The sequence below is a fragment of the Gouania willdenowi genome, chromosome 9 (assembly GCF_900634775.1).
Source record: "Gouania willdenowi chromosome 9, fGouWil2.1, whole genome shotgun sequence".
Taxonomy (NCBI): domain Eukaryota; kingdom Metazoa; phylum Chordata; class Actinopteri; order Blenniiformes; family Gobiesocidae; genus Gouania; species Gouania willdenowi.
In genome coordinates, this window is record NC_041052.1 from 28,643,729 (window position 1) to 28,892,403 (window position 248,675).

The following is a 248,675-nucleotide window of genomic DNA, read 5'->3' on the forward strand; positions in this document are numbered from 1 at the left end:
ATTCACAACTTAGTGTAAACAGGTTCCTCACAAACACAAATAAATTGACACTAGACACATTTAAAAAGGCTACAATAACTGCTGACTCAAAGAGTTCATGAGCTGATATTTTATGGAATATATTTGTGCATGTGGATTACTAGTGTTATTGTATGCAATTCATTTATTTCCTCATTTGAAATAAAATTAATTTCTAAAAAAAAAGCACATGAAAAACACAAACAACTCCATCAGTGTTTTTACTTTTGCTAAATCTTGTTTCATTTATCTTATGAGTTACATAAAGTTATAGTTGATAAATAACTCTCCTTTTTCCTATAATTAAACCAGGTCACGCTGATGATTTAATCATTCAGTATATTTGTGTAATAATCTCAATAGTTACATTAGTGAAATGGGACCAGCTTTGTCTGTGAAAATGTGAAATATAACTAAAAATATTGCATTTCACAAATTGGGATGAATTAATAGTGACATTATGGCTGAGGGGCGGGAGTGGCGGTAGTGCACCCCGTGCAGGCTCCGCTGACGTGAACAGCTTTCCGCTCCAGAGAATACTAAGTTGTTGACAACAAACTTGTGGGCAGTTTTGGCCAATGGAACGAGGTTTTTTAGGGCCATTCTTGGCTAAATTGAGAGACAAATGGCCCGTGGTCCTTGCTAATTTCCGACATGGGAATTTATCGTTTATATCGTGGGATGAGAAATTCTTACCGGTGAGAATGTTTTTGACGATAAATCATAAACGATAAAATATCGCACATTCCTAGTACCCAGTGAAATTTAATTACAGAACTCTCTCTAAACAGGCCACACACCATAATACACTGACAGCACACACCAAGGCCTCTGCCTGAGGAGGCTCAGCCATGTTTTGACTAGGAATGTCACAGTATTGACGATATCACGATACCGCGGTATTAAAAGTGCCTCAAGATTGTTGTGGTTATGTCATGGTAAAAAATAATGGGTCGTTGCGCGTAAGATAAAAAATTTTGGTACGCTGTAGCGGACATTTTCATAGTAAACTACAAGTACCATAATGCATTGCTGCATCATAATAGGTTACAGGTGGTTGAGCCAATGGCGTGCGAAAGTACGAGGTCAGAAGGGAAAGGAAACATGGCGGAAGGTGGCAGTAGCAGAGTGACGCAGAAACGGAGGAGTTTGAAGAACTTGACCATGATGCAGCAGCTACAAGTCAGAGAAGTGGATATGTTTTGGTTTCATCGCATCAACAAAACCATAAAGGAGAAAAGGTGGACAATATGCAAACACTGCAAGTGCACTGTGCGCTACTCGTCCGAAAATACAAGCAGCATGAGCAGCTACTTAACAACCCAGCATCCTGACAAGCTCAAGGATTGAGTCAAACAAGCAATCCAGTCTGGTCCAAAACCTCTAAAGGAAGCATTTGCAACCATTGTCCCTCAGAACAGCTCCAGAAATAATCAGACGTTGCATAGTTACACCCATCATGAGACGGGTTAGTTTTACCGTACTGATGATGTGTAGTCTAAATGTAAATAGCTGTGTGTGTGTGTGTGTGTGTGTGTGTGTGTGTGTGTGTGTGTGTGCGTGCGTGCGTGCGTGCGTGCGTGCGTGCGTGCGTGCGTGCGTGCGTGCGTGCGTGCGTGCGTGCGTGCGTGCGTGTGTGTGTGTGTGTGTGTGTGTGTTATTCCACCTGTAATGTAGAAAGGCCCAACCAAGGACAGGAAACAGCTGCACACTTCTTTTGTATCAATGTTGAATTGCATTGTCCCTGTCAAATAAATGAATACATGTTGACGACGAGGTTACTTGTAGTCCTAACTTCAAATGTTGACTTATTCATCTTTCTCTAGAAAAACCTCAAATTAAGCTAAACAGAACAATTAAGTTTGTACCACTTTAATTTCTTTGGCTGTTTTTTTTTTTTTTTTATTATTATTTTATTTATTGTTACTAGGCTGTTTCTATACCTGTGTTGCCTTTAAGAGTGTTCCTGACTCAATTTGAATTTTTGCACTTTAACTAAAGAATCTGTGTCTGTTATTAGGCAGTATTCAGTTTCTATTGTCATGAATGTAAAAGTATGAATAAATACTGTCAAAATGGCGAACAGACAATTATTTAAAGGTCATCATTCTAGTTGTTGTTAGCATTGCTGTAAACTGTGAACCTTCCCGTAAAACTGTGAGCTTTCCAATAACGCAATAATTATCATACCGTGAGATTAATACAGTGATTATACCAAACTGTGTGCTTTAGATATCGTTACATTCCTAGTTTTGACTACCACTACCGGCAACATATATACAGTAACCCTGAGAGCACTGAACAGAAGCAGATTCACAGAGGAAAGCTAGTTAACCTCCAAATCCCAGACCGGTCTGTTCATCCAAACCTTTTGACAATAAACCCAATGTCGGCATCTGACCAGCAACAGCTTTCTGAATTACTTGTAAATTTAGTGCTGCTGCCTGAAGTTTTTGCAGGAGCTAGTGAAATACTGGCAGAAACACTGAATCCACTGCATAATTTTACTAATAATTACTGTCAAGCTCCTTTAGGAGGAATAACTAGATTTCCCAACACTCACATTGAAGGGATTTACCGAGTCAAACAGCAGATAATAAGTGTGTGGAAAATTAATCATGACATAAGAGAAAACAGACATTCTGTATCTCATTAGGAATTTAATGGATACTTTTCATGCCAGAATCACTGACCTTCTTGCCTCTTACTCTTGGCAGGGTTGTAATATTGCTACATTTAATTAACCCACAATAACAGTAAATTTCATCAAATATTCTGAATAAAAAAAATAAATTTGTAAATGTATCTTAAAGCAGATTAACAAGATTTGCCCATTTGATTCTGCTTGCAGATATCTGTCAGTTTTGTTTAGGGATGTCCCGATACAACTTTTTCACTTTCGATATGATACCGATACTGCAGCCTTGCCTATCGGCCGATTTCACATATCATACATACTTTTATTACTTATTTTGTAGCCTGGGATCTTAGAAAAGGCTTGATCAAGTGATGTTACTCAAACAGAGAACAACAGTCAGCAATAATAGGTTACTTTGTTGGAGTGTGAACCACAGTCATCTATGGATAGAAGTGCTGGAGTGGAACATTTTATCATAGAGCTTATATTGGTGATTTTAGATGCAGTGCGAAAAAATCCGATATTTGTTTTCTGGCTAATATCGTCAGGTCATGCTGCTACGATCACACACACTTCTAATCAGCTGGTGTAAATAAAAATGCTCATATGAGCTTAAACGTTGACGTTTTGTCCCCCCTTCCTATTTGTTGCGGCTCAAACAAGCCTACCTAACACAGAAGTATTGGCTCTCAGAAATGTGAGCTTGACCAAGCGGAAGGGGGTGGGGGCTGTGATAGACAGCTGTCTGTCAGTCCATCAAACACAATCCTGGCTCTGATTGGTTCTTTTTGCTCAGTCGCGGTCAATTCTCACAATTTGCAGTAGGAGCAGGAGGCGGGACTTAATGAGCCTGTTTTTTTTTTTTGTTTTTTTTTACAGATTAAGTAATGCTGTCTTTACATAGTGACAGTTTTAGCAAAAATAACAAAAAAGTAACTTTAATAAAAGTTACAGACTGCACCTTTAAGCGACAGTGAGTAATTCTTTTGTTGTGCTGCTGTCAGATGAAATCCTTCTATCTTCGACAAATTAGCCTCCAAGCAAATAAAAAGATTCCTAAACGCAAATTAATTGATTAATTTTCTAATTTATTATATCCTTTAAAAGTGACTTAAGTTGACTAATTATAAAGCCACTTACCTTATATGGGTTAGTTTTACCCTACTGATGATGTGTTGTTGCAATAACACTTTTTTTTTTTTTTTTTTTTTCAATTACCTCAACAAAGTACACTTAAACCATCAAAATGGGTCAGACTTTGCTTTTCTTCTTCAAATTTCTGAAGGAGAAAAACAATCATTACTGATTATGACTTTTTTAATTATGATAAGATGGTGGTGACAGGATTTTAAGGCTGACTTTTTCCTTTTTCTTTTACACAGGTAAGTAAGCTGCTTTCCTAGGAGAAACTAGGAGATTTAAAACAAAAAGGCCATAATAAAATGCAGCTGTGGCTTTGAATTGCGTTCAGCTACATTGAAACTGGTTACTGGGAGGCCAGTATTACATACTGTAAGCCTTCATCAAGAAATGATCCTATGAGCTGGAATATCAACACTTCAAAATACTCCAGAAGAAACCCTTTAACATAAGTTTCTAATGAACAGTGAACAGTGACATTTGTGCACAAGTTACAAATAAATAAACTAATAAGGCAATTCATATAAAAACAACTGGATTGTATTAAACATGTTTTTTTTCTGTAGGGCCTAAGAGAGTAGAAAATGGATTACTGTGAGATTAGAAGAAATATGGTTAAAAAGAAGTGAATATCACCACACCCAAGATATGGGTGTGATGAGCCATGAAAGAACAGCATATTATTATGGCAGAATGCAAATGTGATCTTGGTCTTGACTTAAACAAAACTGTGGTGGCCATCAGTCACTTCAAAGAGGTCAAAAGAACACACTCAACTGAGGGAACGCTGGTTTATCAGTGCATAATGCACTCGGTCAGAGAGCTCCTTTAAAACACAGTGCGTAATCATAGACAGGAGTCAACATTCATGTGTCATGTCCTCTGGTACACAAAAGTTGAAAGAATGCACCTATCCAATGTAATGTTGACTAAGATAATGGTTATTGTTTTAGTAATTCATCTCAAGCTTCAAAATTGAAGAGCACAGCTCTAAAATCCCTTTCAGTCAATTTACATGTGAATCAAACCAATTACCAACAAGTAACTGGTATGCAAGTATAACTTCACACAGATCTCCATCATGCTTCGTTTGCTTAGCCTTGAAACATACAGCAAGCCTTCACACTGGGCACATAGTTTATATATTCTCACTCAACATACTGTAAATGTAGCACTTGAGTAAAAATACTATTATTGCTGGAAAATGTGTGCAAGAAAAACTGCATAATCACCAATCATTCCATAAGATATAAACAGAAAGCCAAAGTCAAAGTGTAAGAAAATCTCACACTTTCACTTGGAAGCACAAAGTGCCACAAACACAATTATATGCAGCTGTTACCAAACAGTCATGTAAGTTGTATTGATGGTCTGCCTTCGATTATATTAAATTCTTCTTAAATGTTGATGAAAGCTTTAGAAAATAAATGTCAGACCTAAATTAGCGAATCTCTCTCAAGAGCAAAGCAAGAGCGGTAAAGTTATGTTTTACCCTCTGTTTGCCTGTTAGCGAGATAACTTGAAAAGTTATGAACGGATTTGGACGAAATTTTCAGGAAAATTGATAAATGGGACAAGGAACAGGTGATTAAATTTTGGCGATGTTATGTTATAGCTATGAAAAGAATATAGCGTTAGCTGAGTTGGAACTGCTTGGCACAGGTCCGCGCTCTCCTAGTGTTTTTCTAGTTGGTAAAGATCTTGTGCTGAAAATGAGCAACAATATCTATTTGCTCAGTGAGCGGAAATAAGGACTCATGGCAGATTGTGACCATGATCAGGTATACAATAAATGGTGGTTTCTATGAAAATGTGAATTTAAGTGATCCATAGGCCTTTGAACAACATTCATGACTGATTAAAAAAAGATGTTCATATTAAAGGTAACAGTGACAGCCGTTCAAGCATTCACACTGAGCCATGGGGGAAATACTGCCTTAGTTCTGTATAAAGTCGTACCAGTGAGCTGTTTTATTTTCCATTTGGAAGATAATGAGACAAAGGAGACAAATAGGAACACATCACATAAAAGCTCATGTCTGCTTCAAATGATTCATGTGACAATCAGGCAGTAGAGCTGAGTTATCTACACAATATGCATCATAATAGTGAGGTTATCAAAGAATGTCAGAGTTTACTAAGAGTCCAGTCAGAGTATAAATAAAGTAATTAACTCCACAAAATTACATGTTTATTTACCTCGACAAAGAATTTGCAGAACTTGTTAGAAGCACTTCTTAGTATAAAAAAGCCAACAGATGATCATGATGAAAACAGATGGGGATCAACCAAGCACTAATTTGATCTAGGAAATCTTCTAAGGGACAAAACATACTCTTTTATATTCTAAAAAAAAATGTGCTCAAAAACTGCTTCCATGAGCCATCTCCATCTATACATCCAGCAAATGAGATGAGTGACAGGAGCCTGGGGAGGGGGTCAGACAAACTAATGGATAATTACTCTCTCACCTCTAGACGGTCCAAACTGATGAAACTGGTGATGGCAAATCCATCAATGATGTCCTCCTCCTGTGAGCTGTACTCCAGTCTCTTCCTTCTGGAGGAGAGCGGGGCTTTGGCAGCAGCTGCCGGTTGCGGCGCTTTTTTACCGGACAGGGAGGCGGCGTCCCTCCCCGGACTGCGTCCCTCCCTGTCGGAGCAGGAAGAACCTGGATCCAGGCTGCGGGCGTCCCTGCTCACTGCCTCCCGCAACCTGCGAACCTTCGCCCGCTTGGTTCGGCATCTCCGGCCCTGCTTCAGTTTCCCATCCATTCCCTGCGTGTCAGAAAGATGTGAGTCCAACTCCGCTGCGCGTGCTTGCTCAACGCCCGCCGCTTTGCGCAATGATAGCAAATTTCACGCACAGCGGGCTCCAATGTTTCATCAATACTGGGCAGCGTGTGCGTGTGAATAATAACGCAGCACACTCAATGACCTTGAGTGCAAAGCTCCTCAATCTCCATTATGAAAGAAAATGTTCCAAGTATCCCACACAAGCGACCGAGAGCCAAAACACGGACCCCCGCTTTAATCTCTGATGTATCTGCCCCGTGGTTTCGGTTAAAGCAGGTGCAAAACGGTCAAATCAACGCATTACACTCGTTTCGCAACTTTTGTTGCATCTGCTGAATGAAGAGCGTCAGATCCAGGCTGCATTCCGCAGACAGCGCCAGCAAACTGTGCCGTTACCGTTGTTGTTTTCCATCTCAGATCCATGATCCAGTGTCAGATCCACAGCTTAGGATGCAACCATTCAAACAGACTCGCACCGTGAGTGACCCGTGATGGTTTTAGGACATTCGTCTCAACGCTTTAATGGCGAAAAGGGATCCCAAGTCTGAGCTTTACTTGTGCGCAATATTCCTTAGATGGCCGTAAAGAGACACAGATCTATCTATAACTAAACTCCACAAAGCAATGAATTCCTGTTTAGATAATGTTGAGTGTCTGATAAATCCTCTCCAGCCCGACCTCCTGCTGCTCAGCGGCTCCTGGTGTTTTCTTTTCACATAATGCTTTGATAAGTATCCTTAAAGCGACAGGGGTGATCCAAATCTCCCTTCATCCTCAATTAAGAGGCAATTCAGAAAAGCCACAGTAGTGACATATGTCCTTTAGCCCTGGCCTACAATATCTCATAGGAAGGAAGCTGGTGAGAGAGAGGAAAGGAAAGCACCACTCTGTCCCTGTCATGTGCACACACACACAGACCACACTAATCTAGCGCTTTATTTAAACATGATTCTCAATCTGAGAGGACTCAGCAGTCCCCCAGAGAATGCAATGTGGATTCCTGTGCACACTAAAGCAGGATATTTTTTCTGCTGTTAACTTAATGATAAAATAAGTATTAGTAATCAATAGTGAGTAACAACAGATGACCATTATTCTATACACTGATCAACTTTGACCCAGTGCAGGATGCTTTCAAAGGCAATGGCCGAATGGATAAACATTATACATATGCAGCCTATACTACTCCAGGACTAATAAAACTTTTCTTTTGTCTCTTAAATAGAGTTTTACCAACATAGGCTGATCTTTTTGATCAGAAAACCAAGTATGCATAAATGAGCCTTAAAGCTGGGGTATGTAAGTTTTTTTGGGGTTTATTTGGTCAAAAATTCATAATGATCTTTGAGCATATTGTAATCAAAGTGTTCTGAGTGGACAGTGACTCTATTTTCCTTCTCCTGTCCCTGTAAAACGACATTTATAAATCCAGGAGCGCAGCATTCCTAGAATCTGAATGTCAGCCAATCAGAGACCTTTCTACAAACACTTGTGCTCCATGAGCTGTATTTGGCATTACTTTTGGCTGCTCCACTGAAGTCAGACTTGTTCAGGTACCCTCGGTAGTAAAAATGAAACGACGAACATTCCAGCAAAAGTCTCCATCACAGCGTTAGACACAACAGTTACACAGCAAATCAAGAGGATAGAGGCAGACCGAGGTGGAGAAGCAACGGTTTAAAGGCACAATTATAGTCTGGATGCAGAGTGATGGCTATCAGTCCACTAATAGCGGCAGTTAGCTGAGATCACAGCCCCCTCTGTGTGTGCTTGTGGCGGGGACGAGTCGATTGCAGCAGCCGCTGCTCAAGGCAGTAACTGCAGAGTGATACATGCATTCATGTTAATATTTAAAACTGGTCGAGACCGGTCTTGGTCTCGAGACCAAATTTTAAAGGTCTCGGTCTCGTCTCGGACCCTGAAGCATTTTGACTCGGTATTGTCCCGGACTCGGGATTTTCCGTCAAGACCGTTCGAGACCAGCACTAATTCCTGCTATTTTTTAACTTTTTTATAATGTGATAATAACAAGGAGAAGAACGGAATAAAACAATCTTTTATTCATTCTTTAATCCACCCCGTATAATTACCACAACCTTCCTTAATGTGACGTGTGTGACACACTCGTGTGTGTGTGTCTGGCTACGGTTTCAGTTTGGACCGTGGAGCGCAAGGGAGATATGAACTAATCACCAGTAAAAATCCCAGTAAAACTCCAGAAAACAATCACCAGTAATAAATATTATCTCCCTGGTAAAGACAGTAGCTCTAACAACAGATAAAATGATAAACTGGTGATATTACAGCCTGTGAAGGCTGGATAGGGGACGCATTTACTCCGCCTCTGGGTCCTAGTGCTAGCCGTCCGGTGAAGCCTGTTCCGTTTACCGTGTTTACCGAGGTCCGTGTGTGTTTAATAAGTCTGTGTGAAAGTCTGCATGTTTATGCATCTGTCCATCCACTCTTTTCAATATATCCATGTCTTTTAAGGCTTTATTACATAATGTCGGCTGTAGTCCGGGCCGCCGCCGCCATCTTGGATTATGTCGTCACCAGCGCGTTATCGCCGCAAATTGCACATGCACAGAATGAGTCAAATAACTGTAAAGAGGTCTTATATTAGTCTATTATCTTTTTAAAGTGGTGTTTTTTTGTGGCTTCAGACTCCAATTACATTTATGTATATAATATGTTCCCCACAATATAAACAGGTTCACAATATAATTATTTTTATAGTTTCTGTTTCCAGAATATTAATAATAATTCTCAACAAGAACTATTGATTGATTTGTCACATGACTGTTCCAGGGTTTGAGTTTGTTTTATTTAGTTTCACATCTACCTGTAGATCTATGTTTTTTACACTTCTGACAACTTGTTTGTAGTTTTATTTCAGAAAGTTTCACTTTTACAGTTACAGCTGGAAACCTTTGTTAATTGAATATCCTAGTTACATTACAGCAATCAAATGAAACTATATTAACTAAGTGAATTAATAAAAAATAACCTGTGTAAAGGCTTCTTCAAACTAAAAAAATATCTTGTGAAATCTGTGACCTGTTGACCTGCACAACTCAAAGAATCAGAATCAAGAATCATTATTTCTTGGCAGAAATGCTTTTAAACACTTGCTGTACATTCAGCTGACATAAAAATCTTGTTTTCAAATATGTAGAAAAATTGTGAATTTATCAGTAGTAGTAGTAATTTTAATATTTTAGTTAATTTTTTGCAGGCACCTTTTTTGTCCGACAAATGTATTTAAAATAAACTAAAATTAAAGAGAGAATGTTATTTAACTGTCGAACCTTGTCAAAAAAAAATTTATCCAAAAACACAATATAAATCCTTACATGTGTCACTAGTCTATAATGAGAAAAAAGTCACTAAGAGCGTTCACAAAACACACCGGTATGGGAGGTTGAGTTTTGATTTTGGTTTCAAAACGGAGTGATTCTGCATACCGCAGCTTTAACTGTGCACACCCGGTCACTAACCTCCATTACTCTGATATGATACAAGTCACAATTTGCATGTCACAATACAATATATTCCCATATATCCCGATACTAAACAGTACGGTATACATCGCAAAATATATTCAATATCAATAATAGATTTTTTTTTTTAAACCACGACACTGAAAAACAGAAACAAGCTGAAAATGGATGGATGGAACAAGTAAATGGTAATTAACTGTAATTCAAGTTCCATTATCCAAAACAAGTCGTATGTTTTTTCAAAAAAGTTTAACTTTTTTTTCTACAAATGATTCTGATTAAGTTCTTAAATTATTAAAAAAAAAAAAAAAGTAACTACATACATCTATAAAAGTGCACAGTTTGTTTCATGAAAATAAAAAAAGATCGATTTGGACATTATTTGGATCGATATGTTTATAACACAGTGAAATATTGCGATATATTGCTGAATTGATTAGTTTATCACAGTATATCAGAGACATACTGATGTTGAAATCAATTTGAATAAATGGACAGATGGGCAAATAGAAAGACAGACATGAAACATATGATACAGAGGTACATTGTAAAAAATTGCTATTTAATTGCATTAAAAAAAATACTACCAAAAACTGCAACAAAGGGGAACAAAATGCAAAAGAAAATCACATTCACGTGTTGCTGCTGGTAAATTATTAAGTGCATAAAAAATTTAAAGACTTTACCAAGCTAAAGGGGACCTTTCATGTTTTTAAATCCTTCCCTTTACATATAAATCATACAGTTGTGGTTTATATAAAGTGGAACTGTAATGCTTGGGTCTGAATTCCTCATTATTGTAGCTCCACAGGCCCCTTTTCCACCCTTTTTCTGATGTGCGTCTGAGAGCAACTCGTTATGGTGTGGTCTCTTTAAATGCAAATGAACACTTCATACCACGCCCCCTCTCCAGGTTGCAGAGGTGCAACTTGGTTCAACTCCACCCCATTCGACCATTATTCTAGTTTAATAGCAGAGATACGGTTATCTAGCAGCTTAGAAACTTTTTTGTTCACACGTTAATTACAAAATGTAAACAGCGGAAGACTTGTCCATCGCCTTACATGTTCGAGCCAGAGTCGGACATGAAAATGAAGATGACAAACCTGCAGAACAGCGTCTTCATATATATCGCAATGGTGTGTTACAGTATTTACACTAACTTCTCCATCCATGCTCAGAAACTACAATTCTGCCTGTATTAAGACTATTCAACTCTCACAAAACAAAATATAAGTTATATTATAAACAATTAAAGAAAAACAATAAAATAATAATTAACTTTTTGTATTAATTTATCGTTTGAAGTTTATATTTTTATTAATTACTATATTATATTAATTCTAGTCAGAAATACAGCCCTTTGCAATATAACTGCAGTCTTCATATTCCTAATGCGTACTGTATATGCTAACTTTACATCAACATGTGGTTTAATTTAATTACTTGCTCCAGAAAACAAATATTTTTTTTTTTTTTTTTTTTTTTTAATTATTATCTTTATTCCAATCATGTGTTTAGGTGTTCTTGTGGTAACTTTGCAACTATGCCAACTGATGTTGAAAATCGATGCTGTAGAGAAATGTCTAAGGTCAGTGTGCTTCAGGGTCGTGCAGAGACTTTTGGAGGGGCAGGTGCTCAAAGTTAAAAGGGGGCACAAAGAGCACAAACTTGAAACACAATACAGAAATATACCTTGCAATAATAACCGGTTGAATAAAGGAGGGGTGAAGATCAGAATCAGAATTAGAATCAGAGGTTCTGGTCCTGATGGACCGAAACCTCCTTCCAGAAGGGAGAGACTGAAACAGTTTATGACCGGGGTGGGAGGGGTCGGCCACAATCTTTCCTGCACGCCTCAGAATCCTGGAGGCGTACAGGTCCTGGAGGGAGGGCAGATTGCAGCCGATTATCCTCTCTGCTGAGTGGATGATACGCTGCAGTCTGGCCTTGTCCTTGGCCGTAGCTGCAGCGTACCAGATGGTGATGGAGGAGCAGAGGATGGACTGGATGATGGAGCTGTAGAAGTTCACCATCATCTTTGTTGGCAGACTGAACTTCTTCAGTTGCCGCAGGAAGTACATCCTACCTGTATATTCACAAAGCCATAATTCAAGTTGTGCATTCATTTAGGACATATGAAGTAGATAATGTATTAAGTTGAATTTAGATCACTATTAGTCACTGGACTGTTTAACTGTGGCTACTCTTCCTGGAATCCTTTCTTTTCAGTTTTAATCAAATTGGAGGACAATTAATTAATTTCACAGCTTTATTTTTGTTTTCTAACCTTAGAAAAAGTTCACAAGACTAGCAGTGTACGTCTCCTGGGGGGTGTTGTACAAAACCAGGTGATAAAGCCTGGAAATATCAGCTATCCTTGATGAAATTATCCCCAAGTCAGTTGTACAAAGGCCAGCCAAGTTTATCCAGGACTAGTAACCGTGGTGATTTAGCCTCTCCAGTTAACCTGCAGCAGAGCCTGTTAACAACCAGGATAAAGTTATCCCTGCTGTGGCTCTGCTGTCAGTGCTGTGAGAAATGAGTGTTTTACAGAAAGTCCATGGTTTTTATACATGTTTCTTCACCCAAATATTATAAATAGTCATTAAATTTTTCCGTTGACTTATATTATATATTATAATATTTTTTATGATCATAGTTTATATATAAAGACAAAAAGAACATATAAAAAGACAAGATTTGAGCAATGAAAGTGAGAGGACAGATGGTTTATTAGGAATGTTTTATTATTAAGACGCAAACACTGAAAAGTTAGAGAAGATACAGAATAATCTGACTTTAATCATTATGACTGTAATGTAAATAATAGAACATCATTTTTTCAAGCGTGTCATAAAAATAAGAAATAGAATAGAATAGAATAGACCTTTGTTGATCTCCCAGAGGGGAATTTCACAACAACAAAAAAACTCAGTAAATTAACCAGGATTAGAACTCAGGTCCACTAGCAACTCTGCAATGAGCAGCAGAGCATGTCTATGGTCTGGGAACGTCAGGGCAGTGAAGGCAGAGTGAGGGCACATTGTGGATCATGTGACCAACCAAGGTAGATCTAAATTATTATTATTATTTAGTTTTATTTATTATTATTTTGGGCCACACAGACAGACTTTCACACACACACACACACACACACACACACACACACACACACACACATGCACACACACACTTGTGTGAACGTCTCCCTGCACTGAGGGCAGCTGTACACCTCCTTCTTCTTCTCCTTCTCCTTCTCTCCAGCTCAGCAGCTGCTAATACACGTCTTGCAGTAATTGTGTCCACAGGGAACGGTCACTTTCTGTCTTTATCTGAGCCATTTCACTAGACTGTGAACTATAGAACCACTCCCTGAAAAACAGACACGCACACACACACACACACACACGCACACACACACACACACACACACACACTTCCAAATTTAAAAAAAAATCACTTTGGGCATCAAGGAATCTGGAGAATAAAATCAACTGATCATACCTGGATTGCATTAAGAAATGTGCAATCATGAAATTAATTTAATTCATTTGTACACAGCTAAACATGTTTGAACCTCGTTCACATGCCAATTATTATATTGATTAACTTAATGTTGTGAATTAACCACGTTGGTAATTTTTTAATGTTCTTATTGATTTTTAAGCTGCTGAAGGTTTTCTGTTGCACTTTTTGATTAGGTAAAGCACATTGAGTTGCCTTGTGTATGAAATATGCTATACAAATACATTTGCCTTGGCTTCATATTAATGGTGACGCAGATGCAGCTGTCAGTGATTACTGTGGTTACGGGAGCTCTTTTAAAAAGTGAAATACACGAGTGTTAAGTGGGAAACGGGGTCCTGGGATTACATCACAAGGGAAGAGGCGGAGCTGGGAGCATCATTGTCCTGATAATCAATGTGTTGTTCCCTCTCCTGTGTGCGCACAAGATATGAGTGTGAGAAGCGCTGCTACGAGCTGAGATTACAGCACACAGAGAAGGGAGCAAACAAATCTCAGCAATACAAGGGTGCTATTACGCTACGCTGTGTGAGAAAAGTCAGAATCACATTAGTTTTAGTGCCAATTAGAGTTTAAAACAATACAGGGATTGTGACTTGGTGGATGGTGAGAAAAAACAAAAACAAACCAGAAACACTATATATAACAATGATAATATATAACAATGATTATTATAATTATTATAAATATAAGCCGGCAGTGTCTTATTAAATCAGCGTTACAGAAAATATCTCTCCGTCCTCTCTGTCTTTCTGTCTGTTTCAGACACTTTTAGGCTTTTCTTTAAAGTCATCCTCACTACTACAGTTTTTATAGCTTTATAGGGCCTAAGATGAGTTGTGAATTACTTTTATTCTAGCAAGACAAAATTCTAAGCAAAAAGTTAAAATTTGACAAATTCTAAGATTTTTCTAAGAGTGACATCACTAAGAGCTACTTTTTGCCTTAGGATGCTTTGTGAATACGGGCACAGGTGTAGAGCCAACACAGTTTCATCCCCAACTCGTCACATATTGACAATTAACATCAATATGTTTACCATTCATTTAAATTCCCCAGTCTACTCTCATTTCAGTATTCAAAACTAACATTAAAGGGAAAAGATTAAAAGTTTATAATGAACTACATTGCCCTGGAGGCAAGTCATACAGCTTATATCAATATGGCGCCAGTTGTAGTATTTACACTTTCCCAAAAAAAGGTTGTAACTTGGGGTTATAAAAATACATCCACTAAGTATGTCAATTATCAAATGCAGCCGAACTCCTTCTTGCATAGCAATGGGTTGAGCTACATTGAAATAAATAAAAAATAGATGGTAATTTCATACATTTTCACTGTTTTTCTAGAAAGCAGAATATGGGTAGGGAGATCTTGCATTTTGCAAAGTGGGATTAGTGGGGTTAAATTAAGTGTGTAAAACAGTAAATCTATAGATAAAATAACGTATTTGATACAGCCGACGTAGTATTTTTCATTTAATTTTGTTGGAATGTGTACAGTAGCCCACCCAAGTGTGCATACGGTTTTTGATAAACAAGCCAAAAATCAATAATCAATACAAAAACATAGAAAAAGGCCCACCTGTTATTTCTGCACACCTTTTAGAGTCCAACAGCATACTTATCAGTCCACTACGCCTCTCGGGACACCACTGAGATGGTTAGCCGTGAAGACTAGCCTTTTAGTTCAGTGTGGAAATATGTGACCTGGCAACCCCGATGTACCGACGGTCATTTTATTGATAGAAAAAAGAATAATGCGAGTGAATATGGATCTGTTGTGCTCTCAACTCAACTCTGAAGAATAAAGGCTTACAATTTTATATATATATATATACGTCATTGTTTTTATTTCAGTATCGATCATCAGGCTGCTACGAGCCACAGTCTCATAGCGTCTGTGTCCCCAACCACGGTTAGGAGATGAAAACTGGAGGTTTTAACACAAGAATTATAACATCCACTCGGATGCTTTTATTTAAGTAGTAATCTAATCAGTAATCCACTTGTATGATGTTTGAGAAATAATAACTAAATGAGTGATGTGTAGATTCTTTAGTGCTTGATGCTTTGGAGTTTGTCTAACCGCTGCTTCCTCGTTGAATAAGAGGGAAGAGATTATTCCTGTTTCTTCCATGCTACTATTTACTGTGAGCTTAATCCATAGCTGGAGACTCTGAGCTACCACATCACAGTCATTCAAACAGTATTCTCTTTGGAACTTGCTTTTTTTTCACTGGAAGCTGAAGAGAGGAAATCTGTCGTGCTTAGACAAAGTTTGAATCACACAACTGGTTTTCTTTTTGCATCATGATAAGGATTAATTTGATTAATTCTGGGCTGAAACACTCAAACTATATGATTTATAAAACCTCACCCATTGAAAAAGAAAAATCATTCTGTATGTCTTTCAGTACAACTTGGCCATAAATTTTGTACACAGTCAGCACATGATGACCAGTGTTTTGACAAATTGTTAATATTGGGCCTGGATAAGTATATCCAGGATATCTGTTCATTAGTGGGGCTTCACCTAAACCAAGCATTATCTGTCCGAGAACACCTGTACTAAGAAGCAGGCTATCAACACATTCATTTAAGATGGATGATTTCAGCCCAGCTCCGTGCGCACTCTCATGAAATGGGTGGAGAATGCAGCGTCAGACCAATCACAAACACGGGAAACTGTGGAGAGCAACTTACGCCACAATTGAGGATTCTTTAAAAATATGAAGTATTGAAATCCATAATTCAGACCAAAAACGACACTTTTGGAGCAGAGAAAGCAGAAAGGAAAGAATACATGCAGGAAGCTGCCGACACTGTTAATGTGTAAAAGTGTGGGATTATACAATATTAATCCATGGGATAATAAACGGACAGCACTCTCATCAGTTTCTATTCAGGTAGTCCTCTTCAATTTATCATACATTGGGATGCGAGCGAATTGTTTCAGTTGCATGTTCCTTCTGAGACTGTCTACATCACCATAGCGCATGTATGAATGAATGAAAGAATGAATTAGTTGATCTGTCCACGCATCCAGAGAGTGCCTGACACGGGCTTCATCAGCTGACTGCAGATCAGTCCATCAAATGTAAAGCAATACCTTTCCTAGTATATCATCAGTCAATAAAAGGATTGCATTTATCCATCAGATGTGCACCAAACAGGATCTTCTAACAATGGACAGGTCATTTCCCAAGAGAAATGAATGGTCAGGAGGCAGGACCTTTGTACTCCCTCAGATCTTATCGTGAACAACACCTACTCCCGACCAGGTTAGTCGTTAATACTAAGTTACCACAGTGATTTAGACCAGAAAGAAGTTAGCCAGTGTCGTAGTACAGGACAGACAGAAAAAATCCTGGAAGTTAGTGCAATAAAAGAAAATATAGCTTTGTAGTACAAGCCCATTATTACATTGAAGCGTGATCGTTTTCTTAGAGGAAGTGGTCGCTTAAGGGTTAAAGAAGTGGCCTTGTAAATGCAGAGTGACTAGATCAAATATGGTGTCAGCTGGTCATTAATGTGGGCCTATTAGCAAGGCCCTTAACCCACAACAATACCACATGCTGCTTCCTTTTCCTCAACAATGGATTAAATGCACAGAAAAGGTTTAATGCATGTACTTGCATAGATATGACAATAAAGTAATCTTTTAGGCTACATAGGTGTTAAAGATCAAAGGACAAAAAAATATAAAATAAACATCAGTGATTGGCCAAAATATGCACTCAATATTCTAATTAAACCCATTTGCTATACTTGAGGTCATCTTTTACAATTTCACCTTCTACTAGGTTTGATAAATTTGCTTGTGCTAATCTCTTTCTGCTTTTAATTGTATTGAGTTTGTAAGTTGCATTTTTTTATTTGAGATTTTATTGAATTAAAGTGAGTGATTTCATATTGGACAGTGATATACTTTTTGTGTTATTCTTCCAAAAAGAAAAGGCAGCGACTGGTCTGGACCAGGAATTGGCTGGGCAGACATGGCCAGTACGATCTGTCAATTCTACAGTGGGAACTCGAGGTGAGAAGCAATAGCTATATTCTTCTTCTTCTTTGTGGATTTGTTATGGCGTCTGGCATCCATGTGGTGCATCAACGCCACACAGCTAAATTGCACTTTCGGCCATTAATTTACCGTCAGATAACTTTTAAAACTTTTTTCTAGCTTGTTTGCACATACGTTCAGGGCAGTCACAGTTAAATACAGAAGTAGGCTAATAAGTAGGTTAATGCTAGTTAACAGCATGCCTGTCAAGTATCCCGTTTTAGCTGGGAAACTCCCGTATTTTACCCCTCTTTCCCGCCATCTTCCCATATTAGTATTTTCCTGTAAATATCACATATTTTAATGGAATAAAAATTAAAAGATACCTTACTAAACTGAACGCCGTCACGAGCCTCGGGAGAATTGCCACCAGAAATGGCCTGAGTGGCAGTTCTCGCGAGATTAGTGCCGACAGTGGCAACAAACCCAGAAACAAGACAGATGATCAATAAAGACGTTCCAGCGAAAAAAAACAAAGAACTGGTGTAAATACATTGTAAATGTGACAGAGAGTTTACCTTCCTAAAGAGCAGCAGGATGTGACACAGTTACACGTTCTGTTAGATTAATAACTGAGATTTGAACGTCTACCACGGGGGAAGGAACGACATTAGTCACCATGAAAAGTCAGCCAATCACAAGCGCCACGAATTTACACTGCTTTAAAAAAGTGTTAAAGGATGTAAAGTCTGTAACAAATGTGTCTAATAAGTCATTAGTGAATACCAGAGAACCACATGAGTGAGCATGACAAACTAAAAGAAAATATGTAATGAAAATAAAATGTTAATGTCTAAGACAAGCAATGTGAAATTAACCATAAATATGCAATGTGTTGACTTGTATATAAACTGTAATTATATTGAATAAACACATGTGCTTCATATATCAATTTATGTATTTATGTTTATAATTTAGGAATTAGGGCTGGGCAATATATCAAGATTCCAGATGTATCAAGTTTTCTATTTTGGCGATATAGAAAACTATAATATTTCATATATATATATATATATATATATATATATATATATATATATATGTATATATATATATATAGCTTATTATGTATCAAAATACTAGTTTTGGAGTCGCTGCTTTTACTTCTCAGAACAACATGTAAAGCTCAGTTAGATGGATTTCTGAGTGCACATATTGTGCACTCAGACGGTGCGACGGCTCGTAGTGGGCGCCGTAAAATTTCCCTTATTTTCAAATCCAAAACATGACAGGTTTGGTTAACAGTATGTTTTATGACTTTCTGTAGCCTACTTGTTATAAATCTGTCAACTTTTTCTTCACTTCAGTTAACTGCATACTTTTCCTTGATTACATTTGCAGTATGTATAGTTACAAGTAAATTAATAAATAGGATGGTCTATCAAGCAGCAACAGTCTAGGAGGGAAACTGATTTGTAATTGTCACCAGATGTGCTAACAATATTGTGGATGTGATGTAGGAATCAGTTTTCAGGACCTTCTCCAGATGTCTGTGGAGGATTTTAATTATCTCCTGGAGTTGGTGACCCCTCTCATCCGCAAGAGAGAAACACACCTTAGGCCATTAGCCCCAAAGAGAGGCTTTCTATTACACTACAATTTTTGGCAACAGGTAAGAGTGTACATATAAAATACATGTCTGTAACACTTGCTATTAAACTATAGAAAGGTGGACATGAGGCAATGTCATCTGTCTATCAATTCACAAATTCAATTTCATACATCCAGGCTACTTCATCCAACCTTGTAGTCAGTGATAATGGCCCTCTAAATGCACATCTATCTATTCACCTACATACTACCTCTGCATTCCATTCTAATCCATCCATCAACTAAAATCTGTCATTCAATCAAGACCCATCCATGTGTACCATCTAAATCCACTTTACACAATCTAATACACTTTCATCACTTTGACAGGTGAAACCTTCAATTTATTAAGTTTCCAGTATAGGACTGGAAGCACCACCTTGAGCGGGATTGAAACATGCACAGCCCTGACCTCTGTCCTTCATGAAGATTACTTGAAGGTAGATTTGACTGGAAATACTCATGTTACTGAACATCACATTACCTACTGTATGTTCATACTATTGAAAGGTTAACTTGCACATCGTCAAAAACGTCCCATTAGTTAATCAAACAATGAATTTAATAGGGCCATTATTGTTGCAATGTAATTTGTGTGTGCATCTGTGTGTCTGTACTTTGATCCGTGTGTGTGTAGGATTGGTTAAAAAAAGTTCCAAGTGTAACCCATTCCAGTCCTCACCACTGTTGGGAACGTTCCTTTAAAAAAGTAATTAGTTATAGTTAATCACTACTTGTTCAAAAAAGTAACTGCGTTAGTAACTAAATTACTCTATAATAAAAGTAACTCATTACCAAGGAAAGTAACTATTTACGTTACTATTAACAAAAAAAAAAGTTGCTCTATGTCAAATAATTCACATTTTTTAGATACGTGTGTCGTTGTGAGGTGCTTCATTAATTTTGAGTTGCTTACAACAGATGTTGACAAAGTCTTCACTCCTGGATATAATGAACATTTCACATCCATAATTAATTTAAAATAGTGTTTGTATCGTCACCTTAAAAATGTCAACTTTTCATCAGACTGCTCCATGCTCACCATCTCTGCTGATTCATCCAATCTGTAGTGTGTGTGTGTGTGTGTGTGTGTCGCGGGTGCTGGCACGTCGCCTTAGCCAATCATAATCGCTCACCTTGTTTTGAACCCGCCTCCTCACAACAGCTGAGTAAGAAGCCAGGGATGCTTTCGGATAACAGTTTATTTAATCAATGCATGTAACGCACCACATTTAACGTTCAGTAACGATAACAGCGTTGTAACGGCGTAAAAAGTAATTAGTTAGATTACCCCATTACTGAAAAACAAACGCCGTTACCTAACGCCGTTATTCCAAATACTGGTCCTCACTGGTATCTAATGACAGACCCCCCAATCGAACTCATAATAAAATTAATGATAATACATATGCTATTCATATTAGGTAAAAATTATATTATATCCAAATGGTCCAAAACAAAACCTTGAATCACCGAATTTATTATTTTTAAAAAATGCCTTCCTTGAATTGGCTACAAGGCAGTAAAATAGTAATAAAAAATCTATAAAAAAAAACTTATATTTATATTGCAATGCAGGTGAATGATTTTTGAAGATAATAACAATAAGAATTTGTTATAGTAATTTATAATTATTATTGTCAAATATTGTTCCAACTACATTATATTATAATTATCTATTGTTTTATTGGCTTTTTAAAATTATTAATTTTTACTCTCATTCTCAATGTGTTAAGAAAGGAAAACATGAATTCACCAGAGATGTATTTGATGTAGATGGCGGAGTGGAAGGCCATTACCAGAGACTTTGAAAACAAGTGGCAGTTTCTGCACTGCTTAGGGGCCAAGAGTGGAAGCATGTTTCAAATCAAGGTTTTCCATCATGCTTATGGCTGTGGTTGACGCCAATTACAAGTTTGTATATGCAAGCACAGGAACACAAGGAAGAGTGTCAGATGCTGGAGTGTTCGCACATTGCGACCTGGGAGATGCCATGGACACAGGAATGCTGAACTTCCCCCCTCAAGACACCTTTCCAGGCACTGATGTTATGATGCCGTTCATGTTCATTGGTGATTCGACCAGATCTCATGAAGCTATATCCCTTTCGAAAACTAGACACCAGTCAGAGGATCTACAATTACCGTCTTTCCAGAGCATGCCGCGTTGTCGAGAATGCTTTCGGAATATCTGCAAATAGTTTTCAGGACAACCATTTGCATGGATCCAGACAAGGTTGATAACATTCTTTTCGAATGTCTTTGTTTACACGACTTTCTCTGGAACGAGAAATCTAACACCTACGTACCACTTGGCTATGTGGATTCTGAGGTCACAAACTATCAGCTGGTCGAAGGAGCATGGAGAAGGGAGGGAACACTTCAGCCTGTTTCATTGGGCCAAGCAAGGAATCCCTCAGTGGAAGCAAAGAAGCAAAGAGATTTTCTTTGCCAATACTTTATCACACTTGCAGACAGAGACGGCGCGACACCTGGGCTAGGGGGCGCTATAGCCCCGTCAAGAATTTGTGTAGCCCCAGTTAAGCTCCTTGAGCATTTAATATTTTAAAACATATTTATTAATCATTTATTGACTACAAAAACATTAAAAAGTTCCAAAGTAGCCGTTCTGTTCCAATCAAATCCCTACTTGTACCCCATTCAATGGGACCCATTGATTAACATATACTACTGTGGGTGTGATAGGGGATAGGAGGGACAGAGCAGTCATTTTAGGGTTCACTAGCAGTCCAATGCAATGGATAATTAAGAAGAAAAAAGTTCCCGTAGAAAATGAAGATGAAGAGCCCGTCTCCCAGGGAGCCTCTACAAACTTTGACTGTCACGCTACCTGTCACCTCCGCTTCACTTGAGCGCAGTTTTTCCTGCATGCGACGCGTTTAAACATACCTGAGAAACTGAAAGGCAAACCCTCGACTCAGCAATCTTGCCTGCCTGTCCAAACATACAGAAACAACAACAAACACATTGTTCTTCTATAAAACACCTAGGGTGAGTTAGTTCTTCCCTGATGTTTGGCATTTTAGATTTACTATCTGATTATTGGCAGGCAAAAGAGTGGCGTTGAATAGGTCATTTTTGCTCATTATTTTTTGTTTGTTGCCATTGCCTTGTGGTCACTTGTATTATGCTTAACTAATTTGTTAAATATTATTTGACCAAATCCAGTTAAAACTACATTTATATCTAACATTCTGTGTCGCACAACTTCTTTTCTTGAAGAAAAAATTAGAAACTCCTCATGAAAGTAATATCATTTAAAAAAAATAATTATCAGCACCCCCACATATTAATCCCGCACCCCCTTAGCACCGGGAGAGAAAAAATCCTGCAGGGAGTGTTTCATGGCAAAAAGACATAGTGTAGGTAGATCAGACACCGAAGTTAAAAGACAAATCCAGTGTGAATCAATCCATAGTTCTGTTGTTTGAGGTCACTCTGTGCTGTCTGTAGCAAAAGAGATAATTTGATACATAATAGACCAACAGGCAAACAACAAGGTAACATTTACTGATTTGGATATAGGAAAATGAAGAGTGACTTGTTGCCCTGTTGTTGTCAACTGCTGGTTCATCATTCGGTCTATGCTGTATCAAATGTAGTTATTTGTTCTATTGACTGCACTCTGACCTCAAACAATATGACTGTGGTTTGGGTTGGGATACAAAAGTGGCCTAGCCTGTGAACCTGCAAATTGAGAATGGCCAGCCTACTGTACCTCCTATGCGTCATAAATCATGTTCATAATATTTCTCCTAAGCCTTAAATGTAGTACTCTATCCTTTACATTTCACATTTCTGAGGCTACCTGTTGGCCAAACAGCTCCTCAGAATCTCCAGTGGAGGCTGCTAATGTGTTTTAGACCTGATGAAGCAGGGTAAGTTAGGCCCTTTTGACAGAGTGACTTGTGGACTCGGTGGAATGTGAACTGTTTGCAGTGTTTTCCTCTTCATCACTGAAACTGGACTCGTGTTCATTGTCTCCCTCCTCTGCTGCACCTGTGTCCTCCAACTCTGTGTCAACCTGTAGGAAACAGCACAGAAAGCTCACAGGTTTAGACTATTGTCACTAGGCCTGACCATCTTAGAATGAAAATATCATGATTATTCATTAACTTATAATATAACACACAAATTTTACCTTGGAAGCATAGTGTTATCTGGGATTAGATCTAATATTCTATTCTCTCTCTCTCTCGCAATTCAAAACAACTTCATTTACATGAGAAACAAGTTTACATTGCCAAAGCAAGTGTGACATGAAACAATGTACACACAAAAACAATAAATATTAAAAATAGAAACATTTGTGTTGGTTGTTTTTGTACACTGGTCTTTTGGAACTCATTTGGAAATTGTGATCTGTAACTTTTTGAAAGTTGTAAATTCTGCAATACCGCTAGAAACCACCAGTTGTCGCTGGTACCACGTGACAGACCCTTCAATTGGAGGCCAACTTCACAAGACACTTTAGAAAAATTATGCAATCTTTTTTATGTCATATATGTTAGTTGGATAATCAGTGTTTTTTCTGTTTTAAAATGTAAAATATTAATGACAAAATCTTCTTCTGTTTGTGAGATATTTGGATATTTACGGGAAATTAGAGCAAGAGCTGTCAGAGTGAACAGGACCAGAACAGAAGTCTGCTGAGCCTGGTTTCCCTACACAGGTCCTGGACCATGCCTCCCCACACAGTAGGACTATTTAGGATATATTTCAGCAGTTTTCTGGTCCTGTTCCTGTTTTCATGCAGTCTGTGGATGTTTCAACTTGTTACAAGCTGCTCATGTTTAAGTTTGTTTTGTGGTGTTATGGTCCAAACAGTATCCAAAAAAACTGGTGACTTACTATTGACTGTGAGGCTGGTGTGAGGAACAATAGATGTTGGAACTTTTACAATTTAACACTTTTACAAAAACAATTACACAGCTTTTTTTGAGGGCAGTAAAAATATTTTGGTGTCTTTGCAAGTTTTAATACCGTTAGCATGAACGACATCCGTCAACACATACACCATTATTCATCATAACACAGGAAACTGCTACTGTTTTTTTATTTTTCCATATTTCTGTTTTGGTTTGAAATTAGTAAAACAAAATAACTACTCCATTTATTTGTTATTTTAAATAACAATCTGTACACGGATTGGTATAGTATGTTTGTTCCGAATATGCCTCACTCTCTTCTTCTTCCTTTTCTTCTGCATTTTTGGTGGCTTGGTTGGCAAACAACGTGCCTTATGAACGTGTGTCTTATTAATAAGTAAAATAACAGTTATATAACATATATGACATATACCACGTAACAGTTGTAAAAATATATTTATAAAAAAGGATCTTAAGAAGTCGACCTGTCATTTGGTGCCAGCGACAACTGGTGTTTCTAGCAATGTTGCCCAAGTTACAATTTTCACAAAGTTGAAAATCACATTCGCACATACGGATATCAATACAGACACACAGATTGGATTACGCACTGATAACTTTGTTTACAAATCCTAGTTCTATACACATAGATTGAAACACACACACAAATCAAGGTACAGACACAGAGATTGTTGTGTGCACACACAAATAGTTTTGTTAGAATAATGGCCCCAGAAACCACATTAAGGTAAGAAATTGATGTTGATAAATGTTGGAAAATGTCATCTTACAAAACTATAATTCTTTGAAACAATATAAATCACAAACATATATGTCTTTAAGATTGTCTTAAATTTTTTCTACTCACTGAAAATCCTCTTGGCAAGAATTTTCTTTTTTCTTGCGATGGATTCAGGCATTGCTCAATAGTTTGAGAAAAATGCAGTAATGGTTTTTATTGATCTCTGAAGCCTTGCGTCTTCTGTCTATCTATGCTCGCTACCTTTTCAAATCCCATTACCGGATATTGTGACAGCAAAACATTTTTACAAAAAGCATTCAATGTTTCCCCTGAACATTTGGGATTATTGTCCTTTGGCAAGAAGATAAAGTAAAGGTGTTACTTGAGTTCATTATTTGAGACACACAGTGTTCCAATGATCTAGCACTAATAACTGACTAGAGCTACTGTCTCGTGCTGTATTTAGATTAGAGGAAGAACAGAGCTCCCCTTTTCTATCTTTTTACACCTGCTGATCCTGATCAGTGTTCTGGGGTGGTAGTTAAGACATAGGTTACGCCTGCATCAGAATGAGAGAATGAGAAATTAATGGGAAAGAGAAACCTGAAAGAACTGTGCATTTGTCATTTACATTAATTTATCTCATCTTATTGTCATGCCTTTGTCTGTGGAAGTATTTTCTCATTGTTACGTTGAGTTTCTAGGCAATGCTCTGAGTTTAGTTTTCTTTACATGTTATGGTAATTCTTAAGGGTTCAAGTCCTTGAAAGCAGGGCTTTAAATTAGCACCCGCCAACCTGCCAAATGAGGGTAAAAATGAACTTTGGCGGGTAACATTGCAGCGTGTTACGGTTGGTGCCTCATGGTCTCTCAGCCTGCCCTTCTTCCTCTCACCTAACACACCTGACTCATATCAGCAAACAGGTAGGAGAGGGAGGAGGAGCTGTATAAAGGGCTGAGAGGACCAGAAGGAGAGAGGCACAACAACTGACCAGCAGCAGACATGGGGAGAGTTCTTCAGCTCCCCACTGGACATTTTCGTAAGTTTGTTGTTTTAGTTTGGACTGGAGATTTCTGGTAGTCCTGTTTTTGTGTTCCGGTAGTTTAGTCTTTTGTATGTATTTGTAGTTTAGAGGGTGGACGCTGGGATGACGGCCCTGTATAGGGTTGGTCCAGTGTCCTCCCTACTTTTGTTCAGTTTGGTCAGGGTCTCCAGTCCCTTTTAGTTTGTTCTGTTGATACTTTTAGAATTTTGTTAATAAATACTTTCTAATAAATGATTTCTATGTGGTGTCTTGTTTATGTTGTGGCCCCTCAAGCCTTGACCTCACATCCTAGAGGGGGTTGTAACACAGCGTGACTAGCCATTTTTGCTGGTGAAGAAGGAATCAAATACCACTTTGTCTGTTTGAATTGACAGGCTGAAGAAACGAGGCGACAAGTCATTGTTGCCAGATTGGGCTGTTTTCGGCCAAGAAATTTGAGGGTTTTTCGTGTTTAGACTTTAAAATTTATTGTATATCTGGCAATCCTGCTGGTTGTATTAATCCTACATTTCTCACAAACACGATGTCGTGACGCGTCATACAACAATTGGCTGCGCGCTTACTTTAGCTAATTGTTGGTTCGTTGTCAGAGAAGTCAAATGGAATGAAGATGTAAAATTAGTTCAGAACAAAAACAATGTGGAGATATTTATCAGGTGTAAAGTTCCTACGCAAAGATCGAGCAGCTACTGACCATATGCAGAGTAGCACAGACTCCTAGGAGGACTCTGAAGATTAGATTTCACACACGATCTTTATCATTTGTTCACCTTTAAAATGTGCAATAAACAGTTTGTGGGGAGTGGGATTTGTTTACATTTGAACAGCATGCAAGTTGATAAAACATTTTTCTCTCCAGTACATGTATTTCTTAGTACTGATTACTTCTATTCTTTCTAACTTCAAACAGTGTTCCAATTTTCATCTGAGTTAAGTTAGTTTATTAAGTTGTCAGAATATACTTATATAAAAGGTTCACTTCTCAGACACACCCAAAGTTCCATATTGCACTGTTTAGTAGGGATGTAATGATTCACTCAACTCCCGATACGATATGATTCACAATACTGGGTTCACGATACGATTCTCTCACGATTTATTTTACAAAACTGGACTGTAGACAAATGATGACTGAAAAATATTCCTTTATTTTTTTCGGGAAAAAACTAGAAAATACTGTACTATTTTCCTTTTATTTTTCATTGTCAAAAGAATCCCTTGATAAACTATTCAAAACAATGCAGTTTACCTAAAAATAAATCCTAAATGAAATAAATAAAGGAATAATACAAATGAAGAAGCCTATTAATTTAAATTCTGGTTCTATAGTAAACAATGCAAAACTTCATAATAGTTGCTTTTCTGTTTAAAAGTGCAACTGAGAATTTATTTTGTGCCTTAACAATTGGACTTTAAAAAATTCCATTGCACTGTATTTACATCAGATATTTGTTTTGAACAGCAAAGGGCGCTGGTAACCCAGTGGTCGGTTGGCATGCAGTTATTCTAGCAGTGAAGAAGTGATGCTGATCTTGTTTGCACATGCTGTCAAAGGTCAACACTATAAGGAGTGCAATCATTATGAGACAGCAATGCATGTTTTGTTATTGCAGTAAAATACATTCATTTATTTTATTGCTTAATTGTGACCATCACCAGCCCTCCCTAAGCAAGGGTAAGAAATATTTTATTATAGGGAGGATATAAAAAGGGAGAGCAGTGTTACGCCTAAGTAGAGGGGGAAGGGGAGGGGAAAGGGAGCAGGGAGGAGAGACACAAGGTAGGAAATAGAAAAGGTGGGGAAGAATATATTGTTTTACAGTGAGGGTGAGATGTGAAGTTGTAGAATATATTGTGCTTATTATGTTGTGTAATCAAACCAGTATAGTGACATGTGTGAAAATTAGCTATAATGGTGGTGGCTGTGGACAGGGGGAATGAGTGAGGTAAAGCAGGTATTTGGGATTAACGTGTCTAAGGTAAAGCCGAGTATGAGTTTTATCCCACATCCCAAAGCGTGCCAGTGCATCGTATACCAGTATATGTGCAAAAACCGCTACCGCAAACCCAGGAACTGCCCCGGGCCCGCAGATGCAGCCAGGCCAGCAGAAAGAGCGGGGGCCAGGGAGCCCCAGGCAACCCCCCCACGGCCGAGCAACCCCCCAGACGCCCCCAAGATCCCAGGCCGAGAGGCAGCCACCTCCCCCCACACACACATCCGAGGAAGCCCCAAGCAGCCGAGCACTCAGCGCATCCCGCCACCGACCCCAACCCCCAACCCCAAGGCCCCCCGCCAGCATCCCACCCCCCCACCCACCCGCACCCAACCCCCCGAGGGGAGGGCCCAGAGAGCTCCCCACCCGAGACCCCAGCAGAGGAGCCAAGGCCCCCGCCCAGCAGATGGCCAGAGTTGCGCCGAACGGGCAGCCGGCGGGCGCCCGTCGGCGGGCCCAGAACCAGCAGGGTCCGGACCCCAGGCCAGAAGGACCTGGAACGGAAGCAGCACCAAGAGCAGCGCCTCCAGGGATGACGACCACGCCCATAGTCGTTGAGGACACCAAGGGGATGCTGCAAGTCGCCCCGCCGGCCCCCAGGCGTACCGACCGAGCACCCCAGAGCACGCCAGATCGCCTTTTCTTGATGCCGCCCGCGCGATGAGCCCCAGACAGCCCCCCCCACCAAAGGGCCCAGCCACACCGCAGAGCCCGGCTCACAGGGCGCCGCACCCGCAGGTATGGCAGGGCGCAGCCCGCACCACCCACCCTGGAAGACCCCCACCAGGACTGGCCCAGCCCGCTGGACCCAAAGGGCACCACAGCGAGCCCCCGGGCCAAACCCCTCCCACTCCAGCCCACGAGCAGGCCACAACCCAGCAAGACCGCGCAGCCCCAGATGGTGCAAGAACAGCTGCCCAGGCCCCGCCCCCCACCAGACAGCGCAAACCACGGGGCAATGCCCCCCCCGGCGCAAGAGCGACCGGCGGCCGCCACCACGGGAGAGACGCACCCCAACGGCACACAACCGATGCGGAGCAGCAGCCCCCAGCCAAAGGCGCAGAACCCACCCACCCGCCAGCCCGCAGATAGCAGGACACACCTACCAAGCGGCCGATACCGACCTCTATCTGCTGTTTAAAAAAGTACTGCAATTCAATTTTTAGAGTATCGATATGAACCCTAATACCTATGAATCGATTTTTAACTGCCTTACGATTAATCGTTACATCCCTACCTTTTAGGCATTGTTAAAACATTGTTTTTTAATGAAATGTGTATGTTTTTACCATTTCTGAAATCAACTAAATTAAAAACTATTGGAAAAAAAAAAAAAAAAAAACATGAACGCTTAAATTTATTCTGTGGCTCATAATATTTAGGCTGAAAAAAAAGCCATGCTTGTAAGTGCAGAGACACCACTCTGGACACCACTCTGGTGTCTCTCATCTTCTGATTACACTTGACAGTGTTGGGGGTAATACCTCATAAAGAAACAGTAACAATATTACTATTTTTGGTAACAAAATAAAGTATCACACTACGCTTAAGATATTGGTAGCAAAACTACTTAAATTCACTATAGGAATGCGCTTTCCTGCATTACCCATATTTTTGGGTGTGTAGTCTGCTGTTATGGCAGAACGGTCATAGCAGACACAAATTTGACTTGTGAAATTGGCTGTAGGGAGGATGAAATGTGTACTGTGAACTGGCACAGCCACTGGACATCAGTGAACCGAACATTCAAAAATAAGGTTCTGAGGTTGTTGTCAGAGTGTATGTGCTGAGGCACACGTCGCCTGCTACAGCTTTTCAAACACGGGACAGTGCGACGTGTCAAACGGCGTACAGCAGCCTGGTTATAGTAAAACTCATCATAAAAAGCTAAAGATGGACAGATATGCAGACGCGGGGCGGTGAAGAGGTGAGTACATTTGGAGACAAAAACTTATAACATAACTTGTAATACAGTAAATCTGCAATAATCCAAAGCGCAATAGCAACCCACTTACCTGCATGTTCTGATAGGCCTGGGCCGATGATCAATAAATCAATAAACCGAACGGCAAAACTTTGTTTCTTTTATTGAACAGCAAATAGACTTTTTCTTAATTAAAAACAGGGGCCCTGAGGTGTTTGCTTCATTGTTATGGGAAACATTAAAAGCCTATATTAGAGGGAAATCATTTTGTATACAAAGTATGAAACTAAACATAGAAAAGAGAAGCTTTCTAATTTGACCTGCCGTATTTCTCAATTAGATAGCCTGTATGCACCCTCTCCATCTCCAAACTTGTTTACGGAACGTCTTTTATTACAATCTGTGTTTGATATATTAATGATGCAACGTACAACTGAGTTACTACTACAATCTGGTGCTCAGTTTTATGAACAAGGGAACAAAGCTGGTAATTGCTGGCACATCAAATTTGACAATTGTCTGCATCACGTCAAATTTCTCAAATTCGACTGGAACATGGGGCTACGTCTGAGCCGGTTGAGATAAATTTAGCTTTTAAAAACTTCTATTCTTTGTTGTATTCTTCAGAGCGCACTCTGTCCATGTCTGATATTGAAAAATTCTTTGCAGATCTAGAGGTTCCTTCTATTGGCTAGGTGGTTGCTTGTGATCTTGAGAGGCCTCTCACAATAGTGGAGCTAACCAACGCTGTTAAGTCACTTCAGGTGGTGCCCTGGTCCTGACGGGTACCCTTGTGAGTTTTATAAAATGTTTTGGGATAAGCTTTCTTCATTGTTGTTAGATATTTATAATGAATCGTTATTAAGTGGCCACTTGCCCCAGACTATAAATTAGGCTTTGATTAGTGTTCTTGGAAAAAAAAGGTAAAGACCCACAACTTTGTTCTTCTTACTGCCCATAAGTCTATTAAATGTTGATTTTAAATTGCTCTCAAAGGCTATAGCTTTACGCTTAGAATCTGTTCTACCCTCTGTTGTGAGTCCAGATCAAACTGGCTTTGTCCAAAATATACATTCTTTTTCCACTATAAGACGGCTCTTTAATGTTATATACAACTCTCCCTCTGAAAACACAGAGGAAGCCTTAATCTCTTTAGATGCTTATAAGGCTGTCGATAGGGTGGAGTGGCAATATCTATTTTATAGAATTCGAAAATTTGGTTTCGGCGATAAATTTACTGTCTTGGATTCAGCTGCTTTATTTGGACCCACATGCCTCCATAAGAACTAATAACATACAATCGACCTATTTTTTTTTTTATCTCACTCGCTCTACACGGCAAGGCTGTCCATTAAGTCCTTTGTTATTTGCTTTGGCGATTGAACCTCTTGCAATAGCACTTAGATCAAACCCAGGAATTAGAGGAATATTTAGACATGGTGTAGAAACCAATATTTCTTTATATGCAGATGATTTGCTTTTATATGTTTTTATATGAGCCAATCACAGTGGCGAGCTAGAGTCACATTTGCGGCCAGAGCCAATCGCTGCACACACAACCAAGCAGACACGGACTGCGGGTACATGAGTGAGAGAGAGGAAGATAGTTTAAGGCTCTTTCACAAGTTTTGAGCTCCTTTGGACTTCTCTTTTGAGGAAACATACTTTTTGACTGTTCCTTATTTCGTGATTACGTTTCAAAACATTTATTTTCATGTTTGTTTGACCGTTTGCTGCTTAGAACAGACAGACAGGACCAGGAAGTTATGACTGTTGGCCGAGTGGGATCAAATTCCACTGAGATAGATCAACGATCTGGTCATGTCAATACCACAACAGGTACTTCTGTTAGCAAATGGCGAACACACATGTTTGTGACTTGTGTGATTCAGTGCATAATTGTTTTTGATTTTTTGCTTGCCACTGCCCTTGTTCAAAAATGTCCATTTTTGAACATTCTTGGATATGTTATTTTATTGATATGGTTAAATATAATCATGATTATAATTAAAATCATTTAGGGAAATATTTTAATGTTGCATTTTTAATTGCTCTTAGTATAATACAGGCAACTGCTAATTAACTAGTAAAGTTGACGGCTTGCACAAAGACCGTAATTACAGTCAGGAGTTCAGGTTGACACCAAGCTAAATCCAGAAGCAACTAACAAGCATTTTCTTTGTTTAATGTCATCGTACAGCAATTGTTCTCCAAACACACTGTTATCAAAGGTTCAGTTAACTAATTGCTTTATTTGTAACCTATGGCTTTTAGCACTTTTAATATATTTGGAACAATATGAAACGCAGTATGTGAGTTATTGGGTCTCAGTAAACTGTAGTTTAGCAACATGACAGAAATGTCTACTAATTGTACTCAGTGTAAAAGTTGTCTTTCAATCAACAGTCTTCGGTTCACCTTAATATTTGGTTGGATTTAAAGAGTGTCAAGGTCACCCCTTACATGTTGAATTGCTCTTAGTTTTTCTCATGCTTTGTGTGACACAGAAATTCCCACTGGTCGCACTGCAATTAGCTTGATATCCACCAAACCTCAAATGCTAAAACATCACCTACATCCACCCAACATGTACACACAGGACACCAAAGCATTTCAAACATGAAGTGGTACAGTAATGATACAGTTCTCAAGCTGCATATCCCCCACTCAAAAAACGTTCTTACATCACTCAAGACTCAAATGGCAGGGCTTTCCGACTCAGAACTTTATCTGTTGAAATTTGCAGGGAATACTGAGGGAACGACTCAATTTCAGGACCACTCCACCCAAAGTGCGTAACTGGGATGGAGGAGCGCAGTGAGGGACTTAAGTACAAGGGGAGAATAGCGTGCAGCCAAAAACAGCGCCGCTGTGTGGCTTTTTTGACTTGTGCGCATGGCAGAATAGAGCCCAGGGAGAACAAGCAAACTCCACCCAAAAAGAATGTCCACCCCAGGGCTTTAACCCAGGACATTCTTGTTGTGAGGTAAACAATACCACTACTTTAAATTTGTTGGTGTTAAATTATGTGTCATTGAAGTAACTTTGCTATGAAAATAAAGTTTTTTCTGATACTTATTTCATTCATTTGACAGCAGTCTGCATTGCTGTTTATGGAAGAAAAAAAAAAAAATCAGTATCTGTTTTTGCTCAGCTGCACTAGAGCATTATAGAATATTTTTTGGACGGTTTTTAAACCCTTGTTTTGAATCCTTCTTACATACCCATTGAAGTCAGAGGTACTGAGTGGGCATGTTACTTTAGAGATTGGGAAATGTGTATTTTAGCAGTATTCCCAACTATGTATCTGCAATGTTTTGCTGCAGATTCTTTGAGCATTTGTTCCTAATCACTCAAGTCTGTCTTAAGTCCTGTGTATTTTTTTAAAAGAGAATTGGAATAGAATGTAATGTCTGAATGTCTTTTTAATGAAGCCGGTTCTTTAATTTAAACCAATGAGTTTCATTACAGGCATTTATAGTAATTCTTGTAAGGGGGTTACACTGGCTTTCTATCTTAAAAATAACACACTATTAAAACAAGATTAGTTGCTATAGATTAGCAACAAAATAGCAATAATGACCCACTAAAATTTGCCTTGTATTGTCGGACCCGTTGACTCACTCATTTCAATATCTTCTTTTAAAGTAATTTGACATGTTTGCACTCGTGGTAATCCATGTGCACATCTGGCATTTCCGAGGAGCTTCTTGAGAGTGTTGCTATGGCCTCCGCGATCCCATTGATTCTATTTCTTGCTTTCCAAGTGGAGTTTATGCACTAAATTTAGCAAAGTGCTAAAAGCTTTCATTAATAATAGATCAATCAACCTGTAGGGTGAAGGGAACCATCCTTGATTGATTTTAAAGAAAGGGGAACAGAGAGGGTGATGAACCAAAGGAGAGATAGGCCAAACATATATCTTATTGTTAGCAATTTTACATGTAGGTGTTAATGTCAGAGCATCTGTGCCTGTATCCAGGGTTGCAGTTAACGTAATTGGTCAGGTGCTCAGGGGAGCACTTTGGATTGTTGTTTTGTGCTCTATTATTATTATTTTTTCCAATAACCATCTTACAGAGGTAGAACTAGTACTGTTGTTCTCTGCTATTAGCATGCTTATCCAAAGCTGGATGACTGAAATCTTTTGTACTTGTTTTTGTTTGTTAGAGTGGAATTACACAACATATTCTGCACCACATGTCTGTACAGTAGTCCCTCGCTATAACGCGGTTCACCATTCGCGGCCTCTGTGTTTTGCAGATTATTTTGACAGTGCAATTTTGCATGCATTTTTTTTAGTGTATGAACGCGCATTGTGTTCTGCGTTCTGATTGGCTAAAGGAGAACCCGCGCATTGTGTTCTGCATCCTGATTGGCTGCTGCGTTCACACCGGATGCATCACAAAATCTTCATACGTCCAGATTACATACAAAGTCAATGGATAGATGCCCAGATGTGAAATCGTCATTTGTTTGACGATGACGTCAGGCCATCAACATGGACACCAGTCTGTTCACCCATTCAACCATGGAGTAGAAGCTGTGTGTGACCACCTGGAGCTGTATGACACGGCCTTTATAACCAGAAACTAGGAAGGTTTTGGCGTGGAGGAGAAACAGTGAGGAGGTGGTAGTAGCAGGTAAAAGTTCTCTCTGTAGCACTGAGCTAGCATAGCATTAGCTGCAAATCACACCAGCTTGTTTCACTTTTATGAGAGGAGAAAAAGGAGCACATCTCCTCGCTTCAGCAGGCAGTGAAACTCACCGAGTTGGATGTGTCGCTGGTGGGCGGTGCTTTGCTTCAAACTTGCATATGAAGTGAATGGGGACATTTTTTGATCCTGCGCACTCTGAAGTGCTGTATGTTTGTAAGTTTTCTACCCGACAAAACCCACAATGTCGACGTCTGTCAGAGAAAAGTGTATAAAGTGTGTGGGGAGGGGTTTTACAGCCTTAAAACATGTATAATAATTGTAAAAAATAAAGCTGAGAAAACCACCAGCGACACATCCAACTCGGTGAGTTTCACTGCCTTATGAAGTGAGGAGCTGTGCTCCTTTTTCTCCTCTCATAAACATACTGTAAACCACCAGTGAAAAAAGCCGGTGTGATTAGCGGCTAATGCTATACTAGCTCAGTGCCGACTTTCAAAGATGAAAACTACAGAAATAACTTTTACCTGCTACTACCACCTCCTCACTGATTCTCCTCCACGCCAAAACCTTCCTAGTCCGGTCCCGGTTATAAAGGCCATGTCATACAGCTCCAGGTGGTCACACACAGCTTCTATTCCATGGTTGTATGGGTCACTCTTTTAGTGTTATTGCATGGATTAAAGTTATTTCCTAAGTTAAAATGAAATAAATTTCTAAAAAAAAAAAAAAAAGCACATGAAAAGCAAAAATGCTGCTGCTGGATTGTTCATTTTACATCTGAAAATGAGTTACATAAAGTTATGGTTGATAAATATCTCTTTGAATTCCTATAATTAAACAGGACCAAGCTGATGATTTAATACTTTAGAATATTTTGGTGTAATAATCACAATAATTAAGTTATTGTCTAATGGGACCAGCTTTGTCTTGTGAACGCGTTAAATGTAATTAAAAAATATTGTGTTTCACAAGTTGGGACGAATGATCTGTCTGTTGGTGAGTCAGCTTAGCTTAGTTAGCTTTAGTTGAGTTTCCAGTTCATAATTGTTGCTGCAGGTTCATGTCTGTCATCGTATTTGTGGGAACTGTGAGTGGATCTGGTGGAGGAACTTGGACTGGTTGTCTGGTCTTAACCAAGTAGAAGTCCATGACCTATTGCAGCACGGCAGCTTCAGGTAGCCTTGATGAGCACCGGTGTATGTGTGTATCTTTGTGAGTGAGGGGCGGTAGGGGCAGTGGTGGAGGAGCTTCCATGAACAATACTGCGCTCCAGAGAATAATAAGTTGTTGACAAAATACTTAGGGGCCATTTTGGCCCGTGGAAAAAGTTTTTTAGGGACCTTCTTGGCTAAATTGTGGGACAAATGGCCCGTGGCCGTTGCTAATTTCCGACATGGGAATTTATTGTTTCTATCATGGGATGACATATTCTTACCGGTGAGAATGTTCTTAATGTATATGTGGGCCCTATATGGGTTGCTCAGGGGCTGCATGGGTACCAAGTGGGCTTGGGTTGGAACTGGGGAAAAAGTGTGGGTCCCACCTGGTTTTAGTAATATGGGTCCTTAATACAATAGGAAGCCCATGTGGGCTTACCATGTGTCCCATAGGACGAGTTATGTGGGTACCTTACAGGTGAACATATATAGGCCCACCGTAGAAAGCCCATGTGGACCAACTGTATAGGCTCAGTAAAGGGAAATAGGTTGGCAGAATGGGCATGGGTTGGAGCTGGATAACTTTATCTGGGGTCCATGAGGTTTCAGTGAATTGGGTCTCACAGAGGAAACCCATTTGTACCATTGTACTGGTGTTATATGGGATAAGAAGGAATGAGGTTGAACTGGAGAAGCTGTGTGGGCCCCAAGTGGTTTCAGTAACATGGGTCCTTTATGGGAAGCCCATAAAGACTTCGTAGGCTTCATGAGGGATGTAAGTGGGCAGACTGTGAATGAGGAGGAACATGGAAACAATATCTGGGACCCATGTTGCTTTAGCAATATGAGCTCCACATGGAAAGCCCATGTGGGCAGGCTGTATGGGCCCCATAAGGGATTTAAGCAGGCAAACTCCACATGGGGAAGAACTTGGTATCAACATCTGGGACTCATTTTTCTTTTGTAACATGGGTCCCAAATGGTAAGCCTAATTATGGAAACTGTCTGGTCCCCGTAAGGAATGTAAAAGGGCAAACTCCACATGGGAACTTGGTAACAATATACTGTATCAGACCCAATTTGCTTTAGTAATGTAGGTCCCATATGGGAAGACTCTATGGGCCCTGTAAGCGATGTAAGAGGGTAAACTCAACATTGGGAGAAACTTCCCAAAAACATCTCGGACCCATGTTGCTTTAGCAATATGGGACCCACATGGTAAGCCTATGTGGGCAGACTCCATGGGCTTAATAAGGAATATATATGGGCAGAGTGGGGATAGGCTTTAACTTAGGAGCAACAGCTGGTACCAGTGTTTCTTTTGTAACATGGGTCCCACATAGTCAGTTCATGTGAGCAGACTCTCTGGGCTTCATAGGGAATGTAAATGGAGAAACTCAACATGGGGATGAACTTGGTATCAATAACCCATGTTGCTATAGCAATAAGTGTGCAGAGTGGGAATGGGCTGTAACTTAGGAACAATATCTGGGACCCATGTTGCTTTAGCACTGCGGGACCCACATGGTAAGCCAATGTGGGAAGATTCTATGAGCTTCATGGGGGATATACAGTCCCCTCCAAAAGTATTGGAACGGCAAGGTCAATTATTTTGTTTTTGTTGTGTACTGAAGACATTTGGGTTTCAGATCAAAACATGAATATGAGCCAAAATTTCAAAATTCCAGCATTTATTTCATGGTATTTACATATAGATGTGTTAAACAACTCAGGACAGAGCACCTTTTGTTTGAACCCACATACTTTTCAAGTGAGTAAAAGTGTTGGAACAGATATTAAATTAACTTAAAGTGAATAACATTTAATATTTGGTGGCATAACCTTTACTTGCAATAACTGCATCAAGCCTGTGACCCATTGACTTCACCAGATCGTTGCATTCTTCATTTGAAATGTTTTTCCAGGCCTTTACTGCAGCCTCTTTCAGGAGGTAAAATGCATGCTCTACTGGGTTAAGGTCTGGTGATTGACTTGGCGAGTCTAAGACCTTCCATTTTTTCCCCCTGTGGAAGTCCTTTGTTGTGTTGCCAGTGTGTTTTGGGTCATTGTCTTGTTGTCTCCCGATTAGTTTGGATGCATTTTCCCTTAAATTGCCAGACAAAATGATTTTCTAGACTTCAGAATTAATTCTGCTGCTACCATCATGAGTTGCATCGGCAATAAAAACCAGTGAACCTGTTCCAGAAGCAGTCATGCAAGCACAAGCCATGACATTACCTCTGCCATGCTTAACAGATGAGCTTGTGTGTTTTGGATCATAAGGAGATCCTTTTTTTCTCCATACTTTGGCCTTTCCATTATTTTTGGTAGAGGTTCATCTTCGTCTCTTCAGTCCATGAAACTTTGTTCCAAAACATTTGTGGCTCATCTCTGTACTTCGCCAAGCTAACGTCTTTTCAGAGACAAAAGGAAAAAAGCTGGTGTTAGCGGCTAATGCTATCATTAGCTAATGCTATCCTCGCTCACTGCCGACTTTCAAAGATTAACATTTACCTGCTGCTCCCACCTCCTCGCTGATTCTCCTCCACGCCAAATCCTTCCTGGTCCTGGTCCTGGTTAAAATAACAGGCCGTGTCATACAGCTCCCGGTGGTCACACACCGCTACAATTAGCTTCTCCTTCGCATGTCTGGCAAAAAACGCGTTTGGTGTAAAGCATATTACAGATTGAGGATGACTTGTTTGAACACTGCGCATGCAAAAATATCAGTAGCTCTGCAATTGTAAGAAGCCATATGATAGGCTGAATGCAAACACACCTGATTGGCTGATGAATCTGTCAATCAGTTTTATCAGCCAATGGTGACGTTCGTTGACCCGCGGCGTCAGGGCAGTCTCAAAATTCACTGCAGAGATTTCTCTCACAAATACACAGAGGTTTCACAGCACAGAAGCGGTTTGTAAATGCACATTCAGCAATTTGCATTATCTGTGGATTTATATTACAAGTGTGCCTCAAAATAATATTTATGAAACAGATCGTGTGCATTTGTGAATCTGAAATACAACTGCAAAACAAATATATATTTGTGAAACAGATCGCGTGCATTCGTGAAACAGATCTCGTGCATTTGTGAAAAACCCTGCAAGAGTTCATTCATTATGATACTGTTCTGATTCCATAGAATTGACCCCTCAATCAGACAAAGTCTTTCGGTAAATCCTTCTTTATACTGGCGAAGCAGTCATCCTTGAAGTGCTTCACGCACACAAAAATGATCTTACCCACAGATGTGGGTACATTTCCGTGAAAAATAAAACTCAACCAGGCACTTCAAAAAGGTTCTGATTCTGGGAGACGGTGTAATGAAGGGTGTGGGTTACTACATCCAACAACCAAACATTTTGACTTATCCTCTCGTAACTTTGGCATCCTTGAGCTTGGACTACAAAATAAAAGCGAGAAATAAAAAAGTGTTGGGCCTGGAGTCGATGTCCAAATACTGTGACGTTATTTTTCAAAAAACGTAATAGAGAATCGAAAAATCCAAACAGCTTGAAAAATATGGCCAAAACAGAATATAAAGATATCAACATGGTACCTGAAGAGACTAATTTGAACTTTCCTGTACTTCTGAACACTCTAAATATACAACAAAATGCATTTAAGGGCTAAAAAAGTGGATTTAGCATATGTCCCCTTTAAGTTAACAGTAGCATAACCAACTTAGCATCTGCATTGCTTCACCCCATAGAATTCAATTCAGAGGGGCCAGCTCTTATAGTGGGGTCTCCTAACCCTCTTCCCCTGGGACAGGGGTCTGCAACCTTTACTCTACAAGGAACCATTTTGCCTCATCTCACTTGGATTAAAGTCCTCCTGGAGCTGAAAAAAATACCTTCAATGAAGACAATACAGTGTATTAAATTCTATACAGTTAAAATTATATAGAATAATCTTTGATTTAATTTGAATTGATTTTTATTGATCATGTAAATGGAAACTTAAAAACAGTTTAAAAAAAATAAAATAAATTGACATCAAGAAATAAAACAGTATCTTGGATCTTCGAATTCTTACGTATCTCAGTTTACATGAACACAATGTTATATAAAGAACATTCTTATTTTAGTTAATGTATTTGAAAGGCTCCAAAAAGTAACTTGAATTGGATTGATGATTTTGACCAGTTAATGGAAATAACTGCAACGAGAAGGTTCTACAGAATTGCCCATGCGGGTGGCAGAAGGTCACTTTGCTCAGAGGGCTGCATATCCATCAAGGTAGGATGAAGTGTGAGAGGACACCCAAGCAGCACAACCGCCCTGCGTCGGCAGGTCAGATAGAAGGGACACAAAGCCAGGTTGCAAACCATAGTGTCAGCAGGATCCAATAGTGCTGGGGAAGCAATCTCTAATGGTGAAGAAGGAATGGATGCAGCCACTAACTGCAATAGGCAGACGGTCCACCCGCAACCAACAAAACCAGAACCCGACGCAAGCATCCAGAGAAGCGCAGTGAGATCAAGTGGCCTATTGCAAAGAGTCAAGAGGTTTTGCGCATGCTCAACGACCAGCTGAGCAGAGTGTTGGAACATTCCTTGCTAAGTTAAGAGCAAGGTAACCACACTCAGTCACATTATTTATGAGGAATGCAAAGAGCGTTTTAGAATCTGCGCAGACAAGAGAGCCCCAGCTCCTAGATAGAAAGGACGGAAGGAGAAAGACATTGACAAGCTGGTATGCAACAGGTGCCAGCTGCAAAAGAGGTGGAGGAAAGCAACCACCAAAGAAAAAGAAGGCCTTAAACTTCTATGATGTGATCTGAAGCAGCGGCTAGCCAAGCTACGCCGGGCAGAATGAATCATGAAATGAAGAAAATGAAAGGAAAGGGAAAGAAAGGGACACAAAACACCCCCAGCCTGTAAGCCAGATAGCAAAGTAATAGGTGACATGTAGGAGGTAGCAGCGCACCTTTGGATGAGAGATCATCCATGCTCAGCTGAGCTAAGAGGGAGAGGAGGAAAGGCGTTTACGAGACAGAAAATGGCGCTACTTACGAGAGATGAGGTTCCCAGCAGAGCACACTCGACCAGAGCATGTGTGGAACTCATGGATAGTGTGGCGATGGTGAGATAAAACAACAAGAAGTTGCGTGTGTGCAGACTGATGGGATAGAAATTTGGAGGAACGCCAAAATACAGTAAGAAATCCATTCAACTCTGACCCAGATAGCAAAATACAGCCAGATACACATTACGTTTTAAAATCTAAAAACACACAAAAACTCTCACATTTCTTGGAGGAAAACAGCCCAATCTGGCAACTTGTTGCCTCTAGGGCTGAAACGATTCCTCGAATTACTCAAATATTTGATTTGACTCGAAGCTTGGTTTAATTTACGTGACATCACTGACAAGTCTGTATCATGGCCATTTTCACTCTGGTGGACGACGTGGACACCAGTGGAAAAAAACAGAAAATGTCTAAAGTGTGGGACCATTTCACACTTCGTAACGCCAACAATTTAGTCCAGCGTAGATGGATCTCGCCAACCATAACAGGACTTCCACGATGTTGCAGCATCTGAAAAGAAAACATCCTCTTGTGAATGCCACTTTTGCAAGTGGAGTCGGAGCCTCCACAAGGTAATGCATTTTATCCTGTATTATGAGTTAATAGTGATGAGGCATAAGTAACAAGAGGGCAAATGCGCTAAAGTCTCACTCACATAGCTTTTCATGGACGTGGATACACACACACAAAATAAACACATGCGGACATGGTCACACACGCAGACACGGACACACACAAACACACGCGGACACACACACATCTCAAAACATGCCCTCACCACACATAAGGTGTTTATAATAAAAATATACTAAAATAAAGTCAAATAAAACAAAATAAATTAAACATTATTTATACAGAAAACTACAACAGAAATGCACAAAAAATGAGATTACAGTTAAAAATGTCTGATTCTTATTAATAAAAATCAGACATTTATTTTTTTAAAAATTGTATACATTGTGTACCTGATTGGCTTGATATTTCAATTTATATTCATTCTTTGTTCTTAGGTGGGTAATTTGCAGAAGGAGCAATCCTTTTTTTGTAATGTTGTATTAAGACAAAACCAAGGCCAAATGGCCTTTACTATTTAAGTTAAAGTTTGAATTCATAGCTTTAAATGTTTTACAGTAAGTTGATTTAACTGTATTGTTATTTAATTGTTGGCACTGGCACACTAAATGGTTAAATTGCAATAAATGGGTTTAGTTTTATAGCCAAATGTTGGAGTTGGAATAAATGCCTTTTTTTGAGAAATAAAAGCCAAATGCTTGATCGTTTTACAGCCACATCATTTCCGTTATGCAATATTTGTTTTGGTTGCTTAAAAACGCAATAATTTTTTTTATCCGATTAATCGATAAAGTGCTAGATTAATCGATTCCAAAAAGAATCAATAGCTGCAGCCCCAGTTCCCTCATTTCTGCAGCCTGCCGATTCAAACAGATGCAGTGGTATTTGTTTCGTTCTTCACCAGCCAACTGACCAGAAAAATATGATCTATGCTCTCATCTTGCTTTTAAGGTTATAATTTAACTGTGTTGGTTTACATCTATTCAAATTAATTTTCACTCAAGGCAGGAAATAGAAAGGGTGGGGAAGAATATATTATTTTACAGTGAGAGTGAGATGTGAAGTTGTAATAGAATATATTGTGCTTATTATGTTGCGTAATCAAGCCAGTCTGGTGACAAGTGTGAAGCTTAGCTATAACGGTGGTGGCTGTGGACAGAGGGAAGGAGTGAGTGGTAATACCTAAAGGAGGTATTTGGGATCAACGTGTCTAAAGTTAAGACCAGTACGAGTTTTATCCCACATCCCAAGGCATGCCAGTGCATTGTAGACCAGTGTATATGCAAAAACCGCTACTGCAAACCCAGGAGCCGCCCTGGGCCCGCAGATGCAGCCAGGCCAGCAGAAAGAGTGGGAAGCCCAAGGCCACCCCCCCACAAACACATCCGAAAAAGTGAAACTAGCCGTGAAACCCGCATAAAAACCCAACGAAAGGCTGACGAAGTTCAAAACTGGATGCTTCGGACGCACTCCATGGTCCAGAAGTGTGCCTTAGCCTCTTCTCACCAACCCGCTCTGCCCACTAGTGGAACAAATCAGAGCCGGGCCGGGGGCGGGGAAAATGACCAGGCCCTTTAAACCCAAATAATAAAGCTTATTGTAACATCATTTTTACAACATACACATTGTAACCCATGTTACTTGACCTACTTTTATTGTGAAAACGTTCCGCCGCATCACGGGGTTTCCGCCTCCAAAATGGCGTCATAGTTGTTTTAACTTCCGGGCGATCGGCTACCCAGCAGCAAGCATGCTAAACTCCTATGGTAAACCGGCACAAAAGTACCCAATTGAATCGATGGATGGATGCTGAATAAGCAATCGTTGAGTCGGATTCAACGGTGAGTGTATCGGCCCGTTCGGTTTTTAGAAGTATAATCTTTGGAGGAAGAGATCTCTGATTTTCTTGTTTGTTTGTAGCAGAGGTGCTAAGCGCTATTTGGAAACCCGGCCACAATCCGGGACTCTTCACAATTCTTCTGATCGAAGTTGCATCAAGGTACTTAAGCCGAAGTATAGTTTGGAATCCAGGGAGCAATTGAATGTGTGATAAAACGCTGTCATGTATTCATTACACTTATTTTTTTCCTGGTTGTAATTAAATTTGTATGTTTTAAACCAACCTTGGTTTTGAATGGGGCCAGTTGTGAAATTTAATTATATTGTACAACTTGAATTAATGATGATGACCAATATGAACATTGCAATGCCTTTATGAATCTATTTTTGTTTATTATAAGTGCACTTAAATTGAATTGATTGTTAGTATGAAGCATGTATTTATCATGCACTGATAGATTACAAGATTCCTAATTTTTGTCTTGACCTTCTTTAGGTCAGGTTTTTTATTTGCCTACAAAAAACCCCTACATGACCCGACTCAGCAGATGGAGAGCTACCTTTCCAACCACGCCGTGGTAGGAATCAACCCTTTTGTTTTTTCTGCTGGATCCTTCTCTTTTGTTCCCTTTGGGCAAATGTCTACTATTTATATTTATTATTGAATATCTACATATCTATATATATATATTTGTATATAATCTTTGAATTTCTAATATATACTGGTTTGCAAACAGTTCTGATTTTGCCTGTTTTATTTGCACACAGACTCTAGCTGAGATGAATCTTTCTGATTGGCGGTAATACTTATTGTATAGCCTATCACAGTCAGTCCTTCGAGCCTAAATGAGCATTACAACATGCTCGCACCAGCGGCGCTTACTGGCATCACGGAGAATGACTATGTAATTTTGAAGTCCCTCAAACAGACATGAAGTATAACAAAACAAGAGAACAACAAAAACTAACTAATATTAACACAAAACAAAATCAAAGCAGTTCAGCACCACAGATAGCAACCGCATCATTCTGACACCCACTTTACCCATTTCAACTCAGAGCTTGTATCAGTAGCTGTAAAGTTTAGTAAAACGCACAGTAGCCCACATGTTCACAAACACAATTTCGATATGAAATACCGTGCACCATCGCCTCAGCAGTTCTCCAGTTGTTTTGCACCGCGCCTGCACCTAATTTAGTATGCATACGTCACACAAAATGGGTCTATATAACCCTGTATAAAGCTGCATGATGGGTGACTGCCCATACTCTGGGCGTCTCTGGGCACAAGTCATGGGAGGGCCCACATTCTCTAGCTCCCCTGAGCCATGGTAGATGCCCAGCTTCCTTAAGTCCTGGCCCGGGCCGGGGGCGTGCCATCCTCCTAGCCCCACCTGAAGCCCCGCCCTTGGCTCTGCCACAGAGACGGACCACAGACTCTTCCATCAGAACTCGAGGTACTCTCTGGATCTAAAATTACAATTGGGCCTAAAATTACTTACAGTCACAAAGTCTTATCTCCATATTGATCTCACAGATATCTTTCGCACACCTACACAAGCGCGCGCGTGCGTGTGCACACACACACACACACACACACACACACACACACACACAGACACACACACACACACAAAATGAAACCACGCTCTGTTTCATTTCTGTCTTTCTTCTGGCTTTTTACTTTTAAATTCTATATATTCTAGCATTTATCCTTAGCTTAGTCAACGTAGCGCTCTTTTAGTTATTGTGTAAATAGGTTTAACTTGTTTGATTAATGCATGTTTATACTTTTACTATTTGTCTGTGGTTTATGCAATAATGCAATATAATATGGTTTGTTATTGGAGAGTACACAGTTTGACAATAATTCACACCCAGAATTATTAACTAATAATAACTAGTGATTCAAGACAATATAAATTCAATCTTGGATGGCACCTCAAAGCAAATTAATGTAATATTAATAATAATTGATGTTATAATTCTTATCACTCCTTGTCTTGCCCTACACTGGTGATCTAATTATTGCCCACTGAATGACTCAACTATAACCAATACAAACTGGAAGATCTGAAAAGTAACAGAGGCTAATCACAGATCCACTTTTGAGAAAAGGTGAACTTGACTGTATTTAGAATACACAGTGTACGATGTTTTCTTTGTATTATTTTTTCTTCTTTTTTATAAAGTTATGTATAGTAGAATTTGAAGAATTAGACATACCTTGGAAAAGAGAGTATTTCCCTGGTTTAATTTGCCTTTATAGAGTAAACAAATCACACAGGGAGACTATTAGTTTGCCCACAGCTGAGATAATGAGCATTAGTTCACTGACTGGACTCTTACATATTCATGGCATTAACACAAAAGAGCCCTGTAAAACTAAAGAAATTTCCCATCCGCCAACTAGTAAGAAATGGAGTGTGATGGTTTAAAGTGTGAAGGTGAGGTTTGGTAAAAGTTGCAGTAGCTGAACTAGGTAGGTGGACGTGGACAGTATGGCAGACAAAGATGAGTTACCCTCACAATGAGACAATGAGAGCCTGGGTCTTTTCAGTCCTCTATATGTCACTTAGCCTTGCTCCTCTGAGTGGACTCCTCGACAAACAGGCCAATCTCTCAAAATGTCAGGGCACTACAACCCAAATGGTTTCAATGTGCAAGACCTGGCAGTGTCAAATACCATTAGTTTATATCCTATTTGTGGTGAAATTGCTCCTGAAAGGTATAATGATCTATAGCAGTTGGATGCCCAGCAATTGGCCTCGATAAATCTCTGTGTGCTGATAACTTTAACTCACACCTCTTGATAAGGTTGAGATGAAAGTGTCCACATGCTGTGTGCAGCCATCATGTCCACACAAACTCTTTGCAAAGTGATGGAGCTGATGTGGATTGTGAGAGGCCATGCATCACACTGCACACTGGTCTATTCTTAAAAAAGGTATGTCGTTTCCACGCTGACGTTTCCAAGCAGCAGATCCAGCATAGCAGATTTATTGGTACCGTGATGAGTCTATTCAAATAATCTGCTTTGGTGAACCCCCGCCACCCCGTTTTCCTCACATCAATCACTGCTAACTTCGTTTAGCCTCATAACAGGAAAGTAAAGGGAAAATCAAATGTTAATGCCATATAATTAAACTGCTATATGATGCAAAATAACAGAATGGGCTTAGTTGACATTAATGTCATAGCAATTGGCTGGGAATTGTTCTGTATGTATAAAACGTTTTAAATATCTGACATTACAGATAGGTATTATGTCAAGAAAATCATATCTGTATTTTTACAATGCAATTGTAGAATACCTTTGTGTCTTCAGAATCAGAATCAAAATCAGAATTAGAAATACTTTATTTATCCCAGCAAGATATTGCTTGTGTTACAGCAGCTCAAGAAATACTTCGAATAAAAGAACAAACACCAAACAAGAAAAAAGAAGAGAAGAACAAAGGAAATGTACATTAATACATGAATGCAAGGAAAACAATTCACCCTGTAATATACTCAAATTGACTATCATCACAACCAATTTCATTTCCAAAAGACCAAGTATGTGTCACTCACTAATCTGGATTTTAAAAAAAATGCCGTTATTAAATCTGTGTGTGTGTGTGTGTGTGTGTGTGTGGGTGTGCCTCCCTGTGCCACACGCCCGCACGTTCAGCTGAGAAAAAAAACCCCAAAACGCACAGAAAACACAGCAGCCGACTCTCGTCCAAAATGAAAGCATTAAAGCCAAACAACCAAAGGGAGAAATCTGATTCCATTCACACGTTTAAACAAAATAAAAACAAAGATAAAAAAACTCACCGAAAGCATGATCTGAGTTCACATCATACCAAGATTGTATATGCGAATGCATATATTATTTGTTTATTGGATTCTTCATCTGTTTGATTCCCATTATCAGTGTTTTACTCCCTGTAGTCTTCACTACAGTTTAGGTTAGGGTTGGGGTTTTAATCTATTTTGATATCGGTACAGAGGTGAACTCCGTACATGGCACCAGGGTGTTTTGGAAACTTTGGTTGCTTTATATATATATATATATATATATATATATATAAAGGCAGCTTTACCTTAATAGTCCGAATTGGTGTTCGAGGATCAACCGATGGTTCGTGGTCCAGTCTCTGTCCGAGGGGCATGGGACTCGGAAGTCCCATGCCATAAAAAACTGGCTTTGGGGTTTTAAGTGCGTCCACTCTCTGGTGCTGGTCCACGGCAGGAGCCCCCCAGAGTAGAAGATGGATCCTGTTCGTGATCGCCAATTTGTCACGGTAAATTTGCGGTTGACCTTATTTGGAGACATGATTTATTGCTCTGGTTGAATGATGGAGTCCAGGCGAGGCATTGATGATTTTATAAAAAAGATTTATTATAAAATTAAATTAAAAAGGAGTAAAAAAGAAGCTTCCATCCTGAAAGAATGAAAGGCAAAAGTCTCGTGGCAAAGCAAAAAGGCAAGACCCACTCTAACTAACAGTTTCACAGCTTAAGTTTATATACAGATAACAGAAAAAGTTCCACCCTGAGGTGAGGAGAAGGAGGGAGTCAGATACCCAACAGTGGAAACATTTGAGGATGATGAAGACGTGTATATTATGAGGAAGATTGGGTGCCACTCTTATCTATCCTTGATAGTGTGTGTTCGTGTGTATGGCCTTCAGCAGAGACTCTGTGTTGCACTGAGTACAATACGATCTGTACTGTTTAATCTAACATGACTCAGCTGTTCAAAAGTGCGAAGAGTAATGCAGTCATCATGTATTAAAACATGACAAATTGTACACATGAACACACATTTGACGATATTATGATGAATATAAAAATTGCCATAACAGAATAAATGTCAATAGATCATTAATGTATTTATAACTCTAACTATTTAAAATAATAATAATAATAATAATAATAATAATAATAATAATTCAGAAATTTCAAAAACATGTTTTTAGTATTTTTGTACACCCTGTGACCCTGAAAAAAAGAGCAAGCGAGTCAGAAAAATGGACGGATGAAAACAGTGTTTTTGCACATACTCTGTTTCTTGACCTTATCATATCATTCAATCTCAAGCAAACGCTTATAAAACATTGCCACCTAGTGGTAATCTGTAATAGTTTCACCACACTAAAATGATAGTTGATGTTTACACCATGCCATCAAATAATATAACCTACACATTTGTGATATAGTTAGAGGTAAAAACTAGTAGAGACAATGGTCTGGTTTAGAATCATGATTAAATGCCTTGGCCTCCAACTTTAACTTCTGCTTTTCAAAAACATTTATACTTTTCTTCATTTTTGAATACATATTATGGTAGGAGTGAATCAAACTATAGCTAAATAAGCTAATTTGGCTGAAGCAAACTGGTAAGAAAATAATCTACCAGTTTAAAAATAATCTATAAAGCAAGGAATCTGTCAGTCTGTGTTCCTCAAATATCTCTGTGAATCAGGTACAGATTGACCTGAGACTTTCAACATGGCTGCTGCTTGGTTCAAAGGTGTACAACGTTGGATTTGTTTGGACTGCAGTGATACAGTCAAACTATTTTTAAAAAATAGCGCAACCAATCACTGGAGAGGTGGGACTGATGAAACCATCACTGTGTCAAAGGTGTCGCAGTTCTCCCGTCAATAGATGGTGATGTGATGATGTTGAAAGATTATTTGCTGACACCGATATAATACAAATATGACATTTATTAATATATAAATCAATGTCAGCATACAGGCTCCATGGTAAGCCTGTGAGAGCTGCATGCCAAAAGCACTCTGAGGCAAGTCAGGAAAAGAAAGAACACTTAAATTTAAGTCACTTAAATTAGCTCGTTCAGAGAATGGAAGGATTCCACAATTTCTGGCACTGGACTGAAACAGAACATTCTATAAATCAATCAAACAGGGGCCTCTTTCATCCGGAACCACACAGTTTATGGATAACAGATGGCCCTAGGAAACGGCGTCTAAGATCCTGCACCCTGCTTCCTCAGTTTTCACATGGTAAAAAATGTGTGTATTTGGAGATAGACAGTCAAATTGTTATTCAAAAGAGTATATAAATGTTGATAACACAATATGCTTAATATACCACAAAGGCAACATATGTATCCTAGTTTCTCCCAAAAAGTTAAGAAATATTTTAAGTGAGCACAGCACGCGCCAATACAAGTTTAAACACATATCAAATGACTTTTTGTTGTTCATTATGAAGAAAGGTTGTAGAGAGAAGCACAGTGGTACAGTGGTCAGCACTTCTGCACAGAAAGAATGCATTGAGTGTGACTTTATGGGTGAACCACATACCTTTATATGTGGAGTTTGCATGTTGTCCTTGTGATTTCATGGAATATTTTTGGGTACCCTGCTCTTCTATTTAAAGGTTATCATCTTTTAATTGCCAAGGAGTGAACAAACTTGAAATTAAATTTGTTTGACTGATGGCCTTATGATCTTTAATTGGAAGCTCTTTTTTTAGCCTAAATCAGAAAATCAGATCTGCAGAGGGCAGCATTGTACCACTCAGTGTTAATTGTTGTCAGCAGCTCAATCTCTGGTACTTCATTCTCGCTGAAAATACCACAGTAAGTAAAAACACTTCGGGTTACTGCCTATAGGCACCAATTAAGTATTTCTCTATATCCCAAGATTGACATGATTGATTTAGCAAAGGATCACTGCGAACATTTTGTCATTTACAGGAGTACTTAGGAACTGAGTGTGTGACTTTTAATAACCCATAAAGGAGAGGAGGATCTTTTGAATATCATGGTGAGTTGCCACACTGTGAAAACACTTTTATCTTCACAATTGATCTGGAAATCTATTTCTGCTTCATCTTCATTAATAGGGAATTTAAGCAAGGGTGGATTTCAGGATGCCACAGTACCCAGAAATAACTCTAAGCTAAGCAGATCAAAACTTCAGCCATAGTTCCAGAGTTACCTGCTGTAGCATTAAGATCCACAACATTGAAACGCCTACTCTATTGCTGTCAATACAACACACAGTTCAGAGGGTTACGTAAACTGTGGCATTTTTTATTAAGTAAAATGTGATTGTGACACACCATAGATTAGGGTAGAGTGAGATACATTTTCAACATATTAATTAAACCTATAAAATCCATCCACCCATTCATTTTTCAACCTGATTGCTCCTTATTACGGTCTGCTGGTGCCAATCTTCAGCTGTCATTGGGGGCTAGGCGAGGGGTACACCCTGGACAGGACACTTATAAAATCAGCAATACTACTCCAGTCCAATATCACATTATCCTGTAGCTCATCGGGCTGGGCTGCATCCTCAGGCCTGTCTTCTTCCTGCTAAAGAGGAATGTATGTATGTTGTTACATTTATTGCACTGATGTAGAAAGAAAATACTGTATATGACCAGAGAAATTACTTTTCAAAACATAACATCTGAACATGTGTATATTTTCTTGTGAGACATTAACAGTGGCAGACATTGATTGAATACTTAGAAAGAATGCACTCTTCACAAAATCATGATGAGCTTTATGTGGCTAAAAACAAATAATAGGAAATGTAATATAGAATAATATTGCATGTTTATGCTATTTTAAAAATGACCCATTCAATCAAATTATTGCAGATTCACTCTTTCTCCACTTTATGCAAAAAATAATAACTGATTAATTTTAATAGTTTTACTGCACTAGTATTTTTGCATTATGACTTTATTATAATAACATAACTGTAAACTCAGTTTTTAGTTTCCTTCTTGAAGTCAGAAAAGCCTCTGAGATGAGTAAAGTTTTGTGCTGTGAAACACATAAGAGTTTGAAATTACTTGGTACGAGGGCACGGCCCTCTGCCATTTATCTCAGTGATAGGAATCAAAACAAGAGAAAAGCTATACAACAGCTATCATTACTCATCTGCCAACACCAGAGCACATAGAAAACCACTCTGTGTAACTCTAAGTTTCACACTGCTTGAAATGAAGAGGATTTACCTCTTAGCAACTGCCTGAAGGTTAAGTAAATGGTTCAAAAATACTGCCTACCTGAACAACTGAATCTCCATGCCTTAGGTGGTGCAAGTGTCCTGTCCACAGGGATCTATGTTCCTCTGTGCAGAGGCTGTGGTCCTGAGGAACTGAGGCAATGCAGTGGATCATGTTGAGCCTGGGGTCGGATCGGTGGATCCATCAGCCCCTGTGGGGCCTGCAGGGCACTCCAGGCTAATCCATCCTTGTGGAGATGTGCAGCTTTACTAAAAGAGTATGGTGGGTGGTGTTGGCTGGGGGGCATAGTGTCTTGGGGAGATGGAGGTTTCAATCTTCAATGCACTCTACCAATTTTTTAAAAAACATTTTCCAATAATCTCTGCAGAACAGCTTTTTGCAGTGGGCTTTGAGTTCAATATACAGCAATGTCATGCAACCTGGCTTTTGCTGAGCTGTTTATAAGAGAATATCATTCCTGTACAAATGAGAGGTAGAAATTATGTTTGCAAAACCAAAATGCTGAAAAACGAGGTTCCTCTTAATACTACTATAGTTTTTCAGAGTATAATGTTGCAGTGAACAAACAAAGGTTTCTCATGCATCTCTGTCAATGAAAAACCCAAAGAGAAATGTCCATTTGTGCCTCAGTGTTGTACACTGCACTATTTCTTTATGACAACTGTATACAAGTACTGTAATTTCTTCGCACTGTCAACGTGGATCTTTTAATGCTGATGTTTTAAATGAAATGGACATCAGTCAATTTCTCTCTTTCATCACCTAAAACAGATTACTAGACTTATTAACATAATCAATAACCCTGATACATGTCATAATCAATAACCCCTTATACATGTAAAGCTACAGCAGACTGCTCCAGAGATAAAAGCCATCTTCTACTTTGATCATCTTTTATAGTGTTTCACTCAACAGTTCAGAGTCCAGGGGTTTGGGGTGGGCTATAACAGAGTTTCTTCTTCTGTTGACTGGTCTTCCTTTTAATAATTCACTGGCAGGAAGTGGTCAAAACATAACACGAATCCAGCAACAGGGGATGTTCAACACCCTGTATAATCCAGCTGTTTTGGGGGTGCATCCCAGTATACTTCCTCAACCTTACCGGGGCAACTAACTCCGTAAGTTGATCATTTAAACTGTAAAAGCGGAGCTGTCTATGATAAGTACTGTTAATGTATGGCCTGAGAAGTGATCAGCCCTCTCTCTCCCCTGTCACCAGTGAATTTTAGCTTGTGACATCACAAACTCAGAAAATTTGAAACACAGACCACAAACAAAGGACTGGAAGGATTTATTTCACATTTTGTGTGCCGCTGGACACTCAAGTTACCTCATGTGTTTAAAAAAAGTGCTAAAGTGTTTTTTCATATTATGTCTCTTTTAACTACATTGACTCCTAAAATCAGTCAATAATCTGACAGTACATCTGCTGTCACTTGCTTCGACACAATTTCTCTCCACCCGGACACTGTCCTGCAGAGTTATGTGCTTTCACTTTTCCTACATTATCTGAAGCTCATTTTTGAACATTCAGTTCACAGTGATGTTCAGTGGCTGTTACATCTCAGTCATTCTGCAGGGATGATGGTCAGTAATATTCTGCCTCCTGACACCCGCTTTTACTGGACACGTGTGTCAACTGACTTGAAAATTCAAACATAGAGAGCACTGCCGCACCATCAATTGTAAATGAAAAAAACAGCAGCGTATATGCTGGAAAGTACTGTACCTGTATTTTCTTTTGATGTAATTATTTTTGTTTTTTTTATCTCACGACTCAGTGTGAACTAAATCAAGGTGAGTGATTTAAGCCAAAATGAATGGACAGATAATATTTTCAATAAAACGTTTGTATATTGTAATATGTGAAGTCATTTATCATTTTTCAGAAAGAGGAATATTAAAATGAACGTTGACTTTGTTTTAACAATGCAACAATACTGAACTCTTAAATCTGCATTGTGTATCTCTGTAGCAAATGCTGCAATTATAGACTGTTGCAACTGAAAAACAGGCCAGGCAACGAGTCTTACAATTAAGAATTGCATTATTATTACTATTGATAAGTTGTCTCTGGTGTTAATGATGTTTATAAAAGCCCTTGATTCAAATAATTCAGACATTTTCATAGTGAGTCTCTTGATTAGAACTTATTTAAATATATATACTGGTTTCAAGCCTGATAGTAATAAATGACAGTCTTTGCATTGTTTCATGCTCTTCCTGGAATGAAAGTTCCTCTTGATTTGATTGCTACAGCAAGCAGCAGAAATACAAAGGAACAATTAATTAAACTCAGCAATTCAGTTAACAACTAAAGGACCAGGAGTTCTTTGTGTCCAGAAAAAACTGATACAAAGAGATTTCAGCGATATGTTTTACAGGAGTTATCAGCAGTAACATGATGATAGTTTCTTGGGCTAGAGATTGGTGGTCATGAACAAAGATTCTGGTCATCTCTGAGGAGACTTCATGCTATGGGTTACTAAATGAGTATTCCTAATTATTGATCCTTGGTGAGATTTAGAAGTCCATTATCTCAAATGTCAGCTCTGTTAATTGAGGAACACTAAATTCCTCTGGATCGGGCACTAGCAATTACTAAATGTAGTTTAAAACTACAAAATGTAAGTTTTTTTGACATAATTTGGTCAAAAATCTATCATCATCTTTGAGCATATTGTAATCCAAAGTGTTCTGAGTGAACAGTTAATCTCTTCTCCTTCTCTTAGCCTTGTAAATTAAGTTAAGAAATCCAGGAGTGTTACACTTGTTGTCACTTTGCCCTGAGCGGCTGGCAGCTGAGATCACAGCCTCTGTGAGCTCTCTGGCGAGGACAAGCTGACAACAGCAGCCGCTGCTTGGGGCAATAGGTAGATTGATACGTGCATTCATGTCAGAGTTTCTAAAACATCAGAAAACCTTCCAATAACATAAGATAAAGTCCATTCAATTGTCACTAGTCTCTATTATAAAAAAAGTTGCCAAGAGCATTCACAAAACATACCGGTAAGGGAGGCAAAATTTTTGCTTTAGTTTTTAAATGGAGCAAAGAGAGGATTCTACATACTGCAGCTTTAAACAGCTTTAAAAAAAAAACAGGAAACTGAGATGAATCTTTGGCTGTTTGTGGAGTCAGTAAGCTTGAAACTCATTATTGGGCATTTGCATGTGTGAAAAAGAGATACATGTTACCAGGAATTTAACATAGTAGAAGTACATGTAATAGTCATAGTAAAATAAAATGTAATGCATGCATAGTGTTGAAGTGCTGCCCGGTAAAATAAAACCAAATGGATGAGTCCAGTCCAATTTGAACAGTCAATTTTCTTGGTCTACCATGCACTTCATCACGAAGGCCATGCTGTTTGTTGTTTAGCGACATACTCCTGCCCCTTTCTTCCGTTGACATGCAGTTCTGAGTGGAAAAGAGGACGTACAGAGCGCGTAGTACATCATACGTAGAAGAGTAGTCAAGTGTACGGTGTGCGATGAGGTCAAATGATCACACTTTTGACCCAACGATTTTTTATATGACGTGTATGGTCAAAACATGGTGAAAAGAACATTTGGCTTCAATCTTTTGCTCTCATAACTGGATCAACAGAAAACATTGTTTTGCGTCCCTCTCTGACTTTACTCATGGGTTAACACAACTTAAACTTCTACTCACAATATTACAACCTACAAATCATGCCAGCCATTATCCTCACTTCTCGGTACTTCCTGTTCTTTCCGTTATTAGCAAACTCTCTTTTGACAGTGTTTTTCATGACATAGTGTATTTATTGTCAAAGTTACAAACCTTCATGCAGGAGCAAGAGATTCCTGGATAATGCATGTGAACCCAGAAAATGTAAAGTTGTAATCCATCATCAGCAGGCAATGTCATAACATTCATGGACAATGGAAGTGTGAGTTCAGAAAATATGAAGGTTAGAATTAATCTCCATGGAACATCATATCATGAACAGGCAGTAAAACCTTCATGCATTTTGGGCCTCTGTAACTTCCCCTCAGGCCCTATTCTGTAAGTACTGTTAAAAATACTTTTAGTTTTTCCATGTATAAGTTTACAATCTCAGCTCCAGGGTAACTCTTCCAGTGCAGCATCTGCCCTCTGATAGTTTCTTTTAAACAGATCATGGGACCATGAGGTGACAGGGCCTGTAAATAGTAATTTTTTTTATATAGGCACCCTCACTCATACGTTATTTTATTTATTCATTCATCTTGTGATGGGCTTATTCCTGCTTCGTGTTACAGGGATTTGCTGCTGCCTAGCTCTCAATGGGTGCTTGGCGGGGTATATCCTGAACAGGGCAATAGTCCATCACAGTAATACCAAATAACACAAGGCATATCTGTCATTTGTCTGAACATGCTTTGCATTATATTAATATTTGCCCAAGTACTACACAACATATGGAAGTCAAGAGACACATATTTACTTCCCAGTTTACATCCTAATGCTGTATCGCCCTATGTTTTATTTTCATATATTCATGATGAAATGTGCATAGCCCTGCTTCAGACCTCTGTCAAAAGAGTGCCTCCATTTTGCTGACACCTTCAAAATACAGGTCAGGACTTAGACACCTGAATTTGCCACATTACCGTGGCAGGTGGGGCTTTGCTCAGTCATGTGTGAAACCAAAAATAATTCCGAGAGTTGGGAGGGGCTAAGGTGATTGAGGTTGAGGCACTGAGGTGTAACAAGATTTTTCTCGGAGCTAAACCAACCTAACCTTTACCTTCAATGTTTACAAACGGTCACCTTCTCCGTTTCAGTAGTGATTTCTCTGGACACCGGAGGCAGAAGATAAAACTGCTGCTGAATTTGATCAATCCAGTGGAAGCCAGGCAAAGATTGAAATACCATTATCTTACTTTCTAGTCTTATCTATGCACTCAAAGTTTTGTGGTGAATTGATGCAAACAAATGAACAATGTCAAGCCTGGTGTTGTGAATACCAACTGTCAAGAACTTCCCTTTTCACATATTTCTTTGCCACAATGTTTTATAGTTCCTTTCTTGTTTCAATCCTTGCATGGCACTTTGGGATCATGCTGTTTGCTGGTGGGTGGCATTCGCTGCTGCAGTGGTTACGATCTGTCATGCTATCTGCGCGCCAATTGGTGGGTCCGGGTGCCTTTGGCTAGAGACTGCTATACCACACCAGATGTGTGCCGTTGCTGTGCCTTCTTCTAATTGTGGCGGCCATCAGTCGGTCGCACACCGGTCGCCCGGGGGCTTGCCCTTGGGGGGTCCCGGTCCTGGAGGGGTCCTTTTGTGGTCAGGCAGGCTTAGCCTGCTGGCTGGGCCGGTCTTGGCGGGGATCATCCGGGGCGAGCGGCGCGGGTCGTTCCCCCAGGGCAAAATGTGTTGCAAAACTCAAGCAGCACAGAAAAGTAGTTTGTGTTTCTGTAGCGGCAGATTCGAGAAGTTGTAACCGGAATGTTGTAGTTCTAATTATAACCATAACCATAATTGATGCAAGTAAATATACATGCTAAAAATGTTCGATTACAAGTTTGCAGCTGTCATTTTATTTCTGTAAATATCAGTCAATACATTTTTTCCCATAATTCGTGACATGAAATTTATTTAAAGTGTGTGGATTTTTTATACACAAGCTCACATCACGTTCTACAAGCTTTCCCATTTTGAAACATATCTACCTTCATAGGTTACTTTCAGAACAGTGACAGTGCCCATAAGGACTGCCCCCCAGGTGCATAGAGATGGGTACGTAGGTATTTGATATTAGCTGGTAAGGTCCATAAGTGCAATTTCAATCATAATATTCACTTGTTATTTTTTTCTTCAATAGAGCCTCTCCCTCTGTCCATGGACAACTCACCAAGTTTTGGCTTGGATGGCAATTCCCCACAGGGAAAATGAGAGGGCTTTACCTTAAGTCCTACACCTGTTTTGGGACTTTCCAGGTGCTTGTCATTTTATGACTTTGTATGCATTTTCTAAAAATCTGAAGAGATGCATGGCAACATACTCAACTGTGTTTGGTCTGATATAATGTTTTGTACTATTCATTACATACATTAATGTAACAGGTGGTTTCTTGAATTTTGTACATAGTTTTAAATCTGCATTTTAAAGTATCTTATTTTTGCTGTGAGTGGGTTATAAATCAAAATTTCAAAGTTGCTGAAATTTTGATTTATTGTTTGGATTCCTTTCTTACCTCCTTGCATCAGTATCCTTATCAAGTCTGAAAGCTCTTACATGTTTTTTTTAACCTCTTCTACCCCAAGCCTCTTTTCTCTGAAAAGCACATACCAAATAATGATTTTCAAAGCTTCTACATGACCTACATGGCTTAGGACCCTTAGTGGTTAGAGATAATGAGAAATTTTGGAAATGTATGATACTGAGCATTGTGGCAAATTAGATGTTTTCACTTCATAAGATCTTCCACAAACCAATTAAGAAATACCATGAAACTGCCCCGTCCAAGTTTCACCAGAGACAATAACCAAACCCCTCCTTACCTTTTGAAACCTGGCACAGGCTTAAAAGGGAGGTATGATGAAAAAATCACTTTATAATGGTTTTGTTACAGTGATATACATCCTTTTAGCATCATTCAGAGGGCCAAAATTTAAAAAGTTCTGTATCCTCCCTCCCTTGTCATTCCACATTTTGTAAAAAGTCAGCTCAAAACAAGTGAGTTGGATTTTGCCCAACAGGTGACGTCACCTACCAGAAGGTCCTCCTCCTGACAATCCTCTCTCCTCATACCATGGACATAATACACGCCTCCTAGAATGTGAGCTGCTCCCTCTCCAACTATCTAACAGCTAAAACAAACACTGCAGTTTTTTATTGTACTTTATTGCCATATACTGTATGTAAATGCCAACTGCACTACTGGACGCTAAAATAATAAAATAAGGGACACTCACGGGATTGTGAACAAAATCCTCAAAAATAGAAACATTGAACATAGAACAGTGTTTCCCAAACGTTGTTGCCACATCCAGTAGCGGAACAAATCAGAGCCGGTCCGGGGGCGGGGCTATTGACCGGGCCCTTTAAACCAAAATAATAAAGCTCATGATAACATCATTTTACAACATATACATGCCCGCAACAGCAGGGCTTACAAGCTTCGACACAACGGAGAGTGACTATGTCATTTTGAAGTCCATTAAATGGACATAAAGTATAACAAAACAAGAGAACAACAAAAACATTAGGATGGTCACTAACACAAATTCAAAGCATCTCAGCACCGCTTTATTTTGACACCCATTTTAACCATTTCAACTCAGAGCCTGTATCAGTAGCTGTACAGTTTGGTAAAACTGGCACACATATTAACAAACACTATTTCAATATGAAGCACTATAGGCCTTTTCGCCACTATTTGAAGGGCGTACGACAAGCCTTGGACTCCCTGAACTGATCCACGATGGTCTGTATGTCCATTTGCTCACTCATTCTGTATGGACAACATGGCAAGTCCACTCAGTCTCTCCTGTCCCACTGTGCTCCTCAAGTGGTTTTTAATAAGTTTTAACTTGGAGAATGAGCGGGACATGTGACTGACGTACGCTGTGCAGAAACCATGTTGTGACGCTTGAAAAATTGAAAATTGGCAATGAATGAACCGCTCCGAGATAGCGCTCCGTCCGCTCCCGTGCACCATCGCCTCCGCAGTCCTTCGGTTGCTTTGCACTGAGCCTGCATGCACCTAATTTATTATGCATACATCACACGAAATGGGTCTATATAACCTTTTTATAAATCTGCATGATGAGTGATGTTAAACAGACTGTGCTCATACTCTAGGCGCCTCTGGGCACAAGTCATGGAGGGCCCTCCTTGAGTCGTGGTAGGGGCCCGGCTCTCTTATGTCCTACCTCCAGAGGAGCCCGGGCCGGAGGCGTACCACCCTTCCAGCCCCCCCATAGCTCCGCCCCTGGCCCCATGTACACCTTGCAAGGCTGCCAAGTTTCAAATAATGACAAGAGTGAGACTTTAGTGACATGATGTGTTCCAGCAAAAAAATGAAGCCTTTTTCAACATGGCTTTGGCCTGTTTTAACGTTGATTTATACCTTAGGACTGATGACCTAACCTCCATGCCAGCGGCTCTCCCTGCACTGTGGCCTCCTAATGCTAGTTTTAATTAAATTTAAAATTAGAAATGAAAACTGTAACAAGAATTTTGACAAAATACATTTATTTGTCAATATTTCTGTTCAACCAATTCTGCATCATTTCGCTGGGGACATGTCTCGTGTTGTAGATGTTTGTTGCAGATTTTGATGCCTTGATGACCCCACTTAAAACACTGTGGCCCAAGGCAGTGTATAACACTGGTAGTAGCTGAATAAGAGGTTTAATTAATTTAATTTAAGTTAATGTCTAGCACAGACACACATACGTGAGTGAGAGAGAGAGACATATACACACACAAAATGTTACTTTTTTTTTAGACGAGTAAACTAGCACACACACACACAGCAATATAAACAGTGAACAAAATTGGGTAGTTACAAACCGTCTCAGACGGTGTCTGTCCTCTAGAAACTTTTTTTTCTGTCGATGACGCGTCTTGTCAGAGAAAGATACTAGTTGGAGTCAGCTCGTCAAGACCCGCCTAACGTTGCTTCTGATTTGTCTATTATTGTGTGATGCCTGTCGTGATTGGTTAGATTTAGGCTCAAGGAAACATGGATTGGTTATCTCAGTCAGTCAATCAGAATTACTCGAACTACGGCAAGCTGCGAGGACCAAAGTTTATTATCATAAAAAAAAGAGTATTGAATGGGGAAATATAAGCATGAGAAATGTGGCGTGTGGTGTGAGAATGGGTCAAATTGTGTGACTGTCACACTCATAGGGTGACGCTTGGCAGCTCTGCCCTTAGCTCATGTTCTGCATTATTTATAAGTGTCTGCAGGCTCTTCTAAACTTTTTCCGTGTCTCACCAAAGGTAACTTTGAATTTAAGCCTTTCTGTTCATTGTTTAAGTTGTACCACAAATGATGATTGATGGATGAAAAAAAAATCTAAAATGTTGAAAAGTAAACTAAAATGTTTGTGTGTACCTCCTGAAAGGTATTCAAGTACAACTAGGGCAGCGGTCTGCAACCATTATTCTCAAAGGAGACATTTTTCCTTCTCTCACCTGGATTAAAATTGCCGAAAAAAAATACCATCTCAATGAAAACAATATAGTGTAGAAAATTATATATGTAGTTGCAAATATATTGAATAATATTATTAATAATAATTAATTTTTTTTTTTGTTCATGTATTTGTAGGGCTACAAAAAATATCTTGAATTTGATACATGATCACGTCGGTCAACACATACTAATTGTTAATTTCTTGCAACATATCAAGCATGCATATTAATCCAGCGCGTGAGCAGTTCATTAAATATTTCCCCACACAAATAAAATCTCTATTTTCTTCCAGAAGAGTCTTTTTGTTGGTTTAGTTATCTTACCAGAGATTTAAAATGTAAGGTTAGCCACAGGTGAAAGGAAAGTTTATGGTGACATGTCTAGTGTTCTGGTCATTTATGCAAATACGGAACAAACGGCGTTTCGTTTTGGCTCGGTACGGGACGCACCATTTAAGGGCCAAATGAGGAATGATTCCGTATTTTAAGGAACGGGTGGCAACCCTAGCTGTAAGCACTATGTGCTAATACTACACCAGCCTATGCAGCGAGAACCGACATTGCTTGTGAACTGAGGAGGAAACAATGGGCATGTTTACGGATTCGTGGTTCACAGCGCTAACAACGAACTCGGTTGTGGAACTGGACAGCTTCCAACTTTAACACGGTGACGGATGACGGAGAGCGGTAAGCGGAAAGGAGAGAGTCTGGCTGTGTTTGTGTGCTGAAAGGAGGAGCAGCTGCTGCTGCTGATCTGGTCCTGCAGCAACGCACACACTTTTCTGACTCAAAATCACAATAGCTGCTTAAATAGCCATGTGTTTTAGTGTAATGTGCATTTTTTTTGGCTGAAAACAATAACAAGAGTATGTGCATAGCAAAACATAATCGGTAGTGATTGCTGCTGTGTGTGGAGTCAGAGTCTACAGACACGCCTATTCATGAATATGCATAAGTAGGCCGCAAATCAGCCCGTTTTGAAAATTGCTCTGAAAAAAACCTCAAATACTATTTTGTTGGGGTTCTTAGAACAAATGGATATGAGTGAAAAAAAACATCATGCTGGACTTTTGAACTCTAAAGCCTTGCCTTCACTCTTTGAAACTGTCTCTTTAATAACTGATGTTAGAATCTCTGCGGAGACACACTTTGCAGACAGCATAACTTGCAGGTGCACTCTGTAAAAGACCTGTGTCCCCCCCAAATAAATAACTTCTAAGACTACAGAAACTCTGTTTCAAATACTTTATTTCAAAGGCAGGAGAAAAAAATTCCACAACATGAGTGACAATAAAACATATTTTAAATACAGAAATCTGTAGTCCGCCCAAAAAAACCTTCCAGAGATTTACATACATTACAAAGCCAATTCTGATTAGTGCGGACTACAAAAGCAGGAATAATGTAACTAATGTATGGACATCAACTGCAGCAAGTTTGGTAATAATAAAAAATAGGCCAAAGATACACGTTTTTGTACAAAAGAGTTCAGGCGGAAGCTCACTTTGCCACAACTGTGTCAAATTTTTCTGACAAGTTTGGGACAAGTGTGTAAGTGTAATATGTCAGGCAAACTGATTCCAATCATCATTAATTTTATTTTTGACCACTAGATTTTGCAATTTGGCTTGAAATAAACATATCGTTTTTTTTCTGCTGTGCCATGCGTAATGCTATTTTTCGTTCCACATGGGTCTAATTCAACACTGCTTTGACCAATCAGAATGCTTGAAACAGCATTGTAAAGCTAAGAACCTTTAAAAATGTAGCCCTGGCCAATCAGAGCTGAATAAAGGTGGGACCTGCCATTTTACTCACGAGTGCTTTGCACTCATTGGATGGATTTCTCAACTGAGAAATGCCTGGATATCGGTAATGGCAATTTGGATTTATCAAAATATGGAGTTTTATGCATATCATTGCTGACTTTTGCCGTTGTGTATTTTCTGATTTTGTGACGTTTTTGTACGTAACATACCTGACCTGTATATAACTAGTTTCAGCTCGGCCTGTAGTTTCACGTAGTGTCTTGTTATAGAGCTCTGTGTTTATTTTGTGAGAAAACCTGAGTTCACGGAGTTGTTGACTTTTCCCACTATGAACGTAATGGCCTGGTGTGTGTGCTGTGGTGTTTTGTTCTGACTTTGGGTTTTTGAGGATTACGGAGAGGTATAGAATGTGTGATTTAATTCATTCTTTGCCATATTTAGACCCGTGAGAGCCACGCAGGCTGGAGCCCCCGCGGGCGGGTCGCGTGAGACTGACGATGGAAACAATCTTAAATATTTTCAATGTACTTTAAAAATATATATAAATAAATAAAGGGAGACAATTCTGGAAGCTGTATTACTACATCTGGGTGTAGAATGCAGAATACCAGTGTCTGGAAAGTCAGCAACCTGAAAAGGAACAATGGAAACTCACTTTAAATTACAAAATTCTTGAACTTAAATTACAGAGGTTACAGAACAGTAATTGTTTGGAAAAATTAATCAATACGGTCTCTAAAAGAAAACCCACTCAGTTTACAAAATCATATTTGATTACTATTGGAAGATGGCGGATGATAAACCTATTTTGCATAACTTATAAGTGAGGCTTTACTACAAAATGCAAGTATCTGTGCAATTTTCACAATGTGTACTAAGAAAACAAGACTTGCTTTTCAACTTTACATCATCATGTGCAGGGTTATGCTACAAGCGAATGGGATGATTGTTCTAGCCATCTGCAAACGTCTGTAGAGCCTCTTGAAGCCTTGGCATAAAGACATACCAGGCACAGAATGGGTGGGTGCAATTTGATGGGTCGAGCAGTCTGTTCTCCTCAAGGGTATGAAATACATCACAATAAATGCTTGACAGCATTCCAGACAGTTTGCCATAGACGCTAAAAAAGAAAATCTAAATTGTTTCTCCAAATTTCAAAGCTAAGGTAGCGGATTTTCTCCAGATACACTTTTTAAGTTTTTGGTTGAAATTGTCTTTATGTCCTGACAGAAATTAAGATCTTATGTGCTCTGAAAAAGGAATGAAGAAAATCTGTCATCTGTAGCAGCTGTAAATCTGTAATAACTTCGACCAATGGAAAAAAACAAACCATTTTTTTAACCAATTACGTCTCTCTGTCTCCCTGCTTGTTCTCAATCCCTTGCATGCACAAGCTCACACTGAAAGCGCATCACGGTGACTGAGTTAAAACAGAGTTTTTTATTACATGTTTTAACATATAATGGTAATGTTTAGTGTTTACTTACTGCCGAATGAGACATGAGACTACAAAGTTTCTACACAATACAAGCGATGAGCTTATCTTCTCTTCTGCAGCAGCTGTGCGCATGCATATGAGTGAGACGGAGCACAGAGGAGAGGGGAGTAAAGGCAGAACCGTCATGGGGGCTACATTCAAAATCATGCTAGCTTTCGAAAATCGCCTACCCTACCTTTAAAGAACTGTTAGTAATGACGTTTATGAAAATTACATTTTTTTACAAAAGTTTTTTTTATGGAATACCTGATGCAGTCCCAGCCTCACCCAGACTCTACTCTACTCTACTGTGGCCCCCAGGTAATTTGAGTTTGAGACCCCTGCTCTACATGATTCTCACTAACATGAGGCCTGTGTCCATGGATGAAGATGAAGCTTCATGTAATCCAGGTGGAAAACCCTTTAATATTAATTAATTAATTAATTTTCCTTCCTTTATATAAAATACTGCATATTTACTTATGTCACGCTGTTACGTCGCACCGTCACGTCAGAGCATGTCCAAATCACTGTATAAACACAGCTGTGGCTGAATGCCGGTAGGAGTAAGAGGGTCACACGATGGAAATGTTTGCTGCAGGTACGTTGTGTTGTTTGTTTGGAGAACGTCTTGAAACTAAAGTCAGCAAATGTCCAACTGTAGGAGCCGAATATCGAAGCCATTGATTTTCCGAAACGAAGCTATTTACGGACTGAACCACATAATTGATATGCTTAGCTTAGCTGCTACCGCTGCTCTTTGGTTGGCACATTTAATAACATCTTGTATGCCTTGTTTCTCTAATTATGATCTATTGACTGAAACGTTGGGTTTATAGTTTATTCTTATATCTGTGTTGATGAGAATTAATGCACTTTGAGCACTTTAAACCAGTTTCCTTATTGTTATCATTGCACTTCAATGCAGTCCAGTCAATCACTGAGCTGCTATGCACTTTAGTTGTGGATGCTGAGTTTTTTTATGCCTGAGTACTGTAATGAATTGATTAATATAACAAATATTATAATTACTTGAATCATATTTATATACTATGAACCGATTATATTGTGCAATATTTGATTATTGAAATACTGCTAAGTATAATGCAGCTTTTTGAATGTTTTTTTAACGTGTGTGCCACACTGGATATTTAATTGGACCAGTTTGTCATATAGGCCAGTTGATGGTGAGCTACAGCCTAGTCTGGGCACTAAGTTGAAGATTCTGCCTGGACCGAACAAACTGACCCTCCACTGCTCTGGTTGGGCTGGTAGGAGGCTCCTTTGTGCAGCCGCTCTTTTTCTTGTTTTTTCCCCTCTTCACAACCCACTAACGGCCCTCACACCTCATATACATTCCCCTTTGATACTTGGACTTCATCTTTCTATGGACAGACAATGGTCGGGCCGTTAAATTGTGGATAGCGCCGTGCTATTACGGGAAACCTGGAACTCTGGTTGGGCATTTATGGACTGTGCGCTGCACAATCATTGAATGCCCACTGACAGCAAGAAATTGTATATATTGTATTTTTCTATGTATAAACATTTGTATCATGTTTATTGTTGTAAATGTCTAAATGTTGATTAATTCAATTTCATTATCACAATATAAGGTATCACCAAAAATCAGAACTGTGTTCAGTGTCTTACTCTCCATTCCTTGAGTTAAGTCTAGGCTTCTGAGTCTAGCCCAAATAATAATAATAATTGTATCGCTGTCTGTTTGTACCAAACCTGTACTTAAATGTAAGATAGTACATACTACAAAAGTGAAGAGCTAGCCAGGAGTGGAGGAACAATTTGTTTTGGTATTCATATATTTATCGTGGAAAAATGGACATATTTGAGAAACTTGGCATTAAGATTCCAAATGCACGATAAAGGAAGCGACGAAAACTGAAATCGATTATGAGGTAATCGAATTTTTAAAGCAATACCGTTCCATTTTAAAATTTGACTGTATTGATGAACCCGATTCCACTTTCCTCCATTCAATTGTTGTGGAATATAGTCAGGGTGCTGCGTTGAGTGCTGTACGTCCAGATCTACCATATACATATGTGTGTAGCGATGGTGAGGTTACCTATAACATCCTCGACTTATCTACAGTCTACGCGCATGAGGTAGGGAAGTTGGAAACAAAAAACTATCTGTCTGAATTGCAAAAAGTTGCAAAATTGACCGGTTGTGCTTAATTGGGTGATGTATTTGCTTGGTCAGTCAGTCACCCAGCTTCACCCCACTGTCACTGATGTTGGATCTTTTTCAGAGGACATTAAGAGTGAGCCACTGCCTGCTGCCATTATCAACCTGCAGACTCCACTGCTGCTCTGCTACCACTTTTGGTCAACCAGTCGATCATGCTCCTTCAGACCAGAACACGGAACCGCAGCCAAGGATCCAGCCAGATCCCCCAGCCCAACATGCCTCACGACCCTCTTTGCCTGCCACGTCACACGCCAATCTCATTCCACCTGAAGTTCAACGCTATGTGGTCAAGCACATTGTCAAGAATGATGACAGCACTATGCATTCCACAAAGCATCTCAGAGCCTTCTCTGGAAGATCACCCTGACCACAAACTGAGTCAGACTATGACACATGGCGTTCCGGAGTTTAGCTACTACTGAAAGACTCTGCCGTGTCTGATCTACAGCAGCCACGTAAGGTCTTTGACAGCTTGCTACCACCTTCTGCTGACATGGTTAACCATCTGACACCTGATGATCATCCAATAGTGTATCTGCAGACACTTGACTCAGCATACGGCACTGTGCAGGATGGCGTTGAGCTATACGCCAAGTTTATGGACACATTCCAAGATGCTGGAGAGAAGTCATCCCACTATTTGCAACATCTGCAGGTGGCGCTAAATCAGGCTGTGAAACGTTTTAACCAAGGACTTTGATCGACACCTACTGACCCAATTCTGCCGTGGCTGTTGGGACAATTCTCTTATTATAGAACTTCAGTTGAAACAACTGAAACATAATCCCCCATCGTTTGCTGAATTCCTGCTGCTTCTGCAAACTGAGGAAGATCGTGAGGCTACAAAAACCATCCGCATGAAGCAACATCTTGGCTCATCACGACCCAGAGCTGAAACTCGCTCTACAATTGGCTGATATACAGATGCAGCTTGCAAACCTCACTGCTGCCCAGTCAAACTCCAGCCAGTCTGCTACATTCAAGGCCACACCAGGCAGCCAGTGTGGTGAGAAGCAGAGGGCGGGAAAGCTACCAAAGAACCCGTCTTTTGTTCCGAGGGCCGGCTACTGCTATCGGTGTGGTGAAGATGGCCACATAAAAACTCACTGTGATAATCCCCCAAACTCAGCACTCGTTGCCGCAAAGAAGAAGCAGTTCACAGAAAAGCAACAAAGATGGCAGAAATCAAACATTACTCGACAACATCCTTTAACACTAGAAGTCCCAGGGATTTCTATATCCCCCCAGAAGTCCCAGAGCAGGGTCAAATGAACTCTAGGACCAAACTGACGACTCTGATGGCTACAGTTTGCATCTATTCATTTGTAAATGAATCACCTGAGAAATCAGCAGGGGGAGGAGCCTGACTCTAACAATGGAAGTCTGGAATGTTAGGGGGAAGTGCCCTGGAAGCTAAAGTCACAATGCCCCGTTTATTAACTCGTTCTGCTTGATGCTAGGGGAGAACAAACACAGACTACAAACATTGAAAGAAACAGAGTCACTTGAGGGCAAAAAAACATCAGATTTAATGTGTAGTGTAAATGGGGCCTGAGACAAATCCAGTAAGGACATTGTTACTGAGCACTTCAAGAACCTGGGTGTGCCTCTCAACAATAAACTGTATAATAAGGGCCATAGTGTAAAATTATTTTATTTTTATTTTTTTATTATTATCACAATCCTTTCACAACCTGGTCAAGACACTGATGTGCATCAGAATTTATGAACTTTGATGAAATCATAGCATGTTCAGAATGTGTTCAGAGTATGTTCACAGGTTGGGGTGGGGTAGGGAGGAGCTGGGATAATTTCCATACCTATAGGAATAGCCTATTTTCATGCAGCCTTTTGTGCTGTGGGGAATAAATAGCTGACTGCTTCCACCGTCGACACTCCACACTTATTCTACTCAAAATGCAGAGAAGAGTTACCACTGAAGAAAAAAAAGTAACGAAAAAATTGTAGATGTTAGACAAAAAATGACAAAATCAGGAAAAAAGGTTGCTGTGTCATAGAGGGTTAAAGCCTCCACCTTATGAGAATTTTAAATATATATTTCTTACATAGTCCATTAACACATGTAAAAAAAAACCAAAAAGAGTTAAAATATCAATGCAACTGTATATAACTATATATTAACTGAAAATCTTCCTGAACCCCAAAATGCAGGGCCCCTCCTGTGGTACGACACTTACTGCCTCATTGACATAACAAAAGCAGCTGAGGACAGGCGTTAGCTCAAATCCTTTGGGTCGAATGACCCCTCTCTGGGTTTTATAGGTAAAAAGTTCATTTGACCCCTCTGTGGGACTTCTAGTGTTAAACTAGAGGCAGTTCCAGTTGTGGGGCGAACCGGAACTGTTGTGGACCCACACTGTCCCAACCAGACGAAGCACGTCAGATGTCACAAAGTAACCCAGACCACATCCGCAGCCAGATTACCCACAGGCTTGATTAGATCACGCTGCACAGCTAAAATCAAAATTGCTGGTGATGAATGTACTTGTCTTTTGGAGACAGGATCGCAAGTTACTACAATCCCGGCATCATTCTACAACCAGCATTTTGCGGATCAACCTGTGAAGTCTCTGTGTGATTTACTGCAAGTGGATGGAGCTGCAGGACAAGCAGTTCCTTATCTTGGATATGTGGAGATGGTTTCTCAGTGAGTTCCTTGGAGCTGACTTTGATGTCTCTACGATGGTGCTTGTTGTTCCTGACATCAGAGCCCATCAGTCCCCAGTGTTGATTGGCAAGAATGCCCTGGAGCCACTATACAATCAGTACCTGGGAAGTGAGTATGCAGACTTCCAGCTGGCTGCCCATGGCTACAAAGCAGTGCTCAAACTACTGCAGATCCGCTACCAGCAACAACAGGGGGGCAGCGATGGAGTCGTAAGACTGGCCAGCAAGTCTCCAATCCTCATCCCTGTTGGACATAACACCCTTGTTGATGGCTTCATTAACACCAACATGCTGTCTCCTGGTCAGTGGGTGCTTGTGGAGCATCCAGCCTCATCATTGCCAGGTGGGCTGTGTGTTAAGAACTCTTTGGTTAGGCTCCCAAATCAATTCCACAAGAAGATCCCAGTCATCTTCAGCAATGAGTTGGACCAGGATGTGACCATTCCACCTCTCTCCACCATCGCAGAACTTGCCTTTTCACCCCAAATTTTATCACACACTGTGCCAACAAGCTGTTCACCATTATTAAGTTCCCCTGCTCAGAAGTTGAATTTTGGAGAGTCGCCTATCCCACCAGCGTGGAAGAGGAGAATCACTGAGAAGCTCAAGCAGATTCCTGATATTTTTGCACTCAGCAATATGGACTTTGCATAAAGCTGCATGACGAAACTGTGTTCAAGCATAGAGCCATACCCATCCACCCTCAAGACATCAAGGCAGTCTGACAACACCTAAGGGACCTTCTGGGGGCTGGTGTCATTTGTGAGTTGGAGTCGTCATTTTCATCACCAATTTTCGTGGTCTGTAAGAAGAATGGCGACATACGGTTGTGCATTGATTAAAGGAAGCTCACCCTACAGACGATTAAGGATTCCTATCCCTTGCCACACCTGGAGGAGTCTCTCTCCGCTTTGTCTGGTTTCAAATGGTTCAGCGTTCTTGATTTAAAATCAGTATATTACCAGATCGAAGTGAACAAAGCTGACGAGGCTAAAACCGATTTTGTGACACCCATTGGATTTTGGCAATTCAACCAAATGCCCCAAGGAGTAACAAAAGCTCATCTACATTCCAGCGGTTAATGGAGAAGAGCATGCGAGATATCCATTTGAAAGAGGTTCTAGTTTTTATTGATGATCTCATTGTCTTCTCAGACACGTTGGAGGAACACGAGCAAAGGCTGTTGCGGGTATTACATTGCCTAAAAGAATACGGTCTGAAGCTCTCTCCTGAGAAATGTAAACTGTTCCAGACGTCTGTTAAATACCTGGGACATATTGTTTTGGAGAAGGGAGTAGAAACGAATCCAGATAAGACCCTTGCTCTGAAATCCTGGCCAATTCCAAGAACTCTGATGGAAGTAAAGTCATTCCTAGGATTCGCTGGATATTCCCGGAGGTTCATAAAAGGGTACTCCGCCATTTCAAAACCCCTCAATGATTTGACGCGTGGCTATACAACTACCTCCAAAGCCCAGAAAAGGTCCAGTCAAGTTAAAACCCCGGACCCAAAACAGCCCTTCGGAGTGCAATAGTCCCCTGGTTGTCAGCTTGCATTTGAAACAGTCATTGAGAAGTTGACCAGTTCCCCAGTCCTTGGCTTCACCAGCTCGAAGCTGCAATGCATTTTACATACCAACGCTAGCACTATTGGGCTCTGGGCATCATTATATCAGGATAAAGAATGTCAGCTGAGAGTGATCGCTTATGCCGGCCGGGGTCTGTCAGCGAGCAAGTCGAGGTATCCTGCACACAAATTAGAATTCCTTGCGCTGAAATAGAGTGTATGTGAAAAATTTCACGACTACCTGTACGCGGCAAACTTTGTGGTAGTGACTGACAACAACCCACTCACCTACCTGTTAACAACAGCAAAGTTGGATGCCGCCAGTCACAGATGGCTTGTCGCCCTGTCCACCTACACTTTCAAGCTGCAATATCGAGCTGGGAAGCAGAACCTTGACACTGACGCTTTATCTCGCCATCCTTACAACCACCCTGCTGACCTGACGGTACAGAATGACTGGGACCTGATCAACTAGTTCCATGGAGAGCATGTCATTGAACCAGGTGAAGTGGAAGAACTTGACCCAGACATTGTTTCCGCCATCTGCCATTGCTGTCTTGTCACCAGTCAGCCCAGTGGTTCAGCAGAGAGTATCATCACCTGAGTCAGTCCCTGAGCCTGTTGGCCAAAGCCATTCATGACTGTTTTGCCAGTAAAGACCTCCATGACATAACAGTTGTCCTTTCCCTGTCACATCTGGGCCTCAAGGAAAAGCAACGTGCTGATCCAATGATAAGAGAGGTCATCCATCAGATGGAGACTGGGGAGAAGGTTCCCCCAATGGCAAGATGAGAACTCCCAGACCTTGTGCTGTGGATGAGGGAGCTGAACCTCCTCGAGCTGTGAGAGGACATCGTGTACCGGAGGAGGCGAGATGGGGAACAAGTGTTGTTCCAGCTGGTGTTACCAGAGGAGCTGATGTCGGTAATCTTTACAAGATTGCATGATGACATGGGACACATGGGCATCGAGCGGACCTTAGACCTTGTACGCTCCTGGTTTTTCTGGCCTCACATGGCATCTGATATTGAGACCAAGATCAATACCTGCAACCGCTGCGTGAGATGCAAGGCACTCCTAGAAAGATCAGCCCCCCTTGCTACTATCAAGACCACTTGTCCTTTGGAGTTACTATGCATGGACTACCTGTCACTCGAACTAGATCAGAGCAATACCAAAGACATTCTTGTCTTCACCGACCACTTCACAAAGTTTGCAATAGCCATTCCCACAGCCAATCAAAAGGCCAAGACAGTGGCAAGGTGTCTATGGGAGAATTTCATAGTGTGCTATGGGATACCAGAACGTCTCCACACCGACCAAGGGACAGACTTTGAGTACAAGTTGAAAGAACTCGCTGGGATTGTAAAGACCAGAACTACCCCTTACCATCCTTGGGGAAAACCAGTGGAGAGATTCAACTGGACCCTACTCAACATGCTGGAAATGCTGAAACACAAGCAGAAAACTAGATGGAATAACTATGTAAAACTGCTAGTGCATGCTTACAACAGCAACCGGAATGATGTTACTGGTTTTACAGCGTACAAACCAATGTTTGGCTGTTCACCGCATCTTCCGGTAGATCTGGCTTTTGGCTTACCCATGTGGGAACATCAGTTTACTTCTCATTCCCAGTACATTGAGAACTTGCAGTCCAGACTTGAAGAAAGTTTTCAGCTCGCTTCGAAAAATGCTGTAAAATCTGGCGAAAGAAATAAAGCTCGCTTCGATCAGTGAGTCACTCCATCAGGTCTGGAGGAAAGCGATCGCGTTTTGGTGTGTAATGTCAGATTTTGTGGAAAGCACAAGCTTGAGGACAAATGGGAGCAAAATGTGTATGTCATTGTAAGGCATGCGGGAGACCTTTCCGTGTACACAGTGCGGCCCGAGAACAGGGCAGATGGACCTACACATACGCTACACCAAAATCTACTTCTCCCGTGTTCCTTCTTGCTAATGTGTCAACCCAGATCCGGCGTCAGTAACACCACCACGTCATTCTCAGACCCGGAGCCAGAAACCTGTCAGTGTTGATCACACTGAAGACCTTGTTGAGGAGGTGGATGGATGGAATGTGCCTCAACTCTCAATCCAGCCAGCTACATTCCAGTTCCATAGTTTTCCGGCCGAACCCTAATCTGGATTCCGTCCTCAGCCAGTTTACCAAGGGCTGCTGGTTCACCAGTGCCATCTGTGAATCCTGTGGTTTCTGTTTCCGCCATTGTGCTCTTACCTGCCCAAGCTACTCCAACTTCTGAGCTGAGGGTTCCTGCTGGTGCTGCGAGTCGCATCTTGGGCTTTGCTGAAATGTGCTGACAATGATGTTTGTGCTGAACACATTGTCTTGCCTACCAGAGGAATTTTGAAATTCTACCAAGAGCCCTAGCTTGGTTTATTAGAAGGCTCTGTGTGAGCCTCTTTTTGTAAAGGGGGAGGTGTTACGGCCCTGTCCTGTACTGTGGGGAGTCTGCTTGTTCTGGCAGCCTCTCCTTCTTGTTTCTCCTCGTTGCAGGTGCTGATTGGCTGTGTTTTGGCCCCGCCTGTTGGTCTTCACTATTTCTGTCCGCACCACTGGCTTTTTGACAGTTTGAAGGATCCCGTCCATGGGTGTGGCTGCTGGCTCTCTCCTTAGCGGCATCATCATTTATTATGCACCTTTAAGTATATTTTGATCATTTGTTAGCCTTGGTTGTCGTTCTTTATGTTTAAGCCTGGTTTTGTTGGCATTAAATCTTGCTTTGTACACCTTTAAGACGTTGTCGCCTCCCACCTTTGTGTCACAGCGTGAACGGCTGTAACAGGGAGTTCTCTGAGTTCGAAGCTTCTCTGCCTGTGGGAGAAGAGCCTGAGCCTGGTGAATACTTAATCTGAACCTGAAGATACACCACTTACCTGTGTTCCTGAACATACACCTGTTGAAAGACCAGTGCTCACTGACCCAGCAGAAACATCTCCCAGTCAAAGGGAGCAATTGGTTAGTCCCGCTTCAATATCTGTTGAAGCTCCAAACTCACCTGACGAGGTTGTGGAATCGAGTCTTGTCGTCAACCTCCTAGTCATCTTCAATATGCGGCATTAGTCAATCCGCTTATCTCGGTTGTACAGACATTATTTTTTTTTAAATCGGGGCTTTCGCCTTTAATTGGCCATGTAATGTTAGTACATCAATGGAATTTGTCCTCTGCATTCAACCCATCCCTGAGGAGCAGTGAGCAGCCATTTTGCGGCGCCTGGGGAGCAGTTCAGGGTTAAGGGACTTGCTCAACATCCCACAGTGACGGCCCAGGTGAGGCTTGAACCGGCAACCCTCCGATTACAAGCCCAGGGTCCTTAACCACTAGGCTCACCCCAGAATTTCTGTTTTCTCAATATTTCAAATGAAAATTGTGTGTTCACGTTGTTATGTCTAAGGTTTGCTCAAAGGTTCCAGGTGATATTGCAAAATTAATGTCATATTTATTATTTATGTATCATATTCATAATTGGTGTTCCTACTTAAAATAAGATGTGATTCTTTCTTTTGAGCCTTCCACCTTTTCATGGCAAGCTCACATTCTTTCACCCTGCACCCACAGATAATACACCAGCTGCCTGTATTTCAAGGCCAAAGGCAAACTCACATGCAGCACACACACATATTACTCATGCTTGTAACCTATGTCAATAGCTGCTTGTAAAATAAAAATGTACATATTGTAAACACTGTTTTTTTTTTACATTTAAACTTTTATTAAACCTCAATTTCAGATGGCACTCCTGGCAAACGAACACATTGAAATTAATAATTAAGATTTTTGAATATTTAGCACCCTTTGTTCCCCAACAAAATGCATAACTGTAGAGGATGATGACGTCATTTGTTACACATACAGAGCAGAGAACAGAGAGTGACAGTGAGGAGGTCATAAACATATAAATATTTCACCTTCATGGATCACATGATCAGAATCATACCTGTCAAGTATCCCGTTTTGGCCGGGAAACTTTTACCCCTCTTTCCCGCCATCTTCCTGTATTATTATTTTCCCGTAAATACCCAGTATTTTAATGTAGTAATAATTCAAAAATGCCTTACTGAACTTAATCCAGAATTGTCTTTCTGGTCAGACTTTATTTAATAAAATTATCTAAGATTTATATCGTATATCACCATTTTGAGAAAATATATTGAGATATGAGTTTTGGTCCATATTGCCCAGCACTAGTAGGAATGTTCACAGCATTTCAATGTTAATAAATGTTGACCTACCAGATTCTAATCACATAATTGTATTTACTAAATGGTTGACAAGTGGGTATTTTAGATTTCTTGTACACCTTTATTAAAATAAAAGGGATAATGGAGCTTGGTTGGCCGGGTGGGACGGCTCGTAGTGGGCGCCAGAAAATTTCCCTTATTTTCAAATCCAAAACTTCACAGGTATGGTCAGAATGCACTGCCAGATGTGCTCCAGTGTTTAAGTCGTGTCATTACTACAGTTCTTGAATTACCTTCTAGCATAGATGGCCACAGACAGAGCGATGCCGCCAATGGCTACTGCGGTTCCAACAAGCAGCCACTTCCAGCTTAAATCGCATGCTGACTTGGCCTTTTGTTTGTGGGTGCTGGACGGGTTCCCCAGCATCTTCTCATACTTGGCCTGCTTTGCTGCTTCATGCGTCTGCACCAGTTTGGAGAACTCATTGCGGACCGTGTTGTTGTGTGGCTCCAGCTCCAGGGCCTTCTGTAGTGTTTGAATGGCCTCTGAGTATTTATCCTGCAAGGCCAGGACCTTGCCCATGTGGAAAAGTGCTTTCACATTTTCAGGCTGATATGTCAGCGCTTTGCTGCAGCACTCTAGCGCTTCATCATATTGGTCTAGTTTCAGAAAAATAGCAGCAATTTTGTTCAAACATTTCACTTTCACTTCCATCAGCTTGTTCTCTTCTTCAGAACTAATATCAGCTTTAGAAATAGAGTCTGCTATTTGCAGGGTAATGTCATACGTGAAGATGGCATAGTCGTAGTCTACGCACCGATAAAGGAGATTGCCTCGCTCCATCTTGTAGGTGGCCAGAGCAATCATCTCAGTGAGGGACAGCAGCTTCAGGTCTGGAGGATCGGTAGCTTCTAGCAGCTCCACTTCAAGCTCAGCCCTTGACGGAATCTGAGGGAAAGGATTTCTACGGGTTATATATGCATATCTTACATCTGTGTCGATGAGCGCCTTCTCTCCCATTCCCATGAGTTGCACTGCCACATCCAGTGCCGGGATCATTTCTCCGTCTCCAAGAGTGAATGAGAACTCCGGCAGCTCCTCGACCAGCGTCCCATCCAACAGACGTGTTTTTAGATTAATCGTCACCATCTGTCCATTCTGCGGCCGACTGTCTCTTCCTCCTCCAGCCTGCAGCACCTTTTTCTTTAAAATGCCATTTCCGAAGACATCTAACCACTCGTCAGCAGGCGGTGGGGGGTCTGTTTCTCTCCTCTTGGTCTGATCCATGTCAATCCCATTCCTACTCTTCATGACTGGTGCACTGTCACTGCTTTGGTAAACAGCCTGAGACTGCTTCTTCGGGCCCGGGGGCGGCTCTTGGGTTATGCAGTGGCGGTACTTGGAAATACATTTGTCATGGATGCACTGGCCTTGGGCTGTGGGATAAGTCAAGTCAAGTCAAGTCAAAGTGTTTATTGTCATCTGTACAGTTAGAAACACGTTTCCCTGTACAATGAAATTCTTGCTTTGCCGACCGCCAGTGAATGCCTACGTAATAAAGGAATAAATAATAAAGGACTAAATCGAGATAAAAGAACTATAATAAATAACAGTGGCATGCAACACTGTTATTCAACAAAAAAAAACCTGAACATTAAATACAAAACACCTGTACAATTAAAAATACAAATATATTAGCTATACAGAGGAGAGGTGATATATACAATGGTATGTGCAAAAAAGCTGTTTCATAATAGAGAGACATGGTGTTAGCTGTGCATGGGCGCATCTAAAGTACGAATGCAGGTGGTGTGCAAAGTACAGTGGAGAAGGGGGGGGGGGGGGGGGGGGGGTGAATGAATAGTTCATTAGACTCCAATCACTTATTTAGGAGTCTAATGGCCGAGGGGAAGAAGGAGTTTTTGAGTCTGCTGGTCCTGCATTTCACACTTCTGTACCTCCGGCCTGAGGGTAGAAGTGTGAACAGTCCGTGTTGGGGGTGAGTGGAGTCCTTGATGATGGCGGCAGCTCTCCTGTGGACTCTGCGCTTGTAGATGCTCTGCAGAGAGGGCAGAGGAGACCTGGTGATCTTCGTAGCAGTCTTCACTACTCTCTGCAAGCGTTTGCGGTCCATGACAGTGGTGTTGCCGTACCACACGGTGATGCAGCTGGTCAGGATGGGCTCAACAATGCAGCTGTAGAAGTTGCTGAGGATCTTTGAGGACATCCCAAATTTCCTCAGCCTCCTCAGGAAGTACAGCCGCTGTTGAGCTTTCTTCACCAGCTGTGTGGTGTTGAGGGTCCAGGTGAGGTCGTCTCTGATGTGGACCCCAAGATATTTGAAACTGCTCACCCTTTCCACTTCCAGCTCCTGGATAGACAGTGGCTGATGAGGACGCCTCTCCTTCCTCATGTCCACTATCAGCTCCTTCGTCTTTTCCGTGTTGAGGGTGAGGTTGTTGTCTTCACACCATGTCACCAGACTGGACACCTCCCCCCTGTAGGCCGCTTCGTCTCCGCCAGTGATACGTCCTATCACTGCGGTGTCGTCCGCAAACTTCAGGATGGTGTTGTCCTTGTGGGAGGCGACACAGTCGTGGGTGAAGAGGGTGTAGAGGATGGGGCTGAGGACACAACCCTGAGGAGTGCCAATGTTCGTGATAAGGCTGGCTGAAGTCCTGGACCCAATCCTGACAGACTGGGGCCTGCCAGTAAGAAAGTCCTGGAGCCAGTCACAGAGGGAGGGGTGGAGTCCAAGGGAAAACAGTTTGTGGGTGAGTTTGTGGGGGATGACCGTGTTGAAGGCAGAGCTGTAGTCTATAAAGAGCATCCTGATGTAGGAGTCTTTATTTTCCAGGTGGGAGAGGGAGAAGTGAATGGCAGCAGCAATGGCGTCCGAGGTGGACCTGTTGGGACGGTAGGCATACTGCAGGGGGTCCAGTGTGTCCGGTATGCTGCTCCGAATGTGGGTCAGCACCACCCTCTCAAAGCACTTCATAATGATTGGAGTGAGTGCTACTGGCCTGTAGTCATTCAGGCAGGTGGGGGGGCTCTTCTTGGGGAGGGGGACGATGGTGGTGGTCTTGAAGCAGGAGGGGACGGTGCTCTGACTGAGGGAAAGGTTGAAGATGGAGGTGAGCACGTCTGTCAGCTCGTTGGTGCATGCTCTGAGGGCCCGCCCAGGAATGTTGTCTGGTCCTGCTGCTTTGCGGGGGTTTATCCTCCTCAGGACCGTGCGTACCTCGGCTGATGAGACGACCAGTGGGGGGTGGGAGGGCGGTTGGGGGTTAAGTAGATGCCTCCTCTCTGTGCTGGGGTTGGAGATCTCAAAGCGTGCGTAGAAAGTGTTGAGGTCATCTGGCAGGCTGTCTGAGGTGCTGGTGGTGCTGGAGCTGGTCCTGTAGTCAGTGATGTGCTGCAGGCCTTGCCACATCCGCCCAGAGTCAGCAGTGGAGTAGAAGTCATCCAGCTTCTCTCTGTACTGCTTCTTGGCCGCTGTGATGGCCTTCCTCAGTCCGTACTTTGCAGTTTTGTACTCACTCTCATTGCCAGATGTGTATGCAGCAGAGCGAGCACGCAGCATGTGTCGTACCTGACTGTTTATCCAGGGCTTCTGGTTGGGAAACTTCTTGACTTGTGCAGTGGGTACGATGTTGTTGACACAAGTGCTAATGTACCCAGTCACGTACTCAGCATAGTCCTGTACGTTGACAGAAGAGTCCTCCAGTGTGGCTGCAGCTCTAAACACATCCCAGTCTGTCCTAGCAAAACAGTCCTGCAATGTGTCCTCAGTCTCTGGGGTCCAGAGCTTAACCTGTTTGGTGATCGGGGGTGAGTGCTTCAGTCTTTGTCTGTAGGCCGGATACAGGAACAAAGAGATGTGGTCCGATTGTCCGAAGTGGGGGCGGGGTGCAGCCCTGTATGCCCCACGTATGTTGGTGTAAACATGATCCAGGGTGTTTTTCTCACGGGTGGGAATGTCCACATGCTGGTAATATTTGGGAAATACAGACCGTAAGTTGCAGTGGTTGAAGTCGCCGGCGGCAATCAAAACGGCATCGGGATGTGCCGTCTCGAGTTCGCTGATGACGTCGTGCAGTTTACCGAGCGCTACGGTAGTGTTGGCTCGCGGCGGAATGTACACAGCGGCCAGAAACACAGACGTAAATTCCCTTGGTAGGTAGTAGGGACGGCATCTCAGCAATAAAAACTCCACGTCCGGTGAACAGTGCTTGTGTACGGTCCGTATATCTCCGCACCACGCGTTGTTGATAAACACACACACACCGCCCCCTTTCCTCTTACCGGAGGCTGCTGTCCTGTCTCCGCGGTGCACCGAGTGAGTCTCGAGCTGCACCGCCGACTCCGGGACGTTGTGTGAGAGCCAGGTTTCAGTGAAAATGAGGGCACAGCATTCTCTCATTTCCCGGTGTGTTGTCATCCTGGCTCTTAGCTCGTGCAGTTTGTTCTCCAGAGACCGCACGTTAGCAAGCAGGAGGCTGGGTAGCGGTGGTCGGTTGGCACGGGCTTTCAGCCGAGCATGGAGTCCTCCCCTCTTGCCTCTCTTACGTCGCCGTCTCCGGAGCACTCTCCTTGGGTCAGCTGGTTCACTCGAGGTCGAGGTCGGTGCGTCTGGGTCTTCCTGGTGGTGATGGCGGTGGCCGCCGGAGCGCACAATGTGTTGTAGCTCCGGAGGTAAAAATCCAGTAAACTCAGATCTTTTTGAGTTTGCAATGTTCAGTAGAGTATGTCTATCGTATGTTAGCAGCGCACGACAGTTGTGCAATGTCGTGGGAAAAAAGAAGAAAACACAAAAAAGAAGAAAAAGCCGGCATTCGCGAGCGGAGCGAGCAAACACGTCTGCCTCGGGGGGCGCCATGATGGTCCGCCACTCATACTGGGCTCAACCTTAGACACGTTGTTCCCAAATACCTGTTTTATGGAATTTCCACTCACCTCTTCCTCTGTTCACAGCCACCACCATTATTCCTAAACCACACACTGGTCACCAAACTGGCTTGACAACACAACAATAAACACAATATACACAACCACAATTTCACATCGCATCACTTAAAACTATTCCCCACCCATTCCATATCCTATCTTGTATCCCTCTTCCCTGTTAACTTCCCCACCCCCCTCCAACCCCTCACCTTGGTGTAACACTGCCCTCTCTTTTTTACATCCTCCCTTTAATAAAGTATTTCTTACCCTTCCCTAGGGAGGGCTGGTGACGGTCACAATTATGCAATGAAATAAATAAATTTATTTAATTGCAATAATAAAATATGCATTGCTGTCAAAAGATTGCACTTCTTGTAGTGTTAACCTTCGACAGCATGTGCAGACAAGGTAAAAAAAAAAAAAAAAAAAAAAAAAAAAAAAAAAAAGGTAAACAGCCTGAAACACAAGAAAACAGATTTCAAGTACTATTAAAACAAACTAGATTACCATTATTAGCTGGCAGCTTCTGGGCAGAGTTGGGGTCAGTTATAATTGTAATCACGTATTTAATAATTAATTACAGATGGTGTTGTTATAATTGTAATTTAAAAAAATATGTTGCTGTTGTAATCTCAATTAAATTCTAGTTGAGTTTAGACTTTGTAATTGTAATTGCATTTAAAATTCTATAAAAAAATGTCACTTATAATTTAACTCAAAACTGGGGAACCATGTTCTATGCATATGCAGTTAACAATTATTAAAATGTTTATATCAAGCTTTCCCACATTTTACCATTTTAAAAGTGTATTTTACAGCTGACTTAAGACCCGTTAACATATGAGATGCTAACAGAAAGCTAACACAAGAAAAAGGGTTAACTTTTATTAGGTTATTTATTTCAGTATTTCTGATTAATTGTAAAGTAAATAAGAAAGTAATTGTAATTGGATTTCTGAGGCTAAAAAATAGTTGTGATTCAATTTTAATTGGAAAAATGCCACTCACTGTAATCATAATTGAATTGGAATTGAACATGGGTAATTGGAAACGTAATTGTAACAGAAAAATGTAATTGACTCCAATCCTGGCTGGCAACTTTTGAGCAGGCTAATATGCGTTCAAATTTTCATTAGTTTAGGCCCTCAAAAATGCAATCACTTTTTTGTAATAATAATAATAATAATAATAACTAGAATTTTTGCATTTCCTGAAGAAAATGCAAGTGAGGATGCATGTGCTGGCCCGCGTCGCACTACATTAGCATAGCATTAACCTAGCAATAGCCTTATCATTGTAATAACTTAGCAACAATTGCGAAAACCAGTTAATATACTAGTATAAGTAAATTCCCAATATGAGCTGAAAGTGAACAAACAGCTGAGGCATTAGTTGAAAAGTTAGTTGAAAAGTTTAAAAAAGGTTGAAAAAGGTTTAAAAAAGATTGAAAAAGGTTAAAAAAAAAGGTTGAAAAAGTTTGAAATGGGCTAACATTAGCATTGTGCTAGCATTAACATTGCGCTACCACTTGCATTGCACTAACAATAGCATTGTGCTAGCATTACTATTGTGCTAGCATTAGCAATGTGCTAGCATTAGCATTGTGCTAGCATTAGCATTGCGCTAGCATTAGCATTGTGTTGGCATTGCGCTAACATTAGCATTGTGCTAGCATTAGTATTGCGTTAGCATTAGTATTGCGTTAACTTTAACATTGCGCTAGTATTAGCAATGTGCTAGCATTAGCATTGTGCTAGCATTGCGCTAGCATTAGCATTGCGCTAACATTAGCATTGTGCTAGCATTAGCATTGCGTTAACATTAGCATTGCGCTAGCATTAGCATTGCGCTAGCATTAGCATCGCGCTAGCATTAACATTGCGTTAGTATTGCATTAAGATTAGCATTGTGTTAGCATTGGCATTGTGCTAGCATTAGCATTGTGCTAGCATTAGCATTGCGCTAGCATTAGTATTGCACAAGCATTAGCATTGCGTTAGCATTGACATAGCGTTGGCATTAGCATAGCGTTAGCAATAGCCTTGTTTTAGCATTCAAAAATTTTGAAAAGGTTGAAAAGTTTGAGAAGTTTGAAAAGTGTTTAAGAGTTTGAAAAAGTTTGAAATGGTTGAAAAAGGTTCAAAAGTTTGAAAAGGTTGAAAGAGTTTGAAAAAGTTTGAAAAGGTTAAAAAAGTTGAAAAAAGTTGAAAAAGTTTGAAAATTTTGAAAAAGTTTGAAAAATTTGAAATAGGTTGAAAAAGGTTGAAAAGTTTGAAAAAGGTTGAAAAAGGTTGAAAAGGTTGAAGAGGTTGAAGAGGTTGAAAAAGTTTGAAAAAGTTTGAAAAGGTTGAAAAAGGTTGAAAAAGGTTGAAAAGTTTGAAAAAGTTTGAAAAAGTTTGAAAAAGGTTGAAAAAGGTTGAAATAGTTGAATGGTTTCGATCAGTTTCAAAATGGCCGACGATGAAGAGGGTCAAAGGGCACAAGAGGGTCAAAAATGTAAGTGGAAGAGAGCAAAAAGTTCCACGAGAAATAACTCAAAAAGTTGAAAAGTTTTGAAAAAGCAGAATTTTCTGAAAAGTTTGATACCTCAATTGTTGAAATTGATTGAAAACTGTGGGACGAGTTTGAGAGGACGGAAGAATAATAACATATAATAATAAAGTACGACAAATACCATGCCAATGCCAATGCATCCTCACTAATAATAATAATAATAAAAACAAGGTGCATTACAATAGGGTCCAATGCATCGCTGTTGCTCGGGCCCTAATAACATTCTCATTTACTAAAGTGAATTTACAATTAATCGCAATTACTGAGCCTGAAATAAATAACCTAATAAAAGTTAACTTTCCTCTTGTGATAGCTTTCTGTTAGCATCTCTCATGATAACGGGTCCTAAATCAGCTGTGAAATACACTAAAAAGAAATGTATATTATCTAATTACTTTCCTATCTTTGGTTATCTTAAGACTTCCTAATCAATGAAAATATAGATTTTGATATTTTTGGTGTGGATGTCTGAGCCATTTTTATCAAATGGTAAAATGTGGCACTGCATGAAAAGTGGGAAGTTTAAGACTTACATATTTGATGCTTGAAAGAAAGGAGTGAGAAAATGATTTATTGCAGTTAAATACTGTTTTTCATTGTTTGTTTAAAGGAAATGTGTGTACCTCCACCACTGTTCGCTTTAATATAAGTGTTGTAAATGTGTACTTTTGTACATTGTTATGTTTGTTATATTTTTGTAAACGTGTATTCAATTCTACTAAACGCTCTTGCTGAGGAAGCAGACCTGAATCATTTTTGTGATTATTTATCCTCTTTTCAGGGGTATAACATATACAAGTTATAAGTATATTACAGACGGGGTCCTCGGTGGACGGCCGTTGTCTAATTCCGACTACAATGGCATTGAGATGGGATTTGAGGAGCTCCACACAACATAGCAGGTAAGTTTACCCCTGTTTTTGTTCAAACTACTATCACTACAACATCTAGTACAACCGCCACTACAACTACCATTATATTACTGTTATTAGCCCAGTGTTTGTGGGTGATACTAAACCCTGGAAAAATACCAGAGACATACTGGACTGCGTGGTTGTGTTTGCGTGCATGCATTAATAAATGCATGCTAATGTTAATGTTTATCTTAACTTGAAAAACTCTGCAATACATTCTGTTTTTGAAGTGTGCAGGAGTAGGGGGTACATAGCTTCAAGGCAAATGTCTGAAGGGGGACGGGACTGTGAAAAGTTTGGGAACCACTGCCATAGAACATCAGTAATTCTACTGCTTGTGTTTCCAGCTTCTGGGAGCGAGGACAGCTGTTTTACTGTAGCCAAGGAAGAGATGGACTTCTGGACATAATGTCTGATGAGGAGGATGGCACAGCTGATGGGGAAGCTGAGTGCATAGTTTGGCCTCCATCCTTCAAAAGCCAGGAGCATTCTGCTTTGTATTCAACAATACAGAAGAGACTGGAAAATGACCCCAAATAACCCCCCCCCCACCGCCCCCCAGTGCGTTTCTGACAATTAACTGCACAGGCGAACTTCTCATTGAACTGCTGATAACTGCCGATAATCACAGGCGTTTGCGGGAATTATCAGGCATTCACAGGGTCGATAATCTCGGTTTTCATGCAGTATGGGAAAGCTTGATATGGAACATATTTTGAAATTGTTCACTACATACTGTATGTGTAGAACTGTAACATGGCTCCCAAGTTTTGTTAAATTATAATTAACAGTTTTTTTGTTTTGTTTTTTGAACTTTTTACTGACAACATATAAAAAACAGTTTTTAAAGAATTTGAATGGCAATTACAATGACAAAGTCAATTATCTAAACTTTTAATTACAATTATGATAGCAACAGATTTTTAAAATTACAATTATGATTACGCCATAATTGTAATTAATTATCAATTACGTGATTACAATTATAATTGACCCCAACCCTGCTTCTGAGCCTCTATTGAAGTGTCACACTAGCCCAGACATGGGACACTGGTGGCACAGGAGCCACAAGCAGCCTTTAGTCTAATTTTGTGCTGCCGTTAGCATAAAAAAAAAATATATAATATTACTGAAAGAAATATACAAAATTACAGAAAGATACACAAAATCATACAAAACAACAGATTCATATACTAGAACACTACTGAAGTTTATTAAAGCATTTAACGTGTGATATTGAAGGTTTATAGTCTTTTTCGATAAAGAATTGATTTCAGAAAAGATGCATATGTGAAACTAGTGGTTAAACAGAGGCCCTAAACTTCTATGAGGAATTTCACAGGAATCTGGGGGTGTTAAGTTTAAAAACAGACCTGCAGACTTCATGTCTGAAAGGACCCTCTAAGACTGTCTAAGTGATATATCAAGAGGCACCTATTTTGACAATTGAGGGGAGTAGTAGGTTTTGAGCCAATGAGAACGTTGACACCGGTGTTGGTCGTTATCAGAAACTTGGGAACCGATTTTCTGTTCCAGATGTAAGACATGATTTACCAAATCTGCGATACTGAGCTGATGAGGCCTTTCTTATGTCTCCACATGATGATGAACTGTTTCTCTGTCTCAAACTAGAATTGTGCTGTTTTCACTATAGGGTGATGAGCTAATGTTTAAGGGGGAGGACTTATTTTGAAACATATATGTGAACATAGCCTTTGTCCAGCTCAGAGTTTTGCATCGATTGGCCAGCAGCTCTCAGCAGGGCTTCATTTTTTGTAACCTGTTTTGACTTTTGATTGTATTTATAAACTGCATATTATTTACAAGTCATGGGTCCGAAGACTTTTTCCACACCACCTTTTTGTCATCACTTCTACACCTCAAGAAACAACACTACAAAAACATATTAAAGGTGAGAAGAATCAGAATCATTAAGCACATGACTTGTTAGATTGTCCTTTGTGCCAAAAGATGGTAGTAACATGAGATTTACCATTTCAGAGTTGTATAGGGGCTGTGTGTCATCTGTGGGAAGGATGTTAATTACGGGACACATTAGTCTTTCTTTGAATTTGGGGTTGTTCCAGCTGTTTCCTATTCTCTCCTATCTGCAGCTTTGGGCTTTCACACTTGGTCTGTTTTTTCTCCTGAGGAAGTGTCTGCTCTATGAGCTCTGGCTTTTAAGTTCTGCCTTTTTGGAGTTCTGCTTTTTGATTTCTTCCTTTGAAGTTCTGCTATGTGATGTCATCTTCTGGAGTTCTGTTCTTTGAGCTCTTCCTTTGATGTTCTCTGATGTGGAGTCCTTCCCCGGCATATCAATGATTGTTCTAAACTTCTGTGTTCATGGTTACGTGATGTTTTTTTGGAATTTGGAATTAGTTATTCTAAATTAAATGATTCGGAATTTAAGTGTTCTGCTTCGTGTTTACATGGTAATAGTAATTCCCAAACTGAGTTTTAAATGGAAAACTGGTTTATTTGACTTACGTTAATTTCACTTTAGGTCTGGGAGTTGGGAAGGCTCTGATTGGACAGGGGGCTAACATAATGTATCACGTCTATCGGGAGAAACACACAACCAACATTTTATTGTAGGCTGTAACACAGAAGACCACACATGAGAACTGTTTTCACCTTTATTTTGATTGCAGTTTTGAAGCAGCAGCTCAACAATAACACTTTGGTCCACGGAGCGGAAGAGATGAGAACTAATCACCGGTAAATAAAGCCTAGTAAAACTCTGTAAAACATGAATAAATAGTTGCTCCCTGGTAAAGATAGTAGCTTTAACAACCGTTACAATGATACACTTGGTGATATTACAGCCTGTGCAGCAGTATGGTGACGCATTTACTCAAGTCTCCGAGTCTTTGTATCACCCGTGTTTCCGTGTGAATGTCTGCATGTTTATGCCTCCGTCATTCCCTTTTTTCATTATACCCATGTCTTTTAAGGACCTTATTAAATAGTGTCAGCTCTATTCTGGGCCGCCATGTTGGATTATGTCACCTAGCGCGTCATCGCCACAAGTTGAACATTTGCAGAACAACTGGAATTAACTTGAAGCAGATTTAAGTTTTGTTAACTGTTTACAATTTAGAGGAATTATTTAATTCAGAATTAAAAACGGAGTAAACCAGCCACCAAATTTGGAATTAAATTAAATTCAGATTTAAATTAGTATTGGGAATTAAGTGTTTACATGGTCAGTTTTAAGAGGAATTAACTTTTATTCTGCTTTGAAGAGAAATGAAAGCTCCCATGTAAACGTGGTGACATCGGTGCTGATGCACTGCAAACTGTGGTTTTGTACCCATCGCTGGTTGCTTCGTAAGAAGTGCTGGTCAATGTGATTCCCTTGCCTCTGCTCTCTCAAACATCTGCTCCCTTCTTATTTTTCCCAGCGACCTGTCCCATGCCCATACCTGTCAAGTTTTGGATTTGAAAATAAGGGAAATTTTCTGGCGCCCACTACGAACCGTCCCACCCACCCAACTAAGCTCCAGTATCCCTTATATTTTAAAATAGGTGTATAAGAAATCTAAATACCCACTTGTCAACCACTTACTAAATACAATTATGTGATTAGAATCTGGTAGGTCAACATTTATTAACATTCATTTCATTTCATATATATATAATACATACAACTAGTGACCGACTTCCGCCTGCATTGAAGGTTGCAGAGGGGTTTCTGATTATTGCAACCAAAGTGGATAGCAAAATTATAGCTGCACCACTAAAGTTAGGCATTAAAATCTTAATGCGGATTAAGGACTGGGCAATATGGACCAAAACTCATACCTAAATATCTTTTCTCAAAATGGTGATATATGATATTAATCTCGATATTTTTAACTCAAAGTCTGACCAGAAAGACAATTATGGGTTAAATTTGCTGGTGAAAAATGCCACACAATGACATTTATTAACAAATAGCTCCACAATATATGCCACTTTTGGCTTTTTCACCTATAAGGGACAGCACGTGTGAGTAAGTTTTGTAGTGTGAACTGCTTTTCATGCTGTTCTGTCCTGTGAGTCATACTATCTTTGGCGCAGAAACAGTCACCGCAAACAGTTCCAGGTATAAGAACTGCATTGAGTCCACTGTATTTATTTGCAATTCCGCCTCCCATTTTTTTGCTCCCATTATGAGCTCCGCCTATCTTACATATTTATCAGAGGGAAACACGCTAAATGGATAGTGGGCGCACAGTCCTGATTAACTGGGGTTTGTAGCCAATATTAACGCGTGGAATGACTTTTTAATCACTAATTTAACACTTTTCCAGGGAAGGTGTTTCTTAAACCTTTAGTGATTGAACAAAGTGTCTCTTATGTCTTCCTGGGTTATGCTTAAAGCTAGAAATAATTCAAATCAGTCATTTAAGTGATAATCAATTGAAAATCATCTTTCAAGGGAAACGTTTATAACTTTTCATATTCCATGATTATTGATCAAGTGTTTGTGCTTTTGTCTTTTGAGTAAAATGCACAAGTTTAAATATTTAGACAGAGAAAGCTGCACATAACAACGATGCTTCAAATGCCATGGGAAACCACAACACCTGTTAAACATTGAACAAACTACACGTGGAACATAACTCAGTCAAGGGACCCAGTCTGTAACAATATGAATGGCACTTTACAGCATTGTGCGTTGACGATGTCACCAAGGGAAGCACACCTCCGATGGAACCACCCACCGAGCCAGCTCGCACCCACCGTCCGGCTTCCGAGGCTGGGAGCTCATAGGAGACCTACCCGCCTCGGTTATAGTCTACGAAACATCGGTGTTGGCTGAAAGGTACAGCTGATTCCATGGGGTTTTTATAGGAAATAAAAGCCAGTAAATAACGCCTCTGTGGCTGCGTCCCATGGTTTATATTGTCCCACTGTCCCGAAGGATAGTAAACGCCCCACTGGCGATTGCTTTTTTCCGCTCTCTATCTCGGTACATTCTACAATCTACAAATGTCATGATGTTCATGTCGTCACAAAATACATGAACACTGAGCGCAAAAAAAAGGGCGATTGCTGCCGAGTGGTTCATTATCCGCCTTGTTGTCGCCGGAAGAAAAAGCGGAAATGACGTTCTTCGTGCGTCTGGTTGGCTAATCACGTGACTAACTTTATTGCTTGAAAAAAAAAAAAAAGAAAAGGAGAGTGACAATATTAGCCGACATCAAGTCATGTTCAAATCCTGCAGTGAAGAGAAAGGCTGGTGATGAACACAGACAATTTCTTCCCTCAAGCCAAATGTAGCTCAGCTATGTCAGAGGAAGCGCTGCCAGGTCTCTGGCAGCAGGAAGAAGGCAAGAGAAGCCATGTTCAGAAGAAATGTTCATGTTCATCAATGTTCCATTCATGTTCAGGGCAGTTCATGTTCAGAAGAACCCATTGAAATTAAAGAATTGTTAGTAATGACGTTTATGAAGATTTAATTTTTTTACCGAAGTTTTTTGTGGAATACCTGAAATTAAAGCTAGGATTGGCGATTTTCTCCAGATACACTTTTTAAGTTTTTGATTGAAATTGTCTTTATGTCCTGACAGAAATTAAGGTCTTATGTGCTCTGAAAAAGGAACGAAGAAATTCCTTTTTTCCATTCCTGTAGCAGCTGTAAATCTGTAATAACTTCGACCAATGGAAAAATAAAAACATTTTTTTTTAACCAATCACGTCTCCTTTGCTCGTTCCCAACCCCTTGCATGCACGAGCTCAAACTGAAAGCGAAAGTTAAAACAGAGATTTTGGTCATATTTTTTTTATCATATATAATGGTAAAGTTTATTGTTTACTTACTGCTGAATGAGACATGAGACAACAACGTTTCTACAATACAAGCGATGAGCTTATCAAAAAGTGTTGAGTACTTCTGACATAATCCTACTAACAGACAAACACATACTGTAAATAAATGGTTGGTGGAGGTAATGACTCATAACACATACAAAAACAACAAAAGAAGACAGAATGTCTCCAAAAACACAAAGTGAGAGAAAAATAATACTAAATACACTAAAAAGAGACTACAAAAACACCAAATGACAACAAAATAGATAGAAAATAAATCATTACACACAATGACAAAAATAGACAGAATGAGTCCAAAAACACACAAAGTGACAACAAAAACAAACAAAATGAGAGAACAATACACAATATGTTGTGTATTGTTCCTTTGTTACTTGTAGTAATGCTCAGACTGGTCATTATTAGTTAGTTTAAATTAACTATGTTGCCCTTGGATTAGACAATCACATTTTTGTGGCCCCTGCTGTGATCACAGTACCTCTGATATAGAACATAACAAGACAAATACTTGACATACCAACATCAAACTGAATCATGAAATGAGTGCTGGTTCACACTCCAATGAACAATATGAAGATCTGAAAGTCAAGTGGAATCACATTAGCATTCACAGTGTAACATTCATAGGACAGCCTTTCAATACATTTTGCAGGATGAAGACAAAGAGTAAAAAAAATGATGAAGTTGTATGTAATAATGCAGGTGCACACATGTTGGCACATGTTTGTACACGAATGCACATCACTTAAAGGAATAACTGAAATTTTAACTTCAATTTGTATGCAAAAAAAGATGAAATCACTAATTTAGAAACTATTCAACAAAACATATCAGAGATATGCTGAGAGTCTGGGAGATCAAAAATCACAATGTTGATTATGACTCGGCGATAAGTCTAATTTTCTGCCTGAGTTGCCGTGGCAGCCAAGAGCAGCTGTAGTGGCAGGATAGCATTTGCTCTGCCATTTCCACTCCTTCATTCCCAGAGCCGGTCGATCATCAACGATACAGAAGAGCGAGGGAGATCCTCCTGGGCACGTTGCCCAACACATGGCAGGGCACAGCAGAAAGGAGAAGGCAAACAAAAAGAACAAATAGTGATGGTTTGCTTGTGCACCAGTTTAACGCTTAAAGCCTTGGGGAAGAAAAGCAACCAAAATAATTACTTGTTTTCCCCCATAGAATCTGGGGCCCACTTGAGATCATACTACTCTGTATTTGGCTCCTGAACTAAAATGAGTTTGACACCCCTGCCATAGTGTAATCCACCAAATATCTAATCTTCTGATTTGAGATGAGAGTTTGAATGACTGAACGACTTCAGGCAGATATGTGACTATACTTTCATAGTAATGAAGATCTCAATATAGTTATTGTTTTAGTAATTGGAGTAATTGGATGTGGGGGAGGCACAAAAATTGTTGTACACGATGCCAACACTAATTGGGTTTCCATTACACTTGGAAATGAGTAAAAAATCTAAATAGCGCAATAAAAACTGGTTATGGAAACACCAGAATTAAAAAAAAAAACACTTTTACGCTTCCGTGAGGAGGAATGGTCACATGACCACTTCTCTCCGAGAAAACATGGCGTGGTAGGTGTAAACAGAGGAGGAGATCAGGACATTTTTTGGCATTTTACTTAAAAATTATTACTGCCACATTAGACGTGAAACAACAAAGGAATACAGAGTGGTATAAGGAGGATTTCAGCATCCATCTTCCTGCAAATAAAAGTTCACTGATGGTGACATTGAGTTCTCAATGTCACCATCAGTGAACTTTTTTATGATTTGTAAATTATTCACTGGATGCTTCTCTGGTGGTGTGTGCAGTGGTTGTTGTTATTATTATTATTGTATGAAGCCAACATTACTGTAGCTCTGCACATCATTGTTGTTCTGTTAAAGTATTTTTATACAAAGACTTAAAAACAATCTGAAATTAGTGATGACTCAAGTAAATCACCTTTATTATGCATTATAACAATCTGTCCTTGAAACATATCATATAAACCTTCCTTATTTCTCTAAATTATTGAAACAATGAAAAACATCTCCTAGAAAATAAAATGACAATTAAATTAAATATTCATTTAATATACATTTCAATTTACAATAAATAAGTGCATCCCATGGTCCCATGTTGACTCTGAGCTTTATTCTGTCTGTTGTCTGTGGAAGTGATGGGTCTAGACCTGATGATGGAAACTAGGGTCAGCTCATGGTTTTTTTTTTTTTTTTCAGCTCATGGTTTTAATGTCCAGGGAGGGGCATGTCCACTCTGCATGGACTTAGAGAAGAAGAAATAAAAGAAGAGTTCGATATTGTCATGTTCATCAAAAGGAAAACTGAAAGTGATGGAGATAAATATGCTCAGATGGACACAGACACACAAAGTTTAAACAAACACACAAATAATCACATACAGTATTAGAGTTAAACAGCACATGTTCATCCACTTTTGTATTAGGGTTTTATATTTACATTCTTTTCTGTACTCATGTACTACTTGTTTTTCAGCCTATTTGGAAATCGACAAGAGAATCGATAAAAAAAAAAGCAGGAATTGATAAAGCATCGAAATCGCTAAATCCTTATCAATATCCATTCCTACTATTGTCACTGTGTGTCCATCTCCTCAATGTGTGTGTGTGAGTTGGCTTTCCGGGGCTCATGGCTGGAAAGCAGGGGCTGTTTGACCATGCATCTTACAGTGTCTGTTGGGTTGTGTGTGCGTGGGTAAGTGTCACTTCGGGATTGTGTGCGCATGTGTTTGTAGGTGTTGAGCACAGCTCAGCTCTGGTGCCATTGTGGGCTGCTGTCTGTGAGTGATTGAGTGTGTCCTAACTGTTCCAGAAGTAACACCTATAATTTTTGAATTCCAAGCCACGTCAACCAATACCTGGGGTCATAGTTGTTTTCAGTTCCGGGTGACCGGCATCCAGCCGAACTAAATAACTTGATTGATTCTGAATAAGCAACAGTTAAAAGTTGCTTATTCTCCCCCTCCCTCCCCAATTCTCTCTTGCCCTGCCTCCAAACTTTCCAAAGTCCTTCCCTCAAAGGAGCTAACAAGCTAACGTTAGTCCGACAGCAACATCACAGTAATATAACATGCTTTGTTAAAAGCATGATACGGCAGCACTTCACTCTCTCTTTGTGCACACACCTCAGCAGCAGCAACAACTCAGTGTCACTTACAGCAGCCACATGGAGGCTGCTACGCGCACAAGAACACATGCACTACAGAGTTCAAGTGTAACAATTACAAACATAATGTCAATCAAGCATCAGTAATTACCTTTCAAGCAGAAAAGTCACCAATTCTATCTTCTACTCCTCCAGACCATACACTGCTCTAGCTCAAGGGCGGGGCCTGTGAGCAACAGCTGTCAGACGGCCCATCAAACACAACCCTGGCTCTGATTGGTTCTTTCTGCTCGATCGCAATGCATTCTGGCAATCTGCCAAAGGCTGCAGGAGCAGCAGGGTGGACTCAATGAGCCTGTTTTTTACACACAAACTACTACATTCATGTAAAGCTGTCCTTACATAGAGACAGCTTTAGCAAATATGACAAAAAGTAACTTTTACAAGAGTTGCAGACTGCACCTTTAACTGGACTCAACGTGAAGGTGCTCAGCACCATTTTGGAAACCTGTTGAGCCCGGCGACGCTACACTATACTTCTCAACAAAGTTACATCAAAGTCAGGTTTTTTATCTGTCTACAAAAAACCCATCAACCTACGTGACCCAAACCAGCAGATGGTAAGCTACCCATCCTGAATCACATCGTGGTAGGAATGTTTTTTTTTCTGTTGATCTTGGAAACTTTACTTTAAAAACTAAAGGACACACAATCATGTGAACCCTCGGACTCTCATTCATTGAAGAGCCTCAACTCATCGCATGAACTGAGTTTTTTCTTTTCCTCTTCCCTTTTCCCTTTTTTTCCACACATTGTACAATGTCTAATATATATATTCCTTATTGAATATCTGCCTATATATGTGTAGGTAATCATGGGCGCTTCGTGGAACACGCAGTCGCATTGGGATGCATTGATATAGGCCTATGGGTCATCGTGGCGATGGACATTTCTGAGGTAAAAGCTTCGGAGCGCTCCTCCATGATGCTATGCTGCTCAGTGATACCTGTTTGCTGTTGTGACTCGCGTCCTCGTTTCTGTGCACAGTTTACGCACACGCATTCCCTTTGATTGACAGAGTCCGCTCCAGGAAATTGGGCGAACGTTTCCATTTATAGGGGTTTTATAGGGGTCTATAGGATGATGCGCTTCTAGATGACTTTGTTGTAATTTGTGCTATTTAAATAAAGTAAAATTTTATTGAATTTATACATTGTTGTATATTAATGACCACCTTCAGTAGACTAATTAGGTATTTTTTTTAAATTCTAATTATTAGGTATGTTTTTAAATTTAAAAAAAAAAATTATACATAAACTTTCTCAGAAACTCTGGATATCAGCTTTAATGTACCTTAGCACTCTTCTCTGACACACATTAGTTACATCACACACCACAGACGTAGCTCACATTGTTACAAATGTTGCGTGTTTTTTTGCAAGCAGTAGTTTTCTTAATAACGTTGGTGATGCAGAGCATTTAGGGAAAGGCTCTGTATGCAGAGCAATCAGAAAGGTTGATCTGCATTAAAACGCCTACTGACGTCTTTTGTAAAGTTCCCTGGGTACAAACCTGTGGCAAATGTAAAGGAGGATATGTCAATTTACATGAATACACAATTAAAGCTTGACATTTTTCATTATTTCTTACGGTATAATGGCTAGATGTATAGTTATCAACCGTAGAGTTTATTACATAGTTCGAAAGTTGCGGTGGCGCAGCGGGTAAAGAAGTGCACTTGGGAGCATGGGGTTGAATCTAAACTCTTTTTCTCAAGTCTTTTTTAACATTAAATACAATATGACTGACGCAACGTCAGGCGGACGTCACTGTCTTTGTAGCCGCTGCAGTGGGAGGGCACTACAATGTACACTTCCCCAGTTTACTGGGGCCAAATGAAAGCGGAATACTCCTTGAATACACTTTTTAAATTCTAATTATATTTTGAGTGAACTCGTCCATTAGTAACTCTGTAAGTTCCGCACATACTAATCATATTATTCCCACGTCACTGGAGCGATGAAGTGATGAAGCGACCATAAAGCGCGACTTATCACGGGCAAATTAGTCGACTATTGTCGCTGACGTCGCGTTCTGTGTGAACACCTTTATAAAAGGCTCATATTCCCCTATAAACACCTGCTTATTTCACCCATCTAGGTGGTTGCCATGGTAGCTCGTGTTACCTCTGCTCAATTGATGATGGCTTTTTATTGCGCTCGTGCACGTAACTAACCCAAGGTTACATTCTCAGGGTTGATTGACCCACTTCATACCAGTTGTAATGGAACCCAGAATTTCCCATGGTGTATATTGAGCCAGAGTTTATCAATAAGGATTTTGCCTGTTATGTTCCATGAGTTCAAGCAACCCCACCCCATATATAACGGACGCAACATTAGCATCAAACAGTCTTCACTGACAAAGTCTGTAAAGAGGTAAATGCAAAAGAGGACACTCTTCATAAAAAGTATTTTATTATCGTGATTATCACTATTATTTACTTTTTACAATATATTACTCATCATTAAACAACTTTATACATTGTCTTATATATTAATACATTTTCAAACATTTTGTACATGCTTGTGGGACTGACATTCAATGGTCAGATAAAGCAGAAAAATAAGTTAAAAAGGCACAGGACTGCTTAGTTTGTGGTGAGAGCCACATTCTAAACAGTTAACTGCAGTGGTTTGTTTTGGAAAGTAAAGAATTATATATTTCCTGATGTCTATATAACATTAACCCCATTCAAATAATTTTCCAGAGCAGTACAAATCATTAACTAGTTTGAGTGTAATTATTTATTTTGATTTGTGCTGGAAAATACACCAAATACACCCACTCACATCCTTTTTGTGTCTTACCAAACTGATCATTTTACAGCAGAAACATAGTTAATTCTGCTAAGTTGAAAAATCCTCAGATGGAGCACTCCCTCTGCAGACAAAGCCAAATGTCAAAGGTAGCATTTCTACTTCATTGCCAACTCTAGTACACGTGTCATGACTAAGTAGAACACTTGAATTGCCATTTTAAGACTCAGTGAAGAGAAGCACAGGGGGAGCTCAGTGTGCTCTGTCGTCTGTGCTATGTAATCCCAGACATCAGCACCATCTATTCCTGCTCCTCTTTGAACTGTCCACTGTTTGAGATCCCACCATGACTTGAAATACAGCCCAAAGCGTCTCAGAGATCACACTCTAGCTTTCAATGGATGCTTAATCCAGTTTCGTATCATCCACTTCTGACCCGAGCATCTCTGAACCACCAGACGAAGGCCAAAGTTGGCATCTTTGGACATTTCCACTTCCAAGCATCTGCCAGTGTCCCTGCTGATTATTGGACCATTCTGCAATGAAAACAAATCCAGTGAATGAAAAATGGATTGTAAAACAATGCATATTTTAAACAGTTGGTGAAACAAAGGGATATATTTTTTTACCTGCGTAAAGTCCCAAAGCCTCTGGGAAATCCTGGAGACTGTGTCACATTTTTTCAGACTGGGAGTGCGTCCCTTGCCATCGTCAATGAGGCATTTTGTGTCAGGCAGAAAGGTGGTTGACCCTAGGGGGCCAAGTTGAAGTAGTCCCTCGGTGGAATAGCGGGCAAGCTGCAACACAGAGCCAAAGGAATTGAACTGCAGGGATTGAGCACTGGATCAGCAATCATAGTTTGAAAAGCCAAAACACTCAAAGGTTCAGTATTATGCTATTTTTCTAAGAACCTCAGCAAAATAGTATTTGAGGTTTATTTTCCCAAACTCGCCTGTTAATATTATTTTATTGGGGTGGTAGTGGAGGCTGCAAAGCTCCACTAATTGGCAAACTCTTTCCTGTTCCGTATCTTGTGTTATAGTCTGTGCCTCAGTGTTATGGGTATACCGGAAACTTGTGAAATGAGAAAAGTTCCATGCTTTTTGAAGTGCAAAAAAAAAGTGATTAACTGCGTTATTTTTCTGTAATTAATTAATCACAATGAATGTGTTAAAGTCCCAGCCCTAAATATAACATGACATTATTGTAATGTATAACTTATGGACTGCTGCTAAAAGAACAGTAAAAATACTGGCCCTCATATTAACCTTGCGTGAAAACGGGTGCAAATCTGAGTGCATTTTAGATATCAGGACCAATGTGGGACTTATGAAACATTTCTATCTGACCAATCCAAGCACACCAATGATCGGGTGTTGATAAATGCGGTGGCTGAATTTGATCATCATTAAAGCTGCAATATGTAAGTTTTTTTGTGGTATTTGGTCAAAAATCCATAATCATCTTTGAGCATAGTGCAATCCAGTGTTCTGATTGGACAGTGAATCTCTGCTCCTTCTCCTGACTCTGTAAATGAAGTTTAGAAATACAGGGGTGTGACGCTGGACTTCAGCCAATCAGAGATCTTTCAACCAACAGAGCGATCCCATGAGCTGTTTTAAGCATTACTATTGGCTGCTCGAGTTGCTCATCAAAAGTCTATGCGCATTCATGATCCGAGAGTAGAGACAGTGTGATAGCAGAAGTCTCCATCGCAGTTTTTGGCACAGCGGTTACACGGCAAAGCAAGAGGAAAAAGGAACACCGAGGTGGAGAAGCAACAGAATAAAGGCACAAACGTGTTCAGGGGGAACGGACTCACTGAGTTCCATCTCTCTATGTGCGGCGGGCTGCGTGTGATCTGCTTTTAGTCCGTGCTCAGTCTACCCCACATAGCGAGTCAGAGGGAGAGAGAACTGATGGGATAAATAACTTGTAAATCTAAGAGAAGCATTATCTAAGGTGGAGACAGAGAACAGATGCAATCTTCTCTGATCAGCTGGGATCGGCCGCAGCACAGTTGCCCGTGATACGTGCTTTCATGTCTCTAAAACATAAAAAAAAATACTCCAATAACACAAAATAAAGTCCCTACATTTATTGCTAGTCTCTATGGAGAAAACAGTCACAAAGAGTTCAACAGTGTGCGTGTGTTCAGAAAAAGACCAGTGAGGTTCTCTCAGGAGGGGACAGGGGAGCGTCTTACATTCTACAAACTGCAGCTTTAACATGTTACGCCATCAAATATTCCAGGTTTGGAGGCCCCGTCCACTGAGGTCAAACAAACATTTGCAAGGTAATAAATGTGTTCGAGATGAAAATCATCATCCTCAAAGCTGAGGTGAAGAAAACTGGAATTTAAGGAGCTCATTTAAAAGCTCTGTGGAAAAGAAGTGAACAGTGTTTCCGTGTTGAAGCGGACTGAGATTAGAATTGAATTCTCAATAATGACAAATGATGGTTTAAATGAGCGCGATCCCGCGTGCACACTCCCACCCTCACACCCCCCCTCGTGTGCGCTGCACACCGATCAAACCTCATTTCAGGGCACAGATACTGGAGAGACACATAAATATGTTGTTTATTGGCCTCAGTTGTCCGCACGCTGCAAGCAAAAAATACCACATTTAAATAAATTAACAAATCCCTTAAAAAGTCTGAGTGGAGGCTGAGCGGTTACTGGTTCAGCTTTGGCCCCTCAGGTTGCACAGATCACTTCATTCACCAATGCATTGTTGTGCAAAACAGGTTAAAACAATGTCACACATTTCCTCTGTGGTATACAGCAGTGTTCCCACGCTGGTCCAACACATAGAGCCGAACACATGGAGCTCTGTGCTCCAGCACAGTAGCACAGTTTATCAGTGGGTTTATTGAAGGAAAACCAAAAACGTGTAGGTCATAAGGTCGAAGGCACGTTGTACGCACAGATCTGAATACACGAACAGTTAATAAATGAGGGTCACTGTGAGCAAACATGTAGCCAAGCAAACAAAACTGACCTGGGAGGACATGCCATGACAGGGGTAGAGGATGGCTTTGTCATCATCCTCAGAGCCCTGGTCAAGGCAGTAGCCACTTGCCTTGCTGTTTCTCACCTGAAAATTAAGCACAAAAGAATACTTTACCCTAATTAATATTTGAATTATTGGGAACAATTTTTATTGCTGATGCAGTAAGTCTGTTTATTTATTTTTTTAATTTTTTCATACAGTGTACTGGCTTAAAAGGGGGCATACGGTGGCTTAGTGGTTAGTACGTCTGCCTCACAGCAAGAAGCTCGTGGATTCAATCCCTGGGGTAAACACTTAGGTCCTTTCTGTGTGGAGTTTGCATGTTCTCCCCAAGGAACTGGATGACATGTAACTAAGCTGTGAACTTCTCATTGAAATGCTATTCAACTATTAACTTTAATGGGAGCAGAAATACAAAGGTTACACCTGACGTGGAAACATCATATGCAAACGCATATTGGCTGAAATATCCATAATGGCTATGTCTACATAGCCATTATGCCTATGGCTATGGCTAATTACATGTCTTAAAACTAATAGTTCGTTTTCTTATTTACGCAACAACTTGATCCGATAAATCTGAAGTGGTTATATCCCGTGATGCATGAAAACACATTAAGGACCTCTTCTTTATTTAGCAGTATCATGCAAACTGGATGATGGACACTGTGGATATGGGAATGAAACAACTGAGCTGCTGTTTCAAAGCAATGGGAAGGAAAAAGCAAAGTTGCTACTAGCCCGTGCAGACAAAGCTATCAGAGCCAAAGAGGTTCCGGTTCACACTGATAAGCCAACAGGTCTAAGTCATCTCTGGAATACACTCATAGCTAAGCCTAAGAGAAGGTTATGGCTGCTGGAAAGGCTAACAGGCAGAGCACAACGCCCTGATATCAGTAATGAGATGGACTACACTCCCTTCCCAGAGTGCAACTTCGACTTCAACTCTCTTGTCTACCTATCAGATAAAGACAGAAGACACACCAAAGCACAAGCCCAGTTAAATGTAAAACTGGCCAATCAATTTGCTCCACTGCTGAATGACCAAGGGCTCTGCTCTAATGAGGGCAACATACAACCTTGCAGCACAGCAATGACTGAGAGAGCTTCAGGAAATCAAAAGCTACATGATAAGCCAAAGTGGGGACCTCACACTCTGAGTGTGGGTGATATGGCTGTTAAATATGGTCAAAAGATGTTCAGCAAGAATAAGATGTAATCTGCATACCGAATGACACAGTGCCAGACCTGCCTGACAAAATCTTGCACATTGTGGGAGAAGAATACCCAAATGTGAAGAATGTTGACATTCATTTTGGAACAAATGACGTGGCCAACAAGCAGTCTGAAGAGTTAAAACAGGAGTTCACCCATCCCACCCCGACCGAGCAGACCTGAAATTCTCAAAGATTTACTCTCTGAAAACATTCTTGTCTTTGGCTTGTGCTGCCTTTTCACACATATCAGTCCTGATATAAACAAAGGACAAAATGTATTATTGGAAAACAAAACAACAAGGAAAGAACATGGCATTGATGAGCTTCCAAGGAGAAATGAGAATGAGGATTGTCAACAGGAAGAGCTCAACCCACCCTCCACAACTCAGGACGTGCTTCCTCCCAAAATTTTCACCTGATCAACCTTCTGCCTTTTTGGATTTAACCACCCTGATGAATGAGCTGGTGCTTGCTGGCACAATACTGACACCCCAAACTTTTCCCCACCATGCTCCCATCCTCTCTCCCCCAAAACTAAAGTCCCCAAAGAAACAATCAGTACCACCCATTCCTCCTCAATGACACCAGGGCAAATATTCCTCTTTCCTTCAGGCTGATAAGAGTGTGATCCAAACAGCCAGCTGTGTTCAACATACAGTGAGCTCTGTCTGATGTGTGCTGGGTCCAGACTCCAATACCTCTGTTTGTAGGAGCAACCACAAAAAGTCAGGGCCTTACCGAGGCACATGGACAGAGACAAGGCAGTTTCAAGTAATTAAAGAATGGATGGCTACTTTCTTAGTGCTCCTCTATTTGCTAACTGACTGAGTTCTCTAAGAGCTGTCTTTATCCTGGCCTCTCACTGTCTCTTTCATGGAGGGAAATGGTTCTATATATATATATATATATCAAAACACTAACCTGAGCACTGCCTGGATTGATTACAAGAAAGCCTACAACTCAATGCCACATACTTGGATCATTGAATGCTTGAAGCTATACAACATAAACAGGACTCTAAGAGCCTTCATTGCAAACTTGATGAGGTTGTGGAAAACCACCCTTGAGGCCAATGGCAAGCCACTTGCCCAAGTTTCTATCAAATGAGGCATATACCAAGGAGACGCTCTGTCGCGACTGCTGTTCTGCATAGGCCTGAACCCCCTCAGCCCAATAATCAACAAGACTGGCTATGGATACCGACTCAGGAACAGGGCCACCATCAGTCACCTCCTCTACATGGATGACATCAAGCTGTACGCTAAGAATGAGCAAGACATAGACTCACTGATCCATACTCCAAGAATCTACAGCGCATACATTGGGTTGTCATTCGGACTAGAAAAGTGTGGTCGGATGGTGACTAAGCGAGGAAAGGTAGTCCACACCAAAGGAGTCTCACTCCCAAAAGGAACAATAGCAGACATTGAGGACTGTTACAAGTACCACAGAATCCCACAAGCAAATGGCAACCTCGAAGAGTTGACAAGGAAAGCGGTTTTCGGCCAAATACCTCCAATAAACAGCTACGCCCTGCCAGTAATCAGATACCCTGCAGGAATAATAAGCTGGCCAAAGGGTGAGATACAGACCACAGATGTTAAGACACAAAAGCTTCAAACAATGCACGGATGGTTCCACCACAAATCCAGCACCCTGAGACTGCCTGATTTCCATTGTCAGCAGCTCTTTCATTCAGGCTGTTACAAGCCTTGTCCATTTGCTTTGCTCCAGTAGCCTATTTGCCATTGAGTTGTCCAGGTAATCAACACCCCACATGAACTTTGTTAATCCGGCGATGTCATGTATGGTATTGCTCACATCTGAGGTAGGTGGTTAGCATTAGGAGTCTTGCCTTACTCAATAGTGGTTGCTAGCCGGCATTCAAACCCTGGTCCACCATGTGATAGTCCAATATTTTACCACTGTGCTGTGTTTGATTTTTTACCTCAAGGCCTGACTTTGGCATAAAATGCCAACCAAGTGACTTAAGATTGTACAATTTGTTTCTCAAATGTTAGAATGCCACATGTCATTCAGGGCAGTGGTGGCCTAGTGGTTAAGGAAGCGGGTTTGTAATCGGAGGGTTGCTGGTTTGAATCTCACCTGGGCCATCACTGTAGGATCTTGTGCAAGTCCCTTAACCCTAACTGCTCCCTTGGTTGTACACTGTGGCAGTCCTCTGCTCCTCAGTGATGGGTTAAATGCAGAGAACAAATTTTGTGTATGTAGCTGTACATATGGTATATGACAATAAAGTATGTTCTATTCTATTCAACACATTGCAAATGTTCCTGAAGGTGCCAGTGACTTTGGCATGATAGAATCCCATCATGCACTTTTTACTCTTACTTTTGTCCCTGCTAGATATGATTGTATGCATTTTAATGAGTAGGCCTATGGCTTTATTGTTAGGTCAGGTCATTAATAATCTGAGCTGTTCCCTGGGAAGATTCTATCTAGCTGTTTGATCTGAGTTACTAAGTGTTGCAGTAATGGTCTATGAATGACGAGGCAACTTTTACTGTGGAGATTGAGAAGTAACTTAATCCTAAATAGTGCCTCTTGAGGAGATGTTGTCCTGTAGATATCATTACCAGTGAAGCAGAGCCAAAGCTGACTGACAGTAGGGCAAACAAAAAGGCAGCAAACTCACTCAGATGCGAAGAAACTGTCTAAGTGCAACATTTTCTGAAATGCAGACTCAATTGTATTGATTTTCCACTGGTGAAATTGATGAGGATCTATTAATATTAAAATATGCCAATAAGATTCAGTATTGGAGAGGGTGTGGTTCTAAATTAAAGTGTTAAAATACACCCATATCATGATCTGCAGTTGAGTGGGTTACTTTTTGGGTTAGTTATCAGGTTTTTTGTACTTGGTTTGATGGTGTTTAGATTTGAGTAGTCTATGATTGTGGGTTACTTTTTCTATTTGGCATTTATTCATGTTAGTTGGTCTTGTTTTGGTAAATTATTTACAATTACCCACATTTACACGTGGGTAATTGCCTCCTGCCTGTTTCAACACAAATGTGACATAGTATATTTGTGTGAGTGAAGACACCTCCCTCCTGTCTGCACTTAAGGAGTGTTTAAGAGTTGAGTGTGTGTATTGGTGTATAGTCCATGTTCTGCCTCTCCCCACCAAGTCTGTCAGCATTTATCAGTAAGATTTGTGAGCTCGGTCCTGTTCGTTCTTTAGGGTTTAGGTCTGTTTTTTTTTTTCCATCTTTCATTTCTAGAGTTTGCATTCTGTTCATTTTTTATTTGATTTTTGTATTAACACAATTAGCTGAAAGTTACTCATTTTTATTGCCTTTATGCTTGCATTTGGGTCCTTGAACCCTCTCACCTAGACACAATTGTACCACAGAAATAGTTTTCATTGTATAAAGTCAAAATCAAAACAGGGACTTATAGTACACAATACCATGCTAGTGGTCATATAGGTGCAGTCTGGAAAGCTAGCAAAATTTTACCGAGCAAGACCTCTTCTAAGCTTCCTCTCCCTCCACACCCCCACAAGCTTAAATGTGCATCTGATGTAAAAATAACAAACTCCCCGAAGTAAAACACATGCCCAACAGAAAGATAAGAACTTATACATCATCTCTGGCACTTCAGATGTCTCATTTGTGCCTAATGTTTCAGGAACAAAACCACATGATGAGTGTGCACGGAGGAGAAGGGAGGGACAGAGGGAGGACAAGACATGGAGGCATGTATTTATTTATTTGTTTATTTGAGTGGGACCTTGTGTATTAATGGACAGCTGAAGTTGTAAATATACTGGATTTAGCTAAACGCTATTTCCATCTGTAGTCTCATAGTCGCATCTGATTGGTTATTTACATTTGGGCTGAACGGCAGAAATTGGTCAGATTTTGTATAGGATTCCAGCTGCTATAGAGATTATAGAGATATATTTGAATACATAATAAATGCACTACTTTCAGGATGAAAGGAACATTTCACCCAGTATAACACAAAGTTTTTGTGAACAGGATTGCTTACTACATTTTTAATTTTATGTTTAACAGGTGTTGCTCAATTAATTTTTTTTTTTTTTTTTGGTAGGATAAAAAGAAAACATAGCTCATATGTGTTTTATTAATAAAAATCAAATTGCAAAAAATAAAACCTGTATTTTAGTTTTTAAAAAGCGTCTTCTTTCTCACCTCGCCGTAGGTGATGGTGTTGTTGTAAATCCTCATCTCTGGGTAGACGTGTTCAAGGTACCAGCGGAAACTCTGACACTGGAGCCTTCTCCTTAAGGCCAACCGCTCTGAGACATCCCCAAAGTCTACGCCGGGATTCTGTCAACAAAATGTGCAAAGTGAAGGCAAAAATCCACATTAGTCAGCATTCCCTTTACAAATTGTGTGACTAGAGATAATACAACTAACTAATGTATTTAGAAAAACAAATACACCGTCATGTGGGACCTTTATCGTTCTTTCACCAAACACTATTTACGCTGAGCGAGTTTTATTCAGCGGCATAATTATTAGCCCTCACAGCCATGTCTGTATTATGGAGGTGGATTTCCAAGTGGATTGTGAAGGAAGGGAGGTGTGTGTGTGTGTGTGGGGGGGGGGGGGGGCGCTTGGCTCTGAGGCCTGATTATAATGCACGTGAACAAAAAGCCAAGATCAGTATGTGCATATACAGCGACTGTTCAAATCCCTATTAATATGCAAACCACACTCTTACTGCAAATTTACAATTATACCCTGCATGCATAAAAATTGTTAATTTTACAGAACAAATGCAGCAGATAGGTTAAGAAGAATGAGGATGGTGAAAGAACTGACATCTGATGTCGTTACTAGATTGTTTGTGACTATGACAAGGGCTGTTTCTGTTCTGTTGGCAGAAGAGAAACCAGATTGAACTATATACTTATTTCAAACTGAGGTATGAGAGACAATGCTGTCAATCTGTGATTGAGAGTATGAGCAGTATTCACTGAGCGAGTTAGGGAGTGATCCTGTACTGTACACAAAATAACTCCACCACAGGGATAATAACTTGTAATGTAGCTAATAACATGAGCTAATTATATGGACTAAAAACATTGGGTAATAACATGTCATGCAACAAATAATGTGAGGGTAATATTAACACGTCATGCGGCTAATAACATAGGGTAATAACATGCCATGCATGTAAAAACGTGGCCAAAGTAACCATCACACCTCACTGTCAACTGTTTTTTGGCACATTTCTTTACTATGTGCAGGCGTCAGGAGTTCCAATTTGCTGTTGACATTTTTTGGGATAATATCAACAATGTTTGATGCCTTGAATGAAGTCCTTAACTGGCCATCATCTCATTCTTCCTGGCTGAATAGGCCATTAGGATTCAATATGAAAGTCTTCATTAATTAATGTAGCTGTATATTATCTTTTGGCTTGTCAGAAAACTAACTTTACATGTATGAAAATAGAACAAAATTAAGCACGTCTTCACTTGATGCACATCTGTCATTTGTTAGGAGTGAGAGGGTTTTCTCTGTCCCATTTTGCTTTACCACCAGTGTGAAGGTCAAGTGGGATGAAATCTGAATGTAGAATTTCTATTGACTGTGGACTCAAGAGACCTCGGCAGCATGTCTGAATGAGCAAGTGAAATGGGAGGAGCGCAGACAAATGGGAGCTCAGTAAAGAGGAAGAAAGTTAGCATGGTTAGTAGAAACATACATTTATTGGAATGTTCCATGCCATATAGACATGGGATTTGTACTCATCCATCCACACTTCAGCAGCACGGAGGGCATTGCGCTTTGCGTAGTAGTCAATGTCGTTGTTGTATGGTTTCTTGATGCGTTCGATGTGGGCAACTCTGGCACATGGCAATACTTCCATGCTGCCTCCACACTGCCACACCTAAACATTAGAAAACACACACAGAGAATAGAAATGTAACTGCCAAGAACAAAACTTCAAAAATGAAACTTTCTTGCAAGTCTATTTAATGTATTTTGTCATTATGTTTCATCATATGTCTCTATTTTCCAGTCCCATAACAAATACTCATCAGTTACTCCCACTGGTCAATTACTGCATTAAAGAAAAGAGAGCAGAAAGTCGGATGCAAAAGAATAATTACTGTTGAGACTGTAAAACTTTTATTCACTCAATAGTCCCATCCTTTTCTGTATGTTGATTGATCTGCTTTTTATGGAACATTAGGTATGACTGTAGTGTTTTTTGCTGAAAACAGTGAGACGATGTAAAAGATGGTGATAAATGAACTTGTGAGCTCATAAATACAGTCCTCAGAGAGTAACCAATGACAACAAAAAACCCTGACTCTGGTCTACTGGTATGGCAGAGGGTGTGATATATGGGAAGACAGGCAGTGACTAGATGTCATCTTAAAAAGCATCCATCACAGGTGGGTGTCTTGATTGTGAAATCAGAGACAATGTGACCCTCAACCAACACTCAAGGTATGAAAATGGCAGCAGAAAGTGATGTCGGAGTCAACAGTATCTGTGTCAGAGTGCAGAAAGACAAGTGTAAAAGGTTCAAAGTCACTAAAACTTCTGAAACCTTGAAGAAAATCAAAAGACATCTATAAAAGCCACTTTACCATGTACAGCATTGTGGTAATATCCTTTGAGCCGTACAAACTGCCATCACCTTCACCACCCACTGTCACTTAATGACAATCGCCACATTCTGTAGCAGATGTTCCAACCCATTGAACTTCTGTGTTATTGTGTTACGATGCCCTCAGGGGAAAGGAGTATGGCTTACAATATATTTAGTCTACAAGATGTAGAGAGGACAGGGATTCACTGAAGCATTTGCTGGTAAAATGCACAAAGTTTCTGACATCAACCGTCAGAACAGCAGTCACTGTTTCTGTCTGTCTTTGCATGAATAAAACATTACATCTTAAAAGTGGTGCATGACAAAATGTGCCCGCTACATGTTGGGTAAACCTTTTCACATTTTTCATATTCATGACCTATGGTCATGGACTTTGGGTGATGGCCAAAAGAACAAGATCGCGGGCGTAAGCGGCCAAAATGAGTTTCCTCTGTAGGAAGGCTGGGCTCTCCCTTAGAGATAGGGTGAAAAGCTCAGTCATCCGGGAGGTGCTCAGAGTAGAGCTACTGCTCCTCCACATTGAGAAGAGCCAGATGAGATGGTTCAGGCACCAAATTAGGATGCTCCCGGACGCTTCCGTGGTGAGGCGTTCAGGGAACACCCCTCTGGAAGGAGACCCTGAGGAAGACCCAGGACACGCTGGATAGACAACAGTATATCTCCCAGTAGGCATGGGAACGCCTTGGGATTCCCCGGGAAGAGCTAAACAAAGTGGCCGGGTAGAGGAAAGCCTGGGCTTCCCTGATAAGAACGTTGCCCCTGCGACCTGACAACGGACAAGCGGCAGGAGATGGATGGATGCGTCATATTCATGTTTTACATTCTTTCAGAGTTAAATAATTTACAGTTAAAACTTCAAGGTCTATAATGCAAAGTGCTGGATTTACTCATGTATAATGTATTGACATATACAATAATTACATTTAAACAAGGATTTAACAATCCTTTTCTGTTTTAACAATGACTGTTATTCAAATAAATTGACCGCATAACCTTTTAATGATGAAAATAACTCAAACATGGTCTAATGATGAAGAGAACCAGACAGCCGAAAATCACTGTTAATTGAAAATGTCATGTCTTGCCGTATGCCATCTACTATATAATACTCAGGCCAAAATGACAAAATGAGAGCACAGTATTTAATGCCATACTTGATTGCGTTAGACACGTAGTAAGGATAACACTGAAGTGAGCTAACACAACCTCAGGAGTGCATCAATGAATCTCTTTTTTTTAAGTAATCGGCAAAGTAAGGAAACTACAAACCAAACTAAAACCAAGTTAAAGGCCAAATGCATGTTTCTCTGACACTACGGAAACTATGAAAGCTAGTATTTAATTATATGTTAATAAAATTATTAAAAGCATCTGTTCTCTGGAGCCCTCACTCTGAAAAACTCAGGCTATGTCAATGTGAGAGGAGTTTACTGGGTTTCACCTGAATTTAGATTTCTCTATTGACTGACTGACCGCTCATCTTTACTGCAGGTCAGTGGCGTGCACAGACATTTTGGGGGGCAGGTGCTTGGTGAAAAATAAGGGCACTTTTTGCGGCATGTCGAACTGATGGCTGCCTTATTAAAGCAGTGTGAGATTTAAAAAATAAATAAACATTACAAGCACATGTTGAATGTAATTGCATAATTATGTCAATATCTCAATAAAATTACTTGACCTTTGAACTGGTACAGTTCAATGGTCACTATAGCACTGATCAGTCAATCACTATTGTTTTATTTCTTTGGAATGAACGCACATGGAGAGGTTTTAAGCAAGTTACAAGCTACAATGATAGATTGGTGTACTCTTTGTCCCTCGTCAGAACAAAAGAAGTGTACAAAGTATCATTTTAAATCAGCATCCTCCTTGGTACCATGTCTTTAATTAATTAAAAAAAAAAATCAGGGCTTTCGCCTTTAATTGGCCATGTAATGGTATCACATTAATGGAATTTGTCCTCTGCATTTAACACATCCCTGAGGAGCAGTGGGCAGCCATTTTGTGGTGCCTGAGGAGCAGTTCAGGGTTAGGGGACTTGCTCAACATCCCACAGTGTTGGCCCAGGTGAGGCTTGAGCCAGCAACCCTCCGATTACAAGCCCAGCATCCTTAACCACTAGGCCACCACTCCCTTATTTCTTTTTTTTTTTTAAAGAGTCTGACGACCTCACTATGATTTACCTGGATGTCTTTCTCTGTTGGATAGCTGCTATCTTTTTAATTGTGTCATCTCTTAAACATACAGCTGCTACATCATGCCTTTCTTGTTCTCCCTCATTCTGGTCATCAAACAGCACTTCTGATTCTGTGCATAGACTTGGTGCTGCTATGGACTCTGCTTTATCTGTTCATCTATTTCATCTTCTTTGCTGGTAGATGGCCTACTGCTTCTCTGCTCTAGCTGCCTAGAATAGAATAATAACAGTTTTAGTAATAGCCTATTTTTAAAGTTGAATCTACTGTAGCCTATTAAGGTAAATACAAGATTACTTTAAGTCTTGTAACAGAGAAATAACTTGTTGGTACAAAATAAAATAATTAGCTAAAGTAGTAAAACAGAGGAACAGTTCAACTGTAAAATCTGAGCTTTAAAATGCCCTCAACAGTAAATATGACTCTTGACTCTGACCTTTCATCAACATCTTCCTCTTCCTCCTTTCTGCTGCTGGTGGATGCTTTTATCCAGGAGAGCAGAGAGCTGCTCCCCTGGGCTGCCTGCTGTAGCTTTCTAGGCATTATACTGCAATTGATAAATTGGTAAATAAAAAGATACCAACAATATGAACTGTTTGGTTATATTTCATCAAGGCACAGGGTTACTTTTTCTGCAGGCAATAGGGAATTGTCTGTTTGTCATTTATCAAATAAATTACTGCAAGTGTTATTATGTAGCCTAATGTAAACCTACACAATAGCCTACTAAATATTCATCTTAAGTAAGTATACTGATAGATTCACAATGCTGTAGGATACCAATTACAAACTCTACCGGTGGTCATCATCATGTCATATCAATTATTGATTTTGGGTAGCATCTAGTAGGAATGCGTGATATTTTATCGTTTATGATTTATTGTCAAAAACATTTTCACCAGTAAGAATATGTCATCCCACGATGAAAACGATAGATTCCCATGTAGGAAATTAGCGAGGGCCACGGGCCGTTTGTCCCTCAATTTAGCCAAGAATGCCCCAAAAAACCTTGTTCCATGGGCCAAAACTGCCCGTTTGTTGCATTTAGTATTCATCTGGAGCAGAACACTGTTTACACTAAGTTGTAAATTTCTTATTTTTTTATAGCTTTTATTTATCGTGATTTTTATCATTATTGTAATAATAACAGAAATTATCGGGATATTATTTTGTCAATATCGCCCATCCCTAGAGTCTAGCTTGTTAAGTAGGTGAGCAGTCTGCTTGTTTATGCCCAGCTGTGTAGCATTGAAACAGGCTTCTTCACAACAGAGACAAATGAATGCATTCATTTATGTGTTACCTGGCTGGTGGGCAGGAGAGGAGGTGTGTTTCAGGCTATAGCTGTGCACTGTTTGCTGCTACAACGTACCTCTGTTTGTGTTCGCTCTGTGCGTTCACGTTGACAGAGGTGTGTGCGGGGGTGGGGGTGTAATAATTGGGATATTAAGGGAATATTAATTGGGACATTAGTATCACACGCTTTTAATCAACGAGTACTTACAGGTGATCATGCAAGCAAGGGTCACAAAAAAAAAAAAAAAGATCTTTCAAAAGGGCACTTGCTTGGTCCAGAGGGCAAAGGGCAGGTGCTTTAGCACCACCTAGTGTCTACCTGTGGACACCACTGCTGCTGGTGATCCCTAATGACCCTGGTTTAGACCCATTTGTACTTTTAAAGAGGTACTCCCTTCTTTGCAGCTTGTCAAAAATAGTGTTGTTGCGGATTGTAACTTCATTGTAACTTCATGTGGCTGTTTGTGAAACACCTTTTTCACAGGAAGCCTTTCTTCTGTGCAGATCTACCCATCAGCAATGAAAAAACCAATCCTTGTTTAATGCTGGCTTTTTTTTTTCTTTCCTGAGATTTCTAGTTATAAAATCAATAATGCGTGTGAGAATCAATCAATTTATTACCTGCTCACAGAAACTGATAGAGCGTGATTTAATTTAATTGGAGTTAGCAGTTTGCTTCTGCTGAAAGCGGGTTTGTAGATTGTCAAGGTTAGAAAATTACGAGCCAACATGGTATGTGAGATTAACTACCAGCATATGTTATTTTTCTGCATTATAACAAACCTAACATCGAGAGCTATTTTCAGGGTACATTGTGGGCCAAGTGCAGGTGTCAGTTGCAAGTTTCTTGTTAGAATATCTGCCTTGCTCATTGTTTGGTAATTAACAAGTGTGTAGGTGATGTTGTAAAATTGTTTTATGTAAACTGGGACGCAAAGTAGAGCAGGTACAGGTCTACATTGAGTTTTTTAGCTACATTACAGTAGAGAAAACATGTTTGCACCAAACTTACCAAGAGGTAGTATGTGGCCAAGACCAACTCAAATTATGTAAAATTGACAATTACAATTTTTACAAATAATTACATATTCCCAGAATGCTAGTTTTTTGTGAATGACATACAACATTCAATTCACAAAACACTACGTAACTAACAGTTATAATAAAAAAAAAATAACTTGTAGATATAAAAGAATTCGCAGAGCCCATAATATACCAGCATTTTGGCATTGACGTTGTAGTGGATACAGTCCTGTGTTACGGATACCACAGTACGCCTCTTTTGAGAGAAGGACTCTAAAAACTTGTAAGCTACCCCTTGCTTCCCCTCCCCTTTATGAAGTGAGACAAAGAAAGCCATAGTTTGCCAAACCCTCTCTCCTTCACATCAAAAGAGACTCCCAGACATGGTGATTGTTTCTCTCCGACTTCCCGTTCCTGATGGGAAAGCACACAGGAAAACTCTCCTGATGACCCAGAACCTGCCACCTCGGATGCACTCCATGGTACCGAGCTCTGCTATCGGACTCTCAGGCAACTAAAGGGACGAGTACAAACCCTCTTTTCATCGGAACTCGAGGTATTCTGGAACTTAATCAGGCTTCAAAATAACAACATTCACATAACTTCATGCTTAATGCAAACACATCATCTCATCCCCATGATTGCACGATAGGAGTGCACACACACACACACACACACACACACACACACACACACACACACACACACACACGCTATGTTTTTTTATGTCTGTCTTTCTTCCATAAAACTTTCTCTTTTTATTTTATGTACTCGAGCCTCATACCTAGTTTGTGAGCATAGTGGTCTTTAGTGTTGTTTGTGTAACTTGTTTGATACATACATGTTTAAACTTCACTATTTGCCTGTGGTTCATGTATCCGTATTGTTTGGCTATAGAAGAGTAGATAGTTTGACAAGAATTCACACCTTGAAGGACAAGGTATTAATTAATAACTTGTAAAGTGACCTAAAACACTTTAACTCAATCCTAGATGGCACTTTGGAAAATCTTACTGTTCATATCAATACTTAATATTATCATTTTTAAAACCCTTTGTCCCCCTACAACGTAATACGTTATTGTTATTGGCTATTTGAAATCATCAGAACAACATAAATGATATGATGATAATTGTAGTCTAATTAGTATAATTGTATTATATTTGTAGTATAATTGAGATAACAATCTTACAACTTCACAAGAAAATGTGTATTATAGATTATTCTATGTCTGGATATGTGATTGATTAAAATGCTGTTGGCTAAAACTAATGAATACTTGAAGTGTAGATTAATAAAGACAACAAAGGTTCTGTTGTTCAGCATTGTTTAATTTAACACTTTACTTTATAGGTAATAATATGCCCTTTTGAAAGTTCAGGATTAAATAGATAACATTGATTAACTTTGTACTTTGGATTTTTAAATTCCATTGCAGGTTCGAAAAAAAAAAAAAATATCTTTATCTGTCTATAGACCTGAGCTTTTAAAAGACAGAGGACATCAAAACAAAGAAAGATGTCTGTTTGTAAATATCTTCCAGGACAGTCAGCTTGCACCCAATTGTCCTGCCAGTAGAACATAGCGCCCTGAGTAGTGCTTTCTTTTGCTTTGAGATTTCTAAACCACACAAAATAGAGTTCAAAATCAGGATACACCTTTAAAATAACCTGTTTGTTGAAAGCTTTAAGTTTGCAGATGAGCTTCCCAGGGATGAGTGAGTTAAAAGCTGTACAGTAGACAATTAAAAGCATTTGAGCGTAAGATTGTCCCATGTCCAGATGCTTGTATACCGATTTAATTTGTTCAGATCATTTGCGAGCGAGTGGTTATAAGCATTAGGCAGTGATGTTACTCCCTCCTGTAGAGTCCCAGGAGGTGATAGAGTTAAGTCTCAGCCACTTGTATTGTCAGCTGCTGTGGCAGGATAACCAGCAGCAGAGGGAACAGACAGACTTCAGCAGGATTCAATTGAATGTTTTTCTGATTATTTTTGCAATATATTTACAGTGAATCCAAAAACAGGAAACCAAAAACTGAGCAAAAATAAAAGAAAAGGGCATTGGGATGCCAGGCTACATTTTACAATCCTGAACATATGTACTTCACCCTCTGTTTGTTTTGCCAACAGCTTCATCAGTTCTGCTCTGTCAGGATTCATCCCTGCAACTTCTTCTTTGTTTAGTAGTGGGTTACAACCATACAAACATAACTGAAAGAAGTGCATACTGCCTCCTGCTGTAGTATGTAGCTTGAGCTTGTATGTCACTATTCACATAATAATAATAATAATAATAATAATAATAATAATAATAATAAACTAAATCCTATGATATATCTCTATATCTTTCAAGTATTCTATCACAGCTTTCTATGTTTTCTTGATTCCCCCTCCTGTTCTTCCAAGTAATCCCTCAATGCTCCATATCCTCCCTGTCTCTCTTATCTTCTGATTTAGCCTTAACCTTTCTTCTCTATATTTTGTGCAAAATTGTGTTCAACATTTTCTGTGACTTTACATTCCACATATTCATCTGTTTCCCTTTTACCTAATAGAAACATTGTCTTATTCAACCCTGTATGATCAAACCTCATTTTAGTTAAAATTGCCTCCTCGCTTCTATTTTTCCTATTTACACCATGTACATCTATAGATTTCTGAAAATTGTACTTCCTTCCACTTTTATTCCTGTCCCATCTGACCTGCCATTTCTTTATCATTTCTTTTTTGATCAAAGCCTTAATTTCGCCTTTAACAAAAAGTGAATTTATAAAATAATTTTAATAGAATTTTTATCTGCTTTTTCATTTCCTTGTACTTCTAAATGTACCCAGCTAAATCTCACATCTATAAGAAGTCTATGCAGTCCAAACAAACTCTGACAAATTTCTAACATTCAATCTTCTCTATCAGATTTCATATTTTGGATAATATAGAGAGCTCCATTCATTGTAGACCTATAATAATAGCCATCATTTCTGCTGTATAAACCGACCTGATCTTTCCCCAATTTTCATATTTACATATACATATACATATACCTATCCTATCCTCTTCATCTTTAGATTCATCTGTAAAAATATCTATATAATTGTAATATTTCCATTTTATATACTGACTTACTAATATTCCTTTCTCATTCTCTCCACATTTCCTCCCTGCACCTGAGGCTGGGCCTCCATTTAGGCAGTCACTACCTGTAACTCCTCCCACAGGCCAAACAAAGCCAATCTAAAATCAGTTAACTCAATAACAAAATAAATTCTCATAAACAACATACAAAACCACAAAACATGAATTATCCAAGCATCCATTATGTAATGATGTCAATTCCTTCACCTCCAATGTTTTAAAAATCCATAACAAACAAAAAATTACACAAACACCTCTGTACAATGGTTTGTCCCAACACCAGCCAACCAAACACCCCTATTTACATGACTTGGTTATTCCTGAAACCTGGAAGTGCTGCTGTCAAAATGGTGGTGAGTTAGCTGCTAACAAACAAACACAAATGCTGCTAGGCCTTTCCCTGCACAGTGGAAGTTGTTTGACCGGTAACATAGTTATTGAAGAGGGTGAACAAGAATAATGAAACCAGGAACCAGAACCATGATAACAGACAGATGAATGGAATGATGATGGCAGTAGCAACAAGTCAACAGATGTTAAGCTGCTGGCAATAGCTGACTGTACTCACTACCTATAGTGTGAGCGTCACGGCTCACTCTGACAGTTGGTGTCTTTAAAATAATCCTCAATCCTGTCCATGCAGGATTGCTTTGCAGCCTGATGGACTACTCCACAGAGTATCTTGCCTGCATAAAGGCTGCAGCAATGCCAGATGTGAAAGCCTCAGTACACGCTATTACTTTTATTTGCCATTAGAATTTATCAATGGCTTTTGACTTGCTTGTCATTTATTAACCTTCTGAGACAAAACACTCAATATATCCAGTGACAGAATCACAGTATGCATCTAGATCTTCTGACTTGAAGCTTCAAAATAGCTTTGTAGTTTAATTTCACTGTCTTTAGTCCAGCACTGTACAGTTTGCAACATTGGCTTTGATCCTTGAATGTAATTGGGTAGAAAATGCACGGAGGAGAGGTTGGATAAAAACCGCAGTTTACAAGTCCGTATTCAACCGTGGATGGTTCGATATATTATTGTCGGAGCAGTACACAGAGAAGCCTGGTGGCTGGAAAGTGGAATCAGTCACGCTGCTGTGGAGACACATCTACGTCATGCAGAAAACAGTGCAATCTCTGGCACTATAATGGGTTTGGATGCGGCTCATCTTGTTCAGCAGAAAATGGAAGTTTGCCGTGTTGATGGACGGAAGAGGGATCAAAGAGGAGCAACTGTGAAGCTTAAAGAGCAGTCCTTCCTATTTCCCCAGTGAGGTGTAGTGTCCCCGCTTCCCTCTGTGGGGCTCGGGCTGGCTGGAAACAGCATCTCCGCCCAGTCTTCACTCTTCTCTCAGCCTGTGACTTGACTAATAGCCTCAAGTAGGTGACACATTTAAATCATTACACTTCAGTTTAGGGATCATGTGTGAAAGCCCACAAATTTTGTCCGATTCTTTAGAAATAGCTTCAATAACACACACAAACCAGACAGCACAAAATTTGAACTGGCAACTCCATCCTAACCACTAAGTCTGTAATGCAGTGTTTTTTTGTGTTCATTCATTCATTCCATCTTAAAGAGGAACTAAACCCCAAACCCACTTTTTTCTGCTGAATACATATGGATTTGGGTATTAAGTAGTGCTGTTTATTAATCATAGTCCAACTTTTAACATTTTAGTAAGTGACTGGCCTCTAAAGATTGAATGGCAGCTATTACAATTGAATTTTGCTATTGGCTGAGACAGATTCTGGTGACCATCACACTTCACCAACTGTCACTGTTGGCCCCGCCCCTCCTATAAAAGATAAGAGGAGGGAGTAGGGTTTCCTCCAATCACAGCCCTCAGTGAGCATTCATTCACAGTTGTAATTTGAAACTCCATGCTTCATGCATTCCTGCAGTGATGTTTTTGACTCTGTGCTTCTATCAGGAGCAGATTCTGGTCTAATCAGAGGGTTCATCAAGCTATGTGTGTATGTGCAGACACAGCGTGTGAATCCCTGTCTGTCTCTGCATGTGCACAAACATGCATGTACTTCTCGCTGCCGTGTGTGTGAGGCAGTGGTGTCCTGAGGTTCTCAGTAGTAGTAGAGCAGGAACTGTTTGTGAGTAACATAGCATCTGTGTGTGCTGTGTTTATGCTTGTGGGCTGTGTATCGTATGTAGTAGTTAAGCAGACAGCGCTCTGCCACTGCCAGCACTGACCGGCTGCCTGAGTGGTCGTGTCTTACTGCTTCAGGAGTAACGCCCATAATCAAGGCATTTTTTGAATTTCCCCCCAGTGGCAGGTCAGCAGAAAGCAGGGGTTTAGCTACTCTTTAAATGTGTGCTTGTAACTCAATGTAGATTCCACAACAGCAAAAAGGATGTCTCGTAGGACTGGAAAGAAAAGCCTTGATTATTTTCAGTATGTTGGAGGACACATAACTATCATTGTGTTTGTTTTATTTTCTATTATTTGACTAATTTGAAGGAACATTAATCATTTGCTATTAAGATAACTGCTTAATTGTCCAAAGGATAGGGATTTATTTTTAGAATTTACTGTAAGAGTCTTGCTTTTTAAAATCATCCATCCTGTATTGTTCAAAAGACAGAATAATGAAATAAATAAACAGTGGTTCTCTTCACTTGTCTTCCATGGTAAGAATTCAGTTTGAACGTTATTCTTATTTCAGACTTTTTTCTTTCTGGTGCATTTCATGAGAAGAAAGCAAGAGTCAGTTTCAAAGGAAACCACAAACATCAAAGAAGCTGATTAAATCCGATGAATCTTATTGACCCAGTTGTGAAGAACTAAAGTTAAAGACTTTACTAAACAGGAGACAACAAAATCCAAAATAGTATTGAAGTTGTTTGCAAGGCAAAAATGTGTGGGCACCCCTGCTCTAAAGGAAAAAAACAGGTGGTGCACAGCAGATTGCAGGCTAAAACACTCCATGTTGTATGAGATAAGGCTTAGTAGTCGAAGCATTAGTAAAATTAACTGGACAATATGGTCTGTTTTTTCCACTCAATTTCAGAAACATTTGGATTGAATTGTTTTGTGTTCATAGTGGAAAACATGCTAAAAAATGTTATCTTAAAGTGATAATAATAATCACTATAATTCTAATGTATTTATGTATGTGGTTACTCACATGCAACACACGGATCTATTATGTTTTATGCCTGTGCTTCTTGCTGAAATTTACCATTAGGTGCTTTGTTATTGAAAAGTAAATAATCCTACACATCCATGTGAATTGAATGTGATATGACCAGTTTAAAATATAAAAATGTATATTTTCTGAAAAAGAAACCTCAAAATCTGTACTTCCGTCTGATAAAAGTGAAAAACCTCGTGCAAAAATATGTTTAGAAATTATAATGTGATCAAATCTAAATCAGAAAACATTAGACCGATTTAGTCTGTTAGCTATCGTCAATACTGCATTTTTGTAAAGTCTGCTTAGAGGTGACTTTTAAAAAAATTGCAGCTTGCATGATTAAGTGCAACCACTTAATGTGGAGTACTTTGATGTACTGGTAATGTAATTGCTAATTAGATTTAATTGTGTCTGTACATAGTCAGTTAATTGCAGCCACACAAGCTGCATGATGAGCTCTAAAAGGCAAAAGACAACAGGAGCCTGCCTGAGAAGCTATTAACAGCAGTAAACAGGCTTTCATCAGCACCATTACGCAACACAGTAACTAACAAGGAAAAATACCGCTTCAACATGAACATGAAGGCAGTGTTGGGTACTAACGGCTGACATCAGTAGTTTCTTATATTAAACAAATTGTGTTTAGAAGTTAACACAAAAACCTTTGAGTGAGATTCATTGTGGACTGACCACACAGGTCTCTACACAAGGTTCTTTTTTAATCTACTTTCTTTGCGAGCAGGGGCGGGGCTTCGGGGGGGGCTGGGAGGTCTGCATGCCCCCGGCCCGGATACAAGGTAGGACTAAAGGAGCCGGGCCTCTACCATGGCTCAGGGGAGCTGGAGAAGGCAGGCCCTCCAATTACTTGTGCCCAGAAAAAGGCCAGTCTGTTTAACATTACCCGTCACGCAGACACCCACTTCATGTGACATGGGCATACTAAATTAGGTGCATACGCGCGCAGGCTCGGTGAAAAACAACAGAAGCGATCGTGTCAACGTAATCGCTGCTGAGGCGATTGGTAACGGGAGCAGACGGCGCGCTATCTCAGTCTGGATCTAGTAAAAACTCAACTGTTGAAACTGATCAGAATACGCAAAAATACACGGAAACCTTCGGTAACAGGAGTACAGCAGCCCGCCTACCTGTCCGTTCATAACAAGTAGTTATAAGCATCTGGAGACTTAATGTTTTTAGGTTTCTTTTTGTATATACACTGGGTTTTTCTATCAGATATTTTCTGTGTATTTATGTTTGTCCACATTGAAATAAGTCTGGTTGCCCCACTCGTTCTCCAAGTTAAAACATATTAAAAACCACTTGAGGACTACAGTGGGACAGGAGAGACTGAGTGGACTTGCCATGTTGTCCATAGAGAATGACAGCGCAAAGAAAGAGGTGTACATACGCTGTACTCTGTAGTGTTATAAAGGGGTTTATTTGCGGTTGCAAAATAAAACAGCATGTGCAATTTCCCTGGTTAAATTCTATGGGACATGAACATGATAACTGTGTTTGTTGTTTTTTTTTTTACTCACTTTTATATTTCTTTTGTTTGGTGCATTTTTTCTATAATGTATGTTTTTTTGAGTCATTATGTGTATTTGTGTATCTTTCTGTTGTGTTTTTGTGCATTTTTTGTATAATCGTAGTTTTTTGTTGCCATTGTAGTGTGCTTCTGGAGTCATTTTGTGTATTTTTGTGCATTTCTGTAGTCATTTTGTGTATTTTTTGAATACATATTTAGTTTTGTGTATTTTGAGTCATTTTTATATTTTTGTTGTATTTTTTGTAATGTATGTTTTTTGGAGTCGTGTATATTTTTTTTTTAATCTTTCAGTTGTCTTTTTGTGCATTTTTTGTATAAATGTTTTCGGTTTAGTAAAGTGCCCGTCGAAAGTATGTATTCATATAGTAGGAGCTTAAGTAGAGTTGACAATTATGGCCAAATGAGTATGTGTTTGAGGGTTGGGTGTACAAAGAGGTGTACATACTCTGTACTCTGTTATAAAGGTGTATATTTGTGGATACAAAGTAAAATAGTGTGTGTGATTTATCTGGTTTAATTCTATGAGACATGAACATGATAAATGTGTTTGTTGTTTTTTTTTTTTACTCACTTTTATATTTGGTGCATTTTTCTGCAATGTATATTTTTTGGAGTTATGTGTATTTTTGTATCTTTCTGTTGTGTTTTTGTATAATTAGAGTTTTTTGTTGCCATTGTACTGTGATTCTGTTGTCATTTTGTGCATTTTCTGTATTAATATTTAGTTTTAGTGTATTTTGAGTAATTTTTATATTTTTGTTGTTTGGTGTATTTTTCTGTAATGTATGTTTTTTGGAGTCATTATGTGTATTTGTGTATCTTTCAGTTGTCTTTTTGTGCATTTTTTGTATAACTGTTTTTGGTTTCCATTATAGAGTGATTCTGGAGTCATTTTGTGTACTTTTCTGTATAAATATTTAGTTTTTTTGTTTTATTTTACTCATTTAGTACATTTTTTATTAGAAATAAATAATTACCTTGTGTGTGTGTTCCCGTGAAATGTTTGAGACGCTGATAACCAAACTCCATAGACATTGTAACGCCAATCAGAAAAGTAGCAAAACTGCGCAAAACAAAACATAAAGCTCCAAACTACATGAGTGAGTAAGTAAATTAAAGTAATATGTACAATTCGCTGTCTTTTTTAAAAAAACAAAAATCATTTTTTACCTTCGAACCGAGTGGTCAGAGTTTAGCTTCCATGCACGGCACCACAGAGAATCCGTTGAACGGGTTGGGAAAGTCGTCTGCAAAAGACTCACCAGTGGCTGACGATTTCAAATGATCTATTCAGAGAGCTCCCGTGTTTTGGTCTAAACTATCTTCCTCTCTCTCACTCGTGTGTTTACAGTCCGCGTCTGCTTGGCTGTGTGCGCAGCAATTGGCTCTGGCCGCACACGTGACTCTTGCTCGGGAGCTGTGTAGTGAAATAGATATAGATGGTGCGCTAGCACCCACTCACACAAATTAACAGATGCACACACTTGGGGTATTTGGAAGCTGTTGACTAAGTTTCAAGTCGAACTCACACTGCGTCGGGGAGATATTTGCTCCACACACAGACACACAGATGTTCCTTGCTTTTATAGATAGATTATTACTGACCTTGGCGCCTAATATTTTTGTTGTTCTCTTGTTTTGTTATACTTGATGTCCGTTTGATGGACTTCAAAATTACATTGTTGCTCTCCGTGGTGCTGAAGCTTGTAAGCTCTGCTGTTGCGGGCATGTGTATGTTGTAAAATGATGTTATCATGAGGTTTATTATTTGGGTTTAAAGGGCCCAGGCATTTGCCCTGGCCCAGCTCTGATTTGTTTCGCTAAGTCTTTATATTGAACAGCTTTGAGGATAGATGACAAGAGTAGCATAATTTTATTGCAATTTATTCTAATAAGTCACAAGTAAAATTTGGGAGTAGACATTTTATCTTCTTGGGCTGGGCGTACCCCGTGCAATAGTTTGGTTGGTGCAAAAACACCACAGGCCAACCCCTGCAACTGTGATTCTGAGCCTTTATTTGGTATCAACAAAATGTGGGTGTTGACTGTTGAGTCATAGTGACATGCAGCAATCATGCAACTGGTCTTCAGAGAAAATAACTCGTAGTATTAAGACTAGCTACACGTAGCCCTCTGCACTGACACAGACCCCATAAAATGCATGAGGGTTGGCAGCTCTGCTTGTGTGCCCGATGGACAGTGCAGTGGTTGAGTAGTTGGTTCTTCTGCCTCTCAATGAGAAGATCCTAAAACCCCCTTTTTATTCTCTTTGCATTTTTGTCAAATCATGTGTACCCCCTACCCTCTGCATAATTTGGCTGGAACCATCTATGGGCTGCAACCTAATTAAATAGAGAATCACTGGTGGCTACATCACAATGCATTGATTCACCCTAAAAAATATACACATTTCTATTGGGGTGAAAAAAGCAAATGCTGTAAATAATCAAACTGTATTATGAAATATAACACATTTTGCTTAGTTTTCTCACAGATCCATACATTCTCTGATTCTATGGCTGGATGAACCCTGGTTTTATGATTTTGCAAACGTCAGGATTTTAACAAGTAGATTTAATGCTACCTTTGACTTCCCCTTAAAAAGTCTGAATTAAAATTACAGGAGAAAAACAGGGGTCAGACGGCAGCTGCTGCCATGACTGTGATAACAGCTAGTGAATGCTTAAGTAACTGAAAAATCATCCTTTGCCCTTTTAAGCCAGAAAGCTGACATGGTTGACAGACAGAGGGTGAAATTGTCCTGCAACAGCCATCAGCAGCCTTTAGGTCAGTCTGAGTGAGCGTAACAATAAACTGGGGTTAGCCAGAGTTCATCTCGGTTTTGCACTTCCAATCACTGTACATGATTGGCACAGCTTCCCTACATATAGCACAGTGTGAAGGATACATGCATACACAGGTAAGAGAAAGATTACCACTAACCTGCTGGTTGTATTAATGTTTTCCATAAGTATAAAATACTTTACACATTGGATTTTTTTTCCTTTTTTATATATAATTTCCTTTTTATAAAGCATTTAGTGTTTAGTATTTTAGGCCTGCATATACAGTATTGCCAATTCCTTGCAAAGTACAAGTCTCTGACACAAAAGGAAATTGTGTAATTTGTCAGTAATTTGTTGGCTCCCTAATAATTTTGCAGAGAGAGGATCAAACTATGCCTTAGCTATTGAAAACTAAACCATTTCCTAAATCATGTTTGTTTTTAAAGCTGCTGGAGTCATTGTTTTTTACAACACTGATAAATATATGCTGTAGGTCTTACAGGTAAATAAATAAATGAACATTTCTTCCAAAAATTAAAAAAAAATTACTTGTTTAGGTTGAATATGATCACACATTTGTTTTTGACTCGACCATTAACAATGGGTTCGTTGTCAAATGGTCATGTGCCTTGAAGTTTAGAAAATATTTGCATTGTCATTATGGGATTTGTTCTGCTTTCTTTATTGTGATGCACCATGGCAAATCCAGAAACAAGTCAGCATGCAAGAAACAGAGAAAACGCATGAAAACATGTATTTCCTGAAAATAGTGACTTTCATTTTTTTGTAAAACATGCTTCATATAACAGTACAGTTTAACATGGCAAAGCACCTTCCATGTTCCAAAGGAGAATAATCCACAGCCGATTAACATACCATCTTTCTTTGGCTACTCAGAGTTTTGTTATTGGATCAGGCCAATAGACTTTTTCACAACAACCGGAAGTAGCGCCTCCTGGTGTCGAGTAACTTCCTGTTATTGCGGGTCTAAGGGAAAATTAATCTTTGTTTTTGTCAACAGCGTTGTTCAACTTGCCAGATTTTTTGTTCGCTGATGCGGAGGCGGATAATATATTCTTCCATGAAGAATATGTCCACAGCTACCAATATAAAAAAGAAGTAGCTTCGTGAAGTAACCACTATCTACAACATATGAAGTATAAACATTCTAATAAAGAAACCTAATTTATTCTGCTAAAATATTTGGAATGTTTAAAGAGAGGCATGTTATAGACTTTTAAATTACATTTTAACATTGTGATATGTGTTTGTCTTATTTACCTGTGGGTGGATGTGCCGTAGCAGCTTCAGCCTGGCTAGCTTGCTGTGAGAGGACAAGCTGTTATTTATGATCCCTCTCGAAGGCAGACTCGCTCTACGTGGTGCGATAAAATTATTCCAGGGAAAGAGAGATGGAACAGCTCCACTTTTAAGGCGGCTGATGGTGGATCCGCTGCTCCCTGGCTTTATACAGATTCTGGACCCTCATCCCTCCTAACTGCTTATATCCACTGCCTCCTTTGGTCTGGGTCCATTAGAAAAGCGTTGTTAGACAGGTACGGCTATTTTCTTGCCCCACAAGAGCAACCAGGCACAGAACAAGAGCAACCATGCCGAGACTGAGCATTTTAGTCACTGTCTAACGCTAAAGCTATAGCAACAGGAAGTTGTTGCACACCACTTCCGGTTTAAAATGTGGAAGTGTGAAAAAGGTTTATAAACTGCAGGTTGAGGTGAAACACATGCTACTTAAAGAGTAACGAAACCTGTTATTTCTGCTGATCTGCCACTAGGGGGGAAATTAAAAAAATGCCTGGATTATGGGCGTTACTCCTGAAGCAGTAAGACACGCCCTGTCAGACAGCTAACAGCGCTGCACAGTGACAGCTGACTCAGTGACAGCTGAGTCAGCTCTGCTCAACTACTACAATCACAGGCACACAGAAGCCCAACGTGAAGCTCATCCACACACACACACACACACACACAATCGTACATACACTATACACTCACGGGCAAACAGCTCCAGCTCTACTACAGCCATGAGCCCAGGAACACTACCTCACACACACACACATAAACCAGGAAAACACACACAACAACAAAAGGTTTACGCACATGCAGAGACAGACAGGAATACACACACGATGTGTCTATACATACACACATAGCTTGATGAACTCTCTGATTAGGGCAGAATCTGCTCTTTATAGAAGCACATAGTCAACATTACTGCTGCAGAAAGGAGTTCTGCATTGGAGCCGTCAATCAATGCTCACTGAGGGCTGTGATAGGAGGAAACCCTCCTGCCATCTTTTATAGAAGGGGCGGGACCAACAGTGATGCACAATGGTCCAAATGATGCAATATAATCTGTCTCAGCCAAGAGCAAAATTAAATTGTGATAGCCAGACTTAAACCCTTAGAGGGCAGTCACCGATATTTTACAACTAAATACGCAAAACTGAAATACAATGTTTTTCTATTGAGAATTCTATAGAAAAGAGATAATTCTAGTATCATCCTCAGCAGCAAGGCATATGATTCTGCTGAGAGAGGTGGTTCTACAAAGGATTATACAAGGCTATGCTAACAGTGTGGAGCTTTTGTGCTGTTTTTGTGTATTCTTATCCAAGCAAGAGTCAAAATAAGCCTTATACAATATGTCCAGCTTATCAGAAAAAAAGTTTAATATCAGAACTGTATAGCAGACCCTCCAGGAGTCTCTTGATGTTGCAATCACAACTCAGAACGCAAATTTCGCCAATCCCCGCAAATTCTGCACAGCCCTACAATTCTCTCCAATCACTGCAACATTTCAGCAATTTTTGACCAATGTAAGCCCAGAGTGTATCACAACAGCCACTACAAGACTTTGGACAGGTGTCGCAACAAATTATGTGGCCCAACAAAAATGTGGTTCCGTCGATTCGGCAGCACAAGGTGGCTGAAATCCATCAGAACGAATCAGAAAACTGCAATAAAATGCACTTGAGCTCAGGACCCTGACTCTGGAATTCGGGAAGGATCAAAGCAGTCCGAGTCGATCTGACATATAGCAACCGGAATCACTATTTAGTCGGTTAACAGATTGTGTCACAACAGCCAAAATGACTCTTCCAAGCAAAATAGTGTCAAACGTGTCTCACATGCAAGTGTTTAATTATCTCCTGGCTGCTCTAGAAGGACTTTTTAAGAAAATAAGCTGAATAAACCTCTACTATTATACATGATATTTGATAGAGCTTGCTACTAATATTCACTACAGGTACTGTTATGTTCACTGCGGGCAATGTTATGTATATTGCTTAGTAAAATGTGCCATCTAGTGGTTGTTTTAAGTCTGTTTTATTTGAGACAGTAGAAGAAGAACTCAGACAGGAAGTTGTTCAAAACGATCTGTCTGCAGTACATGGCAGCTCCACTCTCCTGTTTTTTTCCTATGTTTTGTGTTTGTTTAAGCATTGTCTTTTCATAAAAAAAAAAAAAAAAAATATATATATATATATATATATATATATATATATATATATATATATATATATATATATATATATATATATATATATATATGTTCAGTAAACAACATTGATCATCTTCAGGAGTTTGTGGAGTTTCTGGATCTCTTTTTAGCTGTTTGGATAGCTAGATCTGCTTCTAGTGAGGCCTTTACAGTGAAAAGACGGCAAACAGGAAAGCTACAGAAGCTGCCACGTGGAGCCACTGCCATCTCAAAGAGCTAAGTAAAGTGCAAACAGCTATCAGAGGAAACTTTACTCCTCTACATATTAAGTTAATAACTCAAAAAGACTGAACCCAAATCCCAAAAAGTTGACATTTGATCAATCCTCTCTCGAAAGCCTTCATCTCATGCAAGCTCAAAAGCTAGTATTGAACTGCTAAGGGCAAAAGCAAAAGCTGCTCAAACAAGAGCCTCCTATGCACATAAAGAAATTGAAATTAAAGTCGAACAAGCACGTTTTCAAACCACTCTTGATGTTCTTAGGGCTGAGCAAGAGAAAGAAGCTGCTACAGCAGAAGCTAATACTTTAGAGCAGGCATGTCCAAAGTCTGGCCCGGGGGCCAATTGCGGCCCGTGTTCAAATTTCCACTAGCCCGCTGCGGGCATATCAATAATATGTGGCCCAGCGGCACCATCGACCACAATTTAAAAAAAAAAATTAAAAAAAATACAAAAAACAATTTTATATTTCACTAAATAAGACATTTGAAAGATAATTGTTGGTGTTTACATGTTTTGAATTTACAGTGAGCATTTCATAGTGAATAATCTGTAATGTTGCACATGAACCTAGATATATTTAATATTCCAGAAAGTTTTGTTTTTTTTCCAGACATATGTTTTCTTCATTTTGTGATCTTCACATATAAAAAGCAGTGATTTTAATATAAACTTATTTAGATTTATTTGTGTTCCATATGAATAATTCAGAAGTGTTCCGTTTGCAATACAAAATTCATAAAATAGTTTATTTGCATTTGATGTTAATGATTTCAGGGTGAATGGTTGGCCCCCACACATTTTCGCCTCGCTAAATCTGGCCTTCTTTTCAAAAAGTTTGGACACCCCTGCTTTAGAGGCTGGACTAATGAGCCTTGAAACACGCAGTGAAACTTATGGGTCATCTCTCGCTGAAAACCAAAAAGAGCGCATTGCTCAATATGTTTTAGAACAAGCAGCTGTCACTGCAGTGCAGCAGGCCATTCTACCAAAGGTAGAGTGTGTTACTCCAGCGCCTCCCCCTCAACCTGACGTTGCAAAGCTAGAAACCAAACCAAACTATATATCAAACTACGCTGCATCTGACGATAGTTCATCGTCTGCCAGCTTTAAACCACTCGCACCTGTGACCCAAACTATCCCCAAAACATACAATACACACAATGATGTGCCAACTCAACCAACCTACGATCTTGCCAAACACCTAGCATGCAGTCGACTCGTGACTATGGGCCTTTCCACCTTTGATGACCAGCTTATGGGCTACTGGGCATGGAAATCATCCTTCAAAAGCGCCATAGCAGGTTTGGCCCTATCTGCTAGAGAAGAGCTTGATTTGCTAGTACGGTATCTTGGTAAAAACTCAGCTAAAAATGCCAAACAAACGAAAGCAGTCAACATAAGGTGCACCGAAGTTAGTTTAATGATGGCCCGGAAGAGACTTGAGGAAACGTACGGCTCTACAGAGGCCATAGAGCAAGCCCTGTTTTATAAAGTAGAAAGCTTCCCCAAAATCACAACAAGAGAACCTCTCAAACTTCGCGACCTCGCTGACCTACTGTTAGAGCTTGAGGCTGCCAAGCTTGATGGCTATTTACCTGGCTTGTATTACTTGGACACATCTAGAGGGATCCAACCAATTGTTGACAAACTACCTTACAACATACAGGAGAAATAGATGGCTTACGGTACAAACGCGACCATGTTTTCAGCTTTCCCCCTTCACTGTTTTCGCCAACTTCATACGCACTGAAACCGAAACCTGCACAGCTCTAACCAACCTCCATCCGAGAGAAAACAGGGTCAAGAAAGATTTTCCAAAGTGTTTATATCTGTTCACAAAACTCAAGTATCTTCAGCAGTCAGATCAGAGGAAGAAAGAATGAAAACTTCAGTTAGCCCAAACAAGCAATGTCCAGTACACAATAAACCCCATCCTCTAAAACGGGGTAGGAGAATTCAGAGAGAAAACCCTGGAAGAACGCAAACAGATTCTCAAGAAGTATCTGCTTTCGTTGCTGCTCATCCACTGATCACCTGGCAAAGAACTGCACCACAGAGGTTGTATGTACCAAATGTGACAGCAATACTCGCATTTCTGCTCTCCATCCAGGTGCAGCCCGCTTGGAGTCCAAAGCGTCCCCTCCCCTCGCACAGCAAGGCGGGGAGAATACCAAAGCAGACACCCAAGAAGTTTTGTCTAGCTGCACACTGAAGTTCGTGAAGAGGGAGTGAGCCCCAGGGAATGCTCAAAGATAACGCTAGTGAACGTGTACCCTGCTGGTCACAAAGAGCAAACAGAGAATGTATGCAATCTTAGATGAACAGAGTAATAGCTCACTTGCTCACTCCCAGTTCTTTGACCTGTTTCAGATCCAAGGAACAAGTCACCCCTACACGCTAAAGACAAGTGCTGGACTCGTATCAGTAGCAAGAAAAAGAGCCTACGGCTTCATGGTGGAAACAGTGAACAAAAAGCTAAGCCTTCCTCTGCCAAAACTCCTCGAATGTAATGACATTCCCAATAACCGCTCAGAAATCCCTACCCCAGAAGCTGCCCATCACCACGTCCATCTGCAATGGATCGCTGACATGATCCCGTCACTAGATCCCACAGCTGACATACTACCTCTTCTCTGCAGAGATGTACTGAGGGTTCATAAGGTCAGAGAGCAAATAAATGACCCTGGCAACTCCCCATATGCTCAAAGACTCGATCTAGGATGGGTGGTGGTAGGTGACATCTGTCTGGACGGAGTACACAGACCCCCACAAGTGAACACCTACAAAACCTTTATTCTGGAGAATGGCCGCACAAGTTATTTTCAGCCATGCAACGGCCAAATCAAAGTGAAAAAATACATTCACAAAGGTTCCAGAATACTGTCACAACTCAGATCAAACCTCCACAAGCATTCATGAGTCAGGATGTAACATGGACAGCATCGGCAAACAGATTTTTGCGCTCACAGTGGATGATCATAAACTTGCCCCTTCAGTCGAGGACACACAGTTTTTCCAAAAAATGTACATTGAGTTCTATCAGGACAGTGACAATAGCCACTGTATTAACTTGGATTTTGCTGCTCGACATCCCTAGTCGAACAGCAGCAGCTGTGGCACAACTCGGGTGCGCACAGAGCAGCTCCACGAAGCACAAGTCTGTGTGCCTTAAAATGTAACTAAGTCGATACTTCTAGTGCAATATAATGTTTCACATTCCAGGGTTAGAAGAGCATAAGAGGAAAACGACTTAAGCAGACGGGAGAATGCGCGTGAGGCCAGATTTAAATGGGAATGCCCACATTTCAGAGCTGCTCCACCCAGAGTGCGTAACTGGGATGGAAGCACAGCAACTGACTTAAGTACAGGGGGAGATTAGCACACAGCCAAAAACAGCGCTACTGCACAGCTTTTTGGAGATATGTGCATGGGAGAATAGAGCCCTTCATCATTATAGGAGTCAGTGCCACGGGGCGATAGTCATTTAGGCTGGATATGTAGGACTTCTTTGGCACTGGTATTAAGGTGGCCTGCTTGAAGATTGATGGTATAGTGGCCTAATTTAGGAAGGTGTTGTAAATATCTTTAGGGTACTAAAGACATCAACTCTTTCAAGCTGCAATGCCGGCTCATCCAGCGGTGGTGCTGCTTTCCCTGCTGGAGTGGTGTTCTGTGTCTCAAACCTGCCAAATAAGTTGTTATGGTCAATCAGAAAGTTGGCGTGATCCTCACAGGGGGCTTGGGATCCCTTGTAGTTGGTGATTGTCTGGATGCCTCTCCACATATTCCTGGTGTTGTTTGGGTCTCCGAAAAACTGAATTTTGAGTCTGAGTGCGTTTTGTTTTGCTTATAGCGCCGTTCAGATTTGCTCTGGCTGATCTTAGGCCGCTGCATCCCCAGATTTAAAGGCAGTATTCCGTGTGTTTAGCATGGCACATATTTCCCTACTCATGCGGGGTTTGTGGTTGGCCCGGGTGGTGACGTTCCGGATGACACTGAAGTCCTCTAAGCACTTCTGTATGTATCTAGACTCAGATATATTCATCGACATTGATGCTCTGGTGGTATGTTGCTGCTGCTCTGATCATGTCCCGGTCTGTGCACTCAAAACAGTCCTGTAGTGCTTCCATAGCACTATCCAACCACACTTGCACTATCCAACCACCTGCTTCAATGATGGCTTCTCATTGACCAGCAAATACCTACTGTATATGATGGAAAATAAAAAAATATGCTTGTACTTTGCAATGATTTCCATCTTGTCAGATAATTTGAAGTTTAAATCCAGTGTCTTTGAAATCAGTTTGAGGCAATTACGTGAACAGACTAAATTATGCCCAGATAATGATGTGGACTAGAGGGACTGCTTGTCAAGTGTTACTGTCATTCCTGGTGATGATATTGTCCACAGTGACACTTGGATGCATCTTCATATAATCTGATGATCTTGAAGAGTGAGAAAGCCTGCAAAGTGCAATTCGCATAACATTATCCTAATTAACTTGTCAAAATGTTCTTAAGTGCAGTTGGGAATATCTGCAGTCACTGTAGAAGAAGTTTTTTAATTAAGCTTGTGATTTACATGGATAATAAGCATACTGACAAGTCCTGTCTATTTCCTCATCTCTCTGGTCCTGAGCGCCAGTCAGGATAAGCTCAGCAAGTCACATCTTTTAAAAGCCATGACATGTCCCCTGCCAAAGCTGTCCCCAAAAAATCCCCCGATTTTAGCCTTTTTTTGTATGTGGAGGGAAAAAGTTTCATGCAGACTTTTTTCAACATGAGTTATTACGGTAGCTGGTCGCGCTGCCTTTGACATTATGTAGCAGAGCAAGTACAGCAATGCAAAAATGACAAGATGCAGCCTTGTTTTACGTTGGCAGTTACAAAAGAAGCATATGCCATATGTTGGCAGTAAACATTTTATTGGTTGCATCTATTCCTCTAAGACTTTCGATTTAAGGATTTTACAGCTGTATCACTCTTTGTCTCACAAATATAAAATGATGCATACATGAAGATGCACACTTCCTTTGCACAGAGTTTATTAAAGCTGATATCTAGAATTTTTGAGAAATTTATGTTTATTTATGATTCTTTTGAAATGTGAAAAAATATCTAACTAGTCTTTTACTATGGCATGCTGCCGGTGGTCATTCATATACATTAATGACCAAATATCTCTGGTCTTTGGAGAGAGCAGACGTGTTTTCATTCGCTCCGATAACACGACCTTGGCTACAGCTTGCTACAGCTGAACAGCCTGAAAAATTGGGCCCAAGACTGAAGGAAAACGGTGAAAAAACCACAGGGAGGCCCTTCAGAACCCAATTCGGGTTTGGAAGAGGTCAAGGAGATGATACGCGAGGGTCTACGAAACCTATCTGCCGAGCTAAAGTCGTTGGAAAAGACGCTGGAAAACTCACTGGAAAACCTACAAAGCGAAGCAAAGGTACTGAAAGAAAAGAATGAAAGCAATGCTGAAGAGATAAAATTGTTGAACACCAGGGTTGAACAGCTGGAACAAAAGGAAAGAGAGAAAGATGTCATCATCACAGGCCTAAAGATAAAACCCAGGAGTTACGCGAGTGACGAAGAAACAAAATCGATTGAACAACAGGTCATTGACTACCTGGAGTCGAAGGACATTGTCCTGAACCCTGACAACATCAACTCCTGCCATCTCCTGCCAAAGAAAAATGATAACAGAGCTGTAAAAATAACCTTCACGAATATGAAATTCAAAGGAGAACTACTGAAGCAAGGAAGAAAGCTGAAGGAAACGAAGGTTTTTATTAATGAAAGCCTGACAAAAAAAAATGCAAGCATCTCATGGAAGGCATGCCAAATAAAAAAAGGAGGAAAGATTTTAAAGACGTGGACAAGGAACTGCAGAATTTACATCACACCACTGGGAGAAGAGAACGGAAAACCAATCCTCATCAAAACGATGGAAGACTTGGGAAAATACGAAGGATCCACCTAAACAACAACATTACTGATGGTAATCATGGATATGGACCCAGATCTATATAAACACTGGAAACAAAACTCAGACTGTGATTATTTTACGGAGACTGAATTAAATGTGGAAACCAAGAGTAAAAAAGGTCTGTCATTTATTCATTTCAATTGCTAGGTGGTGGGGTGATTAAGGATTACATTAAATTTAAATTCAAAGTGTTTATTGTCATATGTGCAGTTAGAAACACGTTTTCCTGTACAATGAAATTACTACCTTGCTTATGAACTAAGATATAATAATGTGTTTATACAAGTTAAATCTAACAGTGGAAAATACAACACTGCCAATAGAACTAACAACAGCTGGATTAACCTTGATGTAGAGACAAAACAAGCTGCAAACTTGTGTGTCCAAAAGATACATTCCCGAGTGGTGACACTATGGATGAAAAGGGAAAAAAACTTCCAAACACCTTCGAAAGAGGAACTATTCTTGCACTGGAGGAATGCTAACAACGTCTGGCAGGGAACAAGGCCAACACGAACAACGATAGAGAGGAGGAGGGAAAAAAAAAAAAAAAGACAACACTGACTACAGATGAGAATACACAAAAAAGGACTGTTCAGAACAACTCAAGAATGTTTGACCAGAGAGACATGTAAACCCATGTAAATTTGCGATGGTAAAACAGGGGACGGGACCCAGATAAGCAAACTGCTTCTCTCGTCTTCTTTTTCGGCATGTACAAAAAAAAAAAAAAAAAAAAAAAGTGAATGTAACCATGTCGGAAATAAACTAAATAAATAAATAAATAAAAATAAATAAATAAATATACAGTAAGTCCCTTCTTCGTCCTATAGACCCTATACAAATGGAAACAATCGCCAAGTGTGCCCAGCCAATAGGCTTCGATTTGGTCTTGAAAAATCAGACCAAAAACACTGTTGCTGCAGAAAAAGCAGGAACTGAGGAACACAGGCAGGAAGCTGCCGACACTGTTAATGCGTAAAAGTGTGATAAATGAACAGTGCTCTGATCAGTTTCACTTTATTACATCAGAGATGTTTCAGACATAGTCCTCAAATTATCACACACACACTGGGATGAGAGCACATTGTTTCTAGTGTGTTCATGCTGATGCTCAGTGTGACTATAGTCATGCGTATGTGTGTATGTATGTATGAATGAAAGAATAAATGATCTGGCTGGAGGGGCCTGGAAGTCAGTGGTCCATCTCCCAGACAGCACACAAACCTTCCACCAATGTTGCCCTGACCCAAATAGTTCCATTGCTATGATGTTGCAGGGAGAGCATTTGCTCATTGGCAATATGTCGCCGAGATGTCGGCATTTGAATCTAAATTTATTGACGTTGGGAAAACATCTCTGGCGGGTGCAGAGTGAAAGTTTTTACATTTTTTTTGTCCCAGGAAGACGGCATAAAAAGCATGACCCAGGTTGGGTCATCCAGTGCGCATCCCTACCCGTTGCGCCACCGTACCAACAAATAAACTGGTGAGAGCACAGCATATGGTCAATTCACATTGGCACAATTTAGGTTTGTTCACACCGACACACCGATTAAATCCCAGAAGTGCGATATGAGGAAATCCAGCTTCGTAGGCCGCTAATGTTACTCTTATTTTTTATTATAGTTTGGGTTTTACTTGGATAGTTAGATATATGCATTTTGATGCATTTGTTTAATCAATCTATTAATTGACATTTATGTTGGATGTTACTCCTCCTTGCTCTGCTTCTGGGTTCTCCCCTCAAATCCCCCCCACGACACTTCTACCTAGGTTGGATAATAAACAGATATTATCTGTATTTTAACTGCACAGTTATAAGAAAAGAGAAGTCCTTATAAAGAAAGAAATTGGATGATGAGAACAAAGAGAAAGGGTGACAGGAAAACGGTCAAATCAATAACTTACAAAACCCCATATAAAGCTAATTTTGTGGATACAATCTAATACTTAAATCTTTACCAAGCAATTTTCCACATTAACTCTTCTTGCTGTATACTACATTCTTTTGAGTATTAGATTTGTTCTTATTTAGTGACTGGCATCAAATAAGGTGAACGCCTGCTGTCATTTGAAGTTTGATGGGCTCAGGCATGCTGTTGAATTTGAAGCTGCCAGATTGGCTGCGTGATATGGCTGTTGCACATAACATTATTCCTGTCCTCTTTAAGGTGACTGTTTGAGCTGTGGATGGCTGAGGCCAAGGGAAGGAGCATGCTGAGATTTATATGTTGGCTGCTGAACAAAATATATGCATATGGTACAATCTACATCATAGGAAATGTTTTTATCTATTCCGAATACACTTGGAAAAAAAAAAAAAAACTTAACTGTGATTGATAACAGTAGCTTTGTAAAAACTGGAGTGTTATTCATTTTTGGGTTTCTAAAAGGCTGCTTGTGAAAAGTGATAGTAGCTGAAGAAATGATTAACTTCCATCAAAAAGTCACAGAAGTCATTCAAATGACATCTGCGGCATAGAAGCTGATTTAATCTTTTCATTTATTCATTTATTTATTTATTTATTTTACTGGATATCTGCCTTTCAAAGCAAGGTAAAAAAAATAAATAGGAAGAAAATACTACTCAAAGGTATAGAATTATTATTATTATTATAATTATTATTATTATAGTATTAGAATTAATTTTGCATAGTATTAATTTTTTTGTGCATTCTCAGATTTTTAACCTACATGTTGGCCACAAGATATGTATAGCACTCAAAGTCTTTCTACAGAAAAATGCTTGTAATAAGCCATATAAAAACAGCTGATTTAAAATTAGTGTGATTGTTTTTACATTAGGTAATTATCGTTATTTGAAACTGGCGGCATATATACTGTAGTACCAAAGCTATGCTAGTATACCATGACGAAAACGAATATTGTGCAGACGATTCTTTGCAAAGTTTCTTTTTGTCCATGTAACATTCACTAAAAATAAACCTATTCTGACACTTCCATATTAAAACTACAATGATGTTTTCTAAGTATTTAGATGGTACTGTTTATAAGTAGCTAGATCTATATTGTTTAAGCTGCCTTTAAATAGATGTGTATCAACACCTCCAGATGCTTCTCGGGGCTTCTCAGCTGTCATGTTCACATGAGAGAAGCAGATGTTTGCAGAATGAACTAAAAGTAACATCTGTCTGTGTCCACCGTATGCTTTAAATCTGCACATATTATTTGAGCACCAAAAGTAATGCTTAAATTCTTAATTTTTTTACTGTCACATAGAATAAGCCATATGGAAATGTAGCTTGTGTGAGATATTTAAAAAAATGTAAAGAATATAAATGCATGACATTAGATAAGTTCACAATTTGAAACTGTTATCCATCCCTTTTTCCCAGATTACTGTGCATTGAAAAAACACATAAAAAAGCAGAAGAAAAAAGGCCACAAAGTAAAAAAAAAAAAAATGGACGAGACTAAATTGTTGGCACCCTTTTAAAACTGTGGATAAATCATTTTATTTCAAGCATGTGATGCTTGTTTAAACTTGCCCGTGGCAGTAACGAGCAGAATCACAGCCAGTTACAATATATAAAAGTTGACTTAGTCTAAGTTGTGTACCTGTGTGCCACACCAAGCATGGAGAAAGAAAGACGAGCTGAGAACTCTTATAAAGCAAAAGGTAGTAAAAATATTAACAATCTCAAGGTTACATGACCATCTCCAGAGATCTTCAAGTTCCTTTGTCCACTGTGGCATAACATTATCATGAAGGTTATAACCCCATGAAACTGTGGCTACTCTCCCTGGACATGGACGGAAAAGAAAAAAATTACGAAAGAATGCAATGAATGATTGGTTCAAATGGTGGATAACCTTCAGTCATTGGGTGGTTGGGGCTGCATTCATGAGGCTGGTGGCAGAGGGAATAAGATGTTTTTGTGTCGGAGGTTTCTGGTCCTGATGGACTGAAACCTCCTTCCAGAGGGGAGGGTTTGAAATAGTTCGTGTCCGGGGGTGGGAGGGGTCGGCCATAATCTTCCTTGCATGCCTCAGAATCCTGGAATGCGTAGAGGTCCTGGAGGGAGGGCAGATTGCAGCCGATGACCTTCTAAGCAGAGTGGATGATACGCTGCAGTCTTGTCCTTGGCCATAGCTGCAGCATACCAGATGGTGATGGAGGAGCAGACGATGAAGCTGTAGTAGTTCACCATCATCTTTGTTGACAGACTGAACTTCTTCAGCTGCCGCAGGAAGTACCTCCTCTGCTGAGCTTTTCTGATGCAGAGTGTGTGTAAAGTGTGTGCGAGGGAGAGAACAGCTACACACCCGAGGCGGACGCACCACTCCAATGAGCTCCTGTGTCTTTCTCTCCATGTTTTGACCGCAAAACTCTCGTGTTGCGTTGATGGCAGGAGCATCAGGCAAGAACAAGCTGAGCAGCATGCATAATTTATGCATCAATGGCACAATGTTCACAAATGAGTGTAGTGACTACTCAGGAGCTCAGACCTGCTGGATGATGCTCAGTAGATCATCTTCAACTGGTGCTGACTGATTGACAGACTCTGTTGATGCATTAACTCAGATTAATGGCAACAACAGATCAATAGGACAGTTTCTGTCCAAATCTGCCTGTTTTAAGAGCAAAGTTACAGGACCTAGTGGAGCACCCACATTATATTAGGGTGAAAAAATATAGGTTTTTAGGTTAGGTTTCAAAATTGTTGTTTTTTTTTTGTTTGTTTGTTTTCTACATTATCAAATGTTTGTGCAGCAGACAGAGAAGTCCACCAGCCTCCAATTGAAGAAAATGAAGGTTTCTGTCAGATTTTTTAATTTGTCTTCTCTTCCTTCTTTTCTGTGCAGAGCTTGGACATTCTGCATAATGTGCTCCTGCTTATACTTGAGATTACAAAAGAAGTGGGCTCTGAAGCCAGACAGCTTTCTTTACCTAAAGCCAACCAGAGCAGTAGTCACAATGCACAGTAAATTAGAAATGCACCCAAACCATTCACTGCAAACTTTGCCTTTCATCAGCCTTCTACAGTTAGATGACATTGGGCAGGCTGTGCTCTTTGCAAGCTGCCCTCACTAATTGTTAAAGTGTTTCTGTCAATCATAGATATTGCAGAAAGCAACTCCTAGACTCAGTACAATGAGCTGTCTGAGCTGTGGCTCTTTGAGGAGTAATTGCAGTCCACTTCACAAGAAGCTCGACTCCTTTCCATTAGTGGCTGCAGAATATGAATGGTTGAAGCTGGCTGTTGACTGTAGGCCAATCCAAGCTTGTGCATGTGCTAAATGCCACCTTTTTTGTAGAATGTGTTTCTTTACAGAGGAAGACCAAACAAGGAGCGGTATTTGCCTTTGTGAAATTCAGTAAAATTGCTTCAATTTAATTTTCCTAGTTTGGCTGATATGTTTGCTTTGCTAGGAACATGTTAGTTACAATAAATTAGTAAAATGCTAGCAATGAAGAAAATGGTTCATGATGGAAAATTGTATTACAGTCACATTGGCAATGCAGCTTTCAAATTAGCACCTACGTACATAATTGTATTAATATTACATATTAATATATACAACAAAAGCATGCCATTAATATCTAGGGAAAAGCCTCTTTAGGTGAATAAATAACAGGCTGTGAAATTGTCATCAGAAACTGTAAGTGACTTTGACTTGAATAAAGCACTAAAGCAATCTGTGAACCAGATTCAATCATAGAAAATCTCCAGCCGTGCTTTTCAAAGGATGGCTGACACTTCAGGGGTGCAGCCGAAGACGTCACAGGATTCTTTACTGGATGTCGGCACAACTTCAAAAGGAGTGGGATCTTTCAAGCATATTATTTCAATGAGGCCAAGGAGATAATCTACAGTACATTCAGATAGGTTTCACTTGGATGGAGAGAAATATTTTCTGAATTTAGGCACTAACCGACTCTTCAGCACACCCACTGTTTTCGCAAAGCATTATGTTCAACTTTAAGAAAATGCAAAATAGGTTTACATTTCCACAAACAGGGTTTATATCAACACGAAAGGGTTCCCCTTCCTCTCATTGATTTTTTTCTCATTCAAATTTTACTGAATTGAAAATCCAGGAAAACTTCTTTACAAGTTATTCCAAACTGAAAAAAAAGATTTAAAAATATATTCTAGCCTTGATAGTTTGGTTTAAATTTACATTTTTAATATTGTAAGAGTATTTGTTACTTTTTGTCTTCACTCGTAAAAAAGCCTAATTGAATGCCTCATTATGCAGGGAATCCCACAGCTATTTCAGTTTTAATTTAGGGTTTTTTCCTTTGAAAGTTCGATTTAACTTTGATTTTCATGGCTTTCTCATTTGAACGCATTTCATCAGTAGCTGTAATTAACATTTGAGTTACCTACCCGCATGCCCAGCTCGATGTTCTCGCCTCCATAAACCTCCATTCCAGGATCGAGCAGGCCAATATCCCCAAAGTATTCCCGATCGACCACGAAGGAGCAGCCAATCATGGCTGGAGTTCTACATGAAATCACAAAGACAACACTCAGTCACTGACTATTACTACTAAGTCAGTTTACAGACTTTGATAAAAGAAACTGGCATATTTTTTGACTGATTCTACTGCTAATGTGAAGTCAAAAAGTAATTAAAGTCAAATAATATGAAACAATATCTTACAGTAAATACTAACACTCAAGTCGAAGAATGTGTTAATACAGAAAATGCTGCCACTCCTAAAAGATAACAAAGAAAAATCAGCAAGTTAGACATTATCTTGATTTTTTACACACCCTTGATTTCTGATTAGGTTGTTCAGTAACGAAACCAGACAGCTCAAGTCTTTGTTCTGGAACAATACTTCTAGCGAGCTCCCCGTATATTATTATATACAGAGCAGAATGAGCTTCTTCAGGCACTGCATTGTGATTTATTAAAAGGGCAGAATTATGAAAAATTCACTTTATAATGGTTTTGCTATAGTGATATATATTCTTTTAGCCTCATTCAGAGGGCCAAAGTTTAAAAAGGTCTGGTTCTTTTCTCCCTTGTTATTCCACAGTTTGTAAAAAAGTTAGCTCCAAATGTCGAGTTGGATTTTTCTCATGTTGTGATGTCACAATCAGTTCCATTTTTAGTAACCATTATACCACCTCGTATCACCTTTGACATGATCTGACATGTTTGTGACCCAATACGACACAGCGGTTCGACAAAACAATGGACAATCGTCTTAAATGGACTATTCCTGTAATCAGTAGTGGTGCGGATGACAAGAAAGTGACGTAGCAGCTCTGGTGAGTATTTCAAACAGCTGATTGACTCTGCTGCTGATGTGATAAACACAACGTGAAGCAGAGTTTGTCTGACTCACAATCACAATAGCAGCTTAACTAGCCATGTGTTTTACTGTAATGTTTAGTTTTTTTTTGGCTGAAAACAATAACAAGAGTGTGTGGATAGCAAAAGAAAATCGCTTTGGTGATCAGCTGTGACATGAAGTCTGCGTCTACAGACACACCCACTCATGCATTTGCATGAAAGCCAAAAAACAGCCTATTTTTAGAAGTGTCATTAAATTGACTTTTCAGAGGGCTACTTTGGGAATATACACCTCAAACACTATGTTGTTGGGGTTCTCAGAACAAATGGAGATGGGTGAAAAGCAGTGTTGTGCTCGTTACTGAAAAAAAGTAACTAGTTACCGTTACTAGTTACTTCATTCACAAAGTCAGGGGGGTCGCCTCCTGGAGTGCTGGGGGATGTGGCTGGTGCCTGGCTCCGCCTCCGGTTGTGCTGCTCAGCGCCCTGGGGACCCTCTCCGGTGGCCCGCCATGCGGACGGGCCGGGCTCATACCAGACAAGCCTCCTACATGGACACTTCAAGTCACTCACTCCCAGCTGGTCTGGCTCACCCACTTGTTGCACCACACTCACATACCCAACCCTTGGGGGGCTGGATGGTGGGGCTGGGGTGGAGGGGGCTGCCGCCTGTGCTACTAAGTAGTGGCGCGTGGGCGGCACTCCCACCTCTGACTGCCCTACGAATCCCTCCAATTTGAATTACACCTCAACACACCACCCCCCGGAGGGTGGGACCACCACTTCCAACCTCCGGAGCTATTGCACTTGTAGCGCCCCTAGCTTTACCCACTTGATAACAGCTAAGATCGACAATGCTAACATTCAACTAGGTTCGGGAATGGATATCTTTAATTTCCTGATCAACTCACAAGGAAGGGTGGACGTGAAGTTGAACAATGACAATCTTTATTGCCTCATCACTACCATGCATATGAATGTCCCAAAATAAAATATAAGTGTACAAAATAGAACTCTTCCAAGGTACAAAATAAATTAAATAAACAAAGTTCAAATAAAAGTGTCATTTGTGAAATCCTCCTTAAGAGGAGATGCAAGTTATTTCCCTTAGACTCACTTCTCCGTTATGGAAAAAACAGATGATGTTCTTGAATTGTTGGATGCACCCTATTTAACACCACCCGGGTAGTTTTATTGTGTTGATTCTTATCTGTTCCTGAATGAGTGGATTGAGTTGATGATCCTGATGTCCACTGAGGGCGGCCCCACAGCTGGCCACACCGTGATTCCGGTCCGTCCACAGTCTATCGTCTCTTGGGTTGGCTCGCCACTGAACCCGAAAGGATTCAGATTCTGGTTCTGAATGATCCAATCCGGAGCTCACAATGAGAGGGCCAACAAGACACATGCAGCGCCTCACGTTCACTCTCACACAAGAATCAGTGCGAGGGTATCCTTAGCTTGTGTGGGTGCGGCCTTCAGGTATAACGTCTCAACCGGAAGAGGAAGAAACCACAGAGTGCACACTAACATAGACACAGAGTAGGTGCGCCACCTTCTGTTCGGCGGCAAGACCACACCTCTAATCACACAGATTTATAACCCTATTATTCATGTGGGTTACACCCTCCCCTCTTGAATCTGCATGAGTCTCTTCATGCTGTAATGTGGCTCATAGGGGAATTATCATAGTCACTGATTGTGTCAAGAGCTTCGTTAAAGCTTTTAAAGAGACTTTGTGCAAAGGAGATTAAGGGTTTTCCTAACTGAATGTAGTGAAGGCGGTCAGGGGGTTGTCGTGGCCTCTCTGACTTTCGTGCAGAGTCACTTGTGTCTTCATTTGCAGGCTCCTCCAAATCACCAGAAGATTGATCATTTCCTTAATCAGCAAAAGCTGGATTTTTATTTGACTTATTCATTTCATTCTCATTTTTCTCAATCTCATTTTCATTTCTCATGTCCAGTTGATTTATGTCTTTGTCTGCAGAGGACTGCTCATCCATGACTTCAGGCTCCTCACTTTCAACCATCTCAGAAGGTGTTCCAACAGTTTCAACAGGAAGACTGGTCTCATTAAGTTCATCCTGAGGACTGGAGGCTGAGGGGTTTGTTGGCATGAACGGCAAGCATTTATCCTCCGCTGCTCGATTTACACTGATGTGTTGTCTCTTTGGAACTTCGCACACCTGGACAAATCTTTTCTCAGGAATTACAGATGATTGAATAGGATAGATAGGTGTATCGTCCTCAGACTCTGAGTGCGCCTCTGAGAGCTGAGGGTGACTTTGTCTGGTTTTCGGTCTGCTGATATTGGGTGTAGCTGGTTCAGTTTCCTCCACCAAGGGAGTAAGAGACTTCTATGTAAAGTTCGGGCGGGTCCGTCCCCACTGATGGGCTGTACTTTATACACAGGTAAGTCTCCCATTCTTTGTAGAACTTTGTACACAGTTGACTCCCACTTATCTGCAAACTTGTGTTTATTCCGTAGCCGTAGGTTCTTCACTAAAACTTGGTCACCTTGTTCTAGTGTTGACTCTCTTACGGTTTTGTCAAAACGGCATTTTTTTCGATCAGCAACTTTTTGTGAATTCCTCTCCTCTAGCCGTGCTTTCAAATTCTTGACATACTGGGAGTGGGATTTAGGAGAGCCATCTTTTACAGGTAAGCAGAATGCAATGTCCACTGGCAACCGTGGCTGGCGCCCAAACATTAGCTCATATGGGCTGAACCCTGTGACATTGTTTTTGGTGCAGTTATAAGCATGAGTTAGCGGTTTCAAATAATCTCGCCAGTGACTTTTTTCTTTGCCCTTTAAGGTTCCCAACATGCCTAAAAGTGTTCGGTTAAACCGCTCTACAGGGTTTCCTCTTGGGTGATAGGGACTTGTGCGCACTTTAGTGATGCCTACCAGGGTGCAGAGTTCCTTGATGAGTTGAGACTCAAAATCTCTGCCCTGATCACTTAGCAGCCGTTCTGGAAACCCGTAATGCACCAAGAACTGTTCCCAAAGAGTCTTTGCAACTGTAGTAGCCTTCTGATCTTTTGTTGGTATGGCAACCGCATACTTAGTAAAATTATCAGTTATGACCAAGATGTCTTTAGTGTTGTGACTATCAGGTTCTAGAGATAAATAATCCATGCACACTAGCTCCATGGGATGAGTTGTTTGGATATTCACCAGGGGTGCCGATTTTTCTGGTTGTGTCTTCCTTCTGACACAACGTCCACATGACTTAAGCTTTTTCTCTACATCCCCAGCCATCTTTGGCCAGTAAAACCTTGCTCTAACCAAGTCCAGTGTTCTTTCTAAACCCATGTGTCCCATATCTTCATGTAGGCATGTGAGAATGGTGGGTCTAAGAGACTTGGGGGCAACGAACTGGTAACTCACGTTTTCTCCTGACCAACGAATTCTGTAAAGTATACCATCCTTCATCTCCAACCTTTTCCACTCCTTGAACATCAGCCTGAGCTCATCAGAGGCAGAGGTAAGGTTGGGTTTGACTTCACCTCCCGCCTCCAAGATATTGATGACCCGTCCAATGGCGGGGTCAGCCTTTTGATGTTGTTGGAGTTCTGTTGGGCTCCAAGTTGGTATGGTAGAACACCCGAGGACTTCCTCGCCGCCATAGATATCCGGTACTGCTTCAGGATGAATGGCAAGAGATTCCACTATGGTGATTGAAGTGTTTATTCATGTGGGTTACACACTACATAAACATATATACACATAAGTTGGATGCGCTGGGTGCTCGGCTGCTTGGGGCTTCCTCAGATGTGTGTGTGGGGGGCGGTGGCTGCCTCTTGTCCTGGGATCTTGGGGGCATCTGGGGGGCTGCTCAGCCGTGGGGGGGTTGCCTGGGGCTCTCTGGCCTCCGCTCTTTCTACTGGCCTGGCTGCATTTGCGGGCCCGGGGAAGTTCCTGGGTTTGCGGTAGCGGTTTTTGCACATATACTGGAATGTGGGATAGAACTCATACTGGGCTTAACTTTAGACAAGTTAATCCCAAATACCTGCTTTAGGTACTACCACTCACTCATTCCCCCTGCCCACAGCGACCAACTTTATAGCTAAGCTTCACACTCGTCACTATACTGGCTTGATTACACAACATAATAAGCACAATATGTTCTACAACTTCACATCTCACCCTCACTGTAAAATAATCTATTCTTCCCCACCGTTTCTATTTCCTACTTTGAGTCTCTCCTCCCTGCCCCCCACCCCCCTCCACCTAGGTGTATACACTGCTCTCCCTTTTTATATCCTTTCTATAATAAAAGATTTCTTACCCTTCCCTAGGGAGGGATGGTCACATTTAAGCAATAAAATAAATCAATTTATTTTATTGCAATAACAAAACATGCATTGCTGTCTCATAATGATTGCACTTCTGGTAGTGTTGACCTTTGACAGCATGTGCAGACAAGGAAAAAAAAAAAAAAATGATTGGCGCACGTGATGTAAACAGAGACACGCTGACAATTCTTCTTCTTCTACTGCAAAAATATGTAGCGCCACTGTAAACAAGAAGTACACTGCAGCTAGCAAAGTAACAGGGACAAACCCACCATAATATAATGGTAACAGCGTTATTTCTTTAGAAAAACATTGTGTTACAGTACGAGCTACTGTCAAAAGTGATGTTGGGGCGGTACCGCCTAACACTGGTGAAAAGTAGCATATTACTGGACCTTTAAGTGTAAGTGCTGTGAGCCATGTAGTGCACAAACCAAAATCGAGGTAATCTTGACTCATAAAGAAAATTATCTTGACTTCCCAGAATATAATTTTGAAAATATTGGATTAAGTAAAAATAAAAAAAAATTAATGATGCACGTCAAACAAATTTCAAAAGTATAAGTTCTTTGCTTGCCACTGTGGCCTAAAAAGTGTCTTTCTATATAATGTCTGAGATTAAACTACACACTGACCAACTTATCAGTCTTGAAATGTGTTTCACTGGTACAAGTTTGTTCATAAATCAATTCATAGTTTAATATAAAACCCCTGCAAACCTCTGCTTGCTACTCATTATCTCCATCAGCCAGCCCACTTGTACTCTCTTTATTCATTACAACCATTCCTTAAATCCATACAACCTTTCATCATTCCAATTTGCTGCCTCAAACGACTGAAAAAGGTTTCAAACAACATCAAAGCTCCGTACTTTCATTCCATCATCATCCTAAAAAAAATAATTACAGGACAAATTATCTGACCATATTAACAACACGTTCTTGGTGAGCTTTTGGAATTATTTGATGTAGAAGTATGTAAGTAAACATTCAGAGTCCAACACCAATAACATTCCCAATTGAGTAAATCATTCCTTATAATGTCACTGTCAAATTAAAGTATTCCTGCCAAGTTCAGTATAGTGATCACTTTAGGATAGAAGCTGCCTCAGTCTGTCTTGTTTGTGGTATGTTAACATATTTGCTTTGTGATGTTTAAAACCTTCCAAACTTAAACATTTCCTCCAGGGTGAGTAGGTTTGTCTTTATGACTTGGAGAGTTTTTTGTTTTGGCTAAGTTGCTGTAGAATGAAATGAGAATGGCATGACAAAGCACAACTCAGTAGAGCATTGTTAAAAGAGCCTAGTAATGTTTTGCTTGTGCATCATCTGAGTGTTATCAGAAAATTTTTCTGTTGTATATGAATTTTGCCTCGTGCTGCTGCCTCTTTACATTATTCGTTGAAGAAGGTAAAAAACAAATGCGACCCAAATCCTATCTGGTAAAGACAGTCTGAACAACACAATTCCAATTTTAATGAACTCTGCATCATTGAAGCCGCTGACATCCCTATCCGACCACTGTAGACTACGACTCTGCATTCAAACAGTCTGTTGTAAAGATGTAGCAGCAATTACTGCAAATGGTTAGAGCAATAAACCTGGCTCTCTTCTTTTTCACTCTCCTTAAATTTATGAAGTGCTGACTTATGTTGGAAAGAAAATGTCTCACACAGTCCTACACTAGATGCCTCCATATTTACTTAAACACCGTGGGTTGAAGAGTCACCTTAGGACCTCTTCTGTGCATCAGAGCACAGTCCTTGCAGGTGCCACAGCATCTCTTCAGAAAGACAAGCACCTGGTGAAGCAGTCCACTTTCCTATCCAGGTCTGAGCCTCCCTTATTTCAATCTGTTTCCTGGAGCACTTCTCAGTCTATGCACTCATAGCATGCCTGGAGGGTCTCTTTGGTCTTTGGTGTCCTACTCCAAAATGTACAGGTGGTCACAGACTGCCTCAGTACACACAGCTTGTAGGTGGGTTGAAGAAACACCAGGTTATGGTATAAATTGATAATTGATGGAAGGGTTGAAGCAGAATATGCATCCTAGGCATTTGCATACAGCAAGTCCAGAGTCTTATTTTTCCTAATGGGACATTTGACATACTGTACAAAGCCAGTGAGATAAGAAGAGAGGCTGATGTGGTTAAAATCCCCCAATATCAAAATAAAAGCATTGGGATGCCACGGCCTCATGGCTGACGTCACATGCCACTTCCGGGACAGTGCGAGGCTGATGTAAACAATCATGGCGACTCGAAACATAGTAGCTTCTTAGACCCACTGTCAAAATCTCTGCATCCCAACATCAGATCTTTTCATTACCCACAATGTGTATGGGATTACACTAGCAATTGTTTAAATAGAGAATCAGACCCCCACCTTTGCTTTTCCCACTCCAGGTATCTCTGTTTGCTCCAGGAATCTCCACACAGGAGTCCGGGATGTTGTCACTCAACCAGCTCTCTATAAAACACATCAGACTGGCCTCCTGGTAAGTCATCTGTCTCCCTGCTCATCACACTTGTTTGGTAGCGAGCTGACATTCCCCATCACAACAGACGGTAGAGCTGGCTTTCATTTCCACCTCTTTGCTGACAGCCTGTTAGCCTTTAGTTTCATGCCATTACTGTACCCATGGTACACTTTCCTTAGCTCAGCTAAGATGGGGTGTTTTTTTTATTTTTTTTTATTTAAATAGTCGACTGGTCATTGTTTATTGAAATGATTAAATTTAAATTTGGCTTGGGGCAAATTACCACAAATAAAAACAATAAATAAATAAATAACTTAGTGTAAACAGGTTCCTTACAAACACAAAATAAATTGAATACATCAGCACTAGAATCTGCTTCACTAATAACATTTACACATTAAAAAGCTTGTGCATATGGGTAATTCCATTACTGTTATTGTATGTAAATAATTTATTTCCTCATTAATAATGAAACGATTTTCTAAAACGATAAAAAGCACATGAAATGCAAAAATAATTAGTATTTTTACTGCTAATATAAATCATTGCTGCTGAATCTAATTTAGTTTATATCTAATGAATTACATAAATGGTTGATAAATATCTCTCTGATTACTATAATTAAACCAAATCAATCTTGATGATTTAATCATTAAGGACATTTAGGATATTTAGGTGTAATAATCACAACAGTTAAATTACTGTCTAATGGGACCAGCTTTGTCTGTGAACACATTAAATATAATTAAATATATTGCATTTCACAAGTTGGGACAGATAAATAGTGACATTAGTGTTAATGCTAACATTTATTTCACACGACGTGTGACTTGTTAGCTTTTATCCTTCCATAAAAGTATTAAATCTGACCATAAACAAACCGGTGGCTCTTTATGGTTTAATAACAGTAAGTTGTGTAGTTTTTACTTGGTCTATTCCTTTAATGCAGTGGTTAGCGTTAGCTCTTAGCCCAGTCTTATGTGTCAGTGGGTTCGCTTAGCATGCTTTAGTAGAGGCAAGGCAAGGCAAGGCAAATTTATTTGTATAGCGCATTTCATACTCAAGGCAACTCAATGTGCTTTACATGATAAAACATTCAATTGTTTAAAATCAATAAGAACATTTAAAATCATCAGTAAAATCAATTAAAATCATCAGTAAAATCAATTAAAATCATCAGTAAAATCATCATGACATCAACAACATGACAAAAAATCTCTCTCTCAATCATATGCAGTAGAGAAAAAAAGTGCCTTTAACTTTGATTTAAAAATGTTCACATTAGATGCTGATTTCAGCTCTGCTGGCAGTTTGTTCCACTTCTTTGCAGCATAACAACTAAAAGCAGCATCACCATGTTTACTGTGAGCTCTGGGCTCCACTATCTGACCTGTGTCCATAGATCTGAGAGACCTGCTGGGTTCATACCTGACTAACATCTCACTGATGTATTCTGGACCAAACCCATTCACAGATTTATACACCAGCAGCAGAACTTTAAAGTCTATTCTGAGGCTGATTGGGAGCCAGTGTAAAGACTAAAACTGGAGTAATGTGTTCTGACCTCTTTGTTCTGGTTAAGACCCGAGCTGCAGCGTTCTGAACCAGCTGTAGCTGTTTGATGCTCTTTTGGGGGATTCCTGTCAGAAGACCATTACAATAGTCCAGTCTGCTGGATATAAAAGCATGGACCAGTTTCTCCTGATCTTTCTGAGCCATTAAACCTTTCACTCTGGAGATGTTCTTTAGGTGGTAGAAAGCTGTTTTTGTGATAGATTTGATCTGACTGCTGAATGTAAGATCTGAGTCAATCAGAACACCAAGGTTTTTGACTTGGTCTTTAGCTTTTAAAGATCGAGACTCAAGATAATTGCTGACAGCTGTCCTCTTTTCCTTGTTACCAAAGACAATCACCTCCATCTTGTCATGGTTTAGTTGAAGGAAGTTTTCACTCATCCAGCAGTTTACTTTTTCTAAACAGTCACACAACACCTCAATGGGACCATAGTCATCTGGGTTCAGTGATAGATATAGTTGTGTGTCATCTGCGTAGCTCTGATAATCAACCTTACAGTTCTGTAAAATTTGTCCTAAAGGAAGCATATAAAGGCTAAACAGAAGAGGTCCAAGAACAGATCCCTGAGGAACCCCACAGGACATTGGTAATCTGCCAGATTCAAAGTTTCCAATGCTTACAAAATAGCTTCGCTCCTCCAAGTATGACTTAAACCATTGCATTACTTTTCCATTTAGTCCAACCCATGTTTGCAATCTGTGCAACAAAATTGTATGATCTACAGTGTCAAATGCAGCACTTAGATCCAACAGAATACTTTTCCTGAATCAGTGTTCAACCTTATGTCATTGATCACTTTGATAAGAGCAGTTTCAGTGCTGTGATGAGAACGAAAACCTGACTGAAATTTATCAAATATTTTGTTGAATGTTAAGAATTTACTCAGTTGACTCAATGATCTTGGCCATGAATGGAAGGTTGCTGATTGGTCTATAGTTAGCCAGTATAGAGACATCCAGTGTTCTCTTTTTTAACAGAGGTTTCACAGCAGCTCCTTTCAGGGATTTTGGTACGGTGCCTGATTGGAATGAGCAGTTAATTATCTGACACAAATCAGTGACAATTGACTTTACAACAGTTTTAAAGAAGTTTGAGGGTATTGTGTCAAGGCAACACGTTGATGGCTTCAGCTGCTGAACAGTCTCCTCTATTGTTTTTGGGTTCACTGTAATAAACTCTAACATTGTAGTTGACTCATCCCTCAGTGGTTGAAGCTGTTCAAGCTTTTTGTGATTTTGCTGGTTTGTTCTGATGTTTGACCTTATTGATTGTATTTTTTCATTGAAATATACAGCAAATTCATTGCATTTTCCAGCTGACAGTAATTCAGGGGCTATCTGATCTGGGGGGGTTGTGAGCTTTTCAATTACAGAAAACAACGTGCGAGAGTTGTTGACATTTTTGGCAATAATTTCAGAAAAGTATTGCTGCCTTGCTTTGAACATGCCATCATTGAATTTTCGCAGACTTATTTTGTACAGTTCTCGATGAATTTGGAGTTTTGTTGATCTCCATTTACGCTCAGCTCTTCTACAGTCAGATTTCAAATTCTGCATTATCTCAGTCCTCCTCCAAGGTGTTTTCTGTGTGTTTGGTTTTCTCTTAGTTTTGATTGGAGCCACCACATCTATGACATTACAGACTTTTCTATTATACTCATCCAGAAGATCATCAACTGTCTCAGCACTCAATGTTGGTGTCATTGCTATGGCTTCCATAAACTGTGCACTTGTGTTCTCATTTATGTACCTTTTCTTTAAACACACATAACTAGGGGGAACAGATGTTACAGTCTCTAGGTCAAAAAAGACAGAAATGATCAGATAGAGCTAAGTCTCTTACATCAACAGCAGAGATATCAACACCTTTAGAGATAACCGGATCCAAAGTGTGACCTTGAGTGTGTGTCGGACCAGTCACATGTTGTGTAAGACCAAAAGTATCCATTAAAGCATACAGTTCTTTGGCAGTATTGTCCATGTTATTGTCTACATGAATATTTATATCACCTGTTATTATTAAAAAGTTGTATTCAGTGCATACAACTGACAGCAGTTCAGCCAACTCATCCATGAATTCTCCAGAATATTTTGGGGGTCTATAAATGACTAAAAACAGAACTCTTGAATCACCCTTCAGTAAGAATGACATATATTCAAAGGAGATAAAATCCCCAAATATTATTTCGTTGCACTGAAATATTGATTTAAAAATGGCAGCAACTCCACCACCTTTCCTGCAAGTACGACACGTATTTAAATAAATAAAGTCTTGTGGTGCACTTTCATTGAGAATAGTATTACTGATACCATCATTCAACCACGTTTCATTAAGAAATAAAAAGTCCAAGTGATGTGTCAAAATAATATCATTAATTAGTAGTGACTTGTTAACAAGAGATCGAACATTAAGAAGAGCTCATTTTAAAAACTTTACTGGAGACACTGGTGGACTTTTTGGATGACATGTTATAGGAGTCAAATTTTTATCTCTATAAAGCTTTTTGCTTTTCTTTAATTTCACAATTTTACCTGTGTTACCTGTCACCACAGGAATTAAAGAAACTGCATTAACTCCATAGGGCCCTGACTTTTTCTGGTTGTTCCTAAAAATAGAGCTATTGCAGTCTGGACCCAGCACACATCAGACCTGTGTCGCTCTAAGATGAGCACAGCTGGCCTGAGGAGAAGAGTGATCCTGGGCCTGGTATCGTCGAGGGGGGATGGGTGGTGCAGATTGGTTCTTTAGAGGAGATAAGATGGGACCATGGTGGGGTAAAGGGTGGGGTGTCAGTCTTGTGCCAGCCAGAACCAGCTCGTTCATCTGGGCAGTTAAATCCAAGAAGGCAGGGGTAGGAGAGAAGCTGGATGAGGTGGAAGTAGGTGAATTTTGGGGTGAAACAGGTGGGTCCTGAGATGTGGGGGTTGGGTTGACCTCTTCATTTTGGCGATTTTTATTTCTTGCTGGAAGCTCATCGACTCCATGTTCTTTCCTTGTTGTTTTGTTCTCTGATGGTACATGTTGTCCTCTGTCTTTATCAGAACTGATAGCAGTGTGACTGGTGAAGTAAAACAAGTTGGATGTGAAGAGTTTTACTCCAGCCTTGTTTAGACACAGTCCATCTGCTCTAAAAAGATGACGACGTTCCCAAAAAATAGGAAAATTTTCTATAAAATTTAGTGAAAGGGCAGCACAAGCCGAAGACAGAAATTTATTCAAAGAGTAAATCCTTGAGAATTTCAGATCTCCTTTGCGGACTGGAGGTATCGGGCCACTGATGAACACTTTAGGCTGTAAACAGCTCACAGTTTTTAGCAGATGGGTGAAATCCTGCTTTAACACCTCAGACTCCTCCTTGGCTAAATCATTTAACCCAAAATGAATCACAACATTTTTCAAATGTGGGTAATCTGCAACGATATGCAAGATTTTGTCAGCCAGGTCTGATACTGTGTCATTAGGTAAGCAGATCACTTTCACGTTGCTGCTAAACAGCTTCTGAGCATCTTTAACAGAAACGTCTCCCACTATCAGTGTGTGAGGTTGTTGCTTTGGCCTACCATGTCGCTTTTGTTTTCCTGAAGCACTTTCAGTCTTCGCAGTTCCAGAAGGTTGTGTGTTGACCTCATTAGAGCCAGATCCTTGGTCATTCAGCAGTGAGGCGAATCGATTACCCAGTTCTACATGAAACTGGGTTTGTGACTTGGTGATACTCCTGCCTTTAGCAGATGTCCACTTTTGTGCCTGGGCAGACAAGGGAGTTGATGTTGAGGCTGCAGTCTGCGAAGCCAGTGCAGGCCAGTCCGTCTCAATATTGATATCAGGGCGCTTTGCTCGGCCCGTTAGCCTTTGAAGTGGATATGACTTTTTCTTAGGCTTATCTCCCAGGGTATTCCAAGGAGGACTCGCACCTGTTGGCTTATCAACGGGAACAGGATCCTCCCTAGGCCTGATAGCTTTGTTAGCACGGGCTGGTAGCAAGTTAGCTTTATCCACTCCGCTGTTTTGAAACAGCGACACAGTCGTATCATTATCATATCCACAGTGTCCATTAACCTCAATGTTCACTTGTATTCCTCGCACTGTAGTCTCCAGTTCAGTAATCTTTTGGAGAAGATTGCTGTATTCTGTTGTGGAAAGAGCCATTCTTCTGCTAGTTAGCTTGCTACTTGTAGCTAGCTAGCTTGCTACTTAACTTTCCAGTTGAGCCAGCAAATAAAAAAGCAGTAGATGATTACCTCAGAGCCAGAGTCAGATGGTAAATGATAGAGTTTGATGTTGAGGTATCGTATCATTTCTCAGAAGAAAAAGTTCATGTTTAGTAAATAAATTCCTTTGAGCTCCGCTCTGCTCTTTTGCTGCTGTCAGCTCAGCTGCCGGAAGTACACCATCACCGTGTTTGTGGGAACTTTTGATGGATCTGATGGAGGAACTTAGACTGGTTCACTTTGTTGAAGTGGTGTCTGGACTTAACTAAGTAGTGGTGCGTGACGTATCGCTGCTCGTCACAGCTTCAGGTAGACTGTGACGAGAGACAGCGCTGAGCTCCCGGTAACAGCGACATACGGTATTCTTAGCAGTGGTAATGTTTTTGATGATATATCTCCCGCTAATCATGTCCGCAACGTGCATACAGCTCTGAGCAAAGATACATAGAAGGTGAGATGAACCACTCCACATAAAAAAACAATGTTCTGCTTCGTTCACAGCTAGAAAAAGTAATGACATAATTGACAATTGCCGGCAAATACATTTGTCGGTGACTAATTGTTATTGATTTTTGTCGACAATGTCAACTAATCGTTGCACCCTTAGTGTATACTACTCTGACTTAAGTTGTAGACATTAGACAATAAACTAACCTAAACCATGCCAGTGCTATGGAGATGTGCTGACATTTAGCAACCTAGATAGTTTAGACGGTAACCAAACTAAACTAAGAAAAAACCTTGTGAAATTATGGGTGGTTCATTTTTATTTATTCATTTTCTTTAATACATTTGTATAAAGCCTTTTCTATTTTGTTGTCTATATGGGCTAACGCTTTAAAGAACATTGCATTTTTGCGATTGAACCACATTGCTGAGTATGTTGGTTGCAAGCATAAACAATTGTGAAATAATTTGCTGCCAATAGATATATTACTATTGGTTAAACAATGTATTATCATTATTTACAAACATGAGTTTTGGTAACAAATGAACTCTCCAGACTGTCCAAGTCAACATTTCTTGTTTGTTAATGATTATGTCCATAATTTTGAGCACGGTACAGTCTGCAATTATCTTATTTCAACCCAATTGAGAACATTTAAACTCATCTTGGGACTACGGTTTGTGCAGAAAGACGTTCAGAACCTCTTTATAACATTTCATATTCGTTCGTTGTTTGCTGTCTAATGTGGCACTAAGTATAATGCTAAAAAATGTCCCGTCTTCTCTTCTGTTTATACGTACGTGTATGTGCAGAAAAGGGGTTTCCATAGTGCTTTTGCGACACATTTCAATATCAAAACGCCTGAAATACCTCCTCATGAAAGTGTAAAAACTTTTGAGCGACATTTCAGCGTTTTTTTTTTAAATTCAGGTGTTTCCATTATCAGTTTTTATTGCGCTATTTATATTTTGCTCATTTTTAAGGGAAATGGAGACAGCTATTGACAGGAAATATTCTGAACTGTCATGTTTGCTGCTCATCCTAGAAATGCATGTTTCTTGCAATTGTCACTTCATCTAAAAAGGGATTTATTTGGTTTTCTGATATCATATGAAAAACTGAAGACTTTTAGGGTTTATACTACAACGCTAGATTTCCTCTTATCGTACTAACTTTGGGGATTTAATCGATGTGTGCTATACTACGAAGCTGGCTAACGTCTTACGGGGCTAAATCAACATGGTAACTTGGGCTGAATGACTTGGGCTAGGATATGAGCGTGTACTAATGCCCCGCCTCCTGACCAATCAGTTGTCTTAGAAATTGACCTGTCCAATAAAAGCAGGATCATTGTGAACAGGTGACTGTGAGGATCTAACGTGATGCTGACAGGAGAGAGAATATTTAGACTGATGCAATCCTTTTATTTACCAATGACATCCTATAGGAAAAGTATACATTTTCATCTGATGATTAATTAATTCATGTTTTCTGTGGTGATGCTAAGAGCCTCAGTCCTATAAGACAGTACAAAATACAAATATAGTCCACTTAATAATGTAGGCTGATCTGTATGAACACAGCATCAGAGCCACAGACATGGTGAAAGTGAAACTGATCAGTGATTCTCCATTTATGTATCTTCTCACTAAGCATTAACACTCATCAATTCCTGCATTCATCCCTTGCTACTTTTAGTGCAGCAACAACTGTTTTTGGTCTGAATTATGGATTTTAATTATTCATATTTTCAAAGAATTATTCCTCAAGTGTAATGTAAGTTGCTCTACAGTTGAGCCATGGTCTGAGGCTGTGATCTCCTCCTCTGTCACAAGAGCACGCACGGGCTGAAATTAACTCGCTTAACTAAGAGAGTTGTAATCGAGATTCGTAGGACAGCTTCTCTCTGACTGAGAATGTCAATGGCTAGATGAAGCCTGCTAACCGAGATAAATCCAGGATATAATTATCTAGCTTCGTAGTATAGGCCCTAAATGTCAGCACTGCCATTTTAACCCTAGTTTATGTCTCATTGAATCCATCCTCACATTTATCATCTTGTCCTGGTATAGCTCCCTCTCCATCAAATCCAAAAACAAACTCTCCCCTGTTGTCAATCAGGCAAGTGAAATTATTGGTTCACCACAGACACCCCCCCTTTGTACCACCGCTCTGTGATGAGGAAAGCCACCCAGATCACAGAAGACTCATCACACCCCCTCCATCACTGATTTCAGCTACTGCCTTCAGGCAGACGATACAAAGTTCCTCATGGCACTGATAAACATTTACAAACGCACCTTCATCCCCTCTGCAATAACTGCTCTGAACAACATGATATAGCATTACAATGCAAACAATTTTCATGTTATTTCTATATTGATCCTCTTTGTGTGTTTTTAAGCCAATTTTATGTGTTCTACTGTGCTGAATGTTTTATTGGGCTGAATGTGTTGCTGCTCAAAAAGATAATTTCTGTCACTGCTTCAGGACAGACAATAAAGTCTGTCTGTCTGTCTATCTATCTATCAGAAACTAGTAACAATTGTAGGGGCTTTATCTTGCGTGGTTGGAGAGTTTTCGGATGTTTTAAAGACATGAAAGCAAGTATCACTCACTGCTGTGAGGACAGTAAGAGGCTCAAAGCTGCTCCACACACACAAGCAGCAGAGCTGCAGCGATCCCAGCTGATCAGAGCAAACAAACACTCCTAAACACGTTTGTGCCTTTAGACTGTTGCTTCTCCACCTCAGTCTTCCTTTTTCCTCTAGCTTCGCCATTTAACCGCAGCAGCCCATAGTAACGCCCAAAACAGCTCATGGAGCACTCTGTAGAAAGAGATCTGATTGGCTGTAGTCCAGTGTCACACTCCTGGATTTCTAAAACTCATTTACAAGGCCACCATCATTTTTGTTCGGGCTAGTTTCATTATTTATGTTTTTTTAAATAATTCTGCTGAGCCAAAAATCCAAAGCAATGTCTGATTTTCATTATTTAACTTTCAGTCATTTTTTTTTATTTATTATTGCTTTGGAAGTTTCAAGTTTTTTCAGTGAACATTTTGTGTTTTTCCTTCTTTAACTGAAGGGTAGCAACAATTTTTATCCACGTATATGCTTTTCGGCATATTTGCTTAGAAGTGCCAGAACAACCCAGGGCACATGCAAATGCTTCGACTAAAGGTGGCTCTTCAAATTTAAATCCTCCGATCTAAACATGATCACAGATGAGACGACTTCCGGCATCCATTTTGATGGCGAAACAGATGAACTGTGGTCAACTGCTACTCATCTATAGGCATCTACATTAATCAATCCACAGGGAATGTTGTAAGTTTGTTATTGTCACTTTATATCTGTATATAATAACATATTGTTGTACGTTGTGTGTATTAATCATTCATTCATTATTCTGCAAAGAAGTGTTTATTTAACCACTACAGCTATATGCCTGTCCTGATGTGTCACGCCTATTAAACTGCCATTATTATAAAAAAATGATAGGAAAAATGTTACACAAGAAAAGTTATGACCATCTGGTGCTAATACTTCTATTTTCATAAAAAAGGGATACTGTGTTTTGCTAAAACGCCTTGTGCAACCTTTTACACTGTTGTACTCCCGTTGAACCATGACATCTGCATATATGCATAACCTTTTGTACTCTTGTATGCCATGACATCTGAGTGAACTTGAAGCATCTGTTACACCAGTAAGGCATTGACAAAAAAAATGAACTTGTATTCTCTTTTCCTATTCGCTAAGGCGGTCAGGGCATGAATTATGACACACTATCACGCCACGCTTCTTGCTATATATATCTCACTGATTTTTATGTTGGAGGGAGCTTTTTAGAGACGGACATTCTAGTTGTTCGGCAGGCCCCTGTCCGTTCTTGTCGGCTGACAGTTCAGGACTTTGATACTTTGAAACTTGTGATTGACTTTTGATTTTCTTTTTGTTTAATTTTTGTGAAACCTTTAATAAAATATATTAACTATTAAGAAGCCTTCTTGAGTAAATTAACCGCCTGCAATCATCCACCTGAGACAGCGCCCGGGTTTTGAAAAACACACTCCTAGACCTCTGGTAAGTGAAAGCCCCCTCGGTTCCTTTCCTCACAGAGAAGGGAAAGGGGGGGGGGCTAGCTCATACTGTTGTAAAAAAGAATTGTTTCCAGCTTTGACCTACACTGGGCAGGTCTTTATATCAATCTCAAAAATAAAAAAAGCGAGACTTCTCATAGACTTTCTATAGGAGTAAACACAATCAGTCCTTTTCTTTATTAAGGTAACACTTGATAGAGGATAGGCAGCCAGCCTCGGTGACAAGGTAGAGGGGGAATTCTTGTATTAAGAACGGCAGTTTTAGATCCCCTACCGTTATAAAGTCCCGCGGGCTAACGACACATATCATTCACTATTTTGTTAGTATTGTTTGGTAAACTACGTGTTTGTTGAAGATGAACCAGCTCCATATAACCAGCAATTGTATTGTGTCACAGTTTTCTAAAGTGGGACGTACTATTCTGGTAAGTAAACATGCATGTTTATCCATGAACACAGCATTATAAACGCTCGTATTTTCACCACGTAAGCAAAACAAAAGCACGTGAGGCTTTTACTCCGTAGCAGAACATCACACTCAGGAGCAGTCAAGCCCTTTATAGCGCACAGGGAGAATCTCCGGAAATGCCCGCAAAGTCCGTGTTAACATGCAAATAGTTTTAAAGTCGGCAGTTAAGAAAGCTAAGCTAAAGTTTATCACATGGTGCCCGCGGTTATAAACAATGCATCGACTGCTGCAGCCCAAAGAGAGAGATGAATGATGTGCTTTCTTTCTTATTATTGTTTTATCTTGTAGTTACTGGTATTCTTATTGTATTATTGCTATTACCTCATTGTTTTATATTGTTTATATTTATTATTGTATTATACTGTAGTTACTGGATTCTCATATTATTTTGTTTTTGCTATTATAATTTTATAATTGTACTACTACTACTGTATTATTGTGATTGTTCTTCTTAATTAATATTTTATCTTAGAGTTACTGGTATTATCATGTAATATTATTATTGATATTACCTTATTTAATATTTATTATTGTTTTTATCATTGTATTATAGTTATTGCTATTATTATTATTATTATTATAACCATTACTGTTACTACTTCCACTATTAATATTATATCCCTATCTAATTGTACTAATACTTTTACTTATATAATTATTTTTTTATTATTCTTTTATCTTATAGTTACTGGATTCTCATATTATTTCATTATTATTAGTGTATAATTTTACTACTACTGTATTTAATGTTTTTGCTATTCTTATATTCTTTTTTTTATTATTGTTTTTATTATAGTTACTGGTATTCTCATTGTATTATTAGCATTGCTATATTATCATCATAATACCTGATCATTATTTAATATTGTTTATTATTGTTTTTATCGTAATATTGTTACTAGATTCTTCTTATATTACTTTGTTATTGCTATTATTATTATTATTATTAGTGAGGATGCATTGGCATCCTCACTATTGAATTCGTCGTACTTTATTATTATAGGTTATTATTCTTCCGTCCTCTCAAACTCGTCCCACAGTTTTCAACCAATTTCAACAATTGAGGTATCAAACTTTTCAGAAAATTCTGCACTTCTCTGCTATGTTCCAGCTTTTTAAAAACTTTTCAACTTTTTGAGTTATTTCTCGTGGAAATTTTTGCTCTCATCCACTTACATTGAAAGTTCGAACCTTTTTGACCCTCTTGATCCAAACCATTCAACTTTTTCAACCTTTTTAAACTGTTTCAACCTTTTCAACCTTTTTCAACCTTTTTCAAAGATTTCAAACTTTTTCAAACTTTTCAAACTTTTTCAAACTTTTCAACCTTTTCAACTTTTTCAAACTTTTTCAACCTCTTCAACCTTTTCAACCTTTTCAACCTTTTTCAACCTTTTTCAAACTTTTCAAACTTTTTCAACCTATTTCAAATTTTTCAAACTTTCTCAAATTTTTCAAACTTTCTCAAATTTTTCAAACTTTTTCAAAATTTTCAAACTTTTTCAACTTTTTTAATCTTTTTCAACCTTTTCAAACTTTTTCAACCTTTTTCAAACTTTTCAACCTTTTTCAACCTTTTCAAACTTTTGAACCTTTTTCAACCATTTCTAACTTTTTCAAACTCTTAAACACTTTTCAAACTTTTTGAATGCTAAAACAAGGCTATTGCTAACGATATGCTAATGCCAACGCTATGCCAATGCTAACGCAATGCTAATGCTTGTGCAAAACTAATGCTAGCGCAATGCTAGTGCGAGCACAATGCTAATGCTAGCACAATGCTAATCTTAGTGCAATACTAACGCAATGTTAATGCTAGCACAATGCTAATGCTAGCGCAATGCCAATGCTAGCGCAATGCTAATGCTAGCGCAATGCTAACGCAATGCTAATGCTAGCGCAATGCTAATGCTGTTTGTTCACTTTCAGCTCATATTGGGAATTTACTTATACTAGTATATAAACTGGTTTTCGCGATTGTTGCTAAGTTATTACAACGTTAAGGCTATTGCGAGGTTAATGCTATGCTAATGTAGTGCGACGCGAGCCAGCACATGCATCCTTACTTGCATTTTCTTCAGGAAATGCAAAAATTCTAGTTATATGTTATTATTCTTCCGTCCTCTCAAACTCATCCTACAGTTTTCAACCAATTTCAATAATTGAGGTATCAAACTTTTCAGAAAATTCTGCAATCTCTGCTATGTTCCAGCTTTTTCAAAACTTTTCAACTTTTCAAACATTACAAACTTTTTCAACCTTTTCAACCTTTTTCAAACTTTTCAACCTATTTCAAATTTTTCAAACTTTCTCAAATTTTTCAAACTTTTTCAACTTTTTTAAACTTTTTCAACTTTTTTAACCTTTTCAAACTTTTTCAAACTTTTTCAAACTTTTCAACCTTTTTCAACCTTTTTCAACCTTTTCAAACTGTTGAACCTTTTTCAACTATTTCAAACTTTTTCAAACTCTTAAACCTTTTTCAAACTTTTCAAACTTTTTCAACCTTTTCAAACTTTTTGAATGCTAAAACAATGCTATTGCTAACGCTATGCCAATGCTAACCCGATGCAAATGCTTGCGCAATATTAATGCTAGCGCAATGCTAATGCTAGCACAATGCTAATGCTAGCGCAATTCAAATGTTTGCGCAATACTAGCACAATGCTAATGCTTGCGCAATGCTAATGCTAGTGCAATGCGAACGCAATGCGAACGCAATGCGAACGCAATGCGAACGCAATGCTAATGCTAGCACAATGTTAATGCTAGCGCAATGTTAATGTTAGCACAATGCTAATGTTAGCATAATGCTAATGCTAGCACAATGCTAATGCTAGTGCAATGCTAATGCTAGCGTAATGCTAATGCTAGCACAATAATAATGTTAGCGCAATGTTAATGCTAGCATAATGCTAATGCTAGTGCAATGCTAACGCTAGAGTAAAGCTAATGCTAGCACAATGCTAATGCTAACGCAATTCAAATGTTAGCGCAATACTAGCGCAATGCTAATGCTTGCGCAATACTAATGTTAGTGCAATGCTAATGCTAGCACAATGCCAATCTTAGCACAATGCTAACGCAATATTAATGCTAGCGCAATGTTAATGCTAGCACAATGCCAATGCTAGCACAATGCTAATGTTAGCACAATGCTAATGTTAGCACAATGCTAACGCAATGCGAACGCAATGCTAATGCTAGCGCAATGCTAAAGCTAGCACAAAGCTAATGCTAGCACAATTCAAATGTTAGCGCAATGCTAATGCTTGTGCAATACTAATGCTAACGCAATGCTAATGTTAGCGCAATGCTAAAGCAATGCTAATGCTAGCACAATGTAAATGTTAGCGCAATGTTAATGCTAGCACAATGCTAATGTTAGCGTAATACCAATGCTATATTAATGCTTGCGCAAAGCTAATGCTAGCGCAATGTTAATGCTAATGCAATGCTAATGCTAGCACAATGCTAGTGTTAGCGCAATGCTAATGTTAGCACAATGCTAATGCTAGCACAATGCTAATGCTAGCACAATGCTAGCGCAATGTTAATGCTAGCACAATGTTAACGCAATGTCAATGCTAGCACAATGTTAACGCTGATGCTAACGCAATGCTAACCTTTTCAACCTTTTTCAAACTTTTCAAACTTTTTCAACCTATTTCAAATTTTTTAAACTTTCTCAAATTTTTCAAACTTTTTCAAAATTTTCACTTTTTCAACTTTTTTAAACTTTTTCAACCTTTTCAAACTTTTTCAACCTTTTCAAACTTTTGCAACCTTTTTCAACCATTTCAAACTTTTTCAAACTCTTTAACACTTTTCAAACTTTTCAACTTTTTCAAACTTTCTCAAATTTTTCAAACTTTCTCAAATTTTTCAAACTTTCTCAAATTTTTCAAACTTTTTCCAAATTTTTAAACTTTTTCAACTTTTTCAACCTTTTTCAACCTTTTTCAACCTTTTCAACCTTTTTCAACCTTCAAAGCGATTGTTGCTAAGTTATTACAACGTTAAGGCTATTGCTAGGTTAATGCTATGCTAATGTAGTGCAACGCGGGCCAGCACAGGCATCCTCACTTGCATTTTCTTCAGGAAATGCAAAAATTCTAGTTATTATTATTATAACCATTGTTATTATTACTATTACTATTATTATTATTATTATTATTATAACCATTGCTGTTATTACTATTACTACTTTCGCTAATAATATTAAATCCGTATCATCATCTTTGTTATTATCAGGGCTCTACACAAACTTATCCAGTGGTGGCACTGGTGTGACCAACTTTCTCTGTTGTTCGAGAGGTTGTACAGCATAGACATACAGTACATGCTGATGAATAGTTGACTTAACTGGCGTACTGTAGTTTTGTATGAAGTAAAGATTGACAATGACTCAAGAAATATTTGCAGTGTTTTAGTGTCAATATTAAGTTATAATTATTATTATTATATTATAACATTAATATTATTACTATTACTACTTTCACTATGAATATCATATCCCTATGTAAGATTACTACTACTGTATTGTTGTTATTGCTATTCTTATATTATTATTTTTTTATTACATTTTTATTTTATAGTTACTCGATTCTCATATTATTTTGACAACTCTAATTAAGCTCCTCCCACTATATGAATACACATTTCCGACGGGCACTCTACTTGTTTTAACAATTCATACCTCTATATTCATTCAAACCTCTACATTGTGTTAAAAAAAAAAAATCTTAATTTAAACTGAGACACAAACTATCTTTGGTGACACCTCTAATAATAATAATAATAATAATAATAATTAATATAGTTACTAATACACGAGGTATTATATATACAGTGCCTCGCGAAAGCATTCGGCCCCTTGAACTTTTCGACCTTTTGCCACATTTCAGCCTCCAAACATAAAGATATAAAACTGTAATTTTTTGTGAAGAATCAACAACAAGTGGGACACAATCATGAAGTGAAACGAAATTTATTGGATATTTCCAACATTTTTAACAAATAAAAAATCGAAACTTGGGCGTGCAAAATTATTCAGCCGCTTTACTTTCAGTGCAGCAAACTCTCTCCAAAAGTTCAGTGAGGATCTCTGAATGATCCAATGTTGACCTAAATGACTAATGATGATAAATAGAATCCACCTGTGTGTAATCAAGTCTCCGTATAAATGCACCTGCTCTGTGATAGTCTCAGAGGTCAGTTTAAAGTGCAGAGAGCATCATGAAGACCAAGGAACACACCAGGCAGGTCCGAGATACTGTTGTGGAGAAGTTTAAAGCCGGATTTGGATACAAAAAGATTTCCCAAGCTTTAAACTTCCCAAGGAGCACTGTGCAAGCAATAATACTGAAATGGAAGGAGTATCAGACCACTGCAAATCTACAAAGACCCGGTCGTCCCTCTAAACTTTCAGCTCATACAAGGAGAAAACTGATCAGAGATGCTGCCAAGAGGCCCATGATCACTCTGGATGAACTCCAGAAATGTACAGCTGAGGTGGGAGACTCTGTCCACAGGACAACAATCAGTCGTATACTGCACAACTCTGGCCTTTATGGAAGAGTGGCAAGAAGAAAGCCATTTCTTAAAGATATCCATAAAAAGTGTCGTTTAAAGTTTGCCACAAGCCACCTGGGAGACACACCAAACATGTGGAAGAAGGTGCTCTGGTCGGACGAAACCAAAATGGAACTTTTTGGCAACAATGCAAAATGTTATGTTTGGCGTAAACGCAACACAGCTCATCACCCTGAACACACCATCCCCACTGTCAAACATGGTGGTGGCAGCATCAGGGTTTGGGCCTGCTTTTCTTCAGCAGGGACAGGGAAGATGGTTAAAATTGATGGGAAGATGGATGGAGCCAAATACAGGACCATTCTGGAAGAAAACCTGATAGAGTCTGCAAAAGACCTGAGACTGGGATGGAGATTTGTCTTCCAACAAGACAATGATCCAAAACATAAAGCAAAATCTACAATGGAGTGGTTCACAAATAAACATATCCAGGTGTTAGAATGGCCAAGTCAAAGTCCAGACCTGAATCCAATCGAGAATCTGTGGAAACAACTGAAAACTGCTGTTCACAAACTCTGTCCATCCAATGTCACTGAGCTCGAGCTGTTTTGCAAGGAGGAATGGGCAAATATTCCAGTCTCTCAATGTGCAAAACTGATAGAGACATACCCCAAGCAACTTACAGCAGTTATCACAGAAAAAGGTGGAGCTACAAAGTATTAACTTAAGGGGGCTGATTAATTTTGCACGCCCAATTTTTCAGTTTTTTATTTGTTAAAAATGTTTGAAATATCCAATAAATTTCGTTTCACTTCATGATTGTGTCCCACTTGTTGATTCTTCACAAACAATTAGTTTTATATATTTATGTTTGAAGCCTGAAATGTGGCAAAAGGTTGAAAAGTTCAAGGGGGCCGAATGCTTTCACAAGGCACTGTATATACCTGGAGAGCAAATATACTTTGCTGTATGATGGCAATAAAAGCATACCTCCACATTCACCCAAGAGTTTAGTAACGGCATGGTTTTGACTTAATTCTGAGACCAATTTTATTTTCGTATTAAATATTTTAGACAAGGGTTTACTGTATGTATTGACAGATATACTTGACAAGACTGACGCTATTTCAGATTTGTTCCTGAACTATTTTGCTGATCAATATACATCACCCTTTGAAGTATTTGTTTGAAATCACGGTGATAATTACAAGCAAATTCAAGTGTTGTTATTTTGCAAATGTAAGGATCTTGTCATCTACCTCCTTCCCAGATCTTTTAGTTGAACACCGAGAGCAAATTACAAGAATAGTATAATTTCAATGTGGTTTATTCTAGTTACACTCACAATTAGATTACACACACAGGTGGCTGGAGGAAGAAACCTATGTCTCTCTATGTCTGTGTGTATCTATGTATCATGGCTGGGCTCTCCTTGCACTGTTCACAGGAGATACTGGTACAACCTGATTTAGCCACATAGCACATGGCATTTTACCTCTTCCGTGACCTTGAGGTCATGAAGAAAGTGCACAGTTGTGCGAGTGTTCAAACCAAAGTAACAGAGTGTCAGGGCCTACCAAATAAAACAGATATCATTCACAAACATCTATTTTAGTTGTTGTTTTTTTTAATATAACTTTGTACTAGGGGTGTTGAAAAAAAACGATTCGGCGATATATCACGATATTACGTCACGCGATTCTCTGATTGATTCTAAATGCATCCATATCAATTATATATATATATATATATATATATATATATATATAAAACCAGAAAAGTCTTTTACACTTCAGGAGACAATGTTACTGTACAAAGCCGTGCGCTGAAACCTGGGCATGTTGACCAGCTTGTGTTTTATTAAAAAACAAAATAAAAAATCTAAAAGAAAGTACTAACTTTCTGCATTTATTTGTTGTTCTAGGCATATACCTCAGTTAAGTTGCACTAAAGTCAAAGTTGGTTTAAAAGCCACAGGCAGATTGTACGTTATTTTTTTTTATTTTAAGTTGTTGGCACATGGCATGTTAAAGCCAATGTTTTGAGTGTAAAATACGCCAACAAAACATATTTCATACATAATGTTCTCATGACATGAAGGTGTACACATTTACAGATTAGTTGTTTCTTTAGTCATATATATAAAAAAAAATCACAATAATCGCCTTATACTTTAACATCGGGATATCTCGTATCGTATTGTGACCTATGTATCGAGATACGAATCATATCGCCAGATGCCAGGCAATACACACCCTTACTTTGTACTATAAAGCTCTGCAAAATCAACTACAGTAGTCTACAACTGTTAAAAATTACACCCAAAATAAAAACAATTGGGAGAGCACGAGGGACGGCGCTACACCGGGGCTAGGGGGCGCTAGAGCCCCGTCAGAAATTTGTATAGCCCCAGTTAAGCTCCTTGAGCATTTTATTTAATATTTCAAAATATTTTTTATTATTAATTTATTGAGTTCAAAAACATTAAAAAGTTCCAGAGTAGCCATTCTGTTCCAATCAAATCCCTGCTTGTACCCCATTCAATGGGACCCATTGATTAACATATACTACAGTGCGTGCGTGTGTGTGTGTGTGTGTGTGTGTGTGTGTGTGTGTGTGTGTGTGTGTGTGTGTGTGTGTGTGTGTGTGTGTGTGTGTGTGCGCGTGTGATAGGGGATGAGAGGGGAGGAAGAGTCTTTTTCGTGCATCCTTTTAGGGTTCACTGGCAGTCCAAATTAAGATAATTAAGAAAAAAAAAGTTCCCGTAAAAAATGAAGACCAAGAGCCCGTCTCCCAGGGAGCCTCTACAAACTTTTACCCATTTCTGTCACGCTACCTGTCACCTCCGCTTCATGAGAGCACAGTTTTTCCTGCATACGGTGTGTTTAAACATACCTAAGAAACTGAAAGGCAAACCCTCGACTCAGCAATCTTGCCTGCCTGTCCAAACATACAGAAACAACAACAAACACATTGTTCTCCTATAAAACACCTAGGGTGAGTTAGTTCTTCCCTGACGTTTTGCATTTTAGATTTACTATCTGATTATTGGCAGGCAAAAGAGTGGCTCATTATTTTTTGTTTGTTGCCATTGCCTTGTGGTCACTTGTATTATGCTTAACTAATTTGTTAAGTATTATCTGCCCAAAATTCAGTTAAAACTACATTTATATCTAACATTCTGAAGTGCACAACTTATTTTATTGAACAAAAAATTATGTGATTATATGTTATTTTTATAGTTTTAGGATTGTTATCTCTTATGTTGTTCTTACAGTTTTAGGATTGCTATGTTTTATGTTGTTTCTGTAGTTTTAGGATTTTTATGTTGTTTTATAGTTTTAGTATTGCTGTCTTTAATGTTGTTTGAGACTACTATCCCACTGGTTTCCTTGGCGGAAGCCCTCTGCACTGGTGGCTGTGATGGGCCGGGGATGCAGTGGTGCTGTCTCGTGGCCCTCAGTGCTGGTGAATAGGTTTTGCTGGACTGGGGGCTCTGTCTCAGTGCCCTCTGCCCACGATCTGTGTCCTGCTCCTGGTGCAGACGGCTCCTTGTGATGTCTCCTTACCTAGGTCCTCTGAGGTACTGATTACTGCGTGAGATGTCCAGTTTTGCTTGGGCTTTTGACTGTCTACCACATTTGGTCCGTATGTACCACGCAAAGGTTGGGTTTCTCGCTGCGGAAGAACTATTACAGGCAGAGTTACTGATAACCATAGCACCATCATGATAGCCGGTGACTGTGTAACAGCTAGGAAACAGAAGCATTCTCACTGTGGTACTGTTTTTTAGTGTGTTTTCTCCACTGTATTGGGTTGTAGCAGGCTGCTCAGTAGCTCTGCTCTGGAGACCATTCTGAACTCGGTTCTCAACAGTGTAACAAAGTGCTGCAGCCTTTTTACACAAAATATTCTCTCCCATATTACCTGAATAACACTAGAGTCTGGGCAATGATGCTAAACTAATAATAACAATAAAGATTAGTTTATTGGTCACTGTGGTGTCTGTGTTGTTGTTTTTTTGTTCTGATTATTGTTCTTGTGATGACCATTGTCTGCTTGTCTGTTTGTTTTTGTGATGGTAGGAGAAAATAAGAAAAATAAATATATTAATATAATAATAATAATATTAATTAGCAGTGAAAATACTGTTTAGTTTGGAAAATAAATCACTAATTATAAATCATGAATGAATAAAGATAAAAATTAAGAAAATAATGTAGGTATACACTACTATATACGCAAAAAGACTACATAGAGGAGCATGGTGGCATAGTGGTTAGCACGTCTGCCTCACAGTAAGGACATGTGGATTCAGGCCTTTGGATGGAAACTTCAGTCCTTTCTGTGTGGAGTTTGCATGTTCTTCATGTGCTTGTGTAGGTTTTCTCCAGGTATTCCGGCTTCCTTCCACAATTCAAAAACACGACTGTTAGGTTGATTGAAGTCTCAAAATTATCCGTAGTGAAAACAATAATGATTGGATTTTTGTTCATGTCTGAAAAAGTTTTAGGGTAAGTTTTTTTTCTAGAACAGTTCAATTTTAGGCAAATTGTTCAATCAATCAATCAATCAATCTTTATTTGTATAGCGCCAAATCATAACCAATGGTATCTCAAGGCACTTTACAGTAGAGCAGTCTTAAGGACGGACTCTTCATTTTATGGATACACACATATGCATATATACGTATATACACATACATATGTATCCCACACCCAACATGAATTCATCATGGCAGCAAGGAAAACCTTCTGTTAAGCAGCAGGAACCTTGTGTGGATCCCATTCCTATGATGAACAGCCATCCACGTTATGCTGTGTTGGGTGTGTGCAGAGAAAAGGGTGGAGACAGAGCCGCTGAGTCTCTGTAACTCCACACTGAGGATCCCACGGACCTGCAAGACAAAAGCCAGAAGGAGTACAGGAGCAAACACACAAGGGAAGAAGCAGACATAGATGGAGTGTTTGAAAGAGGAATGGGACCCTCTCCGGTCCCTCTCTAACCTAAATGACCTCTCTCTTAACGCCCTCTCCAACCTCTCTCCAACCGAGCATGCCAGACCCCCCCCCCCCCCCGGCAGTCTATGCCTATTGCATCTTAACTATGAGCTATGAGCTGGTTCCTAACTAAAAGCTTTATCAAAGAGGAATGTTTTGAGCCTAACCTTAAAGGTTGTGACATTTAATTTAAACATGACGCACAAAGATAAAAATTCGAAGTTAGATCAAATTTGTTGCGTCTGCAGTAAATAAGGGTTTGATTGCGTATAAGGACAACTTGACATTTGATTCGAGGAGAAAGAAGAGAAAAATATGTCTTTAACGCTGTCAGTGTCATAGAATAATAGATTAGAATAATGCCATCAAAACCTAGATTTAAGTGAGAAGGTATTGATTATCAGTAGAGAGCTAAATGTTTAAAACCCCTAGGGAAGAGTCTCTATCCTTAGTAAGTTTGTAGATCTCCTGATACGTAAGTAAGTAAGTAAGTAGTTTATTTATAAAGTGCTTTTTGCAGATAAAATCACATAGTGCTGTACAGAGTTGTGGTAAAAGTACAAGTGCAACACAATAGAATAATAAAACAAGAGTGCATAAATATCATAAGAACAGCAACATTAAAGGACAAATAAAAATTAAAATCCAGTTAACTAAAAGCTTTACTGTAAAGTGTAGTCTTCAGCAGTTTTTTAAAAGTGTCCACACAGTTGAGCTCCCTGAGAGACTGGTGCAGGTTATTCCAGAGTCTGGGAGCTACAGCCTGGAACGCCAGGTCTCCTCTGGTCTTAAATTTAGTTTTTGGGGTCTTTAGGAGACCCTGACCTGAGACCGAAGGCATCGCCCTGATGAGTAGGAGCACAACAAGTCCGAGATATATTTAGGGGCCTGACCATGTAATGCTCGGAACGTGAGAACTAATATTTTATATTCTATGCGAAACTTAAGTGGAAGCCAGTGCAGAGTAGCAAGAATGGGGGTGATGTGGGATGTTCTAGAAGCACCAGTTAAAAGTCTGGCAGCAGCGTTCTGAACGATCTGGAGTCGACTTATTAAAACAAGTAAAAACAGAATTACAATCGTCAATACGAGATGATATAAATGCGTGTATGACCAGTTCCAGATCTGATTTTGATAATAGATGCCTCACTTTAGAGATATTTCTCAGGTGGTAAAAACTATTTTTAGTCAGTTGACGACAGTGTCCCGCCAAAGACATGGACTGATCAAAAACAACTCTAAGGTTTCTGAGGCTGGTTTTAACAGATGAGCCCAGATCACCAAGAGAGTTTTTAATTAGAGGGATATTTTTATCAGGAGCAATGATCAGAGTTTCTGTTTGTTTGAATTTATCTGGAGATAAATTGATGACAACCAATTTTTGATACAGGATATATAATCTAAGAACTCTGATAAAAAGTGAAACTCTGAGTCCTTAAAGGAGCAGTACAACTGGATATCGTCAGCATAAAAATGATAAGACACATTTTTAAAACCACAGATCAACCGACCAAGAGGCATCAGATACAATAAAAACAAAACAGGCCCCAGAACAGAGCCCTGGGCTACTCCACATGACAGGTTGGACATATTAGACATAACATTGTTAATAGCAACATTAAAGGTTCTTCCATTAATGTAAGAGGTAAACCACTGGAGAACAGTACCAGAAAACCCCATCTCAGATTTGAGTCGATCAACCAGTATACTGGGATCTACAGTATCAAAGGCAGCTGTCAGATCAAGTAAAACTAAAACTGTGTAACGACCAGAGTCACCGGCCATCATCACGTCACTAGAAACTTTCAGAAGAGAAGTTTCAGTGGAGTGGATTGATCTAAAGCCAGATTGATATTTGTCATAAATAGCATGCTGTTCCATGTATGAGGTTAGCTGCTTAGCAACCATTTTCTCCATGATTTTAGACATGAAGGGAAGCTTAGATATGGGCCGGTAGTTTATAGGCTCCCCCTATGTTCATGTTCAGGATGTTCATGTTACTAAAACATGAACATCCTGTACGCTGACAGGAGTGAAGGAGGACCATGAGCTCACATGGGCTGATGCAGTGCACAAGCGAACCAAGGGAGGAGTGATGTTAGCCCTGATGTCTTGTACTTTATTTACAAAGAAATTAAAAAAATTGTTACAGTCCACCTGTGTGTGCACAGGCACATGGGACGGTGAGGGTGCAACAAGATTTTCAATAGTGTTGGAACAAAATCTTGGGGTTTCTCTTATTTTGCAAAACAAGATTAGTGAAATGAGCAGAGCGGGCATGCTTTATTAATTCATTTAGCTCCATTATTTTTTTAATTAAATGGAGTCTGTACACCTCTAGTTTAGTGGTTTTCCACAACCGTTCCACTTTTTCGGCAGCTTCTCCTAAAGCTAAAAATAGCTTCATTCATCCACGGACAAGGTTTCTTACTAGAGCTTGGAGTATTTTTAGCTGGTGCTACTGTGTCCAAAACAGACAAACAATGGCTATTGAAGTTTGTCATAAAAATGTCAACATCATCACAACTAGCAAATGTAGTTGGATCAAAAGAGGCAGAAAATCCACTGATTGCTGTTTCATTAAGAATGCGTCTCCGCTTTTTCACATTAGAAGTAGTCTGTACCAGTGTGATTGACAGATTAAATACGATACAGCAATGGTCGCTTCAATACCTAGATGGTCAGTCTTTAAACCAAAAGAAAAGACCAAATCTTAAGTATGACCTTTAGTGTGTGTTGGAACTGACACGTTGCACAAAGTGAAAAGAGTCCATTAGAGACATCAGCTCAGCTGCCATAGGACTGGAGGAATTATCAACATGTAGATTAAAATCACCAAGGATTAATAGACTCTCCAGCTTAACAATAGATGACATAAACTCAGAGAATTCATCTACGAATAAACGAGCAGGACCAGGTAGTCGGTAGATTAAAACAGTAAAAAGAGTGTTCATTTCCAACCTTACACATCTGGAGCTCGAAGGAGTTGAACGTGTTCATGTCCAACAGTCTGCAGCTGAAAGCGTCTTGGTATACGAGCGCTAATCCTCCTCCACGTCGTGTAAGCCGTGGAGTTCCAAACACGGAGCAGTCCGTAGGGCACAGCTCATTAAGATGAATCCAGGATCAGTCCCAGGGTTTGACCTCCAGAACGCCTTTATCCTCAACAGCACGCTTCCTCCGGAGGACAGGTGAGCGCAGCAGGAAGTCAGGTACTGACGCCAAGTGAGGAGGAAGTCTGGATGTTTGATCCTTAGAGTTGAAGCCCAGACGTACCTCATGTGAACGATTAAGATTAATAAGTGCCTGACGGTCGTAAACTATCAGCGCAGTGATGTTTTGGCACAGAAAACTAATCAGTGCGGCTACAAACAAAAGTTCCAGCAGAACGGGCAAATGGCAGCCGGTACATGCTGGCGCCATCTTGTGAGTTCATCCATATGATGGATTTAAAATGAATATTGACTGGGTAATAATTTTTCCTCTTTCATTTTTTTTTCTTTAAGTTACTGGATCAGCAGAGCTTTCACAGATGGTTTTCGGCCTTCCCCTCTACAGCTCATGGCCAGGTCACTGCAGGACTGGAGGGAAGTGTTTTGAAAATTGATTGAATGGAAATTTGAAGAATGCAGTGTTATAACATGAATTTATATGTTTCCAGAAAAATGGAAGATTCTAATCTGGCGAAGACAAAAAGGAATCAATCAATCTCGAATCCTAAAAAGAGGGTTGGTGTGACTGGTGCCGTGACCTTAAAGGGCACACGTTATGCTAAATTGACTTTTCTGTGCTTTAACATCATAAAATGTTATATTATTATATTATATTTTGGGCTTCATACACATGCTCAGTGTTTTTTTCATTGATTCCCTCAATCGTTAGTTAGAGGGTAATTTGCTCCTTTCTTTCTGCAGGGTGAGCCCAAACACCTCGCTCCAATTTGATGACGCGTTCCCACTTTGATGATGAATTTGATGTGGCACTGAGCTGGAGAAGCCACGCCTCCAGAAAGCTCTCTGCTGTGACGAAGGTGAGCATATCAGAGTCCTTCGCGCAGTGCTATGTATGTATTTTCTATAGTCCATGTATGTACCAGCGAACGCCCCGCCCCCACACTCTGTCTCGTGTTTCTAAAGCAGCATGAGCTCGGCTATGGAGTGGGTGGGAGGAGGGCGGGCCGTCCTCTGGCCCTATGTCACCATACGGGAAGGGGGAAGTCAGTGTCCCGCCTGTAGACATGCCCACTCGTAAATGTGTATAAGTAGGTCGCAAATCAGCCTGTTTGTGTAGAGTTGCTCAGAAAGTGACTTTTCAGAGGCTAAAACTCTGGAAAACAGGCGAGTTTGGGAAAATAAACCTCAAACACTATCTTTTTGGGGTTCTTAGAACAAATGGAGATGGGTGAAAAATAGCATGATATGGGAGCGGTCTGGGGACTCTGTGAAGGCTCTGTGATCAAAGGGGTGACAGCATTTCATAAGGGAAAAAAAGGAAGGACAGCTCTGGAAATTTAAAAGATAAGTCAATTTACACTGAACCGAATGAAAAGTTTTGGAAAAATATAGATATTGAACGGAGTAAACAGCTTATATTAGATTCTTAATAAAGCAACAGTTGTGATAGTTTTAATTCAGATACTTTTAATTTAGATCCATTGGCTCTGGACTAAGGTGTGTGGACGTATTAATTATGACTACCTGATAATTGTTTTTCTTAGATGGAGGAGATGCAGTATCTCCCTCCGCCCAGCCCCCCACAACCCCCCATCCCCGTTCTCATACATAATTGTTTTTTGACGCCGTGGTCCAACTACAATCAAAGATTTTACACATTTTTGGCACTCCAATTCCATCTCCGTCCCTACCCATACGAACATACACCTGTGGTGTTGCTTTCCTGAAAGCAAACTCCAGCAGCTGAAAACTGGGACCAAAGGATGGTCGACAAGGGTCTCAGTTTAAGGACTGAACTTTATGAACAATCACACACAGGCAGAAGAAGATGAAAGACAATAAAGAGGATGAACATTTCCTCAGCCATTAAAATGTTTTCTGGATGTTGGTGTATTTATTTTTTCAGAATATCGGGAGTGTAAAAATTTATTTTTGTTCCTGTACAATGATTTACAAGAATGACATTAATTAATGCAATTTGTGAGATGTTTTTCCTATGAGGTATGGATTTTATGTGTTTGAGATGTTTCCTTTGGGTTTTGACTTTACATCAAATGAAAACTTTATTGATTGGTGATTGAATCATAACATAACATAACCACTAGAGTGGACATGGGCTCGTCTGTGAACGGTCGCATTTACAGACCCTGGTGTCGCTGTTAGCTTACCAATAAACAGAAAGAGATTAGTTGCCTTTATAATGAGTATTGACGAGGCCACTGGGAGTGAGGCCCAAGGTCAAGACAGGCTGACTTGATCATAATGTATCATGTTTTTCTGCAGTCAGTGTCTTCTCCTCGTCCTTCTCTCTCAGCTTTGTTTCAGGTGTCGTGAAGCTGATGGTGGCAGTTCCTGGTCTGTGGTTCATGGTTCAACTCGCCTGGTCTGATGTTCTATCTCTCTATCCTGTTCTGTTCGTCCTTCTGTCCACTAACCCCAACCAGTCAAAGCAGATGGCTGCCACCTCTGCACCTGGTTCTGATGAAGATTTCTTCCTGTTAAAAGGGAGTTGTTTCTTCCCACTGTCGCTAATGCTTGTTCATGTAGATCTTGTTGGGTTTTTTCTTTCTTATTGTGAATTTCATATTTTGATAAGCACATTGAGAAGACTTTGTTGTAATTTACGTTATACAAATAAGGTTGAATTGAATTAAATTAATTTACTAAAAAAACTATTTTTATTGGTTTTATCAGGATTTTCAATGATGAATGGGTTTATCAGATTATACAATGACGGTTAAACTGTATGTATTGTATGGCCTGTAATGTACTAGTTTAGTTTAGACTAGGGATAATAAAGGGGTGAAACCGTCTTTTGCTTGCTTGGTCATTTGGGTAATTAAGGACCAGGTTTGGTGTGTGGCGGCAATTTGCACTGATAGCGGCCACTGTTTGCTAATTTGTTAAAGTTTATGCATCACAATTAGGTTGTGGACTCAGACTAATTAGGCAAGGGATAGAATATCCCAGACAGTGACCACTGTACATGACCCTCAGATATAAATAGGAAATAAAATAGGAAATGAAACAGACTATTAATGGGATTGATTGTAAGGTGATTTTGTAATTCATATATATATATATATATATATATATATACACAAATTTTCAACACAAATATATATATTTGTGTTGAAAATAATAGTTTTTTTTTTTTTTTTTTAATAAAAGAGGAATTGATATGTGATTACAGAATCTCTCCTGGTCGGTTCTGGTCAAACTGCCCTAAGCAGACCAGATACTATCGTACTAATAGCATTTACCAAGGCCTTTCTCAGACGCTTTGTCATTGTTATGTTTAGTGCTATCAGCAACATACAAATCCCTGAGAGCACAGATCAGCTGCAGATTCATGGGACGCTCACACTGAAACCTGTGAATCCCAGGCCGGTCTGCCACAAAACCCTTTGACCAAATCAACCCTGTGTTCTCATTTGACCTTTAACCCTTCAACTTGACTCCATCTCATTTCATTCAAAACCACCATACCAATAGATCTGCAAATGAATAAGTCATATCCCAAAGCCATCCACAGTTCATCAAACAAGTTAATCTATAATGAAGCAGCTCTCACCTGATTGGAGCGGTCTCATCACCCTTGTCAAGCCACTCCTGTGGAGGGATGATGTACATACACCAAAGACCCCAGTTGTAGCCATGGGCAGCATTGGCGTACTGCTGCACCTCAAACGTGTTGTATTTGATGTTGTCGATGGCGGGCAGGATAATGCGAGTGTGATCCTCCTTCATCCGGGTTAGAATGGGTTCAGCCCTTAGGATAAGAAAAGAAAGGGTCGTTAAAAGATGATTTTATTCATTAAGCATGTGAAAATCCAAACATTTCAAGAAGGTGAAAGAATAGTCAGAGACTGAAGCAGGGTCCTATCAATCAATCAATCAATCAATCAATCTTTTATTTGTATAGCGCCAAATCATAACCAATGGTATCTCAAGACACTTTACAGTAGAGCAGTCTTAAGGACGGACTCTTCATTTTATGGATACACATATATACGTATATACACATACATATGTATCCCACACCCAACATGAATTCATCATGGCGGCAAGGAAAACCTTCTGTTAAGCAGCAGGAACCTTGTGTGGATCCCATTCCTATGATGAACAGCCATCCACGTTATGCTGTGTTGGGTGTGTGCAGAGGAGAGGGTGGAGACAGAGCCGCTGAGACTCTTTAACTCCACACTGAGGATTCCACGGACCTGCAAGACAAAAGCCAGAAGGAGTACAGGAGCAAACACACAAGGGAAGAAGCAGACATAGAGGGAGTGTTTGAGAGAGGAATGGGACCCTCTCCGGTCCCTCTCTAACCTAAATGACCTCTCTCTTAACGCCCTCTACAACCGAGCATGCCAGACCCCCCTGCAGTCTATGCCTACTGCATCTTACCTATGAGCTGGTTCCTAACTAATAGCTTTACCAAAGAGGAATGTTTTGAGCCTAACCTTAAAGGTAGAGAGGGTGTCTGCCCCCCCTCCTATGCTATGAAGCTGAATTTTCATTTAATGCACTAATTCCGGGGATTACACCTGTGAGTCCTGTGCTACGCATTTAGAATGGACAGACTCAAGTTCTGTCAGGATGCCTTTGAATAATTAGGTATTTCCATCTCCTGAATCGTACCCCTAAACCTACCAGAATGCAGGAAATCCCATCTACCACCTCCAAATGTTCTGGAGCAAGTGTTTGTGCGCGGATGGTTGTGTTTGTGTGTATGCATGTGTGCGCTTGTGTTTGTGTGTGTGCACATGCACCGCATGTTATTTCAGTGTAATCAGCCTCAATGTTATATATTAAGCCTCTTTTAATTTTTTTGACAAATGTGAGTGAGGGCACTGGTTGTATTGGAGTGAGGCAGGATGAACATACTTACATACATATTACATAATAAAACAGAATATTTCTAAATGTCAAAAAGTACGATTGCGCTTTCCATTGAGGTTGCTTTGGGCAGCAGCCTCGGAACTCCCGTGAAATCTCATCCCGTAAGACCTCGCTGCAGGAAGATGGATGCTCCAAACCTTCTTATGGGCTCTTTTTTCCAAGGAGAGAGGCGTGTAACTGCAGGTGCGTAAGAAAGCGCTTAAGTCCAGACCGGAAAATAGGGCCCTATACATACCTGTCAAGTTTTGGTTTTGAAAATAAGGGAAATTTTCAGGCGACCACTTCCAGCCGTCCCACCTGCCCAAACAAGCTCCAGTATTGCTTATATTTTAAGATAAGTGGACAAGAATACTAAAATACCCACATGTCAACCACTTACTAAATACAATTATGTGATTAGAATCTGGTAGGTCGACCTTTATTAACATTGAAATGCTGTGAACATTCCTACTAGTGCTGGGCAATAAGGACCAAAACTCATATCTCAATATATTTTCTCAAAATGGTAACATATGATATGAATCTAGATAATTTTATTAAATAAAGTCTGACCAGAAAGACAATTCTGGGTTAAATTTGCTGATGCTAAATGCTACACAGGGACATTTATTAACTAACAGCTGATCAATATGTGACACTCATTAATCATCTAACTGAGCTTTACATGTTGTTCTGAGAAGTAAAAGCAGCGACTCCTAAAACTAGTATTTTGATACATTATATATATATATATATATATACATATGAAACATTAGTTTTCTATATCGCCAAAATAGAAAACTCGATACATCTTGAATCTCGATATATCGCCCAGCCCTAATTCCTGAATTAAAAAACAGCCTAAATAAAAACAGAAATGCGTATATGAAGCACATGTGTTTATTTAATATACTTACAGTTTATATACAAGTCAACACGTTGCATATTTACTGTTAATTTCACGTTGCTTGTCTTTAAATTAGACATTTACATTTTATTTTCATTACATATTTTCTGATAATTTTTCATGCTCACTCATGTGGTTCTCTGGTATTCACTAATGACTTATTAAACACAATTATTTCAGACTTTACATCATTTAACACTTTTTTAAAGCAGTGAATATTTGTGGAGCTTGTGATTGGCTGGTTTTTTATCGTGACTTACGTCCTTCCTTCCCCTGTGGTAGACGTTAAAATCTCAGTTATTAATCTAACAGAACGTGTAACTGTGTCACATCCTGCTGCTCTTTAGGAAGATAAACTCTCTGTCACATTTTACAACTTATTTATACCAGTTCTTTGTTTTTCTCACCAGAACGTCTTCATTCATCATCTCTGTTCTGAGTTCTTACCTGCCACCAGATTAACGGCGGAATGAATAAAGATATACATATTGTTTTTTATCCAATTAATCGAATAATGGATTAATTATGTGACCGATTAACGAAATAGAGACTTCTCTCGGCAGAAATACAGAAACCTGAAAAAAAGGCCCTATACAGTACAAAAGGTAAAAACTTAAAATGATACTAAACCTGAGCTGCCACTAGGTGGGAAGTCAAAAAGATTGATTATGGGCAGCGTTGAGGTTCTTACTCAAAAAAAGTAATTAATTACTAGTTACTCGTGACTTATGAAAATTGTAGTGAAATTCCTTTAGTTATTACTGCATTTCAACTGCATTCTCTACTTATTACGTTACTTCTCCGTGTCTTAATTTACAGTGTAGATATATGGACATATATCATGGCCATAACATCACTCAGCCTGTCTACATAGTGTTTATGGATTGATTGTTTATCGATTACTTCTATATTAATCCCACAGCAAGGAAATTCACTTGTTCCGGTCTCAAACAAATCAAAGTTAAATATACAACATGTACCAAGTAAATATTCATGAATATAAATATGTGACCACTACAAACGAGTGCACACACAATCCCACATGCACTATAGCATGCACAGGTAAAAACAACTATTCCTATTCATTCTTTTACTTGTTTGCATCTGTCAACTAACCTGTGGGTCTTGTGAAACTTTGTTTTCCTTCTGGGTGAATTTCAATGATGTACCACCAAAATAATAATAATAATAATAATAATAATAATACATTTTATTTGTAGTGCGCTTTACATCTGATGCCAAACCTCAAAGTGCTACAAGATTAAAACAATACAACACAACATATATTAAACATATATTACATTAACTGTTAAAATAAGTTTCTGTAAAAAGGTCCTGGTTGAGGTATGTAGTGTGAGCAGTTCAGTGAGGTAAGTGGGGGTTGCACCGTGCAGACAGTGATGGGTGTGCAGGAGGATCTTATCCTGTGCAGGACTGAATGGGGAGCCAGTGCAGTGTACGGAGGATAAGGGTGATGTGCTCGTGTTTTCGCACCCTCATCAGGACCCTGGCAGCACTGTTCTGCACAAACTGGAGCTTTTCGAGGCTCCTGCCAAGGATCCTGATGAGGAGTGCGTTACAGTAGTCCAGCATGGAGGAGACAAAGGCGTGGACGAGCTTCTCTGCAGCAGGAAAGGAAAGGGAGAGGCGCATATATTACGAAGGTGAAAGAATGAAGTTTTGCAGATGGAGGTGACATGAATGTCGAAGGAAAGGTGGGGGTCAAATTTAATCCCCAGGTTTGTGACAGAGGGAGAGAAGGGAATGGTGTGTCCAGAAAAAAAAACAGAGGTGATTGGGAAGGAGCAGAGTTGGTGAGAGGTTCCAATTTGAATTGCTTCTGCAATGAAAAAATGGCCTCATGGGGGTTGTGGAGCATTCATGATTTTAGCTTTCACATTCGACAGCATTATTTTATGTTTGAAAGATGATTTGCATGACCAAACATGATTTGGTCATTTGACATTTTCACATTTTTGGAGGATGTTCCCTCTTCATAGAAATTTTATGTCCTTGTAACACACAACGTTCACGCTTTCGCTCAAAACCACGCCTCCCACTTGTGAAAGTTTCAACTCTTCACCCAAGTTTTCAGCCATCTTGCCTCCATCCTGCAGAGCTGGAGCAACCTCAAGGCTAGTTTGAAAAGCTAAGTGTCTCTCAATTGTTATAAAAGTTTATGGGATACAGGGAATTATTATCGTCTGCTCTGTTATTTACATTTTATATTTTCGTTGTATTTTGACTTTACTCGCCTGCTAGAATTGCTAGCTATAGCACGTGGCGTGGGCTAAATGCTGGAAAACTCCAGTATTGTTATGTCAGTCAGCGACTCAAAGTTATCAAATCTATTTTTCATGTTTCTGTCAAGCTTATATGTGGATGTTGACTGTATATGTCGCACATTATGTACATTACCGCACATTTGAAAGCCGTCCTTTGCGCTGGTATTTTTGAGTCAGTAAATAGATGGAGCCCATTTGCCGAGTGAGAAGCGCCAACCACTTGTACCGTTGTTTTACAATTTGTTCTGAATTTAAATGTGACTTACTGTGGAGACATTTTGTCGAGTTGTGTGCGTTATGAGCTTCTAATTAACCAGAAGTCCATTCCCACCGTGTGGTTGACATTAACCAAGTTAATTTTTATTTTTTTTGGGGGGGGATGATAAATATAATTGTAGAATGCTATTTTTGATATTTATTCATTCAATTATTATGTTTTACTTTTTTAATTAGTTTGCAGGAAATTGACAAAGAATATTTTACTAAGCCAGTCATATTTTATCCTCATTATTGTATGTTTGTTAAGCCAGATATTTATCAAAAAGCTGTGTTTTTCAACCTTGGAGTTGGGACCCGATGTGGGGTCGCCAGGAATTTAAATGGGGTCACCTGGAATGTCTAAAAAATAGCTGCTAAAAATATATATTTTAAAGTTTTAATAAGTTATTTTTCAAATAAAAACACAACTGTATACTATACCCTGACTTTCTCAAATAGAAAACTAGTTCATAAAGCAGGAAAGATGAAAGAAAGTAATTAAAAAAAAATAAATAAATACTGTATAAAAATATCTGAGCTGGTACATTTTGTTTCTTCTTGCAGTAATCTTAGAAGCTCTGTATTACATATTGAAAACTTCTATGGGGTCGCCAGAAAATTGTGATATCAATATGGGGTCATGGTCCAAAGAAGGTTGGGAACCACTGATCTAGATGATAAGATGGATGTTTAGATACACAAAGCAAATATAATTGTGTATGTTCATTGTGTATATTTGATAAATATCTTCTTTTTTTTTTTTTTAATTGTCTGAAGTGTAACGTGAAGTTCTCCATAGAGAGGCTCTGTAGTTGTGGTGAGTATGTCTTCTGTTATTAAAACTTAGCTCCAGTTGATAAAATTACATTGTTTCTATGTCAACAGTGAATGTGGCAGTGTAAACTGTGCTCGGTGGCAGTTACATTGGTTATTGAACCACTATTAACTCAAACATCAACACCTTGGGCGTACAAGCCGTTATCCGTGTACTTTTTTAAGTGCCCTTGCACATTTAAAACATGGAATATCTTTTGCAAATCTTCTTCAATAATTAGTCTTAGGCTCCGTCCCCATGGAGACAAAACAAAAACGCTTTCCCCTAAAACAAGTAATTATGTGTCCATCCACATGAAAAGGTGGAAAACACTGGAGCAAACATATAGGCTTGTATGTGGCGCTGTAACGCTGCCACAGAAATACACCGAAACAGGGAAGAAAACGCTGAGACTGCGCATAAAACTTGTGTGACGAAAAAGACAAGAGATTTGATTGTGGGCCGACAACGAGGTAGAGCTCCTGCTTTGTTGCCATGGTTACTGTTGTTGTGGGGGGTCGCGCATGCAGGTTAAGAGAGGTGCAGGGGCTATGACGTCATCTCTGCAGAGTATTTCCCGCTATGGGACTCGTTTACGCACATTATAGTATTCGGCTTCCAAATCGTCATTGCCATGTGGACGAAAGGCGTAAACAATTTAAAAAAACCCGTTTACATTAAAACCTGTCTCCGTGTGAATTGCTTTGCAATTGACAGCCTTGCCTTTATGGCTGTGTGGGTGTTATTACACAAGAGCATACACACATATCCTTGGTTATCTTCCATTCATAGCAAACAGAGTTTTATATGTTTAGGATTTTAAAATATAATTTTTTTAAGGATTTGTACGTATACCAACCATGTGTGTAGATTGTATGTACAAAATATCAAAACAGTTTAAAAACATGGTTTAAAAGTCTAACACTATGGTGGATCAACAGCCCCTGCTGCTCACCTTTACTTTTTAAATTGTCATTCAACTGTAAACCAAACCAAAAAACTCAATTTTCTGGGGAGAGGGACAAAAAACATTAACAAATACCAAACAAAAAATTGCTCTTGTAGAATAAGTAAAATTGATGTAAGATTAGTTTTGGCTATGACTTTGCATGATGGTGAAAAATCAGAGAAAGGATAATCACATTTGTATGTTACAAAAATTGCTTTTTTCAATGATTTCTTGAGGATTGTGTGGGGTTATTTTGAACCTCATTTCTGACGTGTTTCTAAGGGTGGAGACGAAACCAATCAAAGACAAATCGAGGAGACCACTGTTGGCAGTTACATACGGAAACCAGACTGCAACTCTAAGCCAGATGACATTGGCGTTGTGATCGAAGGTCAGGTGGTTTTGCGTCAGGTGGACAACTTTCCACTTGCTGTTGCTATGTTTTTTGGTTCAAGTGCTCAAGAACAGACTCCATGAATGACTGAAAATGTCAATCTGCCTTGGGGGATAAAACCAAGTTCATAGAATGTTTAAAATGTTGCACATACTGTATTTGATGTCACTATTTTTTTGTTTGCACTGTGCTTAACATATAATAAGTATTTAAATGTATGTGTTTGTGGAGTCCTGCATCATGTTCAAATGATCCCAGTTCATCAATGCACTTCAGCACTTTGCATTTTGTGATTTATTTTGTTTGTTCATACCTGTAGCCCTGTATGTAAAGAAATGCAATGTTCATGTGCAATAATGTTTTATAAGAAAAAAAATTGTAATCCAGCATTTTAACAGTGCTTTTTTGTTTCATGTCAATGCGTTTTTGACTGATATTATTTGTGGATTAAAAGTGGATGAAGATATTTTGTTTCCATCTCTTTTATTCTCCAAAAGATGTGATGTGTTTAGTGGCATAAGATGTGGGTGTGATTGCAGTCTTTGCAAACTAGTTTTTAGTGGTAGAAAAATATATATATAAAATATTTAATATAGTTATACATTTTAAAATTAAATCCGATTTAAATGATAAAATTTGAGTTATTTCATGTGATAGATCTATGTTCAATTAACATATATATTTTTAAAGCCTAACAAAAATATACTATGTTAAAACATCATGAAATTTTTTTTTGAGTGTAGTGTATGTAATTCATGTAATATGCACATGATTTTCTTATGTTGTCAAAACATAACTTGATTTTTAGGAACCGCTGATTTTATTATGTTATAACAACAGATTTTTTTTTTCAGTGCAGTGAAATTGCTCAAAAACACACACTGAAAAAACAATTTGGATGCCGAATACTATATATGTGCGTAAACGATGACGTCATAGCCCCTGCACCTCTCTTAACCCGCATGCACGGCCCCCCACAACAACAGTAACCATGGCAACAAAGTAGCAGCTCTGGATGCACACATAATTACTTGTTTTAGGGGAACTTAAAAAAGTACACGGATAACGGCTTGTACGCCCAAGGTGTTGATGTTTGAGTTAATAGTGGTTCAATAACCAACCTGCAACTGCCACCGAGCACAGTTTACACTGCCACATTCACTGTTGACATAGAAACAATGTAATTTTATCAACTGGAGCTAAGTTTTAATAACAGAAGACATACTCACCACAACTACAGAGCCTCTCTATGGAGAACTTCACGTTACACTTCAGACAATTAAAAAAAAAAAAAAGATATTTATCAAATATACACAATGAACATACACAATTATATTTGCTTTGTGTATCTAAACATCCATCTTATCATCTAGATCAGTGATTCCCAACCTTCTTTGGACCATGACCCCATATTGATATCACAATTTTCTGGCGACCCCATAAAAGTTTTCAATATGTAATACAGAGCTTCTAAGATTACTGCAAAGTAACAAAACGTACCAGCTCAGATATTTTTATACGTTTTTTCAATTACTTTCTTTCATCTTTCCTATTTGAGAAAGTCAGGGTATATTATACAGTTGTGTTTTTATTTGAAAAATAACTCATTAAAACTTTAAAAAATATATTTTTAGCAGCTACTTTTTTTTTTTTTTTTTTTTTATCAAGTACAAGACATTCCAGGTGACCCCATTTAAATTCCTGGCGACCCCACATTGGGTCCCAACTCCAAGGTTGAAAAACACAGCTTTTTGATAAATATCTGGCTTAACAAACATATACAGTCAACATCCACATATGAGCTTGACAGAAACATGAAAAATAGATTTGATAACTTTGAGTCGCTGACTGACATAACAATACTGGAGTTTTCCAGCATTTAGCCCACGCCACGTGCTATAGCTAGCAATTCTAGGAGGCGAGTAAAGTCAAAATACAATGAAAATATAAAATATAAATAACAGAGCAGACGATAAGAATTCCCTGTATCCCATAAACTTTTATAACAATTGAGAGACACTTAGCTTTTCAAACTAGCCTTGAGGTTGCTCCAGCTCTGCAGGATGGAGGCAAGATGGCTGAAAACTTGGGTGAAGAGTTGAAACTTTCACAGGTGGGAGGCGTGGTTTTGAGCGAAAGCGTGAACGTTGTGTGTTACAAGGACATAAAATTTCTATGAAGAGGGAACATCCTCCAAAAATGTGAAAATGTCAAATGACCAAATCATGTTTACTTTCAAACATAAAATAATGCTGTCGAATGTGAAAGCTAAAATCATTAATGCTCCACAACCCCCATGAGGCCATTTTTTCAGTGTGCAAGAAGTTTTGACTCATCCACTCCCCTATTTCTTCCAGACAGGAGCTGAGACATGCAGCCGTGGCAGAGGGGGAGCAGGGGGGAGTGATTTTAAGATATAGTTGAGTGTCGTCAGCATAGCAATGGAAATTAATTCCATGCCTGCTGACGCCACGGCCCAAGGGGAGCATGTAGAGGGTGAAGAGGGTTGGACCGAGTACGGACCCCACAGGTGACAGTGTGGTGTCTAGATTTTGCCTCCCCCATTGCTATGCACTCGGCTCTGTCAGTGAGGTAGGAGTGAAACTATTGAAGGGCAGTGCCAGAGAGACCTGTGAAGTGCTGGAGTCGGTGCAGGAGGATGTGGTGGTCTACAGTGTCAAAAACAGCAGAGAGGTCAAGAAGAATGAGGAGAGATGTGGAACCAGAATCGGTGACTCTGATGGTTCAGGCAAAATCTTCTGGAAATTAACAGCGTTTAGGAAACTTTACAATGACTAAATTGTAACATTTAATAATACAATTAATTGTAAAATAGTCGCAGAGCGTCTTACTTTAATACAGAGGGATGTTTGCAGTGAAACAGAACTATTGGTTTCCATAATACGCAGTTTTATATATAAATTGTTTAAAGCAACCTGAGCTGAGCCTGATTAAAATATGTGTGGGAACAGTTTGTGTTCCATCCTCATCAGCATATGACAGCTTGTTTCACTCTGTAGTGGATCAAACTGTGACTTTACGTTGGACATAGTATGAAAATAGTTGAATCACTGTGACCAACGTGGACAGAAGTCTGCGTCTGTCAGAGTTTTAATTCATTGAGCAGTAGCAGCTGGGTGATCACAGCTGCTGCTGCACGACGCGCGAGTCCGTGTGGCTTCAAATGTAACTAAGTCCATATTTCTAGTGCAATATAATGTTTCACCTTATTGGGGCGCTGCACTTATTCCAGGGTTAGAGGCGCGTAAGAGAAAAAGGACTTACGCACGCCGGAGAATGCGTGTAAAGCCAGATTTGAATGGGAACACCCACATTTCAGGGCTGCTCCACCCACACTGCATAACTGGGATGAAGGCGCGCAGCGACTGACTTAAGTACAGGGGGCAAATAGCACACACATGCCTCCTAAGTAAAGTCAGAACCCCAGAATCTACTTGTAAAATTGCATGTGAAAGAAGATCCAAAGTGACTCAATGAAAACTGGAGACTGTCATTGGAGGATCAAAGGGATAGGTGCAGGTGTGTGCACAACAACATGTGAGTTTATACAAAGTACATGAGCAGACAGGACCTTGAAGGAAAAAAACTCCTGCTAAATAAAGAAACTTTTTTAAAGGTGAGAACGTGGATGCACGTGGAGAAATGTGTAATTTTAAGAAACAACACAGTTTAACAAATCCTCTGGAGAATCAGTTATACTCAGTATTGCACTAACGCATTGATGTTGCTCTCTTCCTGAGCGTTGGTTTTTGGGTGGACTGCCTCGCAGTGCCTCTGGGCTTGTACATCGTACTAGTCTGAATCATCTACAGTCTGAATTTTCTTGGACAACAAATTTTAAACTTCAAGCCATAACCTGACATCGCACTTATAACAATATTCTCCTGTAAGGCAATATTATTTGTGTTTGCCATTGTAAGACAAAACAGTAGGTGGTGACTTTAGACCTTAAACGTGCTTGAATAACTTCTACAGGTATAATAGAGAAAAACAGTAGTTTGTTGGTTAATACAGAGTTCCCTTTGAGCATTCAAACATCCCTTGTTAGGGCTTTATAATTGATTATTGTGTAGGTGGCCAACAAGTGGGTGGTATCAGTTGTAGATTTGGCTTGAATAATGGGGGCGGGGGTAGCTGTATTTGACTGGATTAATATGCGTATATATATGTATATATATAAGTATATAATTTAGGCCTGGGCCGAAAACAGATTTTCCTGGACAATATATTGTCCCACAAATTATTGCCGATAAACAATATTATTAACATTTTTTTAGATGAAATTAACCACTAATACAATGATAACATATCATATCAATGCAAGCACACTCTTTCAAATGCAATCAAATTGTATTTCTCATTAGTATTTTTACCATTGTAATTGGAATGTCAAGAATGTTTAAATATTTTAAACAAATAAAACAAACAATCAAAAAAAATGGACTCAGTCTCTGTTAGCAAAAAAATGTCATTTTAATAAATATCACAAACAAAAACCCTGCTGATAAAATAGACCCTATCTCTGTTAAGAAAAACAAAAACAAAAAAACACCTCAAATGCAAAACCACACAAGCAAAGCAATAAATAAAATGGTTTATCAAGTTCTCTCAAAAAACAAAATTGCACTTGCAATAAATATGTAACATTGAGACACAGAGGTATATAGTTGTACAATCCTTAACAGGTAACACTTCCAATCCAGTTAAAACTTTTGTAAACAACACTGCTAGCGGCCCCGCCTCCCCCTGTTTCATTCTGTTCCGTTTTCATTCAGTCTTAAATCATACAGAATGGACCAAATAGTTTCTAGTTTACTCCGTTCATTTCGCTATAGAACAAACATGTTCAGGTGCTGAGGGTGAACCCTCTTGTCATCCAGCCTGTTTGGTGGCGAAAGATGAGGAAAACAAAATACTTAGCTTGGTTGCTAGCCCCGCTCGGCATCCCCGCTTCTGCTTCCTATCACGTCTCCTCCGCTGGCAGACACCGCTTGTACGAGGCTCCGCTGCTTCACAGGCCGCTGGGTGTAGCCGGCGTAGCAATCCAAAGCTACGTAGTAGGTCCAGAGTAGCCACATCTACCGGACTATCACTGTTTGATTTTACCTAAATCTAAGATTTCCTGGTGGTGGTATACTACTTTAGAGTAATTACGCTGCAGGTTCACAGAGAAATTATTCGAACTGACTGAGTTATCTGCTGTTTAAAATCCGTTGCTAACTCTAGCCTCTGCAGCCGGCAGGCGCGCCGCCAAATGAATATGGCAATATACAGACGCCGGAAAACTTACCGAGTTCATTTTCATTTACCGTCCGGTTAATTGATTTATCGATTATCGGCCCAGGCCTAATTACAGTAATACTCAAATCAGCATTATAGATAAAAAGGAAATAAAGATAAAATATAAAAGCACAGGTTTCTTTGACACACAAAAAATAAAACAGTTTTTGGCCGATGTGACATACTGGCAGACTACTAAGATCTCAATTAAAGGGTGAAAACACTTTGGATGTGCTATTTCCTTTCCTGACTATAACTACTAGGATTGCAGCACAAATCCATGTGGATGCTGACGTGGTTGAGACTGCCCTAGTTAAATGAGCATTTTGTGTGAGTGTTCAACATAGAGAATGTAGGACAGCTGAGTGGGCGAAAGCGCAAAATTAAATTTAAAGCTATTGAATTGGGAATGACAATGCAATGAAGCCGCATGTTCTCTCATTGCCCTGAGCCAATAACTGCACAAACATTGTTGTTTTTGTGAATACATTGAATTGGTTGATTTATGAAGGCTTAGTGGTAGAGCGGCACGTCCAGTAACCGATGGGTTGAGGGTTCGAATCCGGCTCTAGCCAAGCAATTGTCGTTGTATCCTTTACCCACATTGCCTTGTGTGCATGTATGTTGGTGGTGTTCAGAGGGGCTGTAGGTGCAAAATGGCAGCCATGCTTCTGTCAGTATGCCCCAGGGCAGCTGTGGCTACATTGTAATTTATCATCACCTGTGTGACTGGTGTGAATGAATAATGGTTTATGTATGTGCTATGAGTCTCCTTGAAAAAAAGTACTATATAAATCTAAGCTGTTATTATTATATTTACTATCCCTCCGGCCCTGTGCTACTACTGGTCATCTTCCAGGAGATCTGAGTTGTCTTGCGTGGTCAGACGACACACTCCGCCCAACGCTGCAGACATCACGCAGCTTCTCAGTGCATTTTCTGCTGACACTCACCAGTGTCATGTTGTCAGTTGATGTTGGTTTGAACGCCAGAATCTTGTTTGTGCAATGGAAAGGTAGTGCACAGCCAGTAGGAGAGGTGCGGCGCACACCGCTTTAGGCTTTTGTACATTATAATACCTCACATGCAATTTACACTGCTTTTTCATTTGGTGGCTATTATAGACTATAGCTTCATTTACATTTTCTGGATCAATTATTTTTGATACCAAAAATGTTATCTCAATCATTAAACATCTGTTTTTTATTTTGTTAATGTTGTTTCCCCTGTATATTCTGCTTGCAACATCAATGCAGCCATGGCTTCACTATGGGGTGGATTTACTAAAGGCTTGGTGGCTGTAAAAATGTGTGAAAATGTAACTACATGCGCATATAAACAATGCAAAACTAAAAAAAAATAATGAATTGCATTGTGCTGAAAGCACAATGGTTTCAACATGTTTGCCACTGATGCATATATAATGTGGGCGGATCAGCTGTACCAAATATTGGGAGAAGGAAATGTAAATACATTAATGCAGTACACGCAGTCACATTTAACAAACTTGGAAATGTTTGCGTCGCCTGTTTTTGCTCAAAAATTTAGTACCTTTCAAAGGCAGGTGGTAACTCACAAAATTATGCACAGAGATGAGGCTGCAGTAAATATTGCCAGAAGATGCAGAGAAATGGAAAAAAAAGCTGAACAAAACAAAAAACAAATGCTCCAGTAAACATTTCTGGTATCCAAAAACAATTTAAATAAAACTATAGTCTATATGATCAGCCACCAAAGGAACAAGTCGTAAGTGAGGTACAGAAACAGAGCACAGATTTACACTTTAGGAAAAGGAGAGGAGGACTACGAACAGAGGTGATCTGCAGAGCAAACACCTGCAGCTCCTCCTGATGTCTTCCTCTCCATGTTTTGACCAAACACTCTTGTGAGCATTGATGGTGAGTGTCAGCCTAGAAGCAGCATGAACAGGTTCCTACCTGAGCAGTAACTCAGATCAATGTTTTCAATAGATCAATAGGTCAGTTTCTGGCCTTTGCCAACAAGCCTTGTTTTCTAGTTCAGTTCAGTTTATTAGCCATGTGCAGTATAAAAACCATATTGGGAAAAAAAAATGTGCAAGGAGTTCAAAGCGCACTGTCAACATTTAAGAATACATTGCACAAAAAACACATAAAATACTATAGGGTAAAACACTACAACAAAGAGTCCTTACAAAATCAAAATGCCTTGTTTAGAGTCATCAAAGCTTGTGGAAAGAAACTGTTCGAATGGCGAACAGTAGAACATTTGATAGAGCAATACCTTGTCCCTGAAGGAAGCATTTAAAAAATGGCCTTGGCAGGGTGGCCTGAGGCGTCATTAGCAATTTGCTAAGCTCGATTTAAGAGTAGCTTTATTTGTGGCCTCCAGGAGCGGCAAAGTACAGGCAATGGTCCTGCTGGCTGAACAAACCACTTTGTTCAAAGTATTTTTTTCTTTCAGAGTCAGATTATCAGACCACAAAATAATACAATTGGTTTAGGCACTCTCAATTATGCAATGGGAGAAGTCTAAAAGAATGTTAGCATTTTGAGTAAATTCACGAAGCTTGCGTAGAAAAAAGAGTCGCTGTCTTGCTTCTATGGACAGATGTGAGCAATGTGACGGGGACTGTCTACTTTAAGTTAGGAAAATATGATGTTCTGTTTTCAAGTTCATTCAAGTCACCGCACTTTCATTTCTATTTCTTTTGTTGGCTACATCAAATCAAATTAAATTTCTTCAAATGTATTTTGAGCTTTCGGGCACTCGGAGAGTTGAATGCACAAAATGCTCATTTAAATAGTGCGGTCTCACTCTCAACCATGTCTGCACGTGTGCTGATTTGCGTTACAATAGTAAATTAATAAATTCCCCTCAGCAGGTAAGCAAACAGCACTACCAAAATATTTAGAAGCACAAATTATTTAGCTCTCTTTATTTAGGATCTTAGTAAATCTGCCCCAATGTGTAAAGCTGTGAGAGTCCCCACCTGCCATCGGAATGTGCTAAATGTGCAAAAATAGGCACCACATACAGTTCCAGGTTTAATAAACGTGATTGCTGAATTCATGTATTTACATTTTCTCCTCCCAATTGTATACTCCCCACAGCTGATCCACCCACATTACATATTTATCAGTGGGAAACATGCTAAATAGATTGTGAACACTATGTTGCATGCTTGACAGATGCTATCCTGAACGCGAAGGATTAGAAGGTGCACCGCATTATCTATGAACATGCGTATTGCTGTTTTAACATGTTTCAACAGGAGCATACCTTTAGTAGATACTCCCCTCAGAGACAGACCAGCTATAAACCACCAGTAGAGCTTTATCTCAAAAGAGAATGCGGAGAAAACATGTCATGGTACTCTTAGGATTTTAAAAGTTTTACCTTAGCTCATATCCCGTTTTTGGCTGTGAAACTCTCTTTCCTGCCATGTTCGCATATTTGTAGTATTTGTATTAAATATCCCATATTATAATATAGTAATAATTAAAAGATAAAAAAATAAAAACATTCTTCTGCCTCTCTAAACTGAATGCTGTCAAGAGCCTCGCGGGAACAAGTAAGATAAAAATCACAAAGTGCTGTACAAACAAAGGTGAAATTAAAAAAGACAGGAACAACATCACAAAAAGCATAATAAAACAGAGGTGAATCTAAACCAACAGGAGCAACATTATAAAAGGATATTACAAGTTCAAATGCTTTTCAAAAGAGTCCACACAGTCAAGCTCACGGAGAGACTGGTGTAGGCTTTTTTTCCAGAGTCTTGGTGCTACAGCCTGGAACGCCAGGTCACCCCCGGTTTTAAAATGAGTCTTTGGGATCGTAAGGAGACCCTGGCCTGAGGACCAAAGTGTGCGCCCTGAAGTGTAGGGGCACAACAAGTGAGTGGTATACTGAGGGGCCTAAACATGCATCGCACAGAAAGTCGGGACTAAAATTTTAAACTCAGTACAAAGTTTAACTGGAAGCCAATGAAGACTGGATATAATGGGGGTAAAGTGGGCTGTTCTGTTTGCACTGGTGACAAGTCTGGCAGCAGCATTCGGTATGATCTGAAGTCTCTTCAGAGTCGACTTGTTAAAACAGTTGAAAGCAAAATTACAATAGTCAATGTGTGACAAGTCTTCAATACTTAGTTGGTCAATGTTTACACTATTAGAGAAGGCCAAATCTAAAATATGACCTTTAATGTGTGGTGCATCCGACACATGCTGCTCAAAGTGAAAAGAGTCCATAAGAGATACTAGCTTAGCTGCCATGGGATAAGAGGCATCATCAATATGGAGATTGAAATCACCAAGGATTATAACACTCTCCAGTTTAACAATAGAAGACATAAACCCAGAAAATTCATCAAGAAATAAACAAGCAGGACTGGGAGGTTGGCAATGAGTAAAACACAGTGAAAAGGGTGTTTGTTTCCAACCTTACACATCTGGAGCTCGAAGGAGTTGTACATGCTTGTGTCCAACAGTCTATAGCTGAAAGAGTCCCGATACACGAGTGCCAATCCTCCTCCATGTCGCGTAAGTCGGGGAGACCCAAACACGGAGCAGTCCAGAGGGCACAGCTCATTAAATGAAAAGATTCATTCTCCCGTTGCCATGTCTCTGTAAGGTACATCAGATCCAACTCGCAGGACATGAAAAGGTCCTTCAGTAGATGAGCTTTGTTAGCTAGATCTGGCATTCTGCAAGCTGAGGCATAGAGTAACTTCCTCGTGAGCCCGTGGAGAGCAACGGCGCAGAGAGCGAAGGCAGCCGTAATCCACACCGTGGTGCCGGGGCAGTTCTTGCGAGATTAGTGCAGACGGCAGGAACAAACCCGGAAATAATTAAGAAGAGAGATAGATGGATGTAAATACCAGCGTGTAAATACCTTGGAAAATAGGACAGAGAGTTTACCTTACTAAAGAGGAGCAGGATGGGTCACAGTTACATGTTCTGTAAGATTTTTAACTGAGATTTTAGTGTCTCTCAAGGAACAACGTAAATCACCATGAAAAGTCAGCCAAGCACAAGCGCTACAAATATACACTCCTTCCAAAAAGTGTTAACAAATCTGTATAAGTCATTAGTGAATGCCAGAGAACCACATTTAAATTAAAAGAAAATATGTAATGAAAATGAAATGTAAATGTCTAACTTTATGACAAACAATGTGAAATTAACAGTAAATATGTATTGCGTTGCTAATACAAGTCAACACATTTTATATTTACCGTTAATTTCACATTGACTAACTAGATCGGATAACGACAGGCTGGTTTGGTATTGGACAGGTATGTCTTAGCTCACTTAACTAGACCAAGTGTGATGTGATTACATCTGTGTTAGCTCTAGGGTTGCCCCCTTTCAGAAATGAAAATAAGGGACACCCATGGGCCCGTGAACACAATCCTCAAAAACAGAAACATTTTGACGTAGAACAGTGTTTACCGCCCATGATGGACAGGCTCTTTGCCCAATCAGCATTCTGTTCATGTCCCTCCCTGGTTTCGAAAGGATTCACCTGACACAGACCCAGATTGATGTGGAGAACTCAAGTTAGAGGGAGGGCTACACATCAATCTGGCTCTTGCCAGGTTACTGATGTTTTGCTCGTTTTCAAATTTGAATTTCACATTTTGGTGTATTTTAAAGAGTTGTGCCACAATTTTTTTTTTTGATGGATCAGAAAAAAAATGTTAAAAAAAAATCTAGAATGTTAACAAATACACTGAAATGTTTCTGTGTACGTCCTAAAAAGCTGTTTTAAGTACCCCTAGGGGTACACGTACCACAGTTTGGGAACCACTAGAATATAGAGAAATCTCTTTATTATTTTTTTTTTCTACAAACATTTTTGTATGTCAGACAGTCCACCGTGTGACACTGAACACTCTTTAAAGTTGGACATTTTTAGGGTTTGAGCAGCGCTGGTGAGTTGTCTCTCTCTCTCTCTCTCCAACAGTCCGTGAAAGCACCACACCACACAGCCAGGTACACAGGACACCGCAGAGAGCGGAGGTCTTATGATTTACACAAATACGGAACAAACAGCATTTGGAACGATTCCATATTTTAGGGACACTATTTTAGGTTAACTCTGTGTTGAAGTGGTGATCATTCCACAGATTTTAGCTCAATCCATCAAATCCACAAGCGTTATGACTGTCTATTATAATCCTAATTGGTTGGTAAACTTGTTCATGTGCAGCATGACATGGTGACACAACTTTGCCAGTCAAAAAGTGAATGTTTGCTTAATGTTAATAAGACACTATCCCTTAAGCTTCATCACAATGTTACTTACCTGTGCTTTTACTGTGACAATGTTCTAGTAAAAGCACAGGTTTCTGCTCACACAAATTCATAGGGACTTTAATGGGCAACTGGTAGTAATACTTTTCAATGCAACTGCAAAATAAAAGCTTTTTTTTTTTTTACTGGAAAAGAGAAAACCTGTAATAATGTAATAATGTGAATGCATGGCTGCATTCACATTATTCAAAGTGAGGACACAAAAAGTTGGACCTTCTCTCTGTCTGTACAGCTCCGTTGAGCTGCACCTATGATCTCTGCCTTCTCAGCAATGCGTCTCCCAGCATGCTGAGCTGGGACCACGCGGAGCACTTTCTGCACCATGTTTTGGACCATTAGCACTGACGTAAAACCACTTGGCTTTATTTATGTTTTCCCTATGTTTGTCACGTCTTTACAAGCCGCGTCGTGCGCGCATGGGAAAAACAGACATGTTATGCCCCCACTTCCCACAATGCATCATCAGCGAAGGTGACGCTAAGCTTGCAACAGTATGAATGAACCCTATTAATGCCTTGAAAAATTAAGACAACGATTAATGCAAGTTAACGTTATCGGCATCAATCAGATCATGCATTATCACGATAAAAACCTGCTAACTTTTTCTATTATACACAATTAAGGAAACAATTTCTCCACATAGCCTCTGTAAAATATTTGCATATTCCTTTTATGTAATCAACCCTCCATGTTCTCCTTTAGCTTCTGCAGCCCTCAAGAAAACATTTCCTTTTTAAACTTAAACTTTGACAGCCTGACAGACTCAAATTATGGGCCAATTTCACAAATTTTAGCAATCATTTTGCTCGTAAATATATGCTGCAGGTAGACATTGGACTGAGACCCCCAGAAGTAATTTCATATTGCTAAATGAGCTAGGCGCCCCAAGTAAAACAACAACAACTTGCATTTGAGCTCCCGCTTTAATTAAACTTACTCTTACTTCTTACATTGTTTGGATCTTTTACTTGTCGTGGGAGTGGAAGGACAGGTTGGGTAAATTAATTGGGTGCCCTGTTTTCAGGTCAAACCATAGACCACTGTTCTGTATTTAAAAGGCAATGAAGGGTAGGACTAAGTTTTCAATCGTAACAGAAATCAGCTGTCTCACTTGGAGCTCTAACACCATACAATTATTGGATTCCTTAAAACGATTCTATACAAAACATCTAACAAATAAAAGAACATAGACCCCTGGGAAAATGTATTTAATATTTTTATATTTGTCTTACCAGCCAGTGTTAAACTCCACATGGGCATCAAAGAAGCCAACGACAGGAGCTGTGGCTGCATTCCAGCCATGGATTCTAGCTCGGATCAAGCCCTCCCGCTTGTTGTTTCTCACAATCTTCACCAGGCCTGGATAGCGTTTGTTCACATACTGGTCCAAGTTAAATTTCAGCTCAACTGAAAGAGAAGACATGAAAGGAATTTTTCATTATATGAATTGTAATCATGTCAACCAACACTTTGATGGCAATAAACTAGTAGTATTTGTAAAAGCTGAGGTTGTAAAGACCAATTATGACAATAAAAATTGCAAAAGAGAAGTGTATAGTATAAAATAATCTTAGGAAAAAAAACACAATTTGACATGTTTACAAGATTTTTAGACTGCATAGCCTACAGTACAAACAGATAAATCTCACAACAGCCAAATCAAGGTTCTACCATCAACCTTCCACTAACTTGCAATGCTATTGTTTCATTTTTCATTATTGAATTCTAGATAAACACATTTTTTTTAAACAAGCTGAATAAAAAAAGTAGCACACCCTACAAATCAGGGGATATTATGTTCTGCTAATTGATTTGCATTCTAGATGGATTTCACAAACTAGCTGTAAATAGAAGAAACCAGGTTTGCTGGGTAACAGACATGAGCTGCACAAATTGATGTCAGTGTTATGTTGGCTGATTGATGGCTGTTTGAATTTATCCTCTAGGTTACTCTTAAGAGCTCCACTTTGTAAGGGAAAGACTAATATTTAGCAAGGGTGCATGTACTTTATTTAGTCTGGTGCTAAGGGGAGCACCTTAGGTTGTAGACTCACTGTAGACATAGCCCCACCCTAATCCTCTCACACAGACAGAGACAAGCACATGTGGCTGAAAGACGAGGCGTGAAAATGTGCATTACAACATTATGTTGAGCGAGCATCGGTTGTTTTGATTGTGCATGCACACCACTTACACTATGTGAACCTGGAAAATCACAATGGTTTTGGCACCACAGCTAAGAAAAGCACCCACTTCTCACTCCTGACTTTGGCTTTCACATTTATCAGCCTGTATAAAGGATATACAGTATATAGAAAGGAGCCACACTAAATATCTGTTTGTGTGATCGTGGGGACAAAGTGGAATGATGGAAATGTTTTTCGAAAGAAAGCATTTTACTGAATATGGTCGGCTCTGCTAAAAGAAAGATTCGTCAATTTTGTGACTAACCATTGCAAGTTTGTCTCGTTTCTGCATGATCAGAAAAAAAGATACATAAACATATGACTTCTCTGTCTTAAAATGACAAGAATACAATAATGATTTGGTTGTAGCCATTGATTTTGACATATGGCCTGTTGATATATCAAAGGCTGAGTTAGCAGCACACAATCCAGTGTCCATATTCATATTCACGTCAGGCCCCCTTTGTTTCATGTTCCCCTTTTACCTCTTTACAAAACCTCATTACCTATAGCCCTGATTATGCTAGGTATGTGGGTAGGGTGCATGCTAGCTGTATACGTCTCCTAAACCTTTTTATCTATTTTTTTTTTTTGCCACATACAACACAAAGACAGAATTACAAGAAAAATGCCAGAGACCGTAAATAGTATTTACAAATATTATACCTTATAATACAGTACGTGTGTGTGCATATGTGTGTGTGTGGGTACGTGTGTCTGTATGTGTGATATAATAATAGTTAGAATAATGGTATTGTGCTATTAGAGGGTGAGGGGAGGAGACAATAACAAGTTAATAATAGTCTAATATGTGGGGTAAAGGGAAAAAATAATATTAATAATATATATATATATATATATATATATATATATATATATATATATATATATATATATATATATATATATAATACAATTTAAAAACAATTTTAAAAACTAATGAAGGGGGATTATAGTTTCAATCTGAGGCTCGGCACACAGGCTAAGGGGCCTAGGCCATAACCCAGAAAACTCCTCTATATCTCCTTTTCCTTTGCCTCTATTTCTTTTGGTGCTTTTTCTTCCTTTCTCTTAAGTTTCATTTTAAATGTATTCATTTATTTTCCTCTTCCCTCCCTGTCCATTTATCCCTCTCAGCACTGGGCTGCCTCCAGACCTACAGGAGGAGGGTAACCCAGAGCCACAAAGGTCCCCCATGGAGGACAGCTCCCAGACCCCTTTGGGTGGAACTGCCCTCCAGGGTTATGATGTAACCGGAGTAGGGAGGTTCATGATTTACAACTGTTGCTGTTACGTTTCCTAAACCTAATCCAGCCAAGAACCCCCAACCCCACAATGAGTTACACTAGTTATCAGTCCAACCTGATTCTGAAGGGTGTAAACTCCAAATTGATGGTTTTGAAAAAAGACTTGCTTTTGTATTTACATTTAGGTACACCCCTGAACCAAAACCTAACCTATTATTATTATTAACCCTCAACCTCAACCATATTTCCTGACTACAACCCTAACCTAATTGCATTGTATCAAATGTTACGTAGTTATGAAGGACTGTGGCTGGGATTTTGTCCTAAAATATGTGCTTTGATATCCTGATTATCTTGCTCATAATTGCTTTGCACAATTGAGGCTGAGGTCCTACCAATGCTGCTTTAAGTTAACACAATTACTCATGAAATATAAACACAAAAAACTTATGGCTTATCAGTCACAAAGTTTAGCTATTCTTACAACAAATGTAAACTACTATGTAATAAAATATTGTTATTATAACAGTAAAATGAGTTAATCAATGTTATGGATTATAAGTGTGAAACTTTTATTTGGAACTCTTGTTGGTGATAGTGGATTTTGCTTGTGAAACCACATGTATGAATGATAGACCATAACCTTGAATACCATATAATAATAACAATATCAATACCATATAATAACAACAATGTTGATATTGTTTCTTGTTAATTGGTTTATTTAATAGGGACAGTATACATTAATATCAATACTGAAAATATACCAGATTTAGCCAAAAGGCTATTTTCCATCTGCAGTTCCAAATTGTCAAATTACATCATATTTTGATAATATTAATTCATAATGCATTATGTGATGCTGTGACAGTGATCATTAAGACAATGAATGTGCTGTAAAGACAGGAGGTGGAAACCAATCGTGGGAATTCAGCTGAACGGATGCTGTATAGAAGAATGACAATGCAGATGCAAGAACTGATCTTTCTACTCCTATGTTGTGCTGCACTATCATTAGGATACCCATGAATATCTCCCTTATGTGACTAGTTGTCTTTGGAGGCTGTTTATGTACTTGCAATGATTGCCGGTTTTCAAACTTGTGCGCAGATGTTTGGTTGTCATCAGCCCACACAGTCGCTACAACACAATAAAAATTATTACAGTGTAATAAGAATGGGGCTTACTGACAAGTGGGGGACAGTTATGGGGGTCGCTGTGATCCCAGCAAATAAAATATTGGACTGCACCCAGCAAGAGAGAGTTATAGAGCAAGAGATACTTAAGGGGGGGCTGTGGTATCATGTGTTTTTCAGGCACATAGTACCATTGTATAGCATACTCAAATAACTAACGGAAAATCCAGCAAAAATTAAAAAAAAAAAACCTAAAATAAACTTGTCTCTTTAAAAAAACTCCAACCTTGTCTGACACGCCCATGAACACTCCTCCTTCAGTACTCATACAAACAAGCATGGATGTTGTTCACCTCTGTTTTTCTGTGCGCTGTATTTGGCTACTTTCTACATTTTCACATCGCTACAATACATTAGAATGATTATCAACGTAAGGAATGCTTGCGTAAGGACGGAGATCTCTCTTTCCTGTCACTGACACACACAAACACGAGCACAAACACACACACACTGCTGCTGCTGTTGCTGGTCCAGAATAGTCCAGAATTGGGATCAGTGTACTTATTAATCCACTTTCAAGGCAAGGCAAATTTATTTGTATAGCGCATTTCATACTCAAGGCAACTCAATGTGCTTTACATGATAAAACATGTAAAGCATGTTTTAAGCTCTTGTTTTAAGGCAGTCATCTGAAAAGGCAGGCAGCTACTGCAATGAGCAGAGTTGACCAATCAACACACAGTTATCTCTCAGCTCTTTTTGCTGTGACCGCAGCTGCTTTGATGGAGCTGGAAGCGGGGGTGGGGTACAACTTTTATTTACTTTTTTATTTTTTTTATTTTAAAGGGGACATATCATACTAAATCCACTTTTTTAGCCCTTAAATGCATTTTGTTGTATATTTAGATTGTTTAGAAGCACAGAAAAGTTCAAATTAGTCTCTTCAGGTGCTCCGTTGATATCTTTATTTTCTGTTTTGCTCATATTTTTCAATCTGTTTTGATTTTCCGATTCTCTATTACGTTTTTTGAACAATAACGTCACAGCATTTGCAGCGGAACTACCAAATTAGGACATCGACTCCAGGCCCAACACTTCGAGCAATCCGCCATTTTTATTTCTCGCTGCGATTTTGTAGTCCAAGCTCCAGGATGCAGAAGTTACGAGAGGAGAAATCAAAATGTTTGGTTGTTGGATGTAGTAACCCACACGCTTCATTACACCGTCTCCCAGCATCAGAACCTTTTCAAAGTGCCTGGTTGAGTTTTATTTTTCACAAAAATGTACCCACATCTGTGGGTAAGGTCATTTTTGTGTGTGCTAAGCACTTCAAGGATGACTGCTTCAACAACCTCCGCCAGTATAAAGAAGGATTTGCCAAAAGACTTTGTCTGATTGAGGGTTCAATTCCTTCTATCTTTGGAGATGACGAACAGAGCACTTCGGTAAGCTGTAAATAACGCTAAAAAGTGTGATGATAAGACGTCCCTGTCATTGTTTTATTAGCATTAGCAGTTGCACCATCTTCATATGTTAGCGCTGTGTGCTCGTTTTAGGTTCATCATCTTCATTTTCATCTCGCTCCGCCGGGTCAGACTCTGGCTCTAACATGTAAGGCTGGATGGACAAGTCTTCCGTTGTTGACATTTTGTAAATAACGTGTGAATAAAAAGTTTTTGCGCCGCTACATAATTGTATCTCTTCTATCAAACTACAAAAATGGCCGAACAGGGTGGAGTTGAACCGAGTGTCACCTCTGTAACCTGGAGAGGGGGTGGGGTATGAAGTGTCTCATTTGCATTTAAAGAGACCGCACCAAAACGAGTTGCTCTCAGAAGAACATCAGAAAAGGGGTAGAAAAGGGGTCTGTGGAGCTATAATAATGAGGAATTCAGACCCAAACATTGCAGTTCAGCTTTATATAGACCACAGCTGTATGATTTATATCTAAAAAGGAAGGATTTAAAGGCATGATATGTCTCCTATAATGCATACATTAATAAATACAGACAACATAAGCCATGGGTTTCTTACAAACGTATTTAAAATAAGTAAATGAAAAACTACATCTGCGGAGGCGGGTGCTGTGGGCTGAACTAAGGAAGAGAACATAGGAGGGGAGGGGCTCTGTTGTGGAGCAGTGGGTGGTAACCCGGCCGGTGACGAAAGGTCCAAGGTGTCTCTAGGAGGTGGGGGCATTCCTAGGAGGACTCAGCCGTATTTACACCTAAAATGGCTGCTGTCATAGTTTTCAAAGATTACTCAAACATACATGAATGAAGCAAGGCATCACTCTAGGCATGTTTTTAATTAGGGAATGACATTGTAACATGATATAAATCTTGTTAAATCTTGAAAAAGTCAATTTTACATAATACCTCCCCTTTAAGGTGGATGGTAAGCCGGTATTCAGCATATTTTTAATACATGTTTTTTTGTTGTACATTCAATGTGTTTGGAATCATATGAGGTACAGAACTATCTCAGTTATGATTTGAGTGAAAAGAACCTCAATGCAGGTTTTCAAAAATCAAGATGCATGACATCATCCCAACTCCACGGGAGCAACAAATACAAAAACAGATGGTCTGTCCATGTGCAGCTACTTGGAAATGACAATAATTAACTCCTTCAGGAAAGCACAACTCAAGTGACGAACATTTTGGCAGGATAGTACAGATAAATTATGGGGCAGCATGTCAGCTGGTGTTTCTGCTTGTGATGCATTTTTTGGCAAGCAACACAGTGGGAATTACTTTGTGTTCTTTTTTAACTTCTTCACCCTGGATATCAGATATCTGTGTCTTAGTAAGCTTACTTTTCTGAAGAGAGATCGTTCCCAAAAGCTTTAAAGGTCCAGTATTGTGCTATTTTTTACCCATCTCCATATGTTCTAAGAACCCCAACAACATAGTATTTGAGGTTTATTTTCCCAAACTCGCCTGTTTTCTGGAGTTTTAGCCCTTTGAAAAGTCACTTTCAGAGCACTCCTAAAAACGTGCTGTTTTTTGGGCCTTCATGCGTATGCATGAGTGGGCGTAAAAACACGCTGCTTCAGGGTGTGTGTTTATCACAGCAGTAAATCATTAACAGTCTTCCTTCTCCTCCTACCGACGGCTGGGTCATAAACACGTCAGATCATCCCATAAAGGAGATACGAGGCGGTATAACGGCTTCTAAAAATGGAACTGATTGTGACCCTGCACCAGAGGAAAGTAAACTGTCAACTATCAGCTGAGTCAGCTGTTTCAAACATTCATATGAGCTGCTATGTCGCTCTGTTCTCCTCTTCACCTTTTCTGCTCACAGAAATAGCCCATTTAAGATGATAATCCATTGTTTTGTCCTACCGCTGTGTCACATTAGGTCACAAACACGTCATAAAGACGACAAGGTGGTAAAACGGCTACTAAAAATTTAACAGTTACAGTATGAGCGCTATTTGGTTTATCTTTGTACTGGATTATCTATATCCTGAACGTAAAGATAATAGCAGTGATATTAACTGTAATATCAACCTGCCTTCACTATGTTTGTTTTACCTGTGAGGTAGTTTGAGAGGAAGGAGCTCACATTCCTATAGGGTAGGAGGAGCGAGGATTGTCAGGAGGAGGAGTTTCCCCTTTATGACGTTATATTGGGGCAAAAGCAAAAATCCAACTCTCCCATTTGGAGCTGACTTTTTACAAAATGTGTATAATAAAGAAGGGAGGAAACAACTTTTTCAACTTTGGCCCTCTGAATGAGGCCAAATGAATGTAGCAAAACCATTATGAAGTGATTTTTTCATAATACTGCCCTTTTAAGATTTTTCATACAAGACTCAACTATTAAACAGGCAAAACTGTAAATTAGTGACTTTGTTTTCAGTTGTTCCCAGAAATCAGTAAACATTTGCACCCCAACCCTGCTTACAACAAATATTACTGGTGTTTCCTCCTCTCGCACTGCATTGATTGTGAAGCAAAAATGCTAATAAATATGTGTCATTGTTATAGCTCTCAAAGTAGCACGTTTTTATTGCGTTAATGCAGAACCTAATTAACACCGCTAATAACTTGCGTTAATCACATTTTTTTCTTTTTAAGGCTTCCGTGGTTCTTCTAAGGTTAGTTCAAACTGTTGCATGCTTAGCATCCCCTTAAATGATTTTGTACAGTGTTATGGAGCATAACATGTCTCTTTTACTGTTTGATGTTGATATTAGATGTTGAAATCATACAGAAAACAAATCTATTGATCAGTCAAGTTTTTCTTTATGTTGTGTTTTCTCATTTACGATTGCAGCCAGGCTGCACTGTGAACTCTCACACACGGACAATTAATAGGTGTATCTGCCCGTCAAACGTAAGACTGTGTTCTACATAGTAAAATGGAAATATTGTTACTGTATGTGTTAAACTTCACAAAATCATTTAAGAAATGCCATTCTGAATCTGTGAACAGTAGCTAACAGGGTAAACATGCTTGATAACTGCAGGTTGAAGCAGCTAAGCCGCACACACACTGCACCATGCACTATTACAAGTCCTCAGATGTTTAAAAACATGTCTATGCAGGTGAACAGAAGCATTGCGTCCACAATCTGTACAGGTTTTTTGTCATGTCCATTTTAATGCATGAGAATCTGTAAAGCAGATTTCACTGGGAACACCCACACTGTGCTCAATATTTTCGAGAATGGTGTCAGGTGAGAAGTGTGCCCGCGAGAGGAGGGAGGGACAGAGGATGACGTTGGCAGGACAAGATATACAAAGCCCCCCAGAGCACCCCAGATCAATCTACACCTGTGTCACCAGCACAATGAGCCCGAGCTACTGTCAAAATCAGGTCCCCCTGGGAGCCTCATTGAGCCTGCCTTACCAGTCCCCAGCACCGCAGGGCATGTAAGGACACAGCCCACAATGCCCACCACGGAAGACCCCCGCCAAAACCGAACCACCGAGCCCACTGTGCCCGTCAGCCCCTGAGGGCACCTCACTCCCAAGGGCTAGCCTAAGGGCAAGGCCCCACAGGGAAGGCCCGCCCCCAGCCAGTGAAACGGCCACCATCCAGAAGGGCTGCACTGTCCCAGACGGCACAAGGACAGCAGCCCAGGCCCCGCCACCCACCGGACAAAACGAGCCACGAGATAACGGCTCACAACGGTGCTCGACCGACTGACAGCTGCCCCCACAGGAAGGAGATACACCAATGACGCGCATCTGAGGTAGTGCAGCAGCCCCCAGCCAAGGGCACGCAGACAATAAGTCAACCCTACCAGGCAATCGACAGCGCCCCCAATCGTGGACACCATCCAGCCATCCACAGAGGGGACAGGCCCCCACCCGACAGGCCTGAATGTGTAACCATTTAATGTGTCCATCAATTGATTGGTGGACCAGTGGATGTGCTGGCAGATGTCCGCCTCCATCTTGTGCAGCCCCTCATTTACAACATAGCAAGTGAGCCTGAAGAGATAGAAGAAGCACCTGCAATCCTTAAGTCCCCCATTTGGGAACATTCAGTATAAATTCCAAGAAGGAAGTAAATAAGTGGACAATACAAAAGCAGTGTGTCGACAGTGCAGAAGAGTGGTTTAGTGTCTAACATGCTAACTCAAAAGCGACACCACCCAAGTTTGAACTTTACCGACACGACTATAAAGAGCAATTTGGTGCAAACTATGATATCACCATTGGTTGAAGAATTGTGTTTACCTGACCATTCTACTTCCGCTAAAAAAATAACCAATGCCATTGGAGTTTTTTTAGAAGCTGAGCTATGTACGTGTTTGTTGAAAACAGAGAATGTAAACAAATGATGAAGGTGATTGAGCCACAGTTTAAAATGCCTTCCCGTCCCTACATGAATAAAGTCATCACACCACGTTTCTATAAACAAGTTAAAGCCACTGCTGTCCATGATGTGTCCAACGCTATCAAAGTAGCACTCTACAGCTCCACATCATTTTTACTAGTAGATTATTCCTAAAAGCTTACAATGTGGATACATTTATTTTCTGTTTATAAATATAAAATTTGATGAAGAGTGAAATAAATGGGGGAGTTGTTAATGTTAAATGCTACTCTTCAGTCTCAGGATGTGTCCTTTTAGATGCAGAAGCATGTTTTGTTTACTGCAACAACAAAAAGCCACAAATAAATGACACCCAGTCCGAGTCATGAAAATATCTCAAGGAAACAAGGCAAACATGGTTTTTTAAATATGTGATTCATTATGATCGACCAGAATGTGGCTACACCATCACTCATCTAATTGAGCTTTGCTTAAATAAGGAGGGACAAACAGAGCCATCCGAAAAAGGTCAAGAAGTATTGCTTGCATGTTAATTGTCTAATGGCAGACGAGAGCTGCTACTGAGATATATATTATTAGTGATGGTAAACAAAGAAGAACATCACACTCCCTCCCATTGACCATTCATTTTGATAACAAGAGCCTTCCAGAAGCCCTAGGCATCCAGAGAAGATGAAAGTGTAAGAGCAGCTATTGGATGCCACTGCACTGTCCTGGACTCATGAGATGAGCTTGGCTGGCAGCCTCCTAGGGGACCCAAGAAAACTCAAACCACTCCCCCAGAATCAGCACTTGCCCTTCAAATGCCCAACACACCCAGGTAACACAGAGGCAAGCACACCTTTGAAGATGGGCAGGGAGTGGAAAACCATCCCTCGCTCACCCCCCTACATATGGATGTATGTAGTTCATTAAAATCAGAGTGCTGAAGCCATACCCACCCAGTGGTTGTGTTGGGGTGTGTTTAAAATTGGATCAGCAAGGCAGAGGAGTGATGGTTTATCCACACATCTACATGAATGTGATACACTCCTGCCCCGTTTCGTAATCTCAGCCCCTAGGAGGCCCATCTGACATGAACCCAGCTCATTTAGCTAGCAGGCCATTGAAGCAGGAAGATGGTGTAGATTGAAAAGCAGTGCTGCTGGCCTAAAAAGATCACTGAAGGCACCCCAGGCAGGCCCCCAAGAGGTCGCACAGGGCCACCCACCCCTTTAGGAACCAATATCAGAACCCAGCCCACCGTGCTAGCCACCGGACCGGCCCCGCCTCAGGACGGCCATCTGCGGAGAAAGTCCTAACCCCTAGAGAACTTGTCCAGCGCACCAAGATGCAGGAGTCAACCCCGAGCAGCAGTCATCACGGGGGCCACTGGTCAATCTTTAAAATAATGACTTTTTCCAGGGAAAATCACAGCAAGATGTTCAAATATATAAAGAGGGAAAGATCTGGTGAAGAGCTTGCACTTCTAATTGTTCAGACTTTTATTGAGTCTCCTTTTTCATTTCAGACATTAAAAGCATCAGCAGGAGGTAGAAACGTGCCCCCAAATGCAATTACATTTAATAAAATACCAAACCCTCAACATTTTAGATGGAAAAACAAAAAAATTTGAGCGACAATAACAGACTTGCTACAAACTACAGAGATCTGTGCTTCAGTGCAAGTTTTTTCTTTGAATATAATTGTTGCAAAAACAAAAAAAAACATGATCGTAAACCTTGAGAACAATTCCACATTACCTAGTAGCCCCCAGGTGCGCTCTGATTGGCACCTTCTTCATCCATAAGGTTCCACACATGCAATCTACAGATTCACCGATTTTACCTAAAAAAAACGTAGATCAATAATAATGTGAAACTGTCATGTTTGACTTAATTTTTAAGGTAATTGCCACGAGGAGGTTACATATTTTTAAAACAGGGTATCCTGAGGTTCATTTCAATAGCTTTTTAAGACTTTTTAAAAAACCATTGAAAAAAAAATTAAGACCTCGTTGCCACTTTAAGCTGTTGTTAACAACACATCTTCCACAGTTGTAGTTTGCAATTTAAACAAAATAATGTAAGCTGAGAAGGAATAAAACTTGAAAGAATAAATTAAACTAAAGGCAGGTTTATAGACTTTCCCCTCAGGTCACAACAAGCAACAACAGTTATTCAAGTCCAACTGGCAGAAAACAAGAGAACTTATTACAACATGTCTTGATCAAAATGTAGGACATGTGCCTGAGATTGTATGATTTGCTTTCCATCAGGTTCTCTGTGTCCTTCAGCTCTGATTTGATGCACTTTACATTTTGATATTAAAAGGTTTATACTCTTTTGAACTAAGGTTAACAGTTTCAATACATGTATGTCCTCAGCTGACAAATTCTGGAAATTAACATTGGGACCATCCATACTGACAGAGACAAGCCGCCTTACATTCAGTTTTGCAACACACTCCTGTGAATTGACATGGTCGTTAATTTATGACATTATGCCTCGAATTTCTTTTGTTTGATCTTGAAATACACAGGCATTCAAATCAAATGTATCTATGTAGCACGTTTCAAACATAAAATTGCACCATGAACGCTTGTCAAATTTTAAAAGCAACTCTTTCTCACACGCACACACGCACACACACACACACTAGGTGAAGCAATAGTGTTACCTGTGTGTACTTAGCTCTTTTAGCATTAGCTCTTTTAGCATTAGCTCTTTTAGCGTGAACTCTTTTAACATTAGCTCCTTTAGCATGTCCCGTGTCCTAGGGGCTGGAGGTCTTCCGTATTTCCCCACTAACGGAGCCTCTGTCCTCTTGCTTAAAGTACGGTGCTAACCCGAATCTCATGACGTATCCAGCTTTGTCTTCACCACAGGTAAATGTCAGCAATGTCCTAATTCGGAAACATCGACTTAAAAATATCAGAAACGCCTTTGTTTCAGTTTAATGAGCGGTGATTCACCGCTGTGTTGAGACACCAGATAATCTCTGCACGCAGCGTTGGCGTGCCGTTTAAAGCCACCCTTATGTCAGCAGACAATGAAGCAGAGGTTGCGGTCGTAGCTGTGTTGACTAGCTCACCTGTCACGTCACCAGGTGGTTGTGTTGCTGGTGGACCACAGAAAGATGCTATTGATAGCTGCTGCTGTCTGTGGCCAACAGCAGTTTTCCTCCCATTTTTGTTTTCTTCTCATCTGTTTCAGCACCTGAACATACGCTGTCCCGTGACGTGGCATCCGTACGCGTGCAGTCCCGAGGCAATCTAGCTTCAAGTGTGCAACCGAGTCAAAGCTTGAATACCAATAAAATGTAATACCTCATAAAATCGTGATTAAGACTTTTTAATACTTTGTAATGGCCTTAATTTTCCCACAATTGATTTATCAACTTTTAATACTTTTATGACCCCCGCGGACACCCTGTAAAACTAATGCCTGTTCTGCCTAACTGAATGAATGTTCACCATAGTTGTTCACGGATTAAACCAGCTATTTGTAACTCCTGAAACAAACCTGTATAAAAGGCTCCAAACAGACTTGTTTAGCAGTTGGGTTTGGCAACTTACATGTAACCCTGCCAGTTTAAACTCAGACTTGGTTATCAGGTATATTAAAGAGTGTGTCTCAGAAGTTTTAGATTGCTGATTAAGAACCATCTAGTAATTATAATAATATAGTAATGTAATATGTATATATAATAATCAGTGGGCCAGGATAAGTATTTAAATGACTGCCAGTCAGCCATAACACAGACATGCAGGCACAGACTTCTGTGCAAATAATTTGCTCTCTAAAAGTTTTGACTAAAATCAGTTCTGACAACTTCTTATGACACATCTGGTAAGTTTTCATGGCACATTTAAAAATCAATGTTATAGAGAATGGAACACGGCATTTCCTGTTGCTTAAACACATATTGTGCCAATGGCTAGGGACTAAAGCAAACTTGATCCTTGCAATATTTTGGGGATGCCTTACCCTTAATGCTGCAGTATGTATGTTTTTTGTTTTTTCTGCGACATTTGGTAAAAAAAAAATGAAAAATCACCTTTAAGCATATTGTAATTCAAAGTGTTCTGGGTGGACAGCGGACCTCTGGACCTTCTCTTGGCTTCATATTTAGGAATCAGAAATCAAGGAGTGTGACGCTACATTTCAGGCAATCAGAGATCTTTCTTCAAATAGAGTGCTCCATGAGCTGTTTTGGGTGTTACTATTGGCTGTTCATCCGAAATCAATGCAAGTTCACATACCATCAATAGTAAAAGTACAATGGTGGACGTTTCAGCACAAGTCTCCATCACAGCGTAAAGCACAGCGGTTACACGGCAAAGCAAGCGGAAAAAGGAAGACCGACAGTAAACAGATGAGTCCCAGACTCTTTCCACTCCTGAACGTTCATAATTTAGGATCTTTTGTAGCCTAATAACTTTGCAAAAATTAATTAATTTTACTTGTGTGTGTAGGGATGGCAGTAGATGATGTTTTGACACCAGAAGCAGTAAACGGTGAGCTCATCTAACTGCACTATAGGATGCAGTTGTGCCGATTTATGTTTTTGCTGGTGGGGGCTCACTACAGGTGTGCGGATTGATCCAAAAATATGGATAGTATCAATACCAACGTTGGGATTAGTATTGAACAGTGTAAGAAGATTGAGCCTGTAGTTTAGTTTTCTCTCTCGTGTGCACTGACTGCTGCAGTTTCAAACAAAGAGCGACCTGTCTGTGTGTGTCTGCCAGTGCTGCTGTTGCTCAACGCTTACAGCCTTTTACACAACTTATCGATACAGTAAAAGTGCTCCACTACAAATGTATACAAAGATATGAAAAATCGTGCGGAACAAAGCCCTGAGCTTGAGAAACAGAGAGAGGAGGAGATTTGTAGCACATTTCCCAGTCCCAACAGAACCAGAATATACTAATAAACATATACTGTATACATACTAATATATATCCTCTTTGATGAGAGTGGTCATCTTCACCTTCAGTAAATATCAACTTTAAAAGTGCATTTGGCCATATGTTACTCAGCATAATGTATCGTTCTAGAGTTGAACTAAAAATGTTATATAAAATAAAATAATCCTTTATTCATCCCACGACGGGGAAATGTACTGTTAGCAAGTGTACAGTGCAAACAACTAGGAATTATAAAGATATAACTGGACACTGTTCGAAACTGGTGGTTTTTCTGACTTCACAATGCAATTCATAGTGGTGGATGGTCATTAGCTAAATGTGTAGGCTGCTTGGCACACGTCGGTGCCAGTAGCGGCGCCAGGATTGTGTGCAAGGCAACTCTGAACTTTAAAATTTGCAAATTCTCAGAAGTTACAATAAAGGCAATAATGTTTGTGTAATTAAAGCTATGATTATTCTGAATGGCAATTGCATATTAGCCGAACAAAGCAAGGCAACATTATGTGGCATATTTCAACAACGACGCATTTAAAAACACGACACAAGGCTCAAATAAAAAAATAAAAAAATAAATTCATGCATTTTAAAATCATAAAACAGCAACAGGAATAAAGCCTGCATTACTGTGTTCCACAACAGCTGCAATGAACATAGTGAATAATGTATATTATTTCCTAAAGTTTTTGGCATTACAATACTTTTAATCACTGTTTTACCACTGACATGTGGTTCTGAATTGGGTGCCATGGTTGTTAGGAGACGTAAGACAAATTATTTTTAGAGGAAGTTCAAAACAGGGAGGGGAAGTTGGAGCGTGGTTGTTTCTATACAAGTCTCACGATTCTACATACTGCAGCTTTAAGTATTTGTGTGAATCCTCATTATGTTATCTTATCTACCTTCCCTGATAAAAAACAACATTATAAATGCTCAGCCACCTTGTATGATTTAGCAAACTTCTCACTTTAGATGATGATAAATCACAGTGACGGAAAAGACTCAGCAGGAAATGACAAAAGATTATGATTGAGGTAAAAATGAAATGGAATGAAATCTAATATCAAGCTGTCAGGAAATCGCTGTATACCATCTGCTGAGGTCCTGCTGAGCCTTTAAGGTAAGAAGATAAAGATGTGCTCTCACAAAAGCTCATTTACACCTTAATACATTGTTTGTGGTCTTACCACTGTCACTGTTGTCATCCACAAGGATAATCTCCTTGAGAAGGTGCGCTGGTGTGTGGTTAACCACGCTGTGAACAGAGCGTAGGATCACCGACAGCGCCTCATTGACGAAGATAAAAACCACTGAAATCTGGGAAAGGTCTTCTGGATATGTCAGCTGCTTGCACCTGTTAGGAATAATGTCAGATTGTCAGTTAAAACTTGGAGTAATACTTGGTACAAGACAGCACAGTTAGCATTGCAAATGAGTTAAACATTTTAGTCTACACTTCTGTGTTATCCTCAACCAGGTTTTAAAGCAAAATCATTAAAAACTTTCCTCGCAATGCACTTTTAATGTGTGATGAATAGAAAACCATAAGCAGAACTAACAATATTATATATATATATATATATATATATATATATATAGAGAGAGAGAGAGAGAGAGGTGTGTGTGTGTGTCTCTCTCATGGGCTCTTGTGAATTCCTGTCATTTCAAGACATATCAAACACGCACACAGTCAGCTGAAGGGGTTCTGATTATAATAATCAATAGAAATATACCGTATGGTGACAGACTGTGAAGACAAATCAAAAAATGTTTTTTGTTTTTTAAACTGAAATGTGTGTGTGTTTGAGTGAATGTGTGAGGTATTTGGCAATGTCTATCAAAAGTGCTGTATGAACCTGGATGCAGGAGTGTGGTAAATTAAAGTCCTGTTAATGAAACTCAAAATCTCAAGGTAAATTCCAAAACACAAACCTCGTGAATAGCAAAGGAATCCAAGAAATAAAAAGTATTCAATGTAATACGATGTAAACTGTGGAAAATCTAAAGAACCAAAAAAGACAAAGACAAACCATTGAAACCAAGGAACATGAGCAGTAACAGTCTGAGAAAATGTACCAATAAACATTCTGTGTTCTTGCACACCTTAATTAGTGCAGGTAAGGCAAATGGAGAATAAGGAAAGACTGAGGGGGGAGTCAACACTATATCATGCACACATACTAAAGAGAGGAGGTGCAATAAACAATACAGGACTATCACAGGTATACAGAAGAACTCAAATGCAACGCAGGAAGGAGTAGACAGATACTGAAATATCTAAATAAGATTGAATAAACGGGCCCCGCACAAAACCAGGAAGACAACTGAAATATTCCCCACTCGGATTTGTTATTTAATAAAGAACTCCACACTTAATAATCAAAAACTGGAACTCTCAATTCCCCACTTTAATAATCACACTCAGGAACTCTCAATACTTTCTAGGAGTTTGAAGTCTCTCTTAACGGGTTGACCATCTAGCAAGAGACTGACAGAACAGAGGGGGTATAAGTAACCTCCTCCAACTTGACCAGGGAATGAGGAGCAGCTGTGGAGAGCAGGAAAACTGGGCAGGCAGGAAAACATGGACAGGAACAGGCAAAATCAAGGAACAGGGAGTGAATAAGGAGGTAAACCATAACTAACTAAGCAGACTCATGACAAGGACTAACAAAAATGCACACATCACGAGGTCTAGACTTAAAACAAACATGAACTAAACCATAACAATAACCCCTAAGTGAAAAATAACCCCAACAAAGCTTGAAACCTTGAGCGCCACAGGAGACAACCATGAAACATAACCACAAAACATAATTTATTCTATAAGCCATTTGTATTGTGGCTTATAGAATAAAAAAACATTTTTTTTAATTTTTTTTTTACACAATTATAAATAACACCATTATAAAAAAAAAAGACACTTTGACTTTGACAAAGAAATGCTTCTGTTTAGTAGACCTTTGTGTGTTACCTTTATATTAGAACTCCAGGTACTCTAAAGCTATGACTAATAACATTGTTACTAATACATTTAGAAATGTAAAAAACAAACAAACAAATACAGTTGGGTTATTATGTTGATATTTTAAAACTCAATTCATTACAGCATGCATCCTCCTGTAACTGAGATGGATAGCATTGGTCTAAGGTTTATTACTAAACGCTCTGAATCTAAGGAGTAATTCCAGTTAGTGCATTGTGGGACGTCTGCAGACAGATGAGAACTGAAAAGCTCTGCCCTTGAACATAGATTGATGTAATGAAGGTGCTCCAGACCACGTGTATTTCTGGTTTGTATTCAAAGATCGTTGTGTTTGCTTCATTTGTTTTTATCACTAATGATCAGGCAGAGCAGCTGTGTACTGAAAACATGTTTAATGCAGTTAAGAAAATGCCCAGATTTTTCATAATGCAAAACGTGTTGATTTTTCACAGTTTTAGCTGATGCCTTTATGTCCAGTAAAGGTCAATCTTAATGCTTCCTCATATCAAGACATTTTAGCAATGCTATGTTCCAACATTGTGGCAACAATTTGCGGAAGGCCCTCTTTTTTCACAAAGTCTACACCATAAAGGCAGAGTTTGCAGAGGTTGAAATAAAAGAACTTGACTAACCCTTGAAGAGCCTGACCTCAACACAATCGAGCCCCCTTGGGATGACTTTGACAGGGGGTCACAGGGATATTCATCCAACATCGATGCCTGACCTCATAATGAGCAATAAAATGTATTTCAACAGAAAATCGTCAACATCTTAGAAGACTTTCAATGAGTGTGAAAACTGCAAAGGGCTGCAAAACAGTCCTTGACCCTAACTCTAACTGCTTCTTATAGATGCTCCACTGTGGCTGCCCACTGCTACTCAGAACAAGGACGGGTTAGAAGCAGACAGATTGTGTGTCCGTAGTTATACTGTATATTATGACAATAAAAGTGAATTATCACCTGTTTCCTTTAAGAGCATCTACTTATTTTCCTCAGGGTCCTTTCACACTGAACCAGTTTGGTCTGTCTTAAACTAAACACTGTATTTTTATAGTTGCACAAAATGTCACCTGGAAATACAGTATGTCAGCAGTAAGTGAGTTAAACACCTAAAATGAGTTTGTTTTAATCCATCTTAATTCGGGTCAGTCCGATTATGTACAGTGATTCTATGAGCTAAGAAGTGCGGTGTATATGGCTTCAGGCTAAATGTCTTAAGGTATACGGGACTAATAAAGGTTTTTGGAACCACAGCTATAAAAGAAGACAGAGTCTGATAGTCAGATGTCATTTGCATCCAGAGCAGGTTTCTATAAAGGAAGCAGAGAACCTCAATGTACCAGTGTTATTGATTAGACCCTAGGTTTCCAAAGTGGGGTGCGGGTACCCCCAGGGGTAGGCAAATTGTCATAAGGGGTTGGTGAATAGAAATTAGAAACAGTGTGACAACATTAAAAACTAGAATATAAATTGACCAGCAGTCAGGATCCTCCATGTATCGCCAACAATTACACATTGGCCACTGTAAGTTCACCCTCTCATGGGGACAATAAAACAATCTCATTATAAAAGCGCAAATATAACGAATGCAACATTGTGTTGTGCTAGCCAAATGTGCTGTCAAGACTTTGATGCCTTTTTCCACCACAGAAAAAGACTTTGCGTGGAGAATGATTAAAGACCCAGACGCTCTTAAATTCAGTCAAACACTGCAGAGTTCTGTGCATCCTCTCAACCTCAGCCTTCTCATTAAAGTGGTAGAAAGTTGTATTTCACAGTATCAGGGTGATGGATATACATTGTATTACTGGTATATGTTTAATCAACAAATGTTTGGAAGATTTCTTTTTCCAAAATAAAATAAATGGTTTCTCACTAAGAATGCCAGTTGGCTAATTAATTAAATAAATCGAGCAATCATTCTGAATAAGATGTTTTCTTGTGTGCTTACAGATCATTTCAGGTCATTCTTTTTTTATTATATAGTACATATAATATATAATTGATATATATCTAATATATAATATATATCAGCAAAATTCAGAAACAAATTTCACTGCAGGGCTACATTGTATGACATTACATTATTATGCTTTTTAAGTGTGCAGGAGTAGGGGGTACATGGCTTCAGGTTGAATATCTGAAGGGGCACGGGACTGTGAAAAGTTGGAGAACCACTGGAATAGGTTAATAAATTTAGCCATCTGTTTGAGGTAATGAAAGAAAGAAATTGAGTCATGTCACAGTCAGTGGAAATACCAGCATTAAATGTTTTTCTGTCATGAAGCTGCTGGTAGGAATGATTTCATTTACTAATTGAAATGAGCATCTTTTGGAAATGGATGACATTTGTTGTGGCAGTTTCAGCCACTGTAAAAAAAGTCCAAAGTTCAGACTGACTGTAAAACATTTTCAGCATCATATGCTAAAAAGAACTGAGCAAAAACTATTCTTGTTTATGCAATTTTTGATAGCGGGGAATCTTCCATAAATGCTGCTAATGTTGGTTTAATTGGTATAAAAGATAAAGTTGTGTGTACAAGAATAGCACTTAAGCTGCTCCCGCCATGATGAAGTGAGTGAGCCATCTGAGCTGTTGTGGTGTTCATCACCCTGATACCTCTGTGAAGCACAGTGTCGGCTTGACTCAGCAGCATCCGTGGGGTCAAGCCACAGGCAGAGTGACATGTAGCAGATGGACCCCAGCATGGTGCTAAAGTTACACTCTCCTCTCTCCTCCCATTGGAGCTCTCCCTTCATGCACCATAGACCTTCCACAAGTGCATTTGTGTTTGTGAGTGTCACAAGTTTTTCACCATCCTATGATGAAAATTGGCAAAAGAGAAAATAACAATTAACTAACTTGTAAGTTTCAAAAATTCCAGTGTTACAATGAGAGAATTGCTGGATAAATTAGAACCTGGAACAGTTAAATCTGTTCAGAAACAAGCTATTGATTTTTTATATTCAACCAGCTGTTTGAGGCACAGCTGTCTGTCCACATCACTGAAAAAAATAGCAGCAGTTATTTTCCAAACTATTATTATTATTACAATATTCCAGTTATTCACAGGAATAACAGCCTCTGCAGGAAGCTCTTTCATTTATTTGCAGATGCACTCAGACATAGAAACTCAAGTACCTACTTAATTACGCTTCCCAAAAAAAATTCAGCAACTGAATTAAACCAAATTTGTCTGATGCATACATCTATGCGTTTGATATGATTTGCCATCTTGCTTTTAGTAAATGAAGTAGGTGAATAGTTAGAGCTGAAGTTGTTGTCATGGCCATGTCCTCCGTCTTTTATACAGTGATCACAAGATAGATTTCCAGAAGGATTGTTTTCCATCTGAAGCAATTTTCTTCTCCAGCGGTATTAATGAAAAGTCATAGTTTGAATTTTTTAAGGTTTAATTTTCTTAACATTTAAGATGTTGTGTTCATCCAATCTAGTTCTCTTATAACTGCATGCTGATATAAAATAAGTTCAAATTAAATCCTTAATCATTGATAAGTGTAGAATAGATTCTGATATTGTTGGAAAGGATGAGTTGTACAGACTAATGTTGGAGATGTGCACTCATGGTAAAATAAATCTACATTTTAAAGCAAGTCTTACTCTTACTGAGTCCCTTTTATAAAAGATAATCTTTTACATAAATTTAGTACATCTTTGTACCCTGACTTGCTTTTTAATGGATATGCAAATTGTTACTACATTGCTAAAGTTTACCCTTCTTGTATTTTGCATTTTTTTTTTTTAAAGTTCTTAAAAACAAAATTAAATAAAACATGAAATGTGTATTTTTATCAGGGACTGGCTCAACATAGAGGCTGACATATTGGCCGCCAGGCCCTCAGTTTCCAAGATGGAATTGTTCTGTGATGACATGTAGATTTAAATGTGCTGTGCATTGACCAAAATGTACATTTGTATGTATGTTTTGTATTTTTGTATCTGTACGAAATACACAAGCTGGGTTTGCCCCCTGCCAGAAGACGAGAAGGGATCAGGGTCGAGGGTTCGAGAAATGCTGGTCCACGGGCTGCCCGTTGCTCATGGAGTGGGAGGTCGGTGGAAAAAGTGCTACTGAGAACATACCTCCCTCACTGTTTTCTGTGCAGTGTGTATATCCACCTTCTGGCTTAGTTAAAAATGTCCTGAGATGGGGTTTTCTGGTTCTGTTCTCCAGTGGTTTACTTCTTATATAAATGGAAGAACTTTTAATTTTACTATTAACAATGTAATGTCTAATGTGTCTGACCTGTCATGGGGAGTAGCCCAGGGCTCTGTTCTGGGGCCTGTTCTGTTTTTTATTGTATCTGATGCCTCTTGGTCGGTTGATCCGTGGTTTTAAAAATGTGTCTTATCATTTCTATGCAGATGATGTTCAGCTGTTTTGCTCTTTCAATGACTCAAATTTTCACTCCTTATCTAAATTCCTGAAATGTGTAGCTGCCATTAAAAAACTGGTTGACATCGAATTATCTGCAGATTAATTCTTACAAAACGGAAACTCTGGTTATTGCTCCTGATAAAAAGATCCCTCTGATTAAAAATTCCCTTGGTGCTCTGGGCACATCTGTTAAAACCAGCCTCAGAAACCTTAGGGTTGAGTTTGAAGTCAATGCCTTTGGAGGGACACTGTTGTCAACTGACCAAAAACTGTTTTTATCATCTGAGAAATATTTCCAAAGTGAGAAATTTGTTGGAAAAATCTGATCTCAAAAAGATCACCCTCGCGTTCATCTCGTCACACATTGACTATTGTAATTATGTTTTCACCTGTTTTAACAAGTCAACTCTGAAGAGACTTCAGATCATACAGAAAGCTGCTGCCAGACGTGTGACCGGTGCACCCAGAACAGCCCACATTACCCCCAATCTATCCAGTCTTTTTTGGCTTCCAGTTAAACTTTGTGCTGAGTTTAAATTTTAATCCTGACTTTCCGTGCGATGCATGTTCAGGCCCCTCAGTATACCACTGACTTCTTAAAAGAAGTATTTTTGAAGAATTTTAGAACTATTTTTGTCCCATATGTCATACATTCTCTTACTTCTGTTCTTCGCACCAACTACCAAGTTAAATTCCTTGTACTGTTTTTCAACTGTGCTTGGTGAATAAAACCCTTTCTGATTCTGATTCTGATTTTTGGCTGGTAAAAGTAAGAGTGAAGCCATAAAAAATGATCCTATTAGAAATGAAAACTGTGATAAAATGATTACACTTAAATAACATTTAAATGATGAAAGTAAATGTCAACCAAAGGGTTACTTCACAAGGAATCTTTAAATCTAGACAACTGACACATAGGAATGCACCAAAATGAAAATTTGTGACCGAATCAGAATAAAATATAAACGCTTAGCCAAATATAGAATGCGGTTGTTAAGTTTTTCACAATTTATGTATAAAAAGCCTAGATTTTTAGACATGTTTTTTAAAGAAAGTGAATGTTTATCGAATATTCTGACATGTTTTAAACATTCCAGAAGCCTTTGCTTTTCAAAAAAGCACAAAAAAGTTTTTCACTTATAATTCAAATAAAACAAAACATGCATTCCAAAAAAAAAAAACTATAGAGCATTAAAGGGGAGGTATGATGAAAAAATCCCTTTATAAGTGATATACATTCCTTTAGCCTCATTCAGAGGGTCAAAGTTGAAAAAGTTCTGTTTCCTCCCTCCTTTGTTATTCCACATTTTGTAAAAAGTCAGCTTTAAACGGGCGAGTTGGATTTTGCCCACGGTGGCAGGTGAATATGTGCTTGGTTTTTGGACAGAAATGGTTTGAAATGGGCCCGCTGAAGGACAGGTCTGAGTTTACCTCCGTACTGAGATTCTCTTACAATCTCAGTACGTGACCGCTACTTACTGAGATGTGCCCGTGCTGGATTGGCCATGCACAGAGATTGCTGTACTGATTTTTAAAAATGCTTAAAACATCACATCAGTCAACCATCGATAAAAAAATCGACCAATGATAAAAAAAAAAATTGTCGTGATCAGATTTATAAGAATACAACAGCTTGTTATTGTAAAGTTAAATTAGGTTAACTGTTATTTTTTGCAATGTACATTATAATCATGTTTTTTTGGAAAATAAATTACCCTTCACCATGAAGAATATTGACTTGTCTATCCTTTCTTTGTGGCGTTGGAACCTCTCCTGCCTCGTATATTGAGCAGTTGCACATGTTTTCCCAAGAGAAGGAGCCATTCAGCACTCATCAAATAACATTAGCTTTGAAATTGAGATTTCAATCTCAGCATGACGGAAGTAGCAAAACTCACAGCAAAACTAGCAAAAAAATCATTTTTCGGTAGTTCGCATGCTCATAATCGATCTCAGTACGAGACAATTATGTATTTGTTTTCAAAATTGTACATTTGTTGTGTCATTTGTAAGTGTTGAAATAATTTTTAAATTTGTTTTTGGTATTTGTACATGTGTTTTGCACTGCAGCTATAAATACTGTAAATTCACTTGTATTGTTATTTTAAAGACCAATGGCCAGTGACAGTGACATTTTTTTCATTCAAAAAACAATCAAATGTGGGATTTAAAAATACGCCATCAATCCTTTTTACTCATCAGACAACTAAGCATACCCTCACATTAGCATACATGGGTTACAAGGCCATCTTTTTTATATGCTGAAATTACAACCAAAGGCCTAAACGTCAACTTTCATTAACCAAATATATACCTCTTTCTTTTATTGGCCAACCTGCATATTGTACCATCCTCATTGTTATATTACTGTCAGAGTCTTATTTGAAACTGGTGGTAAATATCAATTTTTATTTTGTGTATACACGCACAGAAGAGCTGCATCTCTGGCTAATGTTTGCTGTGCACAGCTTTTTCACTTACTGTAATCAATCACTTGTATTACCGAAGTATGCATGCAATTGGCAGGAGAAAAAAATAGAAGGAAAAGTAAAGCCCAAAAAGGGTTTATGATGAAGAACACTCCTATTCTTTAAGCAATGCTTTTCTTTATTTGTAGGATGAGTGAATGGGTAAGTGTTTTGATTGATTACCCACCACTGTATCATTTTAGTCCTCCCTATACAGTTATGCTCTTCCTTTGAAACTCTTTTGTTCCCTCTCAATGCATCTCTCAATCAACCCTGCCAGGTATACACTTTACCTTTCTTTTTTTCTTTTTTTTTTAAATGAATTTCCCCTCTGGGAGATAAATAAATGTCTATTGTATTCTGTTCTATTCTATTCTATTCTATAATAAACTTTTTAAAAAGTATAAATCTAGTTATCAGTGATTTATAAAAGTGATCAGCTCCACCTCCTCTTACTGTAACTATAGCAGTTCACTTTATTAATTCTGCATGTTTGGAATATGCTGTCGGCTATTGTCTGCCAGCCTTTCTCTATCTCTTTTTTCTCTGTGCTGCTGTTACATTTTTTGTGTCAAGTCTTTTATTTCTTCATCCTGCTGCAGAAGCATCAGTTATTCACAATTGAAAATGAAGCTGCGCGTCCTTGATCCATACTTTCATCAGTGATTCTGTGATCGAATTCATGGTCTTCTTAAGAAAGCCAAGAATGCCCACTTATCTCAAACATGCATAGCCGGCTTCAGTAAACCTTGTCTCTTTATCCAGCTTTGGCAAACGTGCAACCAATTTATCCAAGATTGCGCCGACCAGATTGTGTTGGAAGAAGTGAAGTGCCGTCAGGGTAGGCAAGGTAGGCAGTGCCTACCCAAGGGTGAATTGATATTTTGATTATTTGTTTTAATTATAATACAATTATAAATTATTTATTTTTCCATTTCCAATAGCCTACAGTACCTATAAGTTTGAAAGTGTCCGCATTTTGTTCGTTTCATAGCCCAAATTACTAAGCAGCGCTATTTCCTGGAATAGATGCACAGTCTCACTCCGCTGTAAGGCAGGAGGAGGCCACGCCCCCTCCCAAAAGCACGTTGCTGCTCAGCCTCTGTTCTCATAGCTTGTTTTTACGTGTTTGCGCATGCGCAATCAGTTCCCCAAGATAACAACCATTTATGTCCAAAGGCAGCTCTCTACGCGCTAGGCTAAATGCTATACGTAAGTTCACAGTACATTAGTGGATTGATTCCATGTGACTGCTGCTGCTACGTTCTCTAGCTAGTGGGCGGGAAAACACTAGTCAGGATGACAGTGCTAAAGACGATAGAGAAACTTTTTTTTGAGGAAAAACGACAGCTTTTAAAAGATGGGAGACCAACACTTGAACTACCAGACCTTCAGCAAAGGTAAGGTCAGAAAATGTTTCATACTTTCCACAGTGAATGAAACAAAAGGAAGGATTGGCTTTGTGGATTCTCCTCACTGAGGCTGTTCCCAACCCTAGTGGTCACGGCACGTCACTGGTTGGGAGTCACTGCTTGGAGCCACAAACCCATTGTTTACACACATCAGCTGTTAGCAGTAATGCTAATGCTCCACCAGCCTATGCAGCGAGACCCAACATCGCTTGTAAACTGAAGAGGAAACAATGAGGATGTTTATAGATTCGTGGCTCACAGCGCTAACAACGGACTCGGTTGTGGAATTGGACGCCTTCCAACTTTTACGCTGTGATGGACGACGAAGAGCGGTAAGCGGAAAGTCTGGTTGTGTTTGTGTGTAGAAAGGAAGAGCTGCTGCTGCTGCTCTGGTTCTGTAGTAACGGGCAAACATTTTTACGACTCAAAATCACTGCACGTTGTTTGACATTGTGTCACACGCTACTATCGGCCTTGCTTTTAACTCACTAAACCAAAGGCCGAATGTGGCTTTTTTTGCAATAATCGGCCGAATATTCGGTGCATCCTTAATTTTAACTGTGGTTTGGACAAAAAACTGCGGCCGACACACTTCGTGTGAACCTCTGAGGATTACGCTCCGAGGGTCCAATTAGGACCCTTTGCGCTCAACCAGGTAAAGCATTGGAATCCAACATTCAACCTCTACTTTAGACAAGTTCCCCTCTAACACTTGATCCACATTTGCTGGGGTGTCCAGTTTATTTTCAAATCTGGTGTGTTTACAATTTAGATTAATTAATGTTGAGTCTTAAACAATTTAATATGCTTGTATTATTGTATTACGTTTGATGAGACAAATTATTGAAGAGTATTATTGTATAAATCATTTTCATTTAATGTGTGAAAAAAATACTAACGGCACCATACAGACTCTCAACTGGACCTTGTGATTAAAAAAACTCACACTTCCTGAAAGAGTGTTTTGTCAGATTCAATATTTACTTCAACATGCAGTTTCTTGACCAAAAAACAATAACAAAAGTGTGTGGATTGCCAAAAAAGATCAATATGTTAATCAGCTATGGATATACACACACCCAAGCACGTAAGTTGCTTTACTATTAAACAAGCCATTTTCAAACACTAATGTTTGGCAGAAAAACTAAAATCAGTCATTTTTCAGAAAACAAAAGTTTTTGTGTTTTTTCTCCATTTCTCTAATGCTGACTTGTTCCTGGTTTTCCTCATGGAGTGTCACCAATGATAAACTAGATCTGCTTTGGTTTTAGACCCGAGTACATTTGTAATATTTCCTAAAAATACAAATACAAGAGCATTAAGAGCCAATCCCCAAATATTGTCTTTGCCAGATATTCACAGATATCTGAATCAGTGATCCTGATCATGGTGCCATGATCATTCACATTTTAAAGGCTTGTAAGAAATGTCTATCCCCGTTAGTAACGATACAATACAACTGTATTGTTAATAATGGGCCAAGATAACTGAGTCATCTTTCATAAGAATCTCTCAATTATTAACCAAGTTATTAATTTTTGAAATTGCTGAGTGATGAGTGATAGGGATTTTTTAAACTATTCCAGAATATGTACAGTGATTCGAATCCTTGCCAAAATCTGTTTGAATCTTCAAAAGTGTAAGGTGGATCTTTGTTGTCAAAAACATGTAAAGTATTTTTACCTCCTTGGCAGAGGTACGTAATTTCCGGGCTATAAAGTGCACTGTTTTATTGCCTGCATTATAATAATTGAGCAACTTTCTAAGAAAAATCCACACAATTTTTTTACTTCATCCATGTTGCTGCAACGCTCTCTCTCTCTCTCTCTCTCTCTCTCTCTCTCTCATCATGACAAAATGAGTGATCAGAATGATTCAGTGCGAGCAAGAACGATTTATTGTAAACAATTTCATTGTTCCACCTGGTCTAATGTGAGCTCAATTTTGTGGCTTATAAAACCGGGAAAAATCCACACTTTAGCCGAGTCATTGTTTAAGCCACATTATTCAAAGCATGAGAAAAAAGTAGCAGCTTATAGTCCAGAAATTATGGTAATATTCTTTCCTAAAATTGGTGGTTTGGGATGGGCATTTGTGCTGTGACTTTATGTTAATTCACCACAAACAATCATATCACAACATATACTCACAGTTTAAGGACATAGCTTCTCCATCTAGCACTAGAAAGCATGGTGATCGTGTAAAGGGTCCTCACATGGTACGGTTTAACAAGTGGGAGCCCAGCCCCTTTTTGCTCAGGTAGTTCAAATTAAAATGTAGACGATGTTAAGTTCTTATTAAATTATAGGTAGACATACTTCTTCGGTCTGTAGTCTGGGATGCTTCTGTCCAGGGAGATGCGGTCACTGAGCTGAGCATTGTAGCCATACTCTTCATACTTGCCCTCGCCATCATGGCTTTCTTCTCCCAGAGTGGCAGCAGCTCCTCCTTGACCAAGGCCTCCAGGCCCCTCTACCAGTCCCATGGGCTTTGCTAGACCTGTCAGGGAGACAGCACAAAAATGATTATAAAGATATACATGTTTGTGTGTAGAGACAGCCACTTAACAGATACAAAGAATAATACGAGACAGGTGAAAAATGTCTTGCAGAAAAGCAGCTGACTGACATTCCTGGGTAGTGTGAGAGGACGGGCAGATGGCAGATGTTAGTCAATACAAATTACAAAAGCTCCAAAGTGATCAGACACTTCACAATGATAAGCAAAGTGATAAAAAAAAAAAAAAAAAAACAGACGAGTGACATAGCAGAACAGTCAACACTACAATAGAAACAATAGAAAACTTCCGATAACGTATAAAGGAAAAACAGTAGGGAAGTAACGATTAATCATAAGGCAGTTAAAAATCGATTCATAGGTATCACGATTCACATCGATACTGTGAAAATTGAATCGCAGAACTTTTTTTAACCATCTATACAGAAGTGTTGGCGGTGGGCGAAATCTACCAATACTTTCTTTCTGGCCACCTTCTACTTCTAAACATGTTCATAAATGATTCCTTACCCCTTTAGCACCAAAAAATATCTGTAATATTACGTGAGTATCTGTAAAAGTCACGTTTTTCTATTAGCTCTGTCTGCTAGCATAGCATCTCTTCTTCAATGCAAGGTATCTGCATGCCAACCGACCACTGGGTTACCGGCGCCCTCTGCTGGTCCAAACAAATATCTGACCTAAATACAGTGCAATGACTGTTTCTTTTTTTTTTTTAAGTCCAATTGTTAAGGCACAAAATACATTTTCAGTTGCACTTTTAAAAAGAACTATTATGCAGTTTTGCATTGTTTACTATAGAACCAGAATTTAAATTAATAGGCTTATTCTTCATTTGTATTATTCCTTTATTTATTTCATTCAAGATTTATTTTTAGTTAAATTGCATTGTTTTGAATAGTTTATCAAGGGATTCTTTTGACAATGAAAAACAAAAGGAAAATAGTACAGTATTTTCTAGTTTTTTCCCCCAAAAAAATAAAGGAATATTTTTCAGTCATCATTTTTCCACCGTCAGTCAATCAATTAATCGATCAATCAATCAATCATGGTATCGTGAACCCAGTATCGTGAATCGAATCGTATCGGGAGTTAAGTGAATCGTTACACCCCTAAAAAACAGTCTCATGACATATATCATAGTTACTCCAACTGTAATGCATACTTTTATGCCCTGTTTTATGCTTTGGGTGCCAGAGTTCCATTTAACCAAAAGATTTTATTCTACAAAAGAAAATCCGCCCACACTCAGGGAGAAAGCTGAGCTCTGAACCAACAGCCTTAACTAAGAGACAATATTAAAAAAGTCCACATTAAAATGTGTTCTCATTTTACTTATTTATTTGGTTTTTTTGGATACAGAATACAGAAATGCTAAAAGAATATTTGTACTGAATTTAGTTTATTGTGGAATTCTGAAGTATTTCAAAAGTTAATTGCATCAACAGACTACCAGATGTTTTAATGTTTTCATTGCTAGATCTACATTGCTAAATAGAAAATAATCATGGAAAGACTGTTCTTGCTTTATCCATGCAGTTTTCTTTTATTTCCACCTGAAAAGCAACCACATTGCCACAAAGCTGGTGAATGGCAGATAGTCCTTTGTCAACCTAATTACAGGTAGATTTTCATCACTCAAATAAAGTATGAGGAGATTTAAGTGTGTCAAACCGATAAGAGACTAATTGTCATACCAGCCTGTCATTGTCCAATCTCATTAGATCTCGAAAGCTAAGCCTGTCTGGGCCTGGCTAGATGGATGGCAGAATACTGAGAATTCCAGGTGCCACAGTAGGGGACAGTCGCTCCAGTGGCATCTGTCTTTGTGTCCTTGGGCAAAACACTTCACCCACATTGCCTAGTATGAATGTAGTGTGTGAGTAAGTGTTGGTGGTGGTCAGAGGGACCGATGGCGCACAATGGCAGCCTTGCTTCTGTCTGCCCCAAGACAGCTGTGGCAACAATAGTAGCTTACCACCACAAAGTGTGGAGTGAAAGAATAATACCTTAATTCTGTAAAGCGCTTTGAGTGTCTATGATAAACCACTATATAAAATCAAATGCATTATTATTATCAATATTGCTAGCTTCATTTAGTAAGACCCTCAACAGGGAGAAACATTTGCAATGGAATTATGCTTGCCCCAAATTCAGAAAATTAGTAAGTAACACGTGTTTATTAGCTCAAAGCTAATTATTAGCAAGTTTTTGCCACCACTAGACCGAGCAGACACAATCGACACTGGAAAAGATGACAGGGTTCAGAGCCAAAATGATAAGTGGATAAATGATTGTAGTGGACAGTCGATCACTCTTAGTGGTAAAGGATGTGGGCGGGGCTACTACTACTAGAAACGATTGCTTGATGTTATTATAGTACTTTATGGGTCTGTTTTATTTATTTCATATTATCTGAAGGAGAGAAAAAGCATATGATATGCTAACTTATAGCACTACATATGGACCTGATGCTTTATTTCATTTTCATTTTCTATTATTTGGAGATTGACAAAAGTACGCATCAATATTCCCCTGATGGTCTAAACTAAAGGTGTCAGCAGCCCTTGGGACTAGTCTCACATACAGTGGAATGGAAATGGTTCAAGTCTATTAAAAACAATAAATGCCACAATCATGTAATTTAAATGAAAATACCTCAAGTTGAGGGTGTTTCTCTGCAATTTTTAGGTGAGATTAAAAAGAGATTATTCAAATTAATCGCACAATATTTTTCATCTATTGACAGCGCTAAAACTAAGACTTACTGACAAAGGTGTAACTAAAAGAGGACCACAAAAGGCTGAAAACAAATACAAAATACAGACCCTGACACTGATATATCTGTTTTTATGATGATCACAATTGGTTCTGATTAATCAGATAATTTTACTGCCCTGATTTCTAAAAGACAATAGCATGGTTATCAAGGTAAAGTTGGATCCTGAGTCTATCAAAACATTATTCATATTATGTGATGTTCACTGTATTTCTCCGAGCATTGATGAATAGGGCTCTTGTCACAAATACAAGCTACTGAAAAGCTCCAACGACACCATTGATTGAGGCTGAGACATAAAAACATTAGCTTACATTTACCTACCGTTATTATTATTATATAGAAGAAAAAAGTAAGGTAATGGACCATAAAAGTGTGGGTGACTGCTACTCTATTATCTTTATCAACTCTTTGTCAGTTTTACAGGGTCCATTACATAGGTCATGGGTAACATCTCACATGGGTTTCATGTCACATGGGTACAAGAATCCATGGGCACAACGGAGGTTGGTGCCAAGTTCAAAGTTACTGCTAGAGCACATTTTCCACATATCCCATGATATTCCATTATAGTGGACTTTGAATTAATTTCAAGTACTCCTCGGTTCTCTGTTTGTACAAGCAGAAGTGAGCTCAATCAATCAATCAATCAATCAATCAATCAATCAATCAAAATAAATTAAAAGGTAAGCCACCCAGAAACAGAAGATATGCAGAGAATCATCCCTTTTAAATATAAGCCTGTATAAAACAGATACATACAACATGCATACATGTAGCAACTAGATTGCACTTCTTATATTGTTAACCTCAGACAACAAATACAGACATGGTTAAAAAAAAAACAAACTGGACCTTTTGCCTTTTATAAGGTCCTTTATCGCAATAACCTTTATTGCAATAACAAAACATGCATTGCTGTCTCATAATGATTGCACTTCCTGTGGTGTTGACCTTTGACAGCATGTGCAGACAAGTAAAAAAAAAAAAGGTCCTTTATCGTAGGACTCTATAAAACCATATGAACTCAGCACCAAACAACAGCGTTACCCATAGAACTTAACCAAAAAAGTGATCAAAGTTATGTGCATCCTATAATTTCAGTTTCTATCATGATGCAGTTTTGTTTTGTTTCTTTTGTTTGTTTTAAAAAGCTACATTTGCAGAGTATACTGCAAAGTGTGATGTTTTAGCTCAATTCAAACAGTCTTAGTGCAAAACTGGTGGCAGCAACTACACAGAATACGCACAATTAATGTTTCAGTGAGCTACTTTACAGACTTTCCATCAGTTTCCTCTGCACACTAAGCACAACACGTGCAGTTTTTCGAGGTAAGGTTTTGTTGGAACAAATATAAAAATGATAGGTTAGATGGAAATTCTAAATAAAGCAAATTCAGCCCCAAGGTAAGTAATGAGAATACAATATTGACATGTCCATGTTAACTTTTGATACATTTTAAAGTTTCAGTAAAGTGGTAGATACAGACAGAATGCTTATTATGCAATCCAAGTTTTTAGTTCACCTCTGCAGATCATTCGACCTGCGGCTGTTTCTCATATCATCAGATGGACAGACAGAGTGACTAAACCGTGCATACCAATAAAAACCTCAAATATCCACCTCACCCATTCAGGAGCAGTGGTATAATCACCAAATTTGGATGGCCTCAAAGCCTTGGGTGCTCCAGAGGCTTTGTAATCGGAACCAAATGACTGCAAACTGGCTCGGCTCATGAGAAGGATTTTGCGTGCCCTGCATCACATCACGGAGCAGTCATCTGGCATGGCTGCTTGAGCTGCACAATAACACAGATACCCTGCAGAGAAAGAAACCTGAGCTGGAGGGTCTCTTTGTCTCTGTGTGAGTCTTGGACACAGGATAGTCCAATTCAGGATTAGGTCTATTTGTTGGTGGGTTGTGGTGCTTTAACTTTGATTCAAGTCCATCCAACACATCCCTCCATCCATTCATCCATATACTGTACAGTATCATATGTAAAGCACCTACGACCTTCACTTTTATATATACAGACATTTTAAGAATCTGAGTAAGACATTTTCCACTAGTGGCGTGCCACAAAGCAGTGACCCAATTCTTAGGCCACCAAACCAGACCCTCTTAACGCCCGAGCTGTGCTATGGACATTAAAGGCCATCAAAGATGTTTTCTTTGAGATCGTTTCCTACCACAGAGGAGGAGTACAGAGGGTGACACGCAGGAAAATTCAACATTAGCCAGATTGTAACACCTTAAAGTAAAAATGTGGCAGAAGGTATCCAAACCATGCCTCGTTAAAATGTAAACATGTGACTTATAGACAGGTAGAATTTGATTATTGTTGTTTTGGGTTTTTTTCCCCATAAAATTCATACATTTCTTGAAAACAAGAAAAAAGGTGAAAAGATGAGAGGCTTATTTTACCATTTGAAACAGTTAAATTTGAAACTGACAATAAAACACCAAAAGGTGCACAAATAATATTAAATCTTCTGGCAAATAGTCCTGAAGTATTGTTTGCCAAATTTGCAGATATGGCAATCATGACCTTTGAACAAATAAATGCCCACTTTGCTTGGACCATCTTGTTTTCCTACAATAAAAATGAATGAAGTATTTTCCCTCACCTTTACAGCTCACATTCTCTTGGTACTTGTAACGCACCACTTCACAGTCTTTCAATATTTCTAAATTCTGTATTGAAATGTGCTTCTCAACTTTCTTTATAGACCCATGTTTGGGCAGTAGGGGGTTATAGAATGTGAATTACAATGTTCTTTAGGTTTGTACCTGCTAGGCAGCATTTATGGCCACTGCTCTACCATGGTCTGTGTATGTTGCTTGTTGACTTAATGGGGAAATATTATGAAAAATCCACTTTTGCAGTTTTTTTTTTTTTTTTTTAATCACGTGAGGTAATGTTTAATTTGTTTCATTCATGTCACCAAAGTCCGTATCACGGCAGCTTTGTAAGCGGCCTCTGGTTAATAATAATAATTAATTGACCAATATCATTTTCTCTCTGGCGGAAGACATGAACACCGGTGGAGTGAGGGTGGGACCATTTTACACTTCGCAAGGTGGACATCGTAGTCCAGTGTAGATACTGTAAGATGGATCCAGCCTACCATAACCGTACTTCCACGATGTTGCAGCACCAGAAAGAAAATATCCTGTTCTGCAAGCGGAGTCGGAGCCTCTATAAGATAATGCATGTTATCCTGTATTATGAGTTAATGTTTATGAGGCATAAGTAACAAGAGGGTAAATGTGTTAAAATGTCACTCACATAACTTAACTCTTCATCTCTCCCACATGTGTAGGGCTAGAAAAAGACTCTCACACACACACACACACACACACACACACACACACACACACACACACATATAAAATATACTAAATTGGTAAAATAAAACAAAAAACTAAACAATATTTATAGAAAAAGTACACAAAATGACAACATAAATGCACAAAAATATACAAAATGACTCCAGAAACACACAAAATGACAACAAAATAACTGTAAATATACACAAAAAGACATACACTAAACGACAACTAAAATATGAAAATTAGTATAAAAAAACACAAAACTAACTATTTATACATAATATACACAAAATGACTCCAGAATCACACACAAATTCGGGAAGTCCCGATACAACTTTTTCACTTCTGATACGATACCAATATTGCAGCCTTGAGTATTGGCCAATAGTGATATCAATACGATACGATATCAGCACAAATCTTACATACCTTTATTGCATATTTTGTAGTGTGTAATGTTAGAAAAAGCTTGATCAAGTGATGTTACTCACACAGAGAACAATAGTCAACAACAGTAGCTATGAGAAAAAGGTATTTTAACCTTCATCATAATATCTACAGTATTCTACAATTGAATATATATAATATAATATAATATAATATATACCTGTGATTTTAGATGCAGTCCGATAAAATCTGATATTTATTTTCTGGCTGATATCGGACCGATATCCCACATCAATATCGGATTGGGACACCCCTAACTAAAATGCAACAAAAAAAAAACGATAATTATACAAAAAATGCACAAAAAGACAACAGAAAAATACAAAAATACACATGATTCCAAAAATCATACATTACAGAAAAATAAACCAAATGACAAAAATATCAAAATGAGTAAAAAAAAAAAAACAACAAACTCAAGAATATTTATTCAAAAATGCTAAGTAAATGCTAAATGTGGACAAAGCTGAATTGTTGTACAAATCAATGTTATTTTATCACAGCGGCACATGAACAGCTTTGTCCGTACAGGTCCCTCATGCACCATGGAGGAAGCTGCTGGTTTTACCAGATTATAGGTTATAGAGTTGGCTACACCCGTTTAACTTTTATTTTTTTTATGATAAACCTAAGGAAATAGGCTGTATATTTATTTATATTTTTTGCCCTGGTACTTGTTTACTGTTAAGTTGAAGTTTTGAAAAATCCTTTTGAATAACATTTTGAGGAATAACTGACAATTGCTTGCTCATTTTAGGAGGTCTTTCATATTTCATAACACACTATTGATATAGTTCTTTACGTAGACAAAAGTGTATTTTTTCCGATTACTCGATTAATCTATGAAAAAATCGACAGAATACAAAAAAAAATAGCCATATCACCCAGCCCGAGTTGGTGGACGTCGCTAGTCAGGGGTGGGTGTGTGTGTGTGGTGGTGGTGGTGGTGGTGGGGTGGGGGCTCCCCTTCCCAGAATTTCATATTACCGGCCCTCCTCACAGTGTTTTACTGTAATGTGCAGTTTTTTTTTTGGCTGAAAACAATAACAACAGTGTCTGTAGCAAAAATGAAATTGCTTTCGTTATCAATCACTGATCACCCAGTAAAAAAGCGTGACATGAAGTGAGTGAGCGTCTACAGACACGTCCACTCATGAATATCCATAAGTAGGCCCCAAAACGACCCAATTTAAGAACTGCTCAGAAAGTGACTTTGCAGAGCGCTAAAACTCTGGAAAACAGGCGAGTTTGGGAAAATAAACCTCAAATACTGTTTTTGGGGTTCTTAGAACAAATGGAAATGGGTGAAAAATAGCATGATATGTCCCCTTTAAGGAGATGAGCTGTCAAGTAAAAGAGATGCTACTTTTGAGGTTCTGTTTTTTTATGTAGAGCTGCTCAATAGTTAGCCATGTTTTTTTCATAACAGAGATCCTGAGGTCAATCAATATTTGAATGTATTTCCATCCATCCAGTTTCTGGGGCAACACACAGGCAACCACTCACACTCACAGTCACTAGTACGGGCAATTTAGAGGCTCCCATCAACCAAACATGTTTTTGGATTGTGAGAGGAAGCCGGAGTATCCGGGGAAAACCCACGTAAGCACAGGGAGAACATGCAAACTGCACACAGAAAGGACCCAAGTGTCACTGTGCGCCAGATAGCTCCCACTTTTATTTTGTTTTCATTTTGAGGATTTGGGCAACCTAAAAAAAACAACAAACTAACTTTATTTTTGAATTACATTTACCACAATGATGTTTGCATAATTTTCAGTTAATACTATTTCTGATATATTTGTATTAAGTTTATAAGGAATACTGAACACCATAAAAGTGTTTTGAAAAAGGTTTTTTTTGTCTGTGTATTATCCAAATGAGGGACATGCTACTCATTCAGGATGTTACACTCCATCTTTTTTATGTCAATGCCGAAATCTGCCACATTGTAAAGGACAGTTTACCACAGAAAAAACTATGCATATTTAGCTATAAATGTCAAAAATCGCATTCACATTAGTAGCAAGCTATAAAACAAGCAAGACAAACATCTGCACTCTTTCTGTTTCCAAACATTTAAAATAATATGACTTTATGGTATAATTAATCAACCTTACATGTTCTGATATAAAATATCTCTAAAATACTCATTTGTGTGATTGGAATGAACCAATAGATTAGTTAATTGTATCAATTGTTAGTTATATTTCCCCCCACAGTATTAACAAGTATGTTCTCTTCTTCTAAAACCGATGATTCCTTAAAGATAACCTGAACTGATTTGTATCTGTCCCTGGAAGGGTGTTATCAACCAACAGCTCATCTGCATATAATTAGTGAAAGTAATTCATTTTCATCAGCTTCACCATGCTAAGATGTGAAGTCCATGCATGCACAGCATTCGTGCACACTGCGATGCATATGATGGATGTACAGGGAGCATCAAGCATGTATCCGCATTCATTAGAGCGTGTGACATATTTTCTTTCGCCTCAAAATAAACAGTGTTGGTTTCCTGGCCGTAATTGGGCATTATAGATAAGAGGCCTATCTTTGCTGCAGCTGGGCCCGTTAGGCTGGCATCCTAACAGCACCTACGCACTGGGAGTGACAGGCATAGCTGATGGCAACAGTGTGGCTGAAAACTGTGGAATAACAACTGAGCACAAACAATGATGTATCAAACCCTGATCAGGTGACTAAAATGAATTGTACCTCATTCTTTATATAACATTATTACAGTATACGTTTAGATTCACATTGCATATTGTCCTTTGTGCATATACTGTATGAGTTTTGTGTGTTTTCAAATGTATTAAAGAAGTGAAACACTTTGACAAGTGGATATATTTTGATTAATTGGTAATGAAATAATGATAATGTCTCATTGTTAGACTTGTAATGAGCAGCAACATGCACATGTGCAAAAAAGGGCAGCTCACCCCTACAGCTTCTTCACAAATAAATCAATAATTCTGGAGTTGGTTCAAACTTAAAGCGCCTAGTAAACCAGGTCAACCAAATACTAGTACAGAACTTAAAACGCTGGGTGAACCAGTGAAACCACACACTAATAGAGCTCTCACTCTCCACCAACAGAGAATAACTAAGCCCATGGTAGAGTCACCCAAGGCAAATTCTTCCTCAGTGAAGGATCAGACAAAGGCAAATCTTACCAGACATATCTACTTATCCCTCTATGGCCTAATATTTAAAACAAACTGTCTGCTAAGCTCATGCACTGGCCCTATCAGCTGATCGCTAACAGCCGCAAACAAACTGCTTTCATTATGTATGTTGGAGCTGAGGGTCCAGTATCCAGAGAAGGAGAAGAGGATGACCTACTTGAGGATTCGAGTGGATAAACTGGAACAATACAGTAGGACATTATCATCACTGGGCTCCATATTAAAACCCCTGTCCTACGCCAGAGCGTGACTATGGAGAATTCTACAGCTGACAGACCCAGCAGCTGTCCTCATCAGGTCAGAAAACACAAAATCCAGCTACTTAAACAGGGAAGAAACCTAAAGTCTCTAACGTTTTTATGAATGAGCACAAAACAGAGGCTCTGTAAGTGATGCACTGTGCAGAGCGAAAGGTTTCCAGGAATACTGTCGCTCGTGAGCTCATAGGTGCCGCATGGAAAGCTGGTGAGTGAGTGAGTGAGTGAGTCTGGAATGCCGCTAGGAAAAACAAGCATTCTTGGTCAACAAAGCGGAGAAGAGATGAGTAGAAATGGTCTCCACATAAACATCACGGTCAAGATGGCAGAATAGTATATAATTTATATGCGATAAACCTGAAAGTCAATTATGGATATTTTCATGTAAAAAAAATAAAATAATGCACAATGTGTGTTTGACAGCTTTGTTGTTGTTTTAACACTGCTGTGTAAAACATCTTTCTTGTACTGTCTTGTATCCCTCGTACTTATTTTAAATGGTTTGTGCTTCTTTTATTAGTGCATCTATACATAGAATATAAAGATGGTATCACAACCATTAAATTAATGAATGTAGGCCCTTAAAAGGTATGAGGAGAGATAATACCTGACAAAGGTATTCAGGGACCTAGCCCCACAAATCTACAGATGTTGTTATGATGTAGGTTAAATGTACCTAATACTTTAGTTACAAAAGCCTTCTTTGTTAAAACTTAGAGTATGCATAGAATAGCATCCCCAACCTTTAGTAATTTTTAGATTTGGTAGTTAGGTTCCCCCTTTAGTACCTGTTTAGATTTTGTATTTAAGTTCCACTCACATTGGCAAGCTAGGCCAGGGCAGGACTGTGCACGTGTGACAGCTTTGGGGGCCCATTGTGTAGCTTTTGTAAGTGCTAGCTCCACCGTAGAGAGAGAATGACCAGCTTGCATTGTGCGCACCATGTTGCATGCTTTGAAAGCCCTAGCTTTAGTAAATCTGCTCTTTCGTCTTTATCCTGTATCATGTCTGCATCAGCACATCTTCATTATTATTCTGTAGTGGCTCGATTCTTGTTACAATACTATGAAGGAGCCGATGCACCATCACTTTTGTAAAATTATTTAGGATAATATTAAGTGGGGCTGATGATTTCAGCTCTAATATATCATATTCTGTTTTATGGGGCATAGGAAACATCATAATGTGCTGGTTGGTTTAAACATTTCAATGTATTGGTGATCCGGCGCACTCTGGGGGGCTCGATCGGTGCGCCTAGGGGCCAGCGGGGCGACTTGCAGCGTCCCCTTGGTGCCCTAGGCGGCTATGGGCATGGCCGTCGTCCCTGGGGGGGCTGCTCCCGGAGCTATGCCGCCGCGGCAGACTCGCCACTCGAGCCCGGTGCTTCTGCCATGTGTTGTCTCGTTTTTGTGACTGTAAGCCGTGCACTCATCCAGGCAAGACAGAATTTAGCTCGTTGTTAGTGTCTGTCGAAGCAGAGCTGTCTTCATAGAGTCCGTTCTTGTCGGTGTAGTAAACACAAACAGCCAATCAGCTAACAGACAGGCGGACACAGCCTATCATATCTCCGGACGTCACCAGTAATAGGCAAACAGAATCATTCAGCACCTGTGGAGTTCAGTTGCCATGTTGGTTTGTTTTTAAGTGAGGAGCCTGCAGTGAGCTGAGCTGGGAGGAGAGTCAGAATTTCTAGTATAGTAGGAAGTCTCCATGTCTGTGTTTGTAACCTCTTCTATCTGCCCAATGCAGTTTTTCACTTTGTTACAATCACCAGATCTCAGTGTCTTATAATCTATGGCTGGCATAATGTCATGGACTGTTACAGGAAACATACACAAAGAATATATATTTTGTGTGTTGTAAATATTTCCATTTTTGTCATCTCCCTTTGTTTTCAGCGAATGAGGATTATTGGAAAACCTACAAATTGTCTATACAACTATATCATGCTACACAAACTAATAGCATCTTAAAATATAACTTTGGAAATCTTAATAGTTCAGAATTCACAAGGCTTGTATTAAAATAAAAAAATAAATAAATGACTACATATGACTCAAAACTACTCTTCAATTACTTTCTTGCTTGGTCGACTCATTAACATTACCAGACATTATTATATTTGTGTCTCCCAGCAGCAAGGGAAAGTTGCATTTTTGCAAAGTGAATCTGAGGATGCATTGGACTTTTATACAAGAGTCTTTTGGCCTGATGCCAGATGCCAAGCATAACACAAAGTGACAGAGTTACCCTCAAATAGCTACAGAAGCTCCAGGATAATAACACGATCATGCAGACACAGTCGACGGGAGCACTGGATCGAGGCCTCGAAGCTGTGAAAATGTGAAGCTGTGAGGGAAAATAGCCAAACGGACTATCAACCATTTAAATCTTTGAAGCATTTCGCTGGGTTGACAACATATTTCTTCGAAAGAGAAAAATGCACCTTTATGAAACAATGCTGTCACTAGATCATATCATTTATGGCTGTTCAGAAAAAAATTCCAAGCTGTAACAGTTTTTGAAACCAGTCTCAGAGATTATTAAGAGATTACTGATTTTCTCACCTCTTATGGTGATCTACAAAACAAAACAACACAAACACAAACTCACTCACTTCATCCTAAGCTACAAACAAAGATTCATTACAGTGGTGAAAAGCTTATAATTTCCTGAGGGACAATTGTAGCTTCGAAAAATAGACTTAATATGACTGCCAGGAACAGCAAGCAAAGCATTAACAATCAAGCACACTGGCATCTCATTTCTTTGAAGGAGGAGCATCACAGATTCCAAACACATCATTCCAGATTTAGATTGAAAACGCTGTTCAAAAGGTTCAAAATGTATGATTATCTGAGTCTGTTAATCAATAAATATGTCAACATCTACATTCAGGAAGTACTGTATATCCTTTCTTTGTTTTCCTCAGTTTTAAGAATCTTTTAATTTTAATATCTTTCACTCTCAGAATAGATTTTGGACAAACTGCACTAAACGGAGGTCCGAGCAGACATCAGCCAGGACAATTATGCCCCTTTTCCACGGACCTGGAGCTAACTTGATGCTACAGCATGGTTAGCACTGATTATTTCTGTTTCCAGCAACAGAGCCCCAGCTCTCAGAGCTAAAAACTGGAGCTTATCTGACCCCAACTTGCTACTGGGCCAGAGTACAGCTCCAAAGTGTGCGCAATGATCAAGCAAAAATGAAAAACAGCCAGTTTTTAAGCTTTCGAGAGGCAGCTGGTCACGTTAGCACACATCCAGAAGAAAAAAAGAAATAACATTTGAGTCCAACAAGAAACAGCAGTGGTCAGAGGAGGAGACCATTGCTTCCTGCTGTGGTTGTCCGTAGAGATTCAGTGGAAAGAGGACGGAGCATGGACCAAACCGAACATCAGCCACGGTGGAGCTCCGTTACTGATCCTGGTACGTTTTATTTCATCTGGTGTTAGCCTACTACCAATACACCTGCTACAATACTCCCTCATCAATATTATGAACATTTTGTCTAACATAGTGCAGGCTGGCCAGTTAGCCGCTAGTAAGCTAGGAAACTATAACAATGCTTTAAGATTTCTAAAAGCAGCAGCAGCAATATTTAATTGCCTGTATTCAGAACTCCCCTTGTTGTTACACAATGGCTCATGTAATAATATTACTGAACTATGTGGTAACAACGTTTGCTGCTCATTTCAAAGTTGTCAGATCGTCTTCATCTCAGACCAAATCCAATTAAATTCATTCATTCTATGCAAACATCAACATGCACAATATTATCTGTTGGTCAATCCTGAAATATATATACACCATTTACTTGAAGTTATATTTGTTTATGAATAAATGAAACTATTAGTAAGAGCTACTATTATTTTGAATATTTCTGTGCAGGAAAAGATCAGGAAGAAGTTAACTTAAGAAAGAGAAAGAACTCTTAAGGACATATGAAGGCGATCAGTAGATACATCTGAGGAAGACTGACAGTTGCTAGTCAAAGCCTTTGATAATTACCCGTCTTCCCAAATGTTGACGGTAGCGCTGTTCGGCTGAATCTTTTCATAGGGTCATAGGATAGCATTCATACTATGTCAACAAATACGTCAATGCATGGGCTTTATTATGGCGGGAGTGGTGATGTGTAAACTGCTACATATTCAGTGAAATACTGACATTTACGCTGATGCAAGAACGTGGCTCCAACTTGTCACTTTTGCTGTGGCTAACCAAACCAATTTTTAAGCTAAACAGGAGTGGCTAACTAAGCTCTGGCTTTAGCAATAGCTCCACAAAAAACTCTGCACTAACACATCTTTTCTACCAAAAGAACAAACTTGACTCTGCATACCTTGTGCAGCACTAAACACTGCTCGGCATGTATTTTTCACATTGACCCGCGTTAAATGTTACACCGACCTGCATTTCACTTGGTGAAAAAGAGCAGGAGAGATGGAGATGAGCTTTGAGGACAGACTAGCAGATGAGCTACGAAAGTACCGACACATTTAAAACACGTCCCGCACAAGGACTACAAAGAAGTGCTTAGGATTAGGAACAGGACAACGCGTCAAAGTAATCGATGACGTCGACGCAAAAAATGAGTCAACGCAAAATGTGCGCACCGATGCGTCGTCTGACCAAAACAAAAATGGTGGCGCCAAAAAATAAGTAACGTGAGTGGCTCCTCCGAGGTTCAAAAGCGCAAGGCAGTGAAGGCACGCACTCGTTCGTCTAAGGTAGCTGTGACCGGAAGAAACATCCTCGAGATGTGATATTTGCAAAATGTTTTAATGTTTTAGCGTCAATATTAAGTTTTTCTGCAACAAGCAGATTGTAGAATGTATAGTGGATTGTATAATTATAGTGTAAATACGTGTATATTATAAGAAGATTAATTTACAGAAATAAACTATAGTACTAGAATTGTTTTAATTTATATTCTTTGTTTACGACTACTACTTTGTTCGAGACAACTTACACTTTAAGTTTGCCATATTTAATTTATTCATGATTTTATTGTGATTTCAATTATATTGTATGTGTTAAATTTAACAACTACACTATAAATACATGTTTTACGTCATTGTTTTGTAAAATATTGAAACAAACATCAACTTACTGTGGCCAGTCGTGTTTTATGAGCTTACTGAATGAAGCACATTTACCTCAGAGGTCGAAATTGACAACCCGGACCTTTATGGGATCTCAACGCCACATTAAACAGGAGTTATGAATTAAAACTTTATGTAGCACTTCTATATCTAGCCTACGCAGCTATTGCATTGTTCACAGTAGCATTCAAGCAGATATAGAAACACTCAAACCAATTGCATGCGAGTTCTCTGTCCCACGTGACACAGCTCAACCAATCAGGTTTGTGCATTGCCGTTAGTAAACATTGTGACCAGAGATGCAGAGGAGAGCATCACATGTGAAGGTAAAGAAAGAAAAGAAAGTTTGCTAGTTTTTGACAGCTGGAGATAGGCCCCAGCAGACCTTAGCAACCCTGAAAAAGGAGCAAGCAGGCGGAAAAATGGATCGATGAACTCAAAAAAAACAGACAACGAAGCTGAAGAAAGGGAGAGACTCAGACGATAGGATCAGGGAAATTTCTGAAAATTGAGAAAGAGACGGGTGAGACAGAGCAGTGATGAAAAAAAAGAACAAATGGCTGTCAGCCCAAAAAATAAAAGTGGACACTGAAAAAAAGAGCATAACATTTAGAATGGACACTCATTTCTGTTCATACTTTCTACAGGTAGCGCTAAACCAGTCCATCTCATCTGTTCAAAAATGGTAGCACTTATTAAAACACTTATGAAACTCAACCTGTATGAAGATTATGAGAAAAACATAAAGGTTTAGAAGAAACATGTCCAGTCACATCTGAAGCAAAAGCTCAGAAGTTAAGCTGTCCCAGTTAGACCAGTCCACCTGGATCCTGCCCAATGTGTCCATGAGTGTTCCCTCAGTTTCAAAGATATAAAAATCATTTTTGTATAAGTTTTGCCAATTTGTATTTTATTATAAACATTATGCACTCGGGATGCTGATGGTCAACTGGTTAACCGATAACAAAAACTTAAACTGATTAATACTAACAGTAAAAAAAAAAAAAATGTAAATTGGGTTCTGTCAATCAACTTATGGGGGTATGTCGACACATGCAACATGTATCTAACACGAGCACCCAAAACTCTCTAGCTTTCGAGACTACTGCTCACTTCTATGTTAAGTTAGTGAAGTCTTTTCACGTCATTTTGCTGCTGAGAGTCATACAGGTTGTACTCCTAGTGCCGACACACACGGAACAACAATAACAATAATGGCTTGGATTTATCTAGCACTTTTTTCAAGGACACTCAAAGTACATACAGAGACCATTATTCATTCACACCATTCACTCAAATCAGTCATCAGTCAAATCAGTTTTAAGCTACAATGTAGCCACAGCTGCCCTGGGGCATACTGACAGAAGTGTGGCTGCCAATTTGCACCTATGGCCCCTCTGACCACCACCAAGATTCATCCACAATTCATACCCATTCCTTCAAGGCAATGTGGTAAAGTGCCTTGCCCAAGGACACAACAACATTGGCTTGAATAGAGCGCTGTTCGAACCCCCAACCTTTTGGTTAGCAACTCTACCACTGAGCCATAGCCGCCCACAACAAGTGCACGAGCAGCTGATGGGACCTACATATGTGTTCGACCCGGCTCGACCCTGGTCTGGTTTCATTGGGTCCTCTGTCGGGCACATGTCAGGTATGATATCCATCCTGTGTGAGAGTCTCAATGGAAAAGCAAGGAGGAGCGAAGAGGGATAGACCGACAAGGATGATAGGTCCCCATTGTGTTTCCACTTACATTGCTGAAGCAGAAAGGTGGGCCTAACAGTTAACAGACCAGGCTGATCCCAGAGGTTTGTCATGTAGCTTTTTCTAAACAAAAACCAGTAAAAAAAAAATTAATTAGGAGAAATCCTATCGTTGTTTAATGCTAAACAGCATTAAACACAGCATAGGGTGCGACTGTGGATCAGTGGTAGAGTGGGTTGTCCACAATAACCGAATGGTTGGGGGTTCGAATCCCGCTCTATCCAAGTCATTGTCAATGTGAACTTTACCCACATTGCCTCGTATGAATGTGGTGTGTGAGTGAGTGTTGATGGCGGTGGGAAGAACCAATGGCCCACTATAGCAGCCTTGCCTCTGTCAGTCTGTCAATAGCTTACCACCACCATGTGTGGAGTGAAAGAATAATGCACACTCAACGCTTTGAGTGTCTATGAAAAAGCGCTATATCAAATCCAATGCATTGTTATTATAGCATACACATTATATGATCATTTATAAATAAATGAAGTTTTGTGAATTAAGATGAGTGAAAGAAAGTGAGCCTCTGAAACTGTTTGACTAAGATTTGTTTAGAGCGTTTAAAATTAGTCCAGACTGATATAACATGCACAATTTTCATTCTTAATTGATTTTTTCTTTTAGTTTGAAACGCAGCCCTACTTTTATTTTGTAAATGGGTGAACATTGTGCCTATAGTTCAGTTCTATTACGTGCCAAACAAATTGTCCAAAAAAAGATTGCAATTGTACGGAAGTAATTTCAACTGTCAGTTATCGATATGTGTAGATGTTAAAATAACTATAAGACTACTTAAAAACAAATTACACAATATGATTAGACATTCAATTTGAGATCAATACCCCTGATTTATAATGATGTGTATTCAGAGTACTCTGCCCTGTGAATACAAAACAAGCCTAATCAAGGTGTAGAAATAATTAGCTGTTCTGCGCCCATTTGGCTGGAGTCTGTGACTACACTGGTATGAAAGCACCATAAACTGGTGGAGGTGAGGTAAATTAGTGAAAGACAACAGATTGTAGATTGTGACATTCAAGCATTCCGTATGACCCAAGCTCCATGAATAACCTGCACACACATTTGCAAACAGTCAATCCATTTAGAAAATAACCCAACCTTTTGAATTCTTTAATTTATTATTCAACCACTCCATTTGATTTAAAGTATACTGGGGTGGGACGGTATCTAAAGTTCACAGGATGGGACAATATACAATGCTGGGCTAATGATAACAAAACAGGACATTATTTTTGGGGAAAAAATATAAATATATGAATATAAAATAAACAACAACATAATGGACTACATGGATTAGTGATAGATCGATATTATCACACGGCCGTTATTATCAGCCGATTTTTGCGTTTTTTACATGCATCGGCATTGGCCGATGCGGGATGCTGCTTTTGCCGATCCGCATTATTTACAGAGGACGGAGATATTTTTTACTTATTGTTGTTCTACATCAGCTGTTTTTAATATTTGTTAAATATTTTTTACTTGTTCTTGTTCTACTTCACTTTTGTTAATTTCAATAAATGTTCCTTTTTTAAAAATTGTGATTTGTACCATTTGTTATCATCATTATGTAATTTTTATGATGTAAATTGAGCGAACTAAAGTAGCATCGGCTCCAAATATTGGCTCAAGAAAATCGGCAGTCCATTTTGGTCATCGACTAAGGCTGATGGAAAAAAAAATCGGTATTGGCATCGGCTCTAAAAAAATCCATATTGGTTCATCCCTAACATGGACTCTCCATCAAAGTCTGTTTTATATATACAGTATATAATAAGTCAAAGAAAATACACACAGCATAACTTCTATCAGAATTGAAAGCAGAAGTAGAGGTAGTTGCAGTTTACAAGTCAATTACAGGACAGAAGTGTCAGAGTGTGATATAAGCCATTAAGAATATAGCCCAGTAAAGCCTTCCAACAGATGCACATGCTCAAAGTCTACTATTACCACCCTCCTTCAATACCCTCTTAACAAGCAGGGCTCCAGGCAGCATGTATTATCTGACCTGTTGGATAGCATTTCATGTTCTACTATAAACAATGTTATCCCACAATGCCACAATAAACAACAACAAAATAAACAAGACTACGGGCCAGGTAAAACTGCATGAGTAATGGTCTAAATCAGGGGTCACCAACATGGTGCCCGCAGGCACCAAGTAGCCCTCATGGACCATTTGAGGTGCCCTCAGGAGCTCTAGTCACCAATGAGCTCCATCTAAAATCTGATTAACTTTCCAGGATTGAAACTCACAAAAATAAATACATTTCAGAAATGTATTTAGTACTTAGTGAAGTTAAATACTGCTGATACATTGTTTGTATTAAATTAACCATCTTTAAATGTTTATTTTCACTGAAACATTGTGACAAATGGTTTTAAATGTTGCAAGTCTGGTGCAGGGCCAGTGGTGTGTGTTACGACTGTTGTCGTATGTCAGTTTTGTTTGTGTGCTACTTGTGTTTCTGTGTTGTGCGCTGGGGGAGGGGGGGGGGGTGTCTCTCTATCAACAGCCCAACCTACGTGGTCTGTGAATAACGGGTCCACTTCGGATTGGCTGAGCTTCGGTGGAGGGCGGCTACAAAAAGACCCAGATGACGTATGGTGTGCCAGAGGTGGTTCAGAGGGCGGGTCATCCTATACCCTCGCTAACCAGCACGCAGCACGTCCTTCTGCCCTTTGACAGCTGACAGCTGACCGCTTGACAGCGAGACCGACGCGGTGATACGTTTTCTTCAGTTTGGCCCAGTTGGCTAGGAAACTTATGTTCTTTTATTTGTGGGTTCTGCGTAACCCAGTTTGGTACCTAATATTTTTCTTATGTGGCTCAAATAAATAGCCCAGTTTGGAAAAGATGTGTTGGCGAGCTGCTTGAGGCTGGTAAAGGATGACGTGTTCATGTGCCGTTCAGTGGCTCCTAGGCTGAGCGTAACATGTGTTATATGTAATATGTTATATATAAGATATATTTATAAAAACACAAGGTGGATCTTCTATCAAATTTAGTGAAAATGACACAATTGCATAAATTAGGAGAAATAAAATGTTTCATGTTGAAACCTCAACATTTCCTACCCTTAATACGTTATGGTTTCATGTGTTCAGATAACCGTTTTTCAGGAAATTTACTTTGATATTTTGGCTGTCAACGGCCCGTCCTCTTAAAAGGCGTTTGCTGATGGCATTGATGTGAAAAAAAGTAGTCTGAATAAATGAAACCTTAACAAATTATTCAAGAAGAAGAACTTGCTGGTATTATTTATTTTGCTACCTCTTTAAGTTACTACTAGCCTTCCTATTATTAACTTACCCTCTAATTAAAGTGAAAATGTAGTATTTAAGAAGATATTTTCTAACTGGTTGCCCTCCGGTCTGTACACTGATGAGCAATTTGGTTTTAAAAGTCAACATGGAACTGATATGTGCATTTATGCCCTGAAAGAGGCTGTAAGGAAGTACAGAGGGTAGAACTCCACCATGTTTATGTGCTTCTTGGATTCCTCTAAAGCATTTGATCGCATCAACCATGGCAAAATTGCAAGAGCGAGGGGTTCCTCCCTACCTAATCCAGGCCCTAGGTTTTTGGTACACGCATCAAACAATGCAGGTTAGATGGGGAAGTGCGACATCAAGACCTTTTTTGTGACTAATGGGGTGAGGCAGGGTGGGATCTTGTCACCCATGCTTTTTAACCTTTACATGGATGATCTCTCTATGTCACCCTACTCCACAGGCCTGCAGCAACTGCTTAAAGTGTGCACTGAATATGGTGAACAATATGACATCAAGTTTAACCCTAAAAAGAGTCTTGTGATGATTGTGAGGACTAAGGAGCAGCGTAAGGCTGTATTTCCCATGTTCCACTTGTCAGAAGGGGAGCTGATGTTGTGGAAAAAGTCAAATACCTCGGTCACGTCATCAGGAGTGACCTTTCTGATAATGATGACATTCAGAGGCAGTACTGTAAATTGTATGCGCAAGCTAACATGCTGGCGTGAAAATTTTGTATGTGTACAGCAAATGTAAAAATAGCTTTGTTTAAAGCCTACTGCACACCACTCTACACTGCCCACTTGTGGTGCTGCTACACAAAGGCTAAATTCCATAAGCTACAAGTAGCATACAACAATGCTCTCAGGATTCTTTTGAAAGTTCCTCACTGGGAAAGTGCCAGTCTGCTATTTGTGCAGAATAATGTGACCACATTAAATGCTGTAATAAGAAATGTTGTTTATAAATGTATGATAAGGCTTATGGACTCACATAATGAAATCATAATTGCTCTTATACGGACTGACCAGAGCAGCATCAGGTACAGCTCAGAGCTCTGGAGGCACTGGAGAAAGTGCTTATATGGACTATAATAGTGATATTCTCTGTTACGTTTGTGTATTTTAAATGTTTTCTATGGACTTTTGTGAGTCTGAAATAAAGATTGATTGATTAATTGATTGATTGATTGATTGATTGATTGATTGATTATTGATTGATTGTACAGTACCTATGAAGTAGCTCACAGTTTCAGAGAGGTTGGTGACATAAATCAGGTGACATAAAATGCTCTATTATTATACTTTTATCATCATATTGTTCAAACATAGGTTGCTGCTCGTCTTTTTTCCAATTGCCAAATAAATGTGCAACTAAAGAGTAATATTTTACTTGTTGAGTGATCAAATTTATTAACAAGCATAGTAAAGAAACTGCTTTTGATTAAAATAACCTTGATTCACAACATACATTTGTATTTTTACTGTGACAGAAAAAATGCTTAAAAACTCTTGAACTTTCCACAAAGAACAGAAAAAGGCAGTCAGTTCAGACCTTAAAAAAACTGCCTTTAATAACCCTTCACTATGGTGCTCAGTAAAAACTGACTATTTGTTGAGTTTTATTATAAACCACAGTAATAAGCTGTGCAAAGACATTACAAGCCACTGAGGTTCTGTCTGAGGGTTTAGAGTCATGCTGATCAGGATAGATCACATGTCAAACACATGATAAGAGTAAACTCTGCAAGGAACAGTTGTAATTGATACAACATGAAAATGATCAATATGTCTAAACAGGAGCTATGAGTACGAATACTATCCATATTCTGTATTTGGCCTCGTTGTTGATTCGCCTTGCATCTATAACTTTTTAAACCACTATACCCTGGTATTTATTCACACTATTCACACTATTTTCCTCACATACCAATGGAACTTGGAAACAGGGGTCTGTTTAATAATATTTGATAATAATATAGTAATATCTATTTTATATGTCTGGTAGAACAAGTCCAGGCAAGTGTACTTACTTTAAGTTCTACTCAGTTGTTTTACCTTAAAACTGCTTCAGATATAATCTGACTACATGTACAGTATAAATTCTTTACTTGCTAGAAAAAATTGTACATTAAGGTCTTCAAGTCATACAAGTCAACAAAACACATCCAGATCCCTGCTTGTTTCTTCAGATTCACTATCATTTTGATGACCAGTCCAAGAACCTCCACAGACAACGTTGTGGGTCATGTCATATAGTTTGGAGTTTGTGCAGCTTATTCTGTGGACACCTACCGTTTAACTGATTGTACACCACATCCTCCAGCTTCTCCAGCCGCTGGAGAATAGACTGCCTGTCCACCAAGTTAGAGACTTTGCCATTCCTGGCTCGCATCCTCTGGTCAGCAATGCGCCCTATCTGGATGAGCTCCTCAGAGCGATCCTGGATCCTGCAGTACACCGAAAACAGGATAATCCCCACAAACACCAAGATGTTGACGGTCAGCAGAGTTTTGATTTTGCGTGCCACAGCCATTAAAGAGAGGACGGCTGACTCAGTGAAGGCCAGCAGCTGTTCCTGTGCGGTGGTCCTCGCTGTCGACCTCACGGTGAGAGGACTTGCACGCAGAGAAGGTCGACTGTCACTGGTGGAGAGAAGCAGAGCGGTCGGCTTCAGAACCACGGACAGCTCAGGGGGAGGCGATCGCTGCGTGGCGGGACATCGCGGAAGTTAAAGGTGGGGGAAACAGGCAGGGATCCACGGATGACCGAACATGGGCGAGGTGTGACGCCGCCTACAGTAAGAGCACAACAAGCTCCCTCCGCTCTCCATCAGTCACCGTACAGGGGACGCAGGGCAGTGCCCACTCGTGTCGAAGCATCCTCCCCCTCCTCCTCCTCCTCCTCCTCCTCCGGTGATTCTGTGTCGTCTTCTTGCTTCAAATGCGCTGTGGTCGATTCGTCCCGTTATCACAGAGAACCAGACGAGCTCATTGTGCTAAAAACAAGGCAACATGTCTCCCTCCCTGCGTCCACCTTGGATAGAGTTGAGAGCAGATTTTCTCTCCCAGAGACGTCGTTTGTCGGTGTTTGAGGCTCTGGCATGTTGTCTCCTCCTCTTCCCTCCGTCAGGGCGGACCAACGTCCTGACGTTAGGAGGAACAGTCATGAATATGCAGCAGCCATGATCACATAAACAGCACAGCCGTAGTAAGCAGCCAATGCTTGTACTCGGCACAAAACTCCTTTCAGTTGGTAAACGGTGAAACGTGTGAACAATGTTTTCGATTCATCTACTGCGCATGTTTCTTTCTCACCTCTGATGTCATTGCCAGGAGCGAGTTGATGTTTCCAGTCAGTTTTTCTGAACAAGTTTTCACTTGCATTTATGCAATTTTTATTTAAAGTTGGTGTTTGTTGCGAATATCGAAGCTGAACAAGAACACAGAGCAATACGTTTGTCGTTAAATGATAGCGATGCGACCTGAGACTAGAGTCATTCTGACACTTTCTGCATCCACAGGCTGTAATATCAGCAACTTTATCATTGTACAGGTTGTTAGAGATACTATCTTTATCAGGGATCGATTATTCATTCCTGGTTATTGTTTTACGGAGTTTAATAGGGCTTTAGTTACCTGCGAGTAGCTATTGCATACTTACAAGTTTATAAATATTATTTTTTTATTGTGCATATTTAGTTCCTGTTATAAACATATACGTATTCTACATCTGAATGAGGTAACATCATTTTAAATAATAATAATTAAATAAATAATGAAAATACTACTGGTTTCCAAGTGTTTCCAATCAGCAAATTTAAGATGGATTAACAGAAATGCTTTTTTTTTTTTTTTTTTTTTTTCAGAATATAGCTGCATTTTTTTAACTCATAAAAAAATGAATAATAAATAATCAGAATTGCATTTTCATCTTCTTCTTTAAGGTTGCTAATTTTGTAACTTAAAGGTGGACTATTTTTTTTTTTTTTTTTTTTGACTTCTACTTCCGGTGGATCATCTCGACTATTAGTCCTCCTAGTTGTCAATCATTCTTCGTGCTCGTGCCTGTTGCACACCGGGTCCTTTGGAAATGGATTTTCACTTACTGGTGGCGAGTCTGACATAGTGGGAAAAGTGCAAATCTTCTTTTGGAAGGTAATCTTACATCAGCAATGTTGACTCCAATAGAGCTGTGCATGATGAAAAGTGGGCTCGTGCACGCTCTCTCGCACACGTAGGCGTTCACCCCACTGACCAAGCAACGTCTATGGACGTCCAAGACAAGTTGATGTCAGGCAGTCCAGACCATGTCTATATGACAGCCAGAATTAGTTGATAAATGACTGAGAATATACTTTACGTCCACCGTGACCCGGTTCTGGACTTCTGTAAACAACCAAAATGAGTTGCAAATAGACGCTCTGCTAGGCCATGATCTGGACGTCCATATCACAGCTAGAATTAGTTGATAAATGACATTGAGTTTATACGTCCAGCATGACCTGGTTCTGGTACACTGTAAAAAATTTAAAAAAAGTAAATTTACAGGACATGTTCTGTAATTTTTAAACAGATTTTTACAGTTTTCCAATAAAACTTTGAAATGCTAGTAGATTTATAGACATTTTCAGTAATTTTAGGTTTTACATTTAGAATTACAGTTAATTAACCATAATGTAAAGGTACATTAATATTGTGTTTTACAATGAGAATTTAACTGTAATTTTACATACAATTTTCTGAATTTTTTTACAGGTTCATGACTGTTTTCCACAAGACAATGTAATAAGTGCAACTTAACAGTAACTAGCAATAATTTAAAGATTTGCCTTTAGAATTACAAGTATCTAACCATAATATACAGTATTACATTGTTAATATGTTTTTTTAAAGGTAAATCAACATATTTCTTTAATATTCACATGTAATTTTACATAAAATCTGATGTAATTTTACAGGTCTTTCCTAATAATGATAATGAAGAAACACGTGAAAATCCAGAAATCTTTAGTGTTTTCCATACAATTGCAGGTCATCACCCTGGTTAAGGTGATTTTTATGGGTTATGTTTTTAGACGCAGTAGTGTTTGTATGGATACAAAATAAATTTACTGTACATTAATGTATGAAGACAATTTAAAATACATTATTTTACAAAAAGTGCACTATAAATAATGTCATTTTACAGAAAGAATTCTGTATTCTTACAGATTTTTGCTTTTTTTTAAACAATAAAATGCCTGTAGATTTGGAGATACTGGGAGTAATTTAAAATAAAAATGTCTTTAATTAATTCATTAATTTATTCAAAGCTAAAAAGTTTTGTTTAGTTTGCAAATCAAAAATAAGTTTGATTAACATGAGCATATTGAGTTTTTCTTTTTTAAATGGTTCATTCTAATTCGTTCTGCGTGAATACAACTGAATTCAGACTGCTATTGATTTAATGAGAATGGAACACTTTAATACTACAGCCGACTTATTGTTGCTTATTGGGCATGAGCAACTTCAACGGAAGCAAGCAATCCAAATCAAGCGGAAACCGGAAGTTACCTGCGTGCTCAACACTGGCGGCGTGGCATTGCTGCTAACGGAGGACTGTTTTAATGCGTGTGCGTCCATGCCTACCTAGGACTAGGCCTATTTAACAACAATAGTTTTTGATGAATATTTTGTCTTTTTGTGGATGAAAACATAGCTACCATGTTCATGAATAATTATTATTTAGTCTTTGCTAATTTTATATTATTCAGGCAAACTGCATCCAGAGCCTGACCATCCAGATTATATACCTTCAGTGTTTGTGTACACTGCTGCTTCTTCGACACCAAGGACAACAGCAAAGAAGATCGACAGGTTTAATCAACGACTTAAAAGGATGGCAACAAATAGGAGTCTACACTTTGTGGATTCTGCCTCCGGATCAACAGAGAAGGTAAATAAACGGCAAAGACTGGATGGATCACCTTCCCTGAGTATCCCACAACCTATCCCAACTACCCCAATGAGTGATGTGGAGTTTCTCACTCCAATATCTTCAACAACAGATAGACCTGCAGGAAATGATGATACATTGTTGACAACTGACAAGTCACCCAAACAGAGCAGGGTGTCTTCCTTGTCGACAGCAAGCGGACTTCTCTGAATCACGAAAATCCGAATCTAAGGAATAAGCTGAATGTCACCAAGGCAAAGAAAGCATCAAAGTTCATGTCAGATATGATCAGGGAAAATGACTAGAAGGCCATGTTCTACACTGGACTTACTTGGACTGTGTTTTGTGTTTTGGTAAAACTGTGTGAGTTGACACTTGTTAGATTGAGAAAGAATGTGAAAGTTGAATATCAATCTGACCAATTTGTCATTGTGTCTAGTTCTGTTAATACGATATTTTGGAATGTTATGCATGTTTTGTATGAAACCATAGGGTTTTGTATCATGGCCTGATTGGAAATCATCCGTTCTGCTACACCTAAAATCTTTAGAACTAATTTTCCTAAAATTACTTGTATTATTGTACAGAAATATTCATAGAGCGCAGTGTCGGCGTCATGAGGGGACGCTCTTCCCGGCCACGACAGGGGAGCTTTTTATTAATCAAAGATATCTGATTGGCTATCAACTGAATGTGACGGGAGTCTGCTCTATAGATATAATATACGTACTGTGGTGTAATTGTTTAATGTTTGTACTATTGAACGTAACCTAGAGCTATGTCTATGGCCTGCTCTGTTGATTCCCGTGGCGTCACTCACATTGCTGCATCGCGACAAAGCTAGAGCGCTAAATTCAGATGGAGAGCAGGAAACTTGAGAATCTGCCGTCTGAAATCATCAAAATGTCCATATTTTGTGTAGTTTACGGCTGCTCCAATCGTTCTAATCGAGAAAAGGAAAAATAGATTTTATAGAGTACCGAAGATTGTATTGTTCACAAAGGCAGAGAAAATGTAACAACGCTCACAGAACAATGCAGTAAAAAGTGGATTTTTAAACCTACGTCTGTGGTCGGAGGAGCAGAGTCTGCTGATGCGTTGTAGCGACCACTTCACTCAGAGGTATGTTAGCGAGCTAACTTTGTTTTTGTGGCTGTGTTTATATACAGTAGCATTAGGAATTCCGTGTACCATTCGTTCTTTGGTTATTTCATTTTAAAACCAAATCAAAATAACAAATAAACAGTGTGGTTATTTTGTTTTCTGTTTAAAACCAAAACAGAAATACAGAAAAAACAAAAACCAGATAAACAGTGTTTTTTTTATGTTTTTTGTTTTTTATTTTTTTTAACTTGTTCTGTTTTTGTGATATTTATGGAGAAATTCGAGCGCGAACTGAAGTCCGCTGCACTGGTTTCCCTCCCCAGGTCCTGGACCAGGTCTCCTACCAAAATAGGACTGTTTAGTATTGTTTCAGCAGTTTTACGGTCCTGCTCATGTTTTCATTCAGGTGTGGATGTTTCAGTAAAAAGTTTTTGTTTCTCGAGTGTCACGGTCCACAAAGTATCTAAATAAAATGTGACTGGCTATAAATGTGAGGCTGGTGTGGGAACAATCGGTGTTCGAACTTCTACCATTTGACGTTTTGCAAAAAAATTACAGCTTTTTTTAGGGCAGTAAAAAAAAATATTTTGCACATTATAAATACCGCTAACAACAGCCGGGGACACAGGCAGAAGTTGATCATAAGAATGAGATTCAACCAGTGAGATTTATTACACTACATATGTGCATGTTTTACCTAACATCCATTCTTTGATTTTGATTTATTTATGTATTAATGACATTTCAATTCACCAGTAATGTGACTTATGCGTTGCTTCTTTTTATGTCCGGACCGGGAGCAAAAATCACCAGTTTATCTGGATACTATTTGGACCGTAACACTGTTTGGCAAAGTTGGCAGATATTCACAGATTCAGACTTCCAGCATCAATAACTCTTTAACGAAATGTCATCGACACAATTTACACCTTTGCCAACGGTGTAAAACAAATGTGATTATTTACACTGGTAATTGAATAACTATCCTTATGTATTCATTTTTCTAATTATCTTTATATGTAATTGAAATGTGATAAAACAACTGTGATAATTAAATGTATGCTGGCAATTGAATAACTTTGGTCTTGTATTAATTTGAAACATGCATACAAATCTACATCAATGCAATAGTTGTTCACCTTCCTATTAATACATTTTGGTTATTTTTAATTAAGAATATTATTATTTAAGTTCTTTTATTGGAAGTGCTAACAACCTATTTCAAAAATCTCAATTAAAAATTGAGTGGTTAAGAACAACATGTAAACATGTTAAAATATTCCTTGAGATGGCTTTAATGTACAATTTGCTCTTTGCCACTTGTATCAATATTAAAAGACAAAAGATTAATTAATTAATACAATTTTTATTGGGACTACAGAGTAAGATCTAATTTACACAATATGTACAAAAATGCTTGTCAATTCGTATGAATTACAATAATGCTGAGTTTAGACAAGTTCTATTTCTTTGATATCTTGCTCTTGCAATATTTACAATACCAGACTCCTTTGGGCACAATTTTTCTCTTTAGGCATTCCAAGTGAAACCACTGGTATTTACAGTTTAGGATTGTCACAACCAAACCATTTGT

The 248,675-nt window shown here is 39.4% G+C and overlaps 2 protein-coding genes and 1 pseudogene across 8 annotated transcripts in view; all 3 read right to left on the reverse strand.

Annotated features, from left to right (window-relative positions):
- The window catches only part of fbrsl1 (fibrosin-like 1), a 408,768-nt gene extending 401,413 nt beyond the window's left edge, over positions 1 to 7,355 (reverse strand). For 2 of the 6 annotated variants that reach the window (XM_028458506.1, XM_028458504.1), the window contains exon 1: positions 6,268 to 7,355. In XM_028458506.1, coding sequence (XP_028314307.1) covers positions 6,268 to 6,570 — 303 coding nt within the window. In that variant the 5' untranslated portion in view covers positions 6,571 to 7,355. The remainder of the gene's footprint in view (positions 1 to 6,267) is intronic. The other 4 variants (XM_028458509.1, XM_028458505.1, XM_028458507.1 and 1 more) reach the window with 2 other exon arrangements.
- Positions 7,356 to 74,496: 67,141 nt separating this feature from the next.
- LOC114469514 (peptidyl-prolyl cis-trans isomerase FKBP8 pseudogene) lies at positions 74,497 to 75,495 on the reverse strand (annotated as a pseudogene).
- An 18,726-nt stretch (positions 75,496 to 94,221) lies between these two features.
- galnt9 (polypeptide N-acetylgalactosaminyltransferase 9) lies at positions 94,222 to 243,264 on the reverse strand. 2 transcript variants are annotated; one of them, XM_028457463.1, is made up of 11 exons: positions 242,336 to 243,264; positions 219,667 to 219,847; positions 207,268 to 207,434; positions 192,036 to 192,210; positions 172,287 to 172,484; positions 136,503 to 136,620; positions 104,355 to 104,540; positions 102,830 to 102,967; positions 97,418 to 97,513; positions 95,045 to 95,212; positions 94,222 to 94,951 (listed from the first exon to the last, which is right to left on the reverse strand). In XM_028457463.1, the coding sequence occupies exons 1-11, from the start codon at positions 242,574 to 242,576 to the stop codon at positions 94,796 to 94,798; spliced, it is 1,824 nt and encodes a 607-aa protein (XP_028313264.1). In that variant the 5' UTR covers positions 242,577 to 243,264; the 3' UTR covers positions 94,222 to 94,795. The 2 variants fall into 2 exon arrangements, with proteins under 2 accessions (XP_028313264.1, XP_028313265.1); XM_028457464.1 differs by lacking the exons at positions 136,503 to 136,620; positions 172,287 to 172,484; positions 192,036 to 192,210; ... (1 more) ...; positions 219,667 to 219,847; positions 242,336 to 243,264 and adding an exon at positions 121,689 to 121,799.
- Positions 243,265 to 248,675: the final 5,411 nt, after the last annotated feature.

Bases quoted from the DNA above. Each gene is read 5' to 3' on its own strand.
- galnt9 (XM_028457463.1), bottom strand. From the start codon at position 242,576: ATGGCTGTGGCACGCAAAATCAAAACTCTGCTGACCGTCAACATCTTG. The intron at 192,211-207,267 runs GTAAGACCACAA...CTTCTCTTTCAG, and splicing joins GGATGACAACAGTGACAGTG to TTGAGCTGAAATTTAACTTG. The intron at 95,213-97,417 runs GTCAGTTTTGTT...TCTGTGTTGCAG, and splicing joins GTCATGGCATGTCCTCCCAG to CTTGCCCGCTATTCCACCGA.